Source organism: Plecotus auritus, assembly GCF_963455305.1.
Source record: "Plecotus auritus genome assembly, chromosome: 4".
Taxonomy (NCBI): Eukaryota; Metazoa; Chordata; class Mammalia; order Chiroptera; family Vespertilionidae; genus Plecotus; species Plecotus auritus.
Genome location: NC_137775.1, coordinates 60,624,347 through 60,912,704, shown reverse-complemented (window position 1 = coordinate 60,912,704; position 288,358 = coordinate 60,624,347). Strand labels below are relative to the sequence as shown.

General features: G+C 39.7%; 1 pseudogene across 1 annotated transcript; it reads right to left on the bottom strand.

Moving 5' to 3' along the window:
• Positions 1-34,393: 34,393 nt before the first annotated feature.
• On the bottom strand, positions 34,394-34,753 carry LOC308246698 (ribosomal protein eL42-like; annotated as a pseudogene). The gene has a single exon. The product of its transcript is annotated as a ribosomal protein eL42-like (transcript).
• Between the last annotated feature and the right edge of the window lie 253,605 nt (positions 34,754-288,358).

Here is a 288,358-nt window from a genome sequence, read left to right as displayed (position 1 = left end):
ATGAATGAAAGGCACTTACAGACCCACCTCCATGGCTCTAGGATCATATGGGAAGTCTGCAGGTAAGTATATCAGGGTTTTTGAACCCCATTTAGCAAGTAGCTTGAATATGGTAGGAATCCAATAATAAAATGACTTGAACTTAGCATAATACTTAATCCCTTAAAAAGTGAAAACAACTTTATTATGACCTGTACTCAGTGTTTTATTTTTCATTAGTGGCATGCATTAGTTGCACTGTATCATTTTTCACATTTACTTGTATTGATCAGCTATTATGGTACAACATGGCTTTGGATTCTCATTTCATGCTTTTTGTGAATCTATTTCTTCAATGACTTTATCTCACAGACTATTGTTTGACTCTTCACAAGAGACCCAAGTCCTTTATTTAAGAGTATGCTTTCTGCTAACATTGGGTATTCTGAGTAAAATCAATTCTATGCTTAATTGATGCTGGTCTGTGCCTAAACTGTTTCTGCAAAAAAAGGATGACTTACTATAATTTTCTAACATCTGCTCCTCTGTGATTACACAATTTGAACTCATAATAATATATCTGAACATTTTAATGGACTCTTACAGGTTAGTTCACTCATATATTTTCACTTCTAAATCACCTTTACAAATTCGTGTAAAATAAATGCCCTTACCAGCTACATTCCAAAGTGGGGCAAGTTTATTTTGGCCAAAATATAATCTTTGGAAGATAATTTTCAGATCAAATGTGTCATGTTATAAAGTAAATTTAAAATAACATGCAATACTGCATTTAAATATTTTAATATTAAAATTACATTATGATTGAGAGATTTTTAAAAAATGCAACCAAGTTGCATGCTATCTCATGTATATTATAGCTAAATTGTTAGATAACAATAGTTGACTCATTTTTTTCTAAAATTTTTATATATGTGAGCTAGTTTATGGTAGGGTTACTTCGCAAAATTGTGTAAGTATAGGCAGAATAATTGGTATATAAAAATATACTAACAAGGAAAAAATACCCAAAGCCAATGTTATAGCTAGTTTATGTCATTTATATACATGAGAATGAATATTTAACAAAATTGTGAGAAGGTATTTTCTAAATTTAAAACACTAGAAATTATTTTTAAATCCACTCAGATTTAGCTACATAATAATTAAAAAATTCTGCATGTGAATTTAAAATTAAAAAGAAATTTAAAATCTAATAATAAACTAGAACAAATTTACTTTTTAAATATAACAAAGAACTATCTATAATAATAGGTTTAATGGATATTGCATAGGAAAAAAGAATATGAACTTCAGAATTGTAGACTAACCTGGAATGGAATTTGTTAATTACTAGTTATATGCCTTTGGGCTAGTTACTTAAGTGTTCTGTGTTCTAGTTGTCTGCCCACTTTTTACTGAGTCTTTTTCTTGTTGATTTATGGAAGTTCTTTATATATTCTAAAGATGAGATATTTGTCAGATATATGTATTGCAAATGTCCTATTAGATTTATGTATCACAGATATCTTCTCCACTCTGTTATTTGTTTTACTCTTTAAAAAATTTTTTTAAATTTGATTTTTAGAGAGAAAGGATGAAGAAGGGAGAGAGAGATAGAAACATCAATGATGAGAGAGAATCATTGATTGGCTGCTTCCTGCACGCCCGCTGTGTGCCCTGACCAGAAATCAAACCTGCAACCTTTCGGTGCACAGGATGATGCCCAATTAACTGAGCCACACTGGCCAGAGCCATTTTTACTCTCTTAATAATATCTTTTGATGAACAGAGTTCTAATTCTTAGTATATGTGGCCCACTTCATTAATCTGTTTTTATATATAGTTGTTTTTGTGTCCTGTTTAGGAAATCTCCAAGTACTCTGAGATAATGAAATTATTCGCCTTTATTTTTATTTAGAAGTTTTATTATTTTACTTTTACATTTTTATCTGTGATTAATCTCAATGTCATTTTTTTCATAAATCTAATAATTATGTATGTGTATTTCTCTTGCAAATGGTCATTTGTGTGCCAATATTACATCGCATAATTAATATAGTTTTATAGTAAGTTTTGGTATCTAGTAGTATCAACCCTCTAGCTTTGTTTTTTATTAAGATTATCTTGGTTTTTCTTAGGCCTTTGCATTTTCTCATAAATTTCAGAATCAGCTTGTCAATTCCAAACAAACAAAAAAATTCTGCTGGGATTCTAACTGGTGTTGTATTGAATCTACAGGTCAGGTTATAGATAACTGGCATTTTCACAACAGTGATGCTTCCTATCCATGAACTTATAGCCCTTCATTTATTCAGGTCTTATTTTCTCTTAAGAAAGCTTTAGCAGTATTCTATTTAGAGGTCTTACATACATTCATTTATATCTGTTTCTGTATATTTGATATTTGTTGGTGGTATTATATGTAGTATAATTTTAAAATTTAGATATATATAGTACATTGACCTTGTAGTTAGTGACCTTGCTAAGTTCACAAACTAATTCTATTAGATTTCTATACAGATCCTTTGGATATTTTTATGTACACAATTGTGTTGTCTGCAAGTAATTATTTTTATTTCTTCATTTTTAATCTTTATAACGTTTATTTATTTTCTTTGCCTTATTTCACTGGCTAAGATCTTCAGAACAATATTAAATAGAAGTGATGATCCCAAACTTAGGGGAAAAGCTTTAAATATTTTACCATTGAGTATATATTTGCTTTAATTTTCTTGTAAATACTCTTCATAAGATTAGGGAAGTTTCCTCTGTTCTTTGGCTGGTAGAAGAGGCTCTAGTTCTTCTTTATTTAAAAAACTGTGACTGGGCATTAAATTTTTTCAAATGCTTTTTCTGCATTTATTAAAAATCATTTCATTTTACTTTTTAATTCTGTAAATACAGTGAATTACATCAATTGAATTTTGTATGTTAAACGATTTTTGCATTCTTAGAACAAACCTAACATTGACCTGTGTTTTTCCTTTCTCATAACATCTTTATCAGCTTTTATTATCAAGGTGATACTGACCTAGAAAAACTTAGGAAGGGTTCATACTTTTTCAACTTGCTGGAAGAGTTTGATAAGATTTCTGCTATTTCTACCTTAAATATTTAGAGAAACTCCCTGATGAGAGTCTGGATATTTCTTTGCACAAGGTCTTTAAATTACAGACTCAATTTCATTATTTGACATAGTACTCTTCAGGTTTTCTATTTATTCCAGTGTCTTTTTTAATAAGTTGTTTTATGGTAAATTTTCAAAATTTACCTGGATTAGTTCCTATCTACTTCTCCCCTATACTTTAATTAGTTATATTACTCATTTGCAATACAATTAAGAACATTTGTTTTGTTTTTTATTTTATTTTGAGTCACTACCATCTCTGTTTGTTTATCTTTTGAGTATATAAAATATTAGTATGGTTCTAAATGAATATTAGATCTATATAAAAAGGTCTTTTCGAAGAATTATCCTTTTCCCCATTCCTCCTACCCTATTCTCAATCTTTATACCTCTGTACCTTTCTTACACAAAATGTAGCATATTTTTATTACAAAGAAGTAGCATTTTATAGCATTTTGTACTTTGATTATTTTACTTAGCAATATAGTCTATAAATCACTCCATATTAGTTCATAGATGTGTAGTTGCATAGTAGTTTATTGGGGTCATTAGATCATGAGGATAGAAACTTCATGAATGGGATTAGAGCTCTTACATAAAAGAATACTGAGAAAACGCTCTCCTGTCCAGTGAAGTTACAGTGAAAGACAGCCATCAGTGAGGAAGCTGGATTTTACCAAACACCAACTCTGCAGGCACCATGATCTTGAACTTCCCAGCCTCTAGAACTTGAGAAAAACTTTATGTTGTTTATAAACCACCCAGTCTATGGCATTGTTTGATACTCAGCTCAAATGGACTAAGACAGTCAGCATGACAGGTGAAAATGCTAACACTTTACTGCAGTATTATGCCCTCTTTAGAAGGGGAATTGGATGACCAGCTTCCACCTAGAACACAGTACAAGTGCATTATGCTAGACTCCCCTCACTGCCTGAAACATTCCCAAGAGGCTCTTCTGTCCTCTCCTGTGAGCAAACCTCAGCACTCCAGTATGGCAGAGAAGATCTTATCATAATGGGCCTCAAATGGTAAGTGGTTAGAATCTCCATCCCATTTCTCCCAAGGAGTTGACATCTTTGCAAAATTGCTTAGCCCCTACTCACCAGCTCATAAACCAGGAAATAACCAAGGGGCAGATTTTATAAACTTTAGGAAGAATATAAATTTTCACAAAAATGAACTGAAACACACAATATAGTATATAGATTGTATGTTGTAGAATTATGCACCTAAAATCTGTATAATTTTGTTAACCAGTATCACCCCAATAAAGTCAATAAAAAGGGGGAAAATGAACTGAAAGAGACTTTGAACCTTATGAAAGTTTCTATCAATCAATCATCATACTGCTTGGGGAGTACTAAGCCGAATGTGCCAGAAAATTCAGATATTTTTATATATCAGATATTTATTTATTTGAAAAATAGGCCTTAAAGTAATGAATGATTATGGAGATGAATTATGAAGTATCTATAAAACTTTTAAAGGAACTATGGGGGCTGGCAGGATAAAGAGAAGAAACATGATAAAATATGTAAAGAATGAGTGAATGTTTGACATTTAAACACCTCAAGGGCATATACATTACTTCCACCCAGAATTATTAATTGAAATTCTACGTCTTCAAGCAAAATTTTATAAAGTAAGAGAAGACCCAAAGTGTCTCTTAGGCCTTAATTCTGATCAACAAAGGAGGAGTTGGTAGCAACGTAAGAGTAACATAAATAGGGGAAAGAGATCATGTCATCTTGGAGCTCACAAAGGAAAGGAGGGAAGTGCTGGACATTTCTGGACATATGTTCCAGACTGTCTTAAGGCCAACTTCAAAAAGTTCCAGTAAGAATAAGTATAAGCCAATAGTCAGAGACACAAACCAAAAATGACTTATGAACATCAAAGATACTGAGCAGTGAAATTCTGACTATACATTGGAACAATTCAAATACAAGGTGGGGACAAGGGGTGGAAATAAGAAGGAACTGGCATGGCTATATAGGGAGCTTTCTCTATATAGAGAAAGTCAGATTTTACTTAAAAAGATGTTTTTATTGATTTCAAAGAGAGGGAGAGGGAACAGAGGATAGAAACATCAACAATGAGAGAGAATTATTGATCAGCTGCCTCCTGCACACTCTACTGGGTATCAAGCCCACAACCTGGGCATGTGCTCTGACTGGGAATCAAACCATGACCTGGTTTATGGGTTGATGCTCAACCACTGAGCCATACCAGTTGGGCAAGCTTGGGCTTTTATTTTTTTTACTAGAGGCCCAGTGCACAAAATTCATGCACTGGTGGGGGGGGATGACCCTCAGCCCAGCCTGTGCCCTCTCCCAGTCTGGGACCCCTCGGGGTTGTCCGCCTGTCGGCTTAGGCCCACTCCCCCTGGGGAACAGGCTAAGTTGGCAGTCAGACATTCCTCTTGCAGTCCAGGACCCCTTGCTCCATACTGCTTAGCTCACTGCTCCTTAGTGCTGTCGCAGAGGGAGGAGAGGCTCCTGCCACCGCTGTTGCACTTGCCAGCTGTGAGCCCAGCTTCTGGCTGAGTGGCACTCCCCCTGTGGGAGTGCACTAACCACCAGGGGGCAGCCCCTGCATTGAGCGTCTGCCCCCTGTGGTCAGTGCACATCACAGCAACCAGTCGTTCTGGTTGTTCCACCATAATGGTCCCTTAGGCTTTTATTATATAGATTTTATTTATATTGATTTTTTTTAAGCTTGGGCTTTTAAAGGACATGAGTCAAATAAGGCGGACAGTAAGAAAAACAAAAGCAAGTACAAATAATAGCATGAACTATTAGGAATAATATCAGGGACATCAAAGACCACCGTGAGAAGGGACTTGACAACAAAAAGCACTGAGGACAATACAATGTTTTTTAAAACACTTGATATGTGTCAAGTAGTGCAAACCACGAAATATATGTTGCCATGTTTTCCATTTCATAGTGGAGAAAAGTAAGGTGCAAAGAGGTAAAGTAGCTTCTGTGGTACCCTATAACCTCTGAACAGGTGAACAGAAATTTCTTATTATTCCTTATGTCACTTACTCCTGTCCCAATTCTAGAAGAACACCCTTTAACCCAGGCCTTTCTCTCTCTCACCTCTCCAATGGTGGTGGAGGAACAAATGCCTGATTGGTGAGTTTGGAAGGAGAAACTGTGCTAATCAGCCCCTTTCTCCTTCTCTCTTGGGAGAGAGCTGCTCTGTATATGATGCTCTGAGATGCTTTTGGCCTTCAGGTAACTTAGAGGTGAAGGCCTCCCCCCTTGAGAAGGTCTGCCAGATCCTGGGTGCAGCTCCAGCTCACTAGCTTTCAGTTACGTCACATTCTTTAATATCAGCTCCATCAATCACACAGATGATATTTTTATTTCCCAGAGGCCTCATTTTTTTCTCGTCCTACTTCTCAGTTGGTTCAGAATAAGGCTTGTTTTGTATGACCTTAAGACTGAACTCCTAACCACTAAGCAATACCATTTTGCTTATGTTTTACATAAGATGAAATAAGATTTACAGATGACAGAGAGAATTGCTAGGTTATTTTGTGACTACTTGCCAGAAAATGGAATATTTTTCTAAATTAGGAATGGCAAAATATGATTAAGAGAAAATTGAAAATCAAGACAAGAGAGGGAATAGTAAAAGGCCCCATAAATTACTTGAACGAAGTCAATTTTTCAGATGCAGAAAAATGATATTGCAGCAGATTAAACTGCTTAGTTACCACCCCAGAGCTACTGTCAGTCATAGTTGAGAAGTTATGGAGTATAGGGAAATGTATGTACAAGTCTAGAGATGGGCAAATGTCGCATTTTCAAAAGGCTAAAAATGCTAAAATCCCAGAAATTACAACCAGCAGGCTTAACATCAACTTGTAGGAAACAGGTTTGTGAGAAAATGATATAATGAAAAAGTACAGTCAAGATGGGTCCACTAAGAATAGTGAGTAGTTCCAAATTCATTCCATTAAAATTTTGGGTAACTTTACTGATGTGTTTATCCAAAAAATGCTAAAATATATAGCATATCCTTGTTTCAGCAAAACAATGGACAGAGACCTTTCTTTGCCTTGATTCATCATTATTCAATTTATACATTATTATAGTTAGTAGGGGCCCAGTGCACAAATTCATGCACCTTGAAAGGAACTGGGCCATGCAGCTGCTGTAGGCACAGGGGTGGGTCTCAGCTCATCCTCCATGCCGCCACCCAGCCTCTCCTGCTGCAGCCCCCAGTTCCCTGTCTGCCAGCAGCCCCGCCCCTGCAGCCGCCACTCCCATGCGCTGACAGCACCGGCCCCACTCACACCCACTGATGGTGCGGAATGATTGGGGCCAGCACCAGCAGTGGGTGCGAGTGGGGCTGGCGCCATCAGCGGGTGAAGCAGCAGTTGCTGCCCCAATTGCCTCTCAGGATCAGGGGGAGGTGGAGAAGCCCTCAGAGGCGATCAGGGCTGGCAGCCACTACTCGCACCTGCTGATGGTGCCAAGTGATCAGGACTGGCTCTGGCACTGGCTGCGGGTGCAAGTGCCAGGCTGGACGACGGCGCGTGGGAGCAAAGAATTTTCAGTAACCACCAGAGGCTCGCCCTGATGACGGCGACCGGCACCCCACCTTGGTCTGGCACCCCCGCTCACCTGCTCCACCATCCCGCTGCGGCCAATGCCTGCCATGTTCCACACCCCTGGTGGTCAGCACACATCAGAGCAACCGGTTGTTCCACCGTTCAGTCTATTTGCATATTAGCCTTTTATTATATAGGATTTTCCAGTATCTAAGAATTAATAAAATCAAATGAAAAAAAATACCTAATGCTAGAGAGGAAATCATTATCAGTACATGTAATAAGAACATCATTAAAGTGTTTCAAAATTCTGGAAAGATAAACTTTTTGGCTGAAGGTGAGAAGGGAGCTGAATATTTACAGATGGGGTGTGTGTGTGTGTGTGTGTGTGTGTGTGTATGTGTGTGTGTGTATACATATATTCCAAAGAAAAGTAAAATTGCACCTCTAGTTGCTTCAAGTTACTTTTCCCTGCTATTTTTAATGCTTTCATTATTTGGATTTTCAGCACCCTAGGGGTCTTTCACTATTTTAAGAGGTGTTATGAAATTCGAAAAAGTTTCTCAGAATAACATTTTAAGCCACTTATATTGAAAAAAATACATATTTTATGTACAGAAATTTTCCAGAGTGGTGAAAGGGACAAAGAGGGATGTTAGAGTTGAAATAAACAACAACAACCACCACCACCCTCTTTCCTGCCCTGGAAATTTCTAATACAGTATTTTTTAGTGCTTTTATTTATTTATTTATTTATATTTTAATGTTGACACTATTGCTGATGCCCCTCACCTGCCCTTCCCATTCTATGCTGGTTCCCATATGAATTGCAGAGTGGTTTCATTTTGTGCCCACAAAAACTGGGCATCTAAATCAAACATAAAACACCGCACATCCTTTAAACCTAAAAAAAAATCCACATTTTCAGACAATTCTCAATATCATTGACAGATTGCTTGCAATGTCTGAAAGCCCCAATGATTGTTTCTTTTTAATTTGAGAATATATTTGTACTTAGAGGTGAAGAGCTATTTTTCTGATGTCCTAAGAGTTCCACTCACCCTAGCTGGTTTGCTCAGTGGATAGAGCATTGGCCTATGGACTGAAGGGTCCCAGGTTGTGGGCTTGATCCCCAGTAGGAGGCGTGCAGGAGGCAGCTGATCAATGATTCTCTCTCATTGTTGATGTTTCTGTCCCTCCCTCTCCGTAACTTTCTGAAATAAAAAAAAAATAATAAAAAAATCTTTTTTTTTTTTTTAAAGAATTCCACTCACTGTTAAAGGTGTCATTAAAAAGAGCTAAAAGGATTCACAAGCCTTTTGCAAAACAAAGTTTTCTTCTCAAATCATGCAAAGTCTCTATTCTCTAAAAACTGTTCCTAGAGTTGGGGAGAGGAGACAGAGATTGTCTTGAATTGTAAAGGATTTCCTGATCTCCAGGTAAAAAGAAAGAGCTGAGATACTAACATTATAATTACACTAGAGGCCTGGTGCATGAAATTTGTGCATGGGGGGGGGGGTTGTCCCTCAGCCCAGCCTGCATCCTCTCCAATCTGGGACCCCTTGAGGGATGTCCGACTGCCCACTTAAGCCCAATCCCGGTAGGACCAGGCCTAAACGGGCAGTTGGACATCCCTCTCACAATCCAGGACTGCTGGCTCCCAACTGCTCACCTGCCTACCGTCCTGATTGCCCCTAACCGCTTCTGCCTGCCAGCCTGATCACCCCCTAACCACTCCCCTGCCAGCCTGATTGATGTCTAACTGCTCCCCTGCCAGCTTGTTTGCCCCTAACTGCCCTCCCCTGCAGGCCTGGTCACCCCTAACTGCCCTCCCCTGCAGGCCTGGGTCCCCCCCAACTTCCCTCCTCTGCTGGCCTGGTCACCCCTAACTGCCCTCCCTTGCAGGCTTGATCGCCCCCAACTGCCCTCCCTTGCAGGCCTGGTCCCTCCCAACTGCCCTCCCTTGCTGGCTATCTTGTGTCCACATGGGGGCAGGATCTTTGACCACATGGGGGCAGCCATCTTGTGTGTTGGAGTGATGGTCAATCTGCATATTACTCTTTTATTAGATAGGATAGAGGCCAGGTGCACGGGTGGGGGCCAGCTGGTTTGCCCTGAAGGGTGTCCTGGATCAGGGTGGGGGTTCCCTTGGGGCGTGGGGTGGCCTGGGCAAGGGGCCTGTGGTAGTTTGCAGGCCAGTCATGCCCCTTCGTGACCCAAGCGGAGACCCTGGTATCTGGGATTTATTTATCTTCTATAATTGAAACTTTGTAGACTTGAGCAGAGCCAAGCCTCCTGCTTGCTCCGTGGCTGCTGCCATTTTTGTTGAGATTTATTTATCTTCTATAACTGAAACTTTGTAGCCTTGAGTGGAGGCCTGGGCAACCATCTTGGTTGGGATTAATTTGCATACTTGCTCCTGATTGGCTGGTGGGCATGGCTTGTGGGTGTAGCAAAGTGATGGTTAATTTGCATATTCTTTTATTAGATAGGATTGATTGGGTGCTAACAAACATTTATTTGTTTTTTAAACTAATAAGCTCCTGCAAATTGTCTATATATGAGAAAGAAATGGGGGCCCATATTCTTTTTAAACACCAAGCACATTTGTTTTGTTCTTCTGTATAAATGGGTAGCCGATGCACAAGGGAAGATCTCAGCTAGCCCAGGACTGGCTGGCTGCCCTAACAGAGCAAGAGGCAAGGGCTGACTCCAGCTAAGCACTGTCATTCCAGCTTTCTGCTCCTCAGGTCCACTCCCTGCAACATCGGCTCTCTCTGGACTCATCTCAGCTGCCCCGGCCTCCTTACTCCAGTCTTTCCCTTTAAACTAATGCCAACTTTTCATAAACATCTCACTTACACTTCCCCAGAAATTCTAACATGTCCCCCAGGATAACGGGAGGAGAAACTCCAGTTAGGAATCTCTGTATTTTCTTTGTAACCTAGCAGCAAAAAGGGGTGGTTGTGTTTTGCTTATTGGAGCAGGCATTATAAAAATAATAGTTTTGTTATACTTCTATAAAATAGAAATAATTTATAAGAAAATGATAAGATTATGTCTTCTCAAATTTTTCACTTGCCTCCTTCACCTTATACCTCCGCCTCTGAGAGATGCTGGTATTTCTCTAGAGCCCATTCCTCCAGTTCAGAATTATGGCTGTAATTTCTACATTATGACTAAGGCTGGCTACATAACTTGTGGGGCCTAATGCAAAATGAATATGCAGGGTCCCTTGTTAAAAAAATTATTAAGAATTGCAAGACGGCTACAGTAGGACATAAACCCACGGGAGGGCCTTTCTAAGATTGAGGTCCTGGATGACTACACAGTTCACATGCCATGAAGTTGGCCATGGTCATGACTTCTCAGCTTCTGTACTCCTGTGACTGACTTTCTCTTTGTGGTTCTCAACTCTGATTCCTACCAGTAACAATCTGATTGGCTGAAATAAGCATTTCATTCCAGGATGTGTCCCTGGTTTTTGGCAAGCCTACTCAGTAGAGGTCTCCTGGCCAGTTAGCTATGTTAGGACCACCAGTTGGGTGTGATCGGGGTGAGGGAGTTATGATGGGAGTAGAGAATGGATCTCCTAGCACAGGCCATGCAGTTTTCCTTAGGAGGGATGGGGTAGGCAGGCAATCACTGACACTGTTAGTATAAAATATAACAACAAGCATTTCCAATTGGAGCCTGATGTCCGTGTCTAAAAGATGAGTCATTAATAATATTTCAGAAGATAGTCTGGGGGAACAGATGAGATGTAAAGCCCTAACAAATAATAGTTGCTGCCACTGTAACGAAGGGAGCTCATACATCATGAAACCTGACTTACTATTTCAAATAGCCCAATACTCCAAAACATATGTCTATAGCACGTAGACTAAGGATACATTTCGTGGTGTATGCTCAGGGTGACTATTACTGTGAACTAAACAATACGGATTCCATGTTCTGAGAACTGATACACACCAGGGATTGCATCTTTGTTCAGATATACAAAGGAAATTAGCATGAATGAGAGCCAGGGGACAATCTCTTTAATAGACTGTGGCTTGTAATATTTCTAACCTATTGATGAAAGAACTTGCTTCCTTTAGAAAAAAAGAATTTTCTAACATTCTCCTGAGCAAAGTTTTAAGCTGCCCTTGATTCTGTCAGTAGCTAAGGAGTGACTGTCCCACTCTGGGTTACTATCACTGTGATCACACCAATACCCCTTCTAGGCTTAAAAATTCATTATCATTTTCCGCCCTACCTTTTGTTATCTTTTAACCTCCCCTCTCATCCCATCTAGATTAAATGTTACAATCTGTATAAGAATTTACATCGGTCACATTAAGGAATTTTGACACAAGGATTTTGAATTCCAACAATTATATCAGTAGCTTTTAATGTTTAGCAACTTTTCCCCAGTGTGTATGTGAGCGAGTGTGTATAAAGAATACTTAGATTTACAACAGTATAAGAAAAAGTTCGAATTGCAAATGCCAGGAGTTATACCAAATAGAAATTTCCACATAGTCCTACATGACAAATGGTACTCAGAAAATTATTACAAAGAAACATTCACATTACTCAATTCCTAAAAAGAATCAGGAAAGCAAAAGTCTAAAAAGCAGTGCTTCGCAGAAACAAAAAGAAGCCCCTGGGAGAGCACTTCAAGCGGGCGAGGGTCATTGGTTAAGCTGGGGTGCCTGCCTTCTTTGCTGTAGCCGAGTGCACACGAGCCTGGATAATCCTATTATATGTAAGGTGCTGCACGCAGCCTTCTATGACTTATATTTGGCAGGTACAGTGCACTTAGGACACATATCATACGAGCAGTTGCAACAGGTTTGCAAAGATTGGTGGCAGCATCAAGTGAAACTAACCTCCAAATGTCCATTTGAAGAATGTGTGCTTGTGTGTGTGTGTGTGTGTGTCACTATGTGTTTGTGTACTTAGCCAGCCTGCTGTAGAAAACCGATTTCTTAACACTTGTTTCTAGGCAGAGCAATTTCAAAACCCTCCAGTCTTCTTGAGTGTCATTACTGCCCAGATACAAAAATCACATACTTAGAGAAAACGGAATTATAAACAACCTTAGGATATTACTTTTCCCTCTACCCTTTAGAAATCAGATTAGGCATTTAACTTTCCATTTTGCTACAACCCTCTGGGACAAGGACAGAGTGCATAAGAAAAGTAATATTTCAAAAATGTGATAAGAAGTGTATCAAAATGCCCTAAACAGTTTTCAGTGTGGATGCAGGAGGACTTTTAGCTCATAGGTGTGCCAGTGTTCTGAGGGGTTCTTGGAAAGAGGATATCATCTTAGATTTTAAAAACAATTAATCTCACAAAGGACAAAATCAAAACATATATCCTATTAAGAGAATTAATATATTACTTTCTCACCACGTAGGTGAAAGCTCACAGAACCACATAGTAACTATTAGTGTGTCAAGGAAGAGTAAGAACAATTTCCTGAGTGCCCAGATTGGGACCACTGGAATTTTGAACACTTCCAAGATCTCCCCATTTGAATTTTGCATAGAATTCATAGAACATTAATTCTTTAGTGATCAGAAATTCTTCTGGACTATGGCTGATAAGACCAGATATTCTATTTTCTTGGGACAGTCATGCGTTGTGCCTGATATCTTGTCATCTCATTTGATTTAGCATTAGTCCAGAATGCATTTAAACATTTTCATACTGCATTATTAAAAGTCACATTAAAATAAGCCAAGGTATTTGGTAGACCTCCATTTTATACTTCCAGCTTCCGAGAAGGTCTCATCAAGTCACATATAAAGCACACATATAGTAATCGCAATCCATACTTAACATGTGACCAGTGATAATTCATCTCTCCTTGGCTGACCCTTTCCAGATATAATATAATTAACCCCTTCTCTATTAGCTATCTATTGCTCCATACTAAATCACTCCAAATTTAGTGGCTTAAAATAATTTCAATGGTTTACTATTTTACACAATTTTGTGGATTTACTGGGTGGTTCTTCTGCTAATCTCATCTGCGCTTACTCATCTGGGCTGCTTTTAATTGGTGACTGGGCTAGTTTGGGAAGTCCAAGGTGACTTAATTCCTGTCTGGGGCTGGGTGCTAGCTGTCAGCTGGCATGTTTTGGTATTCTTCCATGTGGACGCTGATCTGAACTCCTTCACAGCATGATGGTTTCAGGGTTCCAAGGTGGAAGCCACAAGACTACCTGTAAAGGCTTAGGCTCCAGAACTCATCCAACATTATTTCTACCACATTCTGTTGGTTAAAGCAAGACATCAGGTCAAGCCATATTAGAGAGACTGGAAAATAGATTCATCCTTCAATAGAAGAGTGACAATGTCCCATTGCGAAGACTATTTACATAGAAAGGCAGGCTTTACTTGAGGTCATTATCATAATGAACTACCACACATTACTTTAAAGCAGTGATTTTCAACCTTTTTCATCTTATGGCACACATATACTAATTACTAAAATTCTGAGGCACACCAAAAAATATATTTTTAGATCTGACAAAAAAAGGTATAATTTTCATTGATTTACAAAAAAATGTAATAGTAGTAATTACCTACCCTTTTTGCTCCAAGTGACATTTTAAAAAATCAGGTGTCTGTACTTGTATATAAGGATTTATGGTTCTAAGAATTAACCAATCAGATAACCAATCAGACATAACCTTATTATGGGATGTGACCAATAAGGTACAACTCTATTATATGACCTATTATGTATGGTTCAAGACAGGGCATTCACAACATATGGCTATTGTTGTGTTGATTGTTTTCATATTTTTAAATTTGACAACCTAAGGCAGTGGTTGGCAAACTCATTAGTTAACAGAGCCAAATATCAACAGTACAATGATTGAAATTTCTTTTGAGAGCTGAAGACCGACTTCTGCGCATGGGCCACGAAGTTTCAATCACACTGTACGTGCACGCCCGCACGCAGTATTTTGTGGAAGAGCCACACTCAAGGAGCCAAAGAGCCACATGTGGCTTGTGAGCCGCAGTTTGCCGACCACTGACCTAAGGGAAAAGAGGTTAGTGCCCTTGCCTAAATAGTCAGGTTTTAGAATTTTTTGCTACACACTGGTTGAATATCACTGCTTTAAAGGATAGCATGCACAACTCTTGCTGATAAACTGAAGTATGCTTAGATACAAGTCATTAGGGACACCTACCTCATTCTGTTCTGTAGTGGTAGAGGGAAGTATTTGATACTGTTAACCCTACTGGTACCAGCTGGTTGTATCTTGTTCTACACTGAGGTCTCTGATATGTACAAAGTTCTGGGATCTTTCCCCAGGACAAGCATGAAATATGTGTAGAATATAGAGCCTGGGCAGTTCTACAATATGCTTTTGGTAATGCTTTTCTCTTTTGTAATAAATAATTGAAGAAACAATGAGCTTTTAAAAAGATCATAATCATGATGAACGTATAACTTGCACAAAATATTTGCTAATTTGTAATACCATTGGAACATGATAACATCACTGACCATTTAAAAACTAGAAGATACACATATGATGAAGATGCATCAGTATCTACTTAAAAATTAGTCGTATTTTTAGAATACTCTGCCCAAAAATTATGATTTAACACATGAGACTGCAAATTGCAGGTTTACATAAGACTTGATAAAGCCTGACTTTTTATTTAGATCAAATACCTGTTTCACTCATATGTCCAACTTTTTGTGCACATGTGAAAAATGAAGCAGTAATTGTTAATATGTTATGTTGGCTCCAGTACTATAAAAAGAAGTGCAAATAGTTAAACGCTTCAATAGAAAATCATTTACTTTTACTAATAACTTTAAGTTTTTTTCAACAAATTCATGGAATAATAGTATTTTGGAGTTCAATTCTGCCAAAAATAAAATATATCTCATTACTGTGAATGGGAAATCACTTAAAAAGTTCATCATTAAAGATAAAGTTTATTGTCTTTGTAGTGAAAATACAAATCCAAATTTTGGTGAAAAAAGCATTATAGAAAAACTATTTTCTATTAAATTATGAAATCTATAGATCAGAAATGTACTTGGAAGTTGGGGATGTGGGTTCAGAGATGATTTTGAAAAAAATTTAACATGGTAGTATGCAATTTCTCTTTTGGCTGTCCATCATAAATTAGATTTTTAAAGTGATTGGTTGGAATTGATTTTTAAGTCAACCTAATGTTCTACCATGATATTGCACCTTTTTGAAATGTCGTCCATGTTAATTAAGGTTGTATTTTGTTTATAATTACTTGGCTATCTTTATTGAGATAATTAATAAATGGAGACAATAAACCTTCAGCTTTTGAAGCTGTAGCAAATTTTAGTTAATAAAAAGAAAATTTATAAATAGGAGACATCTAAATATATCCTACAAAAACAAGAAAGAAAATTAACAAATCAAACCTATAAAAGATATAATTTTGAAATATATATAATTTTGCTTTGGAATATCTTGACTTTTAAAAGAAACTTTCAATGTAGTTTATATTTTAATTATATACATTTATATTTGCATTCTAATGAAATAAATTAACAGGAGAACATATTGTAGTATCTAAACTTGACAAAACATTCAAATGAATAGTGAATAGAAACAAATTATGAGTTGTCTTACAAAATATCTGTTGAAAAAAGATAATGTAAATGGAGTGAAAAGATGGAAATACTTTGACAATACAAAAAAAGTGTAATTGGCATTCACCTTTATTTGACAGAATTTTCTCTGAATTTACCAGTTATATCAACCATCATCTGAAGAAAGTATTTTCTCTATTGAAAGATCATGGTCTATAAAATAATAAGTTTAAGATAAAATTAACCATAATTTGAAACTCTAAAGATTTTATGCATTTTTATGAAAAAAAGACTAATTAACAAAGTTTTTTTTTTCCAGAAAATACTATTACTAAATAGAATTGGAGAAATACATAGTAAGTACTATTTTTCAGAAAATACTATTAATAAAGAGAATTGGGGAAATATATAGCAAGTGCTTTTGTATTTTTAATGTTCAGTTAATAGATACAAAGACATTTTAAAAGTTTCTTATTTAATGTATACTGATGTAATGTATGCTAATATTTTTATTTGATTTATAAATAGAATTTATAATAATAAACAAATGAAATAATAAATTAACAGTATTAATTTAGCATTAAATATAAAATTTTATTATAATTGTAAATATATTTTATGCTTATGTATATTAATATATTTTTAAAATATAACTATTTTATAGATCTACTATATAATAAAACTAGTGGCCCGGTGCATGAAATTCGTGCACGGGGCATTGGGGGGGGGGGGGGTTGTCCCTCAGCCTGGCCTGCACCCTCTTCAATCTGGGACCCCTCGAAGGATGTCCGACTGCCGGTTTACAGGGAACGGGCCTAAACCGGCAGGTGGATATCCCTCTTGCAATCCGGGACTGTTGGCTCCTAACCACTCACCTGCCTGCCTGCCTGATTGCCCCTAACCACTCTGCCTGCTGGCCTGCTCGCCCCCAAATGCCCCCCCCCCGCCAGCCTGATCACGCCCAACCACCCCCCGTGCCAGTGTGCTCTCCCCCAATTGCCCCCCCTGCTGGCCTGCTCGCCCCCACCTTCCCTCCCCAGTGGCCTGCTTGCCCCCAACTGCCCCCCTGCTGGCCTGCTCACCCCCAACAGCCTCCCCCCCCCACCAGCCTGATCACCAACAACTGCTGTCCCATCCTGGCCTGATTACCCACAATTGCCCTCCCCTCTTGGCCTCTAACCGCCTCTACCTCCACCCCGCCACCATGGCTTTGTCCAGAAGAACGTCCTGAAGGTCTCCTGGAAGGTCTCCCAGTCTAATTAGCATATTGCCCTTTTATTAGTATAGATAAAGGCCTGGTGCATGGGTGGGGGCCAGCTGGTTTGCCCTGAAGGGTGTCCCAGATCAGGGTGGGGATTCCTTCTCGGGGTGTGGGGTGGCCTGGGCGAGGGGCCTGTGGTGGTTTTCAGGCTGGCCACACCCCCTTCAGGGTGAGGGTCCCCGCTGGGGGGTGTGGCCAGCCTGGGTGAGGGGCTGATGGCTGTTTGCAGGCTGGCCAGGCCCCCCAGCAGGGACTCTTAATCCATGGTGATCTGGCCAGCCTGGGTAAGGGGCTGAGGGCTGTTTTCAGGCTCCCAGCTCCTCCTTTTTTTTTTTTTTTTTTTCTCCAGCCACTTCTTGAGCAGAGGCCAGGGCGGTCGGGCAGCTTGGCTTCCTGCATTGCTAGGGGCAACCAAAGCCTCCTGCTTGCTCCAGCTCCATGGCTGCCATCTTTGTTGGGCTAATCTGCATACTTGCTCCTGATTGGCTGGTGGGCATAGTGGAGGGATAGTCAATTTGCATGTTTCTCTTTTATTAGTGTAGGTAATTTTTTTTATCTGATAAATATTATAAAAATAATATATTTTAAGTTTTATTTATTTTTTATTAAATTTATTAGGGTAACATTGCTTAATAAAGTTATTTTTCAAGTGTACAATTCTATGATATATTATGTGTATATTGCACTGTGTGTTTTCCACCCAAAGTCAAATCTCCTACATTATCCAATATTTTAGCACCTTTACCCTTTAGTATTGATCCATTTTTTTTAAGCAGATGTGTTGTTTTTTTTAAATATATTTTATTGATATTTTACAGAGAGGAAGGGAGAGTGATAGAGAGCTAGAAACATCGATGAGAGAGAAACATCGATCAGCTGCCTCCTGCACACCTCCCACCGGGGATGTGCCCGCAACCAAGGTACATGCCCTTGACCGGAATCGAACCCGGGACCCTTCAGTCCGCAAGCTGACGCTCTATCCACTGAGCCAAACTGGTTTCGGCGGTATTGATCCATTTTAATGTAAAACACATTCTTGATTTAGAAAATGAATTAATCACTTTATGGTTCTTTTAACATTTGGTCATGGTCATCTTCAAGCTCACTTCTCCAAAAATCTGTATCTTCAAAAATCAATCCCTACTTCAGGAAAATACTAATACATTGTTTCATTTGGAACTCCACCAGTCTTCATTCATAATCTGACAAACCCATACTTCTCCTGCTTCACATTAGTGTTAGCAGCCTCAAGTGTTACTAAGCATGAAATTGTCTTAAGGTCAAAACAATGTGAAGTGGTAGAGTCCCATGTTAATGCATTAACTACTATGCTTAGCAGTAACAATTTTGCAAAGCAATAGCCATTATTTGTAATCTATGTATTGTTTTTTAAAACTTTTGGCAGGTAATATAAATTGTACTTTGGAACACTGGCATCAATGCAACACTGCTAAAAATCTGGCAGATGCAAATATGTATTGCTAGTATTTATAATATATTTAATTCATATAGCAGTGTCCAAAGAGCTCAGTGATTTTTCATACATTAGGTTATTTATTCTCATCATTCCTATTGAAGTAGATTTTAAAACCTATTGTGCCTATTTGATTAGGTCTTGTACTTCCTCAGAAATGCGCATCTAGTATTAACCTTTTTACTAACTTTGATCAATTATCTAAAGAAAACACACATTAATTTCTATGCCAAAATTACCCATCCAGACAGTTCAGGCTACAAAATGGCAGATTATGCATATAACCTTTTCTCAAACATCTCTGACTAATAGCCTACCCCACTAATATTGCCTAAATAACACATTTATTTTTAACATCTAGGACAATCTACCTTCTAAGTGCCTTACTTAGTTTTGTTCAATGTATTCATTAATTAACTGAAGAAATAGTTATTCAGGACATCCATTATATAAGAATTGGACTGTGTGCTGCAATGATACAACATGAATCTGAAACTGAATTTAATCTAGAAGGTTTTATAATCTCATGGGGGAGACAGGACATTGACTTCGATAGCTAGAGTATGGTTAGAAATGGGAATGTGACAGAGCAGTAGTACGGATATAATGCTATGGAAGTTTAGATGAAGTGCTTACTCCAGCTTGAGATAGTAATCAGAAATTAAACTCATGCTTTCTTCCCTTCCTAGTCCATCCTGCACTTACCTCTGTATCACTTGGAAGAATTTGGAGAATACAATGACACAATTCAAAATGTTCTAAACAACAAAATAATTTGTCACCTCATGTGATAAGAAGGCCTGAAGTAGAAAGGCTCTAGAAGTTATTAGTCCAATGCCCCTTTCTCTTACCATTCTCTTTCTCAGCACATCACCAGGCATACATTTCTCACCCCCTTCCCACACCCCCCGCATATATTTCTGATTCCAAGATGACTGTAGCAGCTTTAGGCATTCTTTCCACCCCCCCTCCCCCACCAATCCTATCTAATAAAGAGGGAATATGCTAATTGACCATCACACCCTCACAAAGATGGTGGTGCCCACAGCCAATAAGGAGGGAATATGCTAATTGCTGCCACGCCCTCAAAGATGGCGGCACCCATAGCCACAAGATGGTGGTGCCCAGTACCCTCAGCCCCACAGCCACCCAGGGCCAGCCTGAAGCACAGGCAAGCCTTGGATGGCGGCTGCCCAGCCGCCCAGGGCTGCCCGAGGCTCAGGTAACCAGGGCCGGCCAAGGCTTGCGCTACCGGCAGTGGCAGTAGCAGAGGTGTGATGGAGCCGTCACCTTCCCCTGATCACCAGGTCGCCTCCTGCCCCTGAGGGCTCCTGGACTGTGAGAGGGGGCAGGCTGGGCTGAGGGACCCCCCCCTCCAGTGCATGAATTTTCATGCTCTAGGCCTCTAGTGTTCTTTATAAGAACTAATAAATCTTCCCCAGACATGTTCTCTCCCATTAGTCTTTCCCTCACATCTTGTTGGTTAGAACAAGGTCACATGACCCTCCCCAAGCCAATCACTGGCAGTGGTTAGAGTTACCATGAAAAGCTTAGACTAATCTAGATACCTTTTCCTGAGAATGTAATGAAGTAGTAAAAGGTAAAAACTAAGCAAATTTGGGTCTCTCCTAGCAGGAAAGAAGGGGGGTGAGAGAAAGCTTGGAACAGGCCACCAAAAATGTCTCTGAGACTACCTCTAAACTGTTCCTTCTCCTAAGTTTCCTATTTTGCTTCTAGGTACCACCAGTCTCCCCTTACCTAATTGACTCAAAATCCTACAATGGTTCTCTAAAAAGACTATTTTCTTTTGCTCCCATATCTTATTACCAAGCATCAAAAAGAGTAACCCTCATTCTTGAAATGCATCCCACGTGACCATTCCAACTTCCATGTACCTAATTAGGGGGATCATATTAATATATCTTCCACATCAGGGTATTTTTGAGACTGAAATAATGTGTTAGTAATGATTATGTAAGGAAAACAGATATCAACTACACCTGACCTGTGCAAGCTTATGCCCCACCCCTAACTCATCTTTCTTAATAAATTAATTACTATGATACCATAGCTACCACACATATCTTAGTGGCTTAAAAATATATCATAACACAAAAATAATAATAGTATCTATCTGTTGGAAGGGTGAGAAGTAAGTAGATAGACAACAGATTGGGGCAAACTTTTCTATATACCCTTTTATACATTTTGATGTTTGAATTATTTACATGTACTATGGAAAATCAATTTAAAAGCTTAAAAGTCTAATTAAAATGTGTATCTTAATGTAGGGTTCACATATAATTTTTCTTTTAAAGACACAAAAGGTATTTAATCCAGTGCCACATCTTTGTGTGAATTCTGTATGTAGGCTTTATCAGAGTTGGCAGAATTAACAGTAAAGTGGAAAAGAGAAACCAATTACTCTAACATCAGTTGTAGATTATTTTGCTGTAGAGAGATACATTAGAAAATATCAAATCAAAGACTTCAGAGATGCAGATTTTCTTGAAAAATCTCTATCTTGTTTTGATTAGGACCACACAACCAAAACAGGTTACCATTGATGGTGTCAAAAGTCACCAATGACTTCCATTTCCTTTTATTTCTTCCCACATTATGTTTTTTAGATTTAATGATTCTTGTAGATCTAGTTCATGTCCTTTAACTACCTTAAGGTTTCCCATTTAATGAATAAATTGCAATTTTCTTCAGTCCTACTGATAGACAGCAAGCTTGTTTCCTCTGTTCCCTGTTATAAAAACGTTATAATGAACAACACTGTATTCCCTCCCCCTTGTATACACGTGAATCTGCAAGCAAGTAATAGAGAATGCAAGTGTCAGTACCAACTATCTTTTATTTTCAGATCCCTCATTGACCTACAGAAACATATATTTTCTCCTATCCTCAGGGGAGGCAGGGAGGCTCTTCCCTCCTACTGTGCCTAGAGAGCTCATAGACTGGAATATAATGTCAAATAAATACCCCACAGCCTTCTAATGACCTTGCGATAAAGAGTCAAGGCTGTTCATACACAGTCTGCCATCTGCTCACATCTGGCTTCACTGCCCAACTTTAATACTTCAGTGAGTGCTTTTTCACCATTTTTGAAAAAGAAAAAATTATGTGAGCAAATGCCAGAGTTTGCTGTGCTTTAGCTGTTTAAATGAAGCGCAGCCTAGCAGGAAGAAACAGATCAAATATATTGGAAATGTGCCACCATCTTCCTTTGTGACCACAGCAAAGTCACTCTGCCTTTCTGTGTTGCCATTTCTCATTCATGAAATTAAATTACTCTATTCACCTTTTGATTAATTTAACAAATAAAATACCCAAAAGTATTTGGAATTAAGAGTCATGTGCATACATATTGACTTTGACCATCCAAGGTCATTTTTGCCAACACCAAAGTCTGGAGGCAACAGAATAATTTTGTATGAGTGTAAGTCCATTACTATCACTAACTTGAGCAGTCTTGCAAAAGACTTGCTATTTTATTCACTTATGCTAACCTTCAAATTCTTCTTAGATCCATATTTTTTGTCATATTTGTATATACATCATATACTTGGTAAATTATGTTAATTTTACATATCAGACTGAAAATTGTATGAACTAAGATTATATAACCCCAAAATACTGATTTTAAACAAGAAAAGAAATCATTATGCATTTTGGTTCTTAAAACCACTGAAATTATTTCTTTAAACTTCATTAGATTTGTAGTCACTCTTGAATATGGCAAATAAAACAATTCTAGCCTTACTCCTCAGAAGATTTACTATTAATGAGTGTCTAAAAATACGAAATGTTTCATTTAATATATTCTTTTTAAGATCCAAATGAAGCTTTGGATAGTTCCAGACCAACCTCCTTTTCTAAGATGCTGAGTAGTTGCTAGCCCCAAAGAGGTAACCCCTAAATCATTTTGGTTATTAACACTTTAAACAAACTAGCTTATCAGCACAGCTAGCTGAGATCAGTCAGGATCCTTCTGGAAATGGATCAAAGGAAGTGCAGAATCCCAGAATTATTGGATACAGGAGTACACACTGGGATGTAAAAAGAAGGTATTCAGCAGGTGGAGGACATCTAGGAGGCTGGGCCCATAGGGAGGAGAGATTGAGACTTTAAGGAAGAGCAATGATACTAAAGACAAAATGCCTAATTTCAAATTTTGCCACTTCTGAGAACAGAAGACTAGAATTCCCACAGGAAGGTCTTACAGCCCAAGCTCCAGGGCATCTAAGCAAGTTAGAGGGCCTTCTCTAAAAAGCAGCTGGTACAATCTCAGAGAATGGCCCAATCATGCTACTAACATTTTCAAATCTGTCCCTAGAATAAGAATAACCAGAGTAAGAATTTAAGAGACAACAGGGACCCAAGCTGAATAGACAATTATCACCTATGCTTCATCCTTTTTATTACAAATATCTCTTCTATTTGAACCATAACTTTTCATAAAGTTGATTAAACAATCACAACTTTTGAGGGCAATGGTGGCAAGGCATCAGTGGGGATGAGTGAATCAAAAAGCTGTGGTACATTTACACAATAGAATACAAGTTGGCCATAAAAAAGAAGGAACTCTTACCTTCTGTAACAACATGGATGGACCTGGAAAGTATGGTAAGTGAAGTAAATCAGTCAGAGAAAGATGAGTACCATATGATTTCACTCATATGTGAAATCTAATAAACAAAATAAACTAACAAACAAAATAGAAATAGACTCAGAGAACAGACTGACAAACTGTCAGAGGGGGGGGGAATTGAGGGGCTGGATGAAAGACGGTGAAGGGATTAAGGGGAAAAACCCTCATAGACACAGACAATAGCATGGTGATTACCAGAGGGACAGATGGAGTGGGGGTAAGTAGAAGAGGGTAAAAGGAAGATAAATGATGATGGAAAGAGACTTGACTTGAGGTGGTGAACATACAATACAATATACAGATGATGTCTTACAGAATTATATACCTGAAACCTACATAATTTTATTAACCGATGTCACTCCAATAAATTCAATAAAAAAGAAAAAATAATAATTGTTTCTTGCTAAAAATTTCCTTTAGGTCAGTGGCTTCCAAGCATGAATGTGATTATGCAACACATTCTCCTATAGAACTTCCTTAACAAATAGGTAGATTCTGTGCCCCAACATGGACCCAGAAATGTTTTCTTCACAAGTTTTCCTGGAGGTTTGTAAACTATCTTAGCATTTCTAAAGAATCATCTTTTGGCTTTGTTGAATTCTCTCTATTATATGTTTGTTGTGTATTTTATTTACTTCTATTCTCATATTCATTTTTCCTCCCTTCTACTTTCTTTGGCTTCATTTTGCTATTTCTTTTCTACTTCTTGGGATGAATGTTTGGCTCATTAATTTTCAGTCTATCTTTTTTTAATTATATGGCTGTTAAGACTATAAATTTTCCTCTATATTTGACTTTCATTATATCCTACAAGTTTTAAATGTAGTGTTTTCAATATTATCCACTTAAAAATATTTTCTAATGCCCATAGCTTTTCTATTCAATTTATAAGTATATATTTCTTAATCATCAAATATATAGCAATAGTATTATTGCCTTTTAAATTTTAATGTAAACTTCACTGCACTGTGGTCTGAGAACATGCCCTATATGGATTCAGTCTTTTGAAATTTGTTTTCTGATGTTTACATGTTTGCCTTTTACTTGTCTCATTATGGTATACAGTTTTAAAAGAATAATATTTTATTAATTCTAAAATCTCAGATCTCACAGACAATAGGGTGATAAAAGCCTGGGGTAGGGGGTGGAGGCAGGCTGGAGGAGATCAATGGGGGAGAGGGGGAAAGGGGACATATATAATACTTTCAACAGTAAAGTTTTAAAAATTAAAAAAAAAAATAAACCTCAGATCTCTAGTTTTGTTTCTCCTGCCTATTATTTGGTAGTTTCACCCATATTGCTTTGTTTCCTTGTGTGCTTTGTTATTTTTTATTGTGAGCACACCACATCTTTTCTGGAAAATCATTTGTGGAAAGTCTTTAAGGCTTACAATAAAATATTTCTTTAGTGAGGTTTTTCTTTTGCTTTTACCACATAGTCTTTACCAGTCCAGGACCACTTTAAATGGGTTTTGGGGCTATTCAGGTGACATAATTTGGAGCTACAAATTGGCAGGAAGGCTAGCTTATAGTTGTAAAGTTACTGTCCCTGAGGTGGTAGCCCTTTTGGGGCCTTAGCACTATGAAGACTGGTCTTCTATTCAACATCCCCACATGGAGAGGCCCTAGGATTGATTTCTGTCCCCTGCACAGCTAACTTCATCAAAGCAGAAGCTCAGTTTTGCAAATGCTCTCCAGGTCTAAGCAGCTTCTCTTTGTTCCCATTCTGTTAGATTGTAATCTTACCATTGTGTCAGCTCTTCCATGATTTTTTTTTATATATATTTTTATTTTTTTTAATTTTATTTTTACATTTTTTTGTTTGAAGTATTAAAAATAGTAGTACATATGTCTCTTTTTTCCCCCCATTGACCTCCCCCCACCCTCCCCTTCCCCCCAGTACATGCCTTTACCTGCCCTCCCCCCGCAGTGTCTTTTATCCATTGGTTATGCTTATATGCATGCGTACAAGTCCTTCGGTTGATCTCTTACAGCCCCCCCCCCCCCCCCAACCACAAAACCTCCTCTGCCTTCCCACTGTAGTTTGACAGTCTGTTCAATGCTTCTTTGCTTCTGTATCTATTTTTCCCCATGATTTTTTTAAAGACATATTTTTATTGATTTCAGAGAGGAAGGAAGAGGGAGAGAGAGATAGAAACACCAATGATGAGAGAGAATCATTGATTGGCTGCCTCTTGCACGTCCCACACTGGGGATCAAGCCCACAACCCGGGCATGTCCCCTGACTGGGAATCAAACCGTGACCTCCTGGTTCATAGGTGGAAACTCAACTACTGAGCCACACCAGCTGGGCTCCTCCATGATTTTAAGAGAACAAAAAAAAGTATATTTTACAGTATTATTAATTTGTTTTTCAGTGTGAGAATGGACCTAAATAACCTAACCTGTCATATGACTCCAAATGAGAGTCTTCAGCTTAATTCATTCAGCCTGGCCACTCCCCAGAGCCCAGGACATGGGGCTATCAGCAGTCTAGACCATCATGACAGCATTTAAGGGCCACCCTCTCCTTAGCTCCTCTCTGGAAACTCCCTGGGATAGACATGTGACACTGAGCCAGGGCTTGACCTGTCACTGTAGCTAGGACATGTGACACTGAGCCAGGGACAGACCTGTCACCAGAAAAAGGAGAGAAGGGGTGCTAGAGAGACCAAAACAATAATGTCCACCACACAAATACTGTTTTTTAAATTATATCACCACTACCAAGAGGTAGATATTCACTCTCTTTTACCTGGAGAAAACAATGGCTCCATGAGGCTAAGCAACTTTTCCAATTTCATACGATTAGGAAGGGCCAGAGCTGATTCAAACCTGCGTCTCTCTGACTCCACAGCCCATCTTCTTAACCACTGCACCTCCTACAAGTTACTCATCCTTTAACTGGCCACGCACATTGTGTCTCAAATGGAACAGGACTCAGGGCATGGTGTTTCTGGTAGACAGAAAGGAGAACATGGGCCAACCCAAGTGAGCAGCTCAGGGGCCAGTGGCACGCAGGGGAATGTGCTGAGGTAGGATGAGGAAGAGACACTGGACAAATCAAGCATAGTCTGCATACTTTGCATTTCTGCCAAGATGGGTCTACTCTTCTACTGAGTCTTAGGAAGGTAAGAAAATGTGACTCAAGTAAAACTAGACTTGCACTGCCTTGCATCCACCCTATGACCAGTTCCAATAAACATTACATCCAGAAAGAAAATGTTATAAGCCTAATTCCCAAAAGCATTGCAAGGATTATGGGTTTTAACAGGCATTCCAAGAGGCAAGAGCAGCCTACAGGTGAGAGTGCAGCATATACAACACCGCAGGCTTCTTTTCCTTTGGAGTTCTCCCCTCTGCACTTCTCAAGGAAACTGCCCAAACTGCTCAGTCGCCACCTGTCACATTTCAACTTGTTTCTCCCTCTTCTCTCTTTACGTAGCGTTACTGCCTCCCTGATCTTGGATGTCCGTGACCAGGTAGCTTCAGCTTGTCTCTACATAGAACCTTATATTCCACTTGTTATGACTTTAAAAAACATTGTTCTTCTCAGAGTACAGTACACTGATCAGTCCAATTAAGGCTTAGTAGAAAGAGTTCAGCAAAGAATTGGTGAGGTAAGAGAGGAGGGAAGTTTGCATATGCTTTTTCACTTTAAAGTTTCTCCTTTGCTTTCTCCCAAGTTTTCAATGTACATAACACAGTGCTTTGAGGAATAGAAGATGGACCTAAATAATATTAAGTGTGAGGTGAGAGCTAAGCTTAAACAAGTCACTATAGCAAATGATCTGCCTTATGAGAAAAGACATTTTATTCTCTCTGTAGACACTGAAAACACTTATTGGATAGGAATCCAACGTGTAGCTTAGGATAAAATTGTTCCTTGTCCTTCAATGTCTTTGTTTGTTCCCAGCAATAATGTCCCTGTAAAACAATATTGCTAATCTAATATTGTATGGTTTCTTAGTCCTGGATCTTTTACAACCAGCTGCCATGTAAGGTGATTCAGTATCTATACATAAGTAATTTCAAAAGAAACTCTACCAATGATGCAGTGACTTGCAGACATGCAGAGTATAAGTCAACTGCCTGTCAGTAATAAATCAAATGCCCTGATAACTGACCTGGCAGGTTTTCATTTTGGATTTCCATTTTATTCACCAGATATATCCTTTTGGGAAAGCTTAAGTGCTTCTGAAATGAAAGCAAACTAAATTAGTTCTTCTGCAAAAGATAACACCAGGCATTGTTTACTTGTTTAAAAAGAAATTGGTTGGATTAATTTAAAAATTATTTGTCTTGGTCTTAGTGTTTTGTGCTATTTTTATCACCTGTGTTTATTCCTTAAGAAACAGGCACTTTTTCCACAGCCACAATATGAGGTTTTAAAAAGAACAAACTAAATCACAAAATAAGAGAGACTCATTTAGATAGAATCATCTTCCATCCTACTCCAACATACCAAGCATCCTCACTCAAGTAATCTCTGGTTGTCTCTCTCCTTTCTTCAATAGCACTCACCATGGTCAGCGCGCGTACACACACACACACACACACACACACACACACACACACACACCTGTCTCTCCCCCCACCGGCCTCTGTACCCCTTGATAAGGTCTAGAGGGGCAATGTCTGCCACATGGAAGATGCTTAATATTATTTTTATTCATTCTAAGGTACATTTACTTTTAAGATTTTAATAATTCATAAATAAAGATACTTCTTCCAATAAATAGCATGTTATACTTTAAATGGCAGCCTTTTTTTCTTAATGGCATGTAAAATAATCATGCATCTGAAACTTGATAGTGTCTTTTACTCAATGAAAGATGTTGGTGAACTGTATCTAATGAGAGAGATTCATAAAGGGTTTGGGGGAATCTGTTAATGTAGTTTAGTTAAAAAATACAAAGACTAAGTGATCAAATGATAGAAATTCACAACATAGAGTAGGAAAGAACTTCCCTAAAAATTAAAGAAGTCAGGGTTAAAATTCCATTGGTACATGTTTGTTGAGCAGTTATTTGCCAAGCACTGTTCTTGGTGCTGTGAATATAGAGGTGAACAAAACAGCCCTGTGGAGCTTACATCATAGTAGGGGAAACAGACAATAAATGGAAAATAAATGTATAGTGCCAGTTGGTAACAAGTGCTATGGAGAAAAAACAAAGTGGCCTGGAAAAAAAATAGGGGAGGTCAGTGGAGGGAGATTGTTATTTTGGATGAGGTGATCAGGGTAGTCTTTGAGGAGGTGGCCCTTGCACAGGGAAGGAAACAATGCAAGTGATATGCCTACTGGGAGTAGAACCCTCTGGAAAAGGAAGGAGGAAGTGGACCATTCCAGAAAACAAACACACGAGCTGCCAGTGTTTGAGACCAGAAAGGAGGCTATTGTGCTGTAGCCAGTGAGCGTGTATGAGAGTTCTAGGAGGCGAGGCAAAAGGGGCTTTAGGGTCCGATCACGTAGGCTTTAGAAGTCACTACAGGGATTTGGCTTTTATCCCGAACTATGCGGGAACCTATCAGGAGTTTTGAACAGGAGTGACATGGCCTGGCTTATGTGTGGGGTTGTGCACTGCTGTAGGTGGGTGGGGGTGAAGGGAGAATAGGGTGGGGGTGGGCAAGAGGGAAACAGAAAGAATAATAAGTAGTCTACTGCTGTAATCCAGGTGAGAGGAGGTGGTAGCTGGGAACAGGGTGGTATCAATTTTCTGGATAAATTTCAAAGGTAGAACTGTCAGGATTAGCTAATAAATAAATAAATTAGGTATGGAATATGGAAGAATGAAATCAACAGTGATGGCAAGATTTTTGACCTAAGCAACTGGTAGAATGGAGTTGCCATTTACTAAGATGGGGAGGAGTGTGGGAAGAATAGTTTGGAGAATAAAAGAAAAACACAAGAATTCATTTTGGTTGTATTAAATTAGGGATGTCTAGTAATATTCAAGGGGAGATGTCTAGAAATGAACCTATACTTTGGCAAAGAGGTAGAAGATGGAAATATAAATGGGGAGACATGAACATACATGTGGAATTTTAGGATATATTAAATCTCTTAGACTGTAGATTGAGGGTATAGAGGTGGGGGTGGGGACAGAGAGATGGAGCCTTGGGACAATCCAATGTGAAGAATGATCAGGGAGAAGAGTAAGAAGCAGGAAAGGAAGCGGAGGGGAGCAATCAGAAAGGTGGATGGGAATCAGGACAGAGTAGGGTCCCAGATTACAAGTGAAGGATCAAGAGAGGAATAACTTTGTCAAATTCTACTGATGAATAAGATAGAGACTGAGATGTGACCGTTGCTTTTTGGAAGCAAGGAGGTTATTAGTGACCTTTACCAGAGATGATTCGGTGGAATGTAAGGACAAAAACCTGGTTTGGAACAGTTAAAGGAAGAAGAGAAGGAGAAATGAAAATGAAAAACAGCAATTACAAATCACTCTTTCCAGAGGGATACAGACATGCAATGTCAGCTAGAAAAGGATACAGGATCAACAAGAGGTTCTGTTTTATTTTAAAGGTAGGAGATACAGCATATCTCATTTAGAAAGGGTACTCAATCTCTTTTCTTAGATCCTTCTCTCTATTCTCTCTGAATTATTTACTTAATACAACTGGAGGGGGGGGACATGCAATTGAGGTCAAAATTTGGCATCCTTTCTCAGTTAAACTCTGAAAGGAATATCATTTACAGTTTTACATTTCTCAAAAGGATCTAGAGCAGTGGTTCTCAACCTTTCCAATGCTGCAACGCTTTAATACAGCTCCTCATGTTGTGGTGACCCCCAACCATAAAATTATTTTAGTTGCTACTTCATAACTGTAATTTTGCTACTGTTATGCATCATAATGTAAATATCTGTGTTTTCCGATGGTCTTAGGCTCTACAGTAGCGGTTCTCAACCTGTGGGTCGCGACCACCTAAGACCATCGGAAAACACAGATATTTACATTACGATGCATAACAGTAGCAAAATTACAGTTATGAAGTAGCAATGAAAATAATTTTATGGTTGGGGGTCACCACAACATGAGGAGCTGTATTAAAGGGTCGCGGCATTAGAAAGGTTGAGAACCACTGCTCTAGAGCAGTGGTCGGCAAACTCATTGGTCAACAGAGGCAAATATCAACAGTACAACGATTGAAATTTCTTTTTTTTTCTTTTTTTATTTTAATAAATCTTTATTCAGATTATTACAATTGTTTCTCCTTTTTCCCCCCATAGCTCCCCTCCACCCTGTTCCCACCCCATCTTCTGCCCTTACCTCTCCCCCACTGTCCTCATCCATAGGTGTATGATTTTTGTCCAGTCTCTTCATGAACCCCCCATACCCCTTTCCCCCTGAGAATTATCAGCCCACTCCCTTTCTATGCCCCTGATTCTATTATATTCATCAGATTATTCTGTTCCTCAGGTTTTTAATTCACTTGATTTTTAGGTTCACTTGTTGATAGATATGTATTTGTTGTTCATAATTTTCATCTTTACTTTTTTCTTCTTCCTCTTCTTTAAGAATACCTTTCAGCATTTCATATAATACTGGTTTGGTGGTGATGAACTCCTTTAGCTTTTTCTTATCTGTGAAGCTTTTTATCTGCCCTTCAATTCTGAATGATAGCTTTGCTGGGTAGAGTAATCTTGGTTGTAGGTTCTTGCTATTCATCACATTGAAAATTTCTTGCCACTCCCGTCTGGCCTGCATAGTTTCTGTTGAGAAATCAGCTGACAGTCGTATGGGTGCTCCCTTGTAGGTAACTAACTGTTTTTCTCTTGCTGCTTTTAATATTCTCTCTTTGTCTTTTGCTCTTGGCATTTTAATTATGATGTGTCTTGGTGTGGTCCTCTTTGGATTCCTTTTGTTTGGGGTTCTGTGTGCTTCCTGGACTTGTAAGTCTATTTCTTTCACCAGGTGGGGGAAGTTTTTGGTCATTATTTCTTCAAATAGGTTTTCAGTATCTTGCTCTCTCTCTTCTTCTGGCACCCCCATAATTCTGATGTTGGTACGCTTGAAGTTGTCCCAGAGTCTTCTTACACCATCTTCAACTTTCTGGATTTTTTTTTTTTTGCTTTTTGCTTTTTCGGTTGAGTGTTTTTTGCTTCTTTGTATTTCAATTCTTTGACTTGATTTTTGTGTTCCTCTAGTCTGTTTTTGGGTCTCTGTATAATATTTTTTATTTCAGACAGTGTATGTTTAATTTCTAGTTGGTCCTTTTTCATATCTTCGAGGGTCTCGTTATATTTATCGGCCTTTTCTAGGATATTCTTGAAAAGCCTTATAACCGTGGTTTTGAATTCTATATTTAGTTGTTTTTTTTTCCTCCATCTCTTTCATTTGTGATCTGATTCTTTGACGCCGTATGTTCACTGCTTCCCTGAGTTGGTACGGTATATTTGTGTGCTAGGTTTCCAATATGGCCCAGTGGGTCTGCCTCCCCAGTTAACCTGAGGTGGACACTCTTGGTGCACCCCTTTGTGGACTGTGTGTACAGCCTTGTTGTAATTAAGTCTTGATTGTTGTTGGTATCACTGGGAAGAATTGACCTCCAAGCCAGTTGGCTGTAAGGATCAGCTGTGTCTATGCTGGGAGAAGTTCGGTGCTGGAGACAGCCTTATAGGATTAGACTTGCCAAATTTCAATAGCCTCTGTGCTCAGCTTGGATGGGGTGGAGTCTCAGTCTTGGCTTCCGTCAGCCTTGCCCTTGCGCGCACATGCGCGCCTTCAGACCTCTGCCTTCCCCGGCTCCTGAGTCTCCGCCCGAGAGTCCACACTCCCCCCACAAGAGCGTGGGTCCCCAGGGGCTTGCCTGGAACTGGGGTTCACTGCAGTCAGAACCGGGGCTCAGTGCAGTCAGGAGCCTCCAACTCCCTTCCACTAGGGAAAGCCTGTGGCAACCTCCGCAGCCTTTGTGCTCACTGGCACGCGCGCACCTTCAGACTTCTGCCTTCCCCAGCTCCCGAGTCTCCGCCCGAGAGTCCAGACTCCCCCCGTAAGAGCATGGGTCCCCAGGGGCTTGCCCGGAACTGGGGTTCAGTGCAGTCAGAACTGGGGTTCAGTGCGGTCGGGGGCTTCCTTCCCCCTTCCGCCAGAGGAAGTCAGCCAGGCTCTCAGCCGCCCTTCCTCTCTGCACGCACAAAGACCCTTTGCCGTACCTCCAATTCTCTGTGAGCTTTTCTCTTTCCTTCTAGTTGTAGAATTTTCACTCAGCCAGCTTTCCTGTGGTTCTGGATGGTGTCCGTTCTGTCTTTTAGTTGTAGTTTTGAAATTGTTGTGCGAGGCAGCAGTTTAGGTGCTTACCTATGCCGCCATCTTGGTTTCCTCCGAAATTTCTTTTGAGAGCCAAATTTTTTAAACTTAAACTATATAGGTAGGTACATTGTTATTAACTTAATTAGGGTACTCCTAAGCTGGCCTTTGCTAAAAACTCAAGGGGTCAAAGAGCTGCATGTGGCTCGAGAGCCGCAGTTTGCTGACCACTGATCTAGAGAATCAGTTTTTAAAAACTGTTCTGATCTGCTTTATTAATAAGTAACATTCAGGGAAAGGGGGTGGTATTTTCATATACTTTTAATTAGAAGTAGAAAATGAAAGAGTGCCTTGTGCCAGCAAAATTTGTTCATTTCAAAATTAAATCACATCGACAACAGAAGAACAAGGCTGTATTCTAAAATGAAATAATCCCACCACTATGCTCCTCTTCTGCAATATCAGAGCTGACAGATTAACAGTCTCCTCCTGACATCTGCTACAGTGGACAGCTGGCAGCAACGCTCACCACGTTGATTCTATTTACTGTAGAAGAGCTAGACTGAGTTAATTAGTGTTCTAGCCCCGTGGTTCAGGGTCCTGGCTGCGCATTTGATTTCCCAGGGCCTGTTGTCCACCCTAGAGATTATGATTCATTTGGACTGAGTTGGCAAGCAGACGTGAGTACCTTTTAAAACATCCCCAGGTGATTTTGATGTGCAGTGGGAGCTGAGAACCACTGCCTAGCATTTAAGCTTTTCACCTCAAGGTGAAAAAAAGTCATAGCTGACTATGAGTAAAAGGCTTGAAATTTGATCTAATCTCCAAAACAGAACACAGGAAATAGCCACCCTCACTTGAAGTTATCTACCATAGAATTCTCCTCTACCGTGGAGAGCACACGCCCACAACTCTGCTTGGGTGGCAGCTCCAAGCACTGCCCAGTGAAAGAGGGAGGTGACTTGGCATCTGTGGGCAGGATTTTTCTTCTCCCTCTAGTGACTGAGATGACTGTTGAAGCCCTCAGAGCATTCAGAAACAAATTGGTTTTTCTTTGTTCTTTAGACTACATTTGACAGCAGGATAGACGGAGAAGCGAGGCTGCCATGAAGCTTATTTTAGATGTGTGCTGGAGAGAGGGCAAGAAAGAGGAAGAGGCAACTGTGAACAAGAAAACACAAGGAGAACAAGAATGAAAAAGACAAAACTCAGCTGAAGCCAGATCGCTAGTGGCAAACTCACTTTCGGTTTTAACTGTCCACCCAATTCAGGTAACAGTCGAGTTTTTGCTTGAACCACACACATTGTTTATTATATCTATTATTTGTTGATAACAGCAGAAGGATATTTTTCCTCTGGATGGAACAGAGTACCACAATGAAGATCTTTAACTATATGCGGTCTTTCATGCTTTTTTTTTTTTTTTAGGTGATCAAGATTTTATTGTCATATGATAATACAAAATATGAAGCTTAGAACTGGATCACTTGACCCTTTCTCTTCTTATCTCCTCCCAGTTCAAAACGCTTGCATCTCTTAATGGCCAGCATTCTCGCAGATCTGCAGTTAGGCTCAACACATTCAAGCCTCAGCACAGTCTTCTTTGTAGTTTTAGCCTTTTTTCGGAAAATCGGCTTAGTCTGCCCACCATAGCCACTCTGCTTCCTGTCATAACGCCGCCTTCCCTGCACTTACAGAGAAGCCTCGCCCTTCTTATACTGTGTTACTTGGTGGGGTTGGTGCTTGCCACACTTCCTACAGAAAGTTCGGCGGGTTTTAGGAACGTTCCCCCTATTTGTGAGCGCTATCAGCAGGGAAAGGAGGTCTTTCATTTCCACTCAGAAATTTGATTTATAGGGACCAGAAAACAAATAAAAGCACTCTAATCAAAACAAAAATAAAGAACAAAGTTAAGAGCAAAAATGCACCCTCAATTTCATTGTCATTGCTCATCTATGTTTCTGTTACTCAATTCATTGCTCATACATAAAAGGGCTTCCATATGAGCATGACTACAGAATAGATGCATCCTGGCCTTCCATCTACCATCTATGTGTTTCTAGTTGCACGTCAGATGCAGATGGGATTGCCACACTCAATCACACTTCTCGGCTGCCTCAAGGCACATTATTTTCATCAGCCCCTGCTTATGATACTTATTTTCTTGGGTAGTTCCCTTCCTTTCAGATTCTATTCCCTTACCCCACCCTGAAACCCATGCTCATACATTTAAGGTATTTTCTCCCAATACATACTATCTACCTTTATACATGTACTAGAGGCCTGGTGCATGGATTAATGAACCGATGGGGTCCTTCAGCCTGGCCTGTGCCCTTTTGCAATCCGGGACCCCTTGTGGGATGTCAGACTATTGGTTTCGGCCCGATTCCCACAGGCCAGGCCAAGGGATCCCACCGGTACACGAATTAGTGCGTTGGGCTTGTAGTATGCATATAAGATCTTTGGTTAATCTCTTTTCCCCTTGCCCCCTTCCCCTTCCCTCTGAGATTCATCAGTCTGTCCCATGTTTCCATGCCTGTGCATTGAGTGTCTGCTCCTTTGGTGGTCAGTGCGCATCATAGCTACCGGTCGAATGGTTGAATGGTCAAATGATTGGATGGTTGCTTAGGCTTTTATGTATATAGATTAGTTTGCTAGGGCTGACATCTCAAAGTACCACAGAGTAGGAGACTTAACCAACAGAATGTTGTTTTCTCATAGTTCTGGAGGCTAGAAGTCCAAGATAATGGTATAAGCTGGATTTATTTCTTCTGAGGCCTCTCTACTTGGCATGTGGATGAATGTCCTCTATAGGAAGCAACCAATAAATGCATGAATGAGTGTAACAACAGGTCGATAACTCTGTCTCTGTCTCTCTCTTTTCCCTTTCCTCTCTAAAATCAATTTTAAAAAGAATAAATGAATATATCAACTGCCTTTACACTTATAGCACTTAGAAATAATTTTTGCCTTCTTGAATTTTATTTGCTTGGATACAAGATTCAAAATGTTTTACAACGTAATACTTTTGCTTTAAAAACCTCACCCTGAAGTAAACTTTTTAAAAATTTCTTATTGATTAAGGTATTACATATGTGTCCTTATCCCCCCATTACCCCCTAACCCTCCCACTCATGCCCTCACCCCCCTGTTGTCTGTGTCCATTGGTTAAGCCCATATGTATGCATACAAGTCCTTTGATCTCTCCCCTTTACCCCCACCCTCCCTACCTTCCCTCTGAGGTTTGACGGTCTGATCCATGCTTCTCTGTCTCCAGATCTGTCTTTGTTCATCAGTTTATATTGTTCATTATATTCCATAAATGAGTGAGATCATGTGATATTTATCTTTCTCTGACTGGCTTATTTCACTTAGCATAATGCTCACCAGTTCCATCCATGCTGCTGCAAATGGTAAGAACTCCTTCTTTTTTACCGCAGGGTAGTATTCCATTGTGTAGATGTACCACAGCTTTTTAATCCACTCATCTGCTGATGGGCACTTAGGCTTTTTCCAAATCTTAGCTATGGTGAATTGTGCTGCTATGAACATAGGGGTGCATATATCCTGAAGTAAACTTTTAAAAGTATCTGGATTAGAAGGTGTGAGATAAGACTGGGTAACTATGAAATAAACTAAGTTTATTTACTGCTCATATTTGTTGCTCAGTCTACCATAGCCTCCTGAGCATGATGGGGTTGTAGGGGGCACACCCTTAGATACCTCCGCTGGTGATGGAAAGGGGCAGGAGATACCATAGCTTCCATGTTTCTACCTTATTTAAGGGATCTGCTTTTAGTGAAAACTCCAAGAACAAGCATGCTATTTCCACCAAAAGATGTTTCAAAACTTCTTCCAGCCCTCAATGATAGCACCTAATGACAGAACAGGGTACAGAACAAAGAACTATGGAATATACTCAATTCAGAGATACACTGCTGCTTCCTGCAAACAGAGAGAAAAGTCCTTTGGGAACTTATTGGCAGCTGTTTCTTTTTTTTTTTAAGAGAGAAAAAAACTCCTTGCTAATACAATTGATAGAGTTATAGTTGAAAAGAAATTCGTTTATGTATAAGAGTGAACATTAGGTTCTGAACGTGAAAATGTATAGTGGCTCTGGAGGAACAAACTAAAGAGCAGCAGGTCCTCTTAGTCTGAAGGACCATGGAATCTGGGCTATCCCAGGGCTGAGACTATTCCGGGCCCAGACCAAGCATGATAAACTCACGGTCTATGTGCCACATGCCTCGTTTATTTGCCCTTTGAGTGTTAGCCTTTGAGTTTTCATGCTTGCCCTAGACTCACCAGGTCTTTATGAGAAGGAAATAGGACGCCTGTGGCAAACACCACTGCCATTCATTTGAAGTTCATTTTTAGGTTAATAATTTAGTGAAACATATAGTACTTTTCATAATATGAGTTAGTGCAGCCATTCTCGATTAATCCTTTACAAAGTCTGGAGTAAGCAAATTCCCTTGTCATAGATCAAGGTCTCTTAATTAGAGTCATGTGGATAGACATGCATGAGATCTTTGGGTCAAGGTTGAAGATCTATGCAAAACTCCATACCTATCCATGAATTTTCCCTGGTAAGGGGTCCATAGTTTCTTTAGACCCTCAAAGAGATCTGCAATTCAGAAAAGGTAAAAACAAACAAAGAGTATCTTGGATAAAAACAAAAACTTGGCAGGTCCTACTTCATTTGCTAATAAAGATTCTAGTGCTCAGAGCAAGAAAACCCAGGCAAATAGCCCACATATAAAAATATGCATTTACAGGCTTGTTTCTGTGTGAGCTTTCTACATGTCACACTATTTTCATAGGAAAGAAAATTCGTAACATAGTATAAACATTTTTTCCAAAATCATTAGAATCAAAAAGTGTCCATCGATTATAAATCTTTGCTTTCTAAACATGTCCATTCATTTCTTGTGCAAGAACAAAATCACCTGTGCTGCACATTCAGACTCCACTTGTAAATACAAATCTTAGGAAAACTAGCCCCAAAGGAATAGCGCAGTAGAGACTAGGTCTACTGCCTTGTTTCATTTAGGTTCTGGGCATCAACCCCGTGTTTTTTTCATAGCTACACAAGTGTCACAACTACCACAAGCCTGAATGTGACACTGAGACCTGTGAGTGTGAACAGTGCAATGAGTTACATATGGGGAAGAAGGAAAAAGGAAGGGAAGAAGCAAAGAGAACAACTGATAGTCCTCACCAAAGACAAGAGATTTACAAAAAGCTATTTGGATACTAGAAGTAATATTACTTCCATTCCATACTAAGGTAGAGAAAAGTTTGGCAAAAAAGAATAGAGAGGAATAAGGTTGTGTGTGTGTGTGTGTGTGTGTGTAGGACAAATGATGTGGAAGAGATGCAAGAAAAAGGGTGTCAAATTCCTAAGTGTGCTTAGGGAGTAGAGCCCCCTTTATCAAATAACAAACATAGTCCCTGCCTCCTGTGACAGTGGAGGTAGGGCAATATTATTTGGCCATGTCGTGATGATAAATCAGTTTATTTAGGATAACCCATTTCAATATATGTCTCTATGGCCTACAAGTGAGGCATTGGGTGTGTGGTGGGGAAAAAACAAAAAAGCATCACAGGCTATTGTCAAGTCAGATACTGCCTAAAATGCCACTGGGAGGGGGAAGGGAAAAGGAGTCACATGCAGTCATTCACTCATCTATGGAGCTGGGTTTTCAGGATTCAGTGATGAATTAAGTTTCAGCGGGTCCCTGCCCTTCAGCAGATGAAGTTCACATTGATCAAGGGAGTGTTGGGGCACCTGTAGTTAAAATAAATTAAAAAGAAGTGTAATGGCAACTTTAATTTGTCAATTTGGCTGGGCCATGGTGCCCAGCTATTTGGTGACACATTATTCTGGATGTTTCTGAGAGGGTGATTTGTATAAGATTTACATTTAATTTGTTGGACTTTGAATAAAGCAAATTGTCCTCAATAATAGATGAGTCTCATCCAATCAGTTAAAGGCCTTACCCTGAGCAAGTAGGAACTTTGCGGCAGATGGCAGATCTGAAATGCAGCACAGGCTCTTGTCTGGGTCCTTAGCTGGCCAGCCCACCCTGCAGATTTTGGACCTGCCAGCCTCCAAAACTGTATGAGTCAATTCCTTAAAACCTCTCTCTCTCTCTCTCTCTCTCTCTCTCTCTCTCTCTCTCTCTCTCTCTCTCTCTCTCTCTCTCTCACACACACACACACACACACACACACACACACACACACACACACACACACATCCTATTGGTTCTTTTTCCCTGGAGAACCCTAACTAATACAATAATCTAATAAACTAATCTAACCTAAACTAAAGCAGGTATGAAGTTACGCTGCTGATGTCATGTAGAAGACTACACATATTCAGTCAAATCTAGCAGGAGACAGACCGTCCTGGAGTTACCACTTAGGGGCCAATAGGGAGACTTCTAAAAAGCTACTTTCTGCTGAGGGTGCCAAGAGAGTAACAGTGGGTGACCTATCTGCCAAGTACTGATGAGTTATTTTAGGAGGTTAGGCCATTTCTTAGGAGTAATACTGCTTCAACTCCAGCATATAGCCTTGAAAACATGTTGTTTACCTACCATGAATTGTTTCATTGTTGCTGTTTTTTTAATTTCTTTATTGATTAAGGTATTGCATATGTGTCCTTATTCCCCCATTACCCCCACCTCCCATTCATGCCCCCACCCCCCTGTTTCTGTGTCCATTGATTAGGCCTATATGCATGCATATAAGTCCTTTGGTTGATCTCTCCCCCTTACCCCCACTGTCCCATACCTTCCCTGAGGTTTTGTTTCATTGTTTTTTAAAAGGTAATTACATATTTCATTAGACAGAGATAACATTTTCCAGATTTGGGAGCATAGAAATTCTAAAAGCCCAGGGATTCTGATGAGAAAGAGGGTTCTTGCTAGAAATGTGGAGAATTATCCTGGTCTGGTATTCTTTTTGATTAATGAGGGCCAACTCCGTGGCAGATACTGTGCAGGGGCTGAGGAAAATAGAGAGGATATGGTATTCGGTTAGCATAACACCTTTTTAGAGAAAAAAATGTGTGGATGCCCAAATGTTAAAATAGAGTTCAAGAATTTAAAAATCATGCAAAACAGCTATATGAGGCAACATATACTTAGCAGCATATGTTCTTGGGTGAATAAGTTTTAAAGGATGGTCAAAAAAGGTGAGAAAAAGCTCTCCTTGGGCTGCAATGCTCAGGAGAAATTGGAGCTTGCCAGAGCCTCCAAACGGAACCTGTAGAATTAGGGGTGACCTTTACACGGAGGAGGACATATAGGGTAGTCTTTAGTTTATTATGACCTGAAATACACACACACACACATTTTTTTTAAATCTTTTAATTTTTTTATTGTTAAAAGTATTACATATATTAGTACATATATCTCCTTTATTCCCCCCATTGACCTTCCCCCAGCCTCCCTTACCCCTTGTCGCATGCCCTCATCCCACCTCCCCAGTGTCTTGTGTCCATTGGTGTGCTAATATGCATGCATATAAGTCCTTCGGTTGATCTCTTTCCCCCTCTCCCCAACACTCCCCAGCCTTACCGCTGTAATTTGACAGTCTGTTCGATGCTTTACTGCCTCTATATCTATCTTTTTGTTCATCAAGTTATAATGTTCTTTATTTTCCATAAATGAGTGAGATCATGTGGTATTTTTCTTTCATTTCCTGGCTTATTTCACTTAACATAATGCTCTCCAGGTCCATCCATGCTGCTGCAAATGGTAAGAATTCCTTCTTTTTTATAGCAGCGTAGTATTCCATTGTGTAGATGTACCACAGTTTTCTAATCCACTCATCTACTGACGGGCACTTAGGCTGTTTCCAAATCTTAGCTATGGTGAATTGTGCTGCTATGAACATAGGGGTGCATATATCCTTTCTGATTGGTGTTTCTAGTTTCTTGTGATATATTCCTAGAAGTGGGATCACTGGGTCAAATGGAAGCTCCATTTTTAGTTTTTTGAGGAAACTCCATACTGTTCTCCACAGTGGCTGCACCAGTCTGCATTCCCACCAGCAGTGCACGAGGGTTCCTTTTTCTCCACATCCTCGCCAGCACTTGTTGTTTGTTGATTTGTTGATGATAGCAATTCTGACAGGTGTGAGATGGTACCGCATTGTCATTTTGATTTGCATCTCTCAGATGATTAGTGACTTTGAGTATGTTTTCATATGTCTCTTGGCCTTCCTTCTGTCTTCTTTCAAAAAGTTTCTATTTAGGTCCCTTGCCCATTTTTTTATTGGATCATTCATTAAGTTGTATGAGTTCCCTGTAAATGTTGGAGATTAAAGCTTTATCACTGATAACATTTGCAAATATGTTCTCCCATAGAGTGGGCTTTCTTGTTGTTTTGTTGATGGTTTCTCTTACTGTGCAAAAGCTTTTTATTTTGATGTAGTCCCATTTGTTTATTTTCTCTTTAGTTTCCATTGCCCTAGGAGGGGTATCAGTGAAAAAATTGCTTCGGCATATGTCTGAGATTACTCTGCCTGTGGATTCCTCTAGTATTTTTATGGTTTCCCGTCTTATGTTTAAGACCTGTATCCATTTTGAGTTTATTTTTGTGTATGGTATAAGTTGGTGGTCTAGTTTCATTTTTTTGCATGTATCTGTCCAATTTTCCCAACACCATTTATTGAAGAGACTGTCTTGATTCCATTGTGTGTTCATGCCTCCTTTGTCAAATATTAATTGGTAGTGGTTTGGGTCGATATCTGGATTCTCTATTCTATTCCATTGATCTATATGTCGTTCTTGTGCCAGTACCAGGCTGTTTTGAGAACAGTGGCTTTGTAATACAGCTTGAAATCTGGTACTGAGATTCCACCTACTTTGTTCTTCTTTCTCAGGATTGCTGTGGCTATTCGGGGTCTTTTTTTATTCCAGATGAATTTTTGGAGAGTTCGTTCTAGGTCTGTGAAATATGCCATTGGTATTTTAATGGGGAGTACATTGAGTCTATAGATTGCTTTGTGTAGTATGGACATTTTAATGATGTTGATTCTACCAATCCATGAACACGGTATGTTCTTCCATGTGTTTATGTCTTCCTCTATTTCTTTGTTCAGTGTCTTGTAGTTTTCCACCTATAGGTCTTTCACCTCCTTAGTTAAGTTTATTCCTAGGTATCTTAATTTTTTTGGTACGATGGTTAATGGGATTGCTTTTTTAGTCTCTCTTTCTGTAAGTTCACTATTGGTGTACAGAAATGCCATAGTTTTCTTGGCGTTAATTTTGTATCCTGCTACATTGACAAATTAATTTATTGAGTCTAATATAGTTTTTTGATGGAGTCTTTAGGTTTTTTTATGTACAATATCATGTCACCTGCAAATAAGGAAAGTTTTACTTCTTCTTTTCCAATTTGGATGGCTTTTATTTCTTCTTTTTGTCTAATCGCAATGGCTAATACTTCCAGTACTATGTCAAACAGGAGTGGTGAGAGTGGGCATCCCTGTCTTGTTCCTGTTCTTAGGGAAAATGGTTTTAGTTTTTTCCCATTGAGTATGATGTTGGCTGTGGGTTTATCATATATGGCTTTTATTTTGTTGAGGTATGATCCTTCTATTCCCACCTTGCTGAGAGTTTTTATCAAGAAAGGGTGTTGGATTTTGTCAAATGCTTTTTCTGCATCAATTGATATGACTATGTGATCTTTATCTCTCAATTTTTTTATGTGATGTATCACACTTATTGACTTGCAGACATTGTACCATCCTTGCATCCCTGGGATAAATTCTACTTGGTCATGGTGTGTGATCTTTCTGATGTACTGCTGGATCCGATTTGCTAGAATTTTGTTGAGGATTTTGGCATCTTTGTTCATGAGGGATATTGGCCTGTAATTCTCTTTCATTGTGTTGTCTTTATCTGGTTTTGGTATTTGGGTGATGCTGGCTTCATAGAATGAGCTTGGAAGAGTTCCTTCCTCTTGAATTTTTTTTTTTTCTTTTCAAATTTTTATTAAGGTATTATATGTGTACATATCTTACCATTGCCCCCCACCCCCACCCCACTCCCATACATGCCCTCACCCCCCAATGTTTTGCATCCGTTGGTTACTCTTATATACATGCATATAAGTCCTTCAGTTGATCTCTTATTTCCCCCACCTCTCCCTAACCTTACCCCTGTAATTTGACAGTCTGTTTGATGCTTTACTGCCTCTGTAACTATCTTTTTGTTCATCAGTTTATAATGTTTTTCATTATCCCCAAATGAGTGGGATCATGTGGTATTTTTCTTTCATTGACTGGCTTATTTCACTTAGCATAATGTTCTCTAATTCCATCCAAGTGCCTACAAATGGTAGTAATTCCTTCTTTTTTACGGCAGCATAGTATTCCATTGTGTAGATGTACCATAGTTTTCTGATCCAGTCATCTGCTGATGGGCACCTAGGCTGTTTCCAAATCTTAGCTATTGTAAATTGTGCTGCTATGAACATAGGGGTGCATATATCCTTTCTGATTGGTGTTTCTGGTTTCTTAGGATATATTCCTAGGAGTGGGATTACTGGGTCAAATGGGAGTTCCATTTTCAGTTTTTTGAGGAAACTCCATACTGTTCTCCACAGTGGCTGCACCAGTCTGCATTCCCACCAGCAGTGCACGAGGGTTCCTTTTTCTCCGCATCCTCGCCAACACTTGTCGTTTGTTGATTTGTTGATGATAGCCATTCTGACAGGTGTGAGATGGTATCGCATTGTCGTTTTGATTTGCATCTCTCGGATAATTAGTGACTTTGAGCATGTTTTCATGTGTCTCTTGGCCTTCCTTCTGTCTTCTTTCGAAAAGATTCTATTTAGGTCCGTTGCCCATTTTTTTTATTGGATCCTTTATCTTCCTTTTATTAAGTTGTATAAGCTGCCTGTAGATGTTGGAAATTAAACCTTTATCAGTGATACCATTTGCAAATATGTTCTCCCATACAGTGGGGTTTCTTGTTGTTTTGTTGATGGTTTCTTTTGCTGTGCAAAAGCTTTTTATTTTGATGTAGTCCCATTTGTTTATTTTCTGTTTGGCTTCCATTGCCCTAGGGGCAGTATCACTGAAAAAGTTCTTTTGGCATATGTCTGAGATTTTGCTGCCTGTGGATTCCTCTAGTATTTTTATGGTTTCCCGTCTTATATTTAAGTCCTGTACCCATTTTGAGTTTATTTTTGTGTATGGTGTAAGTTGGTGATCTAGTTTCATTTTTTTGCATGTATCTGTCCAATTTTCCCAACACCATTTATTAAAGAGACTGTCTTGACTCCATTGTATGCTCATGCCTCCTTTGTCAAATATTAAATGCGCATATTGGTTTGGGTCGATATCTGGATTCTCTATTCTGTTCCATTGATCTATATGTCTGTTCTTGTGCCAGTACCAGGCTGTTTTGAGGACAGTGGCTTTGTAATACAGCTTGAAATCTGGTATTGAGATCCCTCCTACTTTATTCTTCTTTCTCAGGATTGCTGTGGCTATTCGGGGTCTTTTTTTATTCCAGATGAATTTTTGGAGAGTTCTTTCTAGGTCTGTGAAATACGCCGTTGGTATTTTAATGGGGAGTGCATTGAATCTATAGATTGCTTTGTGTAGTATGGACATTTTAATGATGTTGATTCTACCAATCCATGAACATGGTATGTTCTTCCATCTGTTTACATCTTCCTCTATCTCTTTTTTCAGTGTCCTGTAGTTTTCCGCATATAGGTCTTTTACCTCCTTGGTTAGATTTATTCCTAAGTATCTTAATTTTTTTGGTGCGATGGAAAATGGGATTGCTTTTTTAGTCTCTCTTTCTGTAAGTTCATTGTTGGTGTATAGAAATGCCATAGATTTCTTGGTGTTAATTTTGTATCCTGCTACATTGCCGAATTCATTTATTAAGTCTGTTAGTTTTTTGATGGAGTCTTTCGGGTTTTTTATGTACAATATCATGTCATCTGCAAATAAGGACAGCTTTACTTCTTCTTTTCCAATTTGGATGCCTTTTATTTCTTCTTCTTGTCTAATTGAAGTGGCTAATACTTCCAGTACTATGTCAAACAGGAGTGGTGAGAGTGGGCATCCCTGTCTTGTTCCTGTTCTTAGGGGAAATGGTTTTAGTTTTTGCCCATTGAGTATGATGTTAGCTGTGGGTTTATCATATATAGCTTTTATTATGTTGAGGTATGATCCTTCTATTCCCACCTTGTTGAGAGTTTTTATCAAGAAAGGGTGTTGGATTTTGTCAAATGCTTTTTCTGCATCAATTGATATGACTATGTGATTTTTATCTCTCAATTTGTTTATGTGATGTATCACGTTTATTGATTTGCGGATATTGAACCATCCTTGCATTCCTGGGGTAAATCCTACTTGGTCATGGTGTATGATCTTTCTGATGTACTGCTGGATCCGATTTGCTAGAATTTTATTGAGGATTTTGGCATCTACATTCATGAGGGATATTGGCCTGTAATTCTCCTTCATTGTGTTGTCTTTATCTGGTTTTGGTATTAGGGTGATGCTGGCTTCATAGAAGGAGCTTGGAAGTGTTCCTTCCTCTTGAATTTTTTGGAATAGTCTGAGGAGGATAGGTTTTAGTTCTTCCTTGAATGTTTGGTAGAACTCTCCTGTGAAGCCGTCTGGCCCCGGGCTTTTGTTTGCTGGAAGCTCTTTGATGACTGCTTCAATTTCTTCCATAGTTACTGGCATGTTGAGATGTTTAGATTCTTCCTGATTGAGTTTTGGAAGGTTATATTTTTCTAGGAATATGTCCATTTCCTCCAGGTTGTCCAGTTTGTTGGAATAGAGTTGTTCGTAGTATTTTTTAACAATCCTTTGTATTTCGGCGGGATCTGTTGTTATTTCACGTCTTTCATTTCTGATCTTGTTTATTTGGGTCCTCTCTCTTTGCTTCTTGGTGAGCCTGGCTAGAGGTTCATCAATCTTGTTTATCCTTTCAAAGAACCAGCTCTTGGTTTTGTTGATCTTTTGTATTGTTTCTTTGGTCTCTATGTCGTTTATCTGTGCTCTGATCTTTATTATTTCCTTCCTTCTGCTTACACTGGGCTTTTCTTGTTGCTCTTTTTCTAACTCTTTGAGTTGTTGGGTTAGGTAATTTATTACCCCTGTTTCTTGTTTTTTGCAGTAGGCTTGTAGAGCTATGAACTTCCCTCTCAGGACTGCTTTCGCTGTGTCCCATAGATTTTGGATTGTAGTGTTTTCATTGTCATTTGTTGTCATGATGTTTTTTATTTCTTCTTTGATCTCTCTGGTAACCCAGTCATGGTTTAATAGCATGCTGTTTAGTCTCCATGTGTTTGATTTCTTTGGGTTGTTTTTATTGTAGTTGATTTCCAGTTTTATGCCACTGTGGTCTGAGAAGATGCTTGATATGATTTCTATCTTCTTGAATTTGAAGAGACTTTGCCTATGTCCCAACATATGGTCTATCTTTGAAAATGACCCATGTGCACTTGAGAAGAATGTATATTCTGTGGCTTTGGGGTGAAATGTTCTGAAGATGTCAATTAATTCCATCTGGTCTAGTGAGTCATTTAGGATTGATGTTTCTTTTCTGATGTTTTGTTTAGAGGATTTGTCCAGTGGTGATAGTGGGGTATTAAAGTCCCCTACTATGATTGTATTGCTGTCAATCTCTCCCTTGATATCCTCCAGGAGTTTTTTTATGTATTTGGGTGCTCCTGTATTGGGTGCATATATGTTTACCAAAGTTATTTCTTCTTGTTGGATTGCTCCCTTTAGTATTATGAAATGGCCTTCCTTATCTCTTGTTATGTCCTTCAGTTTGAGATCTAATTTGTCAGAAATAAGTATTGCTACCCCAGCTTTTTTTTCAGTTCCATTTGCCTGGAAAACCTTTTTCCATCCCTTCACCCTCAGTCTGTGTGCGTCTTTTTTTCTGAGGTGGGTTTCTTGTAGACAGCAGATATATGGGTCGTGTTTTCTTATCCAATCCGTTACCCTATGTCTTTTGATTGGGGCATTTAATCCATTTACATTTAAAGTTATTATTGATAGGTACTTATTTGTCGCCATTCCTATTCTTTACCCCTGTGTTACTTCTTCGCTTCCTGTTTCTTTCTTTCTTTCTTTTTTTTTTTTTTTACAGCAGACCCTTTAGCATTTCTTGCATTGCTGGTTTGGTGGTAATAAATTCCCTTAGTCCTTTTTTGTCTGTGAAGCTCCTGATTTCACCTTCAATTTTGATTGACAGCCTTGCTGGGTACAGTATTCTTGGATTCAGACCCTTCCTTTGCATGACTTTGTATATTTCATTCCATTCCCTTCTGGCCTGATGAGTTTCTGTTGAGAAATCAGTTGCTAGTCTGATGGGGGTTCCTTTGTATGTAACTTTCTGTCTCTCTCTTGCTGCTTTTAAGATTCTTACTTTGTCATTGGTGTTTGCCAATTTAATTATAATGTGCCTTGGTGTCGGTCTTTTGGGGTTCATTTTACTTGGGACTCTGTGAGCTTCTTGGATTTGTGTGTGTTTTTTCTTCCCTATATCTGGGAAATTTTCTGTCATTATTTCTTCAAAGAGGTTTTCTATTCCTTGCTCAGCTTCCTTTCCTTCTGGAACCCCTATTATGCGGATGTTGTTTTGTTTCGTGTTGTCCCAAAGTTCCCTTAGACTCTCCTCCTGCCTTTTAATTTTTTTTTCTAGAAGTTGCTTTTCTTGGGTATTTTTTTCCATCTTGTCTTCTAGCTCACTGATGCGGTCCTCTGCTTCTTCTAGTCTACTCTTGATGCTTTCTATTGAGTTCTTTACGGCAGCGATGTCATTTTTCATTTCTTCTTGGTTCTTCTTCATTTCCTCTTGGTTCTTGCTCATATTGTCGAATTTGTCTTCCATTCTTTTCAGCCACCTTATGACCATTTCTCTGAATTCTTTTTCTGGAAGGTTGCTTGCCTCCATTTCGTTTACTTCCTTTTCTGGTGATGCCTGCTTTTCTTTCATATGCGGGCTGCTTCTTTGTCTCCCCATGGTCTCTCTTCTCTGGGTGTCTGGTTATGTAGTTCTCTCTCTCCTGGGTTGATTTAAAGGCACAAAATACAGCACTACCAGGTACAACTCACAAGGCACTGAACAGGAATGTATTCACGATATTAATAACCTCCAATAAAGGTGACCACCAGAGAAAGGCAAATTGGGTGATAGGAGAGAAAGAAGAAGAGGAAAAAGGAAAGAAAGAAAGAAAGAAAGAAAGAAAGAAAGAAAGAAAGAAAGAAAAAAAGAAAAAAGGAGTGTGAAAATGAAATTGGGAAAAGGGAAAGTAAAGAGAAAAAAAAAGTAAGAGAGACAAGAAAGTGACTAAGAGAGAAAGGGGAACAGACTATATATATTGGGGATAAAACTCCAATAGAACAATCACTAATCCCAGAAAATGCCAGCAACAAGTGCCTGGGGATTAGTACAAACTACCACACCAACTAATATGGAGTGAGGCAAGGGAAAGCTGAAGCACAAAACAAACAAACAAATAAACAAAAGAAGAATAAGCAAAACAATCTCACAAAAAAGCATAAAAATTGGATATAATCTACATTCAAGCAAACAACAACAAAAGGACAGAGAGAAGGACAAGTTTATGGATAGCTCAGACAGCGAAGGGAGAGGTGTATGTGGACTTGGAGCAGAGGATTGGAGATTAGATATGTAAGTAGGGTGAAATTTTAACAAGGGGTAAACAGAAAGAATAGGGAAAATCTAAAGCAGTAAAAGGGTAATATAAACAGGACACTGAAAAGGGGGAGGTTAGGAAGAGAGTGATGGCCTAAAGGTAGAGTTGAGATAGAGTAAAACGATGCTAAAGGAAAGATAAAAATAGAATGTAGAACCCTAATCCCAAAATAAAATGAAGAGAAAATAAAATGACACTTTAAAAAAAAAAAAAAAAAGATAAAATAGCAGTAGTAATAATACGGATTGAAAATAAAAATGTAATCATTAAAAAGGTAAAATCAAGTGATGAAAAAAGAAAAAAAAAGTTTCTTGATTAAAAGATGCAAAAAATGAAAATAAAAAAAAAATAAAAAATAAAAAAATAAAAGGTAAAAATAAAATGTGAAGTAGTGAAGGTCATTCACTTCCTCTGTTTTTCTGTTTGGCACGCCTGTTTCTCAGTCCAGACAGTATTGCAGTTCCCTGCGATCCACTGCTCTTCGGTGTTGTAAGCCAGTCCTGATTTTAAGCAGGCGGTGTGTCTTAATTTCTCGTATTCCTTTATTTTTGATTACACAAGAGTCGATTTGTGATTCAGCCCCTGGGTGGCAGTGTTTCTGGATTAACTTCCGGGTCTATCTATGGCCTCTCTAGGCAGTGTTAGAGCCTTCTTTCTCTGTGGCACTCGTCAGCGGCCTGTGGGAGTGGTCTGCCTCAGAGCTGACTCTCTGATGGTCACTCCCCGCTCCGATCCCCAGGTTCCAGAAAAACAACCTTCCCCTGCAGTCTCCCAGGGTGTCCCCAACTGGGTGATCCTATGTATTGGGCTTAGTAATCAGAAGCAAGAATTTCAAGAGGAAAAAGCCCAGTTGTGCGTACTCCGGGACTCCGCGTAAGCCCAGGCACCCAGGGAACGCAGGGGCTGCGCGTAAGTCTGGACTGCCTGAAATTCTTAGGGTGTCCCTGCACTTCAGATCAAAATGGGTTGCTTTTCAGAGTGCCCTTCTCTTAGCAGCTCTGAGGACCCCTTTCCACAATCACAGATCACGCCAGCCCCTACAGCCACGGATTTTTCTAGGCACAGACTTCCCTGGTCCTCCAGCTCCCGCAAAACGCGCGTTCCTCTCTCCCGCCGGGACCAGAGACCTCACCTTATCCCAGGCGAAATCTGACCTTTCCGTGGTGGAGTGTAGAGCTCCTCTGAACCCGTGTGCTTGCGCCAGTTGGGGAGCGTTGTTCTGGGGCTCGCAGCTGTTCCTGGGGTGCCGCCGTTGTGGATTCTCAGGCTTCAGATAAGCTCCACTTTCCGGATCAAGATGGCGCAGCCTCCGCGTCCAACCCCGCAGCTCCGGGAGGGGACCCAGCCACAGTTGGTGCTGCCAGGTCAGGGGAACCCCGTTCAGCAGTCCCCCACCTCCTTCTGGAATTCAGCTGTCTCCCAACCAGCCAACAAACCCTCCTTGTGCGACCCTCAGCTGTTCTTTCTTTCTGCTCCGGGACAAGGCTCGGAACACGTCTGTCTATTCCGCCGCCATTATTCCCTCTCTCTTGAATTTTTCTGGAATAGTCTGAGGAGGATAGGTTTTAGTTCTTCCTTGAATGTTTGGTAAAACTCCCCTGTGAAGCCGTCTGGCCCCTGGGCTTTTGTTTGCTGGACGCTTTTTGATGACTGCTTCAATTTCTTCCATAGTTATTGGCCTATTGAGATGTTTAGTTTCTTCCTGGTTGAGTTTTGGAAGGTTATATTTTTCTAGGAATATGTCCATTTCCTCCAGGTTGTCCAGTTTGTTGGAATAGAGTTGTTCATAGTATTCTTTAACAATCCTTTGTATTTTTGTGGGGGTCTGTTGTTATTTCTCCTCTTTCATTTCTCATTTTGTTTATTTGGGTCCTCTCACTTTGCTTCTTGGTGAGCCTGGCTAGAGGTTCATCAATCTTGTTTATCCTTTCAAAGATCCAGCTCTTGGTTTTGTTGACCTTTTGTATTCTTTTTTTTTTTGTCTCTATGTCGTTTATCTCCACTCTGATCTTTATTATTTCCTTCCTTCTGCTTACACTGGGCTTTTCTTGTTGCTCTTTTTCTATCTCTTTGAGTTGTAGGGTTAGGTAATTTATTACCATTGTTTCTTGTTTTTTGCAGTAGGCTTGTAGAGCTATGAAATTCCCTCTCAAGACTGCTTTCGCTGTGTCCCATAGATTTTGGATTGTTGTGTTTTCATTGTCGTTTATTGCCATGATGTTTTTTCTTACTTCTTTGATCTCTCTGGTAACCCAGTCATTGTTTAATAGCATGCTATTTAGTCTCCATGTGTTTGATTTTTTTGGATTGTTTTTATTGTAGTTGATTTCCAGTTTTATGCCATTGTGATCTGAGAAGATGCTTGATATGATTTCTATCTTCTTGAATTTGAAGAGACTTTGCCTGTGACCCAATATATGGTCTATCTTTGAAAATGACCCATGTGCACTTGAGAAGAATGTATATTCTGTGGGTTTGGGGTGAAATGTTCTGAAGATGTCAATTAATTCCATCTGGTCTAGTGAGTCATTTAGGATTGATGTTTCTTTTCTGATTTTTTGTTTAGAGGATTTGTCCAATGGTGATAGTGGTGTATTAAAGTCCCCTACTATGATTGTATTGCTGTCAATCTCTCCCTTGATATCCTCCAGGAGTTTTTTATGTATTTGGGTGTGTATATGTTTACCAGAGTTATTTCTTCTTGTTGGATTGCTCCCTTTAGTATTATGAAGAGACCTTCCTTATCTCTTGTTATGTCCTTCACTTTGAGATCTAATTTGTCAGATATAATTATTGCTACCCCAGCTTTTTTTTTCATTTCCATTCACCTGAAAAACCTTTTTCCATCCCTTCACCCTCAGTGTGTGTGCGTCTTTTTTTTTAGATAGGTTTCCTGTAGACAGCAGATATATGGGTCATGTTTTCTTATCCACTCAGTTACCCTATGCCTTTTGATTGGGACATTTAATCCATTTACATTTAAAGTTATTATTGATAGGTACTTGTTTGTTGCCATTTTTATTCTTTACCCCTGTGTTCCTTCTTTGCTTCCTATTTCTTCTTTTTACAGCAGACCCTTTAGCATTTCTTGCATTTCTGGTTTGGTGGTAATAAACTCCCTTAGTCCTTTTTTTGTCTATGAAGCTCCTGATTTTACCCTCAATTTTGATTGACAGCCTTGCTGGGTACAGTATTCTTGGATTCAGACCCTTCCTTTGCATAACTTTGTATAGTTCATTCCATTCCCTTCTGGCCTGATGTGTTTCTGTTGAGAAATCAGTCGCTAGTCTGATGGGGGATCCATTATAGGTAACTTTCTGTCTCTCTCTGGCCACTTTTAAGATTCTTACTTTGTCATTGGTGTTTGCCAATTTAATTATAATGTGCCTTGGCATCGGTCTTTTGGGTTTCATTTTGTTTGGGACTCTGTGAGCTTCTTGGATTTGTGTTGGATTTTTCTTCCCTATATCAGGGAAGTTTTCTGTCATTATTTTTTCAAACAGGTTTTCTATTCCTTGCTCAGTTTCCTCTCCTTCTGGCTCCCTTATTATGCGGATGTTGTTTTGTTTCCTGTTGTCCCAAAGTTCCCTTAGGCTCTCCTCCTGCTTTTTAATTTTTTTTTTTCTAGAAGCTGCTCTACTTCGGTATTTTTTCCTACCTTGTCTTCTAGCTCACTGATGCGGTCCTCTGCTTCTTCTAGTCTACTGTTGATGCTTTCTATTGTCTTCTTTATAGCAGCGATGTCATTTTTCATTTTTTCTTGGCTCTTCTTCATTTTCTCTTGGTTTTTACATATATTGTTGAATTTGTCTTCCATTCTTTTCATACACCTTATGACCATTTCTGTGAATTCTTTCTCTGACAGGTTGCTTGCCTCCATTTTGTTTACTTCCTTTTCTGGTGATGCCTGCTTTTCTTTCATATGTGGAATGTTTCTTTATCTCCCCATGATCTCTCTTCTCCAGCTGTCTGGTTATGTAGTTCTCTCTCTCCTTATCCCAGGCAAAATCTGACCTTTCCATGAGGGGGTGCAAAGCTCCTCTGAATCTGCGTGCTCGTGCCACTTGGGGACCGGTGTTCTCGGGTTTGCAGCTGTTCGCTGGTTGCCGTAGTTGTAGATTCCCGGGATTTTCAGGCTTCTGATAACATCCACTTTCCCCTTCAAGATGGCGTGGTCTCTGCATCAGAGCCGGTTGCTCCGGGAGGGAACCCAGCAGCCGTGGTGGCCACCTGGTCAGGGGAACCTCGTCCGGCAGTCTACCACAGTCTCCTGGAGTATAGCTGTCCTTCAACTCACCAACAAACACTCCCCGTGCAACCACATGCTCTCTCTTTGTTCTCTCACTCACACACTATCTTGCAGTCTCCCTTCCTGTCGGCAGCCATCTTCCCTTCCCACTCCACACACACATTTTTAATGTGACTATCAAAAATGTGGTAGAAGCCCTAGCTGGGTGGCTCAGGTGCTCGGAGCATCATCCCATACACCAAAACGGTTTGGGGTTTGATTCCCAGTCAGGGCACATTCCTAGGTTGCTGGTGCTATAATCCCCAGTTGGGACGTGAATGGGAGGCAACCAATCGATATTTCTCATATCAATGTTTCTCTCTCTCTCCCTTTCTCTCTCTAAAAATCTAAATATATCCTCGGGTGAGGATTGAAAAAAATGTGGTACAAGTAAAACAAAAAAACTATGCCAGTAGAGAAAAGTTATCCTAGTTTCTGGGTTGAATGAAAACAATATTGTAAATTTAAAAAATATTTTGATATATTCCTTTTCCCACATCCTTACAACTTAGAATGAATAGATGATTAAGGATATTTTATTTTTTACAAATTGCATAGAACATTAATCAAGTTTTAGTCTGAGGCCATAAATTATTACATTACCTAGCAATATTCTCAAGTTATTACAGATGGTATGCAATTTGTAAGGAGTCTAAATTTTGTAAAAACAATGATAACTACTTAATGTTTAATTACCTTTGTTAAATCCTGATGGCCCAGCTATGAAGAAAACCCTTGTTTATAAATAACTCTTCCTATTTTAAATAAATCCCCCACAATATTGGAATAATGTAATTAGATAGCAAGAGCCTTTGGTTCATGCCAGCTGAGCAATGTTTCATGACGTTACTACAAGTGCTATATTGTTACTTGATGATGGGCCCCCTAATGATTTGGATTCTGAGCTGATTCTGAGTCTTGTTTCACTCAGTCATTCCTTACCCTTCCCTCACTCTGCTCTGTTCCAGGGAGGTGAGGGTGGGGTAGTGGTCACTGTAGGTTACATTCAAAGGCCTCTGTACCACCTAGTTTCTGGCTGGGTTTGGTCAGCAAGGGCACAGGCAGGAAGGGGTAGGAAGAAGCGGGAAGCTATTTCCCTGCCTCCCTTTGTGCCTCAGGTCACTAAAACACAAACCTCAGCATCATAAATCTTCCCATTTTCCACTTCTGCCTTATGGACAATGCTTTCTGGAATACATACTACTAGAAGAGAAGGTAAGACAATGTCTTCTTAAAGTTAAAATAATAATAGTAATAGTAATAATAATGATAATAATAATAATAATAATAATAATAATAATAATAAATGAATAAAATAAACCAAAATGCAAGTCAGGATAAGAGAACCTAGCCTGCAAACAAAATTTTTGCATTTTCTTAGCAAACCACAAAGGATCCTTTAGAACCTTGGAGATGGTTGGAGGTAACAATCACAATTATTTCTAAATCTTCTCACCAAAGCATCTCTATTGGGAGTTACTCTAAAGCTATCAGGCTTTAATATCTATTTTTGAAAGTCTTCCAGTAATAAAAATTACCTTTCCTGTGAGAGACTAAGAAAGACGTTATCATGTGTTTAGTTTACGGTATTTCCATAAATTTCAAAGAAGGCATTGGCTATATTCAATAAACAGATTATCTTCTAAACCAGTGGTCAGCAAACTCATTAGTCAACAGAGCCAAATATCAACAATACAATGATTGAAATTTCTTTTGAGAGCCAAATTTTTTAAACTTAAACTTCTTCTAACGCCACTTCTTCAAAATAGACTCGCCCAGGCCGTGGTATTTTGTGGAAGAGCCACACTGAAGGGGCCAAAGAGCCGCATGTGGCTCGCAAGCCGCAGTTTGCCGACCATGATTCTAAACAAATAGCATGATTCTCTGTATCACAGTTGATGCAACTAATCACAGACCACGCTCTTGTATCAACCAGAAACTTCACTTTTTTCTTCTGAAAGACATACACACCTCCCAAATATTCTATTTTCTCTGTATACGAATCTTACTCAATAGGATATTTATCATTGGAGCACTATTTTTCTTTCCTTTCTTGGCTATTTCTGGTTGAATTATGTAAGCTGTTTGGAACTATTAAATTCCCTTAGGAAATAACTATTGATCTCCATTTAGAGCATGAAGGTGACTCTCAAGCACCTTTTCCTAGCACTTCTGAAAAATACAACGTAAGGAAGCAAGGCTATAAACCCTAGCTCAAACTGAAAACTAAACAAGCAGTAGACCATATACTAACAAGAATCATTGGGGCCATCATTTTGTAAACTGTGGAAGAATAGTTCAATGAATTTTAGTTTCTGCATGCCCAAAGCATGAGTTTTTAGTGACTGAGCCTGTGAGTCAGTATTAAAGGGTTTGAGGTCTATACTTAATTAACATATTTTTTCTATGACATTCTACATATCTGGAAGGATTCATATGCATTCTAAAATATCATTCAGACCTGTCCTGCCTCAGATAAATTAAGTTGTAATATTATCTTTTTGTCAAAAGATGAGAATACTATTTACCACAACTTGTTTTCCACTATGTAGAGATGGTGGGATTTTCCCCCTGGGTTCTGAAGTCTACGTTTGATGTTCCAAAAAATACTTTAAATTTAGAACTTGGTAAGATATATGTTTCCTGGGATTTTTTTATTATGAGGAATAAAAAAAGAAGGGCTGACTTTCATTATAGGTCTAATGAAAAAATGCCGCTGGCTAGTCACAGGCTTCTGAGGGTAATGAAAAGGCAAACATTCAGTTGATCAAGTAAACCTCAAATCTGTATTGATGTCTATAAGAGAAGGACTTGGAAGTTAGAGGCCTAAGGTTTTCTTCTAGCTTGAAATACTGTGATTGCAATAGTATGGTTTCCTTATACTCTCTGGTCTTGTGATGTGGAGTCCTTAATGATCCAATGCTTATCCATCCCCTTTCTCTATGTTTCTCTCTGCCTTTTCATTTAGAAAATATATTTTTCAAGAAATTTCATTGTCCAAGTTCTTTCTTACTTTGTCACAGAAGCCATCGATGCCATGGAAATTCTCTGGGAACTTTATGAATATTTCTCAACATCTTATGTCCTTTGCCAGGGGATATGAATGTTGAGTTAAAGAAAAGGGTAAGACTTCTGCTTCCAGTTAAAATACAATAGATTTTTTTCTCTCATAGTAACCACAAGAAAAGACACACCCCCCAAAAAAATAAAAACCACACTTTTCTATGCAGGGGATGAAGAAGTGTGGCAGCAAGGAAATCTTAATAAACTATATTCCAGAGAGAAATGAGCCCATCTCAGGTGAGTTGAGAATGACAGCAGCTTCTATTCCTGAATTCAGGGCCCAGGTGAGCTTCCAGAGATGGGAAACTTTGTGGGGATGAGGGGAAATAGCCAGGCTTTCCTTGGATGACAAGGCAGATGGGTTGAATTGAGAGCCTGGAAGAATTCAGTCCAGCAAATCTATTTTGCCCGACCTTCCCTGCACTGACAGAGCAGCAGTGGGGGAGGTGCTGGTGCACAGAGGGCAGCCACATGGTCCTGGGCATTTTCATAGTGATTGGATTCTGGGGCCATCCAAAAGTGAACCCAATATATCAGAAACTGCAGTCAACCCCTCCCAGGTCGAACACCAACCAGATCAGAAAAGCTCAAATGTTCTTTCATTCACAGTGTTTGGAATGTGTATATATAAATGACTAAATGGGGAAATTCATATTTCTTCCATATTTCACATTTCCCAGCTTGTCAGTCAGCATTTAAAGATCCTTTGGTACAGTAGCATCAGTTTCCTATGTGTTTGAACTTTTCCAATTAAAAATTGTATCATTATATAAGCCTCAGCTATTATTTAGGAATAAATAGTCTTGCTTGAGAAGAATGACTAGAGGCAAAGTGGCGAGATTAATTGATTTGACCAGTGTTTTTATGTGATCTTTGGATGTACACGTTCTTGGGTAAATGGGGATAAGAATAAAAAAGAACAGCTTTGAAGATCATTGAATATGGTGATAAACCACAAAGCCTTAGAGAGTACTATACAATTCTCCCGTAGCACCACTTTGGAATGAAAATGAAAGAGGAAAAGTGCAAGTGAGGATGGAGAAAGGGGTTGGGGACCTGGGTCGGGGTTGGATATGGAGGACTGGGAATGAATGGGTTTAATTGAATGACTCTAGTACTGTGCAGAAAAGAGACAAGAAAAATTAACAAGAAAGAATACAAAAAGAACACACTCATAAAATTCTAGGAGTTACTCTTCAGCAAGTTCAATGTAAGGTTACTTTCAGCTTGTGTTTGAATAATAGCTGCCTGTTTTTTATTCTGAAAGGCTTCTAAGACTATATCCTGCCACTTTCCCTCTTGGACTCTTAGGCACCCTCAAGAAGCAGTCTTTGCTTTTTGAAAAGCTATAGCCAACAAGTCTCCTTTTACTTTCAAGCTGAGATGAGAAAAAGATCAAACCAGACTAGGATACTCTCCATTCTCTCTCCATCCCCTCCTCCTTTTCCTAGTATCAGCAATCACCACCTCTATTTTTGCAGTCAGAAGCATGCATCTACTTTGGCATCCCATCATTATATTAGTTCAATTTTGAAACCTAGAGTTCTCTCCTAATGAGAGAAGGCAAGACTGGGAATTTTATACTAGATATTTGGCCAGAAAATAGACCAGAAGGTAAATTTCTTTTTTTTTTAAATAAACATTGACAACCCTGAAAGAGTTAATTAATTTCCCATATGATCATGGTTGACTCAGGACCCTGCTTGATTCTACGTGGGGTCCAAATAAGATGTGAATTAAGCTTGAAGGAATCACAGTAAAAAATTTAAGTGATTGTTAACTCAACTTAGGAAGCAACTATATTTTGTTAAACATATATAAACATGATACCCAACATTGCTGTTACCCTCCCACCCCAACCAAGAAAAAAGTTCTAGCCACATGTTAAATTACAAGAACTGGTAGAAAAATCTGGGCAGAGTAATAAAAGTCTTTAAGGATTTGCTCCCTTTTTAGGCAAATTATTAACGGCCATTAAAGAGTGAAGTGATTTGAGAAGAGAACGTGCATACCAGCTGCTGCTGGAGTCAACTCATTACAACATTCCACGTGATCTCACTGATATAGGTGTATGAACAAGGGCTTCAACCCTTTACAATTAGTCTTTTAAATTATCTTCTAAGACACAGCTGTGCACATAAGTTATTGAATGTATAAATGACATTGAGAAACAAATTTCCAGGTAGGTTTCATACCACCAATTTCAACATCCCCCTTGATGTCTCAGACACTGAATTGTTTTCAACCTCTGAAAAGACAAGGCTGTCCTTAAAAAGGAAGAGTAATTGCTACTGTCAATTTAATAATCTGTTTCCCCAACTAGTTTGTGAGCACCTCCTAAGCTAGGACCAGGTGTTTTGCTTTTGTACTCCCGGGGCCTAGCATAGAGCACACCATCTGGAGGGTAAATGCTCAGTAAATGTTAGTTAATGGATAACAAGGAGGAGGCACTCACCAGCATGTTTGAAGGTGCTTCCCAGAGACTCCTTGGGTGCTGAACCTTTCATTATTAGGCTCTTCTTTGGGTTATAACATCAATAGACCTCTCCTGTTAGATGCAAAAGCGGACTTGAACAAATTCAGAGATCTCCTCTGTTCCTGAGTAGAATGACTCAACATTATGAAGATGTCAGCTCTCCCCAACTTAACTGATAAATATCCAATCCCAATAAAATACCAACAGGCTTTTTTAATGGAATAATACAAGTTGATACTAAAGTTTATATGGAAAACAAACATGTAAGAATAATCAGGAAAACAATGAAAACAAACGATGAGGGGATCTAGCCCTACCTAAAGCACAATGTATTGTAAAGGCTCTATGACTTAAACATTGTGGTGCTGGCACATGAATAAACAAATAGACCAAAGGAAAAAATACAAATAGATCCAAAGACACATGGAAATTTAGCGTATGATAAAGGTGCATCTCGAATTACTGGAGCAAAGATCAACTTTTTAATAAATGGTAGCCACTTTAATAAATGGTCAAAAGATGAAAACAGATCAATACCTTGCTTCATATATAAGAATAAACTCCAAAGAGGTCAGGAATCTTAATGCATGAAACCACATAAGTATTAGAAAAAAACAGCAGCAAATTCCTCTTTAAACTTACTGTTTGAAAAGGCTTTCCAACTATGATTCAAAACCCAGAGACAATAAAAGGAAATATTGATGAATTTGACATGTTTTTAATTGCTTGGCAAATACCATAAAGTTAAAAGGAAACTAGCAAGCTGGAATAAAATACTTGTAATATACTTATCCCACATAGAAGCCTAAAATCTTGAATATACAAGAATGCCTAAAAACTGAGAGATAAAGGACCAAAACCCAAAGGAAAAATGGTAAAAAGATATGAATAGTCAAGTCACAAAAAATATATACAAAGAGCCCTTAAACATATGGCCTTTAAACACATTTAAAGATACTTCAACTCACTCATAATTAAATAAATGCAAATTAAAGCAACACTGAGTTACCACTTCTCACCTATCAGATTGGAGAAAATCTAAAAGTATGACAACATATTATATTGGCCAGACTGTGAAGAAATCGGCATTCTCTTACAGTGCTAGGAATGCACACTGGAACAAATCTTCTGGATGGGGAATTTGGAAATAAGTAACAAAGCTGTATATGCATTTCCCCATACATAAGAGAGGGTATGACTAAACCGTGGCATATCCACACAATGGAGTACTGTACAACTGTATAAAAAATAAGTACAATCACTGTGAACTGCTAAGTGATTTCCAGGATATGTTGCTAAGTACATGAAACAAAATTCAAAAGATCATCTCCAGTATGTTCTCTTCATTAAGAAATAATATAAAATAAGAACGTATACAAGAAGAAAATATAAGAACAAAAAATCAGAAACATCAATAGAAAAAGTTATCCACAGAGATTAGGTGGGAATAAGGTGGAAAGAATGGGGGAAAGTATAACTTTATAAATATTTCTGATATTTAGAACTATGGCAATGTTTCACATAAATAATAAATATGCAACTAAAATTAAACTGGACATTGGGGAAGCCCAAAATGTAATTCAGAGCTAACCTCATCATACTATTGATGAATAACAACCACACTGAATAGTTGGGGAAGAGAAGAACTAACCCAAGTAACTTTGAAAGCAGTAGGTTATTAGGTATGTAAGGCTAAAGAAAAAAGACACAAATGTTGTATTCTCTTTATTAAATTTGATTCCCATAGGTAATGGGTTAGTAATTCTGAAACTAGGTTTATGTATCCTAGGATTGAGCAAATAATAAAAATATTTTAGATAATAATCCAGAACTCTCATAACATCTAATATAGTACTATAGGCTAAGCTAGTGCTCCACCTATATTGATGCCAATAAATTGTGTAGGTCTGAATGTTAATCATTAAGATTGACCTCCTAGCAAATTAATCCACATGAGTAACACTACATATGAATGAAGGCACCTTCCTTATAAAGAGGTAAAATCATTGCTGGCCCAATTATTTCCCATATAGATTTGAAGTTCAGGCACAGAAAAAAAAAGACACTTGCATTCTCAAAAAGGTAGGTTTAATAATTGTAACAATAATAGTTACCACATATTGAGCATTATTAGGTACCATATACTATTCACAAAGTATTTCATTTTACCTTCTTTAAATAGCACTTTTATGCTGTTTAAAGGTTAGGACAGCCGAAACCGGTTTGGCTCAGTGGATAGAGCGACAGCCTGAGGACTGAAGGGTCCCGGGTTCGATTCCGGTCAAGGGCATGTACCTTGGTTGCGGGCACATCCCCAGTGGGAGGTGTGCAGGAGGCAGCTGATTGATGTTTCTCTCTCATCGATGTTTCTAGCTCTCTATCCCTCTCCCTTCCTCTCTGTAAAATATCAATAAAATATATTTAAAAAAAAAAAAAAAAGGTTAGGCCATGTTTACAGAGTAGCAAGTGAAGATAGAATGTGAAGTAACTACCCAACTTCAATCTATCCTACATCAGAACTCTCAAAAACAGTCATCATGCCAGACTCTTCAAGCCCACCAACAGGGTTCCCTGATTCCTATGCTATTGCTTCATTTCCCTACTCTGCTCCCTTAGACCACCATGGACCAAGAGTCACTCAGCGTCCCGTCAGGAGAAGAGCAGGATAGAGCTATTCATTTTTCTTATCTGGATAGAGCTTTGGGTTACTTATCTTTGTGATCTTATTTGGCACCTTGTATTTTCCAGAACTCAGTTCATTTAATATACTCTTTAAAGGAAAGACTGAACATAATGGGAAAAAGTATTTCTAAGATTCTACCAAAAAACTTCAGAAACTGGAAAAGATTACATCTTTTACCAGAAGGCTTATTTTTAAAGTTTTACCAGTTTCCAAACTTATAATTGCTTTAGCTACACAATTCAAGGAATCCCTAAAGTGCTGGATTCTCAAGAAGTAAAAGCTATTCCATGACCCAGGGGCCAGAGATAACTGCAAGGAACTCAGTTTCTTTGCTGGTTCCAACCTCTAGGTAATTCCCTTCAACTCTCCACTCTCCCTTTCCTTTGTCACTTTCTTTGTCACCATGAATTCTGTCTCCCCCCCCCCCAAAAAAAAAAGTCAAATGACTATTATCCAGAGTCATTTCTTTAATTCACAGATTATAGAGGAGAAATTCAAAGTTAAAAATCATTCAGGCTAACAAATAAATAAATAAATAAATAAGCAGCCTAGTGTAGACATCAGAGAAAAAGAGCTATGCTTGAAAGACTTCATTCAGTAAAAGTACCCCCTCCAACCAAATTATTCCTTTAAAACAAATAAAACCACTCATTTCTCAACTGTGTTGTGTTCTGCACCACAGCCTTCAACCCATGGCTATGTAGTCACCTATATACTCAACCACTCCTGTCTGTTCTCCAGAGGATTGTCTTTTTAGAAAAACAGCAGTGGCTCTAGAAATAGGAGACCTCTACTGGAAATAGCAATGAGGTGACTTAAGTGCTATCATGGGATAATATTTAAGATTTAGCATGTGGTATATGGCTTCCATATTTTATAGACCATTCTGACCTAAAATCCTAAGAAATAATAATAAAAAAAAAACACATGGGATTTTGTTGCAGATTCTGTATAATTACTTATAGATTATATTCTGCCAAACACAGTATGTTTGTAGATGTGACATAAATCTGAACTTGGAAGAATATTTTTTATTTAAGTATGTGTTATTGCTCTGGTTTGAATTGTGGGGAGTTTTAGGTTGGTCCAATTTACTTTGTTAATCCTCACCTGAAGAAATTTTTTCACTGATTTTTAGGGAGAGTAGAAGAGAGAAGGAAAGACAGAAACATTAATGTGATAAAAATACAATGATTGGTTGCCTCCTGCACAAGCCCTGACCAGGGCCCAGGCTGGGGAGTAGCCTGCAACCAAGGTACATGCCCTTGACAGGAATCAAACCCTTCTGTCTGCAGGCTGATGCTCTATCCACTGAGCAAAACCAGCTAGGGTAGTCCAATTTACTTTGAGTCAGACAAAGCTGATGAACTCTTTCAGAAATAGGATTTGTTGACAACTCACCCATTTTTCAAAACTGTTGATTTCTCCCTAAATTTCAAGTTTCAAGATTATACCATTAGACAATTAACTGTGTTTTTTATTTAATGCCCTGCCCTAGTACAAACAAGTCTGAGGTAACTTATGGAAATCAGATTTTCCCCCCTAAAGATAAAGAAATTAGATCAAAGTGTAAGGAGGGAAAAGAAATGCCTGGGAAAGTTAATTCACAAAAATGCATGCCTCAGGTTTCTACACAGCAAGAAGGGAAACCACACAGTAAAGTCTGGACTCTGTGGTAGCCAAAACAAGAAGGGGAATATAGTCAGCTATGGAATTCATGTTGTTAAAAACCAGGGGTAAAATGTAAAATACTTCACAAGTGGGATAGCTCAAGCCCAGGTTGACTTGATGTTCACCTTGAAAAGGTAGTAGGACATCACAATATGTAGGATTTTGCCAATAAGAAAGGCCATCCCCTTTGCCACCATTAGATTAAAATTATGTGAATATATGTTTAGAGAAAGATTACTCTGTAAATCATACTTCGCTTAAAAGAAAAGCATAGTTTTCTTTCTTTGTTTCTCATGATTTAAAACAGAAACTTGGTCAAGACTTCAACTTAAAATTTAAATCTCTGACTTCCTTTGGTGATGTTTTAAAGTTAAAAGTAGGAGAAAATCTTTCAAATATGTCTTTTGGCCTTATTTCCTCATAAATCTCATATGTAAACACTCAGAGAGTTTATTTTATGGTAAGATTTCTTTAATCTGAATCCCAGTGAGGGTATCTTTGGCATGAAAACACTAGAATGCTACAAAATTGAGAAAGATGAGTTCCATGAACAGACTTCTAATTAAATATTGAATGAATGTGTTGTCCTCAATTCCCTGGGAAATGGCTTCCAGAACAACTCCTCAAACAGAAACCAGCAAAATTCAAAGGGCTGCACGGAAGTGAAAATTCTGCAAACATGAGGAGGCACGTTTATTCCTCACACAATCAATTTCATTATTGGGAAGGTGCAGAAAATATAAGTGTTCGGGATAAAGTGAGGGTTGCACCCTAATCTCCCCTTGGCTTTTCATGGAACCACCCCCCCTTTTTTTTAAAGGGAAATTGATTCCAATCATATGGAGACGTTTGAGAAATGTGCTTTCCAGAAGTGCCTCTGACCCCAAACGAAAGAGTGGACTTCCCAGATTTTTCTAAATGAAGAATCCCAGAAACACAACAATCATTTCCAGATTCCACAGTCTGCTTACCATTAACTCTTCCTTCACAAGAAACTATAAAGTGTGAGGGACATTAAGGACTTTGACCAAGTAATGCAAAAATTTACTTAAGTGGTCTAACAGATCCATTAAATTTAATCAGATTTGGGGCTTTAATAGGTAATCTTTTTAAGTTTTAACTTAAGTCCTGGGGGCCACTAATAGAGTTTTAAGGAAGGAAAAATGGAGACCGGGAAAAGGGGTGAGACAGAGGAAGAAAGAAAATAGAGGAAGAATATGAGATAAGAAAATGAGAAAGAAGAGGTAGCAAATCATACATTTTCTGTGCTATGACGGTAATTCATGATAGATACTGAGAAGATTTCAGAATAAATATTCTATAAAGATAAAAATGGGATTGACCATTTCTGGGATAAGAATGAATATCCAAAAAAAGAAAAATAAAAAGAATACATTTCCTCTAGAAAGAGCTAGACCCTTAAAGGGCTGCTTGCATGGGTTGAGGGGAATCCATGCATCCCTAGATATTGTATGGGAAATGTGGTGCCTGCACACATGAGTGTGGTGCTCTATGGTTTCTCAAACAGTTCTTTTGCACAAAAGAAGTTAAACCAGTGGATAAAAGGAATTTCTTCGTAATTTAGCTTGAATCACCATCTGAAGCTCTTGGTTCACTTAAGTGTGGAAAGATCCATTACTCTATTCCTGAGAAAGTTAATCCATGAATCTCAGATCCAGAAAAAATTGAAATGCTATGTGGCCTATTTCTCTGCCTTTAGAAAGAACTATCGTCCATAATAAGTGAAAATGGAGTCATTTTTAAAAATCTGCAGAGCAGCTTTCCAATCCATTTTTTGTAGCCTATTCATTGTTTACATTTCTCACTACAAAGAAATTCTTTCTGTCTAGCCTAACTCCCTCATGTTACAAAATAATTTGGTCTCATGTTTAACAATCCAGTATTTTTTTTGATACTATTATTAAATTCACCTTCAATTTCTTTCCCCCAATACTTTTGGTCTTTCCACCTGAGTCATTCTCATATTCATCAATCAACTTCATGGCTTTTCTCTGAACTTTTTCCAATTCTTCATTCTTGTCTATAAATTCAGATGTGAATGTACTAACAAAAGATGGATAAAACCCTTAGTTATTTGGTGACCTTCTCTATGGTATCTATAGCTGGCATGTAATAATAAATTGCCAGAAAATAATAAATATAAGATTGATGTCTAAGGGTGAAATTATAAAATCAATACAAAGTCACCCAGACTCAGATAGATTCAATTGGGGTAAAAATCCAAAAATCAACAGGATGGTCATCTGATTAAAGATTGTCAACTGTGAAAGCTTGAAAAGGCAGAATCACAGTCAGATCTTTGTAATGCCCATCCAAACAGTATCCAGGAAAGAGGTGTTGGCCAGATTATTCTGATAACCTCATCATGCCACTCTCTTCCTGTTGAGGAGATAGCTGCAGTAGCTCTGAGTCCTTTGTTATCACACATTTGAACCACTTACACAGTACCCACTGTTGATATGGCTGCCTATGTCATTTGTCCACAAGGAGGAGACCAGTATGGTACAATGACCAGAAGAACCTGCTCAGCTCTTCCTATACTCCAGGAAGCCCTAATTCTATATTCAATCTCTTTGTTCCCATCACATCGCCACACCCAGACAATTACATACCCACAATTTTCCAGTTTACTGAACAAGTTGTATGTTTCGAATTCATTTTTATTAACCTTGATTTATTCCACAATAAAATACAAAAAGTTTAAGTCCTGAAGGGAAAGTAAATATGAAATTTATTTGTTACCATGCCAATGGTTACTTGAATAAAGGAAAGAGGGAAAGACAGAGAGAAACATCAATGTGAGAGAAACACATTTATTGGCATGCCCATGACCAGAATCAAACCCAGGACCCTTTGGTTCACAGGCCTATGCTCTATCCATTGAGCCAAACCAGCTAGGGCAGAAAACTATTTTCTTTATTGCACTTTAGCACTCTCTTCCTAACACTGGGGGAGGACATACCTTATTGGTTTATTTCAGTTATGAATAGTCAACATTACTATTACTAATAGTTCCTATTTTTGAGCTTTAGCTTCTGCAAATTTGAAACTTTTAAACCCAAATGAAAATTGTAAGTGGTTACATAAAATGACAGAACTTAAGTAACTCAAGTTCTATTTCATTGTAAATATAACTATTATTTAAAACCCACAGTTTAAACACAGGAATACGTGAATATGCAAACCATGGCAGAAGGGAGCGCCAATGATCCTGTATCATTACACACTTACTCTTGAAACAAATCATTGTGGCTGAGTCACATGTGTCAGGGGGCAACTTGACCTCTGGCAGTTCTCAACAGTAATTTGGAATGCAATGTTCACTGAAGAATAAGTTTTCTTTTAAAGCGGCTAATTATACATACAGTTAAAACACAACCGTAACTGTGCTTTTTAAGATCTTAAACCAACAATATATTTTTTTTCAGGGTGGAGTATTTTTCCACTGAAAGTGTTTAGACTTGTAAGCTCATAGTGATGATAAATAGCAGACCAACTTTTATGGTTTTATTATTTTTTCTACCTTCCCTATACACAATGCACCCCTTTTTACCTGCTGACCCAGGATCAATAGCAACTTTGATATGCTACTTCTTCCAATTTTAATAAGTTGGACTGCAATCTTAATGGATTCATGTTCTCCTTAAGCAATCTTAATATCCTCCCAGTTTCAGCCACAGATCAGATATTATTATTCAATTTTTTTTCACATAAGTCTATTGCACAAACTTTCCTTACTCAAGACCTATTACATATGCTCCACCCCCCCCCCCTTTTTTTTTTAGCAAAGTTCTCAGAACAGAGCCTGAATCCTTGACCTGGGATGGCCAACTCAATAGACATCACCTATCGAGTCCTTTCTCTCCCCTATTCTTATCTCTCTCTCCTCCAAAGTAGTGTGAGTGCCTGGCTACCAAAAAGTATTTTACTTCTTCTTTCCTGATATCACTGAACCTAACAAGTAAAGCATTCACTTACCTTCTTGTTCTCAACGCTGTGCACTTTCCTTTCAGTGGAAATAGGTGGGGGTCAACTTTGCTCTTTTTTGTCTCTTCTACCCTAAGGACTTGCTATATTTCTCTCATATGTTGGCATTATTTCATCTTCTTAATCTGTTTATACACCTCTATAGACTTATAAGAAATCATTAGGGATCGTCATTAACCATAACTCAATCTCCTCTTTTTCATCTGGGGTATTCTTGGGCTATATTTTTGCCTTTATGAAAATGCACTCTTCTGAGTTTAAATTTGTCTGAGTGATGAAAAGAACTCAAAACCCTCTTGGGCTGTTAGTTAGATGTCCTTCCAAGGAGAAGTATCAGAAATAAAAAGAATTATCTGGCTGTGTGATGTTAACCCCATTTAAGCCCATGCAAGCTTCAATTCATTGATTTATTTTATGTTGTATGTACAATTTATTTATATTAGGATTTCTGTATAAACATTTATGTAATAATATTACATTTATTATATAAACTTATTATTACAGTTCAAATGTGACAGAAACTATGCTAGGTTCTGGGCATATAGTGATGAACGTGGCAGAAAATCATTTCTGGTCTCAGAGAGCTCCCAATATATAAGTGACCAGCATTTATGTCTAGAATTCTACAATTTGGGGAGTGACCTCAGGGAACACATTGAAAAACTTTTCATAAAACACTGTAGTTCAACCAAAGACTTAATGTTTTCCAATATAGAGGTACATTTAGAATTAAAAGGTCATCAAGATCATTTAATTCAACTTCAAACTGTAAGATGAAAATGTGAGTGTTCTCTTTCTTGCCCACTTTTTGTTCCTCAGAGTTGATTTTGTTTCAGATTTATCCTCGCACAAGCTCCACCATAGAGTCTATTAAAAGTTTCTACAGATGATTATTTTTAAAGTTAAAAAGTGTTTTAAAAGGAAGAATTCTAACATTTGGAATAGAATTTTAAAATGCAGCTCTATCTGTCCTACTAATCAACGGCTCCCGATTGCTGTCTTGGTAATGAGCTCTGCAGAGATGTCAATATGCTACCTATCTGGGTCACCAAGGAGGGTGCGGAAGCCCTTGAATAGCTTCCCCAGCAAATAAAAGCCATGCCGAGAAAATGATAATGGGTAATGTTATTGCCCATAAGACATAGAAAGCAGCCTGGGAAAGCATGACCAGGTGGCAAGGCCTCATCATGCTATCAAGGGGAAAAAATAAAATAAAGTCACAATCTTTTCCTAACTGGTTCTTAATCTTATACTCAAAAGGCAGTGACTATCGTGAGAACAGTCATTCAGATGCTTAACAGCTACTAGACACATGTTACCAAAATTGTGTTATTCTGATATTGGGTCTGAAACAGCTAGTTCTACTAGTTAAAATCTCTGATAATGAAAATAAGATACAGAGTTCATCTGTCATTGGGCTGGTTACTTTCCCTTGAGAAAGACTGTTCCAGGATCAGATGTAACAGGATCCAGACAAGGACAGGGGTCTATTCAGCACATAATTATTAGTAGATGAACACTGATGTAATGAGTACACAGATTTATGTGAAGGACTTTATGATGAGACCCTCATTAAATCTCCTCTGCCCTCTTGTCCAAGTCCCTTGTCATTTCATTTCTCTAATGAAATAAAAACCTCCTACCTTTTAGTTCAACCACTTCATACTTTCAAGTGGACCATATCAAATAATACATTTTTGAGGTTTACATATTGACTAAGAAACTCGTGGGGGTAGTTATGTCAGGGATGCTGAGACAGAGAGAGAGGTGGAACACTGGGATGGAAAGCATTAATTGCAAATTATGCTTAAAGGGAAGCTCATCAAACACACGTACTATTTTAAAGGCAATATAATGTTCTAGAAAGAACACAGGCTCTGCCATCACTCACACAAGAACTTAAATTTCTTTTTCATTCTCTGAACCTTAGGGATAATATATATAAAATCACCCAGCACAGAACAGACCTTCAATAGAAGGCAGCATTCATTTTTTTTTTATTATGTATGCATAAACATAAAGCGCACAACTGGTCATTATGACATAATAGTTGACTTTGTGAATATAAAAAATGCAGATACACCCATGGGCCGCAAAGTCTCTCCTCCACCCAGCACTGGGAACAGGACTTACACATGTTTACACAGCTGGCTCCCGGAGCTGCTTGCCTATCTGTGGAGTGGGGAACCAGCTGAGAGCAGGCCTGACCTCAACAGCACAGGATATAACACCAAGAAGTCACAGAGGAAATTCTGCCATTATGCTACTGGAATTTTATATCCCTGATCAAAGTGATAATTTGAAACGTTTGGACCAGGTTGTGTTGTAAAAAAAATTTTTTTTAAATCTTGGAGTTAGCACCATGTAACAGAAAGAACATGGGAACAGGAGTTAGAAAAGCTTGTCTGGCCTCAACTCAGCCACTAGCTCTCTGTGCCACCTTGGAGGGTGCTCTGCCCTTTTTACCTCATGAGAAACCCCTTAAACTGAATATCCAGGGAAGGCTTCCCAGAGGAGGTGAGATCTGAGCTGAGCCATGAGTGACAAAAAGGAGCCAGGCATAGAATGGTCTGGCAAAAGAGCCTGTTGGGCAGAGGAAAGAGCAATTGCAAAGGCCCCGCGGCAAGAGCACACTCAAAGTGTTAGGGAAACAAAGAGAAGACCAAGGGAGCGAGGGTGTCCTGAACAACAGAAAGCATGAGGTCAAAAAGCACTTGGGGGCTTAGTCATGTTGGCAAACTGCTGGAAGGCTTGAAGCACACATGGAGGACATGATCTGAATAATATTTTAAAATATTGTTCTGACTACTGTTCAGGGAATAGTGTAGGGAGCAAGGGTGGGAAGCAAAGAGAGTAAAGGCTGCTGTGACAGTTTAGGCAAGAGATAATAGCAAGTTAGTCTCTGGTGGCAACAATGAAGAGCTACTGACAGGAACAAATTCTGGTTATATATTAGAGTAAAATACATAAGAACTCGATGCACAGGATGCTGAATCGCTGCTCAAACACAATCTTGGAGTTAGCAAAAAGTTCTGTTTAACCAGGGCTGGAATTTTTCCAGGTGAATACGCTATAGGAAAGATGGGCAAAAATAAAGGCCAGGGTAAGAGAGTGATTTTTAATAGGTAGCCTAGAATCATGGAAATGAGGATACAGGAGAGCCAGAAAGCCATGGAATCAATGGATCAAAGACCTCTAGTATTAGTCATTGAAGTGAAGGTGCTAGAGTAATTACCAGCTTTATAACTCTTGGTAAATTATTCAATCATTTTTCAAAGCCTCAGTTTCCTCATATGGAAAATAGGAGTAATTTCCAAATGGTCTGGAAAGTAGTTCATGTATATAAAGCATTCAGTGTAGTACCTGGCACCTAGTAAGTGCTCAGTAAACAGCTCCTAGAATCACTATAGACCCATATCCCCTTTTATTCTCTCAGGCCTCCGTTTCTTTGATTTGTACTTAATTGCAAGACCTTTGAAAATTAGAATGTGATTGTGCTTTTGAGTCAATTCTACCCTGTCTGGGGATTGGGCAAAGATAAAGAATTTCAAATACACGAAAGTATCATGACATTTTAGTGTTCAGAACACCCCTGTCCTCAATAAGTTACATTTAGCAAAGTTTTAGTCAGCTAAAAGAGGAGTTTGGGAATCATGTAGATATCTTTTACTTTTAGGAAATGAGGCAACCCCTAGACTCAGATCCCAAAGGTGCCATATGCCCGCAGAGTCTATGTGTTGGCTTCCCAGACTTTATGTAGCTCTCCTCTGACTCATTCTCCAGAGCAAGGCCCCATGTCTGACTTGGAGAACTTTGTTCTCCCCGGATAGGCCTCTGGGAGCAGGTTGGTCATTTTCAGCGGCTGCATTAACCTTTCAGCACCAGTTAGTGAATTAATGTTTTGATACACTAAATGGTACCCTAGTGGTCCATTCAGACAGGATGCAGACTTTAAGGAGAAATTGGGCTAAAAATTTTGTTGCTTATTAGAAAAAAAAAGAGCCTTAATATTTGCATTTGTCTTTACAACATTTCTCTAAGGACCTCCTGGTGCAGGAGAGCCCCATTTGATTCTGGTATTGAGAGAAAAGAATAAAACCTGCATGGTCATATTAAGAGCTATGTGAGTGATGCGATGTACCCTGTGGTCTAACAATCACTTATAACAGTGCTTTCCTAAACTTGCAAGAATTGCCCCCCCCCTTTTTTTTTATCCTCATCTGAGGATATTTTTCCCACTGATTTTTAGAGAGAGTGGAAGAGAGAGGGAAAGACAGAGAGAAATATCGATGTGAGGGAAACACATCAATTGGTTGCCTCCTACACGTGCCCTGACCAGAGCCCTGGCCAGGGAGGATCCTACAACCAGGTATGTGCCCTTGACCGGAATCAAACCCGGGACCCTGTGGTCCACAGGCCAATGCTCTATCCACTGAGCCAAACTGGTTAGGGCAAGAATTGCCCCTGTTTTACAAATATAAATGTGAAAGACATGTTCAGCAATCAAAGATGTAATTATTCCAATTAATCAATGACATATTTTCAATAGCTAACTCTCATTTGAGTATTTTATATTGGTTTAATTAATTATTTCCTTCTTACAACAACCTTATGGTTCTACTATTATCATTCCGGTACCAAGGATAAGTAAATAGATACACACAGAAGTTAAGTAACTTACATTATAATATGCTAGTACATAGTAAAGTCAGGATTCAAACCAGACAGTCCAGCTTCATAGCCTGGAATCTTAATCGTAAGTTACAAGCATGTTTTTCAAACATTTTTTGATCATGATTCACAATTATGACTCAATGATGGGTTGTGGTACTCAGTTTTCCAAACACTGCACTGATTATGCTGCCTCCTAAACAGAGGAGTCAGGACTTCATGAAGGACCTGCACTGGAATTGAATGGAAGATGAAAATGGCTTCTCTCTCATTCCCTACCCATCCTCCAACCCCACCTGTGCCCAGTGAAACACTCAGCTTGCAGGGACATCAAGGAGAAGAGAAAACATTGATTGCCCCAAATGTCCTAATTCCTCCTCACTTGTTTTCTTTCTTTTGTTATACTATTCAAATTATGCCTGAACCATTTTTAAAATATCACTCAAAAATCCAATTCCGCTGAGCCCTAGGATAATGGCATTTTTTACTAATGAAACATGCAAACTACTGTCGAGTCCATTAATAGTCTCGATTTTTAATCTCTTCGATGATGGAACATTAAGGTTTCCATGGCAGCAGCTTCCAGCTGTTGGGGGATCCCTGGCTTTCAGTCGTGTGACAATTAGGGTGAATCATTGCTGAGACTTTCCAGCATTTCTGGGTCTTCATTATGCAGCCTTCAGTATTTTTTAAAGCACTGATTATCATGATGCATTAGTTTAAGGAGATTGACATGTTGGTACCTACCCTGGGAGAAGAGAGCAATTTCTCGCAACCTATCACCCAGAGCTACTGACATATCTGGAGTGATGATCTAAGTATGATCATTATCTTTAGTGTTTGGCTTATAAATGAATGGAAGTTTTCATGAATTTAATTATAGGCATTTTGCATTCCAGGACTCTAATTATTTTTTATGAGGACAAAATCCAAGGATCTAAGACAAGACTAGGAAGGCCCTCTTCATCTCTAGTGTCTGCACATCAGAAAGCCATAAAGAACAAGGAAACCTAGTTAGTTTGATAAAAATTAACAAGATTCTGGATTAAGCATAGCTAACAAAAGATAGACAGACACCAAGAGAGTAACAATAAAAACCCCACAAATGTAAACATTGAGTTACAATCAGCTATGATCTAATGCCACTGATCATATGATGCACAGTGAAAGATGATCAAGTTCCAACTTCAGTAATTTGAAGGACATAGCTGAAGTTACTTTTTATAAGAAAAAGTTGGGGGAGAGAGAAAGAGTAGAAAGAGAGAGGGAGGAAGGGAACTAGGCAGGTAGGGTTATCCTCATTTTTCAACTATGAGGAAATAGAACAGGAACTCAAATGTTGATGACATAAATTATAGCATTTACACACAACATCCTATGATATAGGTTATCAATGGCCCAAGGTTATTGATGAGGTGACAGAGTCTATGCTTCGTATTAATCAAGCCTATTTCTATTTCCTCTTGGACATACATACTCAGAGCTAGATCAATTTCTTACCCTGCCTTGCAATTAATTAAAAACATGTGATCAAGGCCTGGCCAGTGAAATGCAGGCAGATTCAATAGGGTATCTCCTCCCATATGTTTGCTGAACGTTGATGCTCAAGATCACCTTATGTTGGAGATGGAGATGCATAGTAAACCGGGTTCTCTGAATGGCTATGTGGAACAGATTGCCCTGTAGAGCCTTATTGGAATGCTACAGAAGCAATTAATATCTCTTAGTGTGTTAAATCACTAGATTTTTATGTTAAGACTAGAGGCCTGGTGCATGAAATTCGTGCAAGGGTCTCGGCCCTCTCAGCCCCGGCTTCATCCAGAAGGTTGTCCAGCTGTCCAGTCTAATTAGCATATTATGCTTTTATTATTATAGATTCTTAGTGATAACCAATAGCAGTGTTAATTATTCTAATATAGAACTCAATACCTTTGATGCAGCATGTTGCTGTAACACAAACCTGTGTAGCACTAGCAAGGAAACTAATATAAGATGCAAGGAGGACGGCAATCAGTGTTATACTGTGGGAAAATGTTAAACATTTGGGAGAACTGCAGTGACATGGAAGACAGACCATGTGCCTACTGAAATGGCCATTCTGGAGGAACTAGTTGGCAAAAATGAATAGTGTGCATCATTGATCTTGCCAGAGTTTGTATGTCAGTCAGTGAAAAAGATGTACATAGGTGAGAATGCCCTATGGGAATTGGCTGACTGCTTCTATATCTTAAGATTTGAGGATTTAATATTGAAACAGCCTTTGAGACATAGAAACCATTTAACCTCAGTCCCACAGAAAAATCACATTAAGCCTGTGATCTTCCCTCTCAAGATTAATAGCCTCAAAATATTCACCACTTGGTTGGGAGAGATAGGATTGGGAAAGATTGGAGGGGAGGCTAAAAAATAAGTTTGAGAATCATATCTAGTAAAAAATTTGCTGTGAGGTTACTGGCATATGGAATGACTAGAAGAAAATAGCTCAGAAGCCTACTAAGATTTTAAGGAATTTTTTTATTACCAAAGAAACTATGAGCATAGACTTAGAAAGTTTTTGACTTTTGTGACTTAAAAAATCCTTAAGCCTTCAATCTTCCACACACAGGTAATCCTAGAGCTTCCAATGAGAGCATACCAAATGTTCCTTTCAGATATGGCTAAAGAAGAGAAAGAGAAAAAAAGAAGAATTTCCTAGAGAATGGATCCAGGGGCCATGGAGTTTCTAAGATCCTACCAGCTAGCAGAATTAAGTTCAACAGGGGCTAACGAGGAACCTGAGAAACTTTGCAATGCAAGGCCAAGGCATTCCTGCATTGCTCTGCACCAGTGACTACTGTGTCTCCCATTCTTCCCTGTTTAGAATGGGACTATATACTGTGGCTATCCTCCCCCTCAGCCATTATTGTATGGTGTCTTTGAATCAAAAGTCACTATACCATGAAGTGCCACAAACAGATGGCCAACCAGCCTAAAGTCCTAGGCTTTGAGTGGATACAGTGGCTGGATGGGACTTGGAATTGTGTAGCTTGGGAAGGGTTTAATAAATGTGTTCTAGGTAAATGAGGAAAAATAAAGCAGATGCTTGGAAACCAGATGGGGGTACTAAAGCAAAGACAATATTATGTAGTCACCATATCTGTTCACTTTTCTTCCTGGCCATACAGGTCAGCATCCTTCAGAGTTAATAGGGCCATTCAAATGAGTTCTGACCAAAGAAATATAAGCAGAATTGATGTGTACATCCATGTCTTGTCCTTAAAATCTATGCCACAGTCTTCTACTTTTTCTGTCCTCCTCCATTGTCATTTGAATGTTAATAACCAGAGAAAAGGTGAGAGCTACACATTGAGGAGGACAGATTCTTTATCAACCTGGATCCTTGAGTGGTTATATGGAGAAATCCTTCCCCTCCAACACACACTAGACTGCACAAGAATGTTTATAGCAGTTTTATTTATAACCCTTATACTCTTAAAGCAGCCAAAATGCTCTTCGCTAAGGGAATGGATATACAAGCTGATACAATGGCATACTATTCAGCAATAAAAAGGAATGAGCTATCAAACAATGCAAAGATATGAATGAATCTTAAATGTACATTGCTACATTAAAGAAGTCAGAGAAGAGGCCAGTCTGTGTCATTTCATATGTATGACATTATGAAAAAGGCAAAACTATAAAGATGTTAAGCAAATAACTATTTTTTAGAGGTTCAGGAAGGGGGAGGTTGAGGGAAGATTGAAGAGGTGAAGCACAGGGGATTTTTTTTAGGATAAAGAATCTATTCCGTATGATACTGTAATGGTGGATACCAATTGTGAAAGCCCTTAGAATTTTATTATATACAACTCTTATAGAAACCTTATTATATGCAAATTAAAAAGAAGTCATTTAAGAGGTCAGTGGATCACAGGATGATGGCAGACTACACAAAAGAATAACTTATTACAAATGTATGAAATAACTTCACTGAAGGGAGAAAGTTGCTTGCTTATGTAATTTTGGAAATAAGGAAAGTCTATAAGATTAAAAACAGAAGGAACTACACCCAAACACTATTTTAGAGTTGATAAAGTTGCTTCCCACAGGGATACAGGTTAATAATTCTAAAACCAGTATACCTGGAATTAAATAATGAAGTAAATGGGTGGTAGACAGTGGAATTCAGGTATCTCACTATCGGAGAGAAAAGTTTCAGAGAAGCCAGGGGAGAAGTCTAGAATGATCCATGAGGTAACAGATTAGAGTTAGAGATGTGAGTATGAACTCATGTTTAGCTTGCTATAGACATAGTTGGCAACATATAGAAATATTTGTAAATATGTGTATATACATGGATTAGTGTACACACATATATTTCCTTGCTCTGTCTAGAAACAACAACGTTTCAATAAGAACAAGCAAAACTTGCACCCAGATCTTGGTTTCTAATACCATTCTCCAATAAAAGGAACCAAGACCACTTGGAAAAATGGCTGATTCTAGGATTGGGGCAGGAAATATGCATGCAAGGTGAGCCTGGAACATCTTGTAGGGCCAGAAAGTTAGGAAATGTTAAAAATAACAACCACCTCACAATGATGGAATCATCTTAAAAGAATATAGGAGTCAGATGAAAGACCTCCCAATGGTCAAAGTTGGAATAATTTATTCATCAAAATAAATAAAGTATTAACTTATATCTCAAAGTATAAAATAAATATCCATGAGTCCATAATGATCTAAAGAAGTGATTGAATTAGTAAACAAATAGCAGGGAAGAGACTAATTTCCCATGCAGAATTCCAAATAATCTATGTAGATGCAGCATAACTCCCCACTTTTTAAGTATGGGCAGCACATAGGGACTTCCCCCACAAACAAAACAGCATGGGAAGAGGAAAAGAGTAGCTAGGGTGGAGAAACCTGACAAGCACTAGCTGAGCCAATTGATCAAGTTCAACATCAATAGTGTTAAGTCATGTTGCCAGCATGCACTCTTAGTATGATGTGGCAATTTACCAATGTGAGTGTCTTCCCCAAAACTCATAGCCCCAGCTGAACCATGGTTGATAAGATTACTTCAATTTCTAAGATTCTGTGATTCCATGACAGAAATCTATCAAGACATTTACCTTAAGCATTAACAAAGGTCCAATTTTTCAATATACAACCCAGTAATCTTACTATTAATTTTTTGAAAATTCAATGCCTATCTAAAAACTAGATAAGAAAAACTGTTAATTTTCATATTTTTTCTCAACAATAATCGATATGCAGTGTTTGCCAGATCTTTCCTCAAACAAGGCAAAAAAAAAAAAAAAAGAGAGAGAGAGAGAGAAATCTTTTCTACTGTAGTGTTTACTGAGAATGAACTAGCACAGCATGAGAAAAGGGTTGTTATTTTTAAACAGGCCCATTATATTCCCCTGGAGAGCAATGGTATACATATTCAAGTAAATTCATTAGGACACGGGGCTGATCATGAAAGAATGTATCTGAAAGGTACTGCTGTGGTTTCACATTAGTAAGCTTGATGATCAGGGGTGAGCTAATCTTTTGCGAACACCAAGTATGAAGAATGAAAGGAAAAAAGAACTACCTATTTCTGCTCTAACCTGAGAGCTCCCATTTCCTAATGCTGTGCTATATGTAATGAATGGAGGAGAGCTGGGGGTGGTAATTATAACAAAGGTTCTCAGTTATAACAAAGATTGTATGGGGATGGCTGATCTGCAGCAAGAAGACACAATGGATGAAAGACATAAAATAGGTCACATATTTAATCAACTGAACAGTACTATAGCTCATCTATGACTAACTTATAAACAAGGACCTACTGAGTGATGGGGGTGGGGAACAGGATTTAGTGAGTTTGTGTTCGTAATGCTTCTGCTTCTGGCTTTGAAAAGAGATATGTTTTTGTTTTTGTTTTTGTTTTTTCAAATAAGTTGGTAACTTTAATATTAACATATTTTTTTCTTAAAAATTTCAAAAGGAGATTAAACAAAATGCTGAGAAAAGGCCGAGTTGAAATCAGAAGAACCCTTGTTTGATTTATGCAAAAATTCCAAACAAGCAATACATCTGTATTGAACACTTTTATGTTCCTCTATTCTATTCTGTCTGCTCTTTGGAGATTACAAGAGGAAAGTAAAACAAGGCCCCCCTACCCTACTGTGGAGTAACTTGACCTCAATCTAACAGCAGAGCCAGAGAATATTAGCAGACCTGGCAAACCAGAGAATCCAACTGTTTGGAAATATCAAGACAATAGATGGGCTGGCTAACTGGTAGGAAGTCCAGTAAAAAGAAATGGAAAGTCTGATTTCTAAAATATGATTTCTAAAATATGCAATTTTATTGTTTATGAGTTCTTACAGCAAATTATGTATTAAGGGATATCTTCAAAATGAGGTAAATGCAACCCTGCCAAAATAACCCACTTATCTGAAAGGGCATGCTAATAATCAATGGTTAACAAGAAAAATAACTGACACAGAACACCCGCAATCTTATAAGCAGCCAATTCCAACCTTCCAAATCCAAAAGACAGTCACATTACTTCACTGTCCTCTTCAGTCCCTGTCAGCTTGTTCAGAGTATCCAGGCAGGAATGGGCACCTCTTAGTCTTCCCATAGAATCTCCAGCTATTGTTGTCATCAAAGCCTTGGTAAGCCAACCCTGAAGTTATTCTGGGAGAGTGAGGGTGGATTCTTCATTCTTCAGAGGGGAGTATTTATTAGACAAAACCGACCTTGTTCTTGCCAATTGCCATCACTTCTCAGGGCATGATCCATGTCCTAATCAATTTTCTAACAACCCTTTTCACCACTGATAGTGAGGAAGGGAAAGAACACAGGAAGTAAAGGGAACATTATGCCCAAGTATATGTAGGTTTATCATGCTAAGGTACTTGAAAAGGCATGTTCATCAAGTAGGTTTTTATGATTCTTTCTGAACTATCATATTTATGCTATCTCGTTACTTAATAAAGAAAAGCCTTGTTTTTCTACAGAAGCACATAAGTTATTTTCAGTTTCAACTCCATCAGAATTATCAAAATTCATTAAGGGAGTTCCAATTAATGAGATATTATACTAAGTAGACACTCTATTTTTACAATTGTTCTTTTGAGTACTTGCCACCACCTTGTCTGCGTGCTCTCTGTAATATTTTTATCTCACCAGTAAATACCTCACATTTCAGTCTTAAACTAGAAATATTTTAGTAACAGTTGTTGTTTAAGAGGATATGAAATGGTTTTCAAAATATAACTTTTAAAAGATTCTACATCATGCAAATGAAATGCCCAAATATAGCTTCAATGCTGTTATAATGAATAAAATGACAAACTATCACAAAGAAATAAGATTCCTAGTCCCAAATGAAGACCTGATTATTGGTGGAAGCACAGCAAAAGAATGTGCTTATGCCTTGGAAATTCAGGTTTTAGCCATAACACTTTTTACAGTCTTTCTTCAAAGAAAAGAGATCCTTTTCCGGAAGCATCCCTCTCTTTAGAGACAAATCAATTCTGCTGTGTGTGTGCCAGGTTGGGGGGTGGGGGACTGGTAGTGAGGGCGAGTTCTGCACCTTCTCCCTCAAAGACCTGATTCCTCTCATTCCAGAGCCACTGTATTTCTGTTCGGCCCATAGTACCAAGGTAAATGGCTGATGTAAGCATAATGTGTTTTCCATAATGGGATTATCCCTTTGTTCATATCTTACTGTTTTACTTTTAAACTTTTCTATTAAAGAAATATATTTGAATTTTATTCATATGTTTATTTGCATTTAGTTGTTCTTCAGACTGTACAGAAAAATGTTGAGTTTTTCTTCTTTCACCTCCATAGGCAGAGATCTAAAATAATAAATATGTGTAGTTTAGTGAGGTTAGTAAAAATGTGGGATAAAGAAGTACCTCTTCCGACAAATCTCAAACCCAAAGGCATTTATCAAATACATTCATTTATTTATTCGAAAAATATTTATGCCAGGCACTCTTTTAGAGAAATGACGCTGAATAAGATCTAGTGCTTGTCCTACACTCAAGAAATTTACCAGCTGAAAAAATAGACAAATATATAAACAATCATCAATAATACAGTGTGGTACATGCCATCAGAGAAGCATAGACAAACCTCCCATGATTTCAAAGTTTGACAGGCACACCGAATCCTGTGTACCATGGCTGCTAGGCAAACTGGTGGCCAGGAGGCTGTGCTGATGACAGGTTATTTGAGCTCTTCATACATGGAAGCTCAATAGACATTGGTCAATGAATGATGGAGTTGGTGCTTCCATTAGGAATTGTTAATTCATAAAAACAATGTCTGTTGAGCCTGACAAAATAAAAATTATGCTTGTAAATATTCCTAGCCTACGAGCTAAGTTGTTTTAATGTTCTGAGTGCCAAATGAGGACAGTTAAGTTTGGAAGAACAGTCATCGCATTAAGTTGAAAAGTACATGGCATTCCTTTGCCTGGATGGTTAGGACACTCACAGATGTGCCTAATGAGTTTACAGCAGCAAGAGGCAGAAGGTGCCTGGTTCTGCCAGGGACTAGCTAAAGCCCTACAATTTTCCACCAGGGGATGGGCAAAGAACATTTTCAAATTTGTTCTTTTGAAATCATCTGAAGCATTTTTTAATTGGTGTTTCTGTTATGTGAAGTCCTAACCCTCAATATCTCAGGATATGACATTTCGAGACAGGGCCTTTAAAGAGCTGATTAAGTTAAAGTGAGGATCTTAGGATGGAAGCCACCCAGTCTATGGTGGTTTGCAGCGCAAGCAATCTAATACAATTCCCCAATCACCACAATTCTCCCAACCAACAGAGAATTCTGATTCCGTTGGGGCTGGGCAGGTACAAATCTGAATCTTTAAAAAGCACACAGGGGAGTCTGATGTCAGCATGCCTAGGACTAACCACACTTTGGAAAATGCAAGTACAGAAGAGAACTACGTGTGTTTTGCCAGAGATCTTTGTGCAGCATACCTTCATCTGTCACCACATGTGACCCCAACTGTTGCTGCTGCTGCCTTGATTTGAAGAGGTTTGGGACCAAAGATGTCTCCTCAGATCTGACCCTTGTCATCATACAGATGGAGCAGCGTGAAGCCTATCGGGGCCCCTCCCTATTCGACTGGGCATGCTAAGTACTCTCACACTAGGAGCCTGGGAGTCAAAGCTCGTGTGCTGCTCCACAGTGATCTCCATTTGGTTATGCCTCCCTCTTGGGGCTCCTTTTAGTTCTCTAACTCTGGGTTGTAGTTAGTTCATCAAGCATTGCTGGGGGCGGGAAATCACTTCCATTGCCCTGAAAGTTCCTGCAGCAACAGTTCTCTTAAAGGGATTATAGTCTGAATCTGGGGTTGAGGGTACGGAAGTCATCAAATACTCCTACCCAGAAACCCAACCAAAGGAAGTTCCCCGGGGAAGGAAAAAAGTCCCTTCCAGGCTCCTGCAAAGGTGGATGTGACTAGTTCAAGAAGCTTCAGCTGGTGGCTGCAGCAGAGATGCCGCACGCACAGCTTCCTGAGAGGGAGGTGGAGACCAGACAACACAGGGGCCTTTTCATGAAATCATCTGGTTCATGGGAAAAAGATCAGTGCACTGTTGGGGCTCCAGTCGAATAACTAGACATAGTAGACCTAGTAAAATGTAAATTCTTAATTGTAGGTGGTGAAAGAATCTGGCTCGTTGATATGGCTGGCTATTGTTTAGCACAAAAACAGTATTTGAAAGGATCCCTAAAGCAAGATAGGTTTGTCTTTCTTTAGCTATCCACAGGAGGATATTTTTCAATTGTATCAGATGTCACAAGGATCATATCCTTTTATCCACCATCCAAATAGAATATTATTTTTTTTCAACCAAATTTAACAACTGGAAAATTTTTATATATTCAGGGCTGCAATTTATCTGAAATAGCAATAACAAAAATGGATACGTTTTATAGAGGGCTTTTCTGAGCCAGGCTTTTATAAAAGGCTTGTCAGGACATGCCTGGCTCATCTCCCCCTAGAAGATGAAAATTATGTCTAATCCTGAATCCTGGAATAGTAACTGTTCCAGGGTGGATTACACCCCATCCCCAACTCTTTTCTCTTGGAGAGCAAAACTATACACTTCCACAAAAACAACAGCCAGTTAGCAGGCACAAATGCTAAGTGGGAAATTAAGTTTGAGTGAGTAAAACAGACTACTAAAAATCAGACTATCCTGCTAAATTTCGTCAAAGGAGATCCATCTATACCAATTTAAAACTAGAGGTCTGGTGCACAAAATTTGGCACAGTAGGGTCCCTAGGTCTGGCTGACAATCAGGGCTGATCTGTGGGGCGACCAGCAGGGTGATCAGGGGCCCCCGCTGGCACCTGCGTTGGCCAGCTTGGCGCCACCCGGTTGCTGGCCCCACCCTCCCTCCGCCACTGCCCCACCCTCCACCACTGCCGGGAGATCGGGGGGTGGGGGGGAAGCACTGCTCACTACTCAGCCTGTTCCACCACCCACTGCCACCCACTCGCTGACTGGCCCCACCCCCTGCCACCACCGTGACCAGTCACCTCCATCTGCTGGACAACCGGCAGTGTGATCAGGGGGCCCCTGCTGGCACACGCCTTGGCTGGCCTGGGGCCTGCTGGCTGGGGGCAGCTCCTGCATTGAGCATCTGCCCCCTAGTGGTCAATGTGCATCATAGCAACCAGTCATTCCACTGGTCATTCTGCTGTTCGGTCAATTTGCATATTAGGCTTTTATTATATTTTATTATTGGGTGGTTTCTAAGAGCTGCCTGATCACACATTTCAGCAAAAGACTAATGACTAAAATAGAAAAAGGAAATATACTTATTCCCTGCATCGAAATGTGCTTCTAATTAAGGTGTCTATCCATACCTTCCTTTACAGAAGAAATAAATAGCTCTTTTCTGCTGCACAAGAATGACTATATTTTGTGATGAATTCACTCTGGCTGGCTGACTCCTTCACTTAATGATAGAGACCCAGATGAGCTGGAGGGGAAGAGAAGTCATAACTGTCACTATGTGAGTGGGAAATCCTACCACAAATTTCTTTTTTCATGAATGTCAGCTCCATATTAAAATGCATTAGGTATACATTTGTTAAGTGTATTAAGTCAACTCCTACAATACTTCTCCCTCCAGCTCTGGTTCTACATTCCAAAGATTGCTTTATCAATATAATTAGTAGTTTCTTTTTACAATTATGTGTTCTTTGATGCTTTAACATCCACCAGCATAAATTATAATGTTAGAAATAAGTGATTATGCAGGTGTGACCTTGATCTGGAGATTTTGAAAATATTTGCATCTTCTATTTTAGAAACAACCATCACACAGAGTATGTTTTCGGTTTTCTTTGCACATTGCCCAAATTATACAACCTATAGCTTTGGAATCAGGACTCTGAAGTCAATGTGTAGTTCTGCCCCTGACTTTCTACATAACCTTGACAAAGACATTTCCAGGTGTTGGCTCCATTCCTCTATCTGTAACACAGGGATAAAAATATTGACTTTACTAATAGGGCTGTGGTTCAGATTAGTTATCCCAGCTTTGCAAACTGCTCTCAAAAATCATCCGGCTGCAAAAATCACAGGCAAGCAAAGATGTGCTTATTCTGCTCACCCTTCGCAATACCATCCTTTCCCACTCAAATCATGCATCCCCTGCTCCCACATACTAGATTCTCTCAGATGAGAAAACGGCCTAATGGTAGAAGTCATCAGGCACCTATTCTGAAATAAGGCCGTGAAATGCAAGGTATTACATACATTAATAAATAAACAAAGTTTGAATTAGGTTTTTACACTAATGGCCTATTTTTTATTAAGACTACAGTGAGGTTTTTAAACTTCTGGTTTCTGTTACGCTGATATTTTCATCATATATCATTAATGTTTACTGAGTGTCAACTAGGTGCCTGGCACTACACTAAGCTTTTTAAACATGTATTACCTCATTTAATCCTCACAACAATTTAATGAGTAAAGTATTGTCATTATTATCCCCATTTTACTGGTAAGGTATTTGAGGCTTACAGGGGTCAAATATGGAAGTCATATGACTTGTGGGAGCTAAAACTAGAGCTCAAAATGGGTTCTGATTCCAGAGGCTCAGATTTTAGAGGCTTTGCTATATTTCCACTAATCTTTTGTTTTTTAATCATTACCCAAGGATTTTTTTTCCATTGATTTTTGAGAGAGAAAGAGTGGAGGAGAGAGTAAGGGGGGGGGGGGGAGAGAGAGATGAGAGAGAGAGAGAGAGAGAGAGAGAGAGAGAGAAACATTTATGTGAGAGAGACAAATCGATTGGTTGCCTCTTGCACTGAACCCAACCCAGCTGGGGATCAAACATACAACCAAGGCTGGGAATTGAACCCAAGACCTTTAGATCCTTGGGCTGACACTCTAACCACTGAGAAAACCAGCCAGGACCCCACTAATCTTCATGACTAAATTACTCAGCAACTGAAACTGGTGTTAAAATTTAATGCAATTATGGAAAGGAAGAAGACATCAAGAAGATGATATTGTTGCAGGTGTAAAAAATGCCGAAAATTAAAGCATCTCTTTTATGAAAAGGTCAAATAAGCTGAGAGGAAGAACGTCAACCTTAGAAAAGAATATAGCTGATTTTTCCAATCAAATAGTAGCAGTATGAACATAATACACTTTTACATTGAATATATCTGACATATTACTTTTTTTCAAGCCTAATAAGTCATTTAAAATATAATTAATGCTTTTAAAATAAAATTTAAATATGTATAGGGTGTTTAAAAAGATATTGCATTAAGTTGAACATTAAAGTAAATGAATTCTAAGTTTCCTTCTATTTCAAAAGTTCAGTGATTCTCTGGATGGTGAAATACAAATGAACAGCATTATTCTATGCGTATACTGTATGAGGTCACTTTCACATTTTGCATGGGAGCTTTTTAAAACTTTCTCACTCCCCATTTGTCTCCCACAGTCACTCAGAAATCCTTTTCTCGCCAGTTAAGGTTCTTTTATACTTAGGTGAACAGATCATTTGTCATCCACACCAGGACATTTTTGATACTGAAAGAGGACCCTACATTTTTAAATTATATATTGCTCAGAAAATCATGTATTTCTTGACTCTAAGTTGTTTTTTTATTATATTGATGGATTTATAAATAGTTCTACTTAGTATCTATTTTAAAAATTAAAATTCTCTATAAAATTAAAAAAGACTTACATCTGTGTATATTTAAAGTAATATCAAAACTTCTTTAAATTATCTAAATATGTAAAATAATATAAGCAGACTAATCAACCAGTGTGTGAAATATACCTGTTCCAAATACTACATTACTAGTTTTAAAAAATTCAATATGCTATTTCTTTTTTGTGTGAGAGTAGTCACATTTATTTATTTATAATTATTATATAGGTTTCAGTTGTATGACATTATAATTAAATATCTGCATACACTACGAAGTGATCTAGTTACTATCCACGATCATACAATTGACCCACTTTGCCCCTTTTGTCCACTCACCTGGTAACCACTAATCAGTTCTCTGTATCTACAAGTTTGTTTTTGCCTTCCTGTTCATTTTTTATTTGCTTACTTTTTAGGTTCCATAAATTAGTGAAATCTATATACTAGTATATAAAAGGCTAAAATGCTCAGTGTTCCTCCAACCGTCTGGTTGCTATGACACGCACTGACCAGCAGGGGGCAGCCGCTTAATGCAGGAGCTGCCATGATGCACACTGGCCACTTACAAAGAAACAGCACCGCAGAACTGGCGGTGACAAAGCAACACTCGACTTGCCCCAAGTGGGACACAGGCCCCACCACCACCCCAGAGCAGTGGTCTGCAAACTCATTAGTCAACAGAGTGGCAAACCGCGGCTCACAAGCCACATGCGGCTCGCAAGCTGTGGTTTGCCACTCTGTTGACTAATGAGTTTGCCGACCACTGCCCTGGAGTGACAGCTCACCAGTTTGCAGCCAATGCTGCCAAGATCCCATGGTGCAAAATGTGGCCCACAGCCCAGCCCAGACCAGAAATGGTGGCTGTGGGCGCCAGGTAATGACATCACATAGTGATGCCAGGATTCCTCTCCATAGCAACAGGGCATATCAACATCATTAAAATGTCTATACTACCCAAAGCAATCTATAGATTCAATGCAATCCCCATTAAAATACCAACGGCATATTTCACAGACCTAGAACGAACTCTCCAAAAATTCATCTGGAATAAAAAAAGACCCTGAATAGCTGCAGCAATCCTGAGAAAGAAGAACAAAGTAGGTGGGATCTTAATACCAGATTTCAAGCTGTATTACAAAGCCACTGTTCTTAAAACAGCCTGGTACTGGCACAAGAACAGACATATAGGAAACCCAGAAATCGACCCAAACCACTATGCTCAATTAATATTTGACAAAGGAGGCAAGAGCATACAATGGAGTCAGGACAGTCTCTTCAATAAATGGTGTTGGGAAAATTGGACAGATACATGCAAAAAAATGAAACTAGACCACCAACTTATACCATACACAAAAATAAACTCAAAATGGATAAAGGACTTAAACGTAAGAGGGGAAACCATAAAAATCTTAGAGGAATCCACAGGCAGCAAAATCTCAGACATGTGCCAAAGCAATATCTTCACTGATACAGCTCCTAGGGCAATGGAAACTAAGGAGAAAATAAACAAATGGGACTACATCAAAATAAAAAGCTTTTGCACAGCAAAAGAAACCATCAACAAAACAAGAAGAAAGCCCACTGTATGGGAGAACATATTTGCCAATGTTATCTCTGATAAGGGTTTAATCTCCAACATCTACAGGGAACTCATACAACTTAACAAAAAGAAGATAAACAACCCAATAAAAAAATGGGCAATGGACCTAAATAGATACTTTTCAAAAGAGGACATATAGAAGGCCGAGATACATATGAAAACATGCTCAAAGTCACTAATTATTCAAGAGATGCAAATCAAAATGACAATGAGGTACCATCTCACACCTGTCAGAATGGCTATCATCAACAAATCAACAAATGACAAGTGCTGGAGAGGATGCAGAGAAAAAGGAACCCTCGTGCACTGCTGGTGCGAATGCAGACTGGTGCAGCCACTGTGGAGAACAGTATGGAGTTTCCTCAAAAAAAACTAAAAATGGAACTCCCATTTGACCCAGTGATCCCACTTCTAGGAATACATCCCAAGAAACTAGAAACACCAATCAGAAAGGATATATGCACCCCTATGTTCATAGCAGCACAATTTACAACAGCTGAGATTTGGAAACAGCCTAAATGCTCATCAGCAGATGAGTGGATTAAAAAACTGTGGTACATCTACACAATGGAATACTACGCTGCTGTAAAAAGGAAGGAACTCCTACCATTTGCAACAGCATGGATGGACCTAGATAGCATTATGCTAAGCAAAATAAGTCAGCTGGAGAAAGATAAATATCACATAATCTTACTCATTTGTGGAATATAAAGAACAACATAAACTGATGAACAAAAACAGATCCAGAGACAGAGAGGCATCTATCAGACTTTCAAACCTCAGAGGGAAGTCAGGGGAGGTTGGGGGAAGGGAGAGAGATCAACCAAAGGACTTGTATGCATGCATATAAGCCTAACCAATGGACACAGACACCAGGGGGGTGAGGGCATGAGTGGGGAGGGTGAGGGGGGCAATGGGGGAATAAGGACATATATGGAATACCTTAATCAATAAAGAAAATAAAAGATAAATAAATAAACAAACAAATGGCACTACAGACCTGGAGCCCACAAAGCAACACTCGGCTTCCCCCAAGTGGGACACAGGCCCCAACCCCACCTTGGAGCAACACCCCACCAAATCGCAACCAATGCTGCCAAAACCTCATGGTGCAAAATGGAGCCCACAGCCCAGCCTGGAAAAGGTGGGTGTGGGTGCCGGGTTAAGACGTCAGGTAGCAATGCCCGGCTTCCTCTGCCTAGCAACTAGCCTCCTTGGAGTTTCTTCAGCCCAGGAACACGACTTGCTTTATAGCCAGGTGGAAACATTTTATAGTTTAACCAAGTGTTTGTGATGCATTTTCCCATGCCTCATCTCATTTAATCCTCACAGAAGTCCTGGGATAGGTAGATAGAAGAATCGGTAGAATCCTATTTTCTTTTCATTAGCAAAACGCAAATAGCGATATTAAAATAGTTCTACTAATTAATTTCCTTTCAATGTGCACAAATCTGTGCACTGGCACACTAGTATTTTTACTAACTATAGGACTATTGCCAAAGGCCTGGCTATTTGGTCTGTCACTTGAAAAGCTACAAACTGACCAATTAAAGAAAATCCTATTTTCCATTCCAATTAAATAGGCAATTGTGTCATTACCATTTATGAAATAATCCATCCTTCTCCCACTACATTGAGCCTTCACTCTCAGAACATAAACTTCTCACATACCCTGAGATTTAAAACTATTTGTCTCTCCCTATGTCTACATTTATTATGGTATGTTGAATAGCTGGTAAAAAAAATTTCCCCATCACTTTTCATCCACTTCATTTTTTTTTTCCTGGCTATTTTGAGGTATCTATTCTTTTATCTGAACTTTAAGTTAATTTTATCTAATGTCCTAAAAATGTTGTTATTGGAATTTTATTAAAAACTAGTGGCCCAGTGCACAAAATTCGTGTGTGTGTCAGGGGGTGTTCCTCAGCCCGGCCTGCACCCTCTCCAATCTGGGACCCCTCGAAGGATGTCCTACTTCCAGTTTACAGGGATCGGGCCTAAACTGGCAGTCGGACATCCCTCTCACAATCCGGGACTTCTGGCTCCTAACCACTCACCTGCCTGCCTGCCTGCCTGATTGCCCCTAACCACTCTGCCTGTCAGCCTGCTTGCCCCCAAATGCCCCCCCACCAGCCTGATCACCCCCAAGTGCCCCCCGTGCCAGTGTGATCGCCCCCAACTGCCTCCCCTGCTGGCCTGCTCACCCCCAACTGCCCCCCCAGCTGGCCTGCTCACCGCCACCTTCCCTCCCCACTGGCCTGCTCACCCCCAACTACCCACCGGCTGGCCTCCTCACTACAAACACCCCCCCCCCCCCCGCTGTCCTGATCACCTCCAACTGACCCCCACTGATGGCCTGCTTGCCCCCAACTGGCCCCCCTGCTGGTCTGCTTACCCCCAATAGCCCCGCCCCCCACCAGCCTGATCACCCACAACTGCAGTCCCATCCTGGCCTGATCACCCACAACTGCCCTCCCCTCTTGGCCTCTAACCGCCTCTACCTCAGCCCGGCCACCATGGCTTTGTCCAAAAGAACATCCAGAAGGTCTCCTGGAAGGTCTCCCAGTCTAATTAGCATATTACCCTTTTATTAGTATAGATCAGTGGTCGGCAAACTCATTAGTCAACAGAGCGGCAAACCGCGGCTCATGAGCCACATGTGGCTCACGAGCCGTGGTTTGCCGACCACTGGTATAGATCATCTTAATTTTAGAGAATTGAGATGATAAATAGTCTTTCCATTTGAGATGTTTTTCCATTTGTTCAAGTCTTTTTTGTGTGCCTATAAATAAGGTATAGTTTTCTTTATATTTATGCTTTTATCAAATTTTGCCAGTTTTTTAAAAATTTGTTTTCTTCACGTGAATATGTGTGAGACTGTTGTGAGTAAAACATTTCCCCCTATTTCCATTTCTAGGTCTTTATTGCAAGAGTAGGAAAAAAACAACAACAACACAATTTGGTTACCTTTTGCCCAGCTACCTTATCAAATTTCCTTCTTCTGTGGTATTTTACTAGTTGTTCTTTCGTTTTCAAGGAATACAATCAACAAAACGTTCATTTATCTCTTCTTGTCCAGCATCAATGTTTCTTTCACTTTCTTATTGCATTGCAGTTGCTAGTTACTCCAAAAACTAGTATGATAGTAACAATGAATAGTGACAACAATAACAGGAATCTCTGGTTAGTTACAGAGACTGTACAGCACAGTGCTAAGGGCACGACTACATAAAGCTGAATCACAAGTTCACCTCTTGCTGCTGTGTGTTAGGGAAGTTTAACCTCCCTATGCCTCAGTTTTCCCATTTTAACGTGGGGATTATAATAGCATCTATCATATATGATTTTTCTGAGATTTGTTATATATTAAATGCCTAGAACAGTCATTGCACATAGTAAGCACCATAAAAGTGTTAGCTATTACTTTTTAAAGTTAATTAAAAGTTTTAGCATTGTGCTGTTTAGAATGGTATTTGCTGTAGGTATGGTAAAACATGATAGAACTTTTATTAAAAAAATTTTTATTGATTTCAGAGAAGAAGGGAGAGGGAGGGAGAGGAGAGGAGAGGAGAGGAGAGGAGAGGAGAGGAGAGGAGAGGAGAGGAGAGGAGAGAGAGAGAGAGAGAGAGAGAGAGAGAGAGAGAGAGAGAGAGAGAGAGAGAAACATCAATGATGAGAGAGAATTACTGATTGGCTGCCTCCTGCCTGCCCCACACTAGGATCAAGCTCGCAACCCGGGCATGTGCCCTGACCTAGAATCGAACTGTGACCTCCTGGTTCATAGGTCGACACTCATCCACTGAGCAATGTTGGCCAGCCAATAGAACTTTTAAGTAGTTTCTTTTCCAGTTTTACTGAGTTTTTCTTGGGAAAAACTTTTCTTTATTAAATGCCTTTTTAGCATTTTTTTTATATGATCACACGGTCTTTTTCTTCTTACAATTACTGATGGCATAATGGATTATACTAACATTGAATCACCTTTGAATTTTTGAGTTACTGCTTAGCATTAATGTATTATTCTTTTGACATATTCTATTTGCCAATATTTTACTTAAAGTGTTTACATATATTAATAAATTAGTTTTGTTTTGGGGAACTGTACTAGTAATTAATGTTTTTGTTATGAAGTTTGTGAGACTTAGAAAATAGGTTAAGAAGGTTTCTAGCTCCTTCCATGGTTAGAGATAGTTGAAATAACTGAAAATACACTTTCTTAAAAGGTTACATAAAACTTGGCTGAGAGCCCATCTGGCCCTGGTATCTGCCTGAATAGTACATCTTTATTCACCTTTTCAATCTTGTCTTTGTAATTGGTCTATTCAAGAGTCTTACATCTTCTTAGGTCAAATTTGGTATTTTATCTTTTGATAGAAAATTATCATCTCCTCCAGGTTTCCAAATTTGTTATCAAAATATATGTGCAGTCTTCTATAATTCTTTTTAATCTCTTCTATTATCTGTACTTATGTCTACTTCCTCATTCCTAATCTTATATATATATCTTTCCACTCTCTTTTTAAAAATCAGGCATATCTGTTTTACTGGTCTTACTGGTGGTTAAAAAACCACCTTTTAGACTTTCATTTTGTTTTTTACTTAATTAAATCCAGTTCATCTTTTTAAGTTTCTTCTATTTTCTTTTGGTATCCCTTTTCTAATTTCTTAAAATGATGCTTGGTTCCTTTATTTTCTATTTTTTGTCAATACTGAAAGCATTTAAAACTATTGATTTTCTCCTGAGTGTAGCTTTTGCTGTGTTTTGTAGATTTGAGAATGAAATATTCTTATTCACTTGCTTCCTGGATAGCATGTAATTTTCTTTTTCATTTCCACATTGACCCAATGTATTATTTCTAGAAGTATGTTTCTATGTGGTCAGAATTTCTATTTACGTATTTACTATTTATTTCAAATATAATAGATATATAACCAGAATAAGTGATCCATAAAGAGCTGACAATATCATTAAAAAGGTTAACATTTTCTGCGGTTCAATTCATGCTCAGTTTTTGTGAAATTTCCAGAATACAATTATTTATTCGTTTCTTGAAGAATATGAAGGCTTATTCATACCTATTAAGATTAAGTGTATTAATTATAAGATTCAATTCCTATATGCTTTTACTATTTAATCTTTGTCTACCAGAATTATTAAATTCTGAGAGAGGTACAGCAGGTCCTTGAGTAATGTTTCATTATAACTTTGATGAGGAAAAAAATCAGTCCCGGCAGGGGCCACTTTTGTGTGGAGTTTACACATTCTCCCCATGCCTGCCTGAGCTTTCTCTGCTCTGGTTTCTGCCTACATTTCAAACATGTGCACATGAAGCATCTCTAGTTAAAAGGGATCTGAAAAATTAAGCCTTTAGCTTTATAGTACCCAAAATGGAGAAAGGCAAAAGAAAAGAAGTGGCATGTCTAAGTTGTCCCAGTCTGAGTGAGTGTGGGTATGTGTGAGTGGCCCTGAGATGGAAGGCCACCCTGTCCAGGGTTAGTTCCCTCCTGGCACCCTGAGCTGCTGAAATAAGCTCCAGCCACCCATGACTCTGAACTGGAATAAGTGAGTTGGAAAATAATTACCTTACTTGTTTTTATTAATCTTTCTTAAATATTCTTAAATATATGCATAGCTCACATTTATTTCAATGGTTACTATTAGAAGTGTTTGGGGGTCTTTATTTAGAACTAGTGGCCCGGTGTACAAAATTTGTGCACGGGGGGGTGGGGGGTGTTCCTCAGCCCGGCCTGGACCCTCTCCAATCTGGGACCCCTCGAAGGATGTCCTACTGCCGGTTTACAGGGATCGGGCCTAAACCAGCAGTCAGACATCCCTCTCACAATCCAGGACTGCTGACTCCAGCCACTCACCTGCCTGCCTGCCTGATTGCCCCTAACCACTCTGCCTGCTGGCCTGCTCGCCCCCAACTGCCCCCCCAGCTGGCCTGCTCACTCCAAACTGCCCCCCCCCCGCTGTCCCGATCACCTCCAACTGACCCCCACTGACGGCCTGCTCACCCCCAACTGGCCCCCCTGCTGGTTTGCTTACCCCCAAAGGCCCCTGTCATCCCATCCTGGCCTGATCACCCGCCGGCGACCCAAGGTCCCAGCCCCTCCTTTTTTTCTTTTTCTTTTTTTTTTTTTTTTTCAGCACCTCCTTGAGTGGAGGCCAGGGCCGGCTGGAAGCAAGTATCTAGGCTGGAAGCAAGTATCTAGGATGTATTTATCTTCTATAATTGAAACTTTGTAGCCTTGAGTGAAGGCCAGGGCCAGCCAGGGCGGGAAGCTTGGCTTCCTCCATTGCCGGGGCAACCCCAGCCTCCTGCTTGCTCCAGCTCTGTGGCCAGCCACCATCTTGGTTGGGTTAATTTGCATACTCTCTCCTGATTGGATGGTGGGCATGGCTTTTGGGCATAGCAGAGGTATGGTCAATTTGCATGTTTCTCTTTTATTAGTGTAGATTTTGGTGATGTGTAATATACCCAGAAATATGACATAGGGACTTAACTCTTGTTTACATCAACTAGCCTATGGTAAAATTGTTTTCATTAACTTAAATTAGCTATGGTAAAATGGTTTCATTTCACTTTAAGTCAAGGTTTCCAAAAACCTACCAATGGTGTTAAGTGAGGGCTTACTGTATATTGAAATTGCATACACTCATGTGAATGAATGATAATCACTGTATTCAGGTACACACATGAGAATTAGTAAGGATCATTTGTAGAGTGTTAAGATTGCATTCAGTATTATGAGAAAGCCCAATAAATGGAGACTTAATAAAAAAAAAAAAAAGGTTTACTTTGCTTATGTAACAAAAAGGTGTAGATAGGTAGGTAGGTCTAGGAAGTGAATAGGGGTCAAGGATGCCATCAAGAAAGCAGGACCCTTGCTTTTCTACTCTGTTCTCCTTAATGATGGCTGCTACAGTTCTGGGATGGCTTCTATTTTCCAGGCCACAGAAAGGCAGAAACTGAAGAGACAGCACCAGCATACTTCATCGGCCAGAACTGAATCACACAGCCGCTTTTAGATAAAAGGGATCTGAAAAATTAAGCCTTTAGCTTTATAGTGTCCAAAATAGAGAAAGGAAAATGAAAAGAAATTAAAGTGGATAATAATTCCTTATTAGATGTGTCATTGGTGAATATCCTCTCCATTCAGTAGATTATCTTTTCACTCTGTTGATGATTTTCTTTACTGTGCAAAAATTTTAGTTTGATGTAGTCCCATTTGTTTATTTTTTCTTTTCTTTCCATTGCCCAAGGAGACATATCAAAAAAAAAATATTGCTATGAGTGATATCAAAGAAGTTACTTCCTAATGTTTTCTTCTAGGAGTTTTATGGTTTCAGGTCTTACATTTAAGTCTTTAATCCATTTTAATTCATTTTGAGTTTACTTTTTGTATATGGTGTAAAAATGTGGTCTCATTTCTCTCTCTTCACACCCCCACCCCCCTCTCTGGCATGTATCTGTCCAACACCATTTATTGAAGAGGATATCTTTTCCCCATTGTATATCCTTGCCTTTTTTGTTGTAAGACTAATTGACCATATAAGCATGAGTGTATTTCTGGGCTCTCTATTCTGTTACATTGATTTATATGTCTACTTTTGTGAGAGAGTCAACTAGTAGTATTTACACACATAAAAACTGTATATATATATATATATATATATATATATATATATATATATATATATATAAAATACATATTCAGAATGCACAGTTTTTAATATTTGCTGCCTCTTGCTTTCCTCAGTGCTGCTCCAACATCCCTTCACCCCCTCATACATATATTCCCATTTATTTAAAAAAGAATTTGCAAGAGTTAGAGGCATTAACACCTAGTTTAGGATTATCTAAAGGATTGTGAAGGGGAGAGCAATGGAGAACAGGTAGGTATCTCTCTATATATAAAAGCCAAGCAACCGAAATGGTGGAACAACCACAATGATCTGAATGACTGGTCACTATGACGCACACTGCAGTGGCCAATGGGCCTGATGGGGGCCCCAATCGGCCCTCCCAACCTCCCGCAGCCCCTCCCCCCAGTAGGCCCCGCCCCTGATCACCCTCCACCCTGATCAGGGGCGGGGCCAGCTGGCCAACCACCTGTGGCCCCTCCCCCTGTCAGCCCCACCCCCGATTGCCCACCCCATCGGGGCAGGCCAGCTGGACCCCAACTATGCACGAATTCATGCACCAGGTCTCTAGTAATTTTATAAAAGAAAATAAAACTTACAGAGTTTTTATTCAAGGGATTCTCTAGACTCTATGCACTGTGGACACAATATTTAAAGTAAACTAAGTATACTGAAAATTTGTATATGAAGAAATATCTTTAAAACAAATTAACACTACTGAAAGTTTTTTTAAGGTTTTATAAGAAGGTTTATTTTTTTTATTTCTTTATTGATTAAGGTGTTACCTATGTGTCCTTATTCTGCCATTACCCCCCCATCCCCCTCATTCATGCCTTCCCGCCCTGTTGTCTGTGTCCATTGGTTAGGCTTATGTGCAAAGGACTTGTATGCATGCATATAAGACTACTGAAATTTTTAAAGTTGCCTATGGCATTCAAATTCTTAACCCATGGAGAGTTGTTTTATGTGTGATGTGTGGTACAGATGAATTTTCATGCTTTTTCCACCTGGATAACCAACTTTTTCACTCCCTGTCCAAGTGATTTTCCATGCCACTCTATCAAATATCAAAGTCCCATATATTCATGGGTCTTTTGTAGAACTCATATTCTATTTCATGCATCAATTTATCTCTTTCGTGTGAATAATACATCTTAATTAATATAACTCCATAAGCCCGTACATCTGGAAGAGCAACTCCTTCTTCATGTTTTTATTTTCTAAAGAAGTATTTTGGCTATTTTTGAACCTTCACTAAGTTACACAAAGAATCCTTTTGGGATTTTGACTGGAGTTACATTAAATCTATAGATCTATGCAGGAAGAGTTAAGGTCTTTATGACACCTCGAGGAACATGGGATACTTCTCTACTTATAGTCAGGTTTATTGCATTTTCCTGAATAAATTAAGAAAATTCCCACTTGCTATACCACTAAACACTTGCTTTTGCCTCAAACCTCAACACTTTGGTAAGTGAACTGGAGGAAAAATTTAATTATAATTTTACATGTAGCCTTGTTTATTTCCAAAACCAGAAACTGTTTCAATAAATGAGAAAATGATTAAAGGCACAGAAAACAAATTAAGAACATTGTCATATCAAGTGGAAAATGGACCCTTTGGCAAATTGTTTTTATTGCTTTTTTTCTCTATTTATCTGAACATGGAGTTTTTTTAGCATTATATTGCCAAGTGAAGCAGCTGAGTCTAGTTCAAGTTTATTACTAATATTATCATTCATTAATAATAAATTTATAAGTCAAATAAGTATTTCATAATATTTGCATGATCCAAACAGTGACCTAAAGCTATTTAATGAAGGATGATCTTGGGTCAACTTGCTTAAATATCAACACAGTGTTTGCCCTTATAACATAACTTCATTCTCTTACCCTGACATGTTTTTCTTACATCGATTAATGAGTTCTTCTATTTTTGTCTTTTCTGTGTTTAACTTGCAAAGAGAAAAAAACATCTAAGTTGATACATCTGGGTGTCAGGTAAAGAGGAGCTGCTGAACAGAGAGAAAGGGGTTTTAAGCAGATAATTAAAATTGTAGGGCATCTGTAGAAAGGTAATGGTATAATCTACAAGAACAGAAGAATTCTCCCATTAGTGAGAAGTGGGAGAGAATAAAACAGGGAGATGACTGCTTTCCAGGATACAAAACTTTCTTTCATGTGCCTTACACATTAATTGTCTAGCCCAAAAGAGAACATTAATAATAAATTTAGATTTTCTTCTGCCTTTAACATAGACATATTCCTTCTTGCTATTACTAACCAAACAAAGAAAAACAAGAGAGTAAATGTCAATAAAAATGTTGTTTCATGTATTAACACTACTCTTAAACATTTCAAGGAATAGATTATAAATTTTTCAATAAACACAAGCACATAGAATATTTTTTAATCTTTATGGGAAACTATCATTTTTCATTGGTGTGAAAAATTATAGTGCAAAAAATAGTATTGGCCTATGTGAAAATATAATGTAATGATATATATTAATATATTAATTATAAATACATATATGAGGTTACACATATATACATATATATGTGTAACCTCATATATGTATTATATATGATATATATATATATATATATATATATATATATATATATATATATATATATATATACTGAGTGGCCAGATTATTATGACCACCTGACATTTGTAGGCAAATTAGCCGTACACTGCATCGTATGGGATATGGAAGCTGAAGGCCTGTTCGAACACCTTTGCTGTCTGCAGTTACCAAGATAAAATGTCTCCAATTCGCACAGGAACACAAGGATTGGACAGTCGAGCATTGGAAAAAAGTCAAGTGGTCCGATGAATCACGTTTCCAGTTGCATCATGCAGATGGCAGAGTGAGAATTTTCACGGAAACAGCATGAAAGCATGCACCCCACATGCATGAGTACAACCCTTCAAGCTGGTGGGGGCAGTGTTATGGTTTGGGGCATGTTTTCCTGGCATGATCTGGGCCCTTTAATTTGTGTGGAACAATGTCTGAATAGCACAACATACCTAAGTACTGTTGCCGATCAAGTTCATCCTATCATGTTGATGGCATATCCCAATGGAGATGGCTTCTTCCAACAAGACAATGTGCCATGCCACAGTACTCAAATTGTGGAGTAGTTTCAAGAACATGAGGGAGACTTTACCTTTCTTAGATGGCCCCCACAATCACCAGATCTCAATCCAATTGAGGATTTGTGGGACAAAGTTAAAAGAGCCATCAGGCAGCTGGTTCCACAACCATCAAATCTCACAGAACTGGACAGTGCTATTCATCAGGCATGGTGTCAGATTCCTCGCATCACCTTTCAACATCTCGTGGAGTCAATGCCAAGAAGAATCGCCAGAGTATTGAAGGCAAAAGGTGGCCCAACGAAGTACTGATGGGGTGGTCATAATAATCTGGCCACTCAGTATATATATATGATTAGTGTCAGTCTTTATATTTATAGGATTGCTACTCTGATCTTTTATGCCATTTTCATTGGTGTTTTCAGTACATGGAATAATTAAAAAGGAAGACAAACACATCAAAAAAAATTGACCAATAATTTGTCTTAAGCTGTTTCAAGTTCATGCATACTTATGACTTTTATTTCTTCTTTATGTTCACAAGTGTGTGAGGTCCATGAGATTTTGCCACATTCATCATGCATCTCATAAATATAAGAAAGGCCTGCAGAGCTCCAAGTACTCCTGGCCAAACTGTGCCTCTCCCAACTTCAATATTACCTGTCTTGCCAGCACAAATGGCCTAAAACTAATCCTGAAAAGGAAGCTATAGTTGCACACACTTTCTCTTAAAAGAGCATTTGAAGAAAATTCATCATCTCCTCACAACTTTACTTCAGGCACCGCTGGTAGTCCAAAATTCTCATATCGCCCTTCATCACCCACACTTATCCCTTTATTACAGCTCTGTCTGCTCCCTAAACCAAAATCTTCTTTGACCCCCAAACTTTAATGCTGTATCCTCTGAAACTCATTCTTCTCACTCTTCTCCAGATATTAATTTCAACTCTTCACCTAACAGAAATGTAGCTAACCCCTGAATATGCTGCCTGCTCTGTAGCCCTAAGTGGCTGATATTTTTCCTTATCTCCCATGTAGCACCTCAGGCCTGGAGATAAAATTGGTGTCTCTGATCCTCATTGCTGCTTCTAGAAATGTTTGTTTTTTCCCTCTTTCCATAAAACCCCAGATCAGTGAAGCACAGTCCATCACACAGTAACCCGGAGTACCATTCTATTGTGGGATAGATGGTGGAGCTACAGTCACCATCAACTTCTGGACCCCTCTCTCTCATTTGTTATCCACTACACCATTATTTCTGTCATTATTCTTAGTAGGATCAATATTCATGTTGATATTCAATAGCCTGGCCCCTCATTCACTGACTTCCTTATTTCTAACAATTTATTTTTTACCTCTCTACTTAAGCAATCCAATCCCAAGGTTATATCTTAGAAAATTTCATTAATAGTTACTGCATCACATCCAAAATCTTCATTCAAATGACCTACTCTACACCAATTTCTATCTTTCCAGATCATGTATTTCAGTATCCCAACTCCGAAGATGTTGAGTTCATTGTCACAATTTTAAAAATTCCCTTATTCCCTTTATAGTCTCGCTTCTCTCAGCTTGGATTCCCTAAAACATCATTGTAATCTCCCACTGCATGTATTCTCAACTATGTCCCCCTCATCTCTTTCACTGACACTCTTGCCAGGAAAAGAAAATGGAATTCAGTGATAGTTAAACCCAACTCTGTGCTAGTTCTACATCTGCTCTCTAACAAATAAATTTGTCTGTAGCAAAACACACAATCATTACTAAAATACTTTTTTTAAACATATTTTTTATTAAAGTATTATATGTGTACATATCTTACCATTGCCCCCCCCCACCCAACTCCCATACATGCCCTCACCCCCCAATGTTTTGCATCCATTGGTTATTCTTATATGCATGCATATAAGTCCTTCGGTTGATCTCTTATTTCCCCCCATCTCTCCCTAACCTTCCTGTAATTTGACAGTCTGTTTGATGCTTTACTGCCTCTGTATCTATCTTTTTGTTCATCAGTTTATAATGTTTTTTATTATCCACAAATGAGTGAGATCATGTGGTATTTTTCTTTCATTGACTGGCTTATTTCACTTAACATAATGTTCTCTAATTCCATCCAGGTTCCTACAAATGGCAATAATTCCTTCTTTTTTATGGCAGCATAGTATTCCATTGTGTAGATGTACCATAGTTTTCTGATCCAGTCATCTGCTGACGGACACCTAGGCTGTTTCCAAATCTTAGCTATTGTAAATTGTGCTGCTATGAACATAGGGGTGCATATATCCTTTCTGATTGGTGTTTCTAGTTTCTTGGGATATATTCCTAGGAGTGGGATTACTGGGTCAAGTGGGAGTTCCATTTTCAGTTTTTTGAGGAAACTCCATACTGTTCTCCACAGTGGCTGCACCAGTCTGCATTCCCACCAGCAGTGCACGAGGGTTCCTTTTTCTCCGCATCCTCGCCAACACTTGTTTGTTGATTTGTTGATGATAGCCATTCTGACAGGTGTGAGATGGTATCACATTGTCGTTTTGATTTGCATCTCTCGGATAATTAGTGACTTTGAGCATGTTTTCATGTGTCTCTTGGCCTTCCTTCTGTCTTCTTTCGAAAAGATTCTGTTTAGGTCTGTTGCCCATTTTTTTATTGGAAAACGGAATTTTATCTTCCTTTTATTAAGTTGTATAAGCTGCCTGTAGATGTTGGAGATTAAACCTTTATCAGTGATAACATTTGCAAATATGTTCTCCCATACAGTGGGGCTTCTTGTGGTTTTGTTGATGGTTTCTTTTGCTGTGCAAAAGCTTTTTATTTTGATGTAGTCCCATTTGTTTATTTTTTCTTTGGCTTCCATTGCCCTAGGAGCAGTATCAGTGAAGAAGTTCTTTCGGCATATGTCTGAGATTTTGCTGCCTGTGGATTCCTCTAGTATTTTTATGGTTTCCCGTCTTATGTTTAAGTCCTGTATCCATTTTGAGTTTATTTTTGTGTATGGTGTAAGTTGGTGATCTAGTTTCATTTTTTTTGCATGTATCTGTCCAATTTTCCCAACACCATTTATTGAAGAGACTGTCTTGACTCCATTGTATGCTCATGCCTCCTTTGTCAAATATTAATTGCGTATAGTGGTTTGGGTCGATATCTGGATTCTCTATTCTATTCCATTGGTCTATATGTCTGTTCTTGTGCCAGTACCAGGCTGTTTTGAGGACAGTGGCTTTGTAATACAGCTTGAAATCTGGTATTGAGATCCCTCCTACTCCAGATCTCAAAGTGTACTCCCAAGGGCCCAAGCAATACTGCTACATTTCCCTTATATAACAGCTCTCTCACTTTACAAATTCTCCTTTCCCCAACATCTGCCCCAACAGTCTCAAATTATTATTTTAATTCTTATTCTTTGAGAAAATAGAAGCCATCATATGATGGTAGTACCTCACATTTAAAAATTACCAGCAACTCTTTTTTTTTTCACGTTTTAATTTGATTTTTACTTTTATTGAAGATATACAGGTTTGTGGTTTAAAAGGTCGCGCTTCTATAAAGAGTCTAACAGAAACAGCATTTCTTTTTTCTCATCTTCTCACCTCTAATTCCATATTTCTGAAGGCAAACCTCTCAACATTTTTACTTCTTCTATCTCCCTATCTCTAATGATATACTCATACTGCTATTTTTTTCCATTTTAGATGTTATCTATTGGCTTTCTGTTATGGGATGGGGGGAAGAATTAGGTCCACAGATACAGACTCATTCCCTCTCGCACTCATCTCCCCATTAGTTGCACCGAAACGTTTAGTGAGATAATCAAACAATGTGCACATATGATTACTAGTCTATAATAGTGCTGCTGAGCAAATTCCGTTCACAGCTGTTCATGCAGTATGTTTTTTTTAAATTTCTTTATTGATTACGGTGTTACATATATATCCTTATTCCCCCATTACCCCCCCATCCCTCCCACTCATGCCCTCAACCCCCTGGGGTCTGTGTCCATTGGTTAGGCTTATATGCATGCATACAAGTCCTTTGGTTGATCTCTCCCCCTTACCCCCACCCCTCCCCTACCTTCCCTCCGAGGTTTGATGGTCTGATTGAAGTTTCTGTCTCGGGTACTGTTTTTATTCATCAGTTTATGTTGTTCATTATATTCTACAAATGAGTGAGATCATGTGATACTTATCTTTCTCTGAATGGCTTATTTCACTTAGCATAATGTTCTCCAGTTCCATCCATGTTGTTGCAAATGGTAGGAATTCCTTCTTTTTTAGCGCAGCATAGTATTCCATTGTGCAGATGTACCACAGTTTTTTAATTTACTCATCTGCTGATGGGCACTTAGGCTGTTTCCAAATCTTAGCTATGGTAAATTGTGCTGCTATGAACATAGGAGTGCATATATCCTTTCTGATGGATGTTTCTAGCTTCTTGGGATATATTCCTAGAAGTGGTATTACTGGGTCAAATGGGAGTTCCATTTTTAGTTTTTTGAGAAAACTCCATACTGCTCTCCACAGTGGCTGCACCAGTCTGCATTCCCACCAGCAGTGCACAAGGGTTCCTTTTTCTCCGCATCCTCGCCAACATTTGTCATTTATTGATTTGTTGATGATAGCCATTCTGACAGGTGTGAGATGGTACCACATTGTCATTTTGATTTGCATCTCTTGAATAATTAGTGACTTTGAGTATGTTTTCATATGTCTCTTGGCCTTCCTTCTGTCTTCTTTCTTCTATTTAGGTCCATTGCCCATTTCTTGATTGGATTGTTTATCTTCCTTTTGTTGAGTTGTATGAGTTCCCTGTTAAATGTTGGAGATTAAACCCTTATCAGTGATAACATTGGCAAATATATTCTCCCATGTAGTGGTCTTTCTTGTTGTTTTGTTGATGGTTTCTTTTGCTGTGCAAAAGCTTTTTATTTTGATGTAGTCCCATGTGTTTATTTTCTCTTTAGTTTCCATTGCCCTAGGAGGGGTATCAATGAAGAAGTTCCTTCGGCATATGTCTGAGATTTTGCTGCCTGTGGATTCCTCTAAGATTTTTATGGTTTCCCGTCTTATGTTTAAGTCCTGTATCCATTTTGAGTTTATTTTTGTGTATGGTGTAAGTTGGTGGTCTAGTTTCATTTTTTTGCATGTATCTGTCCAATTTTCCCAACACCATTTATTGAAGAGACTGTCTTGATTCCATTGTGTGTTCATGCCCCCTTTGTCGAATATTAATTGGGCATAGTGGTTTGAGTCTATTTCTGGGCTCTCTATTCTATTCCATTGATCTAGAACCAGGCTGTTTTGAGAACAATGATGACTTTGTAATACAGATTGATATCTGGTATTAAGATCCCACCTACTTTGTTCTTCTTTCTCAGGATTGCTGTAGCTATTCGGGGTCTTTTTTTATTCCAGATGAATTTTTGGAGAGTTCGTTCTAGGTCTGTGAAATATGCTGTTGGTATTTTTAATGGGGATTGCATTGAGTCTATAGATTGCTTTGGGTAGTATGGACATTTTGATGATGTTGATTCTACCAATCCATGAACATGGTATGTTCTTCCATCTGTTTATATCTTCCTCTATCCAGCAACTCTTCTTGATACTGTTGAAATATACCAAGCTTATTTCTGTCTCTGGACCTTCTGCCTTGAAAGCTCTTTTATCAAATTTCCACCATGACTTTCTCCTTAACATAAGTTAAGCCTCTATTGAATTGTTACTTTCTCAGAGTGATGCTCCCTGACTATTCCAACAAAAATGTGTCCATTCATTATTCTCTATTCCTATGGAGCATTATTTCCTTCATAGACTTTATTATCATATAAAGTTATGGTAACAAAGTCTATTTGTTTACTTGTTTGTTTTCTGTCTTCCCTTCTAGAATGATAGCAATAAGAGACTTGCTTATCTCCGATGCACAGAAAATAGAGCTTGACATATGTAGGGAGCGGTTATAGGGTTAAGCCTCAGACTGACCTGCTGGCAAAGCCGCAAACAAGTCCCAGCTTAGAGGACACAGCCCTCTTAACATAATTAAGCTTGATCTTGTGACTACTCTCTAGATATTTCCTGGGTAGCTAATGGACTGTGGGAGGTGCAGCAATTGCTGCCAAAACAAGTGAAACTCACAAGAACATTGTAACTATGGTGACCACTACCTTGTTTACCTCTGACTATAAAATAAAGGCTCAGCTTCCCATCTGAATCTGTTCCCTGGCCTCAGCCAGGCACAGAAGATCCACCTAGACCCAGCTTATTTTCTTTGTCTTTTCTTCATCCTTAGCCGGCCCCTCTCAGGGTCGCCAAACCCTTGGCTGTGCTGGCACGGCACAGACATATAGTTGCTCAATACCTATTTTTGAATAATTAATGAAAATAACATCATTAAAATGTAATGAAAGATTCTCAAAACATCTAGACTGAAAACTCTAATAAGAAAAAAAAATATCTGAATAAATTGAGAGATATATACCATGTCCATGAATCAGAGGACTCTATATTGTTAAGATATTGCTTCTCCCAGACTGATCTATAGATTCAACACAAGCCCAATCAAAATACATGCTAACTTTATTTTAACCTAGAAATTGACAATCTAACTTTGAAGTTTGCATAAGAATGTAAAAGACATATAATAGCAAAACAACCTTGAAAAAAAAGAATTAACTTGGAGAGCTTATACAACCTGATTCCAAGGCTTGCTATGAAGCTACATTAATCAAGGCAGGGTGGTACAGATATAGGGCTAGAAAATTAGATCAACAAAACATATTAGACAGTCTAGACCAGGGGTGGGCAAACTTTTTGACTGGAGGGCCACAATGGGTTCTTAAACTGGACCGGAGGGCCAGAACAAAAGCATGGATGGAGCGTTTGTGTGAACTAATATAAATTCAAAGTAAAGGAACGGAGGGGAGAGCAAGAGAACCCTCCGCTTTTTCGGCTCCTTGGGCCGGATAGAACAGCCGAACGGGCCAGATCTGGCCTGTGGGCTGTCGTTTGCCCACGCTGGTCTAGACAGAGACAACACACATACAATCAATTAATTTCCAACAGATGTATTAAAATAAATCAACAAATAGAGGAAATTCTTTTCCATGATGGTGCTGGAACAACCAATTGGATAACACACACCCCTATCTCAGATTGTACATAAAATTTAACCTAAATTGGAAAACAGACCTAAAATACAAACTGTAAAGCTTCTAAAAGAAAACATAGGAGACTATCTTCACGGGCTTCGGGTTAGTTAAATTTCTTAGACTGGACACAAAAAGCACTAATCATAAAAAAAATTGATAAAGTGGACCTAATTGAAATAAAACTTCTCTGTTCACCAAAGACATATTAATAAAATGAATAGGTAAGACACATATTAGGGGAATATATTCACAAAACCTATAGATGAAAAACAAATGATATCAAAATATATAAATAACTCCTTCAAGTCAATAATAAAAAGACCAGTAACCCAGTTAAAAATGGGGAAAAATATTTGCACAGATGCTTCTCAACGTACATGGAAAAATGCTCAGCATCATTATTCATCAAGAAAATTAAAATTAAAAGAACAATAATATATCACTACACACCCACCAGAATGGTTAAAATTTAAAAGACTGACAATACCAAAAGCAGCAAAGAAGAAAGAGAAACAAGAACTCTCCCACTGCTGGTACAACTATACAGTTGTGCAATGGCTTTGGGGAAAGATTTGTCTTACAAAGTTAAACACAAAATTACCACATGACCCTGTAATCCCACTCCTGAGCATTTACCCAGAGATATGAAAACATATGTCCACACAAAACTTGCACATGAGTGTTCACAGCAGCAATATTTATAACAGGCAAACCCAGAAACAACTGAAATATCCATCCCTCAATATCAGAAAAAATAAACACATTGTGGCATATTCATTTAATAGAATTCTACTCACAAATAAAAAGGAATGAACAACAAATACATGCAATGACATGAATTTATCCAAAAAAATAATTGAGTTAAAGAAGTCAGATTTTAACAGTACATATGGTAGGATTCAATTAATATAACTGTTCTAGTTATCTAGATCATCCCTAAACTTGATGGTTTAAAGACAAATATTAGGTATTTTTCACTCAAATCCGCAATTTGAGCAAAGATCAGTGGGGATAGCACATCTTAGCCCATACAATGCCAGCTGGGCAGTTCCACTGGGACTGTCAGACCCACTTCCAAGATAGCTCATTCACAGGGCTGGCAAACTGCAATTGGATGTGGACTGGAAACTCAGCCAGGGCTGTTGGCTGTTGGCTGTTGGCTGTTGGCCTCAGTTTCTTACCACATGGATCTCTCTATGGGCTACTTGGACTTTCCACAATATGCCAGCTGGGTTCTCAGAGTGAGTACCCCAAGATTCAGGGAATTGAAGCTCTTAGTCCCTTAAAGCATGGTACAGCATAACTTCCACCAGATATGCAAGTAGTGGAATACAGAAAGCTCATCTAAATAAATATGAATAAAAAAAGTATTTGTCTGGGGGTAGAGAAAGTGGCAGGGATTGACTGACAAAGCACATAAGGGAAATATCAAGTGGTAAAATGTTCTATACGTTGATTAGAGTGGTAGTTACAACAAAGATGTATAAATATGTCAAAGTTTACACATTTCACTGTAAGTAAATTATACCCCCATTTGAAAAATAAATTTATTTAAAATATTTGGATGCAGATTTCTTCTAAGCAAACATATTCACACTACCTGGAAGTTTAAGAGTCAGATTATTACACTCTGAGTTGCATTAAGAAACACTTACTTCCTGTTGTTGTTGTTTTTAAATTACTCTAGTAAAATAAATCAGAAAATATTATCTCTTAAATCATGTTCAAAGTCATTTTTAGGTCAACCAAGCTCACAACTAAAAATTCTGGAAAAAATAAAATTAACTGATTCAGTTTAAATGCTAAAATGATATATGTTCATATAAATATATAATATATACATGCATATACAATTTGATTATTTTACATAGATTTTGCATTCTAGGTTTGAGAAAATTAAAAAAAAATTCTAGCTAAAACTATTTAAAAATCAATTCAATCAATTCCTCAAGTACAGTCTTATGGTGCCATCAGATTAAGACCAGTATTTTTTATCCTTTACTTAGTATCCTTGATGAGCTTTAGGCAATATGAGTTCCTCAAGGGCTTCCTAAATCACAAAACAAATATTGGGCTGCTAAATATATAGTATTCTCCCTGCCCACCTGCCCCCATTCATGGTTTCGCTTTCTATGGTTTCAGTTATCTGCAGTCAAACACAGTCCAAAAATATTAAATGGAAAATTCCAGAAATAAACAATTAAGAAGTTTCAAATTGCACACTATTTTGAGTAGAGTGGTAAAGTCTCTCACCATCCCCCTCAATCCTACCTGAGATGGGAGCATCTTTTTGTTCAGCGTATCCATACTGTGTATGCTACTCACCCATTAGTCACTAGTAGCCTTCTTGGTTATCAGACTGGTTATGAGAGAAAGCACTTTCACATAACTTTTATTATATTACAGTGTTGTTATAATTGTTCTATTTTATTATTAGTTATCATTGTTGTTAATCTCTTACTGTACTTATTTTATAAATTAAACTTTGTCATAGTTACATGTGTAGAAGAACAAGCATATATATATATGTAATATTCAAATTAGCTGGGATGCCATAACAGTCACAACTGGCTTAGGAGGAGGCTGTGCATGCAGATGGGACCAAAGTGGAGACACAACACACAGGGGGGCCAGGGCCGGGCCCAGAGTGGAGATACAACACTCAGGGGGGCCAGGGCCAGGCCTGGAACAGAGACACAACACACAGGGGGGTCCGCCCTCGCTGGGAGACAGCACACCAGCAGTCCTGCCTCTGAACATGAGCTGCAGAGGAAACACCTTTTCTTACAGCTCATTGGCTAAGCTCCCTGAATGCTACTCGCAGTGTTCTTGGTAACTTGGGAATAAGAATCCAAGAAGGTGATCTAGGGTTTTTCCACTTCACTCCTAGAGGAAAAAATGAAGGTCTGCTGCTGGAGGGGCTAAGAAATGTCATATCCTGCCCTAGTTGGTTAGGCTCAGTGGATAGAGCCTTGGCCTGCGGACCACAAGGTCTGCGTTCAATTCTGGTCAAGGGCATGTACCTAGGTTGCAGGCTCCTCCTTGGCAAGGGCCCTGGTCAGGGCTCATGCAGGAGGCAACCAATCAAAGTGTCCCTCTCACATTGATGTTTCTCTCTGTCTTTTCCTCCATCTTCTGTGCTCTCTAAAAATCAATGGAAAAATATCCTCAGGTGAGGATTGAGAAAAAAAGAAATGTCATATCCTATGAAAGAGACATCTTGGTGGCTGTGGCGGCTGGCTGTGGCAGCAGCAGTGGGATGATGGGGGTGGTGCCTTCCCCTGATCAGTCGGTTGCCTCCCGCAGAGGGAGGCTAGACTACGGCTTAGGCCTGCTCCCTGGACTGTGAGAGCGGGCAGGCTGGGCTGAGGGACCCCTTCCCCAGTGCACAAATTTTGTGCACCGGGCCTCTAGGGTTTGGTACTATCCTCATTTTCAGGCATCTACAGGGGATTTTGAAACGTATTCCCCCAGGGATAAGGGGGGAGTGTTGTATTTTATTACATTATAATTTTTACTTATTTTTGCTTTCTATATTCTACTAAAGGCAATTTTGTAAAATTCCATTAACCATAATATTCTGTATTTTAGTAATTCTGGATAAAGAAAAGAGATCATAATAGAACTTTAAAAGTATAAACAGTATTAATGACAGATACTTCAGTTGCAAAATTAAACTAGTATCTATGTTTACTAAGGATTCCAGCTGGAAGCTTTGTGCCTTGAGCTATAATCCCAGCTGTTTTCTCTTGATGAGAAAGGTTTCCTCATGCAAGCCTGCCCTCCATGTAGGACATCTCGGTGGCTCAGGAATTAATGTTGATGTGTTAGTTATCTTCCAAGAGATTCCCTATTGAAACCATGCCTAGAACTCTATGTGGCTGTCTTCTGTCTCTCCCAGAATGACCTTCCCACAAATCCAAGTTCCCAGCCTTTAAATGCCATAGATGAGTTCATATTTGTCTTTGAAATTAGCAGAAAATGATACTTGGCTACCTTTCAATTCCATTCTTCCCTCTGTGTTTGCAGACAATGCTGCCCCATTTGACCAGTCTCTTTTTTATGCTGGAATCCATGTTAGCATTTGATGCTACACTTACCAAAAGTATGGTGTGTGTGGAAAGGGTCAGCCACCAGCAAAAAAGACATGGGACCTCCTGCTTCTTAGGAATCCTTTTCCCCTAACTCCCAGATAGCAAGTAACTTCAGGAGCATCCAGTGGAGATCCAAATGCTCTAATATAGTACTCCACCAAGTCTGACCTTTCCAAAGTCAGCTAGCCCTCAAATTAATCTCTGTTGTCCCCTCACATCCTGATCCCAACCCCCAGGTCCTCACCATAATTAACTAAATAAATCCCTCTAAAGGAGAATGAATGATAGACTCAGACTCCACAGCACACCTTATAGAAAGTGATGCCTCATTAATGAGAAAGTGTCGAGAGTAGATTACATTTTTAGCACAAGCCACCTGTGCCATGCCTATTCTGGGGTCCCATCTAAGGCGATTCCCTGTTTTGCCCCCATTCTGTTGGCTTACCAAAAGAATAAGGTTCAGTTACTTGAACCCATTCAGAAACTTGCCAATCAATATCACAATGGGTTGAGAGTTAGGATATTTTTATTTGTTTCCATGAGATTATTGTGGAGTTTTAGATGAGCAGAGATACTCTGTCTGTACTGGTTCAGCCCTCCACCTTTGAAAGTATCAAAATACCTTCATACCAGTTAGTAAATAGTCACTGCCCCAGCCCCTCTGAGGAGTTCTGGTTTTTCCAGACTCTGTCCCAAACCCTCAAAATGCCCCGGAGTTTAGTAATTGAAAGGCTGACGGCTGGAATGGCACAGTAGGGCGTCTCTGAGCTCCAGCACTGCGATCGGTGTCCATTCTCGTGGAACAGTTGGTTATAATGTTATCTGATGCGATCTTATAATTGTATACTTTTTTCCTGCTAATCACATGTGCATACAGAGTCAACTCTGAGTTAGCTATACCAATAGCCAATTGATAATTTAAAACAGCAAATCACATAAAATGCTCTTCCAATACACTGTGACTTTCAGCTAGCTCAAATCCTTAACTATGTTTCAGGCTAGTATCAAAAGTCAACAATACGAATAAGTTGTTATTCTTTGCCATATATTCATGATAACTACCACCCTATTTTGAGCACTGTTCTGTTATCAATTAAATCCTCCCCAAACCCTTTCAGTGTCATTATTTCATTCCACAGATGGGCAGTTTAATGCTCAGAGTTGTACTTCATATCACACAGCTCTCTAAGGACTGGCACCAAGATGACCTTTTCGTGCGTTTCCAAAAAATTTGAGCCATAGGAGCGTACCCATTTTATTTTAGGAAACAGACGCAGATACGTTAAGTAGGTTGCTTAGGACGACACACCAATAAGAAACAGATCTCAGGTAAGAACTGAGGCATAAGACTTCCAGACTTCTACTTTCTGGGAACATGAACTTGGCAATTTAAAAATTGCACTGTTTGAGAAATACATTCTGTTCAGGCTATCTCCCCCTTGGGAAATACATTTAGTTACTTGTGGCTGATGCAGGGCTCCTGTGTGCTTCTTCCCACCCTCCATCACCTTGGCATCAGAGCCTCATTGTCTCCATGACAGTCCGTGGGGTCAACACACACACACACACACACACACACACACACACACACACACACACACTCTCCCCTCCTCACTACAGCAGGATTTTGCTTAGTTCAGATTTCCACAGATCTTAGGACCTTTGCTTTTAAGATGAAATAGTATTTTTGTTGCTGACAGCCTCCCCCAAGCAGAGAGGAGAGTCCCACGTGTTCAGAGTTGCAGTGCACCGGGACAGGAAGCCTGTTCTTACCAGTATGCATACTCTCATTCTTCCCCTTGCCTGGGCAAACAAACTAATCTAATCATGAAAGGACATGCTAAGAAGAGAGAAAGGAGGAGGGAGAAGGTGGGGGAGGAGAAAGCTGATGTTGAGGATGGGAAAGGCTAGAATAAAGATTCCAAACAGAGATTGCCATGGAAGAAGCAAGAATGTTTCCCTGTGTAAAGTTCTCTTCTTTCAGGGGGAAAACAAAAAACTACTTCTGGCTGCAAAAGAAGCTTCCTACTGTTAGACTATTTAACTCTGTCTAATCTCCAGGGGTCCCATCCAAATTAATTTCATTCCTTTGTCAGGGTCCTCCCTTCTTTAGTTACCAGCTCCATCTGTCCTCTTTGAGGGATCACTGGGCATTCCAGCCTCAATGTCCTTCCTCCCACTGCCTGGGGCGTTCAAGACCTCTCTCTCACACAGAAGTAACTCATCCAGGAATTAGGGAGTGAGCACTAATTGGCAAGGGCCATCCTCTAAAACACCAAACAAATGAAAACTGCCCAGCTGGTTTTAAATAAAAGGCTCCTCTTGTAGTTGTTAATTCCACAATTATGCTATGGAGCACTGACAATGGATCGCTCCACTTATATTTTACTCTAGAAAATCTGCTTTTAAGGAAGCAGTTACACATGTCAAATACTTAGTGCACATAGTCTGTATGCAATGCAAACCAGTTATTTAGCTCCCATCCTCCAACCACAGCACCATCGACATTTTTAGCTCCAGAGGACAAAACTGAGATCACCTCTGCAGCCTCTTCATTGTTAGGTGAGAAAGCTGAGGCACAGAGGGGCTGAATGAGTTCCTTGCTGCACTGAAACCATATCTGAGTTCTGGTCCACTGATCTGATCTCCCTCATTGTAAAATGCAAAGCTAGATAAAGCCAGCAGGGGCTTACATTTAGAACAATGTGAAGTCACCTTATATTTATAATAAGCTCACAAGTATAAACATGTGACCACTTTTCAAATTCCGGTTCTCTCTACCCTCCACCACTCAGGTTTTGCATTAAGAAATAAAAGCTATTCTTCATATAAATTTAGCAAACATTGAAAGGGAAATGTGCTGCCTCAGAAATCATATACAATGTGCTTTGTAGTCAGTTCTACGTGTTCTGAGTTGTCCATTCTTCTGACTTATCTTGACAATTTTCTCTTCCATTACTCTGGGTAACAGTGTGTTGACCAAATTAAAAAAAAAATCTATAACAACGTTTTATAATGTGTTTTTTAGTTTCCCCAAAATAGCCCATGGAATTTAATCAGGGCCCCATGCACATCTTCACTTCATTTTCTTCATCCCAGATTTGAAAATTGGCTAGTGACAACCCTGTATCTTTTTTTTTCACCTTGTTTATACTTTACTCCCCCTTCTTTTTTAATTTTTCTTCCACCAAATACCCTAAATGTGAGTGCTTCCCAAGGTTTTGCTCTTAACCCACTCTAAAACACAAAAACTTCATCTTCTTTCTTAGCTTTGGTCCTTTGAAAATAAATCATTACTTTTATGTATCCCCTTCCCCCAAATTCAGTACCTCAGAATTACCCATGACTCCTTCTCCTGTGCTGACATATATAATTAGTAACACAATCTTAACACTCTGCCTTCCATTTAATTTCAATTTATAGCTATTTAACAAACATTTATAGCCCCTTGCTTTGTGCGGGGCTCTCTATGTGCCACAAAAAATGAGCCGAGCTATATTCCCCCTCCAAGGCAGTCACTTGGCAACTACGAATGTCCTCTCCCAAAAGGTAAAATGGAGTTGATAAAGTGTCTGTAGAAGCATTTTGAGGAGCAAGTGAAGTAACATATGTAGTTCTCAGCACATAATAAATACTACTGTCTATTACTTGCTATTATGTTACTTTTAATATTATTGACAAATTATTTCTTTGAGTCCTAAAATGCTATGACAAAATTATATAGAATATGAAGCTAAATATGTTAAGAGCAGGAAGAGACCATTTTATTTTATATTTATATTTTATTTTATTTTATTTTAATTCTAGAGGCCCAGTGCATGGGTTCGTGCACTGGTGGGGGCATGGACTGCAGGGAGCGCCGCTCATCCGGGTCAGCCAAGCGGCTGTGGACCCGCTCCCGCTGCGGTAGCAGCTGCTCATCCTCGTCAGGCAAGTGGCGCTCTTACTGTGGGAGCGCACTGACCACCAGGGGGCAGCTGCTGCATTGAGCGTCTGCCCCCTGGTGGTCAGTGTATGTCATAGTGATTGGTCAACTGGTCATTGTGGTCATTCTGCTGTTTGGTCACTGGGCTTTTATTATATAGGATATTTTTATTGATTTCAGAGAGGAAGAGAGAGGGAGACAGAGATAGAAACACCAATGATGAGAGAGAATCATTGATCAGCTGCCTCCTGCATGCCCCACACTGGGAATCAAGCTTGCAACCCAGGCATGTGCCCTTGCCTGGAATCGAACCCAGGTCCCTTCAGTCCACAGGCTGGCGCTCTATCCAGTGAGCCAAACCAGCCAGGGCAGGATGAGACCATTTTAAACTAGTGATTAATCATCATCAGTAATGAGACAGACCATCATTTACCTCTTAAAGGTCACATCACCTTTGTGATATTCTTGCCCTAAATATATAACCTGAACCAAATCATGAGAAGACATCAGACAAAGCCACTTTTAAAAAAGCGTTCTACAAAACTTACTTTGAAAATGTCAAGATCACAAAAAAATAAAAACTGAGGAGCTGTCTCTGATTGGAGAAAGAAGTATGTCAGATAAAGGACCAGATAAAGACATTAGTGGGATAATTATTGGAATTTCAATAAAGTCTGTAGATTAGTTCATGGCACTGTTACAATGTTAATTTCCTGGTTCTCATTATTATGCTGTGGCTATTTAAGCAATTTAAGTTATTGGGGAAGCTGGGTGAACAGTGAACAGTATTCTTTGTACTATTTTTGCAATTTTGTTGCAATTCTAAAATTATTTCAAAATAAAAGGTTTTTGTTGGGGAAAAAAGCAGGAGCGATATAAAATACACATACAAGATAAAGAGAGACTTCTTCCTCAATTCATGGATCAAAGGGAGGCGAGGAGGGTAGTAGAAGAATTCTGGAAAATGAAAGCACTTGAGCTCATATTTAAGGCCATCAATATTGAGGAACAAAATTCTAGGCAAAAAAAAAAAAAGTGCATAGATTTGTTCAAGTCAATCACTTGGGCTAAGTCTGAAACTACATAAATCAAATGGAGGAGCTGAAGCAATTTGCTGCACTGCTCTGAACAATGAAAATAACTTTACACTATCTGCATCTGAATTATTACATGTGATGATCAAATCCACCAGATTATTGCTCAGCTTTTCACTGTAATTTGCATAGATAGCCTCCTTGTACACCTGGCATTGTCCTTGGGAGTACCGGGCAGCTGTTCCATTGAAAACAATAACAACTTCGAAGCTTAAATCATTTCGTGTTTTAGTAAGATGACAACAACAGGACATGCAAGCAGCAGACAGGAAATTCCTTTTGGACCACGCTTGTTGAAAATGCAGAACAGTTGCGAATCACACAGTGGAGTTGTGTGCTTTAAAACCCAAAGATTAAAGCCAATGACACCCTCAGAGAAACTTGGTGATGCAGTTCCATAGTGCTGCCATAGTGCTTAGCACATACCTTGAATCCCCTAAATTTGCGACTAAATGAAACTGAAGAGAACTAAGAAGCACTTAGTCTGATTCACAATTTCCTTCACTTTCTGCTATTAACAGTCATACTATTTAATGTGCCTACAAGCACTTCTTGAACAAGCCTCTCTATATTCTTTGTACTCAAATTCTCTGTGGTAAATGATTACAGAATCACATAAAGTTCCAACCCCAACAAAGGTATCTAGCAAAAATTTTTTTTTAAATACCACATGCTTATTTGCATAATTTCTCATTGCACAACTGTAGTGTACCACTGCAAATTAGTACAACCAATCACATGAAATCAAACTCCATCTTTAGAAAGAAAGCTATCCAATTCAGAAATCCTCAGATCACCAGAAATTCAGAGGCAATGGAGGTTGACAGATGGGACAAGCTCTCTCGCTGACCTTTAAACGATTTTGATGAAGAAAAGGGCAGCTCTCTTGAATAGGAGAAAGAAGTGCTCACCTAAGTGAAAATATTTGGCAAGCACTGGGCAAGCACCTGTCAGAGGGCCTGACTTCTGCTACTTATAGATCTGAAAGAAAAGACTTCTGTTTAAACCCACTATCCCAGCCAGGGCAACACCTTCCTACATACCAGCAGGATATTTCAAAAGTCTGACCAACAACTCTTTCTGATCAAGTATAATAAGTTATTTTCTTGCTTAAAAAACACCAGTGACCTTTCACACTTTGACCTTGATAGATCTTTTATTCTTTCTCATTTTTAAGCTTCGTTTAATGAATCTTTTCCAATTATAAAAGTAATATGTGATTATTATAGACAAGTTGAAATACAAAGAAGTACAACACTAAAATAAAAACAAATAACCTAAAATAACCACTATTATTTATATTTAATTTTATTTCCTGATATTTGCTTTTTACTACGTGGTTTTACATTCCACCAGGCCCTCTCTTTATCGTTTTGTTCTTTCCTGTATCAGGCCTTTATTCTAAGTACATTTTCATCTCCACTACTAAAAATTCATTAGAAAGGGATCATAATGAAACCATCTTAGTCTCTAAGGAAATGTGCCAGGGCACCGACTAGGGACAGTAAGTACCACACAGCAGGAGGCCCTGCTGAGGGTAGGAGACAGGCCAGTCAACACAACAGTATCACTGCCTCCAACTACATCCAACAGCCCCAACCAGGGGCTAATGAGAGGGCCCTGGAAATGATTGGCCAAGGGTTTCCTAGAACACAGTTGAAAAACCACTGATATAGATGAACCCTTCATTTTATAGATATAGAACAGAAGAACAAAACATTTACTCAAGATCATTCACTTAGTAATAGAGTCAGAACTAAAAACCAAAGATTCTATGCTGGTCATTGGTCACTAATTGTTTGAAATAATATAACCATTACAGGAGTTATTTTTATGGGTATAAATAGAAATATTTTCAAAGTGTCAGGATCTGTGTAGCATCTTGAGATTTTACCCTACTTACAAACTGACAAATAAGCCTGTCACTATTTCATGGATACTGACAAAAGGCACGATATCCCTAGGTCAGGGACGAAGGACTTTGTTACTCACAGTAGAAGTGGTGGCCAGAGCTTCACAGTCACTTGCTTTGGGTCTCCATGTTCCCCACATTTAATGGAAGGGCTCATGATGGGTGTCTGCAAACAAAATGGGTTGCATTTAGAGGACCAAAACACTGAGCTTGGGGATTTACCACTTTTGCAGCAAGTGGAAGAAAGCCTGGTCTTTCTTTTGGAGAAGACAGTACCGTACCGGATCTCTTGAGCGTGCTTGCTGCAAACACAACCCTGATAAGTGGTGTAGTTAAGAGTAGTAAGGGCCTTGCTTTCTTGGCATACCCAGCAAGAATGTGCAGAGGCACTCATGGCCCATGGCAGATTGCCTCTTCCAATAACTATCATTTAAATTAAATGGACTCACAGTGGCACCAAGGAACTGTCTGTCGGGGTGATGTGGCTCAGGGGGCCTGCACTCATGTGCCCACCATCCAGATATCATTGCTGACATGTACACATAAGGAACTGTTTGACATTGAAACGGGGACTCAGAACTGTTGGACATTGAAATTGGGACTCAAACATTTTTTGTTATTATATGTTTATTTCTAGTCTGCAGAGGCAAGATTTTTTAAAGGAAAGAAATGGGGGGAAAAATAGATACAGAGGCAAAGAAGCATTGAACAGACGGTCAAACTATAGCGGGAAGGCAGGGGAGGTTGGGGGGGTGCTGTAAGAGATCAACCGAAGGACTTGTACGCATGCATATAAGCGTAACCAATGGATACAAGACACTGGGGGAGGGGGGCAGGTAAAGGCATGTACTGGGGGGAAGGGGAGGCCGGGGGGAGGTCAATGGGGAAAAAAAAAAGGAGACATATGTACTACTATTTGTAATACTTCAAACAATTAAAAAAATAAAAAATAAAATAAAATAAAAGTTTGACAATAAATTAATTAATTAATTAATTAAATGGAGAAACAAGCCTACATGGTTATATGACATAATGTTGCCCATCAGTTTTCCCACTACTTCCAAAGACTGAGATTGGACTCACCACATTACAGAGAGTAAAATGTTTTCCAAACACTGTGGCACTTTCTAAATACTTTATGTACTTCTATAACCACTTATTTCACAAATCAGTGTTAAAGAAAGGCTGTTAAACAAGGTGGTCATCCAACTATGGGCACCAATCAATCAGAACAGAAGGTGGCTATAAACAATAAATATGAACATAGTTCTAAAGATTATTTCTCAGGTATCATTCTACCATATAACTGGCACTTAGTGAATCTCACAACATTTCATTTTTGTACTTTGTTTTTTTTTGGTGTTTTTTTTTTTTTTTATCACTCTCCAGACTAAGTCATTTGTGTCTTTCTTATTGGGATGTTCTAGAGTCATAAGGCAAGATGTAGATGGACTTGTCTCCCAATAAACAAAGATCATGCCAGCTGCTAAATTCTACTAAGATTGAGCTCATGCTTAACTTAAGATATAGGAAGTTGAACATCAAGAATTTGCTGGAGTATATAAAAAATGCACAGCGTTTGCCTAGGGATAGGCAGACATGCGAATACATGTGAGTGATCACATTCCTAGTCTGTTTGATCTAATTCAATGAGAAGTCAAGCCAGAAAGTAATTTTACGACCCCAAACTCCCCTGTTGTTATTTTTCCCATTTTTAAATGAATATAAGAAAACTGCACAAAAATAAGTCAGGGTAAAGTAAGGCTTCAGCTAAAAGGAATTTTCCAGGGAGCAGCTATTTGAGAAAGGTAAAAAAATTATTTTAATTAAAAATAAGAATAATTTTGGGGAATGATTTTATAGTCTCGAGGAAGTATTATGAGTGACTAGAGCCCTGGGAACAGGGGGCCTTGAGGTACTTCTTTTACATTTGTCAATGGAGTCTATCTGGTTAGTCTCTCCAGGAGGTTAGATATAATTGACAGTCTGAAACATTTTACAAAGAAACTATGTCATTTTCCTTCCCATTTAGAAGAAATGCTAAGGCCCATGTATGGTGCATAGCTACTCAATCAGCCACTTATTAACTCAAAAACATCTCAAGGAGAAAGGTCTTGCTTACTTTCCTCTCACCCTCTCATGAAAATTATTTTATTATTTGTTTATTGGGAGTCAAGTCCATCTACATCTTGCCTCTAGAACATCCCAATAAGAAAGACACAAATGACTTAGTCTGGAGAGAGAAAAAAACAAACAAAAAAAAACAAGTACAAAAATGAAATGTTGTGAGAGTCACTAAGTGTCGGTTGTATGGTAGAATGATACCTGAAGAATAATCTTTAGAACTGTGTTCATTCAAATTATCTGAAAAACTGTCTGTGTCTCTGCTTCATAGACCTGGAGCTCCTGAGTCACTAGAGAGCCGAGAAACAAATCAACGCACACCTCAGGTCTTCATTATACCCCTGCTACCACCCATCGCCAGCCTTAGCATAGAGGGAAGGACATTTACCAAGTGATAGACACCATGCGAGGTATTCTTACATATTGTATCATTTTATCACCACGATAACCCTACAGGGTGATTTATTACTTCTGTTATACAGATTTTTTTAAAATCATACTTCATGAACTCTTCAGAATTTTATAAGCATAAAAGCTGAAAGAGAAATATTTTAATTGCAGCATGCTTATTTGGGTTTTTCAATTTAGAATTGGTTTTATATTAAATTACATGTTGAGGCACAGGAGTGGAAGAAGGGACACTAATCTTTTTACTATTTATAAGTTCTTAGATCTTAACCAGCCCTGGTGAACTGTGAAGTATGGTGATGTATTAGTATTTGTGGCTGCCTTCACAAGTTATCACACACTTGGGGGCCCAAGAAATTTAGGCTTCATTCCTGTTTTGGGAAAAAAATCACTGCTTGTTGTTTTCTATTAAGACACATAGAAAGATTTTTTTAACTATCAAAGAATTCGACATTTTTAACTTCCAATTACATAAGGTTCATTTATTAAGTAATTCTCCTGCTTCCCAAAATGGTTTGATGATTTATGAATGGCACAGACATGGTAAGGTTTTCAAATAAAAGGTGCTACATCAATTGAAAATATCTACAGTATTTTCATTTATTGAAATAAAGCATAGCCGCGAGGTGCTTTGTAACTCAGAAATGTGGGTTGTGATGTAGATGCTGCAGCCTGTTTCTGTAACTTCATTTTTCTACTCTCGATTGTAGAAATAGATAAGATGGTGCTAGTAAGCAAATCACAGATCACGTGACTCAAATTTCATAATCACTAAAATACAAAATTATCACAGAATTGGAAATATGAATATAAACCACCATCTTCCAGACTCCAAGGAGGAATCTTCAAGGAGTGAAGCACTTCAAGGAGCGGACCTGATAAGAAGGAAGAAATGCTGGTTGGCAGCTTGGGTTTTGAGTTTGGATCTTAACTCTGCTACTTATTAACAGTGTGTCCTCAGAGATTTCCCTACGTTTTATACTCCCTGATCTGTAAATTGAGGACCGTTGTTCCTATCACAGAGGGTTGCTTTCGGAATTAAACATCACAATATGTGGAACGTGGCTAGCAAAGTGCCCGGTTCATTTTGAGAAGTTAATGATGGGAGCGGTTCTGTTTAGTGAGCCGTTTCTTTCTTCCATTGTGTTGCTGTCCGTGGAAATGCAGGGTATTTGTGGAAGCGGGAAGCCACACTCCTACGGGGACACCTGTTTTCTAAAGCACTGGCTACAACATCCTCCACTTGTGCATCAGTAACTTTCTTTTTCATCTCTTAGACGACAATTCCAGGTAATGCCGGGCAGCTGAAAGTAAAATTAGGTCAGGTGCATTGACTGCACATTGGATGTGCTGGACATAAGAGGAAGGAGCAGCAAAGACAGAAAGAGCCATGGGAATGGTAAATTATGGAGGTTTTTCATAAATAACATTAGACAAGAGCAAACTACAGATGGATTCAAATTATCAGGAGGAATTTCTGTCCACATATCACAGAATCTGGCAGAAGAAGCAGGACCAGGTTCTTTTCCAGCTCAGCAAATCCACAGCAGGTAAATGACTAGCAGGAGTGAAGATCACATGCCCTCTAAGAGCCAAGGAGGTTCCTCTGAGCCCAGGTGCATGATGGGGGTGGGGGGAGATCCTATACTGGTGTTGAAATACAAATGCCAGGCCTGGCTGGCATCTCCTCATTCAGAGATAAGAACAAGCTAAGGCCCATCAAAACATTTTCAAAGTAAGAAAAAAACAACAACAATTAAAAACTGAGCAAAAGATCTCAACAGACATCTCACCAAAGAAGATACACAAATGGCAAATCAGCACATACAACAGCACATGTCATTAGGGAAATGAGTACTAACTCAACAGTAAAATGCCACTACATAGCTCTGAGAATGGCTACAATCCAAAAACCTGGCGATATGAATTGCTGGTGAGGATTGGAGAAACAGGAATACTCTTTCATTGCTGGTGGGAATTCAAAATGTTATAGCCACTTTGGAAGACAGTTTCTTACCAAGTTAAACATAATCTTACCATATAATACAGCAATCAAACTCCAAAGTGTCCTAACTGATTTGAAAACTTATGTTCACACAAAAATCTTTATGTGAATGACTATAGAAGCTTTATTCAAATTGCCAAAAACTGGAATCAACCAAAATGTCCTTTAATAGTTGAATGAATAAACAAATTGTGGTATACTTATTCAATGATAAAATATGGACTATTATTCAATAATTATAGAAATGAGCTATAAAACCAAAAAAAGACATGGGAGCATATTGCTGTGTAAAAGTGCATAGTGCTGTGTAAAAGAAGCCATTCTGAAAAAGCTACATACGGTATTCTTCCATTTATATGACATTAAACTATAGAAACAGTACACAGATCAATGATTGCCAAATTTTAGGGACTTGGGAAAGGGTTGAATAGGTAATGCAAAGGGCGTTTTTGGGGGGAGGGCATGGTAGAACTGTATGATACTGTAATGGTGCATACATCATGCATTTGTCAAAACATGTACAGCTTTACAGTACAAAGAATGAACCTTAATATACAAGAATGGGCAAAGGTAGGTTTATAGTTAATATCGTACAATAACTATACTATAATATAATAATCCTATCTAATAAAAGAGTAATATGCAAATTGACCATCACTCCAACACACAAGATGGCTGCCCCCATGTGGACACAAGATGGCCACCACAAGATGGCCAGCAAGGGAGGGCAGTTAGAAGGAACCAGGCCTATAAGAAAGGGCAGTTGTGGGCAATCAGGCCAGCAGGGGAGGGCAGTTGGGAGGGGCCAGGTTTGCAAGGGAGGGCAGTTGGGGGTGATCAAGCCTGCAGGGGAGGGCAGTTAGGGGTGACCAAGCTGGCAGAGGAGGGAAGTTGGGGGCGACTGGGCCTGCAGGGAAGGGCAGTTGGGTGGACCAAGGCCTGCAGGGGAGAGTAGTTGGGGGGGACCAGGCCTGCAGGGGAGGGCAGTTAGGGATGACCAGGCCTGCAGGGGAGGGCAGTTGTGGGAGATCAGGCCAGCAGGGGAGGGCAGTTGGGAGGACCAGGCCTGCAAGGGAGGGCAGTTGGGGACGATAAAGCCTGCAGGGGAGGGCAATTAGGGGTGACCAGGCTGGCAGAGGAGGGAAGTTGGGGGTGACTGGGCCTGCAGGGAAGGGCAGTTGGGTGGACCAAGGCCTGCAGGGGAGAGTAGTTGGGGGGGACCAGGCCTGCAGGGGAGGGCAGTTAGGGGTGACCAGGCCTGCAGGGGAGGGCAGTTAGGGGAAAACAGGCTGGCAGGGGAGTGGTTAGGGGGTAATCAAGCTGGCAGGCAGAAGTGGTTAGGGGCAATTAGGAAGGCAGGCAGGCGAGCAGTTGGGAGCCAGCAGTATTGGATTGTGAGAGGGATGTCTGACTGCCCGTTTAGGCCTGATCCTACTGGGATTGGGCCTAAACAGGCAGTCAGACATCCCTTGAAGGGTCCCAGATTGGAGAGGGTGCAGGCTGGGCTGAGGGACATACCTCCCGTGCATGAATTTCATGCACTGGGCCTCTAGTAATAAATAAATAATATAAGAATAAACTCTGTGCTTCACATACAACTGTAAAGCTACTTTTACCGACTCCTGTATGCAAATTAAAAAAATCATTTAGGGGGTGTGGGATGCCAGGATGAAATGCAGATTGTGACACAATAACCTACTAGTTATTATGTTACAGTAACTATATTAAAATATATATAAACAACCTCACTGAAGGGAGTAGGGGGAAATATGCTGGCTAAGTAAAAATGAATGAATGGATTCTGTAAGACTAAAGGCAAAGTAATTGCAAATACTCTAGTTGATAAAAATGCTTCCTGTGAGAGTTCTGATGAACAATTCTGAAACCACTATAATAAGTAAAATGGATTAACAAATAAGTAGGTGGATTAAGTAAATTAAGTAAAAGCAGATGATGGAAGCCAGGTATCTCACTGTTGGAGTAAGAGATTACAGACACCAAGGGAAGTCTAGGATGACTCATGAGGTAATAGGTGAGTATTGAAGTCATCAGTATGCACTACTATCTTGCTTAATATAGGTACATATGGATGAATATATATATATATATATATATATATATATATATATATATATGGAGAGAGAGAGAGAGAGAGAGAGACATATGTAGATATGGGTTAGTATGCACCCATGTATTTGTTTATTCTGTCAGCTGAGAGGGCCTAGAAGCTCTAAAACGTCAGTAACACATTTAGTGCCCAGATCTTTTTTTTTTTTTTAAATATATTTTATTGATATTTCACAGAGAGGAAGGGAGAGGGATAGAGAGCTAGAAACATCGATGAGAGAGAAACATCGATCAGCTGCCTCCTGCACACCTCCCACTGGGGATGTGCCCGCAACCAAGGTACATGCCCTTGACCGGAATTGAACCCGGGACCTTTCAGTCCGCAGGCCAATGCTCTATCCACTGAGCCAAACTGGTTTCGGCTAGTGCCCAGATCTTGTTCTCTATTACCATTCTCAAGAAATAGCTGATTTTTAGGACTCAAGCAAGAAATATACAAAATGAACTTGCAGCACCTGTAGTTCCAGAAAGTAAAAATCTGCTAAATATAAATAAATAACCCGCAATGATAGGGAGGTGTCAAAAAGACACAGGAGCCAATTCAAAATGCTCCCAATGATGAATGAAACAAATTGAGCAATAAAATAAGTTAAGTAGCACTGACTTATACCCCAAAATATAAAAGAAATAGTCATGAGTCCATTCTGATATAAATAAATAATGGGTTGAACGGATGAATGAGTGAAAAGAGGAGAACAGACAGATCTCCCATGCAGAAGAACTCCAAATAATCTATGTAGGTTCTCTTCTCTCCGGGAGGGGCAGCAAAACTCCCCGTCCCCTAAGTGTGGGCTGTGCACAGTAAGGTCCTCCTGAAGAGGACAGTATGGAAAGGCTGGGAAAGAGTAATTTGACAGGGGCAATCTGACAAACACTACCTCAGCCAGGTGACTGAGGTTGCTATTAACGGTAATAAGCATATTAATAGACTATACCCTTGATACATTATGATCAGAATGGCCCTTCCTCCCTTAAACCCACGATCCCAGTTTAATCATGAGAAAAGTATCAGACAGATATAAACTGAGGAACATCCTACAAAATATCTGACCAGAACTCTTCAAACCCATCAAAGTCATCAAAAACATTTTTAAAAATCAAGAAACTGGTACAGCCAACAGGAGTCTAAGGGAACATGATGATAAAATGTAATGTGGTACCCTGGATGGGATCCTGCCTTAAGTTAGGCATTTAGCCCCACCTACATCTCTAATCTTTGGAGTCAGAGTCCAGAGAACCTTCTGTGATTCTCAAAACACTCCAACCCCTGTGCCTCGGGCTATGTAGGCTGCCAGCTCTGGGGAATCTTGCACTCTGCTTGAAATCTGGAGACATGAAGTTCATCTCTTGGCATGCCCCTGGCCCACCACATATACAGCCTTACTCTGGTCCAGTGCTTACTACACTTAGCAGTTTTTATTATTTGCAACTCAGAGTTTGGAGTATTTCCTAATTTCATCAAAGGCAAGTTTGCTATTTCTCATTCCCTATTTTTTTTTTAAGTTGGTGTTTACATGGAGAAAGGGACCAAAAGATCGTTATCCTAACATCTTAAATCAGAAAGTCAATATTACTTGAATTTCAAAGAAGAGTAAGCATTAAAAAGAAAGGTTAACTGCAACGCTCAGCACTCTTTTCCCTGTTTCCCACCATCTTATTAGTTTTACACTTTAAGACCACATAGATTGCAATGGTATATTGTGGTGCTTTTTGAACTTTAAGGAGGTCAGAACAATAATATCCTATATACATGTTAGTATAATAGCAACTGCTGAAACACAAGGTACAACCAATCTACATTCCCTGAAATTTTGTCAAACTCCTGGTTAGCAGCAAAAGAAATTCTAATACGTTGACAGGTGATTTCTTCAAGATTCTACCTTGACTTTACAATAAAATTCCCATATTTAAGTGTTTGCATTGCCCAAAATAGTACTTTTACATTAAATTATTTATACCTACTATATGAGAGGTATTAAAGCTCTAAGAACCAGTTGAATTTGACTTTTTAAATTTTATTGAAAAGAGCAGATAAGACTTGATATTGCCATCAAAATTTCCCCCAAATTCTTTTTGTTGTACATTTTCTTTTCTTTCCCATGTATGCACTTGGTATAACTTAAACAAGAGGGCCCAAAAAATAACAATATGTGGTAAACACACTGCACCAAGTTATCAATTTACATTTATGGCATTTATTTGCTAAAGATGCTTTGAAAATTAAAAACAGTAACCAAGATCCTTTTTAAAAGACAGGTATACAGGCATGAGATTCAAATATCTCAACTCTCTGTAAGAAAGATTTAATGGAAAAGAAAATAATATCCTATAACTATTTACTTATTTTCAAGCCTTCTACCCCTTAAATAAGTAAAGATAGCTCTTTGTGAGCCTTCCTCATATTTGCGTAGATAACACTGCTGTCGGAGCAGTGTTGGGTGCTAAGGGAGTGTGTATTCTGTGTATACACAGGCTGTGCGCTCTTTTGGGGGAAGAGTACAGAATGTTGCACGCATTGGTCAGAATAGCTATGTAGGGCTCACTGAGCGTACAGGACTATAGCACCATGTCTAACCCCCAACCCCACCAGATGTGGACATGACTATATAGTAAGGGTTGGTCCATGGCTGGAGCCGCCTGGAGAAGACAGAGCCTGGATGGAAGACATAAGTTAGTGTTTTCTCCCGTGGGGAAGAGACAGGAATGAACAAGTGAGTCGCTAACCTAGACGTGTCCTCCCACTGAGGCCTCAGTTGAACTTGTTTAAAAAGCATTTTTAATAAAAATTAAATAGAGTTTCAGGTTCTGGAAGAGGACCTCTTTGAAGTTAGTTACACTTTAAGAAAGCCCATGTATACTACATAAGTGATTATTTTAGAAAATCTATTATGGGAAAATATTAGTTCAGCGGAGGCAATAGGGAATAAAATCTCCATTTGGCAATAAATCTTACATAAACAAACAAAAAAGGCACACACAAAACCAAGGAATAATTTCAGGCCTCACTTCTTCATGATGAAAGAGATTTTTCAATGCTTCCATTACACATTCATTAATTAGAATTAGTAGCTGAGAATTGAAGTAAGCTTATACTAGACAGATGGTGTAAGCCCAACAGCATGAACTCATGCTACAAAAATAAAAACGTGTCTTTGTAAACATCCATTAAGCATTGATCTCAAATTCTGCGAACTACTAACACAATGTGGAACTTTTTTATGTAAGCCAAGTAAAACAGTGAGAGCAGGATTCACCTCTTCTCTAAACAAAAATGAAAAAGTGAACTGTGTGCCAGAGACGGTTCTTTTTTTGTATACATATGCTCAAACAGTATTTTTCAAACAGTTATCTGTGAACCGACATTTGATGTCATCATACTCTCACCCTTGATGAAGATTTAATGGAAATATTTAATAGCACTTGTAAAGCATCATATCGTATTGTGAGAACAAAGACTTCATGAGGTAAGCATTATTTAAAGCTTAGAGAGAATGAAGTTGTCCAAGATGATGGAGCTAGGACTCATGTCTAGATCTCAAAACTCTAAACACAATATTATTTTCACACTATACATTGATATATTCTTTTTTTCTTAAGTGAATAGGGGTTTTTATTCCAACAAACTGTTTAATTTTTCTCTTCATTTAAAAAAATCTTCATCTTTAGTTTTTATTTTTTCAAACTCAAACAACAGATCACAAAATCTCTTCCTCCAGCTCTTCACTAATGTGCTCATTCAACTGTCAAACAAACATGTAGCAAGTGCCAGCCATACTCCTGGCACTGTGCAGGACCAATAACGAGGACACCTGCCCTCACACTCATTTTGGTAATGTTAGAAGAAACTGTTGAGACCTATGTACACTGCCCATGATATTCCTACAAAAAGCTGGCATGCAGTAAGTAGTGAGGAGGAATTAATTTCAGTAGCACAGCTAGTTGTCCCTTCCCAACAGGTAGAATGTGGGAAACTGAGTCAGAGCATCAGGTTTGAACTTGGCCACAACATGTGAAACTAGGACTAGCAGAATCTTAGGTGGAACTGTGAAACAAAGATGAGCAGAACATTTGATAAGGCCATGCTGTCAAGCTAAAGGGGTGTGGAGTGGCAAACTAAACATATGTGAGTAAAAATGAGGAGAGCCTTGGTTGGTGGGCCCAGTGGTTAGAGCGTCAGCCTGATCATTGAAGGGCTGCATTTCCGGTCAAAGGCATGTATTTGGTTTGCAGGTTCGATCTGGGCCCCAGTTCAGGCACATGCGGGAAGCAACCAATCGATGTATCTCTCACATCCTCACCTCTCTCTCTCTCTCTCTCTCTCTCTCTCTCTCTCTCTTCCCTTCCACTTCCCTCCCTCCTTTCGACTATCTCTAAATATCAATTGAAAAAATATCCTCCAGCAAGTATTAACAAAACAAACAAAAAAACAAAAAACAAAAAACCCCAGAAGATATAAGGCAAAAACTGATAGAACTGCGAAGAAATATAGATGAATCTACTATGACAGTTGGAGACTTCAACACCCCTCTATCAGTAATGGACAGATCTAGCAGGCAGAAAATTAATAAGGATGTAATTGAACTCTACACCATCATCAATCAAGTTATCTAATTGACGTCCATAGACTACACCATCCAACAACAGCATAATACAATTTCTTCTCAAGCTCACATGAAACACTCACCAAGACAGACCCATTCTGAGGCATAAAACACACCTTAACAAATTTTAAAGAATAAAAATCATACAGTGTATGCTCTCAGACCACTATGAAATTAAACTTCTAGTTTAATAAATAACAGAAAGATAGCTGGAAAATCCCCACATACCTGGAGATTATACAGCACATTCCTAAATAACACATAGTTCAAGAAGAAATCTCAAAAGATATTTAAACATTTTTTAAAATTAAATAACAATGAAAATACAAGTTATCAAAATTTATGAAATATAGTGAAAGCAGTATTTAGTGGGGAATTTATAGCATTAAATGTATATTTTACAAAAGGAGAAAGATCTAAAATCAACAATCTAAGCTCCTACCTTAGGAAACTATATAAAAAAGAGAGAATTAAGTTCAAAGTAAGCAGAAGAAATAAAATTTTGAGCAGAAATAAAATTGAAAACAGGAAACCAATAGAGAAACACAACAAAACAAAAGTTTTTAAAAGATCCATAAAACTGATAAGCCTCTAGCCAGGATAACTAAAGGGGGAGGGTGCGGAGAGAAGACATAAATCTCTAATATCAAAACTGAAAGAGGAAACATCACTACAGGTACTATGAACACTAAAAGATAATAAGGGAATATTGTTAAGAACATTATACCCAAAAACTTGATAACTGAGATGAAATGGACCAAGTCTTTGAAAGCACAATCTACCAAAACTCACACAAGAAGAAATAGACCATCCATTTCTAGATTGTATCTATTAAAGAAATCAAATCAATAATTAATAACCTTCCAAAGAAGAAAGTATCAGAATCAGACAGGTTCACTAGTGAATGCTACCAAACACTTAAGAAAATATTATTCTCTAAAATCTCTAAATTCTCTAAAATCTCTTCCAAAAGGTAGAAGTAAAGGAAAGTCTTCACTCTTTCTCTGAGGCCAGGTTAACTCTAATATCAAAACCAGACAAGGACGTTATGAGAAAAGAAAACTATAGGTCAATATCCCTCATGAACATAGATGTAAAATTCTCAACAAAATATCAATGAATGAAATGCAACAATCCTATATAATAAAAGAGTAATATGCAAATTGACCATTACTCCAACACACAAGATGGCTGCCCCCTTGTGGTCAAAGATGGCTGTTCCCATGTGGACACAAGATGGCCACCACAAGATGGCCAGCAGGGGAGGGCAGTTGGGAGGGACCAGGCCTGCAAGGGAGGACAGTTGGGGGTGACCAGGCTGGCAGAGGAGGGAAGTTGGGGGTGACCGGTCCTGCAGGGGAGGGCAGTTAGGGGCAATCAGGCTGGCAGGGGAGCAGTTAAGCATCAATCAGGCTGGCAGGGGAGTGGTTAGGAGGTGATCAGGCTGGCAGGCAGAAGCGGTTAGGGGCAATCAGGAAGGCAGGCAGGCGAGCAGTTGGGAGCCAGCAGTCCTGGATTGTGAGAGGGATGTCTGACTGCCCGTTTAGGCCCAATCCTACTGGGATCGGGCTTAAACGGGCAGTCAGACATCCCTAGAGGGGTCCCAGATTGGAGAGGGTGCAGGCTGGGCTGAGGGACACCCCCCCCCCCCCCAATGCACGAATTTCATGCACTGGGCCTCTAGTATATTAATAGGTTTACAGTGTAAACAAGGGAGGTATATTTCAGTGGTGCAAGGCTGGTTCAACATTTGAAAAACCAATTAATGTAATCAATTACATCAACCAACTAGAGAAAAAAATCACATGACTATATCAATATGTTACAGGATTCCAGGGCAGGAGGAATAGGGAAACTGAGACAAGAAAGTTAAAACAAGGCCAAACAGTGTGGGCAATTTGCAGCCAGCTTGTAACTAACAAACCATTATGGTCCCCAGTCAAGGACACCAGAGCAAATGGTTAAAAACCTCCCTAAGGAGAGAATGCAGAAAGGGAGGGGGAAAAAGGAAGGGAAAAAGGGCCGTTTTACTCCCTAAGCAAAGAAGCCAGCAGTCAAGGCTTGGCAAAATAAAGTGCCAGGTGCCTCTCATGAATTCTGGGAAGGCCACAACAAAGTAAAAAAGGGACCTTGAGAATTAATCTGTACCAAAATATTCAGCAGAGGAATTCTGAGAATTATAAACAGGAAGGTATATAAGAACCTGAACCCCCACCCAACCTTGCTCTTCAGATCAGCTGAGAGCCCGTCTGCACTTGCTTCATAAGCTAGATGTATAGGTTTGCTTCCTTTGCTTTTTCAATAAAGGTGCATGCTTTAATTGCTTTCATAAATTGGCTTTTCACAATGCAGTCAAGGTCTCTCCTATAAATCCTATATAATAAAAGGCTAATATGCAAATTGACTGGACGGCAGAAAGACCGGTCACTATGATGTGCACTGACCACCAGGGGGCAGGCACTCAACGCAGGAGCTGTCCCCTGGTGGTCAGTGCACTCCCACAGGGGGAGCACCGCTCAGCCAGAAGACTAACGGCTGGCAAGTGCAGCGGCGGTGGCGGGAGCTTCTCCTGCCTCCCCAGCAGGCAGACATCCCCCAAGGGGCCCCGGACTGCGAGAGGGCACAGGCTGAGCTGAGGGACCCCCCCCCCCCCGCCAGTGTAGAAATGTTGTGCACCAGGCCTCTAGTTCATTTATATGAGAAGACACAGATCAAGGTTGGGAATAGCCCTCTCCCATTGGCTCAGGAGGCTGTCTTGTCCAGGAATACCTCTCTGGTGTCAGTGAGAGGTGCCTGTAACAAATAGATGCAGAAAAGATATTTGGCAACATGCAACACTCATTCATGATCAAAACTCTTAGCAAACTAAGATAGAAGGGAACTTCCTCAACTTGGTAAAGAATATCCATTAAAAAATCCACAGTAAACATCAGACTTCACATTAGAAGCTTTCCTGCTAAAATCAGAAAAAGGGCAGAAATATCCCCTCTCACCACTGCATTTTTAACATCATCCTGGGAGTCCTAGGTAGTGCAATAGAACAAGGAAATGAAATATAAGGTATATGAATTGGAAAGGAAAAAATACAACTGTCTTATTTGCAGATACCATTTTCTATGTAGAAAAGTTAAAGAATTGGGGAGGGGGAACTCTTGGAATAAGCAATTATAACAAAGTTGCAAAATATGAAATTAATGTACAAAAGTCAATTGCTTTCCTATACAGTAGCAATGAACAATTGGAATTTAAAATTAAAAACAAAATACCATTTACATTAATACCCCCCACCCCAAAATAGGTATAAATCTAACAAAATGTGTATGCGATCCACATGAAATAAACCAGAAAACTCAGAAGAAAGGAATCAAAGAAGAACTAAATAAATGGAGAGATATTCCATGTTCATGTACAGGAAGACTCAATGTTGTTAAGATGTCAGTTCTTTGCAACTTGATAGACAGATTCAATACAATCCCAATCAAAATCCCAGCAAGCTATTTTGTGGATATCAATGAATTTATTCTAAAGTTTATATAGAGAGGCAAAAGACCTAGAATAGTCAACACAATATTGAAGAAAGAACAAAGTCAGAGGACTGACATTACCCAACTTCAAGACTTACTATAAGACTATAATAATCAAGACAGTGAAAGAACAGACAAACAGATCAATGAAACACAGTAGAGAGCCCAGAAATAAATTTTAAAAATATAGTCAACTGGTCTTTGACAAATAAGCAAAAGCAATTCAATGGAGAAAGGATAGTCTTTTAAGTGGTGCTGAAACAACCGGACTTCCACATGTAAAAATATAATCTAAACACAGACCTTGCACCCTTTAAAAAACTTAACTCAAAATGGATCACAAATATAAATGTAAAATGCAAAACAATAAAACTTCTAGAAGATAACATAGGAGAAAATCTTGATGACCTTCAGTTTGGCAGTAACTTTTTAGATATAATGCCAAAGACATGATCCATAAAAAAAATAATTAATAAGCTGGATTTCTGTAAAATGTCTTCTCTGCAAAAAACTTCTGCTCTGTGAAAGACAATGTCGAGATATGAGAAGACAAGCCGCTGACCAGAAGAAAACCATTGCAAAAGACATCTATGTATATAAAAGCCAAGCGACTGAACGATGGAATGACCGGAATGACTGATCACTATGATGCACACATGGTGGCCAACCGGCCCGATCAGGGCCCCAATTGGCGCCCCCAACCTCCCCCAGCCCCTCCCCCTAGCCAGCCCCTCCCCTGATTAGACCCCCTATCGGGGGCAGGGCTGGCCGGCCAACCTCCTGCGGGCCCCCCTACAGGCTGGCCCTGCCCCCAATAGGCCCTCCCATCAGGGGCAGGGCTGGCTGACCTCTCGTGGCACCCCCCTTCCCACCCCGGCCAGCCCGGCCCTGATGGGGCCCCGATCGGGGCCAGGGCCAGTGGCCAACCTCCCCCAGCCCCTCTTCCTGGCTGGCCCGACCCCGATCAGCCCCCATCAGGGCGAGTGGTCTGACCCCACCTGTGCACGAATTTGTGCACTGGGCCTCTAGTATCTGATAAAGGACTGTTATGTAAAGTATACCAAAAACTCCTAAAACTAAACAATAAAAAAAACCCTAATTTTTTAAATGGGCAAAAGATATAAACATACACCTTACCAAAGAAGATATACAGATGGCAAATGAGCTCACAAAAAGATACTCAACATCATACTGTCATTAGGGAATTACAATTTAAAGCAAAAACTGGGACTTCATACACCTATCAGAATGTCTAAAATTTAAAACACTACCACCAAATGCTGACAAAAGCAACAGGAACTCTCTCCTTCATTGCTGATGGGAATGCAAAATGGTAGAACCACTTTGGAGAACAACGTAGCAGCTTGTTATAAAACTAAACAATCTTTTTCATATAACCCAGTAATTGCATGCCTTGGTATTTACCCAAATGAGTTAATAACTTATGTTTGCACAAACATGCACATGGATATTTGTAACGGCTCATAATTGTCAAAACTTGTAAGCAACCAACAAGCCCTTTAGTAGGCAAGTGGATAAACTGGTATATCCATACAGTGGAGTTATATTTAGCACTAAAAAGAAATAAACTATCAAGCCATGCTAAGACATGGAGGAATCTTAAATGCATATTACTAGGTGAAAGAAGCCAATATAAGAAGGCTACATGCTGTATGATTCTAAGTTTATTACATTATGGAAAAGGCAAACTATGAGGGCAGAAAAAGATCAACCCTTGCCAGATGTTAGCAGGGAGGTAGGGCACAGAGGTACGTGTCATTATACATTTGTCAAGACCCATTCTATCTAATAAAAGAGTAATATGCAAATTGACCATACCTCTGCTACACCCACAAGCCACGCCCACCAGCCAATCAGGACCTAGTATGCAAATTAATCCAACCAAGATGGCTGCAGCCACAGAGAGAGCAGAAGGCTTGGGTTTCCCCGGCAATGGAGGAAGGCAAGCTTTCTGCCTGCCCTGGCGGGTCCAGGCCTCCGCTCAAGGCTACAAAGTTTCAATTATAGAAGATAAATAACTCCCAACAAAAATGGCTGCAGTCACAGAGCTGGAGAGAGCAGGAGGCTTGAGTTGCCCCCGGTGATGGAGGAAGCCAAGCTTTCTGCCTGTGCTGGCCTGCCTTGGCCTCCACTCAAGGCTACAAAGTTTCAATTATAGAAGATAAATAAATCCCAACAAAAATGGCTGCAGCCATGGAGTGAGCAGGAGGCTTGGCTCCGCTCAAGGCTACAAAGTTTCAATTATAGAAGATAAATAAATCCCAGATCCCAGGGCCTCTGCTTGGGTCGCTGGAGGGCATGGCTGGCCTGCAAACCACCACAGGCCCCTTGCTCAGGCCACCCCACGCCCCAAGGAAATCCCCACCCTTATCCTTCAGTGCAAACCAGCCAGCCCCCACCCATGCACCAGGCCTCTATCCTATCTAATAAAAGAATAATATGCAAATTGACCATCACTCCAACACACAAGATGGCTGCCCCGATGTAGTCAAAGATGACTGCCACAAGATGGCCAGCAGGGATTGGCAGTTGGGAGGGACCAGGCCTGCAAGGGAGGGCAGTTAGGGGTGACCAGGCCTGCAGGGGAGGACAGTTAGGGGCAAACAGGCTGGCAGGGGAGCAGTTAGGCATCAATCAGGCTGGCAGGGGAGTGGTTAGGGCAGCCGTGGGCAAATGACGGCCCGCGGGCCGGATCCTGCCCTTTCGGCTGTTCTATCCGGCCCACGGAGCCGAAAGAGCGGTGGGTTCTCTTGCTCTTCCCTCCGCTCCTTTACTTTGAATTTATATTAGTTCACACAAACACTCCATCCATGCTTTTATTCCAGCCCTCCGGTCCAGTTTAAAAACCCATTGTGGCCCTCGAGTCAAAAAGTTTGCCCACCCCTGGGTTAGGAGGTGATCAGGCTGGCAGGCAGAAGTGGTTAGGGGCAATCAGGAAGGCAGGCAGGCAAGCAGTTGGGAGCCAGCAGTCCTGGATTGTAAGAAGGATGTCTGACTACCCAGGCAGTTGGACATCCCTTGAGGGGTTCCAGATTGGAGAGGGTGCAGGCTGGGCTGAGGGACAACCCCCCCATGCACAAATTTCATGCACCGGGCCTCTATTAGAATATACAACACCAAGAGTAAACCATAATGTAAACTATGAATTTGGGGTGATTATAATGTTCAATGTGGATTGTAACAAGGGTACCAGTCTGGTGCTAGATGCTGACAGTCAGGGAGGCTGTATATGTGAGGGGAGAAGAGGTATATGGAAAGTCTGTGTATCCTCTACTCACTTTTTCTGTGGATCTAAGACTGCTCTAAAATATAAAGTTGAGAGAGAGAGAGAGAGAGAGAGAGAGAGAGAGAGAGAGAGAGAGAGAGAGAGAGAGAGAATGTTAAACCCTGGAAAATTCCCTGAGATTAAAGGCAGTCTCTTCAGTGGATAGAGCATTTGTTAATTTGTTTCCACTGCCTGGAGAGGGATAGGGCTGGGGAGGAGATGTCAGTGCACTGACCTAAATTATATGACAGAAACTTCTTGTATTAAAAACAGCCAGAGATTTGAGGCCTAGTCTACCACTTCAAATCTGTGGCCTTAGTGAGTTACTGAGCTTCAGTTTCCTGTCCTTATAAAGATTATTATGAGGCTCAAGTAAGTGACAGTGGGAAAGTTTCCAGTAACATGAATCACCATTCTATTGGAAGACTGAAAGCATATATGGGTACAGGGCAGAGATCAGTGAAACAGTCTCAGACTCTCAAGAAAAGGGCCTGAAATGCCCAGGTAAGTGGGGAGGATTTTGGAGAGTCAACTAGTTTGGATGAGTGATTTCTTAGGGAGAAGCTGACTTTTGGATTTTCTATTTGTGGTCCAGAAAAAAAGGGGGTGTGTCGCTCAGAAACAGGACAAGTTAAAAGGGGCATGCAGTTTTTCCTGGAGGTGATGAGTTAGGTTTATACAGGCCCGATTTTAGTCTCCAAGTGGAAACATCCACTGAATAATTTAAAATGTGTGACAGAGACTCAGAAGAGAGATTGAGGCTGGAGATACGGAGGTGGAAGCCATCTGCTTCAAGCTGATAGATGAAGACGCGAGCACCGAGGCGCTCTAGAGGCAGAGAGCAGAGAGAAAAGCGGAGGCTGGGAACACACCCCTCTGCGGCTGACACCGCCTGGACTGCTGTCTCCTTGGAGGCGGGTGGGCTGTAAAACAGTCGCCGGTAAGCATGGCCCTTTAAGTCTTCCTCCTCCAATTAAACCTGAGGTAATTAATCAAACACGACAAAACTTTCAGAGACTTGTTCTCTTTCTGTAGTAATCATCTCTCCTTTCCAGGCCCTTCTTGAAAGTCTTCATGGAATGGTTTGATAAGCCTGCTAGGAGCTTTTACTGGATGTCACCTTCAGTAAATATCTACCCGCAGAAGTCTTCAAGTGTGTGAGATCTAACAAGACGGACTCTTAAAGCGGTTATTGAAACTGGACCCGTGGACATGACAGCTTGTGATAACTGCTCCGGGATGATTACAGGCACCCATTTCAAGGCTTTTTCCAAGATTTTTTTTGTTTTAACCTCATTAGCTCTGGGGTTCTTACCACTGTGTGAGTTCCATTCCTCCCCATCTGACTATTGTCAGAGTCAACAATAGTCCTGTCCTGTCTGGTCCAATTATGTCTTATGCTTCCTGTCATGGATACATTCACAACCCTTTACATTGCAGGGACAATGGATGTCCAAAATTTAACCACTCAGAGAGAAGTTTGGATTTTCCTTTATGACTGATTCTGTTCCTTATAGCTTTGCTTATTTATACTCAGACTTTGAGCTAACAAGGCTTCTGGCGTTTGGTTCGGTTTGGTTTCTTTGGCCCCTGCCTTGAGCAAATGAACAAAGCAATGCATTTCATCCACATGGTTCATTCCCCTGGGGCCAGGCTCCCACCCACTGCAAGCACATCTTGCTGCCCACTGCCCTGTGCCTCCTGAGGGAGGACAGGCATAGGCCAGGGTGCTCAGAGGAACTGGAGTCAAGTGCTCCCATCACCCAACAAGGCATCCACAGAGGGCCTTGGTTCATTGTAGGTCCACAAGTGTAAACTTAGGAAATGTTCTCACTCACAGAAATAAACACCAGTTCCCTATGTGCCCCAAGCGACACCCTTATACTTCCTATAAACTAAAAAAGGGCCCAAAAGAGGCTAAGAAGCATTATGTGAAATACAATCTTTAAGTGACTCAGAGCCCTTTTCTACTTTTCAGACATCAGCTCATTATCCAAGCACATTTAATCATTTCCTGTGTGTGGAGCTGGGCTAGGCATTTTACAAAGCTAATTAAATAGACTCTGTGCCTGACCTCTAGGCATTTATGATTCAAGAAAGACAATGCCAGGGGAGACAGAGGAACTAATTCAGGACATAAAGGAAATTGAATGAGTACTACACAACTGGGTACACGAACTACAAAAGTAAAAGTGTTTGGTCTCAACTGGCAGCAATAGGACTATCCACCCGCCTGGGGATTCCAAAAGTTTCTAAACTAAGTTTATTAAAGTTCATTGTGACTGTTACTTACCTTTTCAATCCTGTACACTCATTGATAGGAGCCAGCTGAGCCCAACAAAAGTGGATAACTGACAGTACACCCCTGTCCTTCCATTCTGCAACCAGAGCTCCCCAGGAGTGGACAAATACTTTTAAAGGCAGGTCCTATCCCTTTCTTAGCTCGCTCAAGCCTAAGTTCTGTACATCTTTGCTTACCTGGCTCTAGTCTGTTCTGATGATGATCCCAAGTTGAGATCCACTCTGCCTTCTCTAGACGTTCTTCCTAGAGTCATCTGCCTACCCACAGAGGATGGGTTTCTCTACTTCGTTCCCAATAATGGGAACTTCAGACAGGTAGTAGCTAAGCACAGTAACTAAAGTCAATGAAAGGGCTGGAGTCGCCATGGTCACCACTTAATACCAGGGGTCCCAAGGTCCCCAGAGCACTGAGAATTATATTTGGACAGAATGGATTTGATTAACTTTGCAAAGTAGGTTAGGAAAAAGAATGCATTTGACGTGGAGTCTGAAAAAAACTTTAAAAGTAGAGGGAAATTTTCTTGTTACTGCTCTGTAGAAAAGCAGAGTTACTTTTGCTATTAATAGTGGTCAGTTCTTCTGTGACAGTGCTGGAATCTGAAGCCATTGCTGCAAGTGACTCAGTAGGGCAAGGCAAAGAGAGGAAATATGGCCCCTGTAGTCACTGGTCCACAGTCTGCCCTGGCTAGTATTTAATATATCCATTATAGAGCTTGCACGGTCCCTTCAGATCCAGCACTCCATTGCTTCTGCCCTGTGTGGGTAATGATCATCTTGGGTGAGGCTGAGAACCCGGATTAGGGTTCAGCTCTCAGCCCCCACTCTGAGCCATGCCACCTTCTTGGTGCTGCAACAGAGCTTTTCAAAGATCCAATCCTCTATATGCCATAGACCTCAACACACCTTGCATATCTCTCCAATGGGATTATGCTTTAAAAAAAAACAGAAGTTGTGTATTGCAGGAAAAGTTGGCCTTTGGCCCAGAAACATAAACCATCCCTGAAACAAGAGGGCCAAAAAGCTCTGGCAACTTGCTTGAAACAGGGAAAGGGAAAATATAGGAGGAAGAATTATGTTGCTCTAAGAGGTAGACTGTGGGCATACTGTGAACAAAAAGGGCAGGTGTCTAACTCTGCCGAAGGCCTAGAGATGCTTTAACAGAGAAATGACTTTAAGAGAGTCTTCAGATATATAAAATTTACTCTATATTTGATCTTTAAGAATGCATATTTTGCAAATTAGAGATAACCTTCACATTTTTTTTTTCTGAATCACAAATTGCACTTAAGGTGGTCCTGGAATATAAAACTCACATTTTTCACTATGTGGTAGATTTTCTAGTAATGGCAATAACAGTGACAATTACAATAAAAACACAGAATGGCATAAATTACTAAAATTTTTCTGACATCCAAGTATATACATTTTTTAGGTTTGCCTGGAGGAATTGAGGAGATCAAGTTAGTCGTTATTTTCCACCAGCCTTACTGCTCATGCCTAACATAACATGCAGAGAGACTGACATGAGGTTGAGTGATTGAGTGAAATCAGACACATTGAACTTCCCAGGTACAGTAATTAATATCTTGTCAAATAGGAAGACAGTGGTGCACTCACAGGGAAAAGCCCAGGAGTAATTACATGGTGGCCAGGTTAGGCCTTAGTAAGTGACACTGACTTATTTGCTCTGAGCTTCTGACAATGCCTGTCAGGATCAATTTATAATAGAAATGACTCATCTACCTTCTCATTTTAAGCCCAAGTGTATGTCCTCTGCTGAGGGGAGTCTAACTTTCTTTGGCAGATTGATGGAGTCAAAGTCTAATTAAGCTGATGATTAATCACATGGAAGCCACCGTCTATTACCTGATTCTCAGATAACCCTTTCCATGTTCTGCACTGTTATTTGCCTTGTCCCTGTGCCTTTTAGATGATCGATACAAGGACCACTCTGAACTAAATTACAATTATTTTTTGCAGGGGGGAGGAGAGACAAAAATATCCTATCTTTTGTAAAACAGAACATTCAAAAAAAGGAAAAAGGGAGGAGCGAGGAGACATACTTTAAGCATCTTCAAAAACAACTAGGCTCATTCTCTTACATGGCTGTGTGTGTTTTTCACAAGTCTGCATGATCCAACCAAAGAACCAGCCCATCAAGCAGAATCTACCTTGGACAGAATTACCCAGTCTGAGAGTGCCTAAGGTTGGCCAAAGAGGAGTTAGGTCAAATGTCTGAGGAACCTGTGGGGACCCCATGCCAGTGGTAAACAAGAAATTAAAATTCAGGAAATGCTGAAAAATTAAGAAGACCAAAAGGTGGCATGGCCAATCTATGCATCCTTGTTCTACCATGTCCCAACTGGGAGACCTGATATCTGTTACTTAACCTTGCTAAGCCTCATTTTCCTCATTTCTAAGGTAATTAAATAACAGTGTGTGTAGGTCCTAACCACAGTGATTGATAGATATTAGGTGCTTAGTAATAGGTTGGTTATCATCATCACCATCACGAAGATAAAGAGACTGAGCAGAAGTAGAAGAGAGAGCCCACACTGGGAAAACAAGAGCTATACTCTAAAACTTACCCAAATAGGAAGTTGAATAGAAACTAAACTAAAACATATTTTTCATTAAATTTACTAGAGCCAAAGAGATTTATATATTATGTAACATTAGGACTAACTTCATTTTTCAAAAATTTAATTACACATTCTAAAGCATAAATTCCATTAAACGAGGTGTTTATAATACTTATTGGGTGAAGTCATATTTCATATCCTGCTATTTTAAAGGTTATTCATGACTTGATTTTATTGTGTTTTCTGAATGGCCTTACATTTTTTACAAAAGGGGTAAACATGTCAGTACTTTCCATAACAAAGTTGAGCTTATATAAAACAGCTCAGTCTTCAAATACAGGATGAGACTTAATTTCATTTTGGCTAGGTAAATCATTTCCCAGAACAAAAAGCAGAAATAAGAGAATAAAACCCTACCATTGACATGAGTTTTTGAAATAGTGTCTTGAATCAGTCAAGATTTCAGAAGCATTCCTCAGTTAAAATAGTAATTTCTATGGCTATGGCATTTCTGAGATTTCAAAATACTTGTACAGCTTAAGGGATGGGAAGTGGCTATCAAAACTAAAGAACTACACAAGATCTGGGCACTGAAGATAATTGCCAAACAGTGGATAGAATAAAGTTCCTCTCAATTCCTTATCTGGTCTCAAAATATAAAAATGGAGGTAGGGGAGTATTGGGTATATTAGGACAACCTTTATATTTGCATGAAAACATTTTCTTTTTTTATTAATTCTCACCCAAGGATATATTTTCCATTGATTTTTAGAGAGAGTTGAAGGCAAGGGGAGAGACAGAGAGAGAAAGATCAATGGGAGGGAGACACATGAACTGGTTGCCTCCTGCACTCACCCTTTTCAGGGTCCGGGATCCAGCCTGCAACTGAGGTACCTATCCTTGACTAGAATCAAACCCAACACCCTTCAGTCTGCAGGCCAACGCTCTATCCACTGAGCCAAACTGGCTAGGGCAAAACATAATTTTCGAAAAATTCTCCATTCTGTCCATACCTTCTTAGGGGCCTTCAAGTCTCCAGCAGCCTAAGCATTAGGAACAAGGGGTGATGAGAGGAAAAGAGAAAAGGAAGAACATGGGAGAGCCAGTCACTCTGAGGTCATAGACATCTTAGAAATGCAGATTTTGAAATAAAACTTTTCAAAAGAGGATTTCAAGAGTTGCACTCCAACAGCATTTTTGAACAGAATCTAAAGCACCATGGAGAAGCATCAATCAGACTGTCAAACCTCAGAGGGAAGGTAGGGGAGGGTGGGGGTAAAGGGGAGAAATCAATCAAAGGACTTGTATGCATGCATATAAGCCTAACCAATGGACACAGACAACAGTGGGGGTGAGAGCATGAGTGGGGGGGGGGTTGGGAAGATAATGGGGGGATAAGAACACATATATAATACTTTAATCAATAAAGGAATTTTAAAAAATAATAAAAAATTAAAGCACCATGGATTCACTGTTGGCATAGGACTCTCTAGGGAAGAGAAGGAATAACCCCAGACAAACAATTTGTCTTACATTCAGGCAGGTCACTGTCATCACAGCCACTGTCCTCATGGCTGCCACCATCATGTGACCAGAAAGCATAACCCCAGGAGTTTGATGTATATGCACGGAGGCCACACACTTCAGATCTCTCATCTTCAGGTGATAAGGATCTTGGCCTCATAGGCAAGGAAGGAAGTTATATTTGATAATGGTCCCTGAGGTAAGAACAGAGACAAATACCTGACTAAAGTATGGAAACTAAAAGTCTCCTCAGTCCTAACAGTGAGAACAGTGTCTCCCTTAATTCTCTCCGAAACTATTTATTTTTCAATCCTCACCTGAGAATATGTTTTTATTGATTTGAGAGACAGAGAGAGAAACATCAATGGGTTACCTCCCATACACATTCTGACTGAGGATCAAACCCACAACCTTTTTGGTGTATGGGATGATGTTCAACCAACTGAACCACTCTGCAGAGGTAGAAATGTTTTTCTTTGCTCATACTGTGGGACCCCACCTGAAATACACACTGGCAAAGAAATCAAGCAGGAGCTCTGAATTCTCTTCTTGGTTCTATCTCTACACTAAACTCTACACTAAACTCTACACTTTAACAAGTCATTTAACTAGGTTGTGGCTCAGTTTCTATATTTGTCATATGGGTACATCAATTCACTCACATTCACATCTAACCCAGAAATAAAATACTGAAATAGATAACTAGTTCCAGTTTGGGTTCTTAACCAGCCAGTTTATCTAAAAGGACCTAACTAATAGGAAAATCTACATGATATTGTGCTGTCCTATAACATAATTTAGTACTCAACATATATAGCATGAATATAATGTGCATATTACCCAAGGTAAACTCAACCCAAGTACCAATCAAGAATTCAAGGCAAAGGTTGTCTGCTGGGTGTTCTACTCAGGAAGTCTGCCCCCAAAATCAGCTACCATAATAACTTGAGTAATCCATATCTCAATCAACAACCAACACATGGCTAATAATTAGCTTAGTGAAGATCAGCAATGGGTTTTCATTGATTAAAATAGTAGCCTGCTGAAAAGAATGATAAATTTTAGAAAGGGCTCTTGTTTATTAAATTAAAGGTGTTATAGTATGGGTTGATTGAAGACATTTTGGAAGACCCCCATCCCCTACTCCTTTGCATGAATGGAGCATCAAATCCACTGAGACTTAAGGCTTCATCTTTAAGTATAGCACCCAACTAAGTAGTTCTGTGTTCAGCCATTAGTTTAGGACAGTGGTCAGCAAACTCATTAGTCAACAGAGCCAAATATCAACAGTACAATGATTGAAATTTCTTTTGAGAGCCTAATTTTTTAAACTTAAACTTCTTCTAATGCCACTTCTTCAAAATAGACTCGCCCAGGCCGTGGTATTTTGTGGAAGAGCCACACTCAAGGGGCCAAAGAGCCGTGTGTGGTTCGCGAGCCGCAGTTTGCCGACCACAGGTTTAGGAGGATTTTTAGTGGCCTAATATTGCCTGTAAAAGGACAAGATTCTGCTGCTGGAATATGGTTGTGTTTGTCTCAAGTAAACTCAGCATACAAGATGGTGGTCAGAATACACTGAAGGACAGAGAGCTAGGACTTCATTAGGCTTACATAGCTGATTGTATTGCTACTTTATGCTGGTTTTCTAATGAATACTTACTCAATAAATATCTGTATGAATGGCAGCATTTTATCTGAGACCTGCTTTCTTTATAAGCTGTACTAAGGTTGTGGGGGATTATTTACCCTCATTAATTTCAAATTTCTCCAGTGGCTACCTTTACCAAAAAAACAAACAAACAAACAAAAAAACTGATTGGCTTACAATATACAGCTAGTAAGCATTATAATTAAGATAGTTATAAATGAAAGACTCCATTTTAATCAGGAGGGCCTGACTTTTACTTAATAACCTAGTGTCTAAAAATTTTTTAGATCAGAATATGAATTCAAACAAGAACTTGTCTTAGGTATCATCCAGGAGTATGCTACATTTGCTGCTGCTCCTCCGTCTCACCTCATTTTCACTTCGGAAGGAAGAGATGCAATATTAGACAATTACCAAGTGCAAGGTACTATCTTGGGAACTGCCAAGCGAGCAGTGAGATATAACTATGTTTGTGAGCTTAAGAAACTTTGCTGAAATGATGGCGTAAGGTGGAAGCAGGAAATCCAGGAGTCAGGAAATCTAGTCCCAGCTAGCCCACCAGTACTTCCTTGGGCAAGGAATGCCATCTCTTCATGATGGCAAAGGGGAGGGACTACATGACCCCTTCAGTTTCTTCCATTGTACTAACTTATGATTCTATTATCAAGGGCCATGAATTTATTATTACAGTGCGCCAGGCACTTTAGTAGTTCTTAGGATTACAAAGGTGGGGAAGATATGGTCCCTCCCCTAAGCAGTTCATATAATTATAGGGGGGAAAAGGGGAATTCATCATGATAATAATGTTATTCTTATTTACACAATACTATTGTTTTGTGTAATTTTGAGAGATTTTCAAAGAGCTCAAACCAACACTGCTGCTTTCCCATTCACAGCTGGTGGGTGGTATAAAAAGATCATCTAAGACTATAGGAGAGACAAAAAACCATCAGAGCTAGTCCAGGTAATTTTGACTCAGGTTATAAAGTTGGACTTTGATGTTGGACTCCCTTTCACCTGCTTTCATTTAAGGAATAGATAAAGGTGTTGCCTAAAAACATGAGTCCTGTTATATTTTCTGAAATTCCTACCATTAGGGTCACTCTTAGGCAACATAACTGTAAGACCTTTAAAATTACACCTGAAAGGGATAATGCAGAGTCTTTAGGAGCCTAAGATAGGTACATTTTATCAACCTAAGAAAAGAATAAATAAACTTCTTTTTTAGCTCTCTTCCTTCCAACTGTCTCCATTAGGATGTTCCACCAGAACCATCATGTCAACATTTTAAAATCAACGTTATTTCCACTAGATCCTTTTTCCTACTCCAACTACCCCAAGCCAATCTTCTCCACCTGATTTCTCTCTCACTTTCAATGTTGCCATTTTCTCTGTCACATAAGCCCAAAATCTTAAAGCCAACTTTGATCCCTGTCTTTCAGTCCTCACTGTTTAAACCCCGTGGATGCCCTCTCTGCCATCTCTCTCTTTGTAAAATTGTGGTACACATAACATAAAATTTACCACCTTAACTATTTTTAAGTACATAGTTCAGTAGTCTCCACAAATCTTTTTTTTTTGCAACCAGTCTCCACAAATCTTTTCACTTTGCAAAACTGAAACTCTAAACCCTTTCAACAATTCTCCATTCCCCCCTGCTTACACCCCATCCCTGCAACCACCATTCTACTCTCTGGCTCTATGGCTTTCACCACCCTCTAAGTTCTTTATTTAAGTGGAATCATATAGTATTTGTGTGTGTGTGTGTGTGTGTGTGTGTATGTGTAACTGACTTACTTCATTGAGCGTAAGTGTTCTCAGGGTTTATCCATGTTGAAACGTGTATCAGAATTTCCTTCCTTTCTAAAGCTGAAAAATACTCCATTGTATATATACACCACATTTTGTTTATCCATTCATCCATCAATGGGCACTTGAGTTGTTTCCACATTTGGGTATTGTGAATAGTGCTGTAATGAACAGTGTGCACAAATATATCTTCAAGGCCCCATTTTCAGTTCTTTGGGGAATATACCTAGAAGTTGAGTTGCTAAATCATATGGTAATTCCATTTTTAATTTTTTAAGAAATCACCATACTGTTTCCCATATTCTGCCATGTCTACTCATCCAAATTCCCTGGAGCCCCACAATCACCATCCTAATACACCTCCATACCTCTCCCTTGCACAATTCCAAAGCCCTCCATACTCTTCTCCTGTTCCTATCCACTGAGCACACTTTTGCCAGAATAACTTCTCTTTAAGTGTAATTCTGATGTCATTTCTCTGCTAAAAACAACAAACAAAAAACCTTCAGTGCCCCTATTACCTGTCAATTGAAGCACTAACTCTTAGACCAGATTTTCAAGGGCTGTCAAATGGCTTCAATCTACGCTCGCACCAAGGCATGCTCTAGTGTGTTCTTCCCTCTTTCCTTTGCCCATGCCCTCTGTCTTCCTGTCTACATTTGCTTCTCCTACTAAAACACCCTCACCCCTCAGAAGTGATTTCAACTTGGCTCTTGCAATGAATAGTAGAATTTGGTAGACACGCCTCTACCCAATCCGAGTGTCTATCAACCCATGATTCATCTACGCAGCTCCCAAGCATCCATGTGCCTGTCCTCCAAAACATTCGCCACATTCATACTTTCATGTTCAATGTCTTCTCCACTGAAAACCTTAAGGACAGAGTTATTTTATTTGCTGATAAAATCCTAGTGTTCTATATTGCTGGGCATACAATACACAAAGATTAACTGATGGCTATTAAATGTGAAAGGATTCATGTTTTTTAAAATATGAATTCTGCTCTCACTTTGGAAATTCTAAACTCTTAGATTTAAATTAAGATCATCCCTGTGGAGATTCTCTGAGGACCCTTTATTTAGGGCTTAAATTACCCAGTTTGATTGTCTGTATTGATCAGACTAAAGGGATAGTGGCTAAATATCAGCCGCTCTTGGAGCAATACTGAATCAGTCATCACTTGATTTCATATTGGACTTTCTGCAATTAGCTCTTTCCCTTAATTATAATCATTGTCTTCCAAATGCTCTGCTAAGAAATAAAATATAATTATCTAATATTGTAAGAGTCTCATGAAAATAAATTTGAGGAATATTATTCACTAGGCAGAGTATTATCTCAGTAAGAAGTTTATAACTTATCTCCTTTTTAATTGGTTTGTTTTATTATTCTTTTCCTGTGGTACTGGACAGAATACAATAAAAAGAACCACAACTTTCCCAGGGGAAGACAACTTAAGAATAAGTTAAAATAGGAGACAATTCTACATGCATGGTGCAGATTCAAAGACAAATTATAATACATAATAAAACTCAAAATGAGTTGCATCTATGGTTTAAAAATCTTAAATATATCGTTGGAGAGAAAATTGACTAATAAACCATCTCCCACACACAGTGTACATATGCAAATAAAATTAATCCATGCTATAAAGGCTAAAAAGAAATCCATAAAACATGTAGTAAGCTGCCATTCTCCTAGAAGGGTTGGAGGAGTTGGAGGTTAAGTCCTGTTGAGCTCGGGGATAGAGGAACGGGACAGGAGGGTGAGAGCAGTAGGCTGGGAAGAGGAAGCTGGAAGCAAAGCCAGGAAGTGGCTCCAAGATGAGCAGCTAGGAAGAACCTGAAGCCCTGCCTGAGAATAGATGGAAGAAACAAATGTAGCTCAGAGAATCAGAGCATTTAGCACTTTGGTCTGAGAATTGTGCATGTCTCTGAGTGCACCCTGACACATCTTATCTTATCAGGCCAGAAACAGCATCTTAAAGGAGCTGAACCAGGCCACATACCTGTCTTTTACTTCCTGTTTGGTTGTAAGCTTTTTGAGGCCAGCATCTATCCTTGAGTCATGTTTGTACTCACTACAATGTCAAGAATTTGCACAATATAGAGTGCTTAGTGCCTGCTTAAGAAAATAAGAAATGTGTGAAGCACTAAAGCATCCTAGAGCCCACACTGAATTATTAATTTGGATTATTCTGTGACTGGTATGCAAGGTCTTCATATATTCCAATTTGCCTGAGATGGTTCCAGGTAACACCTGCTGCCCCAGTATACTTCTCCTTCTCACTCTGCCAAGGGCCCTGGTTTAGAAGATCAGTTTTCTGGTAACTACTACTCAAAAGAGTCTAAAAGTTTCTTTCTACAATTCCCTGTCAACTTCCCTGTTTACTGGCTACTGTTTCTTCCTTACCTAAACAGAAAATAGACTAAGCAAAGTAACATTGCAAATATTATGATTCTGGATTATAGGTAAACAAAGTTATCATTTTCTGATATTACCAATTTTTCTAGAAAAATAGTTTTAAAAACTCAATAAATATAGATGGCTACATAACAATTTCTATAATTAATTTTTTCTAGTATGAATGTATAGCAAAAATTTTACTATTTTCAACCTCTGGAATATCAGTATAATAAATAATTAAATATTGTAGTGAGCGCACAATCAAATATACAGATGATGTATTATAGAATTGTACACCTGAAACCTATATAATTTTATTAACCAACATCCCCACAATAAATTCAATAAAAAAGAAAATGGCAATAAATACATATCTGTAAAAATTTAAATATGGAGCCACAGCCATATTGAGAATCAGTTCTCTGTGTGTGTGTGTTGTGTATGTATGTGTGCGTGCACACATATATATTTGTGAGAATGGAAACATATTTTGATGCTCCTAGAAATATGAGACTTTGCATTGTGGTTGTCTCGTGGTTGTCTTATTTGGCAATGATTCCATTTCTGGTTTTGTTTACAAAGGTAAATAGGGGGTAATTTTTATCTTTTTAAAAACATTATTAATTGCTTTCTAAAATATCTTATTCAGGGCTGCTGCTAGCACATTGGTAGGATTTAGAAAAAAATCACCTCTCTGGATGGACCAAGTAGAAAAGGAGTCCCTTACCCCAAATGAGTGGAGGACTGGATCACAGGCTGGCTGTCAGCCCCAAGAATGGGAGTGGTTGCCCTGATTGTAAAATTAATTTTCCCACATTATCAAATAGATACAGTCACATAAAGCTTGCCTGTGAAATAAATCACCATAATTTACCTTTTACTTTTTCATTAAAACTTTTCAAAGGTATCCATCTGAGAGAGGGGAAAAAAGCCAAGTTTCATAATGTGTGTAGGAGTGTGGAGGTTGCAGGGAAGGGTTCCGCTTCATAATTCAGGAAAGCTTTTGAAATCTCAAAGTTTAAAGAACTGTAACAAGCATTTGATAAGACCTTAAATCTACAATTCAGACCAGTAAAAGCCTGTTAATTTAAAGAACTAGAATGCTTTCATTTTCAGGATTTTATGTCAAAGACAAAAGATTAAGAGAACAGACCAAACTGAGCTTAAAAGTCTCTGGTTTTTAATTAAACCTCTAGAATACAAGGACATGAAAACATTCTGTTCTCTTATGTGAATCTCAGACACAGCTTCTCAGCACTTGTTAGAGGAAGATAGTTAAATAATCATCATCATCCTTGTGATGAATATTAATAACTGATTGCAGGACTAAAACAGAACAAGCACACAAACAGGTGAGACAGTGATTCTGAACGTGGCAGACAGCAGCAAGTGAAAGAGATAACACAGGATGCTCGTAGCTGTAATGCAGCTGAGTTTCCACCAAAAATCTACGGCTGAGAAGGCCTCAAACTTTGGTGAAGTATAGCAACTCGCTTCCCTGATGCACAACCTACGCAGGAGCCTATTTCTGTACATACAATACCTGAGTGAGGAGACATACAGGTGGCTTTGCATTTTACCTCATGCCATAATCGCAACATGAAAATGAAACTGCCAGATGAGCTTTAGCATAGCTGTTGTAACCGGACAGGTGTGTGTAAACAGTATTTTACATACTCTGAACTGATCTGTTCTTTATTTCCACTGTCACAGTGGCCCTCAAATTAAAAAAAAATGTTTAAAATGGAACTGGATGATCAATACCATTTTAAATACTTGCAGTTTCCTAGAATATGAGGAAACCATTCCGGATCTTGATGCCACATTTTTACTGACTGCAAACCAATTAAGCTCCGCTGCCCTTCCCTGTGCGGAACTTCCCAGGGGGCAGTCCATAAAGAGACATTACTGGTGGAACTAGAAGGAAACCACATCAAACTGTTCTTATCGTGGGATTTTCTTTTGATATCTGACTGCGCCATGTACATTCAACCTGAGATTTATTCATTGAACAGTATTTTGAATATATTTGATAAGAAAAAATACATAGGCAGATTGCTTATACTAGTAAGCTCCAGTCTCTTTCCAGTAAAGATTCATTTTACATTTTAATATATCTTACAGTTGACATTTTCACTCTGTGTATAGATTCCATTACCTTTGGGGTCCCTTCATCCTAGTACTTTGAGACCTTACCACATGTTTAAATGCAGCTTTCCTTCCCCTCTCCACATCTGCCATTATTTAGACAGCCATTGTGCCTAAACCTATCAATCCGTGTGTTTTTCCCAAAAAAAAAAAAAAAACACTTCAGTTTAAATCATATATCTTCAAGTTAAAACTAAGTCCCCACTCCTCCAGCCCACTCAGAGCCTCAGCACCCAGCAGGGACTCAGGTTCTGTTCCTTGCCATGTTTGAGACACACGCGAGGTGGCCTGGAAATAATGCCCACAGTGACTAAAACAGCACCTCAGAAACACGGGTACAGACAAACAGAGGAGCTCAAGAGAGCCTTTCAAGAGGTCAGGAAAGGGCATTCACAGCACAAAAATAAAGTTAAGTAAGAAAATAAGTTTTTATCTTTTACAATAAGCCTATAGTCAGTGAGGAGTCTTGGGCAGAGACTGGACCAAAGGAGGTAAAAGAAAGGAAAGGGAACAGGAAGACTGCAAACACAGCTCTGTGCTTGGGATCTGCCAGCCCAGCCTGTCACTGCGCTCTGCACAGGGACCAAAGTTGTCCATCTTCCGAGCCTCAAGCAGCACAACTACACTTCAGTGTGCAGACCCTCTGCTGTGAAATGCCTTCTTCACGAAGAGGACTGTTAAAACGTATAAACAGAAAAGGCTTTATTTAGGACACATACTCTTGGCGTTCATCTTTTGGCTCAGGATGCTCATTATGTCAGGATGAGTGCACAAAACCAAAATGACACCCACTGAACCCACGGTCCAGATTTCCAATCTAATTTTCATTGAAAGTAAAGTGTGTGTATTCAGTTTATCACTAAAGCTCTTTAAGAAGAATAATTAAATGTTCATGATTGCTACCGTGTATGCCAAAAGAATGAGTGAAGGCATGAATGACATTTTCCAAAAACTAGAATGATCAATATGTCACTAAAAGTAAAAATTAATAATAAAATAGCATCATTTGCAGGGTGCATCGCCTATAATAATGCTATGCTAAAGGTTCCACACAGAAACTTATGCAATTCCCACATCAGCCCTGCGAGGTAGCCCCAGGGTGAGCCCTGTTTTCAGATGAGATCCTTGAGGTTCAATAAGGTTGTCACCTGGCCATATCATAGTCAGTAAGGGCAGAGCTTTGATCACACTGAGGTCTGTCTGATGTCAGAGCATGATCTATGTACCTTGCAAAAGCTTAATGATATATAAATAAACCCTCCCCTTAGGAAAGTAATCAGACAAAGGACACTTAGAAAACTCCAGATGTTGGCATGTCACTCCTCATCATTTATTTATTTATATTTAATCTACTTTCTAAAGGGATATGAGGCAAATTCCTTAGTGTAGGATATACATACACATACACATGTAGATACATATGTAATCATACCTATCAGCTTCGACAATGAATGGGTGGAAAGCAATGCTGATGAGAACAGAGACCTTGATAGAGGGTGGTCATAATGACACAAGCCTTCTTACTGTTGATTTAATCTTCCTTTCCACCCATAATACAGTGAAGTGAAAAATCACTAAAAGTCCAAGATGGAAGTTCATCTGTTTGGGTTCAAATTCTGTGCAGTTTCGCTCTGGCTGGTGTGGCTTAGTTGGTTGGAGCATCATCCCATACCAAAAGGTCGCAGGTTCCATTCCCAGTCAGAGCACATACCCAGGTTGCAGGTTCAATCCCCAGTAGGGGTGCATGCAGGAGGCAACCAATTGATGTTTTTCTTTCATACTGATGTTTCTCTCTCTCTCTCTCTCTCTCTCTCTCTCTCTCTCTCTCTCTCTCTCTCTCTCTCTCTCTCTCTCTCTCCCTCTCCTTTCCATTCTCTCTAAAATCAATTAAAAATAAAACAACAACACATATCCTTGGGTGAAGATTAAAAAAACAAAACAGTTCTGTGCAGTTTCAAGCCAGTTTGTTAGTTCCTCCCAGTCTCAAGTTCCTCATCTTTAAAAAGGAAAGAATAATCATAGCTTTCTCCTCAAAGAGATATAAACAAGAGAATCCTGTACATAAAGTTCCTTACACAGCCCTGGCAGACAGGCCCTCAAAAGTAAGGAGAGTTTGGATAGCAGGAGATGCTATTAAAAAATCATTGAGTAAAAGCAAGAAGACCTGTTTCGCCACCCACACTTTTTCCCCACCCATAGTTTTTCCCCACCCACACTTTTTCCCCATACCCACTCCCTCAAAAGAGAATGCTCAAATTACAAAAGTTCTACCCAAGGAATGCATCTTGACATGCTGAAATACCACATTAATTCTCTCCAAGAACCAATTAAAGGCACCAGAAACAGAACAGCTAGGAAACAGCAAGAAGGTCCTGCAATAATAATGTCCATGACGCTGATGGAGAGTTAAGGCACTTTCTAGGTGTTCCTTTGGAAGACATTAGGAAAGATTATTAAGAATAACAACAACAACAATTCCTTGGCTCCTGTGAGTGAAAGCCCCAGGCAGTTCCTGGGCTCACCAGAGAGGCTGAGACAGCCAAGTCAACAGAGGGTCAGTTTGTATCCAGAAGCAAGTAGGTAGAAAATAATATCAATATGGGATTTATGCTTGCCATCCTGTTGTTCTGGGATTTCTTGGCAAATTTGGTTCATTAGTACAAGGATGAATAAAATTTAATGAAACCAAGGTTTGCTAACAAAGTACACAACCCACGAGGGATTGCTGGGAGAAAAGGCTCACTTCTTCCCGGGAGTATCCATGCATTTGTGCCATGGTTTTGTTTGTTTTTATAACTAGGGGTGCTCTTGTAATGAGCCACATGTCATTTATTATCTCTTAAAGTCATGTGTTTTACAAGTGATCTATTACCTCTCCTTTACTAGTCTCTCAATCATGTTCTCCTGCTGTGGAAACCTTGATATTGAGAAGTATTGGAAACCGTTACGTTTGTCTAACATCACAGGTGGTGAGGTTAATTTCACTTCAAAAAGATTGCTTTGGACAGGCCAAGACATGAAGCAGAGCTAAAAGCATACTTGAGGTCACTAACCTTAGAGACAGGGGCATCTGATACAATTCATTCAGTATAATTGAAATAGAAATCCTACAATGAGAACTTAACAAGAAAGACTGTGTAAATTGACTTTCTGAAGTATATTCTCCCCTCAGTGCACATATTCGGCTCCCATTAATTTTAATGGACATAACTTACTCATATATCAGCTCAAGGACTTTACCTGCTTCTGTGTAAAACTGGCTGCATAAGGAAAAAGGTGTACACACACACACACACACACACACAACACCCTGAGGCTGTTGCTCAAGATTGTCTGGATAACAGAGTCCAAGGGCATTCTAAGGAATTAAATATAAGTTGTTGCACAGAATAATAAATGAGAAATTATTATAATTAAAGCAAATTGGGTGTCTTTCTTAAAAAAAAAAAAAGGCACCTAGCAGATAATGTTAAAATCAAGCAACGTGTATCCTGGAATACTTTTCCACTCAATTCCAGTGCTCCCATCAACATGAACTGTAGGCTGAAGGGAGAATATGTCTTATTCCCCAGCACTGTACACACAGCACCAATGGACCACACCAAAGGCACTCCAGTTACTTGTTAAATTGAAACGGACTATCCATTGTTTCCTAAATTCTCTTCAAACTTACACATCTCTGGGCCTCAGCTCACATTGATCCCTCCTGTCACACAACCAGCCCTAGTTGTCAACTGCTAAATTCCCAGACAATGCTAAAGACCCTATCAAATGCTAGGGAGCTTTTCTGAATCCTCCTAGGTGAGTGGTCAGCAAACTGCGGCTCACGAGCCACATGCGGCTCTTTGGCCCCTTGAGTGTGGCTCTTCCACAAAATACCACAGCCTGGGTGAGTCTATTTTGAAGAAGTGGCGTTAAAAGAAGTTTAAGTTTAAAAAATTTGGCTCTCAAAAGAAATTTCAATCGTTGATATTTGGCTCTGTTGACTAATGAGTTTGCCGACCACTGTCCTAGGTCATTAGTCAACAGAGCCAAATATCAACAGTACAACGATTGAAATTTCTTTTGAGAGCCAAATTTTTTAAACTTAAACTTCTTCTAACGCTACTTCTTCAAAATAGACTCACCCAGGCCGTGGTATTTTGTGGAAGAGCCACACTCAAGGGGCCAAAGAGCCGCAATTGGCTCGCGAGCCACAGTTTGCCAACCATGGTCCTAAGTGAATGCTGGGACATCAGTATAGTCTCAGAATCTCAGTATTCTCTTAAAACATAAGGCAGACCCTGAAGAGGTTTTATTTAAATGAGTTATACCTATCAATGTTCACCATACTAAAAAATAAAACTGAAAAAAAACTAAATTATTTATTAAAATTAACAATAGTAAATGCATTACCTATTGGCATAAATAACACATTTTCATGAAAAATAACTATACCCCCCCAAATCATAACTAGATTGGCATTGTTTTATATTTTGCAATCTCTTTAAGGTCTGGTTTAATAGAAGATAGGCAGCTGATTCTCATATCGGCTCTGCAGATAATATGTTACAGTATATTGCTTTGATTGAAACATCTGAAAAACCAGCATTACATAATGTGTAGTTGGAAAGGAGAGGAGTATTTTGGTAGCCTTTTCAGATAATTGTGGATATTCTTTTTTGATACCACACCGAAACTCTACAAGTGGTAGTTTCTTAAATGTTAGATTCATTCATTCATTCATTCATTTCCCCTTTTTAGTGAATTTATTGGGATGACATTGGTTAATAAAATTATATAGATTTCAGGGTACAATCTTACCTAATAATAGAGAAACATGTAAATTGACCATACCTCTGCTACGCCCACAGCCAATCAGAGTGAGTATGCAAATTAACCCAACAAAGATGGCGGTTAATGTGCATACATACCTGGGTTTTGGGAACCTCCTTGGCACCCAGGTCACTCCCAGCCGGCCATCGGACAGAGGCTTTAGGCTTGGGAAGGAGCCAAGCCTACGATTGGAGGGGCAGGGGGGCCCACTTCCCAAGCCTAAAGCCTGGGGCAGAGGTTTTAGGCTTGGGTAGGGGCCGAGCCTGGGATCAGAGGGAAGGGGAAAAAATCAATGGAAACATATCCTCAGGTGAAGATAAAAAGAAAAATAAAGAAAGGTCACATCCTATGAAAGACACATCTTGGAGTCCGTGTTAATGAAAATACCTTGGTGGCTGTGGTGACTGGCAGTGGCTGTAGCAGCAGGGTGATGGGGCTGGCGCCTTCCTCTGATCAGCCCGGATGTCTCCCTCAAAGGGAGGCCAGACTGCGGCTTAGGTCCGTTCCCAACAGGGATTGGGCCTAAGCCATCAGTAGGACATCCCCTGAGGGCTCACAGTATGTGAGAGGGGGCAGGCTGGGCTGAGGGACCCTCCCCAGTGCACGAATTTCATGCACCAGGCTCCTAGTTCTATAATATAACATTTGTATACTATTGTGTGCTCACCACCCTAAGTCATGAATGTTAGTTTCAATGTGAAATCTCAAACAATATTAATGAACTGTTCATATTGTTGCATTAAATTATTGGTCTATTTTGCACTTAAATAAATCTGTTTACCATGTATGATTTTTTAACATTGTGCACTGATCATTTGGAAAATATTGATTCACAGGGTTATGAAGATCTTACAAATGTCATATTTGATTATACAATATTTTTATTGTTTTATTATAATCCTTACCCAAGGATATGTTTTTCATTTATTTGAGAGAAAGAGAAAGAAACATTGATGTGAGAGAGAAACATGGATCAGGAGAATCGGTTGCCACCCATACGTGCCCCAACTAGGGAATTGAACCCACAACTTAGGTATGTGCCCTGACCAGGAGCTGAATATTTAGCCTTTCAGTGTACCAGGCAATGGATGCTTTAAACAATGAAGCCACCCAGCCATGGTGATTATACAATATTTTTAAAAATGATATTTTGAAGTAAAATTCTTCAACTACTGAGAAGCTGTCAAACTCTTGGAGATATTAAAAGTTTTCCAAAATTCCAATTTCACTTGAAAGCTTGAGGTTTATCATTGGCAACAAATACCATTAGTTGTTTTCTTTGAAGCAATAAGTTTACTTGATTTATTTTGAGAACATTTCTGCCAAATATTCATGTCTGAATAATTTCCTTGTCTGCCAATCATTCCTTCCAGTAAAACCGTTGTGCCATAAAAAAGCAGCTAACCTACCTCACAACAAAAACAACTGCACAAACGCTGTTCCTCAAGATGACCTATGCACTTCAGTATTTTATAGAAACGCCCATTTCATTACCTGGGATATTAAAAACACATGTATTTTTTTGGCTAAGATTTCATAAAATTAATCATTTTCAAACTGCTTAGCCAAGGATGTTCTTAAGTGAAACTGCATTTTGTGTTTGGTTTTTTTTGTAAGTGTGTGGCAGTTAAAGAACACAGTGACTGCAATCATGGTTGGGAGCCACTGTCTTGATTTTTTCTAAGTTAGAACAGTTTTACCCTTTATTTCTTTTGTTCCATCATTGCAAATGTCAATACAGTGAAAGAGACAATAACATTTTATTATTATTTTTAAACTAGAGGCCTGGTGCACGGATTCGTGCACTGGTGGGGTCCCTCATCCTGGTCTGCGCCCTCACAATCCTGGACCCCTTGGGGGATGTCAGACTGCCAGTTTCAGCCCGATCCCTAGCCTGGCCTGTGGGGATCGGGCCGAAACTGCAGTCCAGCATCCCCCGAGGAATGTAGTAGCTGAGAAGGAGCCGGAGGCCCAGTGCCACACCACTCCAGCTCATCCCGGCCCTGCTGTGCCTGCCACTGCCACTGCTCGGTAGCACTGCCATGGAGGTAGGAGAGGCTCATGCCACCACAGCTGCGCTCGCCAGCCATGAGCCTGGCATCTGGCGCCCATTGGTCAGCTGAGTAGTGTTCCCACTGTGTGAGCGCACTGACCACCAGGGACAGCTCCTGCATTGAGCGTCTGCTCCCTGGTGGTCAGTTCGCATCATAGCAACCAGTCGACCGGTCGTTCGGTCATTCAGTCATTCTGTTGCTTAGGCTTTTATATATTTATAGATGTAGATGGTTTTAACTACATGTACCCTTGAAATGATCTTATGGAACCCCAGGGGACTGTGACCACACTTTGAGAACCACTGTGATAGAGTGAAACAGACTTCATAACTGACCTTAAACAAATTACTTAACCTTATCTGTAAAAAGCCCCTCACAGAAGGAATGAAAAATGATAAAGTCACTTTGGAAGACAGTGTCTGCAAACTAAACACAGTCTTACCATATAATCCAGCAACTGTGTCGCTTAGTATTTACCCAAAGGAGCTGAAAACTTATACCCACCCAAAACTTGGAAGCAACTAAGATATCCTTTAATAGCTGAATGGATAGATTAATTGTGACATATCTAAACAATGGAATATTATTCAGTACTAAAACAAAAGGAGCTATCAAGCCATGAAAAGACATGGAGGAACCTTAAATGCATATTAGTACGTGAAAGAAGCTAGTCTGAAAAGGCTGCACACTATATGATTCCAACTATATGACATTCTGGGAAAGGAAAAAAATATAGAGTAAGTGAAAGTAGCAGAGGTTCCCAAGGGCTGGGGTGGGGGCAGGCAGCGTTGAATAGGCAAAGCACAGGGAATCTTTAGGGCAATGAAACTACTTTATATGAGGCAATAATGGTGGATATATGTCATTATACATTTTTTTAAACCCATAGAATGTACAACACCAAGAGTGAGTCCTAATGTAAATTATGGACTTTGGGTGATTATGATGTATCAATGTAGGTTCATCAATTGTCACAAATGTTCCACTGTACTGAGGGATGTTGGTAATGGGAGAAGTTATGCATGTGTGATATGGGAATATGGGAAATCACTGTACCTTCTGTTCAATTTTACTATAAACCTAAAACTATTCTAAAAAATAAAGTCTATTAAAAAGAAAAAATTAAATAGCAAAAAAATGTAAGTAGGTTCCTTCTATTTTCTGCTATGCCATCCACATATCTCCAGCATACTGACTGTTTCCTTAGGCTATCCTCCACCCTCCTTAGCTCAAGATGCCTGCTTCACTTTCAACTATTCCATGAGGCATTAAACGCATCTACCCTGTCTTTTGTCTCTTTTTAACAATGAAGAAAAACAATGCCACAGAAGTCCTGGGTACATTTCCCCTCATGTCTCAATTGGCCAAAGAGCTTTGTTACATGAACACTTTTAAACCAGTTACTTGGGAAAGTCCATGAGACCACTATAATTGGCTTAGAGCAATCAAGGGTTATCTCCTTGAAGGAAACACTCATAGAAGGAGGGTGAACAAAAATCAAGTTTCTGTTTTCAAAGAAAGGGAATGGCTGCTGATCAAATCTAAAGTGCCAGCCCACCTTTCACCTTTTTATCTTTGTTGAGTCTTCCTCTATAATCAGCCTCCTTTATTTGAAGAAAAGGGTACTTTAGGAACACACTACAGACAATAAATCAATAGATAAACGCATCTATAATAATAAAAGAGTAATATGCTAATTATACCAGACATCCTTCCAGACGTCATTCTGGATGTCCTTCTGATGAAGCTGGGGCACGAGGGAAGCCAGCCCGGGTCCCAAGTGCTAGAGGGAAGCCAGTGCTGACAGCCAGGGGAAGGAAGACCTACTCTTGCATGAATTTTCATGCATCAGGCCTCTAGTCCTATCTAATAAAAAAAAAAAGGTAATATGCAAATTAACTGTCACTCCATCACAAAGATGGTGGTGCCCATAGCCACAAGATGGTGGTGCCCAGTCCTCTCAGCCCCACTGGAGTCCCCCAGTCCTGGGGGGCAGCTGCTGAGAGAGGGCAGCATGAGTGGCCTGTCGGAATGCTTGCTTCGTCACCACGGTGACAAGGCAAGCGTTCTGCACCCAGCCACGGATGGGCCTCTGGGCTGTGGAGAGCCTCTGGGCAGTGGGCATGGAGTGGCCAGGCCCCGCAGAGAGCTACTGGCACATGGATTTGTGCACAGGGCTACTAGTAGTAAGATAAAACATATGATGATTTATTAATGGTAGTGCTCATCTGACTCATTGGAAATCCTTTTCTATACCACATTTTAAAAGAATTTTTTTATTTGGTCTTCAAGAGAGAGCATCATTATCATAAAAACCCTAAAGTATGCCAAGTTAATAAATTTAAAATTCAAATTCTTTTTCACTGGTTTGCATTTGCTTTTCTGATATAGAGAATAACATTAAGATTTATTGAGTGACATCTGGTTAATTAAATGTCTATTTTCTCCTGCCTGTTAAAGAGATCATAACACAGAAACACAACACTGGGAGAATAATTAAAGTGCACCCAAAGAGCAGGACTAACCTTGTAATTCACTGTAATTAAAAATAAAACAAGAGCAATATGCTGAGAGAATTGCCTGTCTTAATCAGGACACCTGTCTGTACATTTGAAATTTTATTCTGGAAGACTCCATTTTGCTTCTCTCCATTTTTGTGTGCAATTGAAAATTCAACTTTCCACAGACCTCTTTTTGACAAATATTTTTACTTTCAGCCTTCAGGAAATCTCACCTCTTAAAAGACCAAAAGTGGCCTGGCTGGAGTGGCTCAGTGAGTGGTTGAGCATCTACCTATGAACCACGGTTTGATTCCCGGTCAGGCACATGCCTGGGTTTCAGGCTCGATCCCCAGTGTGGGGCATTCTCTCTCATCACTGATGTTTCTTTCTCTCTCTCCCTCTACCTTCCTCTCTGAAATCAATAAAAATGTATTTAAAAATTTTTTTGAGACCAAAAGAGACCTTCTAACTGCCTCTACACAAGGAGCAATGACCCTGTGTGTGTCCAGGGAAGGAGCAGTAATGGGGGTCAGCCAGGAGAGGGTACCTTGCCTAACAGCAGTTGTTGCTGCGGAAGGGCAGTGATCTTGGGCCTTGGAACCCTTCAGACAGCTATGACCAAAGTTGCAGGTGACATCCTAATGATGACCTCTTAAATAGAGAATAAACTAATAGGAATAGTTAACATAAAACTCCACTGTATATTAATAACCACATACTTAGTGTTTTCTTTGTTTCTAAGAAATTGACCCACCTAATCTTTCCAAATAGCCTATAGACCAAATATTAGAGGAAATATAATCTAAATGTGTCCCCCAAACATTGTTTTCCTTAGAAAAAAGGGAAGAGTGGTTGAAAAGGATTAGCGAGATTCCACACCTTCATCTCCAATCAGAGGCTGTTATACCTCTGTTCCAAAGTGGCAGTGTAGATCCATAGCTCAACACACTATATTTGAGTCTTGATTTCAATATTTTCTAAATATGTGTCACTGGCCACATCATTTATCCTTAGAATCATTTCCCTCATAATGATAATGATAATTATGCTAATTGGGCCTGTTTATTGTGAGGATTAAATAAGATAACATATGCTAAATTCCTGCCTCCTAGTAATGGCATCTATTATTATTTCTTTTCATTTAGTCAAGACTGTGACAGCTTTGTGGGCTCAATTGCATCTGTCCCAAATTCGTATGTTGGATATTCAACTCTCAATACCTCAAATGTAACCATATTTGGAGATAGGGTTTTCAAGAGGGAATTGTGATTAAATGAGGTCATAGGAGTAGACTCCAATTCAATATTAGTGCTCTTATATGCAGAGGGAGGGACACCAGGGATGCACAAGCACAGATAAAAGGCCACCTTAGGACACAGCAGTAAGACAGCCATCTATAAGCCAAGGAGAGAGGACCCAGGAGAAACCAATCCTGCCAACACTCTACTCTTGGACCTGTATCTTCCAAAACTGTGAGAGAATAAATTTCTGTTGTGTAAGCCACTCATTCTGTGGTATTTTTATTATGGCAGCCATAGCAAACCAATACACATAGTGTAGGAAAAGTCTGAGATCCCATTTCCCATCGCTAAAAAAAAGTCACCTACATGTTTTCTTTCTATTAACATCCCAGGTAATGAAAGAAACAAACCTCCACAAATCATCAACATTTGTGTCATTGATTTGTTCTGTGTTGTGTTTTTTAAGTAATTAACATTGGCCTGGAAATAAGATGGGCTCTAATGTGATTCCTTCAATAAAACCCCAGTATTTATGGACTAGTCCTTAACTTCTCTGGACTGGAGTTTCCTGAGAAAATTGGATGAGATAACCCAGATCATAAGACTTTGAGAACCTACTTTATGTTACTTACTGATAAAATGGTGACTTACAGATAGCTTTGGCAGAAAAGAGAGTTCAATTCATTATAACACCCTCAACTCAAATACTTTTGTTTCTTCCCATGATTGTTTAAACTTCACTTCTTTAAATTCTATTTATTCTTCAAAGTTTATATCATACTATCTCTACGAGGCTTTCCAAATCCTATGAACTCAGATCTCTATCATCTTCCTTTGGACTCCCATGATACATTGCTTTCATTTTTCTAGTAGCATTGTTAAGTTCAACTCAGTGTCATTGTTTCTTTTGTCCTATCTTGACTCTCCCTCATTCCCAAAGGTACTCATTGAACTGCCTTTATTTTTTGTGCAGTTATTGATCTTTGAAAGCAAGAAGTGGTTTTACTCATGATATCCCCTTCAACATCCAGTATAGCACCCTCCACCATGTGAACATCATCAATAATTAAATTTAACTAAATTAAATTTAAAGTTTTCTTTAATGAAATATTTCCTATGATTAATATGTATTAGATTGTTAGTAAGTTTCTATGTCATTAAAACAACATTTTATCCTAAAGTTAAAACTATCTATAATAATAAAAGTGTAATATGCAAATCGACCAAATGGCCAAACAGCAGAACAACCGTCCGGACAACCTTCTGGATGAAGCGGGGGCTGCGAAGGCCTACTCTTGCATGAATTTCATGCTTCGGGCCTCTAGTAAGACTATAACATGCATTGAGATGATGAGATATCTGAATTCATATGATCTCATTTTATAATTTAATTCCCTAAACATCACTCACCTTGGTATCATCTTGTTGTTACTCTCAAAGCCTAAAATCTCATTCATGCCACAAAATATCCTTCTATACAAAACCTATTTTTGCAACCAAGTAATGAGTATAGTTGGTTTCCTCAGGGGTTTCTAATGTATACAAAAACAAAATTTGTACTCCTGTTAAGTTGAATAACTAAACTCTATATTTACCTGTTCAACCACTTGCATTCATAAATGCTCTAGACTTGATACCCCTAATTAGCATTCATAGTATCCCAGGTATCCACAGATCATATGAATTTGGGGTATACTGAACTATTGCATTAATAGGTGTTTGCATGCAGATCCAGCTTAATGTCTTTCTGGAGTAAAATAAAATTTATTTTTTTAATGCTAATGAAAACATTATAAAAATTTCCCATATTATTATATGGAGGCAACTAAAATAATTACTGTACCTCTGGGAAAGCCCAGTGCTTTTGGAAGAATTGATCATGTTTCCAGTGTGAGCTTTGCTCTGGGTACTGTAACTATGCCAGAGGCAGAATGTGAAGCTACTTACATTGCAGAGGGATGGAGGACTAATATTAACAAACACCAGGAAACCATTGAAAAAGACTAAAAAAGACCCCTAAAGGTCACATTAATATAAAATATTGACACAATATGATGTGTGAGGTGAGACTATGACAATATGAGATAATTCCACAAAACTTTCACAGTACTATTTCTGTAATTAGTGACCATTTCATCCAAGTCAATAGCCAGTTACTTTCAGGTTGGTGAAATATGTTGCATAAATGGCAACATTAACTTTCAAAAGGCATCATGGAGGTCAGGTCTCTCTACGTCCTCCTGCTTAGGTAGACAACACTGATTTCTGCTGGGGGCACATCTCCTGCCTAGTTGTGGTTATATCACAGTATTTAGGGTGGAGGGGGTGGTTAGAAACCCAAATATCACTGCAGAGAGGCGTTGAGAAGGAAACTGCCTGAGCTGGATTAAGTTAAATCAGATAGAAGTTTATGAAGTGAATGAAAGGGATAAGCTAGGGGATAACATAAGGAAATTTAGAAAGGTTATTTTGTTTGTGGTATAGCCTTGAAGCATTTGTTACACTATTGAAACGTACTCCACTCCTTAATATGGAGCATTTGGGGAATAAGCATCTTCACTGGCTACAAAAGAATGGATAACCAAGGACTAACTGACCAGACAAAACTGCTGCACTTGTTTCAGTTAGTGCAATTCTCAGGCTGGGTGATTGTGTGTTATTACTGATTAGCTAGTCATCATCTTGGGAATAAAAAAAAATTACAAAAGTAAAAATACTGATATGCCCTTTTCAGATATTAAAAACAGAATCTTTTAAAAAGTATAGTTCATCTTTGTTTTTTTAAAAAAAGATTACAGAATGTTCCTTATTGATGTGCCATAACTCTGTCAAATTGGGTAAGTACAAAAATAGATTTTATCTCTATCTTCAGTGAAATCTCTATTTTATAGTTATAAGAAAATGATGTTCTATATTCTATCAATACAGAATACTTCCAAAATGTGGCTTACATAATTTACCTTTTATAAAACATTCACACAACCATTATTTCAACTGGAGTTACCCACCAGAAGAAATGTTTTAAGTGTTTTATTAATATTTTATCTATTCAGATATTTCATAACTAAAAGGTCTATTGCAGTGGTTCTCAACCTTTCTAATGCCATGACCCTTTAATACAGTTCCTCATGTTGTGGTGACCCCCAACCATAAAATTATTTTCGTTGCTACTTCATAACTGTAATTTTGCTACTGTTATGAATCGTAATGTAAATATCTGTGTTTTCCGGTGGTCTTAGGCAACCCTGCTAGCAGTTCTCAACTTGTGGGTCATGACCCATAGATTGAGAACCGCTACTGTAGAGCCTAAGATCATCGGAAAACACAGATATTTACATTACGATTTGTAACTTCTAGCCTAGCTACATTAGTATAACTCTGGGGTTTCGTTATAAATTCAGATATACAATTAAATATATATATCTTCAGTATGATGAAGAATCACATTTTTAAAAGGTTGTTATAGACGGATGACCTAGAAGGAAATAGGCATAGTCATTTCAGGGAAACAGGGCAGTGGGAGCGGGGGTGGTAAATTCTTTTAAAAATTAGTAGATTCCAGAAGATGTTAAATATAAAGAAATTCTAGAATCTATTTCACTCCCAACTTTATTTCATTTATCAATTTTAAGCACAGGTTAGATAGACTGTCAAACCCAACTGAAAGCATGGCAAGTCACAATGAAGGCCAGATGCAGGTACTGGGAGAGCTAGAAATTCAGTGGCAAGTTGAAGGGCAATTAGCAAGTTCAAGGAAAGGTCAGAAGTACTCAGCAATGCCAACTACAGAAGAATGGGTCTGATAGTGGCAGAAATTTTAAAAGACAGTAGCATCTCAAACCAAAATTAAACTCGATTTCCATTACAAAGACTCATAGCCTAAAATAAGTTAATTTCCACTGTGACTGCCCCAGCTCAGGTCTTCTCCACTGGTTCTTCTGCAAAAATGCTTTTCAATTCTGTCTCACTGCCTTCTAATCACCCTCCCTTCACATTGCTTCTCCAGTGAAGTTTCGGTGACATACCTAAGGAAGAGTGGTGGGAATGGTCCACCTGAGTGCAGGCAAAAAGGCGGACAAGTCTACTGAGAATTTTTAAAAATAATAATACTGACTAAAGCTCAGTCTGCTTATGAATATGCCCAGGAGTCAGTCAGTTTAAATAATTTCAGTGACAAACTACTCCTCCCACCAAAAAAATTCTAAACAATTACTCCATTTATTATTGAGTTTTACCTACATGCGCTTCAAATTAGAACATTTCAAATTGCATATCCTTTAATAAACATTTTTGGATGGAAATTAATTCAGAGAATTCCCAATTATACAGTCAACTCCCTAATTGTGTTTATTTTATGAGTAAGTTTGTAATGATTCAATATTGTTCAAGTTCAGTTCCAGAGCAGTTAATATCTCCAACCCTTGCGGTATTACACATTCTCACATTTAAATACAGGTAGTTCTGGACCTGGGGAAGGGGCAGGAGTGGGGTAGATGGGGCCAATGGGAGGGGGGTAAGAGGACTATCTATAATACTTTCAACAATAAAGAGAAATTTAAATACATACATACATACATACATACATACATACATAGAGGCAGTCCTTGCTTTGCACAGCAGTGTGAGACTAAAAAATGATCATGTAGCCCTAACTGGTTTGGCTCAGAGCAAGCAAAAAAACATGCAAAACAGCTTCATAATCAATGGGGAAAAGCCTGATTCTTCTGTGACTTTAAATTTTTTGGTTGAAACATTATAAATTGTCTTACTGTTGGTTATAAATGAATTAGGTAATGCAAAATAATAAAATGAATATGTATTATTATACTGTAATTTAAAATATTAGAAATATTGTGAATTAAAAGTGTTTTATTTCTTTGTAAAAAAATAAATAAAAACACTTAAGAGTAGTTGAATGACATTTGCCTTCTTCTTATCCTAGAATTTATAATATGGAGTGAGCATTGTTCTTTGTGCCTTGACAAATTGTCATACTCCTTCCTAAGTCTGAATAAGCTTCCAACATTTATCCTTTGCTTTTTCAACGTCATCAAATATCTTCAAGAGTTCCTTTCATGTGAAGTTTTTGCCAGTGCCATTTCCTATTTTTCATCACAACCAACTGGCCTCATTAATGTCAGTAAATTTACCTCCACTGAGTTCCCCTGAATACATCTAGGGTCTCTAATGATGCAGAGCCAACAATCGCATGATCAACTATTGCTTCCATAACTACATCCATGTGGGATGTGAATTTTACTTCCAGCGTTATCACTTTCGTTTCTTTGTTGCACTTTCTCCTTTGTTGGCCAATTTACTTTTTTATTGCATTTTTGTGACTATCATGTGGATTATCACTGGGCAACAAGGATGTAAGACAACTGTGAGTATACACTTTACTGTCTGTGCATGAACTCGCTAACAGGTGCACAGTGACAATCACCAAAGACTATTAAAGAAGTGTTGTGATTGGTCAATGACCATGACCCATATCTGATATTTACATAGTGACTTGTGGGCAGAGGCACTGGCAGTGTAAGTTTTACTTCATGAAATTACTCACAGTGATAAAGTAAACTAGTAATGAAATTGAACCTTCTTATTTAACTAAGCCGTGGTAACTGACATTCATATCCATCAGAACCATGCAAAGCAAGGACTGCCTGTAGTAGATTCATAATAATGACAGTACAGTAATTATAAAGAAGATAGAACTTGTGTTACAATTATGTCATTCTATGCAACCAGTTGATGCTTTCATTTGTGTTTAATACTTAAATAGTAACAATAGTGCACAAAGGGTGTTGTTTAGTAAGTGGAAATTTTATTTCATATATTATTTTATTTAATTTAAATATCTCTAAAATTAAAATTTATTCTTTTAAATTCTTAACTTTTTAAAAAACAATGAAACATAAATAATATTTATTACATCCTTTTCATTGAAAACCATTTTGTCAGTTGAAAGAGGAATGTGTTTTTAAAAATAATGAAAATATGCTAAGCATACAATTGGATAGTTCTAAGAGGCCGATCTAATCTTATTACTCTCCTGATCAAAATTTTTCACTATCTCTTTATCAGCTATATCAGTAATTCTTAACCCTTTGTATGCCATAATCATCGATGGCATGTGGGGATGGTTTCTGTTTTGGACACGTGGCAGTTAACTGGTTAACCAGTATCACCTGTTAATCTTTTTAAAAATACATAGATTCCAATGCAGTAGATCTAGGCTAAGGCCAGGGAAACTGTATTATTAAAGCCCAGAGGTGATTCATCCAGGTACTGATCCTCTAACCTACCAGTTCAGTTCTAAGTTCCTTAACATAGAAAATAAGGGCCTTTAAGATCTGGAACCTACTTCTTACAGACTCATCTCCTGTTACTAATTTTCTCCCCATATTTTACAAGTTATTACTACTCACAGCTTCAGAAATAGCCATGAGTCCTTGTACATGTTCTTCCAGCTTTCATGGACTATGTCCACTTAGAAAACCCCATTCCTGTTTAAGAGTTAACTCAAAGCTCATGTGTCTTAGGCATCTTTACTGTCTACCTACCTCCACTGTAGCAATTATCTCACCACACTGTAATAACTGGATAGTTCTGTGCCAAACTGCAACACCCTATGACGATCTAGCATTACTCCCATTTTACAGATGATAATGAAGCACAGAAAGTTCAAGTAATGGTCCACAGTCAACTACATAATTAATAGCAAACCCACAAGCAAATTCAGCTAGTCACACTCTGCCATCTAGCTTCAGATTATCATGAAAGACTGCCTCCCTCCTAGCCAGACTGTTCTCATTGAGAAACATGCACTTGAAGACACTTGGAGAAGAAAGTGAGACCTCATGACTAATGCTGCACCACAGGTTGAATTTTAAATTCAGTGTTTTATTATGCCAGCCATTGCATATCAAAGCTAAGACAGAGGACATTCACATCTAGTTGGCTTTGTTAACCTCCTTGGAGTTTGGGAGGTTACAACTTGAGAGAAAGAAAGCCCCATTGGAAAGGAGTCTGGCTGGGCCCAGAAGGCAAACAAATCCTCTACAGAAGGATTCACTGAAACTACTTAAAGCCTGGTGGTATATCAGAATCACCATTATTATTTATCAACTAGAAGCCCGATGTGCAAAATTCGTGTGTGTGTGGCGGGGGAGGGGTGTCCCTCAGCCCAGCCTGCACCCATTCCAATCTGGGACCCCTGGCAGTCGGACATCCCTCTCACAATCCAGGACTGCTGGCAACTGCTTGCCTGCCTGCCTTCCTAATTGCCCCTAATCACTTCTGCCTGCCAGCCTGATCACCCCCTAACCACTCCCCTGCCAGCCTGATTGATGCCTAACTGCTCCCCTGCCAGCCTGGTCACCCCTAACTGCCCTCCCCTGCAGGCCTGGTCACCCCTAACTGCTCTCCCCTGCAGGCCTGGGTCCCCCCCAACTGCCCTTCCCTGCAGGCCTGGTCACCCCTAACTGCCCTCCCCTGCTGGCCATCTTGTGGCAGCCATCTTGTGTCCACATGGGGGTAGCCATCTTTGACCACATGGGGGCAGCCAACTTGTGTGTTGGAGTGATAGTCAATTTGCATATTACTCTTTTATTAGATAGGAGGATGAGAGTTAGACATGGATAATCATTGGCTTTCATGTTTAAGTAGAGAAGACAAAACTTAGTAAATGTTTATTTTCTAGTGCTTCCCAAATTCAGTTAGCAAATAAGCTTCTTTTAGTGTAGTCTCCATTGTGACCAGTGTTCCATGGAACACATTTGGAAAATTCTACTCCACTGAGTAGAATAGAGTAAGTTTGCCCGCCTCCCCCCCTCACACACACACACACACCAAAAAAAAGAACTAGTGCAATGAAAAGGCCTTAGCTCCCTATGCTGCCCAGCCAGGGGGCCCTCCTGGAGCTCCTGAGAGAAGGCAGTTCCTCCTCGTCCATCACTCACACCACAGGCAGAGCAGAAATGCCTCCAACAAGATGGAAAAATAATCACTCTTTTCAAATTTAGGCTTATTACAGATAAGACACTATGATAAGCACTTTATATACCTTAAACATTTAGTTTGAACATCTGTATCATTTATAGATGTATGAAAGAAAATTTTTGGAAATAGAACACTTGCTGTTAACTAATATAGCTTCAGGAAGACTCAAGTTGAATTGGTTTATTAGAACATGCAGGGAGGGAATAAGGGGTTCATATGAAGTAAAGAGGGAATGTCCTTAATATGTGCTGCTTAATAGAATCATTGCAAACATCCTGCCCAAGACAGGAACTTGCTATCTTCAATTTTTATCTTTCTTCTTTTAGTAATTTGAGATTTCAAATCAAAGATATTCATTTTGGCCACTGAATTCTCTATGGCCCTCTATCAAGAAGGAAATTTTGATTAGTAAAGCTCAAATAGCTACAGTCCTGGGAAGAAACAGGTTACCAAAAACAGAGGGAAAATGAAAGATGGTACCTTTAAGAAATGAATAAAGAAGGAAGATAGGTTCCCAAACACAAGAAGCTGAGGGAAAGAACTGCTTCAGAATATTAATACCATCACTGTGAAGTGCTTTTAATATGAGCAATTAATCATCTATTGTCACTTTTGTGAAACATTATGAACATTCTATGTGAGGTCCGTCCTTCACTGTATTACCTCAAGTTTAAAAGCCTCAGGCTTTTTAAACTTGGCTTATGACATTGGCAAGGCCCTTTTTATAGACTAATTAACATGCCAAGAATTTCAAACCAACAAAAGATACAACGGCACCATTTTTCAGGTTTCAAGAACTTTTTCACGCACACTTCAAGCACCTGTTACCCTCTGGCCCTCTCTGCTCGAATAACACCCAGCACACTGGAGTGGCTGGCTTTCCATTTCACCCTGAATGCTACCCCTCCTAGGACCAGTGCTGAGAGGGAATAATGACATCACATTATGCAAGTTTGCCTATGTGTAACTCTCCTAAAGCGTTTTGGGTGGAATTATCAGGAAGAGAGAAATCTCACTGAGATTAATTTATGCCTCGAAGCAAAGGGCCACCGCACTGCATCAGAAGAAATCTAACAGATCCAAGTCCCAGCAAGAATTTGGGGGATCCGACACTCTTAGTTCTGGCTTTAAAATATCACTGCTACTACCCTACTAAATGCTGCCTTTTCTATTATAGTTTACACTACCAATATACCAATACAAAAGAACCTATATTCACAAGCTCTAACTTCTGTTCAAAGGGATGTTTACAAACAACAGAATTTCCTGTTTATGGAACCTAACTTAGCAGCAGGACAGAGTCTCATCCAGGGGGAGAAATGTTTAATCCAATTTATTAGTGAATTCTGACCAAATATATTTACTAACTATGCCAGGGAAAAGAGGCTCTCACCTGTCCTCTGAGAGCTAATGCTGCGTGAGAGCCAACACATTGTCCCAGCAATGTGGAAACAGGACTCGGCCTCCCACTGCGTCACAGCCAACTACTATAGTGCATCCTCTGCCCTTAGGCTTCCCCAGGCAAATCTCCCAAGACCATTTGTGTCAAATGGGAAGTCCTGGGACCCACAGTACAAATGAATTCTAAAATCCTTCTTCCTTCACATTAATCTCACAGGGATTTATCTTTTCATAAAGAGGAAAACATGAACTTTTCTGCTATCACCGAGGCTTCCAACTGTGACTACTTTTATTACATTTCTCATAAAGCAAATTCTGAAGAAAAATAAAATTTTGGTCTTAACATAGACTTTAACGTAAAATGGACTGAAATTCTTCTCCAAGAGACTAACTTAAAAATGAATGGTACAAACATGAACTATCTGAAATGAGAAAACAGAATGATGAATAAATATGGGAAAATAGGTTCAACCTCATTAATAATCAAAGGTATGAGAACAAAGCATAAATATCTTTGCTTATCGAACTAGAAAAGATTTTTTTTCTAATTGTTCAGTGTTAGCGTTGGCTAGACTGTGGGGAAAACTGCTCGTCCTACATATACTCCTGGTGAGAGTTGATTGATAAAAACAATTTTCCAAATACAAATTTGGGAATTTGTATTAACAGTAGAAGCTATACATAATCTCTGACCCAGAGGCCTCCTGCCCCAGGTCCCAAGCCCACTAAATTTGGCCCCTGCCTGCAGTGGTGTATTGCTGTCATTACCATTGAGGCCATTTTCTGCAGCCACCACTGCAGCCCAAGGTAGAAAGAACTGTTTATCTGAGATTCACATGCCCCTGAATTCGCATGACCACAATTCCTGCCCATATGTATACATAGAATGTGAAGAGAACAAATAACAACAGCAACGCTACATTCATACAATTTGATGAATGGATTGCTGTATCCACCTCACAGAAGCAGAATGAACCCTACTCCAAATTTTGCTGAAATGTTGAAACTGATGATGCTACACACAGACCAAGAGGGTTTCCAAAAACACATGGAAGAAGGAATACAACTGCCCACATTTTTAATTAATTTGCATTGTCCTTGGGTTAGTAATTTGTGTAGGACAAAACTGAACAGAATTAAAAGACCCTTTGTCCAAACATAAGAATTCCAGAGCCTTACTTTGTTATCTAACCAGATGCGCAAATCTAGATGTGAGATGAACAGACATGATCAACATGTACATCAAAACATGTAGTAAAAAAACAACAACAAACATGTAGAGAAAAATGAGCTTTGTTCATTAAGGCAAGAATACTTCACCAAAATCACCAAAAATGCTGGTGAATTGCCTGAAAAATGTGTAAGAAAATCAGCTTACCATGCTCTATGAAAAAAACCTGTTGAGATTTCTATTGAAATTGCATTGAAGTTACAGATCAAATGGAGAATTGTTATCTCTATAATATTGAATCTTCTTACCCATGAACAGTTTATCTCTTCATTCTTCAGGTCTTCATTTAATGTCCCATTTAACATATATTTAATATATATGCTATTTTTTAGGTTTTCCTAGAGATCTTACATATCTTTTATTTGATTTATTCCTGAGTACTTGATATTTCTGATACTTTCCAGATATTTTCCACGTATTTGCTGCTGGTGTGAAAAAATGCAGTTGAGTTTTGTACACCTCCATCCACCTTGTTCAACTCTTCTATTATTTCTAATAAATTGCCTGTAGAGTCTTTTTGGTTTTCTACATCTGCTAATAAAGACAGTTTTAGTCTTAATACCATATAACCACAAAAAGGAGCATATAATCTCTCCAAAAATATACAAGCAACTGGTAACATTGGTTGCTAACCTAGGGCATTAAATAATCTTTTTTGCCTCATGTCCTTCTTGAATTTTGAACCATTTTATAAATCATCTATTGCAAATAACTAAAATATATTTTTTCAAAAACAATACAACCTTTAAGGCCGTTAAAATATGACAATAGAAAGGCACATCACAGGCTCTCTGGACCTCAGTTGCCATGTGCGAGTGCCCTTGATTGGATAAGACCTGAGGCTGTGAACCAGAGTGAAATCAGCCTGCAGACCCGGTGTGTTTACCTCTCATGAGGGGTTTTAGTTTTTGTTTTATCTAGTCACCAACATTTAAAAACATATTTCAGTCACAAGTTTAGGCTTCAACTTTTTTATACAATCTGGCAACCCCAGAGTTGAATATTGGCATCCTCCTCATAGGCAAGGTGTGGCTCTCCAGTTTGCCGAAATCCCACCGGTCTGAGGGCGGTATAAGGCCGCAAAATCATTTGGTCTGGCCCTGCCAAGGCATTAGGAGTGAGTTAATTAAGTATTTGACCAAATGTAGCAGTGGGATTCAGTCACTTCCATTCTCACCTGATTAGATGCCTGTGGCCATCTGACTTTACAACTCCTTGAGGAGAGGTCACTGGTCCTTTCCCATATATACTCTGAGAAACCATACACTTAAAGTGTGTGTGTGTGTGTGTGTGTGTGTGTGTGTGTGTGTGTGTGTGTGTGTGTGTGTGTGTGTGTTCAGTTAGCTGGTAAGAGAGATACCATTTTATTTAAGGGAACAACAGCTAATTGGTAAATGATTGTTTTTTTTTCAAAAAGAAGAAAATTATTAAGATTACATTCATAAGATATGTAGTAAGATGGAAAGTTTACTTACTTTACAATTCAGACTTGTAAAAAATATATGGGCCTCTTATTTGATCTATAACTGATCTGGTCTTGTTCATGAGTGGCATCCACTCAGTTGCAGGGAGGGAACAAATTGTCTAGTCCCATTCAATAATCTCTAACAATTTAAAATGTATCCATAAGGAACTCACACTTAACATATAATTTAGGAAAATGAAGTGTCTTTCAGAGTTCTTTCCTCCTCCATTACAAAATGATGTCTGGGTATGTGGGCAAGGAAGTGTGCCTCAGATGGCTTGAGAGAGGGAGACCTGGCCACTGCCCATATACTTAAACTATGAATTGGTTGTAGAGGCTGCTACAGTATGGCTGGTCTGGTTTTCCCTCCGTCAGCATTCTGTTTTCTCTTGCTCATGTAAGGGACTAGCGCCCTCATCTTCCCTTTGCTCTCAGCTAAGCCAAAGCTCTATGACTTTTTCCCTGCTGAATCAGCCTTACCTTGGCTCTTTAGCATGTCATTTCTCAAGTCTGGCCACGATTTCCATTAGCCCCCTGTCCAAGGGTCACTTCACAACCATTAATAAGTCAATTCACCTGATATGGGAGCTCTGTCCGGATGACTCTTCAGCCAGACCCTTGGCTATTCTGAGATCCCACGCATACACAGGGGGACCAGGAAACTCAATAAACCTAAACACCAAGGTCTCCCTTGGGGTGGGGAATGTCCGGTCTGAGGGCGGTATAAGGCCGCAAAATCATTTGGTCTGGCCCTGCCAAGGCATTAGGGGTGAGTTAATTAAGTATTTGACCAAATGTAGCAGGCTAATTTTTCAGTTGATAATTTTGTATGGCCCGCAACTGATGTTATAAATATCCAATAGCCCTTGGCAGCAAAAAAGTTTCCCCATCCCTGCTCTACTGGGATAGCAAGGTTTGTTTTGATGTGAGTGCTTAGTGTGCTGCTGAGCAGGTGGTTGCTAACAGAGATAAAAAAAAAAACATGTATATTTTTAAGGAGAGACTAAATCATGATTGTATACTGGTCTCTCCAATTCAATTGTGAGCTATACATTTGTACTTAACCTCACTGGTCTGATTACTGAATCTTTTTCTCTCATGCCGAAATTCTCATTTCTCAATAACACCATATTATATACACAATATATGCACACCAGACTCAGAATAAAAATACAAAATTACTACCAACAATAATATGCTTATTGAAAATAGTTTTTTAAAATTTTAGCTTGTTTTTGCCCTTAGGATATAGTCTTCTATGATGTATAATCAAATTACTGAGTTTTATAGTTACTTGAATTAGTTTCTATTATGCCACCAACTCTATAAACAGGTTCATTTGCTTTTGATTTTTGAGAATGCTTTTCTAATATTTTCCTTTAGAGTTATGTAAAATATAGACATGGTTCCAAATCCAAATCTACAAACTAAAGTTTAATCAAAGAAGCCTAGTGTTTCCCCCTTTACCTCTACTCTCTTTCTTGCCAACTTGTTCAGAGTTTTAATATAGTCATATCTTAAAAACATTCTTAAATAGATGGGAGCATTCTATTTTGTGTGTGTTTTAGAGTCAACATTTTTTACTTTGTTTATTTTCCATCACCATTTATCCCCTCTATGCCCTCTTCCACTGTTGGTGGCAATGCAGATTGGTGCAGCCACTGTGGGAAGCAGTATGGCGTTACCTCAAAAAATTAAAAATGGAATTGCCTTATGACCCAGCGATTCCACTTCTGGGAATTTATCCAAAGAAACCCGAAACATAATTCAAAAGAAAATATGCACCCCTATGTTCATTGCAGCAGCATTAGTTACAACAGCCAAGATTTGGAAGCAGCCCAAGTGTCCATCAGTAGATGAGTGGATAAAACAGCTGTGGTACATTTAAACAATGGAATACTACTCAGCTGTAAAAAGGAAGGAAATTGTATCCTTTGTGACAGCATGGAGAACATTATGCTGTACGAAGTAAGCCAGTCAGAGAAAGACATGTACCATATGATTTCACTTACATGGGAATTTAATGGACAAACTGAATTATCAAGCAAAACAGAGATAGACTCATTGATAGAGAGCAGGCAGACAACTTTGGGCAGGGGGTGGGGGAGGGATTGAGCAAAAAATATAAAAAAGAGGCAGAGAACTCATGGACATGGATAATAGAGTGAACATTTTAAATACACTTGTACTTAGAATTTTAGGTCAGGAAGTTGCTTTCCAAATTATATAGTCAAACCTCTACTCCTAAAGAGGAAACTTAAGACTTAAAAAGATTAAATTATTTCCAAATACATTCGGCTAATTGCTAGAACTGGGACTCAAATTCATACCTCTTGATTCTCTTCCTTGTGTACTTTATTCTCAATGAATAGTTACAGACAATCATAGTGATTGCTATGTAAATTGATAAATTATTGGAAGAAAATTTTCTTAAAGAAACAAACACCTGGATTCAACCAGATGATTCATTTTCTTCTCTTTTTTTATTTAGCTTGGCTCAAATTCTAGCCCTTGAGTCAATTTAAGAGGGCTCAATTCATCCTATTTTTTTCTTAGAATCACCAGCACCTTCCAAAAAATGTGGCTGCCAAATGGTTTATGCCTTAGCAACTGTAACAGTTGGCAAAACCCCTGCACCGTTTCTTCTGCTTTTTCTGATCAACAATTTATTATCATGATTTTCTCTACTGAGCCCTAGCACTCTCCACCTAATAGCCAAAGAGGAATGTGCATCTGGGAGCCTCTGCAAGAAGGGCTTCGGCAGATGGTGGAGCCCTGTGACTAGTTATACTGCTAGAAATGCAGTCTCGTGGTCTTGGCTAGCTTAGAGCACAGATTGGTACACACTGCCACCTGTTTTGTACTGCCTATGAACTAAAAATGATTTTTAAATATTTGTAAAAGTAGAAATATTTACTGGAACACAGCCATGCTCACTCATTTAAGGATTGCCCATGGCTGCTTTTACTCTACAGCGGCAGAACTGAGTAGTTGCAACAGAGACCATATGACCGGCCTAACATATTTGCAAACACTTTGCCATGCTCTGCTTTACAGGATTCCTCTTCCTATCCCTTCCATTCCTTTGCAATCTATATACAATCAATTCTCTTTGCCAACTCACTCTCAGGATCAATCTCTTCTATATATCAACTTCTTTCTCCAAAACCTGAGATTACAAAATTTTGCAGAACCCAAGTTTTCAAAGCTTTATTCAGTTCCACTAAAGGTTGTATGTCCATATTCATCTTTACACATTACAACATCATTTATCACCATTTCAGTATATTTTTATTGATTCAACAAATATTAATTGAACACTTACTATGTACTCATTATGCAACTAAGGACCCCAGGTTCCCTTATTCTGCCCAGGAATTGTCTGCCTCCTAACTCTTCTGTTACCACCTGTCAGGAGATCACAACTTTAGAACTGGCTCCCTGCTGCTCTTCCAAATACATAGGGCCTGAATGGTCCACCCACAGCTAAACTCCCCACCATCCTATATAATAAAAGCCTAATATGCTGTGTCTAATCGACCAGTTGGCTGTTCAACCAATCAAAGTGTAATATGCTAATGATATGCTAAGTCTAAGGCCACTCAACCACTTGCTATGACATGCACTGACCATCAGGAGGCAGACAGTTGACCGACTGACCAGTCGCTATGATGTGCACTGACCACCAGGGGGCAGATGCTCCAACCAGTAGCTAAGCTTGCTGTTGGGGGCCAGCCGATCAGGACTGAGAGGGGCCTGACATGCCCTGGAACCCTCCCACAGCCCCTCCCCAGCTGGCCAACCTCCCACGTCCCTCCCCGGCCCTGACTGTGCACCAGTGGGGTCCCTTGGCCTGGCCTGTGCCCTCTCGCAATCCGGGACTGCTTGGGGGATGTTGGAGAGCCAGTTTCGGCCCGACAGCAGAAGAACCGGTCGCTATGATGCACACTGACCACCAGGGGGCAGACGCTCAATGCAGGAGCTTCCCCCTAGTGGTCAGTGTGCTCCCACAGGGTGAGCACCACTCAGCCAGAAGCCAGGTTCACAGCTGGTAAGAACAGAGGCGGTGGCAGGAGCCTCTCCTGCCTCTGTGTCAGCACTAAGGATGTCCGACTGACGGCTTAGGCCCGCTCCCCTAAGCACAGGCCAGGCTGAGGGACCTCCCCCACAAGTGCACAAATTTCATGCACCAGGACTATATATATATATATATATAAATGGCTAATATGCAAAGTGTCCCCACGGGAGTTCGACCAGGAGACCAGGAGTTTGATTGCTCACTATGAAGTGCACTGACCACCAGAAGTTGACACAGAATGAAGGAAGGCCCCAGCTGGCAGCCGGGAAAGGGAGGCCCTGGCTGGCAGCCGGAAGGCCCCGATTGGTCCTGATCGCTGGCCAGGCCCAGGGTCCCTACCCATGCACGAATTTTGTGCACCAGGCCTCTAGTTGTGTTTATAACTTTCATGGCTGATAGCCAGCTGCAAATGCACCAAAGCTTTCTGAAAACTGAAAGAAAATGCTTCTTTTCACTTGTTTATACCCAATTCAATGTTATATCCAAATTAAAACTGCCTAGGCACTGGCATCATACCTTCTAGTGTTAAGTCCCTAATTATAATCAACTAGAGGCCCGGTGCATGAAATTCGTACACGGGGTGTGTGTGTCCCTCAGCCCAGCCTGCACCCTCTCCAATCTGTGACCCCTCGAGGAATGTCTGACTGCCCGTTTAGGCCCGATCCCACTGGGCCTCACAATCCAGGACTGCTGGCTCCCAACTGCTCGCCTGCATACCTTCCTGATTACTCCTAACCGCTTCTGCCTGCCAGCCTGATCACCCCCTAACCACTCCCCTGCCAGCCTGATTGATACCTAACTGCTCCCCTGCCAGCCTGGTCACCCCTAACTGCCCTCCCCTGCCAGCCTCGTCACCCCTAACTGCCCTCCCCTGCAGGCCTGGTCACACCTAACTACTCTCCCCTGCAGGCCTGGGTCCCTCCTAACTGCCTTTTCCTGCAGGCCTGGTTGCCCCCAACTGCTCTCCCCTGCTGTCTTGGTCACCCCTAACTGCCCTCCTTTGCAGGCCTGGTCCCTCCCAACTGCCCTCCCTTGCTGGCCATCTTGTGGTGGCCATCTTGTGTCCACATGGGGGCAGGATCTTTGACCACATGGGGGCAGCCATCTTGTGTGTTGGAGTGATGGTCAATCTGCATATTACTCTTTTATTAGCTAGGATAGAGGCCTGGTGCACGGGTGGGGGCCAGCTGGTTTGCCCTGAAGGGTGTCCCGGATCAGGGTGGGGGTTCCCTTGGGGCATGGGGCGGCCTGGGCGAGGGGCCTGTGGTGGTTTGCAGGCCAGCCACGCCCCCTGGTGACCCAAGCAGAGGCCCTGGTATCTGGGGTTTATTTATCTTCTGTAATTGAAACTTTGTAGCCTTAAGTGGAGGCCTGGGCCAGCCAGGGTGTGCAGAAAGCTTGGCTTCCTCCATCACCGGGGTCAACCCTAGCCTCCTGCTCTTTCCAGCTCTGTGGCTGCCGCCATTTCTGTTTGGGTTTATGTATCTTCTATCATTGAAACTTTGTAGCCTGAGTGGAGGCCTGGGCCGCAAGGACAGGCGGAAAGCTTGGCTTCCTCCATTGCCGGGGAAACCCAAGCCTCCCTCCTGCTCTCTGTGGCTGTAGCCATCTTGGTTGGATTTACATATTTGCTCTGATTGGCTGGTGGGCGTGGCTGGTGGGCGTGGCTTGTGGGTGTAGCGGAGTGCGGGTTAATTTGCATATTACTCTTTTATTAGATAGGATTCCCACAAAGACATGTCCGTCCCAGTAGCAACAATGATTGGGTCAAGTATGTTTCCAGGATTAACCAGTCCTTCTCTCCACCTTTCTTCTTAAAGGTGTGTTTTCTCTCTGGCTTCAGTTGACCTTTTTCTCAGTCCATCAGATATGTTTTAATAACTTTAAATCTCAAAGGCAGAGGACTAGATTGATTTATGCTGTGTAAATTTAAAGGTAATTGTGAGATACTCCTTAATCTTACCCTTAATCCTAATGTAAATCAGGTACTTTCCAAGCCACGACATTCCCCATGACAAGAACAGGTAGGACTTTGCGCAACCAAGATGACTTGTTCAAGGAGCAGAATGAAAGGATGTTATATCCCAAAGTTATATAATTTTTATCCTAGAGGCAAAACTTTTTATAATCTCTAAAAAGGAGGTCTTCATTTTAAAAATCTTGAAGTCTATTTTCCCTGGATGCTATACTTTATCATTGTTTCCACTGATACTTAACATGTAGTTAATGATTAGAAGACTGTTTTAATAGAGTTTTACTGGTTATAGAAAAAGCATAAGACATAAGAAAAAGCAAAGTTCCATTTTTTTAAGCAGAAATGTCTGAGCAGGAACACAATTCAATTGAGTCTGATAGCAATTTTCATTTTCTTCTTAATTGACCTAGTATAGACCCTTAACCATACAAAAGTTCTCAAACCTTAACCTAAAAAGATTTGCCTGGGGAATTGAAAAATACAAATTTCTGGTCCTGACCACCAGAGATTCCAATTCATTATATTCAGAGTGTGACCTGGTAATGAGCTTTCTAACATCTCCCAAACACATAATCTATACACACATACCACATACCACATACACACACAAATGCACATACACCATCTATACCTGCACCAGCGCTACCACCTGAAACTCTAGGAGATTCTGACACAGATGGAAGAGGACCAGTCTTTCAGAACACAATGATACAAGAGGATTGCCTTTTTACTCTCACCCCTGCCCACCTCACTCTATCCCTCCAACCTTCCCCAACATAAGAAAGACAAGCTCATACTAAACCATCTCCTTTTCTAAAGATGGGGCTCTGGCCTGGCTCACTGACAGTTTTATAATTAGGAGAAACAGCCTACCTATTCAGGCAGAAGCGCTGGAGAGCAATTTTCACTCTCCCAGGTTGACATAAGAACTCAGCAGACTTAACTTGTAAATGCAGAATAACTGCTCAGCAGCTAACTCCCAAGGTAATGGAATGTGTCTATACCAATCCCCACTCCCTTGGGTTCCCAAACAAATAGAAAACAAACAGACAGCCAGAACTTTGCCCCTATAGGATTCAGGATCCATGGGCAAATACAGATGGTCTGAGGCAGCACTGTCCAATATAACTTTCTATGACAATGTTCTATACCTGCATTGTGCAGTATGGTAGTCATTTGCCACATATAGCTACTGAGTTCTTGGAATGCCACTAGTGTAGACTGAATTTTTAATTTTACTTCATTCTAATCAATTTAAATGTAAATGTTCATATGAACTAGTGACTATTTTATTGGATAGCTCATATCTAAGGTCATTCAGTCATGGGTTTCATATATAAATACAGATTACAATACAGGTTATAATTATAGATTCACTGTTCTTTAGATTTGGTTATTTCCTTCTGGAAGCTTCTTTAAGGTCAAAAGTGTTTCTTGGCCATTTTTAATGAGCAACCACAGCTTACAAGTTTCCACCTAGTACATACTCAAAAATTATCTCATCAAATCAATCTACAACTAAGGCATGCACATAGTTTAAGAAGACAAACAGACCTAAATAAAAAACACCTTGCACTCAACTACCTTTCCAATCCTTTTCCCAGGGAAACACTTTCAACTCTAGCAGTTTTTTTCTATCATTTACCTCCTTGTTTCTAAGTAATAATGTATATTACTCTCTCTTAATTCAAAATATTATACATACCTACTGACTTCCTATTAAAAGAGGTGGGATTTCTTGCTCTTTCATAATGCCCCCCTACTCCTTCATCTTCCTAATAGTTATATCACAAATTTTAGTTAAAATCCCTACTTAATATTTTCATTATTATAACTTCATAATATCTAAATATATAAATATAATTCCCTATGTCACCCTAACTTTACTGGGCATGCATCTATTTTCCCTTTGTCCATTGCCCTGTGTCCCAGTATTTTGCAGGGAATAGACTGGTGGTTCCCTATGTACTGCCCATAATATGTACTGTAGTTAAGGAGGGGAGAGGGCCTCTTCTCCCCCAGTTGCTCGTGGAAGTGGGGTCCTTGGCCTACCGCTGGAATAAGCATTTCCGGAGGCTCCCACGGGAGGATGAGATATAGTAGAAAGCTTTAGTTCCATGGAATTACACCTCTGGGTTTTCCAAGTCCCATCTCCCTTAATCCCGTCATAGAAGAAGTGTAGGTAGGGCTTCAGTAGAGCTAAAATCAGAGCCGTGCCAAGAGTTTCCTTTCCATGTTGGAGCTGGGTCCAGTCCAGCATCAGGCTAGGTTAGCTTGTGTTTCCCCACTGCAGTCCATTAGTCCATTGTGTGTGGGGTCTGCATGGCAGTGGCCATATGGGCAATTGCAAGAGAGCCAAGAATCACAAGAGTCAGGAACCAAGCCCACCAAGAACAACAGAGTCCCAAGAGAGCCACAGAGCAATGAGAGAGAGAGAGAGAGCCCCTTTGCTTAGGAGATACATTTACTCATGCTTACAGTGGCCACGTCCATTCTGGCTAATGATCTCCGTTCCCAGGTGTAACTGACAAAAATTCCCTGTCACCCTAACTTTACTGGGCATGCATCTATTTTCCCTTTGTCCACTGCCCTGTGTCCCAGTATTTTGCAGGGAATAGACTGGTGGTTCCCTAGGGTGTGCAAAGTTGCAGCTCCCTGGTGAAGTTGCCCAAATGACATGCCTAATGTCTGGCTTCCCTCTTCGCTCCTTGCCTATTATTACTAACTATTTACAATGTATCACTATGGTTACATTTCTTCTTTTGTGCTGTTTTCCCCTGGAGTTGTTTCCTCTCCCTCTCTTCCTTCTCTCCTCCTCCTCCTCCTCCTCCTTTTCATTTGTCTGCTTTTATTTGAAACTAGGCTAAATGTTTATACACCTTCCACCAACTGTGTAAATGCTTCTCATGCAATTTTCTTAATGGTCAAACCTGGCAAATGAACCAGGAGCTCTCCATCTTCCTATTTCAATACAGTCTTTTCCCAGGCTGGACGCATAGCTAGAGCCTTGGAAATTACCTTTGCTTCTCTTTCCTGGATTACATTTCATAAAATTCTTAGTCTGCTCCTTCATTTAGTGGATCATGCCCTTCAGGAGTTGATGGGGGAAAACACTGCATGAGTAGCAAATTTTTTTGTGTGGCTTTATAGTTCTGAAACAACTTTATTATATTCTCACATTTAAATAATAGTTTAACTGGGTCAAGAATTGGCAGAGTTGGGGGTAAAAACAGATAGGAATCTGCAAGTTTGGAGGGAATCATTTCCCTCCAGAATTTTGAAGATTTTCTTCTTGTGTATAGTGTTATTGTGAGAGCTGATGCCATTCTGATAAACAATCCTTTATATGTGTCTGTTTTTTTTCTTTCTGGAAGCTTTTAGAATTTTATCTTTATACCCATTATTCCTAAACTTCACAAAGATGTGTTCAATATATTTTTTATTCATTGTCCTTGGTACATGATGGACACTTTTAATCTAAGGACCTATGTCTAGTGAAATTTTCTTTTATTATTACTTTGAAAATGTCCTATCATTTTCTCTTTATGAAAGTCCTATTTGTTAGAATACTGGACCTAAATTAAGCCTCTAATTGTCTTAGCTTTTCTCCTTTACTGTCTGTTTATTATCGTTTCTTCTTCCTGGATGCTTCCCTTGACTTTATCTTCCAGATTGTGATGAGCACTTTTACTTTCAAGTATCATTTTAAATTTCTAAATGCCCTTTGCATTTTAATTTTATTTCATTAAAGATATTAACTAGAATTAATTTATCATATTTTTATTCAATTCCATGAATTGCTTTTGTTATGCGTTTCTTTTTTTTTTCTTTTTAACTTTTTTCTGGGTGGTGGTGGTTTGTGTTGTAGCCTTTCCTTAATGTTTGGTCATTTCCTCATATTTAAAAACACGGCATTATAATGCTGACTTGAAGCTCTGCTATATGAGCAGAGCTTGACAACTAGTGGACTTCATTCTAGGGTAATCAGGTGGGGATCCACCTCTCTCACTGAGACATGCTCAAATACATGTATTTGTAGGTCTGAGTTTCCTAGGAGAACAATCCTTTAATTTCCTTGGTATCAGGCTGCTAGTATTCCCAAAGTTAGACTATGGAAGGGCACTAGAGGCCTCCTGACTAAATATGCACTGTGTCTTGTATTTCTTCAGAACCAGATCACTGCCTTCCTCAGTACTTGGAATCCACAATCCCAAAGACTATTTCCGAAATTTCTCCAAGAAATGGATCTCTCCATTATCATAGTCAGCTAACTCTCAGGATAAAGGTGAGGGTTGGGGTCTAACTGCTCCTTAAACAAATAGACCTTTTGTTTTGAGCCTCCTGCCTCTCTTCCATCCTATGTGGTACCTCATGCTTCCAATTTCTAAGAATTCCCAGAATTTGGAAAGATAAATCACCCATGTCCTCATTGGTAACCTCCAGCCACTCCACACCCACCCTTTAGATTTGACCTATCTCTGATCTGCTAAATGGCTGAATACTCACCCATCTTCTTTCCATCTTCATATATTATACTTCAGAGTTTCAGATATTTCCTGGCTGGATCAAAGATAAAGTTGAAAAACTGTAATTTTGCTGCTATTGTTATTGGTCTCATTTTGTGAACACTTCTGAGAGAATTGATCAGAGACATCATATTATCACTTCCTATTGAACTGAGACTCTTCTTAGTATAAGATTCTTGTCCATTTTTAAAGGATAGAAAATTATTCTCTCCTAATTAGAAAAAGCCTGTCATATTTATATTTCTTCATATTCTCAGCATGTTCTCACCTAAATGATTTATTTCCTTCTTCAGATGCCTAATACATAGAAAGTCAAAAAGCTGTGGTAAGTCAAAAGTTTTTTTTCTTTTTTCTTTCACCATTTAACAATTTGGGCTTCATATATTATCCCAATTTGACGAGAGAGAGAGAGAGAGAGAGAGAGAGAGAGAGAGAGAGAGAGAGAGAGAGAGAGAGAGAGAGAGAAGAGAGAAAGAAAGACTGAGACAGTATATAAAGCCCAAGTGTTGAAGGGGATTATGTCAAGAGAATAGTAGAGGCTTTCAACTGAAGTTTGCTTTTTGGAACACCAGAGGAAAATAATGACAAAATAAAAATACTTAGGATTTAGTGAGACTGACACTAAATTTTACCAAGGTATTTATTTCTTCACAATGCTTTCTATTCTAGGAACAAAAGCATATGTATCTTCCCCTGGGTAAGCAGAAGCCTATTTGACACAAATGGCTCTTCTCCATGCCCAACACCACCTTCTTTCTAATTGTAATCAAGTCCCCATCTCTTCTCATTTGACTGTCATTCATCTGAACCACCCTCCCACTTTCCTTTGCCTGAGAAATTTCCCACCTTGTGAGTCCAGTTGAGAGGCAGAGCTATCTCCCACTGTTCTGGCCAATATTGTAAGTTCTTATGTTCCCAAGCCAACTTTGCAGGTAGGGTGCCAGCACCTGACCAAATCAGATGCACCTGCTCCTGCTAGCAATGTACAGGAGCAAGGATCATGGGAGGGAGGGGAAGTCCGCTTCTGCGGTGGAATCTGGAATGAGATCAAGTCCCCAGAAGACAGCAGCAGCAGCATGCAGAGGTCTGTGCCAGCAGGGTCCACTTAGGAACCCAAGTGCGGCACCTAACCCTCCAGCTGAGGCAGCCAGGTCCTCAGAGCCTGAGCCAGATCCCCTCAACTTCTGGTAATTCTCTTTACAACCCACTATCCTTTTAATACTCCTTTCTGCTCCAGGCAGCTGGAACTAAAACTCTGACTGATACATGCAGGTTTCATGGTTGGATGGTTGAAATAACTATGAGAAATAAAAGTGCAACTATTGATCTATGAAATGACAGCAATAATTATAGATAGGTCTATCTATCTATATTAAGACTATAGATAGGTAGGTATTTATTTTGGTATCCACAAACTTTTTATTGGTGTGAACAATATAAGCTTGTGTTTTTAGATTCCTTTTCCAAGAAAAAAAAACTGCTAATATTCCTCTAATATTGCAAATTTTAGGGACCTGTTTCAAGGTTCTTATTGGCCCCACGAGAAGCTGGGACACATGAGACAAAAATGAGCAAGCCAGCTAGCTGTCCTCCTCAGCATAACTGCCTAGGCCCTAGACCCATTCCCCAGACAGCTGTGTGTTTAAGGCCCCCATGGGTCTATACCAGTGGTCGGCAAACTCATTAGTCAACAGAGCCAAATATCAACAGTACAACGATAGAAATTTCTTTTGAGAGCCGAAAACCAACTTCTGCACATGGGCCATGAAGTTTCTATCGCACCATACATGTGCGCCCGCACGTGGTATTTTGTGGAAGAGCCACACTCAAGGGGCCAAAGAGCCGCATGTGGCTCACGAGCCGCAGTTTGCCGACCACTGGTCTATACAGCCACATTCAAAATGCACATTTAGATGAGGGGCAGGGGAAGAGAAAGGGAAAGAGAGGGAGGGGAAGAGAGCATGAGGAGGTAGTTGTGAGAATCATATTTGAGTGCTTTTGATTAAGCAAAGCTAATGAGTGTCAGTGCCCTTTAAAAAAAAAAGTAGCATCCAGGTGGTGGTTTAGGTATCATTACTATAAATAAAGGTAATGTAAGCTTTGGGAAATCAGAGGTAAATTCCTGAGAGAACTTCATTTTCTATTCAGGATTTAAATAGCAACTTAGAAATAAGAGACAGGAAAATGAAACATTTTTTCAATATAAAACAGATAAGACTAAATAAAAGATTGAGAATTAACTCAATACAATGAAACAAATGCTTTCAAAGGCCAGTGAATATAGATGATATCACATTAGGGTTTGAAGAGTATCTAGAGATAAATAGATCAATTTAGAGCACTATCTGGTACATATTTGGTGTCAATAAATATTTGTTGATTGCATGAATGAACTGAAAAATAGACCCACCCATTTTTCAAACTTTAGCATACAATGGAATCACCTGGAGGGCTTGTTAAACTAGAGATTGCTGGGTTCCACTTGAAGAGTTTCTGACTCAGTAGGTCTGGGGTAGAAGCTTAAAATTTACATTCCTAACAATCTCCCAGGTGAACTGAAAGTGGTTGGTTGGGGAGGAGGGTATACTTTGCAAACTACTGATCTAGATCAATATAATACTTCAACTATAACCCAAAATTGATAGCTACCTTGGAATGTTTTGCCTACCATTTTCCTGGAAACTTTTAAAAAAGATGTTGCCTTTAATTTTTTTTTTTACATGAGCTGTAAGAGACACTTAATAGCATAAGTTATAAGCACTGAAAATTATTCCTGGAAGATAATGGAATTTTTATTCAAATTGCCAGGAATCAGATATTTCTGAATAAAGTGTGAATTATTTTCCAATCAAGAGTTGACCTATTAATGACTTAATAAGATAAAAAGGCCATAGGGCTTCTCTTATTTTACCAGAAAGTGGCCTCCTTTAATATCATAACAAAGCAAAAATTAGACCACCCCTTCTGAAGTGACTGAAAATTGAATAGAGAGGAGTCCCTTATCTGGAGGAGAATCTGAAAACTGCCTTATTACCTTTTTACCCCTACAGGGAAAACAAAACAACATAACAGTTTTCTCATTATGTCAAGTATCCACAAGGGGCCAGATTTTTACCTTGTTTCCCAGGCACTCAAAAAGACCAGAATTGCTTAATTAAGAAAATCTTCTGTAAGAAATTGAGGGTTTTTTTGTGTTGTTGTTTTTTTTTTACTTTTAAACACTAATTTTTAATATTCATGTTGGGCTCTAGCTTTCCTTGGAAAGATTATTCTTGAATTTTCCTAATCTGTATTTCTAATTCTATTAGTTCTCTGTACAGGCAAAGACACCCATATTTTGTTGGCTTTTTGTTTGTTTTTTAAAAGCAGGGTTACTTTATAATGGTACATATTCTGTTTCCCAGGTGTACTCTCACTACTTGGAAATTTAAATGGTCAACTGGCCTTGTCTCTGAAAGCTCCCTGAGAGTCATTAATTCCAATTAGACCCAACTGAATATATATCATGAAACTCAGATAGACAATATTTGAGCTACAAACACATGTCTTTTCCCCTCAGAGCCAGACTGCTCATGAAATTCCCCATAAACTGTCTGACACAGCTCTGAACTACACGGCTCCTCAAATTTACCCACAAGCCTGATACTGTCCTACAGTGGGCAGGAATGATACGCACAAGGGGTGAAAGCATCAGTTAGTCTGCAGAAGTGTTCATTGATCTGGCCTTTTTATTAAAAAAGCTCAATTATCCAAAGACTGATGCTCATTAAGGTTGACATAAGTTCTCCCAGACCCGAGACTTCAGCCTCTGATTTATTTTCCTTACTGTATTTCACCAGATGTGAAAAATTAATTATTCCTATATGTAATTATACTCCTATATGTAATTATTATTATTTGTTACTTCAGGTTGTTTTTTGCATGCTGATTGCTCCCTGCAGCCCCAGTGTTCAATATCAGTATAGAGGGTGCGGCAAAGGCAGTTTACAGCCCGGCCAGTGTGGGTCAGTGGTTGAGCATCTATCTATGAACTAGGAGGTCACAGTTCGATTTTCAGTCAGGGCACATGCCCGGGTTGTAGGATCAATCCCCAGTGTGGGGCGTGCGGGAGGCAGCAGATCAATGATTCTCTCTCATCATTGAAGTTTCTATCTCTCCCTCTCCCTTCCTCTCTGAAATCAATAAAAATATATATTTTGTAAAAAGTTGTTTATAGTTGTAAGTACACAAAACAGTTTACTCGTATTACTATTCGTTAGTTATTATATTATTTTCCATATGAACTGCAAACCTACTTTGGCCCCACCCTGTATGTAATTTTACATTATATTCTAGTTACACATTAGAGAATTTTCTGTTTATCTGCCAATAGGTTATTTTATAATAATGAAGGCAGGTATAGATATCAAAGGTTTTCATAGCAAGAGCAAAAACAGAGCTTGATTTAAATCACTTTAGGAAAGGAAAACTAATCCTTTTTCATAACATGGTAGAAATTTATAACTTGGTCTCCTGAGTGAATGGAGGGTAGCTAGCAGAGGTGGAGAGAGGTCAAGAGAGGGAACAGATACAGAGCTCAGGCTTGAGAATGGAAAGTGTCAGAAGAGATCAATGTCAAGATAGACAAGGACGATATTGGCAAGTGAGCAACAGGAGCAAGAATGGCAAAATAGGGTTGTGAGCTTGGGCAGCAAGAGTGTAGGATGAATGGCAGGTCCAGGGAAGTAGGGGTAACAGGTGAGTATGTCAAGGGGCATGGTAGACTTATGTAGGTGCAAAACTGGTGGATCTATGCAGAAGGAAAGTAAACGAAAGTCACAGTCAGGGACCGGCAGCCCAGGCTGTGACTGTAAAACTAATGGAGATGCTAGAAAGTGAAGATGGAAGCAAAACAAACAGTCCATTTCAACTATCCTAATGAGCCTTAATAATGGCTTCAGCTGAAAACCTCCCATGACAGCACTCAGCAACCCTCAGAGCAGCTTGAAGAAACTGCCTGGGTGCAGATCAGCTCTTAACTGAGTACACAGTTTGAGTTTTCTTTAGACAGCTGTTTTCCATTGCATGGGTGAAAGGTCAGAGGTGTGAATGTGAATTCACTAGCACCTGAATGGAATGAAAAAAAGGCGGGGCAGCACCCCCCCCCCCATTTAGGAAAGGTTAAATTAATATTTCAGGAGATCCCATTAATAAGTATTTAGAACCATCTCTGCATAAAATGTTTAATTACTCAGGGAAGCAACCAGGCTAGATGTAGAATAAAAAGCCACCACTGCCTTCTAAATCATATTCATCTATTGTCCCTCAGAAATAAATGAATGTTGAATTCAACCCTTAAGTTAGGGGCCTTCATCCAGACAGTATATTGAAACTCTATAGGAAAATTCTGATTTAAATTCTGACTTGTCTATGGTGGAGCATGAGCATTAGTATTTCCAGTGGCTTAAGGGTTGAGAACTCCTGCTCCACTGAAGAGACCTCAATGAGGAAAACACAGCTCTAAGTAACACAATATCAAAGTATGTTCTAAGACAGTGATTTCCAACCTTTTTCATCTCATGGCACACATAAACTAATTACTACAATTCTACAGCACACCAAAAAATATATTTTTTGCTTATCTGAAAAAAATAGGTATAATTTTGATTCATTCACACTGGACACCTATTGTGTTTTTTTTTTTGGCTTTGGTCACTTTTTAAATTTGACAATCTAAAGGAAAAGAGGTCAGTGCCCCTAACTAGTCAGGTATTGCATGTTTTAAAAATTCTTGCCACACACCAGTGTGTCACAACATACCAGCTGAAAATCACGGTTCTAGGATGTACTAGCAGCTAGGATTTCTCATGACCTCATGCAACCTTAGCTTGTACTTCTTCATCTAAAAGAAGGTACATGGTGACTTTGGCCAATATCAATAATATGACTCCCCTCCTGAGATCTCTATGACTCTTTTTAAGAAAAAGAAATAAAAACATGTTGCTTAATCATACTTTATGAATATAACTGATAAGTTTAAATTTCTCTGTGGACTAGCACTGATGGATGCTACTCCTTCTCTGTTCATTGTGAGCTGTACGGCCCAATTTATCCTTTCGGTTTCTGAGTATATATCAAATGTGTTCTAGTGACAGAAAGTGGGGGGACATGTCTATGTTTGTAATAGACATCTAAAGCAGTGGGGTGTTTTAACCAAGACAATTGTTAAGAAGCAAAGAAATGCTTTCATGTAATATCTCTTTCAAGATAAATAGATATTAAATGAAAAGAATGCTTTCTAAAAGGTAATATTGGAAAATGGAGATAAACACAAACTTTTACAGACTCAAGAAAGTCCATTTTGTCAACTGTATGGTGATTATTAGACTACAAGAGAGGTAGGGAGAGCACACAATCCTATATAATAAATGCCTAATATGCTAAGTGTCCGGTCGTCTGGTCAGCCGTTCAACCAATCGAAGCGTAATATGCTAATTATATGCTAAGGCCACTCAACCACTCACTATGACATGCACTGACCACCAATGGGGAGACAGTCGACCAGTGGACCAGTCGCTATGACGTGCACTGACCACCAGGGGGCAGATGCTCTGACTGGTAGGTTAGCTAGCTGCTGGTGTCTGGCCAATCGGGACTGAGCAAGAGGGCCGGACATGCCCTGGAGCCCTCCCTCCCCAACTAGCCAACCTCCTGCATCCCTCACCAGCCCCGATCGTGCACTGGTGGGGTCCCTTGGCCTGGCCTGTGCCCTCCCACAATCCGGGACCCCTCGGGGGATGTTGGAGGGCTGGTTTCAGCCTGATCCCACAGGCTGGGCCAAGGGACCCTACTGGTGCACGAATTCATGCAACGGGCCTCTAGTACAATATAAAGATGATGTATTATAAAATTGTATAATTGAAACCTATGTCACAATAAATTCAATAAAAATAAAAATAAGAACGACATTTTGATATAGCAATAGTGTCTAATAAAAATTTAGAAATTGTTGGTTAATAATAAGACATACAAGTTTATAAGTATGGCAAGAAACTCAACTAACCTTAAGGTCATGTGTGCTTATTAATTGGCTGATGAACAATAATCATGAATAAGAAACCTGTCAAATTTTAGATAAAAATGAATCTTAAGTCCTATAAAACACCATAGGCTATGTGAGGAGAATAGTCACATAACGTTAGCATGAATATTACTCATTTTGACTTCTGAATTAAATTGTCTCCAGGTCCCAAGGTCAAATACCAAAGGGACGTAGTGTCCAAACTTTATTATTGTGTAAAATCTTCCAAGAGAATGCAATGAGTAAAAGCCTTCTCTGATTGAAATCAAGATGTGGGCCCAGAGCTCTACATTCAGCTTGCTCTTGGCCCTTCCAGCCCTAGCCCATTGACCTGAAACCAGACTTTTACTGACATCTCTCCTTCATTTATATTGAATACTTTCATATTAGGTTCTTCAGTTCGATAAAGTAAACCTCCACCAAATGCCCCTAGAATCCTAGGGAAGAAATAATTTAGATTTTTTTTATTAAGGTATTATGTGTGTACATATCTTACCATTGCCCCCCCACCCCATCCCATACATGCCCTCACCCCCCAATGTTTTGCATCCGTTGGTTACTCTTATATGCATGCATATAAGTCCTTCGGTTGATCTCTTATTTCCCCCACCTCTCCCTAACTTTCCTGCTGTAATTTGACAGTCTGTTTGATGCTTTACTGCCTCTTTATCTATCTTTTTGTTCATCAGTTTATAATGTTTTTTATTATCCACAAATGAGATCATGTGGTATTTTTCTTTCATTGACTGGCTTATTTCACTTAGCATAATGTTCTCTAGTAATCCCACTCCTAGGAATATATCCTAAGAAACTAGAAACACCAATCAGAAAGGATATATGCACCCCTACGTTCATAGCAGCACAATTTACAATAGCTAAGATTTGGAAACAGCATAGGTGCCCGTCAGCAGATGACTGGATCAGAAAACTATGGTACATCTACACATTGGAATACTATGCTGCCATAAAAAGAAAGAATTCTTACCATTTGTAGCAACCTGGATGGAATTGGAATAATTTAGATTTAATCTGGGAATCCTGTTACCCAAGATATTTTTTTAATATTCATTATTATTTGGCAACAAGATTGGGATACTATTTTTTTAAAAATAATATAGAATAACAGGCAGTATAAATCTAATTTCAAGTAACTGGGTAAGAAACACCACACTGAAATTTGAATGCATTCAGTGTAAAATGACTTGTACAGAATATAAAGGAGGTAGAAAAGGGAAATAACCAAGTGACAGACAGTGTGCTGACCTGTTACGTGCACCAACTGAGTTAACCCTCACTACAAGAGCAGCTATTATCCCCTTAATACAAATGAGGAAACTGATGCTTAAAGAAGGATGATGAGCCTTGGCCAGTGTGGCTCAGTTGGCTGAGCAGCATCCAATGCACCAAGAGGTCACCAGTTCGATTCCTGGTCAGGATACATGCCCAGGCTGTGTGCTTAACCCCCAGAAGAGGATGTTAGGAGAGGCTGTCGATCAATGGTTCTCTCACATCAATGTTTCTCTCCCTCTCCCTTCCTTCCTCTCTCTAAAATCAATAAAAACATATTAAAAAAAAGAAGGGTTATGATGCTTGTCCAAGTTCCCACAATGTTAAGTGGAAGAGCTGGAATTTGAGTCCAGGAATATCTGACTCCCAAAATCTATTCCTTTGTCCTCCACCATACTGGCAAACAGGGTGTCTCCTGGGATTCATATTTTGAAATCTATCTTGAACTTAAAACCCTGTGGAATTCAAATATGAACAATATTGACTAGCTACAATGAAGAAAAATTTTAAATTTTCAAAGAAACACTTCTCATCAATCATTCTGCCTCCTTGGATTCATATGCTAAAAATATTTCATTCAATATTAAAGTAAATAATAAGAGAAAATCCAGTGGAGATACAAACCTAGATATTTGGTGAAAATATAAAATAACCATCATAAACCCCAAAAGTAATAATGAAGAGTTTTAAATTTCACCAAGAAAATCAGCCTAGAGAGGTATTACTATAATAAAATGTCATTGATCCACCCTGGCCAGGTGATTCCGTTGGTTGGAACATTGTCCTATGCACCAAAAGGTTGAGCGTTCAATTCCCAGTCGGGGCGCATATGGGAGGTAACTGATTGATGTTTCCCACATCTCTCTCTCTCTCTCTCTCTCTCTCTCTCTCTCTCTCTCTCTCTTCGTCTCTCTAAGATCAATGGGACATATCCTCAGGTCAGGATTAAAATACATATGTACTTATTATACATATGTATATAAATGTCATCAATCATATTACTTCTACATGAGCATACTTTTGGAGGACTGGTTATAAGATATCCTTGGATAAGAAACCCCTAATAAAGTTTTCCAGCAGCATTTCTTGAATGAACCAAATCAGACATAGAATGGCCAAGGAAAAGCCCTACCCAGTGATATTATATCACAATAGTCTAAGAAATTCAGAGAAGCTCCCAGGATAATCTAAGGACACAATTTGCAAGAAACAGAAAGGCCCACTATTGAATATCTGAGCTTCATTGAGAAATATCAGTCTCTGCTCAAAAAGTGGAGTCAAGAGTTTGAGATATCTATTAGATATCCAAGCTGACCTGATGAGGAAGTTATTGTGTAATTCTGGACTTAGAAGGAGATGATTGAGCTGGACCCATACATTTAGAAATGGATAAAGGATAACCTAGGCAGAAGTTATGAGGATAGTCTTACATTACTACAATCTTTGTGGACTTGGAGGAGGAAGGGGACCTAGAAAAGAAACAGATTGAGTGGTAACTAAGGCAGGAAAAAGCCAAGTGAAGAAAGTGTTTCAAGAATGGAGCAATGGTTAACGATGTATGTTAAATGCTATCAAGAGCTCAATTGACATGCCTCTTTCCTATCCCCCCAAACTTGTTCCTTCCCAAGTATTCATTGGCTCAGGAAATGGCATAAACTTTTACTCAAACAGACCAAAACACTTGGAGTTATTCCTGACTTCTCTCTTTCTCTCACCCTCCACATCTGATCCATAGCAAATACTACTGACTTTAACTTCACAGTGCATGCCAAATTGGATCATTTTTCATAACCTCCACTTTTACATCCTAATTCAAGCCATGGCCATCCCTCCCCTGGACCACTGCAGTAGCCTCTAAGATGGTCATGCTGTTTTGTCTCCTGCTTCTTTATGGCTTACATTCATCATATAGCATCCAGAATGACCATTTTAAGACATCAAATAGGGTCATCGCCTATAGAATGTAGGTGCTGTTGCAAAAAAAAACAACAAAAAAACCACAAAGGAATAAAATGTCTACTACTCCTTATAGTTCCTGATGGTAGCAAGGAAAATACAATATTGGTATATAGGTTCCAAAGTGGGGCATAGGCCAGGGAGCCTCTTGTGGAAACAAACTGCTAAATAGAAAACCTGACGTTATATTCTGAAAGAGGTGATATGGTTAAAGCAGGTAAATAAAGCAAAAAATGAGATACCAATTGAGGGGCAAGAAACTAAAGTGTAGAACAAGGTATGAGGAGGAATAGTGGGAGTGGGCCACGTGATTGGTGGACCAGACATGCCCTGCTCCACCCAAAGCACCTTCTCTAGTGATTATTCCCAGGCTTGGCCCCTGATAAAGGGCCAGCCCTAGGAAGCCATGCTTATTCCACGTGATTCTCCCAAGCAAGATGATTGTTTCAGAGACCATCGTGGTATGGTGGGAGGCAGTCATATTCTTCTTTTTAGAAATTTGAATTGAGATACTGAGAGCCTCAGATTGTGGTAAGACAAAGAGAAATAAAAGCTACTGAGTGATGAAGTACTAGACAGTCCATGCCTGATTGCTGAACTGCCCCAGTGCCCATTCTTCCTAAGGACTCGTTCATCATTTTCAGAACTTCCCTGAAACTTCCATGTAGCCTTAATAATGACACTTTTTAAGATTGAGATAGTGTGAGGATGTGTCTTATAGCAGTCCACGTGGGCTGCTATAATAAAATACCACTGACTGGGTGGCTTATAAACAATAGAAATTTACTTCGCACAGAGTGGCAGAATGGTTGGGTGAAGACCCTCTTTCAGCTTGAAGTCTTCTCCCTATGTTCTTGCATAGTGGAAGGGGCTAAGGAGCTCTGTGGGGTCTCCTTTATAAGAGTACTAATCCTACATATGAAGACTCTACCATCATGACCTAATCATTTTTCCAAGGCCTCACTTCCCAATACCATCGCACTGGGTATTAAGATTTTGACATATGAATTTGGGGTGGAAGGACACAAACATTCAGACTATAGGAGGGGGTTTTGCTCTTTGCAGAAATAGCTGTGCCTGAGGAAAATGGGCGCATTACAGAGATTGAATTCTAAGGCCTGATGATATTTTCCATGTTCCTAGCAATCACTGACATGGAAAACTGGATTCAAACAAATAATTCACTCTCTTTCCTTTTATACCAAGAGAAGTAACACAGGGTTCCACTAATCCACTAGTTTGGATTTTCCCTCACCTTTGGGCTTAGCAGGGCAAGAGTGATGCCTTGGTTGGCCCTATTCCTATTTTTGGATGAAAAAGGCTAAAGGAGAAACCTTTAGATATTAAGTCATCCAGTCTCCCTTAAGTGGGAGACTGAGGAGGAATTTATAGAAAATATGTAACTAAAGAAATCCATATCATGATGAGTTATTTCCACATCAAATCACACAAAATGTGAGGGATACACCTTGTCTTAATATTCAAGGCCAACGGCATTGGAACATAAAGAGTAAGAATAAAGTCCCAGTAAACTGAGGTCATTTAAAATATATTTTGAAAATAATAAGCACATTAAGTTAAAGCAGACATTTTCAAGGAAAAGATTAGAATATCTTACCATCCATTAAAAGTATTGAAATACTTAGCAAAAATAAATCCAATGGCAAGGTACAAATTGAAGGACTTAGGACAGCTTAGTGATGAAGGGCAGAGACTCTGCCATCCCCAAAAGAGAGCTTCATATATAGAGTAGGGAAGGGGCAAGAAAAACACAAGGTCAGCCTGCATAGGCGGAGGAAAGGCTACAGGCAGTCAGAGAAATTAAAGAGTGCCCAATTTTTATTTTGATCTGTTTTTAGCATTGTAAAATATAAGTACTTCCTTGCTGGAGAATAACTAGGAATTTTTGAGGATGAAATATAGATTTTAATTAAATTCACTTGACATTGAAATGTCAGGGTTGGGTTTTTTTTGTTTGTTTATGTGGCTATAAATTTGAGTAAGTGTAGTTTTCTAGTGCTGCAATTTACCACAAATTTGGTAGTTGCTTAAAACCACATAAATTTATTATCTTACAATTCTGCAGGTCAGAAGTCCAGTACAGGTTTTATCAAGTACAATAAGGTGTCAGCAGGGCTGTCTTCCTTTCTGAAGGCTGTAGGTGAAAATCTTTTATTGCCTTTTCCAGCTTCTAAAGGCTTTGAGCATTCCTTGGCTCGTGGCCCCTTTCTCCATTTTCAAAGCCAGCAACATACCATCTCTCTGACCCTTCTTCTGTGATCACATGTCTAGGAAAAGATCTCTGATTTTACTCAAGATATCTAGTAAACTCAAGTGATTACACTGGGCCCACTCAGATAATCTAAAATAACCTCTCCATCTCTAGGTTCTTAACCTTAATCAGATCTGCAAAAGTCCCTTTTGCCTCATAAGGTAATATATCCACTGGTTTCAGGTATTGGGCATGGACGTCTTTGAGGGGCCATTATTCTGCCTACTACTACAAAGAAAAGTGGATCCTCTTCAGAATGCATTAAACCCACATCTGTCTTCAAATCTTCCAGATGTCATCAATGCTCAAGGCTTCTTGTCCCCAAACTGATGAGGCATCTCCCTTTTCCTATGTGGTTCATAAATTCTGATGTACTTCATGCTGTGCTCTTTAATTTACTATAGGAGATCATGCCTTCTCCCTTCCATCGAATCAAGTCACTCAGTATTATAACTAGGAACTTGGTTTTTGTCCTTTGATTATACATACAACTGCTACATCAGACACTCTCCCAGAGGCAAGTACTATACATTTAACTCTCTTCAGGTGATTTCCCCACAGCACCATGAAGATAATGGGTTTTACTGACGCTTTTATCATTTAACAAGTACATGGCAAAACAAGCACATACAGAGTTGGGCAAAAGTAGGTTTACAGTTGTGAGTACATGAAACAGAGTTTATTTTTGTATTGTTTTTTATTAATTATTGTATTATTTTCCATATGAATAACTGTAAACCTACTTCTTGCCCCACCCTGCATTTTGTAGACAGAAAACCACAGATAAGTGGTTAAGTTAGGCTATCAAAACACATCACATTAGGTGAGGCTAGAGAAAAGAACTTTACAAAGCAAGTCATTAAAAATATCCTTCAGAAACCTTTTTTAGCATGCTTAGAATACAACTTTCTGCACAGGTGCTTTTTCAGAAACTCATTTGCTACTTTAAATGAGGTGCCCCATTGATGATCTCCCTTACTGCTCTTCCAAAGACAGGCAGATCATAGATGTCATAGGAGATGAGAGCTAGAAGGAAACGTCAAAGTCTGGTTTCTCCATTTAATAGATGAGAAAACTGTCAGTCAGGTGAAAAGAATGAAAGCCTGAGCATCACATTGGTTTTATGGGTGAAAAGACAGCCTGGAGACTGAAAGTGAACATTATTCGGAATTGGAACCAAAAAATGAAAGATCCTCAGGCTTCCAAATGACAACACTCTTGTTCATAGCTTAACCTTGAGAATGGATAATGGCCACAAGCCAGTGGAGCGAAAGGCCAGAGGAGAAAATGGTGTCACTCCACGCTGATGGAGTGAGTGTACTGACAATGTTGGGAACCTGCACGTGGTCCCTTGAGCGATGATAGTTCCGCACAGTTTTCCCCAAAGAGTCTAAGTTTTAGTTAAACATCTGCAGCCACAGCTTGCTTGATTTTTAATAAATAGGCAAGTTGATAATCTTTCTTTGGAGAATTTTATCTCTGGTACAAAAATGAATCTAAATAAGCACACTGTAAGTGAACATTTTCACCAGAATATAAAAACATGCAGTAGCACATAGCTAACCTCCTCCCACAGCCTTTACTCAACTCTTACCGCTTCCTCACCTCTCTTGTCACACACATGCAGCCCTGTGAAGACGCCAGGCAGTGTTTTGAGTCATGGTTCATTTATGCCACACACCTTCAGTCTCTGAAATCTCGGTTCTCACACATTCTCCCACCTCAGATGTCCTGCAGCTGAAGACAACGGGAAAATGAGAGAAAATACAAGGGCTCATTAGACAAACATAACTTCCCATCACAAGTAGTGATGAAAGTTCAATTAAAATTTAATTATGGAGGCTTCCAAGCAAAAATTTCACATAGAATTTGTTCCTATGGCATTTCTTTCCCACTGTCAAAATCACAGGAAAGGTCTAGAGAGCTTTGGGATTTTTTTCAGCTTTATTGAGCTATCATTGACAAATATAACTAAGATATTTAAAGTATACAACGTGATGATTTGATATACACAGACACTGTGAAAGGATTCCTCCCAAGTTCATAAACACATCCATTACCACAAATACTTTTTTCGGTGAGAGCATTTAAATACTACTCTCTTAGCAAATTTCAATTATACAATACAGTATTATCAACTGTATTCATTATACATTAGATCCTCAGCCATATTCATCTTTTAACTACAAGTATATATTCCTTTAGCAACATCTTATTTCCCTTTCCCCACCCAGCCCCTGTCAACTACTTCCTACCGTTTCAATGAGCTTGACTTTTAAATTTTTTAAAAATTCCGCATAAATGTGATCCCATGTAGTATTTATCTTTTTCTGTGAAAAATGCCATTGGAATTTCTGATAGGGATTGCAAAACATTTGTTGATTGCTTTGATCAATATGGACATTTTAACAATATTAATTCTTCCAATCCCTGAGCACAAAATACCTTTCCACTTATTTGTGTCTCACTTTCTTTCATAGATTTCTTATTGACGTTTTCAGCGTACAGTTCTTTCACCTCCTTGGCTACATTTATTCCTAAGTATTTTATTCTTTTTGATGCAATTTTAAATGGAATTGTTTTCTTAATTTCTCTTTTTATAGTTCACTGTTAGTGTACAGAAATGCAACTTATTTTTGTATATTGACTTTCGTATCTTGAAACTTTACTGAATTCATTTATTAGTTTTAACAGTTTTTGGTGGTGCCTTTAAGGTTTTCTATATATAAGATCATGTCCTTCCTTATCAGGAAGATGCTAGGAGTTGGGAGCTTCTTCCTGATTGCTTGATGCTGTGCTGGGGATGGGGTTTATGACAAGAGTGAGTCTAAGCCTTTCCTACTCATTCGATGGGGGTGTTTTCTTATTCTTCCACTGTGTAGTAGCTGCTCGGTTTCTGGATTTCTTTCAGAGATATTGGCTCTGCATGTAGTTTCCAATTCCGTGTGTCTGTGGGAGGAGAGGAGTTCAGGAGCCTCCTATGTCACCATGTTAGTCAGCCTCCCTCTCCTCCAGAAAGGTTTTTGTTTTTCTGTTTCCTGAGAATCTTTTTATTTCCTGGGTCCTTCGCACAAAGGCCTTATTGATTTTTTTTAGAGAGATATCAATTTGTTGCTCCATTTATTTATGCATTCATTGGTTCATTCTTGTATGTACCCTGACCGGGGATAGAACCTGCAACCTTGGTGTATCCAGATGACACCTTAACCAACAGAGCTACCCACAATCTCTTTAGAAAGTCTGAAAGAGCTGACAGCCATAATGGGAGAAGGGGCAAAGAAAATCCATGTAAACAGCATACTAATATTACAAAGTTGTTTATGGACAGGGAACTTTTTCAATAAATGCTTGCTGCTGCTGCATCTCCTGCCTGGGATGGGTGCTGAAAGATATGGTGGTGAAGAAACCTGGTCCCTGGAGTTCTGAATCTACTGACAATTGACTAAAACTCAATCTCCTGATGAAAATAAATGGTCTATCATAGATACAGAGAAAAAACTGATGGTTGCCAGATGGGAGGGGGGACAGGAGGCTGGTTGAAAAAGATGAAGGGATTAAGAAGTACAAATTGGTAGTTGCAAAATCGTCACAGGGATGTAAAGTATAGCGTAGGAAAGGTAGTAATATTGTAATAACTATGGATGGTGCCAGGTGAGAACTTGAATTATCAGTTAGATCACTTTATAAATTATATAATTGTCTAACTGCTATGCTATACACCTGAAAATAATATGAAATAATATTGGATGTCAACTGTAATTGAAAAAAATATATATATATGGTGTCCCAAAAATGTATACACCCACTTTGAATAATTATAAAGATAGTGTTTATTAAAATACATTTCAAAATTGAGCTATCAGCTACTAAAGTGTATAAACAATTTTGGGGGACTTGGAACACTCTATATTATACCAAAAAAAAAAAGAAAAGAAATGGTCTAGATTGAAGATTTATCACTAGTCTGGATTTGAGTGAAGACAAACATTATCACCTAATGGGAACCAGAATTTTCTCATGGACATACATTTATGGGATGGGAACATCCCCCAGTTTCCTGCATCCTCTATAAAGGGGCTAAAGGTGTCTTTATCATCTGAATAATTTCTTGATCTTAAGGCAAGACCAGAAGTATAACAGGTATAACAAATTCTTAATGCATTAAAAAAAAACACTATACAACTAAGCAACAGCTTCTGCTCTAGAATTTTTTTTTTTTAAATATATTTTATTGATTTGTTTACAGAGAGGAAGGGAGAGGGATAGAGAGTTAGAAACATCGATGAGAGAGAAACATCGATCAGCTGCCTCCTGCACACCCCTTACAGGGGATGTGCCCACAACCAAGGTACATGCCCTTGACCGGAATCGAACCTGGGACCCTTCAGTCTGCAGGCTGACGCTCTATCCACTGAGCCACACCAGTCAGGGCTAGAATTTTTTTTTTGGTATTTCATCCAGTAGGTTTCAGGAGCACTTCAAGGTAATAAACCCAACACAGGATTGAAAGGGAAGAATAAAGATGTGTCAAAGGAACAATGCCGGAAGGGCCCATGGATGATCGAGGCACTAGAACTTTTATTAAATAGAGAGAATCAGGTGGTGACAAGCCAAAGTGAAAAACAGGTCTGTAGTCCCACCCCCTGATGTCTGACTGCTTACTAAGGCCACTAGAAATAACTCTCTAACTGCCAAGATTCTGGATCACTTTTTTCCAGGCCCCTGGGATCTTCCTGATTTCTGGAATCAATTTATTGCTCACTGACTGCATCCAGTCCAGTCTCTGCCCCTCTTTTGACTCTGCCAACTCCTCCCTCAGGCCCAGACATCTTTGTCAGACATCTCTTTGCTGGCATGAACCTCCCTCCACATGGAAAGGACATTGAAATCATGAGAAGAAATAGGAGAGAGAAAGAAGCCAAGAAAAAAGAAACAAAGGAATAGTCCTAAAAGTAAGAGAAGTAACACAATGTACTATTATTCAAAGGATGTGTTATAAAGGACAGGGGGCCGGCGGGGGGGGCAGACTTACAAGGAAGGTGTAATGGTTAGGAGCAAGAGCTTTGGAGACAGACTGTCAGGCTTTACTCAAATTCCGCTGTTTACCAACTGGGCTAACTAGGGCAAATTACTTAATCTCTCTGGGTCCTAGCTTTACCAGATGAATAATAATGCCACTTATCTTCAGAGCCATTGGTGAAGACTAAATAAAATAATACCTAGCACACAGTATACACTCAGTTAAAGTTGGCTAATATCATCATCATAATTATCATAATAATTGACCCTTTTATTAGTGTCTTGAACATATGTTAAAGGTCTTAAAGTTTGCATCTATAAGTGTCAAGCTAGTGCCATTATTCTCACCAAGAGACAAAAGGAAGTATTGTATCTGAAAGAGAATATGGGAAAGTAGCCTGCTTCGCCCTCTTCATTCATAGTAATACATGTTCCTTCCTGGAGAAAGAGTTTGACAGATTATGACATATAGTTGCTGTCAGGAGTAAAAAACAACAACCCTGTAGTAAATCAGTTTCTAATTTGTGTTTCTGAAAAATTGTGACTATGCTTTAAAGTTCTCAGAAATTATTCACTGAATAATGGGTGAGGATGTGATTACAGGGGCATAACACTTTCCTTTGCCTCTGCAGCAGTAACTCCCCCAAACAGAGCAAGCAGACCCGTTTTTTTATGTTGTAGATGAGGGACTGTGGGGCCTCATCTTCCAATCTACAAGCTGTGAAGGCTTCAGTGGAGTCATTTTGTCACATTAAAAGACTCATAACTGGGCCCTAGCCGGGTATCTCAACTGGTTAGAGCATCTTCTTAATATGCCAAGGTTTCAGGTTCAATCCTTGGTCAGGACACAACCAATGAATGCATAAGTAAGTGGAACAACAAATTGATATTTCTCTCTCCCTTCCTCTCTCTATAAAAAAAAATCAATAAATTAAAAAATCATAACTGTGGCTTCTCTAGCAGCAGCCTGTGCTAAATATGCCAGGCTGCTTCTTTCTTCCTCACATTCTCTCTTTTACTCAGTTCATGTCCCTGATGATGACAATGTAAATAAAATGGGAATTGAAAAGAATTTGGTGTAATGGATGAAGATTAATCAAACATAGTTGGTTTTTTATTTTTCAAAGTTGATGCCAAAGTCAGCAACAAGAAGAAACCAGATGATGAGGTGACTCACTGGGAAGAGTACAGGAATCTCAAACAGGAGCCTGGAAGCCTCGGACGGTGACAGTGCCAAGGAGAGGATTGATTAATGAAAGAATATACAAAATCCTGTTCAGAAAAGCCAAGCTACCAAAAGCACAAAGACAGAGTGACAGAGAAAGAGGGCAGAGTCTCTAAGACTAGGACAGGCTGTGTGCCCAGAAAGTCTGCTTTAGGGAAATGCTATTGGTAGACATGAAAGACCTCTGGGGCCAGGTGGCGGAACAGTTTTAACCTGGAACCAAAGAGAGAAGGGAGATTACTTGTTAGGTGAGCTGGAGAGCTAAGAGAGAGCAATGCATGAGTTCCAGGTAGACTGAATTGCTGGTTATTTACCCTGCATCCATTCCCTCCTTCTTCCTTCCTAACAAAAGCCTTGATTTCTTTCCATGAATTTTCTCTTTCCCTATGCAACCTCAGAGAAATCTGATGCCTTAAAGTTATGGAAATTTGCTGTGAACATGACTTTTTATGCACTCAGTACATTTTTTCGTGGAAAATGTTTTATTAAATGCATCAATAATTTGATTATCAAAGAACACTCTGTTATCAGAAATTTAGTTACCTAAAATGGAATTAGCATAAGTAGCACAGTTACCTAACATAGAAATACGTGGAAAGAGGCCTGAGCTTCAGTCTATTCTAGACTGCAGATTCCCTCCCTGCCTCAGAAGGGCACCTCCTTCCCCCATGGAGGATCCTGAGAAGAGAGGAGTGGGGAGGTGGAGGGAAGAGAGGGGCTCGTACCTCTCCCAGGATGGATCTCCCATCACTTCCTGATAACAGAAGATCTACATGTCACCACATGACCCATATTCTCCATACAAAGGCTGTACCAAGGGGTAGGTGAAGTCACAGGAGAAACATTATCATAAACCACAATCTCATTGCCTGGTACTCATCTGGAAATCCCCAACCCTGCTTTTACTCATCTATCCTTCTACTCTGCTTTTGTGCTCAAGCAGTTGTCTGGTCTTACTTTAAATTTGTGATCACAAACCTCATGCCTTCATGGCTGCCTGGAAATCCTGCTGTATTTCCCTATGCAACTCATTTTCTCACTCTCTGTGACAGTTATTCACTTTTCTTTCCTCATGCCTCCAACATGCCCTCCCTCCTCATTCCCAACCAATAGCTTTGCCTCTTATTTCAATGAGAAAATAGATGCAAACAGAAGAGAATTCCATATCCTCCCATTATCAGATTTACCAATTTTTCATATGTATCAACTGTCCTGCTCTTATCTAGCCACCCCTCCCCTTGTATGCAGAATCTCACCCCCTCTCATCTGCTCTTACTTATGAAAGAGCTGCAAGGTGAGACTCCTGAAAAAAAACATGCAAAATCTCCTGTGTATTAGTATTTTCTAAGAAAACATTCACAGTTTTCATAAAAATCTCAATGGGTACCAAAACAGTTACCCCCACTCTTCTAAGAGTTAATAATAATAGCCCTTCATTATTGAGCCTTTACTATGGGCCTAGTAGTAGCTTAAATGAGATAAGTTAATTCTCAACTCAATATTACAAGTATTATTGAGGCACCTCAATAAGTGATGTTCAGAGAGTTTATGTAGTCTGCTCAAATTTGTACACATCAAGTTGCAGAATGGGTATTTGAGCGCTGACAGATGCTCAAGACTATTACACTAACACTGCCTCTATGTTGTCTAGGAGAACTGTCCACCAAGGGATAGAGAATTTAGGATTATTTTGTCCTTCCCTTCATCTTATCTTTGGAAAACTAATATAAATACATATATACAAATTCTCTTAAAGAAAATACTATTTTACAACCAAAATTATTCTAATAAAATACAAGGCTGGGGGAAGTGAATGCTTTACTTCACAAACAATTTAAATGATATATTGCTTTCTACCTTATGCATCATTTTAAATGAACTATTATGAGATATTATGCAAATTAAGTTATCAGCCTTCTGTAAATAACAAAAAGCACTTCAATTATTTAAGGAGTGATATGTAACTGCTCAAGCGATCAAATAAGGTAATGTAGCCTGTTTCTTGAACTCTATACACTTAGACAATTAAAAAATTGTTTGGTTTACATTCTAGAATACCAAAATATGAGTCACTATGATATATCCTCCCTTCTTATACCTTGGCTGCTATTTCATCCTCACTTCATGATGCCTGTGGATCAAGAGACAAACTCTATGTATATTCAACTGCCTTGATACAAGTGACCAGGAATCCTTAGGCATAGGTGCTTTTCAGCCTCTAGGTACCACTTACACTGCCAACTTCTGGAAAGTGCCAAGTCCACCCCCAATAAATTCCCTTACTTCTTATACTCCATGCTCCAGCCATACTGAGCTTTACCATTCTACAAAACCATTCTCTTTGACAACAGACTTGTTGCTGCCTCTGCCTGCCTCCTCTGTCCCCTCCTTTCCATAGTCAATTCTCCATCCTTCAAATGCTTTCCTTGAGCACTCCTACCCCAACTCTGAGATAGGTGGTATCCTATGGTTCTCCCAGTGCCTATTTACTCTCCCCCCACCACCACCCTTTATCCCTTCTATGCCCTGCCCCCAACCCACTGCCCCCACCACCACAGTCACTACACTGTTGTCCATGTCCATGAGTTCCCTTTTTTTTTCTTCTTTTTTGCTCAATCCCTCCACACCACCCAACACCAGAACTGTGTGCCTGCTCTCATCTGTCTGTGTGTCTGTCTCTATTTTGCCTGGTAGTTCAGTTTCTTCATTTAAATTCTATATATGAGTGAAATCATATGATACTTATCTTTCTCTGGCTGGCTTTTTTCACTTGGCATATGAAAAGATAGCTCACTGAATGGGAGAATATATTCAACAATGATATATCTGATAAGGGGTTAATATCCAAACTTATAAAGAACTTATATAGCTCAACACCAAACACACACACACACACACAACAACAACAACAACAGCAACAACAACCCAATTAAAAAAAGGCCAAAAGACCTGAATTGATAATTCTCCAAAGAGGACATACAGCATACAGATGGCCAATAAGACATATGTAAAGATGCTCAATATCACTAATCATCAAAGAAATGCAAATTAAAACCACAATGAGGTATCACCTCACACTTGCCAGAATGGCTGTCATCAATAAATCAACAAATAAGTGTTGGTAAGGATGTGGAGAAAAGGGAACCCTTGTGCATTGTTAGTTGGAATACAGATTGGTGCAGCCATTGTGGAAAGCAGTATGGAATTACCTAAAAAAATTTAAAATGGAACTGCTTAATTACCCAGTGATTCCACTTCTGGGAATTTATCCAAAGAAACCTGAAACATTAATTTGAAAGAATATATGTACCCCTATGTTCATTGCAGCATTATTTACAACTAGAAGCCTGGTGCACGAACTTGTGCACAGGTGGGGTCCCTTGGCCTGGCTGGCGATTTCATCCAGTCCCAATCAGGGCCAATCAGGGCTGGACGGCTGAGGGGGAGGGACCATGGGAGGTTGGCCAGCCGCAGAGGTTGGCTGTGGGAGTGCACTGGCCACCAGGGGGCAGCTCCTGCATTGAGCGTCTGCCCCCTGGTGGTCAGTGCACGTCATAGCTACTGGCCGTTCGTCCAGTTGTAATGATAACTTAGGCTTTTATATATATAGATAGCCATACTTGGAAGTAACCCAGATGTCCATCAGTCGATGAGTGGATAAAAGAAGCTGTGGTACATTTATACAATGGAATACTACTCTGCCATAAAAAGGAAGAAAAATTTACCCTTTGCAACAGCATGAATGGACCTGGAGAACATTATACTATTTGCCCTTATTTTAGCAACCAACTATTGCAATGGCTTATTATCTGTCCCCCTTGCTAGATACTATCCTTGGGACAAAGAACTGCATCTGCCTTGTTAAAAGTTGCATCTTTTATTATAGCCCAGTGCTTCAATTAGAGTAGATGAATAAAATTACCTATTGAAGGAACAAATAACTGTCCTCATTTATCATATCCTCTAATGAGGGCTATATGCCTATAGATGCATGCAAGAGAGAGATATATAGATGTGAGTGATACAGGGACACAGTAAAAATAGAGAACAAAAGCCTTACATCCCCTCTGTATGAAAAAAAACATACTCATTACATAAAGAATGCCCTCCAAAGACGATCATGTCCCTCCTCATCTTTACTTCCATTCTTCCTCCCACACTACTACCTCACTGGTCCTTACAATATGCCCTCCTCTGTCCTCATGATTCTGCATTTGTCATATTCTCTAATATCAATCCCCACTCATTTTCACAACTTGCCTTTCTACTGCCTTCTAATGACCATTTTCATCTAATTCAAATAGTTGTTTATTTCAATTTTGATGTCAAAACAGCATGGAAGCAATTTCATAAATAAATGTAGTGTACAAAACATTCCACACATTGATTTATGCTTATAATGCATACTATATGTGTATATATATTATATAAAATATATTTTCTAGGTATGAGCAGTGTATCTCAACATACCATTATATGTCAAAAGATCAATAATAGTCTTTTTCTGGCTAAGATGGAGGAAATGGATTTATGATGGAACCTGAAACAACACTAAAGAAAAACCTGCAGAAAATATATGAAACAAATGTTCAAGAAACTGAACCTCAGACACTGAAAGCCAGCAATCCCTGACAGATAACAAACAAATGAGGTAAATGCTACGATTGTCCAGCTTTCAGCCTACAGAAAACTTCCAGGGAAAAGGAATTTGAGTGGAGTCTAGTAGACACCTGGAGTTTAAAATACAGAGCTCAGCATCCAGGGAGATAAAGAAGGCTAGAGTTTGGATTATAAGAATACCAGAGAAAAGAGAGCTTCATAGAGAAGTCTAAAAACTCAAAGCCTGAGCCTGGCACAGATCATATATGAGTGAAAACTGCTAGGAAGAGAACCACATGAAAAAATTAGATGGAACAGTATCCAACACTCATGCAGAACTAGGAAGAGTGCCTATTCCCACCCATCAAACTGTTAAACCTCATAACTCACAAAGAATTGGTAGAGGATATAGCCTCTGGTGGAGATTATTAGCACCAGACTAAACAGAATTCTGGTGCTGCCTAACAGATATTAAAGGCAAGACCTGAAAGGATCAAACTTTACCAAGGAACTGAAGCTCAAGAATATTTATAGGAAAACGAAAATATCCAGCAGCAAGTAAGGTAAAATTCATTATGTCTGACATCTAATCAAAATTTTAAAGGCATGAAAAATAAACAGAAAAATACAATCCACAATGAGTAGATAAATCACACAAATGAAACTGACCCAGAACTGACATGGATATTAGAAATAATATTAAATGATTTATAGTAGCACTCTTAATGTTTAAAAAGCTTAGTAGAGACATGGAAGATATAAAAGATGACCCCAATTAAACTTCTAGAGATAAAAATTATAAGGTGTGATATACTGGTTTTTTGTTGCTGGCGAAGAAACTATCAAAAAATTGCTAGCTTAAAAAAGAACACTCGGAGAAACCAAGATGACCGCATAGGTAAACACCTGAACTGCTGCCTCGCACAACAATTTCAAAACTACAACTAAAAGACAAAACAGACATCATCCAGAACCACAGGAAGGCTGGCTGAGTGGAAATTCTACAACTAGAAGGGAAGAGAAAAGCACACTAAGACTCAGAGGAGCTGCAGGAGGCAGAGGTACTGAGATGCGTGCACAGAGAGGACTGGCAACTGAGTGCATGGCTGGCTTTCTCAATCAGGAGGGAGACAAAAGCTCCAGACTGCACTGAACTCCAGTTTCGGGAAAGACTCTGGGGACCCAGACTCATTCGGGGAGAAACTGGACTGTCTGGCAATGGGCAGAACTCGAGGGCGGCTTTCTCTCAGAGGTGCTTGCAGTGATTACCACAGGACACTGAGACACAGGGGCCTATTAGGGCAGGGCTGATGGGAAACCAATGCTGTCTGCTCCACCCTGAGACTCCGCCCCATCCAAGCTGAGCACAGAGGCTTTTCAAGTCTTGTCTCATGAGGGTGTCTCCAGCACAGAAGTTCTCCCAACGTAGACACAGCTGATCCTCACAGCCAATTGGCCTGGAGGTCAATTCCTCCCAGTAATACCAACAACAATCAAGGCTTAACTACAACAAGACTGTGCACACAGCCCATAAAGGGGTGCACCAAGAGTTTCCACCTCAGGTAACTGGGGAGGCTGAGCCACTGGGCCCTGTAGGACACCTAGCACACAAAGCCACTCTATCAACTCAGGGAAGCAGCCAAAATGCGAAGACAAAGAAACAGATCACAAATGAAAGAAATGGAGGAAAGCAAATGACTGGTTATAGAGTTCAAAACCACGGTTATAAGGTTTTTCAAGAATTTTCTAGAAAAGGCTGATAAATTTAGCGAGACCCTTGAGGATATGAAAAAGGACCAACTAGAAATTAAGCATACACTGACTGAAATAAAAAATATTATACAGAGATCTAATAGCAGACTAGAGGATCGCAAGAACCAAGTCAAAGATTTGAAATACAAAGAAGCAAAAAACACTGAACCGGAAAAGCAAAAAGAAAAAAGAATCCAAAAATATGAAGATAGTGTAAGGAGCCTCTGGGACAACTTCAAGCGTACCAACATCAGAATTATGGGGGTGCCAGAAGAAGACAGAGAGCAAGATACTGAAAACCTATTTGAAGAAATAATGACCGAAAACTTCCCCCACCTGGTGAAAGAAATAGACTTACAAGTCCAGGAAGCACACAGAACCCCAAACAAAAGGAATCCAAAGAGGACCACACCAAGACACATCATAATTAAAATGCCAAGAGCAAAAGACAAAGAGAATATTAAAAGCAGCAAGAGAAAAACAGTTAGTTACCTACAAGGAAGCACCCATACGACTGTCAGCTGATTTCTCAACAGAAACTATGCAGGCCAGATGGGAGTGGCAAGAAATATTCAAAGTGATGAATAGCAAGAACCTACAACCAAGATTACTCTACCCAGCAAAGCTATCATTCAGAATTGAAGGGCAGATGAAGAGCTTCACAGATAAGAAAAAGATAAAGGAGTTCATCACCACCAAACCAGTATTATATGAAATGCTGAAAGGTATTCTTTAAGAAGAGCAAGAAGAAGAAAAAGGTAAAGATAAAAATTAAGAACAACAAATATATATCTATCAACAAGTGAATCTAAAAATCAAGTGAATAAAAAAATCTGAGGAACAGAATAAACTGGTGAATATAATAGAATCAGGGGCATAGAAAGGGAGTAGTAGACTGACAATTCTTGGGCAGGGGGGAAATGGGTGTGGAGGGTACAGGAAGAGACTGGACAAAAATCATACACCTATGGATGAGGACAGTGGGGGAGGGGGGTAAGGGCAGAGGGTGGGGTGGGAACCGGGTGGAGGGGAGCTATGGGGGAAAAAAGACGAACAATTGTAATAATCTGAACAATAAAGATTTATTAAATTTTTTTTAAAAGAACACTCATTTATTAGTGCATAGTCCTATCAGTCAAAGTCCAGGAGGTCTTGGCTGGGATCTATGATGAGGGTTTTATATGGCTGAAATTATGGCATTGGCTGATCTGAACTCTTATCTGGAGGCTCTGAGAAATAATTCATTTTCAAGCTCACTCAGGTTATTGACAAAGTTCAGTTACTTGTGGATATAGGACTGAGGAACCCATTTTCTTGCTATCAACCAGGGGTCACCCTGGGAACCTAGAAGCAACTCTCAGGATTTTTTTTTTATATGCCTCCTTCTATCTTCAAGTCAGCAGCAATGCTTTGAATCCTTCACATGTTTCAAATCTCTCTGGCTTCCTCTTCTGGAAGCATCCTGAGGAAACACTCTTGCATTAAAGGCTTATATAATTACACTAGAGGCCCGATGCACGAAATTCGTGCAAGAGTAGGCCTTCCTTCCCCTGGCTGTCAGCACCAGCTTCCCTCTGGCTCCCGGACCCGGGCTTCCCTCGTAGCCCCAGCTTCATCCAGAAGGTCGTCCGGAAGGACATCCGGTCTAATTAGCATATTACGTGTTTATTATTATAGATAGGCCCACCCAGATAATCTCTCTTTTGACTAACTCAACATCAACTGACTAGTAACCTTGACTACATTTGAAAAATTCCTTTTGCCATGTAACATTACATAATTGGAAGTGTGAGATTTTATCATATTCACAGTTCTGGGGATTAGGGAAAAATCTCTTGGGGGCCCATTTTATAATTCCCCATCACATGTGAGATGAAAAATACACTAAATAAAACTAAAGGAATATTAGATACTTTAGAAGTATCAAAAATAAAATACAGAGAGAAAAATACATAACAATACTGATAATAATAATAATAAAAGCATCAGTGAGCTCTGGGAACAACTTCAAGGGAGGAAGGGAATATTTGAAGGAATAATGCCTCAAATTTTGCCAAAATTGACAAAAACTATAAACCAATAGTAGCAAGAAGATCAATGAATCTCGCACAAAAAACTTGCTATACCCAGCAAATACTACTTTAAAAAATTAAGGTAACAGCACCCAACTGGAATAGTGAAGAAGTGCATAGCCTTCCAAATATGATAAACACAGTGATCTTGGGATTGGAAAGTGGCTACAGGAATTGCTGAGTTCAGAGCCATGTAGTATCTGCTCAGCCATGTGGATAGGTATTGCACCACTGCTTCTTTTCCCATTTAATCCATATCTGAATTACTCTTCTACTTATGCATTTGACTGACATAATTTAAATAGCACCCAAAAGCCTAAGTGCAAGAGTTTAGCAAACATAGTTAGCCTTCCAGCTTCTGCAGCCTAGAAAAAAAGTACAAATAAGTTACCGATGTTGAACTAACCAATCTAAGGTATATTCCACATCAATGAAATTATGTATTTAGGAACTTCCTGAAGATATATCAACGTGACTATCCCTGTGTTCCCACATTATTTATATAGCACATACTGTAGTCTGGGTTCTACTCTGATCCATTGGCATGGGAGCCTCCCCTGCCTTGAAGAACTTCCTACAATGCCTACTACATAATAGGTATCCAATATGTATAGTCATTAAATTAAACTGCAATTGTTGAGTGGGTTCAAAATGGCAACTTAGGAGCATCCTGAACTCGCCTCTTCCCTTGGACACACCAAATCTACAGCTACAAATGGAATAATTTCCCCTGGAAGAAACCAAAAAACTAGATGAGTAACTCCTACATATTGGGTAAATGAGAAAAAAATCCACATCCAATTGAGGAGAGGATGAGACACAATCTCACCATAAACCCACCCCTGGCATGGCAACCCATAATCAGAGGGAACCCACAACTCCTAGCTTCTCCCTGAAGGGCTCGAATCCCACATCTGGCACATCAATTGTCACAGCACCTGAGTCACAAGCCCCCCAAACATTTAGCTTTGAAAACAAATGGGCTTGTGTCCACGTTACCCACAAGACTATAATTAACTGAAAAACAGTTCTTAAGGGTTCAGGAGGACTGGCTGTGGCTATGCCCCAGGGCCTGGCACAGAGACAGCTGCCTGAAATGCCCCAGTCATCCTGTGACACAGACCTGTTTACCCACCTTAGGCATCGGTCTGAGGGAGTAGGCATCAAACTTAGCACTGAAATACTCTACAAAATCCACACGGGCCAGCACGCACCATCTTTGCACTCTCCCGCTGCCTTGCTCCAGGGCACCAGTATCTCCCAGAAAGGAGCTTGTCCACACAGCTGGTGCCCGGCTTCCTGTGGCTGCTGCGCAGGGGACGCCCCTGATTGCCTCGTTCGGGGGTCAGCAGGGCTTACATTCCCAGATCTCCCAGGACTGTAACAAACGAAGAAGCCGTTCTTCACCAGCTACTGCAAGAGCACAGCACAGAGAGAGAAGACTGAAAGGCACCCCCAAGCTTTCTGTGAAAGAGGCCTGTTTGCTTATTTTAAAGCTTCATCCTGAGGGACAGGCTGCTAATTTAACACAGAGAGAGGCCTGCTGAAATACTCTGCAAAGACCCAGCAGGCCCTCTCTTGTACTCTCCTCTAGCCTCCCTCCAGGTCTCCGGGATCTCCAGGAAAGGGGTTTGTGCACGTTTCTGAAGCCATATTTTTGGCAACTGCCTTAGGACACACCATGTGACTGCCTGGCCCTGTTGAGGGGGGCGGGGTGGGGGGGGCAGATTAGCTTAACAGGTCCCACAGAACTGTACCAGAGAAAGAGTTCTTAACCAGCTCCCCCACCCCCACGGTGGAGAGTAGCCACCTGGGAAGCCCGGTCTTCCTATGAAGGAGGCCTATTAGCTTACCTTCACAGCTGTGGCTGCGGGACAGGCTTCTACTTCAGCACACATTGAGGGGCAGACTCTTGCATGGGTGGGGGTGGCAGGGAACTAAAACAGCAGCCACAGCTTTTCCACTGGCCATTGAGCCCGTCCAGCCTGGGCTGATTTCCAGCCAAGCCCGAACCAGACCCACTCCCCACCCCCACGCCGCGAGGCTGAGATTGTTGGAATTCTCCCCGTGATGCTGCGGGCACACGGGCCGCTTGGCCCTGAGTACATTACAGGCACCTGCGGGCGGGAGGAGGCATCCACACCCCAGCGCTAGCGGGAAAATTCCATAAAAGCCAAAATGAAACAAACAAAAAGAAACAAAACCTAATTTCGAAGCCACAGATCTCTGGCAGGCGCATCCTTTCTGCCACTGCCCCAACTATCAATAGTAAAACACAAATTTAACAATAATAAATATTTATTAAGCCCTACAATGTCTGTGTGCCAGTGAAAACATTGCTTTCTTTTTGACTAACTCAACGTCAACTGACTGTTTCACGAACTTGAAATATGGCAAATTATTATATGGCAAAATATAGGAAAATTAAGAGGGCAATAGAACAGAACAAGGTGAGGACTGTTAAACTATTTTCGATGGGATAGTCAGGGGAGGACTCTTTGAGGAGGTGACAAAGCAGAGATCTGAATGGAGTGAGGGAATGAGCCATGTCGCTAGTGGAAGTGAACAGCAAGGGCAAAGGCCTTGAGGTTTGAACATCCTCGGCAAGCTGGAGGAGTAACAAGTCAATAAGGTGGGCCGGGGGGAGTGAAGGGGAGAGCGGTAGGCATGGGGTTGCAGGGGGAGCGAGAGGACTCCCAACCCTCGTTGTGCCTCAGAAACGCCTGGAACTTTAAAATTCACAAGATATCCCCAACATACTGACTTCGGGTGCTTTGGGGTGGGGCCTGAGCAGCCGTAATTTTTCAATACTCCCCAGGTGATTCTAATGTGCAGACATGTTTGAGAAGCACTGCTGTGGGGCCTTGTATCAAATGTGATGGGCAGGTGCGTAGGTTTGAGCAGGGGAATGAAATAATCTGATTTCTATTTTAAGAGGATCACTGTGGCTGCTGCTTAGCACAAGAAAGCAAATAATGGGGCAAGAGCAGAGATAGGGGATAGCAATTGGGAGGCTATTGCAAAACTCCTGGCGAAAAAGATTATGGTGGCTAGGGTGGGAGAAGTGGAAGTGGTGAGAATGGCCAAATTTATGATGTAATCTGTGATGACATAGCAATAGGATTTTCTTGTGGATTGGATGTGGGATGTGAAAGAAAGAAGACTCAATGATGACTCAAAAAGTCTGGGGCCCGAGGAACCAATTGCATGGTGTTAGTGAGCCAGGGTCCATCAGTATAGGGCAGTGGTCGGCAAACTGCGGCTCATGAGCCACATGCGGCTCTTTGGCCCCTTGAGTGTGGCTCTTCCACAAAATACCACAGCCTGGGTGAGTCTATTTTGAAGAAGTGGTGTTAGAAGTTTAAGTTTAAAAAATTTGGCTCTCAAAAGAAATTTCAATCGTTGTACTGTTGATATTTGGCTCTGTTGACTAATGAGTTTGCCGACCACTGGTAAACGGACGGACTCAATGGCCAGTGGAAAAGCTGTGGCTGCTGTTTTAGTTCCCTGCCACCCCCACCCATGCAAGAGTCTGCCCCTCAATGTGTGTTGAAGTAGAAGCCTGTCCCGCAGCCACAGCTGTGAAGGTAAGCTAATAGGCCTCCTTCATAGGAAGACCGGGCTTCCCAGGTGGCTACTCTCCACCGTGGGGGTGGGGGAGCTGGTTAAGAACTCTTTCTCTGGTACAGTTCTGTGGGACCTGTTAACCTACTCTGCCCCCCACTCAGCCCCCCTCAACAGGGCCAGGCAGTCACATGGTGTGTCCTAAGGCAGTTCCCAGGGGATGGGAAGAGAGGAGTCAGTTTTGGGGAGAAATCAGGAGTTGATGTAAAAATAATTATTAAAATGGTGTTATCCATACTTTTCTACAACTTTGCGTTCTTCCTTTTTTACTTAACTCTCATTTGGCCATATCCCAACTCCCAACCTGTCTAAACTACAAATTGTGTCTCATCTCTTTTGGAATCCAAAACTCAAAATGTTTCCCTGCAGTGCTATTATATCACTACTAGAGGCCTGGTGCATGAAAATTCATGCACTGGAGGGGGGTCCCTCAGCCCAGCCTGCCCCTTCTCACAGTCCGGGAGCCCTCAGGGACAGGAGGCGACCCAGCAATCAGGGGAAGGCGACACGCCCATCACACCTCTGCTGCTGCCACTGCCAGCCGTGGTTACCTGAGCCTCAGGTGGCCCTGGGCAGCTGGGCAGCCGACATCGGAGGCTTGCCTGCGCCTCAGGCCGGCCCTGGGCAGCTGGGGGGCTGAGGGCGGGTCCGGCTGCACCATGCACCTGCCACCCCACTAGCTGGGCTGAAAGGACTGGGGGACTCCGGTGGGGCTGAGGGGACTGGGCGCTGCCATCTTGTAACTGTGGGTGCCACCATCTTTGAGGGTGTGGCAGTCAGTTAGCATATTCCCTTCTTATTGGCTGTGGGTGCCGCCATCTTTGTGAGGGCGTGACAGTCAAATAGCATATTCCCTCTTTGTTAGATAGGATTAGAGGCCCCAAGGGGTCCTTAGCGCTGCTGCAGAGGTGGGAGAGGCTCACACCACTACTGCTACACTGGCCAGCCATGAGCCGGCTTCTGGCTGAGCAGCGCTCCCCCTGTGGGAGCACACTGACCACCAGGGAGCAGCTCCTGCATTGAGTGTCTGCCCCCTGGTGGTCAGTGCGCATCATATTTTGGTCGATTTGCATATTAGCCTTTTATTATATAGGATAAATTAATGTACCTATACAGGTATTCTAAAGATCTGAGGGAAGACACGTGGCTATGCCCACAACTCCTGGACAAGGCATTACAAGCATATTCACAAGGAATGTGCTAGCCTTTGAAAATATACTGCTGGATGCAAGTTGGCAGTTAAAATTTGGTTCAGCCAAATTCCTGAGAAGTGGATCCTGAATCTTGGAAGGTCAGGCCAACTGAATTTCACTCTTCTTCATTAGCATTCTTGGAAAAAGAAAAAAAAAGATTGAGTAACAGATTTTGCAAAAATCAGATGCACTTCTTTATTTACCAATTATAAGCCAGGCTCATTAGATATTCTTTAATTATTTTTAAACACTTTAAACATTTAAGTATCCCCATTAATTAGAGAAGAGTTTTAAATATCACCCCCCCCCCCTTTTTAGGAGAAGAGTTGAACTTCTGACCCCACAGCTCATTTTAACAAAGGATTTTATCGTATTTGTAAAAGGTAATATTGAATGTTTAACTTTTTCTAATGGCTGATTTCCATTCCAGAATTAATCTGGCATGTCTATTTGCAACTATTCTTTGTTTTGCAAAACAGGTTAGAAGAGCTTTCCTTAACTCCAAGATGATACTAGATTGCAATTGCTTTGTCATTTCTTTTAAAAAGAGTTACATTGTTTAAATTAAGATTTTAAAAAAACTTATCTTCATCACATTTTATCAAAACAAGAGGGTGCTGGGAGAGGTCAAAGGGGACATAAATAGTACTTTCAACAATAAAGATTTTTTAAAAAAGAAAGAAAAAAATAAAGTTGCTAAAAACAAAAAAAAATTAATAAAAATATAGAAAAGACTTTAAAGGGAATCTTTAAAATAATAAAGTTTAAAGACTAAATTTATATTAAAATTATTTTATAGATATATAATAATAGGACAGCTAGTTATAATCATCACTCTTCATGTACGAAAGATGATGCCATCCAAACCTTTCTAGTTAAATAATAAAAATTAGAGGTATCACAACCAATGTATCAGACTAAATTATTTCAGAATAAAAGTAGAGACCCATCACTCTGTTTTTTGTTTGTTTGTTTTTTAGTGTCAAGTATGCATGAGCTTTATAACCCCCATAAGTGGGGGTTAATTGCTGCTATTGTTTTAACTGTTATTAAGAATCGACTATCTAGCAAGTGCAGTGCTAGGAGCTTTCATAAACATTAACTTACTTTAACTGAAATATTTTAGGACAGGTTTCTGATAGTGAATTTCTTTTTTTGTTTGTTTGTTTGTATCGAGTTTATTAGCATGACATTGGTTTGCAAAACCCTACAGATTTTAAGTGCACAACTCAATAAAACATCATCTGCACACTGCATCATGCATGCATCGCCTGGAGCAAAGTCTCTTTGGTAGAATCTAGGGAAAAAATGAACAAATAGTCATAACAATGCTACTGACAAGAGTTTGCTTATATGTATCAAATGGTAACGAAATGAAAGAGGCTCTTCATATATTGAAGAAGGATTACATGTGCATACAAATGGAAAAAGAGTCTACCTTAGTAAAACCAGATGTGAGGAAATTGGGGCTACAATAAGCTTCAAAGGAAGAGAATGTAAAGAGGAACACATAAGCTGCTCTTGACTCAAGGAAGAAAAAGATCAGAAATATATTTTCCTTTTATGATAGTGGACTTCTGAAGAGTCTTTTGCTTGCCAGAAAAATTAAAGGCAAAAGAAAACCATTTCAAAGTGATAAAAATTTCCCAACAATATTATAGACTAGACTCATCCCATATATAGCAATATGTTCTTGAAGACAAGACTTCATCTCATGCTAAGAAATTTACCACTATATTTTCCAGCTAAATTCCTTTGCCGTTAGTTGTTTCAAATACTTTTGAAGCACTGCTCAATTATGTAAGTTATAAAAACAATTGTTAATGTGAAAAATTAATGATGTTTATAAAATTATGTTGTGGGCAAACTACGGCCCGTGGGCCGGATCTGGCCCATTGGGCTGTTCTATCCGGCCCGCGGAGCCGAAAGAGCGGTGGGTTCTCTTGCTCTCCCCTCCGCTCCTTTACTTTGAATTTATATTAGTTCACACAAACACTCCATCCATGCTTTTGTTCCAGCCCTCCGGTCCAGTTTAAGAACCCATTGTGGACCTCGAGTCAAAAAGTTTGCCCACTCCTGGTATAGCCTCTGAAATAAGCTCAATATTTTGGTAAACATTTAATAGGTTAGTAAACTCTTCTTATAAATACATTTATTTAAAACATGTTAAAGCCCAACTTAACTTTCTAACAATTTTTTAAATTTTTCAATTACCATTGACATTCAATATTATATTGGTTTTAGGTAACATCATAATGGTTAGACATTGATATAAGTTGCGAAGTGATCCTCCCAATAAGTCTAGTACCCACCTGACACCAGTACATAGTAATTACAATACAAGAGGCCTGGTGCACGAAATTCGTGCACGGGGGCGGGGGGTGTCCCTCAGCCCAACCTGCACGCTCTCCAATCTGGGACCCCTCGAGGGATGTCCGACTGCCTGTTTAGGCCTGATCCCAGTAGGATCGGGCTTAAATGGGCAGTTGGACATCCCTCTCACAATCCAGGACTGCTGGCTCCCAACTGCTCACCTGCCTGCCTTCCTGATTGACCCTAACCACTTCTGCCTGCCAGCCTGATCACCCCCTAACCACTCCCCTGCCAGCCTGATTGATGCCTAACTGCTCCCCTGCCAGCCTGATTGCCCCTAACTACCATCTCCTGTAGGCCTGATCTCCCCCAACTGCCCTCCCCTGCAGGCCTGGTCCCCCCAACTGCTCTCCCCTGCAGGCCTGGTCACCCCTAACTGCCCTCCCCTGCAGGCCTGGTTCCCCCAACTGCCCTCCCCTGCACGCCTGGTCACCCCTAACTGCCCTCCCCTGCAGGCCTGGTTCCCCCAACTGCTCTCCCCTGCAGGCCTGGTCACCCCTAACTGCCCTCCCCTGCAGGCCTGGTCACCCCTAACTGCCCTCCCCTGCAGACTTGATCGCCCCCAACTGCCCTCCCTTGCAGGCCTGGTCCCTCCCAACTGCCCTCCCCTGCTGTCCTGATCGCCCACAACTGCCTTCTCTTGCAGGCCTGGTCCCTCCCAACTGCCTTCCCCTGCTGGCCATCTTGTGGTGGCCATCTTGTGTCCACATGGGGGCAGCCATCTTTGACCACATGGGGGCAGCCATCTTGTGTGTTGGATTGATAGTCAATTTGCATATTACTCTTTTATTAGATAGGATAGAGGCCTGGTGCATGGGTGGGGGCCAGCTGGTTTGCCCTGAAGGGTGTCCTGGATCAGGGTGGGGGTTCCCTTGGGGCTTGGGGCGGCCTGGGCGAGGGGCCTATGGTAGTTTGCAGGCTGGCCACGCCCCCCAGCGACCCAAGCAGAGGCCCTGGTATCTGGAATTTATTTATCTTCTATAATTGAAACTTTGTAGTCTTGAGTGGAGGCCTGGGCCTGCCAGGGTGTGCGGAAACCTTGGCTTCCTCCATTGCCGGAGAAACCCAAGCCTCCTGCTTACTCTGTGGCTGCAGCTATCTTGGTTGGGTTAATTTGCATACTCACTCCTGATTGGCTGGTGGGCATGGCTTGTGGGTGTAGCCGAGTGATGGTTAATTTGCATATTACTCTTTTATTAGATAGGATTACTGACTATATTCCTTATGCTGTACTTTAATGGTATTAAGGAAGTATTAATTTGATCATCTATGTAGGCAGTAGAATTTATTTTTGGATTTCAATCTTTTCTTTTAAAACCCAACTTTCATTGAGATATAATTGACATATAACATTGTATTAGTTGAAAGCATACAATGCAATAATTTATGTATATGTTGTGAAATGAATACCACAATAAGTTTAGTTAATAGCCACCACATCACATAGTTACAAATCCTCTCACAAAACAGAATAATATAACAAAAAGGAATGGAGGAGAAGTGGGGAGAAGGAAAGAGGAAGGGAGAAGCGAGAGAATATCTGTGCAAAGGAATCCTCCCAAAACAAGTGGAGTTGAGGTGGGGGCAGGTCTTTCTTCTCTCCCTTCTTCCCTTCCCCAGCAGTCTGGCCCTGCAGGGTATGGTTCCTGTTAAGAGAGCAGCAGAGGCAGAGATCTGATGGTATGAGTAGGGGAACCCCAAAGCAGCCCGCCAGGGATCAAACCCTTGGGAGGAATCACACTCTGGTGGGGTCTGGGAACACCACACTGACCTGCAGGGCTCGAGGTCTCTGATGAGGGATTATGTGTAGAGAAGCTCCAGGATTCCAAGAGGGGTTGTGGGAAGACCCAGGGAGAGGCAGGAAGGGGGTGATCTGAACCATCTCAATCAAAACTCTCAGAGTCCTCAACTAAAGCCCTTCCAGAGGAATGGAATAAAATAAAATATAAGAGCAGAACAGTCGTTGTGGGGATGAAGGTGGCAGAAGGTTTAACTATTCAGGGAGGAGGAACTCAGAGGTGGCTCCTGAAAGAGGCCACCTTTTTTTAATGCCTGGCAACAGCCCTGAGGATGGAAAAGTGTTCCTGGCCCACTCCCACCCTCGACACAGGAACTCCTAAAAGCAGAGGAAAAGTCATCACTTTTTGCCATAAGGATCGTGATGGAGCTCCATGCAAATATAGGAAAAAAAGGGCAAATGGTCCAAGTCACATACTGAGACAATTACCAAACACCAGAAAATAACAATATATGGCCATAAACCAACTGGTGACTGTAATCTAGTATTTCAAAATAAAATAAAACGTGAGAGAAGCTATGAAGGAACAACGTGACTGAAACAGAGAACACTCACACACGGTACACCTAGGACAGTATGAAAACTGAGCTGACAGAGCTCGTAGCTACCCAACGGAAGGGAGAGCGCACGGAAATGGCAAGCAGGGACCTGAGACAAATGCAACGCACATCTCCACTTATAACTGGTTCTCGCGCTCATTAAACCTCTGTAGCTCTAGATTGGATTTGCCCCTACCTGCTTTGCTTACCCCCCTTCCCCTATGGCACTTGGTACCGCTTCTGCATCATTCCTTCAAGTTTCCTTCTTAGTCTCATCTACTCTCCCTGACAGTCTCTGAGCCACTCCTTAGGCCTGTGTCTACTAGTATTACTTTTACCTACAGGGCCCATGGTGTCCAAACTCTACAAAGAATGAAAAATCTTCACCTTGACATCCTGTTTCCCTTGACACCCTGCACCCCAACCCCAAACAATAAGGAATTCTGACTTTGACTACAGAGTGACACTTGACGATTGGTGGCAGTTTCTCTCAGCAAACAATCACAGGATAAATGGAGTAAGTGGGAGCTGGATGGGGTCAACTTCCTAGCAGATGATGTGGCTTTTTAAAAGGAAGGTCAGAAAAATGCTCTTTCATGTATGTTGAGTTGAACTTAACTAAACAATAATTGGAATAATTAAAGGACAAATAACATGCATGACATATTTATCTATTTGTGCTCTATGTCAAATACACAGAGAGAGTGGTGGCGTTATGATGGGATGCCAGTAATTACAGAGCGAAGCTTTCGAATCTCCCTGAAATCTCCTGTCTCCATTGTACAGCCTCCCAACAGCCTGGCTCTCACAGGCAGAACACTCCATTGCCAAAAATGCAGGACCAAGCCAAAAAGGCTAAGAGAAGTCACTGGGGAAAAAACCCGCAAAACACATTCCAGCAAACAAGGAATAATACCATTATCCTTTTAAAGTAATGAACATCTTTGATTTTGTAAACTAGATTGTACAAATCTTAACGCCCCTAACTCATTCTACTCTATCCTTTATCTTTAAAGTTTTATCCGGAAATTTTTTCTTAGTGAGGGATATTAAAACTCCTCCGATGCCTCGACAGCTGTGCTGATTTGGTAAGCACATAAATCTGAGCTTAATATCTAAATCAAGAGCGTCTAAAGCCTTATGGACTTTATCCTACGATGCAGCATGTCCTCCCAAACAACTCCTGCCACAAGTGAAGGAGAGCCTGACCTGTGGGGGTTAAAGCTGGTGATAATGAGCCTCCAACCCTGCTCATAAAAATCTAAGGTAAGTTCAGGTAACATGATGCAACCCTGATAAATAAGATGGCATTTCCGGTCACATTGCAGAAGCTCAGCAAGACGGGCAAGAGATTTTGCACGCAGGAGGCAATAGCACACGAAGCCGATGTAACCTATAAGCAAGGAGAAACCTACCGACTTTAATTTAGTGGAATAAATAATTGTGAGAATGGCACCAACAAACCAGACAATGGCTCAGTCAGTTGGAGGAGGGGGACAAGTGCAATCAGGATGAATTTATATAGTTCATTTTCTTATATAAACAAATTCTGATGTGTGAGAATGTCAGTGCTGACAGGCTGTTTCTATAGTAATATCCTAATAGCTGGGAGACCTCCTGGGGAAATTATTTCTCTCTCGGCTCTACCTGGTGATATGTGAAACCAATCACATCCAAAATAAAACACTGAGAATAGCACAAAAAGTAAGTGCAGAGAGAAGAAATGAGTTCTATGGCTACCTGCTGAACCTAGGGAAGAATCAGAAAATGGAGCTGGTCTTTCTGCAGCAAGTTCTGTCCACTGGTTTGAGCAGAAGACGAGGGGAGGGAGAGACACCTCCTCTCTTCCTTTTTCTGTTGTTAGTGAATTTGAGAAAAGGACAAATACTCCCACCAAGAGCAGAGAAGAGAAAGCTGTTGCAATCTATAATAATAAAAGGGTAATATGCTAATTAGACTGGACGTCCTTCCGGACAAAGCCAGGGCCGGAAGGAAGCCAGCCCAGGTCCCAGGTGCCAGAGGGAAGGCGGTGCTGGCAGCCGGGGGAAGGAAGGCTTACTCTTGCACAAATTTTGTGCATTGGGCCTCTAGTAGGTGAATAATTACCAAAGTCTTCTTTTCCCTCTTAGCTCCCCTTCTAGGTTAGAGCTTGAAGTGTTTTTGTTTCTTCAGAGCTCTTTTAGTAAACTTTAATAATTATTTTAAGGAGAATAGCTTCTAAATCTAATATAAATTAATAGAAACATTATTAATATATATCTAATACTCCCCATTGTCACTTAAATTAACTGAATTCCATCTTGGGTCCCTCAGGCTAATTAAATCAGAACACTGCCAGCAACAAAGCCTTTCCCACATTAAGTGTGGGTAGGGCGATTACTCCGACGCTGCCACTGGTGAGCTGAAGAGCCGAGGATGCCCCTCCACCAAGAGACTGTTAATTTTGTGTTTAAATTTAATTAAAGCCAATCCCTGTTTCCAACTGCTCTGAAACACCAGAATTTCCAGAATAATGTTTTGAACTCAAGAGAAAACCTAGACACAGTGCAAGAGTTGGAGGTTTTCTTTTAAATCAGAATTAGGAATTGCTTCTGCTTTTCCCATAAGCTGGTGAATGGGACGATGTCTAGTACAGACTGCCTAGTGGTAAGGTTATAGCAGGGCACACAAGTCTTTGATAGAAATGAGTTAGTCAATACTAGGTATAAATGTAAGCTCTGCATCTGACGGTGTGACAATACACTGCAAGCAATATAGAAAAATTGCCAGAAAGAAAATCCATTGCTAATTACTTGAAAATGCAAACACGGTCATTATCAATGGCAAGACAGACTTTGTTCTGTCTGGGAGAGAGAGGGGAGGAGGAAATTAAGGCACCACTTTAGCCAACACACTGCACATTTTTTTGGTCCTAAACAGAATACCCGTGAATCTATTAGCAGCATGGGAGCCAGCTAACAATGTCATTATCCACAGGAGTGTAGAGAGTGTGTGAAAACTGTTCAAGTCACTGAGGAAATTCAGGTTAGTGCAAGATTACAAATCGCTCTTGCCTCCCCAACAGCCAGAGCGTAAGCATCTTTGCTCTAATTATCAAGGCAAAGAAATACAGCCCTGATATCAACTACAACCTATAAATATGGACTCAAAAGAAGATTCACAGGAAACAGTTTGTGGCAACACATTTAGCCTGTTAGTAAGCAGAAAACCCAGCTAGTACCTCCTTGCATCTAAGCCACGAGACAAGAAAATCAAACTAAACAGATTATATAAAATCCTTAAATGAACACTTATATTCCTTTTTTTGGGGAAGGCAAAGAAGTAAGCCATTAACTTTTTTATCCCTAACTTAGCCAGCATCCAAAATGCAGTACAATGAGGGATATTTCTCCTACCACCCTTTACTCAAATACAGATTTCCATAAAATCAATTAATCTTAGGGTGGAAGGGGCCTTGGAGGTCAGGAAGCCCAGCCCCCCACCCAGTCCTCCCACAGCCAGGAGATTATCCAGCCTGTGTTCAAAAGCCTCCAGTGGGGGAGCTCCCCACTGTTTAAGGCAGCTCCTTCCACTGATCAAGAGCGACAGTTATTAGAATTTTGTAATATTGGGCTGAGATAGGCCTCCTGATAATTTCCACCCACTGGTCCTAGCTTTGTCTTCAGAAGCATTTCAGAGCCGAACCCCTTCTTATCGCCATGACAACTCTCCAAATATTTGAAGGCGATGAGAGCCTTCTGCACCCAGGTTGTACAATCCCCGTTTCCATACTTCTTCATTTAGAGGTAGACCCTTTATTCCTCTAGGACAGTGGTCGGCAAACTGCGGCTCGCGAGCCACATGCAGCTCTTTGGCCCCTTGAGTGTGGCTCTTCCACAAAATACCAGGGCCTGGGCAAGTCTGTTTTGAAGAAGTGGCGTTAGAAGAAGTTTAAGTTTAAAAAATTTGGCTCTCAAAAGAAATTTCCATCGTTGTACTGTAGATATTTGGCTCTGTTGACTAATGAGTTTGCCGACCACTGCTTTAGGACATTTAACTATCTCTGACTTGGCCAAGAGTATGATACAGTGATACAATTTGGCCCGGGTGCAAAGGCTTTCACCTTTTCTGGGAACACACGTTTTCCTACATGAGAATAAAATATGTTCACTCTCCCAGCAATGCCTGCTATCAGAAACATAGGTGGTTGCACTCAACCCTGACATCCTAAGAATGGAAGTTTTTCACAGCAAACAATACATTATAAGACTGACTTCAGTTTATGATGAATAAAATAGAAGCAGAGACATAGAAGCATGGAACAGACTGAGAAATTTCAGAGGGAAAGTGTGGGTGGGTGGGGGGAGGAGGGGAGTGATTAACTGGGGAACTCATATGCATATATGCATAACCGATGGATACAGACAATAGAGTGGGGGGTTGGGTTGAGGGGGGTCAATAGGGGGGGAAAAATCACAGACTGAGAAAGGGAACATCTGTAATACTTTTGACAATAAAGATACATTTAAAAAAAGATTGACTTCAGTTTAGTTCAATAAATGGTTTCAAGCGCTTATGATATAAAAGGCTTGAAGCTAAGGGATATGTAAGGTGCAAGATGTTTACATTTAGTAGGAAACATTAGACAAATGCACAAATGAGCTATAAAACAACACAGAGAGAGGTAAGTACCCTAAAGGACATATAAAAGATTATTAGATATGGGGAAGAGAAACCCACTTCCTCGGAGAGGCCTGGAAGGCTGCATGGAAGACGTAGGAAGAGGCTGGATGTGAGGGAATCTTGAAGGAAAGGTAAGATTCTAATAAGCAGAGAAACATGTTGGGGGCGTGAGGGACTCCAAGATAGAACAGACAACTGAAAAAGAGAACTAAAGAAAGAAAAGAGAGGATGATGCCTCCAGGAAAATAACAGCCCAATCAGACTGAAGTGTCTAAGGCAAGAAGGGGAGGAATGGAGTGGTATAAAGCTCCAAAATCCACCTGAAGAAGTTGAATATTTTTAAACAAATGTTTACCAATTATGCTAATTATATAAATTTAACAAATGACCTAGCCATGGCTGATGGCTAATGACTTTGATTTCCATAGTCCCAATGTAGTCAGATAGATTTTGGCCACACAAAACCTAACAGGATAGTATAGATGAGTATGTTCACAAACAGCTAACATATTTTCCTTTATTTAGTACAGTCCATATGCCAGGCACTGTACTAAGAACGTTACATGAATGAATATATTTAATAATTTTAATGTCCATATGAAGTAGGCACTATTATTTTTCTCCTTATAAAAGGCACAGAGAGATGAAGAGATTGCCCAAGACCACACAGTGAGCAAGTGGTCGAGTTAAGCTATGAAGCTAGTCTTTGTTTCTATTTGCTGTATCAAACAGCCTCACATTGACTATGTGGTTACTTACTCTTACAACTGGTTTATAACCTTACTAATGCAGACTTTTTAAAAAGTTGTTTTTAGCCTACAGGATGAGCTAACACAACTTTTTTGGTTTATATCTATCTGTTCATTTTCCAGAACTCTTACGCTATTCTGGATCCTGATTAAGGGACTCATTTAGCGTGCTGAATCCCAAGAACTCTGAATCATCCTAGAAAACAAGTCATCCCTCTATGGCTAACGGAAGGAAAAACTTGCCTGTGGTACAAATATATCTATAGACCATACGCAATTCCCCTCATACCTCCTTTAAAGCAGCTTCCTTAATTAAGGGTAGACTAATCTCTCCTAGCTGCCACCCCCTCCTGCGTCCAGGATGGTTCTCTCCTGAACAACTCTAGACAGATAAAAATGTAACCTGCTGTTAAAATCCCTAAGAAAGAACATTCCACAGCCACCCCCAAGGTAACAAATCCCCCTGCCTGACCACTTAGAGCCATGCCTATTCATCAAAGGAGAAAGTTTATTTACATACTTCCAATGAAACTGCTTTGTCCCGATTTCTCAGGGGCCCTCAGGCTCCAGAAACCTGGCTTTGTTCTGTGGCGCCTGGCACCAGCTCAGATTCTGGTATCACTTAATTGGGACATGGCTTGTTTTCTGGTCCTGACTCCTCTACCACGAGGAAACTTGCTGGTCAGCAGACCCAGCAGCAAGCAGCTGAGACTTGGGGCCATCTGTCCCTCCAGAGGGAGCTATTCTTCTGACTGAATAAAGAGCTGGGCCCATACCCAGTCAGTGTGGCTCAGTGGCTGAGCATCGACCTATGAACCAGGAGGTCACGGTTCCTTTTCCAGTCAGGGCATGTGCCTGGGTTGTGGGCTCGATTCCCAGTGTGGGCCATGCAGGAGGCAGCTGATCAATGATTCTCTCTCATCATTGATGTTTCTATCTCTTGTCCTCTCCCTTCCTCTCTGAAATCAATAAAAAAAAAAAAAAAAGGTTTTTTTTAATCTGGGTCCATGTGCAGATCCAACACGCACCAACACAGGGAGGCTTGCCCTCTCGGTAAAGCCCACACCTTTGTTTCAGTGAGTGTAGCTTTCTGCTTTGATTGTCCGACCCACCTTTGGGCCGGGCAACTCACGACTCTTCTAGTCCTCAGACGGGAAGGCGTGTCTCTGCAGTCTGAGGGTAGGACAGGGCTCCGTGGGTGAGTGAGTTTTCACCTGGAGAGAAGGGTAAGGTTTATCACTGAGGAAGAAAAGTGCTCACAAATGGTGCCAGACTTGGAAGGTTGGCTATTCTATTTCATGTTCCCTTTTAAGTCCATTTAGAATCACGTATCATGCTAAGGACATCCAAAAGGATGCCTGCTATGATCCTATCGCGGTGTGTGAGAAAGTCGTTATATATTTTTTAAATTTTTGGTTAAGGGAAAACATGAAGATTCGTGGCTAATATAAAATACTGCTGAATGTTACCGATATGCTTTGTAGGCAAGAAGGAGCCAGCAAAGCAAATATTTACTAAACTCCTTTTATATGCCAGGGCGAGAGCCACAGCAAAGAGCAGCTTTTATTTTGAAGGCTCTATTTCTAGCTTGCCAGAATAGCTACCATTATTCATCACCTGCTTGGTGCCAGACTTTGTCCTGGCTGCCTTATTACATAATCTTAATCCACACAAACACCACCCGAAGTCTCTATTATATAGAGACTGAAATGGAAGTATAGAGGATAAATAGCTTATCTGAAGTCACCGTGCTGGAGGGTGACAGAGATGGGATGGAATCCCATAGCCATCTGCCTCCCAAGTCCCAGGATTGGCCCTGAAGCTGCCACCTTGGGGCAGGTGGGCAAGCTCTGAGGGGTGCACTGACCCAGAACCCTGAGGCTGATGTTGGAGGTGGCAAAGACAGGGTATGGCTCTGGGCAGCAATATTTTTAAATTCATTTTTTCTACATGAAGCTACTTTCATGGCAGTATTTTTCCAGCTATATTTTAGGCTAGAAAGAGGAATGGGTCACACACCCTGGGAGGCCACAGTGACTCACCTTCCGTCTCTCTCCAGAGCTGACTTCTCTTGGGGAATAACCCAGGTCACCATCATCCAAAGGCTCCTGAGAAGTAGCTTTTTAAGAGTAAAAACCTCCTTTAGTTCTGTATATTTTATCAGTTCAAAACTCACTTGACCACAGTCTTTTTTCCACACAACACCTCGCACCCTACAGAATTGACCTTTCACAGAAAACACGGTGACTCAGCCTAAGGACCCTCCTACCCCTCACCTCCCCCAAGACAATCCCAATACCGAGGTGTGGATTAGTCTCTCAGGTAATGATTCAACCACAGCCATCTGCAGGCGGTGCAGATGTGGAAGAAATAGAAAGATGCCACGTACTCATTGGGGTGAGTCATTAACTCCTTTGAGCTTCAGTTTCCTCACCTATGCAATGGAGAAAACATAAGGTTGCCTTGAGGATTAATAAAATAATTCATTGATCTAGTTTAATATAACTGTCTGACACATAATAAGACTCTAGGAATGTCAGCTATTACTTTTTAAAACCAGATTAAATGCTGGAGGTGAAATGACATAAGACTTATAAAAATACTTTATAAACTCAAGAGTACAATATAAATGTCAATGATTAGTTGTTGTGGTTACCATGAGACACTGCCTCATCTCTGCAAAATGCTGCAATTCAGTTACGTCCTCCATGTCCACAGAAAATACCCAGTGGAAGATTGATTACTCCGCTTGCTAAGGCTTCCTTACTCTTGTGGCACTGACCTGTAATGGAAAGAAGCAAAAACCCTCCTCTCGGCCCTCTCTATGAGTGGAAATTACTTTTCAAGAGGCCACTTTCTTTTGGAGTGAAAAGCGAAGCAGAGAAAGCACTTGGATAGGGGTCTTTGCAATCCATGAAGTATAAAAGAACAGAGAACATTTAAACCGATTATAAGAAAGTTTTAATACAGTAATCCAGAAGGATCTTTAGAATATTTTTGTGCAGGTGACCAATTTCTAGCTAACTGACCATACACGAGAATTTAAAATACCATGGGAAAAGCAGAGGTGCTGGGAAACGGTCCAGGGTGACTGCTCACAGGTGCCAGGCATGCAGCCTCTGGATGCAGCTCTGAGCCCTTGTTTCCTTCTACATCGGTCTCTGGGACCAGGTTTCCTCCAGGAGCTGGAGCTTTGAGGAGGTTTCCTTTTCCACACACCATGTTCATTCACATGGACTGGGGATGTAGGTGACACCCGTCCATGCAGGTTGGGACCCAGCAGGTTGGGATCCAGACGCCTGCAAGGCTTTAGGATCCTTCCCAAAGAAGCTAACTGCCTACTGAGGTGCCCAGAATGTGTTGAAAGAAACTGTCTTAACACACATGTGGACTGTGGGTACATGATATGTGAGCAACCCCCATCATCTAGACACGCCCTCCCTAGTCCTCTCTCAGATTTGTGTGCCAGGCATGAACACGGAATCAAGAGCCCCTGCTGCAGTCCTGCTCCTCATCTCCTCTCTCTTCTCCTGTCCTCTCTCCTCTCCTCCACCTGCCTCACTCTATCTCCTTTCCCCCAAAGAAAAGGCCTTCCCTTGGATAAGGCTTTCCATTAAGAGGCAGTTTCAGTTGCACTGACACATGAGCTTGGGAGCTCAGGCACTATGTGCCCTTGGCTTGTGCAAGGTTGGCTAACTTCTCTGAGAACTGTAAAGTTCAGACAAGAATACCTCCCTCAAAGGTGGGCAGATTAAATGATCTAATGTCTGAGAGCATTTCCCACTGCCACTGGCATGGAGAAAGTACTCATTAGGTAGCAGCTATTAGTACTGGCTCCTCTGAGTTACGAGTATTTTACATAAAATAACATCGGGAGGATGGGATTGCCCAGGCCATTCAATTTAATGAGGATCAGAACTAGACTTAGAACCCAAGGCACTTGACTCTCTGGACACTTTTCACCACACTGCCTTTTGTCTTTTATTTTTTCACTTATCCTCCACACAACCCGAGAAATGTATGTCTTAGTAACACAGAGTGATTCTGCTATGAGATTTGCTTTATGTTCTGACTCTGGTGGCATAGAACTGACATGATTCCCACCATTCTACAGTGGCCAGGAAATTATGGTCTGACTTGGTCAATTCATAGCTTAAACTCCACAAGAATATATGTACATATGTATATATACACATATGCATGTGTATATGTGTATGTTAAACTATAATTTGTTTGTCTTAAGAAAATTGAGATAGGTTAAGAAAGGAAAATCTGCAGTGACATTCAGGGGACATTTAAGAACAAAACAGAGGCCATTCAATGATGTGAGGAGAGAGAGAAAGCAAATTCAGCCTCCGTGTGATTCCAGCTTCGCTGATTCGGTGTTTTCATTTCTTCAAAGACATTTGCAGTAGCTCTTCATATACTTAACAAGCCAGCCTGTGCCTAGTGTTTTATAAATACAAAATGAGAATACAGTTTTTTACAGCAAGAACACACAATAATCTGAATAATGCTGAGAAAGCATCATAATTTGGTACAATATAGTTGATGTATAAGAAAAGAACTTTTCTGGATACAATATGCATAGTTATCTTAGAACTTGAGAAAATACACATAAACTATGAAGACATTATCAAATATAATCATGCTGAGAAAGCAGAAAACTCCACCAGAACCTAAATAAACACTCATAAATAAAATATAGATTTTATTATAACCTGCATTGCAAACTAGATGGGAAATTTGTTTCAGGTGAAAGTCAATAGCCCTTTAAAATGCATTTTATTAATATTAGACACACTTGGAGATGTTTAGGGGGAGGGTTGCAAGTAGTTTCTTTAAGGCCCCGTGAGTTCTCCAACATGAGTGTCTGCAACCTCTGATTTCTCAAAGTTGCCCGGGTCTTAGGGGCTTGTTTTTTATTGTAAGGATAGGAAGGTCTGGGAAATACAAAGCCATCTCCATGGAATTACTGTATAAATGAGTCATGTCACTCAAAGTAGAATTTTATTTCCTACAGTAATATACTTTTTAAAAATGCATATATTTTTATTGATTTCAGAGAGGAAGGGAGAGGGAGAGGGAGAGAGAGAGATAGAAACATCAATGATGAAAGAGAATCACTGATTGGCTGCCTCCTGCACACCCTACACTGGGGTTCGAGCCTGTAACCTGGGCATGTACCCTGGCTGGGAATTGAACTGTGACCTCCTGGTTCATAGGTCAATGCTCAACGACTGAGCCACACTGGTTGGGCAATAATATATTTTTTAAAAAAGACTTTGACTTTATTTTTTAGAGCAGTTTTAGGTTCGCTGTGAAACTGAAGTGAAAGTATAGATATTTTCCCTCTGCATTCACACATGCATAGCCTCTGCCCAGTTGGTACAGTTGTTACAATTAATTAACCTACGCTGACTCATCATATATATTATGCTTCACTCTCAATGCCTTACATTCTATGAATTTAAACAAATGTAAAATGACAGGTATCCATCATTATGGTATCATACAGAATATTTTCACTGCCCTAAAAATCTTCTGTGCTCTGCCCATTGGTCCCTCCCCCTCATTCTCTCCCCACTGTAACCCCTGGCAACCACTGATCTCTTTACTGTCTCCATAGTTTTGCTTTTCCCAGAAGGACATATAGTTGGAATCATACAGTATGAAGACTTTCATATTGGTTTCTTTCACTTAGTAACATGCATTTAAGGTTCATGAGTTGATATTTTCATGAGTTGATAGCTCATTTCTTTTTAGCACTGAATAATATTCCACTATCTGGAGGCAGCACATTACTCCTTTATTCACCTACTGAAAGGTAATAATATACTTTTAATCACAAACAGTGCAAATAACATGGAAGTAGGATGACATGTGTAAACTCTCCGAGTTTTAGGGTCTAAGACCTAAATCATGTCAAAGGAATAAGCTGTGAGATGGGTTTAAATGTTGTTTCTAACACTTATGAGAATAATTAATACGTACTTTAAAGGGGCCATGAGGAATAGGAAAGATGACATGCCTAAAAACTCACAGCATGGCACTACACATATAGTAAGAGTTCTGTAAATGTTGGTTGAATCTGAATTGAACCTGAAGCTAGACATGTCCAGTCCTTGAAGGCAAATATATGTGGCTTCTAATTTCCTTACTGCCCCCACCATACCCCAACCAAACTCCTGGAGCAGTATTCAGGGAAGAGTGGGTTTCCAATCCATCCGAGTGATCTTTCTCTCATAAGATCTCAAAATTCTTCTTAGACATAACATCTTTCTCAGATAGTAAAGAATCACGTATTGTCTTTAAAGCATCAGTTTTCAAACATAAGGGGATTTTACTTGTTTATTTTATTTTGTTTTAAGGAAGTCAAGATGTATTAAACTGAAATTTTATGTGGAAGCACAATCTCTATACAATCAGTAAAATCTGTGTGTGTATGATGGTAGAGGTGAGTGGGTTTGGAACCCAGGAGGGTCTGGCCTCCAGCCAGCTTGCCTTCTCTCCAATGACCAATCTCCTCCACATCCCCCAGAAACCCACACAAATCCCAGAAATCCTGGGATAGTTTGAAACTTCTGTTCTAAATAAGACTTCCCATGCCAGAATCGGAAAGTTGCCAGGAATATAGCGCTCATGACTATGATCCCGTTCTTTCATCAGCCACATCAAAATATATGTAATCTTGGGAAAATCAGGATGTCAAATACCAGTCAGGACACCATCTATTGAGAAGTCCCCTTTTTCATTTCAAATTCTTGTGATCTTTAAAACATGTAGGGTCAGTAAATTAAGAAAGGCTCTAAGTGGGATTTATTTCAAACAAACTTGTTAGCTTATTCTTAGTATTAGTTTAGTGATGAGTGAAAAATATGGAAGTCACATAGGGTATTTCTGATTTGGGCACAAGAGAACAAAACTGCATGATTCAATATTCTGCAGTTTTAAATTATCTAATGGTTAGCACCTAGTTGCAGACACCCCCCCACCCCCCGCAAAAAAAAAAAAAAATCAACTATAAAGAGAGACACAATCCATTTGGGCCTAAATTAAGCAAAGCAGACATAGTGACATGAGGGTGTCATAGAGGAGGCCTTGCCCTGATGTCAATTTACTTCCATCTCCCAAGAGGAAGGAAAAAAGTACTACTTATATTCCATACTAATTACATATGTGAAAGCAATGTCTTTTGTAAGAAAGTTCTGGCTAAAATCATAGTTTCAAGGATCTGGATAATAATTTTCCAGTAGCTATTTGTATTTTTTCTTCAGGTTGACTATCAGCCATATCTTTATTTACAGAAATATGCTCTACAAGTTAAATCTCAGATTGTTACGTTTCAGGAAGGAGGAAGACCCTCTTTGTTTGGTTGGAAGTAGACAGAAGACCATCTGTATTAATCCTCTGTAGCCCCAAGCATCTTCCCCAGCAACACACTAAGTTAAATCATGGTAACTATTGAGTGAAAGTGACTACACAGCACTTTGAAAGTTAAGCTCTTCTTTTAAATAATACATACTGCTATTTTCACTCGTAAATTCATATCCAGGCAAACCCTATTTATAAAAGGCAAGTGTTAAGACTATATAAGCTGTACTATTTCCTACACAGAGTGCTTTCCATTAATATAGCTTGCTTCATTCTCTTGAAAAAATGGGTGCTCTCAAATCAGTGAATGGCTTCTAATTTAATAAATTCAGATCAATCTCGATTTATTACACTCTGCTCTTTTTTGCCCTTTTCCAACTTAAAGTTTACACTACAGAGTTTTATTTGGTCCTAGATGTTGGGTTTGCTCTAGGAGAGATGCAAGAAAAGTTTCCTGGAAGAATCATGTTTTCCTAGCTGTGAGCTGTAGAGAAACAAAATGTGTGGGGTTGTGAGACACTGAGAAGGGTAACTTGGAAACAAAGCCTGCTGCTCAGCCTTATGGCTGAGAGATCTGAAAGTGCCAATATTCTGGTCTGGAAGGGTGGCTGAGTTTCTTAAATATCCACGATGTTGTGTGATTAGCCACAGAAAGGAGAAACTGTGAGTCACTGAAATGCAAGCAAATTAAAACAAATTGATGAAAACTCAGAAAAAACAAAGTGATTCAGTGCAGTACGCAGCGATAACATGAGGTTTCATTTCCAATAGCCACAGATTATACATCAAGGCTCACCGGAAAGTTTAGGAATTCACCACAGGACTCAGATTCAAGATGAAAAACCAAGCACATGCATCAAACCTAGCCTTCCCCGCCTTGTGTCCTATTGAAATGGTAGGAAAGGTACTAGTGTTTTAAATGAACCTTTAACAATGCTGTCAAGAAAGGAATCAGGCAGAACAGAAAATCCAAAGGAACCAGGACTATTCTGCTGCAGGCATGGTGACCTAGGAGAAAGCAAATGTGAGTAAATGAACCAAGAAAACAGAGGAGTTTAAACAGCATTTCAAACCTGTAGTGTTTAGTGAAATTTCAAGATCTAGTTCAACTAACACAAAAAGCAGGAATTGGACCTAGAATCAGTGTAATTAATAAGGAACTGAATGCAGACCTGCTGAGCCAGTTGGCCCCTTGGAATTTCCAGAGTTATAATGGCTAATATTTACTGAGGACTTCCAAAAAGCCAGGTACTCGTTGAATCTTCTTAACAACTCTCTGAAGTAGATGTAATAATTATTATTATTGGTTAAATAAAGAAACTGAGGCACAGAGAGCCTAAGCAACTTGTTTATTGTCACATGTTTATGGCTAGTAAGTGATAGAACAGAAATTCAAACCCAGGATCAGTGTGGCTCCAGAAAACAGGTTCTTAATAGCCAAGCTATACAATACTGCCATAGAAGGCCAGCTGAAAAATGCTCCTTTAGGAAATAGGGGTAGTGGGGGAGGAGGGGGTCAGATTTAGGATGGCAGATTGAGCACATCCTAAACCTTCCTAAACCATCCCCAGAAATAACAGGAACAAAAAATTTTTAGTACACATTTCTATAGTGAAAAGCAAGGAATACCTTGATGGGATCAGAAATTTTGAAGACTCCCGAAAGACCAAAGTCAAATGGTATGAAAGAAGAAAACCACAAACCAAAGTACATGCTAGTTAAAAAGGAGCTACTTAAAAAAGAAAAAGAAAAAAAGAAAAGCCTTCCCAGTACGAGCATCGACCTATGAGGTTCAATTCCCGGTCAGGGCACAAGCCTGGACTGCAAGCTCAATTCCCAGGAGGCAGCAGATCAATGATTCTCTCTCATCATTGATGTTCCTATCTCTCCCTCCTTCTCCCTTCCTCTCTGAAATCAATAAAAATATGCATAAAAAAAAAGGAAGAGAGATGAGGCCAAAAGTGCCAGAAGCCCGGAGGTGGCAGTTAGTGGGAAGAGGAGTGAGCATTGGGGCAGAGACAAGTGCCCCACTCTGCCCTTGCGCTATGCTGGTGAGCTTCCGAAATGGTGGCCCCAGTGAGAACCGTGACTATGGACAAAGAGCAAAGCCCTGAGTAAAAGAAGGAGACACAGGTATCCATTCTACTCAGAAAACTGCTTGCATCCTCTGGCCATGCGCACTCTGCCTCTCCTCCAGTCACTCATTAGACAGCAACACTGACTCTCTCCCACAAGCAGCCTTCACAGACAAGCTAACAGGGAAGCTTGAATCTGAAGAAGAAGAATCCAAAACCACAAGTCACCAATATTTGATGTAGAACAGTGGTTCTCAACCTTTCTAATGCCGCGACCCTTTAATACAGTTCCTCATGTTGTGGTGACCCCCAACCATAAAATTATTTTCGTTGCTACTTTATAACTGTAATTTTGCTACTGTTAATGAATCGTAATGTAAATATCTGTGTTTTCCGATGGTCTTAGGTGGTTACGACCCACAGGTTGAGAACCGCTACTGTAGAGCCTAAGACCATCGGAAAACACAGCCTGATTGATGCCTAACTGCTCCCCTGCCTGCCTGTTTGCCCCTAACTGCCCTCCGCTGCAGGCCTGGTCACCCCTAACTGCCCTCCTCTGCAGGCCTTTTTTGTTGTACATTTAATCTCTCTGTCCTTTTGAGCTTTGTTGTAGAACTCTTCAGTCTGCACATCTAGCTCAACTAATTTGCTGTCCCTTGTCCATCTTGCTACTTAGCTATTGAGGTGTGTGTGTGTGTGTGTGTGTGTGTGTGTGTGTGTGTGTGTGTGTTTTAATTTAAATGATCAAATTTTAGTTTCATGATCTACCCTTGGTTTATGGATGTTATATCTACTTTTATGTCTTTGGAGGCTATTATTTAGACCTACCCTAGAAGTTTATTCTGTTTGCTCTGTTTCCTCAGGAGGCAAGTGCTTTCCTTTGTCATGTGTGGTGATGTTCTACATCAGTGGTTCTCAACCTTTCTAATGCCGTGACCCTTTAATACAGTTCCTCATGTTGTGGTGAACAGCAGAATGACTGTTCGTACGACCTACTGGACGTCCACGTTATGACATGCACTGGCCCCAGGCCAGGCAAGGTGGGTGTGATGCGATTGGTTGGGGGGCCCCGCCATCACCCCACGATCACCCTACAGAGGAAGACCCAGGCCAGCCAAGCGATCACACCCCATGCCTGTTGCCCACAGAAGGAGGCGACTGGTGGCAGGGAGGGGGGGGCCTGTGCCGCACAGATGGCAAGCAGTGGCAGCGGCAGGGGCGGGGCCAGCTGCCAGCAGCTGGGGGAAGGAAAGCCCCAATAGGCCCTGATCACTGGCCAGGCCTAGGGACCCTACCTGAGGGGTCCCCGATTATGAGAGGGTGCAGGCCAGGCTGAGGGACACCCCCCACCCCCATGCACAAATTTTGTGCACTGGGCCTCTAATATATATATATATATATGGAAAGAAAGAGAGAGAGAGAGAGAGAGAGAGAGAGAGAGAGAGAAGGAACCACCTACTAAACCTGATGAGCTCAGGGGAGGCCTGCATGACAGGCTTTACAAACTCAGAGACCTAAAGTGACCACATAGGAGGGTCTAAAATTAAAATTTCCTAAATAAAGGCTAGTCATGGCAGGCAGTTGTGTCCTAGGCCAGTATCTTCCTTGACAAAGGTCAATCTTACTTAACTGAGCCTGTCTATGGTCTTTCTGCATATATGAAAATATACCTTTGGAATGTCGGAGTGAGACAGGCCAGTAAGCCAGGACAAGTGGAATAGGGAAACTTAGACAGTTAGCTAAACAAACCACACAACAATTTACTGCAGATACAGAAGGTCACCTCCCTAGAAATAACATCTAGGCCTCAGTTGTATTTCAGCTCCAAACCCAGAAAAGCAGCATAACCAGGTGGGTGACACCAGGACCAGCTGCAATGACTAATGACCCCCTGCCCTGACACTGGCCCTGGAGGAGCACACCCAGAAAACTGATGAATATTCTGCTAAAACCCTCCCCTGAGAATTCCCCTATGATTCCTGCCTATAAGAAAGAGATAAAATCTTAAGACAAAGGACCCAGCTTGTGCTCTCCCTCTGGGGAGCAGCCCTGCCATTCTCTTTCCCCTTTTTTTCCCTTACTTCTTCCCCCACAGGCGTGCACCTCCAAAACCCTAAAGGACCCATGAGGCTTGCAACCAGGGGAGCAATGGGCAGCATCAGCTTGTCCCAGGCTAAGACCTGAACCGGATCCTGAGGCCGCCTTTTCTCCGACTTCCCAGAGAGCTGGGGCAGCCCAGCCTAGGCTTTCCTGTAGCTTCTTCTCTGGGAAGCCCTTTCTTGTTTTGCATCCCCAGCTTTAAGAAATGCTCCTCATAGTCATCCGGACTCACGTTGTAAAATTTTTCCTACATGAAGTAAAAAAACCCCACACACCACCCGTTTACCCTATGCAGACTCACCGAGAGACAGGCGCCCTTTCCCTTTCCGGTAATAAGAGTTATCCCTTTCCAGACTCCTCAAGGACCCAGTCTCCCACCAGAACCCAAGACCACAGAACCCCTGGTGGTTATCCTGCTCCCCTGTATACCTAGTACCATCTCCATGGGCCGTAAATGTTCACTATTAACTACACTTTACCCACCAATGTAAAAGAGATGTCTCTCTATTTTACTTTTTATCCGATCTCAGAGATCTCCCCATTTTGCTTTCCCCCACACCCTTTACCACCAATTGATTTCACATAAACCCCTTACATCTTCTCCTTTGATTCTGATGTGTAAAGTAAGTGGTAAAAATGCCATTTTCCAGAGCATTTTCTCAATCCATTGAGATTTTGCTTCCTTGCAGTTGCTATCAGTTTGGTTCAAATAAATTCATAAAAATTCTCTACAGGTTTGGATGTTTCTTATATCAACAGTCATGTACGTAATATGTAATACATAGTAATAATAATAATATAAATAAAATGATGTCAGGTATACTGTAGATATTCCTAGCAATCTGGAACTAAAATCTCAAATAATCTCAACATGGGAAATAACTGGGGGGTAACTGAAGAAGAAAATATAAGCATTCCAAGGTTCTTATTTTCTTTTGGAGAAGTTATAAAGATATTGATTAATTTAATAACATTGATAGAAAATGTTTGTTACTATTAAATTTTTAAGACCAACCACCAGAAGATTAGAAATATAGTGTGCATTGTGGGGGAAGGGGTGGAAATTAAATAAGAAAATGAACTACCCAAGAAAGAGCAACCAGAATGAAAAAAACGTTTTGAAAAGTATGGCAACTCAACAGTAGTGCAGTGTAGGCCTGGGGGTAAAGGAGGTCAGTGGGGGTGGGAAAAGGAAAGGAGACACCTGTAAAACTTTCAACAATAAAGACAAATCTTTTTAAAAGTATGGAAACTAGAAAACAAAATAGGATAACAGATGGATGAAATAAATTCAAAGATACCACTAATCACAGTAAATGTGAATGGGTTTAAAGAGCTTTAGAATAAAAGACATTAATATTATTATATAATAAGGATAAAAAGAACAGCAAGAACTATTATAACAACAAAATTCTGGAGGCTGGAAACAGAAAGATAAGTGGTTACTGACTTAGCATACCTGCCACTAAAACAGAGCCTGGACTAGGGAAAGCAGGATACGGCTGAGGGATGGGTTGACATAGGAAAAACAGAGAAGCGAACGTCTAGGTACATATAGAATCTTGAGACCCGTTGCCCTGCTCCCAGTTGGATCCCAGATGTTTTCAGTGATGCTTTTACCATCCAGACAGAATACTAAGAGGTTCTTCTTTGGGAAATACTAGCAGCCCCAAAGAACAGACCAAAGAATACTGACATCAGGGGTTCCCCAATTAAATGGCCTGGTCAGTCTCCTTGGGAGGCCAATAATCAAGAAGCCTGACCTCTGTTCACAAAGCTTTCTATCAGCTCTTTAGTGCCCCATCCTTAAATGAGCACAGAAACAAGAATCAATATATATATCTGAGGAAAGCCTAACAGGAAGATCAAAGCCACATCCAGAATGAAGAAAGTTGGAGGAAACAGTCTGTTTTAAAGAAAACTTTGAAAAATACTATCATTGCCCTAGCCGGTTTGGCTCAGTGGATAGAGCATCAGCCTGCGGACCTAAGGGTTCGATTCTGGTCAAGGGCACTTGCCTGAGTTGCAGGGTCCTCCCCGGCCCAGGCCCTGGTTGGGGATCCTGCAGGAGGCAATCAGTCAATGTGTTTCTCTCACATCGATGTTTCTCTCTGTCTTTCCTTCTCTCTTCCACTCCCTCTAAAAATCAATGGAAAAATATTCTCAGGTGAGGATTGAAAAAAAAAAAGTAAAGAAAGGTACTATCATTAGTACTCTCAGAGAAATCAGATAAAATAAAATTAGAATGTTTTAAATAAGGAGCATTCAGAGCAAAAATATCACTTAAGATTGGACATATATGGATAAATATTAGAACAATGGGAACAAAAACTGCATACAAAAAAAGAGGAAGAAATTGCATCAGACTTCTTAATGACAAAACTGGTAACTTGAAGAGAATAGAGTAATGCTTTCAAAAAACTTGAGAGAAATGGATTTCAACACAGAATTAATTTAAAATTTGTTAATTATCAAGTAAACATGAGGGAATAAAGATGTTTTCAGAGATGTTAGGTGTCAAAACATTTATCCCATGCACTCACTATTTCTTAAAAAGCTACTGGTGGAGGTATTCCATCAAAATGAGTAAATGAAATAAGAAATAATATATGAGATTCTGAATCCAACCCAAGTGAGGTGAGGAAATTCCAAAAATGATGGCAAAATGACACCCTAGGAAGATAACCATACAACAAGCCTAGGAAGAAACAGGTTCAAATGAAAGAAGTTCAGACATTTTCAGTAGAGAATTATCCAAAAAGATAAAATTTATGGCATACCACATGTGCTCAAATATACATAGCAAAAGGATACTTAAACAATTCGCAGAAACTTTGGGTATAAAAGATACATATATTTTAAAAGCAAACATTCAAAAAACAACACCAGGGAGAGTAAAAAAGATGTGCATAAAAAGATAATATTGATCTAATTAAAATAATGTATAAGTTCATTAGAAAGAGAGGAAAAGACTGCAAATGTTATAAATTATGACTATGAAAAATAAGAATAAGACTTTTTTTAAAAGCAGAAAAAATGAAGGGATTGTGGTTGAGATTCTATATGTACTAAATTCCTCATAGTTCACAGTTAAGAACTAAAGGTGCCATCCAAATTGTGAATTATTAATTATGATTCATAAATGTTTTTATTTATTTAAAAAAACACTGAAAGATATAAAAACAGAAGTAGTTAAAAGTAGTATTAGTACTCTCTTTGAGAAATGGGACTGGGGTAGGGAGAGATGACAACTATTTTGTTGTTGTTAATCCTCACCTGAGGATATTTTTCCGTTAATTTTTAGAGAGAGTGAAAGGGAAGGGGAGAGACAGAGAGAGACACACATTGATTGGTTGCCTCCCGCACATGTCCTGATTAGGGCCAGGGGTAGAGCTTGCAACCAAGGTATGTGCACTTAACTAGGAATGGAACCCATAATCCTTCAGTCCGTGGGCTAATGCTCTATCCACTGAGCCAAACCAACCAGGGCAACAACTATTCATTTTCACTCTGTATTTACTTCCCTTATCATTTGAATACGTTCACTATGCTGCTGTAGTTTGAATCCCATTAAAATTCATATGTTGAAATCCTAATCCCTCATAATGAACTATTTACGATACTTAGACCCATGGTATCAGTAAATGGGGCCTTTGGAAGTTGAATAGATCATGAGAGTGAAATTCTCATGAATGGGATTAGTGCTCTTATAAAAGACATCCCACGGAGCTCCCTAGCCCCTCCCACCATGTGAGGATGGACTGAGAAGTCTGGGACCTGAAGAAGGCCCTCACCTGACTGAATGGCACCCTGATCTCATACTTCCAGCCTCCAGAACTGTGAGAATGAAATTTCTGTTGTCTAGACGTTACCGGGTCTGTGGTATTGTGTTATATGAGACTGAGCAAACTAACAGTATGCCTACATAAAACTTTAATTTTTATAAAGAACTAGCTTGAAATGAAAAAAAATAAAGCAAGGGTGGGTCTTCATCAAGAAGGAATTGGTAATATATCCTCCAATAGATGATGATATATCCATGCAATAGAATTCTGGCAGATGCTCAAGACCTTCATGGGAGGATGTCTACAATGTGATGTTGGGGAAAATGTTTTTCATTCATTTATTCAACCAATGTTAATCAAGGGGCTATTATGAGCCCAGAACTGTATTAAGTACTGGTTATATATTGGAGAATACTAGTTCTTTTTGGAGCTTACAGTCTGGTGGGGAAGATAAACAATAAAATAAAGATCAAAGTAAGTGTATAGTTACATTAGAATTTCAGTACAGAAACTGAGTCCTAAGAAAAGGCCTCTTAGTTACAGAAAAAAATATATAATAAGATCAATTTTGTGTTAAAATATTATATAAAAATAAAAGTATGCATTATTGATGTAGGTTTATGCATACATAAAAAGACTAGAAATGATCACCAAAAGGTCAGAATCAAGAGCAGTAGGTAGTTTCATTTTTTACTTTCTACTTTTGTTTCAGGGAAGTATTAATTATGCAATTTTTATAAGTTGAAAATGAAAAATAACACAAATTCATAGTAAAAATAAGTAGAGCTGGTCAAGAAAGTAAATAATTGAGCAATACACACTTTATCCCTTCTGGGAGAAAAAAAATTAAAACATTTTTCTCCATGGATAGAGTTGTCTACATTATATTCCTATAAAAAAGAAGAATTCTATTATTTATTATACTTTACTAATTATATTTATTATTAATGAACATAGTAAAAAGCACTTAGCCAAAGGGGTTTTCTAGAGTGTTAATTTGCACTTCATTAAAAATATTGAGTACCTGGGCATTAATTCTTATTTCTGTATCATAGGCCTCTTGTGGTGTAATTAATTTTTTTAATGAGACAAGTCAATATTTTGCAAACATTTAAACTCTAATAATTCAATTCACTTACTAGTATATTCAACAAACTTTTGACAAGTCTGTGTGGCAGGACCTTTGCTAGGACCTGAGGGACACAAAGATGAATAAGACAGAAAAGCAGCTCACAAGAAATTCACAGGAAGTCTCAGTGTCTAAATAAGGATCTCCCCGTCTCTTGAGAGTCAAAGGAATATTTTACAGTTAGCCAATGGTTGTTATCTTCTCGTTTCTGTATCAAGTTATTAGTTTATTTTTGAAGGTAGCCAGGAGTCATGTGGTTCGGTTGGTTAATGAAGGTTTGAAATGTGGCCCCAGCGGCATAAAACTTAATTTTGATATTTGACACTGTGTTCTTTTCTGTTGAGCAATAACAACAACTGAAATTAGAGTTATGCCATTACACAAATGTAACCAACCCCATTTGTGTGTACCAATGTCACAGCCTTTGCATTTATGTTCCCAGCTGGATCTGCAGAGATGCACCAATTGTGTAGGTGGAATACTGGTTCTGCCTCCTTTAGGCTTCATTTTGCATTGATATGAATTCAGCTGCAGACCTTTAGTAGGTAAGCAGGTGTAATTCTCTTACATGGTTTACTGTCCCTGGAGACCAAAAATATCCAGCACCCCAGTGTTTGTATCTTTCTTATGGCACTTAAGGTATCATGTATTAATTTATATGCTTACATGTCTATCTTCCTCCTCTAGAATGTAAGTACAGTGCACAATGTCTGGAAATAAAATTTTGATTACTAAGTTTTTAATAAATAAAATTAAGTTTACTTAGTGGACAGTCTGCAGTGCAGGTATAATAATATGAAACATTTTAAATTTTATTTATTGATTCTTTAGAGAGAGGAAAGGAGAGGGAGGGAGGAAAAGAGGGATAGGGGGAGAGAGAAAAAAAAATATCGATTTGTTGTTCCACTTATTTATGCATTCATTGATTGGTTCTTGTATGTGCCCTGATCAGAGATCGAACCTGCAATCTTGGTGTATTGGAACAATGCCCTAACTAACTGAGCTCCCCAGCCAGGGCTGAAATATTTCTCGTTTCCACACTTTTGCCCCATTTTCCCAAGGCACTGAATTTTTAAATCAGTATTTGAAGAACCTCTTTTGAGGCCTTGATAACAGAAGCAACATGTATTGATTTCTTTTTATGTTGCAGACCGTGTGCTAAATTGCATGTGTGTATTTATTTACACATTGTGTTATTTTATCTTCACAACAAACCATTAGTCAGGTACCATTTTATCATCACTGAACACATGAAGAATCAAGTCAAGACACATCTAATAAAGGGTAGACACAGGATTTGAACCCACACTCTCCTGTCTTTGGAGCCTAAGCATTTAACCACTGGATTATACTAAAGGTGGAGCTCCAAGGACTGCAGAGAAAATAGGAAAGAAATGTATTAACTGCACGTGGTGGTGGGGACAGGTAGGGCTACTTAGAAAGGCATGGCTATGACCGAAGGCTAATCTCTGACTTAGGTAGAGTTGATTCCAGTAACAAGGAATTCCTTTGCTTGAATAAGAATAATGTACTTGAAAAGTCATTCTGTTATGTTTCTCAGGCAGCATTTAGCCACTTATCATTTATTGACATCATGGAAGTAAGTACAACTCATTTTGTAATTTGTACAAATATGCATAATGAACTATTTACAATACTTAGACCCATAATTATACTGTGTAATGATAGCATATTGTGTTTCTTTAACAAGGGTTGATAAAACTAATCTTTTGTGTGTTTTTTTCCTACCTTTTTAAAAATCCCAATGTTTAACTAATTATTAGTATTTCCTTTTTCTTTTAGTAAAACTAACATTTTAGTAAAACTTCTCCCCCTTCTCATTTTAAAGCTCTGGCATCAGAAAGGCCCGAGTTTACATCTTGGTTCTACCACTCTCTAGTTGCATGTTACTTAACCTGCCTAAGCATAAGGTATGCACACATAAATCAGGAAAAAGAAGTCCTAACCCGCCGTGTTCTTTGAAAAGAAGAGATAAAATGCGTGAAGCCCCTAGCACAGGGTCTGGAACCTAGTAATGGTGATGATTATGATAATGATGATGATGATATTACCAACCTTCATTGCGTATTACTATTTGCCATGCACTTCTCTGAGTGCTTTATATGAATGCACTCATTTATTTCGTAAAAAGAAGTGAGCAGCACTGTAGTAATAGCACTCAGTTGAGGATGGAATACCCCTGCCGCCATTTCCCTATCAGAAACACAGTGATGGAAGGTTTTTAAAAGTCCTTGTAGATCTTTGGTACTTACACAAATGAATTTGCACAGAAATATTTAAAGCAGCTTTGTTCATAATTGCCAAAAGTTAGAAGCAACCAAGTTGTTATTTTATCGGTGAATAGATAAATAAACTGTGGTACATTTATACAATGAATTATTTTTAAGCAGCAACAAAAAGGTACTATCAAGCCACAAATACACATGGAGGAACCTAAAGTGCATATTGCTAAGTGCAAGAAACCAATCTGAAAATGTCACATACTGTATGATTCCAACTACATGGCATTCTAGAAAAGGCTAAACGATGGAGATGGTAAAAAGATCTGTGGCTGCTCGAGGTTCAGGAGAAGGGAGGGAGGGGTGAACAGGTGGGGCACAGGGATTTTTTAAGGCAGTGAAACTATTCTGTATGATGCTGGAATGGTGGATACATGACAAAACATTTGTTAAAACCCACAGAATATACAAAAAGTAAGCTCTAATATAAACTATGGGTTTAATTAAAAATAATGTACTGAGCCCAGCCAATGTGGCTCAGTGGTTGAGCTTCGACCTATGAACCAGGAGGTCATGGTTCGATTCCCAATCAAGGCACATACACAGGTTTCAGGCTCAATCCCCCATGTGGGGCATGAAGGAGACAGCTGATCAATGATTCTCTCTCATCATTGATGTTTCTCTCTCTCTCCCTCTCTGAAATCAATAAAAATATATTTTAAAAAATAAAATAAGTTTTAAAATTACTTAAGAAAAATATTACTCTTGAGAAATTTAACATTTCTTCTTTTTTTAAAAAAATGCGTTTTTATATATTTTAGAGAGAGGGGGAGAGGGATAGAGAGACCGAAATATCGATGAGAGGGAGACATCAATCGGCTGCCTCCTGCACCTCCCCCACCCAGGACCGAGCCTGCAACCTGGGCATGTGCCTTGACCAGGAATCAAACTGGAGACCTCTTGGTTCATAGGTGGAGGCTCAACCCTGAGCAACACCCGTGTGACAAAACTTAAAATTTCTGTGGGATAACTGAGTGTGCACACAGAAATAGATGGTAGAGAACCCACAAAATAATATTTCTATGTGCAAGCTACAATAGTGCTGAGTATTGAAATTCTGAGATGAGTGCACTGAGCTGGATGGGGTACATTTGATAAGCTCATAAAAGTGCTCTGTGAACTGCGCATCACCACAGGAGAATTCACTGTGGTTATTACTATCTTCCTGGGAGATACCAGCTTCAAGCCATGTTTGGGAGGAAGTGGAGTCTACAGATTTGGCAGAGGGGATTAGAGAAGAAACAAAATCTATAGCTGGAAGAAGAAACGAGAAATGAAAAACAGATGCTTAGCTCCTATAGGAGTAAAGAAAACTGAGACAAACAGGTAAAGGAGGTGCCAGAGGGAAAAGGCAAAGTGGGAAAGGGGGTGAGGGGAGCTCAGCTAACGACTGTGAGCATCACTCAGCCCAAACCTCACTTGGATTCTGGAAGCTGAGAAACTGGAGGTCCTGCTTCAAGTTAGAATCGGCAAATAATTAAAAGAAACAAATGACATTAAAACAGAATTAAAGAGTGACTTTAAAAATTTCAAGTGAAGGAACCTGTTGGAGACTTTGGCACGATTCAAACTTGTTCTCTGAAGTGGTGGGTGTGGGGGACTTCCATAGCAATTATTTTCTTTTAAAGATTTGAAAAGGAGACGAGGGGAAAAGGCTGTTCTGTATTGAAGCTGGGGCTGGGGCCAGTCCCGGGCACCTGAGTCGTTCTGAATAGAGACACTGCGCATCACTATGGGAATCTACTGCCCGGTGATTTAGGCTTGGCAAACTGTTTTCTTTTTGAAGAAACATACTTATCTTTCTCAGGAATTGTTGCTGAAGACCTGCAGCTGAGACCCAGCAGCTGCTACAGGAGCCAGAACAGGACAAGGCTCAGCAGGTGGCAGGAAGAAGGGCTCGCATTCAGGCTGAGAAAGCAGATAAAGGGAAATCAGACTGCATTCATTAGGTAAACTCATTCCTAACCTGTTACTAAGAAGTAAGTTGCAAGCAGACATTAGGGTCAAGTAAAAATGAAATGGCACTGCCATTACTTTTTGGAACAGAGGAACTCCTCAGGGTTATTGGCCAAGCTTATAAGAACTAGAATTACTCGAGATCAATATCCCAGCGACGGCCCATTAGGGAGTCTGTGGAGAAGTGGATGACATTCAAAAAGAGCCTAGAGGCGTAAATTATTTATCAGGACCAGGGCCTGTCTATTGCCTCTGTTCAGCATCACTCAGACTAGAAATAGGAAAGACTGGGAAGGCCCTGACAAAGTGTGGGCTTCGTGCAATAGGAACATAGATTTGACATGTTCTGGTAAGCTGGTGCTCATTGCCCAGCCCATCACACGCTAGTGAGACATGGGCTGTCCTGTTAGAATATTCTTCATACAGGAGGTCAATACAGGTTGACCAGAACCAAGAGAGGAATTCCCCGGCAGAGCTAAAGTGTAGCCCAGCTCTAGATTGAGGAGATGATGACCATACCCAGATGGGGTGGAGGGTAGAAACAGGTTCTAGGAGGTATAGAAACCCTACCAGTCTAGAGGCATGCCAACTTCAAGGCTAAAGTAAAGGAAAGAAATTCAAGGCTTAGATCCTGCAAGCTGTATCAATAGGTTAGGTAATGACTTTTCTAAAATCAGTTTATCCATATTTATTTTGTTTCTCTTTTAGAGTTCAGTACCAGTTCCCTTAGAAAATATGAACTTGTCACTGCTTGAAAATAAAGACAATGCTAAAAAATTAAGATCTTTGCCTTAGAGAGCAGAGAGTTTTTGAAGATTCTTGAATTATCCAGGGACATGATGAAATCAGTCTTCAAAGAGAATGATCTGAGCAGCAGTGTGTAGGATGAATTAGAAGAGAAGACTGAAGACGAAAAGCCTAATACTCCATGCTATTGAAGTGATTTTAAAACCTTAGATAACAATTGCCGAAACTTGATGGTTATAATAGAAACAGACAAATGTAAGAAAGAATTATGCAGAACTGGGTGTGGGTAGAAAAGCAGAGGAGAGATGCCCCCATGTCTTCTAAAAGAATATTGGCAATCTTGACAGCAATGAGGAAAGTGGGCTGAAGGGGGAGCAGATAATGATTCATCTCAACGTGAGATTTTTATTTTTTTTTTGGATAAGTAGGACATGAATATTTTGGGGGGCAACTAGAGAGAGATATGGTAACAGAGAAAGAGTGAGAGGTCAAGTAAAATTTAGAAAAGAAAATGCCCAGGTTGAAAAGATGTGCATAGTGGTAAAGCAGCGATTTTTAACCGGTGCCACAAGAAATTTTAAAACATGCACTACCTGCCTACTTAGTCAGGGGCACTGACCTCTTTTCCCTTAGACTGTCAAATGGAAAAATTACAAGAGCCCACACAACACTAGCCATCCAGTGTGGATGAATCAAACTTGTACTTCTTTTTGTCAGGTCGGCAAAAAATATATTTCTGTGGTGTGCGGCCGAATTTTAGTCATTAGTTTATGTGTGCCCTGAGATGAAAAAGGTGGAAATCACTGTGGTAGAGAAAAGAGCCGAAGGCACAGTAACAACAATAATAACAGTAGTAATTATAACGTCTACTGCTTACTGAATGGTTACCATGTCCTGGCCATTGTAACAGCATGTTTTATCTCAAGACACTATGAAATAGGTTTGATTGTTGCTATTAAACATGGGAAATTGAGGTTCCAAGGGTTATGGGACTTGCCCAAGGACCAGGTCAAGATTTCTTCCAATCCAGTTTCTTATCACAGCCTGTTTCTTTCCATGCATGGGGGTTCAGTCTCCTTGTCACAAGAAGCTTGAGATGGAAATATGGGTATCATGGAAATAGCATTGGGGTCACTTTAATTGAAGAGAATAAGGGTGTAACCATTGGCTGGGCCCAGGTCTGGTTATAGAAAGAGGCCAAGACATTTGTGATGTCCTTTTACAATGAAGAAAAGTTAGTAAAGGAAGCATTTTTTCCTAAACCTGACACAGCATGAGGACAGAACTTTGAAACATAATTTGTTCTCCAAACACTGAGTTACCTCCCCACTGATGCAAAGGGAACGAAGAGATCCTGACAAGAGCTTTAGGGAGCAGAAGTTCCAGTAGGGGGCTGAGCAGAGAGAACGGAGATGCTTTATAGTTTCATTAATAAATTCCCTAAACACTATACAAATCCACGTTTAGTTATAAGCCCTCCATGTCCTTCTCTCCTCCCTTTGGCCCATACATTCCAAAACCAGATGAAAGCAATTTTTACTCTATTTTCCTAGTACTGACTATAATAAACATGTAGTATGTTTTGAAGTCAAATGATAAAATCCTAAAATCGGTGCCACTTAACCATTTACTAATCAGTTAATATGTGCTAATCTCCGGTAAAAACCAGGATGTGGAGCTGAAGTAGACATTTCAGAAAATGCCTTCCAGAAACGCACCCTAAATCATACCATAGGTGATAGAAGTATGAACTAAGTATTCTGGGCATAAAGAAAAGGAATGAGAATGTTGACCTGGAATGGACAGACAGAAGCTCATCAGGACATAACATTTGTTGAGGGCCTTGGAAAGTGGGTAAAATTGCCTGAGGAGCATAAGGATACATGGGAGAGAGAGAGTATTTTAATCGGGGCAGAAATGGAGACTGAAACAGTTGACCAGACTAGAACTACTTCCCCCGGAGGGAAGTAGACCGCAACCTAATGGACAGTGCATAAAGCAGCCTGAAGATGTGCACCCAATGCAGTACCATCAATTGGGGGGGTGAGCAGCAGGCACCCTGGTAGCAGGCTCCTGAAGTCTGAGGATCAGCAGAACCGTGGTCACAGGGCTCTCTCTCTGGCCCTGAGATCTAGAGCCTGAGAGAGACTCTGACATAGGCTCAGCCATGGGCTCAAGACAGAGTCCAGTCCCTGCCAGTGTTTGAGTGCTTAAGGAGGTACACAGCGACTAGTCTTGGCCATCCTCTGATTAGCAGACTGCCAATGCCTAGAACATAGCCCAGGAACATCAGATACCAGGTCTCTGCAATAAGATTAGTACCAGCCAGCCAGCATGAGCTAGTACTCATTATTTTTACCATTTCCCCCAATTATTACTACATGATTTACCATAGATGTGCTCAATATATATTTTGTGAACAACTACCTGGATATGTTTTTATGCTACATTAGACTTGTTTTGCTTTTACTTCTTGCAGGACTACATGCTGCATTATCATCATCATCGATCACCATCTTACTAGCTACCAATGATGGTGGGTTTACCACGTGCCAGATGAAATGCTTGGTGCTGGGGCTATTAATCCTCAGAACACCCCTACAACATAAACGTTATTAGCCTCATTTCACAGATGGAGAAAGTCAACTTCAGGGGGATTTCAGATGCTGCCCAAACTCACGTATAGCTAATAAGTGGCAAAATAGTAGGACAGCAAAACCATGCCTATCCAGTATCAAAGTAGCTTACCTCAATAGTAAATAAGTCATTTTAATTAAAAAATAGTAAATTAAAAGGGAGCAAAAGTCACTGTTTACTTGTATTGTGAGAATGTAAAAGCTAAGTGGCTATTTTTTTAGATTTTTATTAAATGTTTTATATATATTGAAAATATACAATTTGAGGAATTTTCACCAGCTGATAAGACCGCTTTTTTACATTTTGGTTGGCTGTATTAGCGTTCCATGTATATAGCACAAAAATCACATTTTCTTTGTCTACTCTAACCTCACAAATAAAAGGGAAAATGTAAGTTTGAATAGTCTTCTAAAATTTACCAAAAGCCTTCTGGTGCCATAATTCAAGTGTCTTATCTACTTTTCTAGCCTTCACGTGTTAAAAAGTCTCATTCGTTAATATATGCAATCCGCTCCATCACCTAGAACTTTTAGACTGAATTGAAGACATTTTCACTCCACTACAGTCAGGTTATTTTTTTCAAGGAAATATCTCAATTCTCCTATCTCCTAAGAACACTTAACTCTGCCAAACTCAGCTCTGAGTGCTTCAGAAGTTGGAGATCTTGCGGAACCCAAGTAGCCCTACATATTCTCATCACACAAAACTGCAAACTGGAGCAAGGAGGTTACATCTGACTAGCAAAGAACCTCACAGCATTCCATTTTTAACGTGTTCCTGTCTGACGGGGCATATGAATTGTTATACGACACCCCGGAATGCTACATCTGCCCCCTCTCCTGGAGGTGCCAGCTGCTGCCTGCTCACCAGCAACAGCTCTGTCACTTTTACTTTGCATCTTAATTAAGAAGAAATAGGGAGACACGTGGAAGTGCAAGTACCAGAAGGACTGTGCTATCTGTCATACTGGCCTCCAGATGTTCTAATGATGCCTTTGGATTTGGATAGAGGAGGCACACAGAGAGAGCCCTGGCGCTATGAAACCTTTCTTTGACTACTGGGTGAAGAAAGACAATTAACAACCAAACAGCTGCTAATGGGGACCTTTAGCTGGAGAACTTGTTATGAAGAGCATTTACCGGCTCTCAGAGGAATTCATACTGATGAACACCTTAGTTATGTTCCTCATTTTTGTTTTACAATGCACAATTCATCCTTCCTAAATAAGTTTCCTTCCATTACTAAGAGAGCTCATTAAGATGAGAAAGATTTACCACCAGCGTTATTTTTTAAATCATTCCGTGAACTCATGAAAGCCTCAATAGAAATAATTTCCCTGAAATGTTTTAAAAACTTTTCAAATATTTGGCTGGTAGCTCCTGGTATTGTGTTAGAGGGGAATTTCAAGCATATGGTGTTGCACACTGGAACCAACTATCAGGGACTTCCCTGTTAGACATATCACTAAATTACTTCCAAAAGGATACTGTGCTTAGAGCACTGTGACATACCCCACACCCTTCTCCAGAAGCAGTTAATGAAAGTTCTTTCTTAGGAATCATGTGACTTATGTGGGGGCGGGGAGGGTAATTTGGTCAGTAATTCTTTTTCCCCCCCTTTCTTTATTGATTAAGGTATTACATATGTGTCCTTATCCCCCTATTGCGCACCACCCCCCCCACCCCCGCTCATGCTCTTACCCCCCTGGTGTCTATGTCCATTGGTTGTGCTTATATGCATGCATACAAGTCCTTTGGTTTATCTCTCCCTCGAACCCCTCCCCTCCCCTATCTTCCCTCTGAGGTTTGAGCATCTGATCGATGCTTCTCTGTCTCTGGTCAGTAATTCTTAAATTATCATTTGGCAGTGGGCCTTGTCTTTGAGGCAGCCAGACTATTATAACTATGGTATACTGTTGCTCTTATTTGCTCTAAAATGTGGGAGAACTGGAAGGTAAGCTTCTTATAAGGAAAGTGATCTTGAGCAAATTCGAATCAGTGTTGATCTCATCCCCGGAAGAGAGAGACTGATTAATAAAATAACATTTTATATAGAAACTCTGACAATTCTGTCCAGCTTCATTATTCTAACAACCTCTTTCTCCACCCCCAAAGAAAAATGAACAGTTTTTACTAATTTTCGTAAATACTGTACTATGCAATCAGGAAATAATTTAGAGCTCTTCATCAACAATGAGGACAAAGTTCATTAATGAACAGCTTCCTTTTAATTCAATGATGCGACAACTATTACTGAAATGTTTATTGATATAAAATTACACCAGGGGAAAAAAAAAAAAAGAAGCATTTTTTTAAACCAGGTCAAATCTTGAAAAATGTGCAGCTGATTGTCCTTTTTAGCACTGATGAAATGCTAAAGAGTACTAGAACTTTAAAATACATATAATTTTTGATACAAATAACAGTCAAGTTTCTCTGCACCTTTACTGTTATAGCACTATGTTAAATGATATGGAATGGTAAAAGAAAAGACTTTTCCCTCAAGAAAGTTACCATTTAATTCAGATTTTCTTATAGTAGCTCTATTGGTATTTTGGACTGGATAATTAGTTGTTGCGAGGGCTGTTCTGTGCATTGTAGAATGTTTAAGAGCATCCCTGGCCTATACCCATCCAGGAGCATAACCCCTTGTCCCAGTTATAACAACCAAAAATATTTCAGACTTTGCCAAATGTCCTCTGGAAAGCAAAATCACCTCTGGTTGAGAACTGAGTAATTGAAGGATCTAAAGCTCAAAAATCTTCAAGCACATAGTTCGCATAAGAGGGATACAATGATAGATCAAAAAATAGCTCAGCCGCAGGAGAGATATCTAAGTAGCTGGATAACTGGAAGATCTAGTAGTTAGGAGTTTTGACTGTAGGGTCAGTGGCTTAGGTTTAAATCATGGCTCTGCTTTTTGCTAATGTGAGGAATTATCTGTCTCCTCTAAGCCCTAGTTTCCTTTTCCACAAATTATGGAAAATAACAGAATTTACACACAGGATTGTTTGTAATATGAGACAAAATAAAGCATACCAGGACCTGGAATGATTCATACTAACCATTGTCATCATAGGTGGCATTCAAAGTTTTGTTTAATTGGATAAAACATTTATCCACTGTTCATGTAGACATTAACAAGTGCAAAATAAACTTGAATGAGTATTTTAGTGCTAATGGAAATGTAAGTTTTTTTCTGTGTTGGTAGAATGCTATTTACATTTTAAATAATGTTTTATATGATATGTTTAATCTTATGAGTTTTTCTTTTAGAATAAAAGGGCACACACTGACCCAAGTATAATTACTCCAGAGTGATCAAAATTGAGACATATCCTATAAAAGCTATTGAAGTTAAAAAAAAAAAAAAAAAACAAGAGTTGGCAGACAGTCAAAAATATCAGATATTATCTGAAGAGAAAAAAAAATAAGGCTGATCTTAGGTTTCTCCACAGATTCCAATGCCAATGAACAGTAAATCAATACCCGCAAAATTTTCAAAGAAAGAACTGTGACTAGGGAATTTACATTCAGTCAAGCTATTCTTAGAGTTTTATAAAAGTGTCAGTCAAATCACTTAAAGTATACAAAATTCAGGGACTATTGCTGAGATTCCTCCTTGAGAAAACTACTACGTGACAAGTTTCATCCAACCAAAATATAGCTGGGGTAAGTATAGCAAGAAAAATGATGGTGAACATTGACTGTATTTCATTGTAAACCAAAGAGAGAATGTTTCAACATGGTACAACTATCAAAATTTGGGGGAGAAGTGAAAGAAGGTGATAAATAAGTTTCCTGATCGCCTCATATTTAATACCTGGAAAGAAGAGGCTGTCAAAGATAGCAAAGTCAAATAACATAAATTCAAACATATAGTACTTAGCAGTACAAAGGGAAACACTAAAAAGCTGATAGTATTAATTTAAATAAGTTGTAAGCTAAAAGGAGAAGGAAGAGGAAACATGATAATTTCAGTATTGCATAAAGTAGGAAACTAATAAGTACAGTATAAAAACATGGAGAAACTAAAGATATATAAAAGTACAATTAAGGGTAACCACAACAAAAAATGCAAACCTCTCATTATCAGAAAAACTATTCAGAGGCAAACTGAATGAAAACAGACCCCAAAGTGAAAGACTCTTTAAAATAGAAAACATAACATGAACTAAAATGACAGAAGGCAGATCAAACAACCCTGTCATATCAATAAATCTAAGTGGCCTACACTAAGTGAAAGACAAAAACTGAATCACAAATCAAAACCCAATTCTACATATATATATGAAAACCAAGATAAAGTGATTCAGAAAGTGAAAATAAAGAAATAGGCAGTATTATAACAAACAAAAGCAAACAGAAAAAAGCAGGGCTTACAGTTTTGATAGCTGGCAGAAAGGAATCTAGAGCAAAAAGCATTGAACAAGACAAAGAAACTTACAATGACACCATGTAAAACTTATAATGAAGGAATAACTGCTACAAATATTTATGTACAAATTGCCATAGCAGAATCATACATAGAACAGAAATTATGATTCAAACAGAAATACCTAGAAACACATTAGTAATAAGAGACTTGAAGTCACCTCTCTCAGTCTATTGACAAGTTATATAGAAGAAAAATAAGTAAAGTTATGGAAGAATAAAATAAAATAAAATTAACAACAAAGGTCTGATTGATAAATATAGAACTTTGCACCCTGGAAATGAAAACTATACCTTCATTTCATATAACCATAAACAATCACAAAAATTAGCTACCTGTTAGATCCAAAGATAACTTTATAAATTCAAGAAAGTAGAAATCAAAATGCCATTAAAATAGAAATTTCATCTAGAAATAGTAACTCTCCCTTAAACAACTGTTGAGTAAAATAGAACTAAAAAGCCAAATTTCCACATTTTTAGAAAATAATGTGTTATGATCATTTAACATATCAAGATGAATGAGATATACCTAACACAGTGCTAAGAGAAAAAAGTCGTAGCCTTAAATACCTACTTAAATAAAATAAACAAATGACATAAGCATCCAACTTTAAAAGTCATATACAGATCAATAAAATTATCAGAGGAAGAACACATGACAGGAATTAGTAAAGACAATATAGGCTGGGGCAAAGGTAGAGTTACAGATGTAAGTACACAAAACAATTTTTTCTTGTATTATTATTTCTTAATTATTGTATTATTTTTCATACGAACAACTATAAGCTTACTTTTGCCCCACCCTATATAATAGCAATTAATAAGTTAGAAACAGATATACAGAGGAACTTATAAATAAATTTAAAAACTCTTTCTATAAAGGAAAGGGGAGGGTGAATAATTAGCTAACCTTAGCAAGAAAAAAACAAAGAAGCAAAAATAGCATTCACAAAACAAAAGATGATAAAATGGAAATGGAAACAGAAGAAATTAAAGAATCACAAAAGATTAATTTACGTAGAATTTGGTGAATTCTTAAAAAAATAAGTTTTAAAGTTGTATGAAATAGATAACTTTCTAGGAAAGGCCATTTACCAAAACACCAGAAAAGAAATGGAAAATATAAAGTGAAAAAATTCTACTAAAAAATAAATATGTCAAGGAACTTCAAACAACAACAACAACAAAAGCACTAATCCCCATTTATTCTTAGGATAATTCCAACACATTTTGAAAAGCAGGTAGTTCCAATGTTATTTAAACTACTCAGATTATAGGTATTGATGGAAATTTTAAAATTATTTTTGTGAAGCAAACACAATATTGAAGCTACACCTGACAACATAGCATAAAAAATACTAGGGAGTAATCTCATTTATAAATATTTGTGCAAAAATCCCAAATAAAATATATAAAACGAAATCTGACAGTACATTACAAGAATTATACAGCATAACTACATGGGATGTATTATGGAAATGTATTTGAAAAAAAAAGACTCAACACCATTCTTCAAAGAATAACACTCAGTAAAATAGAAAAAGATGGATACCATTTTAACAGGGCCCCAATATGTAAAAGAGTCATTTTTACAAAAGTCAGATAGAAGAACCAATGGCTGGTATTTAACATTTTATTATTTAATGTTAAACATTATTTGACATGTTACTAATATCCTAATGTCATTAGCCAATAGAATTTTCCAGAGTAAAGAGCTAAAAGTATAAAATATTGAAAAGGAGAAGGTAACTTTTTTTTTTTGCAGGGGAAATGATATGATTGTATATCTGGAGCATCCAAGCTAATTAACTGCAAACAATAATAATAATTCAGTAAAAGAACAGGGTAAAAAATTAATGTAAAAGTGATCAATAGCTTTATATATTCAAAATTACAGAAAACATAAATGACCCCCATATTAAATAAGGAATAATGTCACCAGGGAATAAAATCAACAAGAAATATACAGGAACATTATGAAGAAAAGCCTTAAATGCTACTGAATAAAACAAATAAAAAGACATATCATTTTCTTAGACAGGATGACTCACTATTACAAGTAGGTCAATATTCCTAAGTCAATCAAATATTTAGTAATATCCCATTAAGAATACCAATGTATTTCTTACTAAACAAGTGAACTCTAAAGTCCATATGAAATATAATAAGAATATGCAAAAAATAAATAAAAATAAAACCTCAAAATGGAGAGCAATAAGGGAACTAATATCACTAGATTTTTTTTAGATTATAAAATCATGATAATTAAAATAGTGCTCTGGTATATGAACAGACAGAGCAATGAGTACAGACACATATCTCAATTCATGTTACAAAGATGGCATTCCAATGAGTGGGAAGAAAGGAAAATGGTACATAGAAAAATGGGTAGTCATGTGGGGAAAGTATCCACACCTTGAACCAGGATAATTTCTAGAAAGATTAAAATGTAAACATTAAAATACAAAGAAAATATGGTAAAAAAAATTGCATACATATCCCAAATAGCTAATTATCTTAAATTAAAAGGAGCCCTTACAAACTCAATATGTAAAAGAACAATTTGATTCTAAAAGGCTATGGACAGATTCCAGAAGAGAAAATAAAGATGGCTCTTGAAATATGAAAAATTGCTCAGCCTCACTCTTCATAAGAATGCTAAATAAAACAACACTGAGATTATATTTTTTGCTTACATTGACAAAGATCAAAGAGGTAGATGACACACTGGTTGGCAGTGGTGAGGAAATAAGGATCCTCAGGCATTGCTGCCAGGAGGCTAAATTCATAGACCATTATGAAGGACTATTTAACAAAAGCTATCACAAGCACAAATGTCCTTACCCTCTAACCCAGGGTTCATCCCACTTCCAGAAATGTATCCTACAAATAGACATATACTCCAATATCTGATGTATTTGTATGAAGGTACAAACAGTCACATAAAATCAGCAAACATTCATAAACAACCAAAATGGATGTCAATAGGAAAATGGTTAAATGAATTCTGTTGGTACATTCATACAGTGGAATCAGAAAGAATAACAAAGAACTGAAATAGAATGAACTAAAAGATGTAATGTAGGAAAAGGGGGAGGAAGGGAAGGAGGGAGGATAAAAAAGGAGAGAGGGAAAAAGTAGTGCAGAGCAGTATATGTAAAGTCGGGGTTGGGGAATAGACACACATATTTTTTTATAGATATGTATACACAAACTATCTGTGGAAGGATACATAAGAAATTGGTTATAGTTTCTCAGCTGGGGCACAATGGTGGGAAAGAGACTTGCTTATATGTCCTTTGAATTTTTTTAAAAAATCTATTTTTCAGTGTATAGGTTGGATTTGGCCTGTGGTTTGCTAGTTTGAAATCTCTTCAATGATCACTAAAACAAAAGTGATTGTTTTTGCCCTGCCACTGTGGTTCAGTGGTTGAGAATCGACCTATGAATCTGGAGGTCATAGTTCAATTCCCTGTCAGGGCACATGCCCGGGTTGCAGGCCTCAAACCCAGTAGGAGGTGTGCAGGAGGCAGCTGATCAATGATGCTCTCATTATTGATATTTCTATCTCTCTTCCTCTCCCTTCCTCATTGAAATCAATAAAAATATATTTAAAAATTGATCATTTTTATCATAAATTACTTTCTGTCTATAGGATTCTATCCTGTGCATAGGATGTTTGCATTATGCAATCAACTTGATTCCAATATGACATTTATTATAATGTAAGCCTCAAATTCCAAGACTACTACAAAAATAAAGTATTTGACTATGTCAGAAAGGGAATTATTTCATTGCAGACGAAATCATGCAGGGTTTTGCTTGGCCATTCTTCTACCATTGACATGATAACCCTATAGTGCAGGTGGATTCATTCAGACTGGGGGGAAAATTGACCTGTTCTGTTAGAAATTCAAGGAAGAGAAACAGAAAAGAGAATTGGGGTTGGTTTCAATAAAAACAGATGCTGTATTTGCTCATATTTGGGGAAGAGTTTAAAAGCATGAAACTTAATAAATAGTAAGTAATCATATAAAAAGAGAGAAAAAGAAACTAATATCATATCTGACAGCACAATCCCAGAAGAAAATTTTTCTTTTTTGTTTTTTAACAGAAGGGTTAAAAAACAATCACCTCATGCTGAGGCCCAAATTGCTCTCTAGATTCAAATCTCTTTTGTCCATCCCTGAATGATCTGAATTCCTCAGATTTGAAGGCTTGTCTTACCTTCCCATAAAGCTTATATTGCCAAACCATACTATTTCTCACATACAGCTCACTCCCAGTTAAATCTGTAATGGGTTTTGACCAAACTGATATCTCCTATTTCAAGTAATATTTAGTGCCACATCGAAAAAAACCTAGTGCAAATGGTATCTACACAATTATCTCATTTTAAAGTTTTTCTTCCCAAAAGGCTATTTCAGTTTCTCACCATATAAACTAAATTACCACCGTCTTTATTGGGTTGTTTATCTATATATTCCTGGCTGTTATTTCCTACAGAAGGTTTTTGGTGAAACAAGCAGCTTGTTTTTTTGAACCTTACCCTTTCATTAGTGTAAGCTCCTTGGGGACTGATGGTCTGACTTCATAGCAGGTAATAGAATGGACCTAGGAAACAGTGCTAAAATTAAACATTCCTTCCCAATATTTCAGGCAATCCTAAGCTGTGAAGTGCCTGCCAGCCCCCTGAGAAAATCAATAGAGCAACCACTGGGCATATAATGCCGAACTGCCCACTGGAAAATCCAGCTAATGAAACTCCACAGTGGTCAATAGGTCCGCAATATGACCACATTCTTACAGAAGAATAGATTCCCTTTATCTGTGCTCCTGATTCGGTGGATGGTCCAGTGAGCAATTAGACCTGCAAAAACTGATACCCACCAGCCTCAACCTGATTAGATGGCTTCACATAAATAAGATGAGATTATTATGGAGTTCTTGCCTTTAGGAGTCTTTGGAGGACTGATATGCAACACAAGCATTCTAGGGTCAGCTTGAGTAATAAGGCTTTTTTTTAAGAAATTCAACTCAACTCAGCACACATTTGGATTGGCTTTTGTAGCAAAAGCACTCTGTCTTTTACTGACCAGCACATTTATCCATGTCTCTTGGTTTGTTTCATTAACTGTAATGCACATGAATCACACATTATTTGTAAGAGGAAAGACATGTGCAAGTGTTACAGGCTCTTCCTAATAAATCCATCAATACAGCGGGGTATGCTGTATCTACTTTGCAATTCTATACTAGGTTAGAATCTCTCTTTCAACAGCAAGTTATTTATCTTACTAACAATCTATCAAGATAAATATCTCCTAAGGTACTGTAATATTAAATATTTCTCACAGCTGAAATTCCCCAACCTCCTTAGGCAGAATTAATAGCTCTTTGTTCATGTATATATCATGATGTGTCTCACATTTTTAATGGGTGCTGTTGTGGGTGGATCTTTTATTACTACCAGATTGGGATCCCCCTGAAGGTGGAGAACCAGTCTTAATCATTTCTCAGTAAATCCCAATGACTTTTACAGAGTTTTCCACATTACAGGTGAATAAATAATGAAAACATGTAGCCAGAGGTTTGTAATCCTCTCTTTTCTGCCTGATCCTCACAGCAGTACTGGGATGGGGCTGTCAGGGCAGAGCGGGGCAGAGTACTGAGGCACTGAACACTATGTCTCCTGAGTGTCTCTCAATCCCATGACCCTAGTTCTCCTTTTGCCTTCAATTCTATTGCTATTATGACTCCCAGATTCACAATCTAACTTTTTTTCTGAACGTGACAGCTGCCGCACAGAATGTCGATTTAGACCCATGACAGTTCAGTGCAGGATCAGGCAGCCTGCGCGTCTGAAATGACCAGGTGGCACCAGAGGTCCCTCTTGGTGACACACTGTTACACTGCCCACTGCATGGTCCTCTTTCATTTCTCTCCGGCATGGCCTCTCCTCTCTCCCTTCCTCTGCACGAGTGGGCTTGGAAAATAAAATCATTTACAATCTCAGTAATTTTTTTTTTCCTCTTGGCAGTAGATAGTACTAATTTATTTAAGCCTTAGTACTGAACTGGCAAAAAAAAATCCCCTTTTTATCTTAACCCCCTACCCCATTTTGATTGATGGGCAGTGACTCTTCTGAAGCATTATGTTTATAATGATCAAGAGCTGGCATCCTGGTCCAACAAAAGTATGTGCTCTAATGCATTAGCGATGTCTGGCTAAACAATCAAGAACAGAGGGCAACAATATACATGCTAGGTATTTACTCCATTTGCCTTACTCTCTCATCTGGTAAATTATTCCAGCCTCCCTCATGTAATCATCAGGGCTTGCAAAGTTTATTTGACTCATTCAACCATGAACTAAATTTGAGTATGAGTTACGTAGAATTAAGTATAAACTGAGACTATGCTAGGTACTGGACATATAAAGACAACTAAACATAGTCCTTAATCTTAGGCAACGGATAGTCTAGCTCCTAACAACCACAATATTCCATTTGTATTTCAGTGAAACCAACCGAAAGGCAATATTGTCCATGCTCTTGCCATTAAAGAGAATGGCTTGCAAAGAACCATTCTTTCAATTAAACCAAGTAATCTTAGCCGTGGCTTTCCAAAAGCCTAAGTCAGTTACAAATATGTCAGAAGGTCTCCCCAAAATGTCTGGTTTTATTGGAAAGGGGCTTGGGGTCCATAATATACATTCAAATAATTAAAAGAGTGAGTGCTGCTACTGCAAAGAGTTTGAGACTGTAGATTACACGGACATGGTACATGATACTGGTGACAGTAGCTGAAACCTGGACAAGCAGAAAGAAAACCACAGAGTAAAGCAAGAAAGGTCTTCCGCACAGAGATGAGTATATGCCAGGCGAGCACTGACTACCTCTCCATAGTAATCAGTTCCAGGTGAGGTGTGACGATGTAGAAACTGTCTGCTGCTGTTTTCTAGGTCTCACCACCTTGTTTGGGACAGGACAGCCTCTGGCATCTGCTATGTCTATGTCTGCAGATGTTTTGTTTGGTTACTTGCTTGGGTTAAAAGGTATCTATACTTTAGAAAAGTCTCCTAGCTTTTAGGATTTATATATATACATATATATACACAATATATTAAAAATGTGCATTTTAACTACATATACATCCCAATATGAAATTGGGAGATAGTGTGTTTTCCCCCGAACCAGCCAAAACAAATCTAAGAGTTGGTCTATTTTCAGCTGCTGCTCTCTACTCAAAGATGAGGCAGGTATTCTCCCTCTCCACCTCCACCTCCCCACCCCTTTGTTAAAATGAAAGGGATCCACATGTCAAGGCATTTCTCATGGTGGGAATCATAGATCACCTCACTCAAAATCTACCTAAGAAACATTAAAATGCTAATTCCTGGGCTCCACCCAGGAACCATGAAAGACTCACAAATCTGCATTTTAACAAATCCCCCAGATGATTCGTAAAGAGATTAAAGTGTCAGGCTCCCTTACCATTCTAGGGTAGTTGCTCTGTGGGAAAGGACTTTTCCCACCTATTCCTTAAAGGATCTAAAATATATCAGCAAGGTTAGTTACATCCATGCAGTGGCATTAGGGCAATGAAAGGTTCAGATCCCTGGAAATTTTCCCTAGCTTGGCATGAGGCCCCCACTAACAGCCTGCTGGGCCCAAAATAACACTGTTCCCTGATGCACAAGGCACACAGAGGCCTCAGATGTCTGTCGCGTGGTGATTCCAGGACTATTTACAGAGTGGGCATAGGTCCTCAACCCTCAGAGGGCCCTGGCAGCCAGAAGCTGCTGAAGCTGGGCCCAGCCCTCTGGCCTCCTGCCTGGCTATTTATTGACAGATATTCCTGGCTCCGGAAGGGCAGCTCCCAAAGTGAGTCACAAGGGACTTTTCGCCTGCATCTCTGGCCAGTGCTGCTCGAAGCCCGGCACCCATAAATCCTCCTGTCCCCATCGATCAGTTGCAGACACAACAAAACAGGAACCATGCAAGCTCAAAGATCAACAGGGCGGCTGAGGGGAAACACAACGTATGCTGAATCCCCGGTTCCTTTCAAGAAAGAAGAGCTCAGAGATCATACAGAAAATCATTCTGTTGCTATTTTCGAATACCTAACCTTTAACTTGGTTTAACTTCAATAATTGCCTAAGTTGAGACTACTTTTTAAAAACAGGTTCAAGTTTAACACTAAGTTCCGTTCCCTACTTGATTTTATTCGATATACATTTCATTTTCTAACATCTCAAAAGAGCAGTTATTTTGATTCACATCACACACACAATATACAATATTTATTAAATAGTTTTGCTGACAAACTAAGGGTTTTAAGAACAAAGACTTTCCTCTCTTCCATTGTTAGCCCCCATGCTAATGCTGGTATACAAGGAAAATACTTGAGTTTGTGCATTTCCAAAGGATTTGTGAGCTTCTTCGTACTTGCATCATGCTTCTAGCTAATCTATTTCTACCCAGTACATTCACAACTTGATTTTCTACAAAGATCTTACTTTGTAATGGACTATACACACATGAAAGATCTACAGCTAATGAAAGCATAAAAGAGACAGAGACAAAAATGACTAGAACCTACAACCTTTATTTTACAATTAAAGAAACTGGATTCTGTAGGGTACACTCAAAATTTCCTTCCTGCACTGAAGTTGTGATTTGCCTGTTAAGGCAGAGGCTTTACCCCTTCACCAGGCAGGGTCCCCACGCCTGACTATGGCTTCCTACAGCAAGCACCTGTGTTTCTCCCTGCCTGAGGGTTTTCTCCCACCCCGGGAGCATGTGAGCCTGAGCATGGGTAGAAGGAAGGTGCTGGGGAGATAACACCTCCAGACCAGCTCTCAGCCAATGACACAGGACGTTAGATTATTAACCAGCTTCTTGGCCTCAGATGGGACAGGGCTGCAGTGTGCATTACACCATCTCCCAGGGGCAGGTAACCTGCCCACTGACATACCTGTTCTGCCTCTCCATTCCCTGCCAGTGTTTCCGGAAAAGTTGCCCCCACCGGCACTCAAATCCTTGTCTCCGCACGTGCTTCTGGGGGAACCCACCCAAGTCCCATAGCGATGGCGGAAAGGGAAAAGCAACCCTGTTTGGTTTGTATTTTTTAAAGACGAGCATATTGGATCGTGTCATGGAGCCTAGAGGAAGAAGTAAACAGTTCTGTCTCAAACAGTGTGAGAGGTTCTCAACAGGGCCAAGTTTTCAGAAACTCTGTCTCAACTCACAATAGAGAGTTACTCAGAAATGAATAAGAACACATATCAAACTGATTTAATGAGCAATTTTGAGGTAAAAATGAAAAAAAAAAAGCAACCTGATATCCTCAAAAGCCAAAAGCAGCATTTGGAATACTTACCTTATGATAACAAAGCATACCCATTCTATAGGTGTCTTCACAGTCAATGTTTGGTCTGAATAAGCCCAGTGTCTCTACTTGGTTTACTGTGTTCAGTTTTGCTTTAACCAAGACACCTGCACACATACATTTCAGCAAATTTGTATTGGAGTAACCCTAGAAATACTTGCTTTGAAACCTTATTTTAATCTTTTGATTTTGTTAAACTGGTATTTGATTAATATTTTAGACTCCATAACGATATACAATATTTATTAAGTAGTTTTGCTGACAAACTAAAGGTTTTAAGAACAAAGGCTTTCCTCTCTTCCACTGTTAGAGTGATGGATATGTAAACACATGAAAAGAGGACTTTAAATGGGAGCCTTGCTCCACGGAGTCTGAGGTTGCTCAAAAAAAAAATAATTTAGGATGAAAAATGTAGTAATATGGCATATCAGTATAACTTTTTCCCAAGGAAAGATATTACATATTTTAAAAATAGTCATTGCTGCAGCCACATTGACAGGAAAAAATAATCTATGTTTTCCAGGACAAACTGAAATACAAAATTGCAAGTGGGCAAGTGAATTTCCTGAGACCACTCAGAGCACCAAAGGTATGAGTGAAAATAGGCTCCAGAACGCCAACACCAGGCCAAGTGTCTAGACAAAAATGCAGTTATTGCCCAGCTGGTGTGGCTCAGTGGTTGAGCAACCACCTATGAACCAGGAGGTCACAGTTCAATTCCCAGTCAGGGCACACACCCAGGTTGCTGACTCAATCCCCAGTAGGGGGCGTGCAGGAGGCAGTCAAAATTATTCTCACTCATCATTGATGTTTCCATCCCTTTCTCCTCCCTCTTCCTCTCTGAAATCAATATACAGTATTTATTAAATAAGTTTTGCTGACAAATTAAAAATATATTTTTAAATGCAGTTATTTACTCTCACTGCCAGGCAGAAGCAGATTTGCCCCACATCCATTGAAGCTTTAACTTCATGCCGGCACCATTTGCAGAGCCCTGGGTGGCCCTCTCATGTGATCTGATGAGGTCATTCAGTTTTGTAAGATTTGCAAAAGTGCAATTATTTTAAGTGTAATTTGTTAAGATCTTTCTCCTAAAGAGATCCTCCTCAAATTTTATAAGCTTCGGAGTCTATGAAAGTTGAATCCTTCCTTCTGCTGGATACACATGAACGTTACCTGTCTTTTCAGCCAAAACTTACCCTGCAACTCACAAACCTACCAAGAAGTCTTCTCTTCCCAAAGAGACTTTATATTACATTAGCGCAGGCCTCAAAACACCTCCCCGAGTAACAACTTCACTAAACCATCATCTTCCAGAAAATATTTTATAATTACCCTGAACCTTTGTGAGAAACTTAAGAAGCTTTAGTGCACCAGTGAGCAGCTAACATCTGTGGGTTCCTACTGAGATCTGAGGTTCAAATCAATTAATGGTAATCAGGACTCTTTGCAATAGGGCTTTCATAGAAAACAAGCACAGGCTGATGTTTTAAATGAAAAACGCACTCTCCTGTAGAGACTGTCCACACAGCATTCTCCTTTTTTGGCCCATGTAATTCTCACTACATTGTGCATTTCAAGAGTGATTATGGGACTCACAGAAGCACTGAATTCTGAAGGAAAATATTTCTTTATAAGAAATCATAACTCTTTGAATCCCATTATTTTTTTAGACTTTTAATCATGTAGCTTTTTATCGTTGGTTTTTGTGAGCCCCTGCAGCTCATTCTTCATTCTCCACTCCCAAACCCCAGCCAAAATGTTAGGTAAAAAAAGATGATCCATAATATAATAGCAGGACACCCTTCTAGGCTAAAAGGTAGGTCTGGAGAGGAGCTGGCAACTCACCCTTCTCTCCAACTCTTGATGTTGTCACTACTGTTGACAGTTTGCCTGAACTGGTTTCATTAACAATAATAATAGCTAACACTTATTGAGCTCAAATTACATACCAGGCACTACACTAAGCACTTGGCATGCATTATCTAATTTAAGCAGCCCAATAACTCTAGAAGTACGTACACTCTTTAATGTTCCATTATCCAGATAAGGAAAATGAAGAACAAGATTAGGTAATTTGCTCAGAATTACTTTTTTGCTTGACCACCTTCTTTCCCACCTAGGGATTCAGTCCTAGCCTTCCCAACATATGGTTAGACATGTTAGAGAATCCCATCCTCCTGGCCATGATTGATTCAGATATGGGCATTGCATTAGTTTTCTATTGTTGCATAATAAACTACCACAAACTTAGAAGCTTAGAATAACACCCTTTTATTAGCTCATAGTTCTATAAGTAAGAAGTCCAGATATTGGGTGACTACATTCTCTGCTCAGAATATTACAAGGCTAACATCATGAGGCTGGCCAGGCTGAGCTCTCATATTGAGGGTCTGTGAGGGAAATCCACCATTTGAACCATTCCCATTGGCAGGATTTAATTCCTGCCTGTTGTGGGACTGAGTTCTTTGTTCCTTGCTGACTGCTAGCCCTGGGCCACTCTCAGCTCCTGGAGGCTGCCCACATTCCTGGCTATATCTTTAAGTCAGCAGTGGTGTATTGAATACTTCTCAGATTTTAAATCTCTGACATCACCATCTCTGACCTCAATTTAAAGGGTTCGGGTGATTAGATCAGGCCCACCAGGACAATCTCTCTATCTTTTAAGATCATCTGATTTAGAAACTTTAGTTATAGCTGTAAAATTCCTGCACAGCAACACCTAGATAAGAATTTAATAGAATAACCTGGGAAGAGCGTTATGTATAGCAGGGGCCAGGAATTTTCAGAACAATCTTAAAATTCTGCCAACCACAGGTATATAAACCAAGCAGGGTCAGTCAGAATACTGAAAACAAGGAAGAATTCTCTCTTCTCTGGGTTCACTAACTATATATAAAACATGTGCTTAGATCTGTAAAATGGAGACAACATGCCTGCAAATGAGGCCAAAATAGTGGAAGAAAGTTGAGAGGGAGAAAGAGCATCATTTGAATATCTGGATACAGATATCCCTTGAGTTGGCATCTGTTACTTGTAACCAAAGAGTTCTGATCAACACAATTAAATCTTTTCCACTCCAAAGCCTTAACTATAAAATTTTGCCTTTTCTTTTGTGTTAATGGAGGCACAATATAAAAAATATGTAAATTGTGACACAATAATATAAAGTGTGTGTGGAAGGAAATATGGGTATAGCGTTTTTATATGTGATTGAGGTTGTTTTTATCAGCTTAAAACAGACTGTTAAAACTATAAGATGTTTTATGGAACTTCATGGTGACCACAAAGAAAATACCTGTAGAAAATACACAAAAGAAAAAGAAAAAGCAATTATAAAAATCAACAAAATACAAAGGAAGACCACAAGAGAGAAAAGAGAGACAAAATTACTACAGCACTCAGAAAATGACAATTAGAAGTCCTTCCCTATTAATATTTACTTTAAACATACATTAATTACACTCCTCAATCAAAAGATAAAGATTGGCTGAATGGATAGAATACAAGACTCAACTATATGCTGTCTATAAGAGACTCTCTTTAGATTTAAGGGTACTCACAGACTGAAAATAAATGAAGGGAAAAATATATCCTAGGCAAATGATAAACAAAAGGAGCAAGAGTAGCTACACTTATATTAGACAAAATAGACTTTAAGTAAAAAATGGCCACAAGAGACAAAGGAGAACATTAGACAATAATAAAAGGATAATTCATAAGAAGATATAATAAACATATAATTTATTCACTAATATCACCCCAATAAATTTTTTAAAATTTTAAACAAAAAATATAATTATAAATATATATACACCCAACATTAGACACCTAAATATATTAAGCAAACATTGACAGAACTGAAGTAGAAAATAAATAGCAATCAGTAATAGTAGGAGTCTTAATACACCACTTTCAATAATGGACAGAATGTTCAGACAAAAAAATCAATAAGGAAACAGAAGTCTTGAGTAATGCTATTAAGCAAATGAACCTAATAGATAGATAGATGATAGATAGATAGATAGATAGATAGATAGATAGATAGATATAGAACATTCCACCAAAGAGCAACAAAATAGACATTCTTCTCAAGCATACACAGAACATTCTTCAACATGAAAGAAAAAGTCTACAGAAAAAGTCTAAACAAATTTAAGAAGTTAAGATCACAGCCCTAGCCGGTTTGGCTTAGTGGATAAAGCATCAGCCTGTGGACTGAAGGGTCCTGGGTTTGATTCAGGCCAATGGCACATGTCCGGGTTGCAGGCTCGATCCCCAATAAGGGGCTGGCAGGAGGCAGCTAATAAATGATTCTCTCTCACGTTGATGTTTCTCTCTCTCTCTCTCCTTCTCTCTTCCTCTCTACAATAAATAAATAAAAGAAGTTAAGATCATATTAAGTATCTTTATAGAAATTAAAAACAGGAAGATAATTGGAAAATTCACAAGGAAATAAGGAAATTAAACAACACACTACTGGAAAAAAAAATAAAGGATCAAAAAAGAAATCAGAAAGTGTCTTGAAACAAATGAAAATGAAAACAACATAAACTTACGTTGTGCCATGAATATCCTTATGGGATGTGGCGAAAGCACTATTAAAAGGGAAGTTTATAAAGAATAAAATACTTAGTAATAAACTCAACTAAGTATGTGAAAGACTTGTACAGTGAAAACCACGAAGCATTCATGAAAAAAATTAAAGAGGATACAAATAAATAGAAAGGCAACTGTGTTCATGGATTGGAAAACTTAATGTTGTTAAAACATCCATATTAGTCATCGTAGTCTAGAGATTCAATGCTACTCCCATCAAAATCCCAAAGACACCTTTTACAGAAAAAAAAAATCTAAAATTTGTTTAGAACAACAAAATTCCCAGAATAATCTTTAGAAAGAACAAAGCTGGAGGCATCACACTACCTGATTTTAAACTATATTACAAAGCTACAGTACTTAACACAGTATAATACAATGACAGACATAGAGACCAATGAACTAGAGAGCCCAGAAATAAGCCCATGCATAAATAGTCAACTGATCTTTGATAGGAGTGCCATGAATATACAATAGGGAAATAATAGTTTCTTCAATAAATGGTGCTTAAAAAAACAAAACTAGATATCTTATGCAAGAGTAAAAATTTGATCTTTATCCTACACCATATACAAAAATCAGCTCAAAATGGGACAAAGACTTAAACATAGGAGGTGAAAGTGTAAAATTTCCAGAAGAAAACAGAAGGAAAATTTTGTGACATTGTCTTGACAATGACTTCTTGGATATGACACAAAATTACAAGCAACAAAAATAAAAAAGACAAGTGGAACTATGTCCAACTAAAAAATTTCTGCACAAAAAAGAAAATAGAGGAGTGAAAAGTCAACCTACAGAATGTAAGTAAATACGTGCAATCTTTATGTCTAATAAAAGGTTAATATCTAAAATATATAAGAAACTCCTGCAACTCAATAAAAAAAAACACACACCAAAAAACTGATTAAAAAATGAGCAGTGTATCTGAATAGACATTTGTCTAAAGACATACAAATGGCCAATAGGTAAATAAAAAAAGTGCTCAACGTCACTAATCATCAGGAAAAGCACATTAAAACCACAATAAGGTGTCACCTCACACCTGTTAAGATGGCTATTATTAAAATGACAAAAGATAATAAGTGTTGGAAAAGAATGGAGAAATTGGAACAGCTGTGCACTATTGGTGGGCATGTAAAATGATGCAGCCACTATAGAAAAGTATATGGAGGCGCCTCCAATAATTAAAAATAAACTACCATATGATCCACCAATCTCACTTCTGGGTATTTATCCAAAAGATAAATATCAGGATCTTGATGAGAATTCTGCACTCCCATGTTCATTGCAATTTTATTCACAATAGCCAAGACATGGAAATAACCCAAATGTTCATTAACAGATGAATGGATAAAGAAAATGTGTATACATGTAATGAGATGCTAGCCTTTAAAAAGAAGGAATTCTTTCATATACAACAACATGGATAAACCTAAAGGGCATTGTTAAAATTAAAAAATGGAGACCAGACTTGAAAATTCCCTGAGCAGACAAAACCATTTAAGTCACATAAGTAAAATTCATTTAGCTTATTCTGCAAAACAAGTGAAACTTAACTTGGTCCACATCTTGTAAATGCCTCTGATAATAATAAAAGAAACTTAAGTCATCTTCCTAAAAATGATCCTATATAATAAAAGGCTAATATGCAAATCGGCCTGTTGCTATGATGCACACTGACCACCAGGGGGCAGACGCTCAACACAGAGGTGACCCCTGGTGGTCAGTGCACTCTCACAGGGGGAGCGCGCTCTGCCAGAAGCTGTGTTCAAGGCTGGTGAGCACAGCAGCGGCGGCAGGAGCCTCTCCTGCCTCTGTGGCAACACTAAGGATGTCCAACTGTGAGAGGGTGCAGGCTGCGCTGAGGGACCCCCCCCCCCCAAAAAAAAGTGCACAGATTTCGTGCACTGGGCCTCTAGTATAAGATAATCACTTTTAACCCATCCCTTGCCTCAGGAAAACCCCATTGACATAACTAATCACTGTAAAAGTTAAACAACCTTTTCACTTTAAAAGCTACCCTGGACTTCATATCAATCTTTGAATTTGAAAGCTTCCAGTTCACAAACTGTTCTGATATGCACAATAAACACTTTTTAAGTATTATTTATTTATTTGGTGTTCTTAAATTTGCTGTTTCTATATATTTTACATTATGCTAAGAAGTGAAATAAGCCAATCATAGGACAGATATGGCATGATTCCACCTATATAAGCTATCTAAAATAATCAAGATAGCCCTGACCGGTTTGGCTCAGTGGATAGAGCGTCGGCCTGCGGACTGAAGGTTCCCAGGTTCGATTCCGGTCAAGGGCATGTACCTTGGTTGCGGGCACATCCCCAGTAGGGGCTGTGCAGGAGGCAGCTGATCGATGTTTCTCTCTCATCGATGTTTCTAGCTCTCTATCCCTCTCCCTTCCTCTCTGTAAAAAATCAATAAAATATATTTTTAAAAAAATAAATAAATAAAATAAAATAATCAAGATAATAGAAGCATAGAATAGATTGGTTGCCAAGGGCTGGGGGAAGGGGAGAAGTGAATTGTTGTTCAATGGGCATAAAGTTGCAGTTATGGAAGATGAAAAAATTCTAGAGATCGCCTGTAAAACAGTTAACAAGACTGTACTGTGCACTTAAAAATGTGTTAAGAGGATCAATCTCATGGTCCTATCACAAACCATATAAACCAGACAAAATGATACAATGAAACTTTTAGAGTTCAAGGGTATGTCAACTTGATTGTGTAATGGTTTCATGGGTGTGCGCTTATATCCAAACTCATCAAATTGTATTTATTACATATGCCCATTTTTAAATAGCAATTATCCTATATAATAAAGAGGTAATATGTAAATTGACCGTCACTCCAACACACAAGATGGCCGCCCCCATGTGGACACAAGATGGCCACCACAAGATGGCCAGAAGGGGAGGGCAGTTGTGGGTGATCAGGCCAGCAGGGGAGGGCAGTTGGGAGGGACCAGGCATGAAAGGGAGGGCAGTTGGGGGGGACCTAGGCCTGCAGGGGAGGGCAGTTAGGGGTGACCAGGCCAGCAGGGGAGGGCAATTGGAGGTGACCAGGCCAGCAGGGGAGGGAAGTTAGGGGCAATTGGGCCAGCAGGGGAGGGCAGTTAGGGGTGACAAGGCCTGCAGGGAAGGGCAGTTGGGGGCAACTAGGCTGACAAGGGAGGGCAGTTAGGGGTGACCAGGCCAGCAGGGGAGGGCAGTTAGGGGCAATTGGGCCAGCAGGGGAGGGCAGTTAGGGGTGACAAGGCCTGCAGGGGAGGGCAGTTGGGGGCAACTAGGCTGACAAGGAAGGGCAGTTAGGGGTGACCAGGCCAGCAGGGGAGGGCAGTTAGGGGCAATTGGGCCAGCAGGGGAGGGCAGTTAGGGGTGACAATGCCTACAGGAAAGGGCAGTTGAGGGTGACCAGGCCTGCAGGGAAGGACAGTTAGGGGCAAACAGGCTGGCAGGGGAGCAGTTAGGCGTCAATCAGGCTGGCAGGGGAGTGGTTAGGGGGTGATCAGGCTGGCAGGCAGAAGCGGTTAGGGGCAATCAGGCAGGCAGGCAGGCAAGTGGTTGGGAGCCAGCAGTCCTGGACTGTGAGAGGGATGTCCCAGTGAATTGGGCCTAAACCCGGTGGGATTGGGCCTAAACGGGCAGTCAGACATCCCTTGAGGGGTCCCAGATTGGAGAGGGTGCAGGCTGGGCTGAAAGACACACACACACACACACACCCCACCCCGTGCACGAATTTCATTCACTGGGCCTCTAGTACCTCAATAAAGGTGCTTTTTAAAGGTTGCCTATAAAGGGAGTATTTTTCCCACTGACTTCCACAATAAAATTGAAGGTGCATCTATGAATACAGATGCAGCAGAGCTTGAGGAATGCTTATTCTTCCCGAGCAGAGTGTCCTTCCCTCAGAGATTCTGAATCAATTGCTCTGCAGTATAGCATATGCATCAGGGTGTTGTTGTTTTTTAAACTCCCCAGGTGAGTTCAAAGTTCAGCCATGATTGACATCACCTGATGTACAGCAGTGCTTCTCCAACACTCTGGTATCTGCTGGTCTATGTCTCACTCTTGAGCGACAAGACTCCAGTAGGTAAGCAATCTGTGAGGGTGAATCAGAAGACCCGGAAGGGCAATTTGAATACAAAAACGTTAGCACCTGTAAACTGTGCTGCTTCTGCTTTGGCGAGTATAGTGTTGCCTTGCATGGAAATCTATGTGTGGGACTCCATCTTCCTTATTCTGTTTCCATAAACTCATCAAGCAACCCCACATCACTGATCTGTCGTAGTGATATAAGCCAATCATTGTTGCAATGGGGAGAGAACAATGAGTCCAAACAATCTGGAGAGGGAAAGATGCATTCATCTTCTTTTTGTATTACACCAGCCTGTGACAAGCTGTAAACAACAGGGGAACTCGTTTGGCACTTTTTCCCTGCAGCCATTTGTCAGGTGTCATAATTCGACAGAAAGAAGAAGCCCTTGGGAAAGTATAATGAATGTATTCCTTACAATTGAATTTCTGTTTATGCTGATATCTCTTAAGAGTCTCAGCTGTTATCTGTATGCAACATTGTTTTAGTATTAATATCATTAAACTTTTTGTAGAATTATTTGATAACAAAACACATGGTATTTTTGGTAAAATATCCTATATAATAAAAGGGTAATATTCAAATTGACCCTAATGGCAGAATGACCAGGACGACCACTGGACCAATCACTATGAGGCGTACTGACCACCTCTTGGTCCCTTTCCCCGGCCTGCAGGCTCTGATCGCCTGATGGCCACCCATGGCGGGGGAGGGGCCAGCGAGTGGGCGGGAACAGCCAAACTCTCAGTCCATTCCCCCTGCCATCAGGCACCAATCACCCGATGGCAAACGGGGAACCGGAACCGGGAGTGGGTGGCAGCTGGGGAAGATGGCCCTGATCTCAGGCAGGCCTAGGGATGGTACCCACACATGAATTTCGTATGCCGGGCCTCTAGTAACAAATATAACACTTCAGGATTTCCATTTTCCATAAGTGTTTGTATCGAGAAAAACCAGAAAAGACATACTTTTCACAGTTAAAAATAGTGGCTATTTTTTCACATCATAGAAATATGAGTACTGGTTTTAATTTTCACCTAAGCAAATAAAAGATGCATAAATGAAAGGACTTAAATTTGACCTCAGGAGGTTTCTTCTAGTGCAGTGGTTCCCTAACTTTTCGGTCCCCAAACCCCTTTCCATCCTTAAATATTCTTGAAGAAACAATTGCTTTTATTTTTGTTGGTTATTTCTGTTAATATTTACTGTTTTACAAATTAAAACTGACAAAAATGTTATATATTTATCCATTCCGTTGAAATTAAAAATAGTATACCCATTGCATATCATTATAAAAATATATTTTAGAAAAAGTATGTGTATTTTCCAAATTTAAAATTTTTTGTCTCATTAAAAAAAATCTCTTTTGAGTCTCTCTTTCTGGAGGACAGCTGGATTCTCAGATCTGCTTCAACATTCAATCCTGTGTGATATGTTGCTTTTGATATGGCTTATGTAGAAATCTGGTATCTCAATCTATGCTCCGGAGAGGGAAGAATATTTTAAAATTCAGATAATTGTGGATATCCTTCTTTCATACTACGACAAAACTCATCAAGTAGTCATTTCTGAAGGGCTAACTGCAATATGAAAATCAGAAACCACATCAATAAACTTTTATTCTGTTACATTCAAATCTACTGGTCTAGCTTGCTCTTTGAATGGATCTTTTTTACCCATGCATGATTTTGTGACATTTACAGCATACTGATTCATTGAGTTATAGAGATCTTCCAAATGTTGACACATTTCATTACATACTATCAAAAAACCACATCCTTTAATATCACCACCAATCTCATCAGAAAAAGATTTACATATTGGACAACTTGTATCAAGCTCATGGTGTAGATATATGTTTTCCAAAATTAAAATTTTCACTTGAAAGCTCAAATTTTATCATTGGCAACAATTGCTGTCAGTTGTTTTCCTTGAAGTAACAGGACCAATTCATGCTTTAAAAAAAATCAGCTAAATATTCATGTCTCAATGCTAATAGTTTCTTAGTCATTCTTTCAAAAGAAAGGGAAACTTCTGGTGTTCCAGGAAAAACATGGCTACTCCAGTTACAATTCAAACAACTCTGTAAGTACTTTTCCAAGATAACCACCCTACTGCACATGCAGTAAGAGCGTTTTATGCACAACTCCCATTTTTCACATATGTTTATTTAAAATGTGTTCAATAGTCAAGATGTAACAATATTAATATTTTTAATGCCCCATCAAACACGTTACAAAGTAAAACTGGCTTTTTGTTTCGTTCGGGGGTTTTTTGTGTTTTTTTTTTAATATATTTTATTGATTTTTTACAGAGAGGAAGGGATACGGAGAGAGTTAGAAACATCAATCAGCCGCCTCCTGCACACCTCCTACTGGGGATGTGCCCGCAACTAAGGTACATGCCCTTGACCCGAATCAAACCTGGGACCCTTCAGTCCGCAGGCCGACGCTCTATCCACTGAGACAAACCAGTTAGGGCTGTTTTGTTCGTTTTGTTGTCGCGGTTTTTGTACTGCAAGTGTGTGGCAATGAAGAAATGTCATGACAGTTTGGAGCTGCGCCCTTGATTTGGGCTAAAGCACCAGCAATATTATCCACCAATGATGTTGCATCATCATTATTTGAACACATGAAATGTTTATTTGTTTCTTGAAACTACTACTATCTTCTGCAATGATGTTCCACAAAACATGTTTGGAAAAAGCTGTAGTAAATGCCCTTTATAGTCCTTCCTACTAGATCTATGGAAGAGTTTATGGTTGATTCTATTTGCCCTAATGTATCTTTGAACTGACATATATTTAGGGTGTAGAGAAATGTAACCAATTTTCATTAGTTTCTGCTATAATTTACTAATCAATGTTTTCTCCTATAATTTACTAATCAAGTTTTGACTTATATTTGTACATCTAATTCAGTACTTGGAAACGAGTATATATTTCTTGAATGTTTGCTCCTTTATACTTTATTAGAGGCCCAGTGCACGAAATTCATGCATGGGAGGGGTGTGTCCCTCAGTCCAGCCTGAACCCCCTCCAATCCAGGACTGCTGGCTCCCAACTGCTCTCCTGCCTGCCTGCCTTCCTGATTGCCCCTAACCACTTCTGCCTGCCAGCCTGATCACCCCCTAACCACTTCCCTGACAGCCTGATTGATGCCTAACTGCTCCCCTGCCAGCCTGGTCCCCCCTAACTGCCCTCCCCTGCAGGCCTGGTCACCCCTAACTGCCCTCCCCTGCAGGCCTGGTCCCCCCAACTGCCCTCCCCTGCAGGCCTGGTCTCCCCTAACTGCCCTCCCCTGCAGGCCTGGTCCCCCCCAACTGCCCTCCCCTGCAGGCCTGGTCACCTCTAACTGCCCTCCCCTGCAGGCCTGGTCCCCCCCAACTGCCCTCCCCTGCAGGCCTGGTCACCTCTAACTGCCCTCCCCTGCAGGCCTGGTCCCCCCAACTGCCCTCCCCTGCAGGCCTGGTCTTCCCTAACTGCCCTCCCCTGCAGGCCTGGTCCCCCCCAACTGCCCTCCCCTGCAGGCCTGGTCACCCCCAACTTCCCTCCCCTGCAGGCCTGGTCCCCCCCAACTGCCCTCCCCTGCAGGCCTGGTCCCCCCCAACTGCCCTCCCCTGCAGGCTTGATCGCCCCCAACTGCCCTCCCTTGCAGGCCTGGTCCCTCCCAACTGCCCTGCCCTGCTGGCCATCTTGTGGCGGCCATCTTGTGTCCACATGGGGGCAGCCATCTTTGACCACATGCGGGCAGCCATCTTGTGTGTTGGAGTGATGGTCAATTTGCATATTACTCTTTTATTAGATAGGATAATTTTAAAAGATGATTTAAGGCATTTTACAAAAACATACAATATGATAAATGCATTTTTTAAAAAAAATCTGGACCAAAAAGTGCAGCATGAATAATTTGATGGTCAAAGAAATATGAAATCTCAAACAGAAAAGCCACGTTATGAAGTTAGCTTTTAAAAGAGTAGAACAGGAGAAAATTAAGGGTAGTAAGTGACGCCTACCCATACATCCAGAGGTGAGCAAGACAATTTGCTAAACATTATATGTCGATTTTGTGTTCCAATTTATGGCTAGTAAGATATTTCTTCTCTATAATTTTATTTTTCACTCATAATTTTAATAAAATGTACTTTTAAAAAATATGTAATCTGCTTCTAATTATAGCAGTGAGGAGCCACGTTATCCAAGAAGTGTCCTAGAGTAATATGTCTCATTTTTTAAAATATACTTTTATTGATTTCAGAGAAGAAGGGAGAGGGAGAGAGAGATAGAAACATCAATGATGACAGAGAATCACTGATTGGTTGCCTCCTGCATGCCCCCTACTGGGGATCGAGCTGACAACCTGGCATGTGCCCTTGAATAGAATCGAACCCGTGACCCTTCAGTCCGCAGGACGATGCTCCATCCCCTGAACCAAACCAGCTAGGGGCAGTATTATGTCTCATTTATTGAACAACTTAAAATCTCTTCAAATTATTCACTATAAAAACTGCAGAATCACAACAGCATGCCAATCATTCTAAAAGGATTAAAATTTGTAAAGAAGCCTAACTGTATTTATTAATCTGTTCTTTTATTCAGAAAATATTTATTGAATATCTTCTATGTGCAAAACCATTGTGTATGGGATATAAAAACCTACATAAGACTTGTGTATTTCCTTGGAGTCAGGTATCAAATGATAACTCATGCAAATAATATTTTTCCTAAACACATAAATAATAATACTTAGAAAGTACCTAAAAGCCATCAACTCTCTCTTGCATTCATTAGGAATTATCCTTGACCATTATATACAGGGCTTGGATGAGAGCTCATCTTAAGTAGACGTGCTAATTTAGGTTTGGGTCTACATAGCACAATGTGAAATAGAGACTTACAGAAAATATGTGGATTTGAAGCGAATATGGGAAAAAAATGAAGTGAGGAAGATTACCTGCTAGAGAAATAAAGAAGTTGTTAGTGGTGTAATTTTGACTGAAACTTTCAAAACTGTTTTTCTCCCACTCTTTCTAAATGTGAGTATTTCACTACGACCAGGTGACTATTCTCAGATCTTGGAAATTCAGATATACTCTGTTTAATCACAGCGACTTTACTCAAGCTGCTCTCCACCAAAAATAAAAAATAAAAATCATTTTTTACATTTTTTTCCTTCCTACTCAAAATCCTATCTGTTCTCCAAGGTTCTGTTCAAATTTTGTGTTATACATGAAAATTTATTCAGCAGTCTGCATCTGGTGATTTTCTCACACCTGTCAATTCTTAGAGCATGTATAATATGTACATCATTGATTTAGAAAATCCTTTTGTTCTTAACTATTTGGTTATCATATGTCAGATGTCCCTACCTAGTTGACATGTGCCTCACAATCCCAAATTCTAGCTTTAGTCCCTCTATGATAGGTGTCAAATAAATACTTGTAAGAGTTAATACAATGTCATTGATCTTTGGAAAAGAAGACACACCATCTAGCAGTGATGAAGAGACATTTCTGTTAACAAGACAGTTACCAGTCACCAAAATCATCCTTAGAGCATCTTATCATTGAAACTCTCCTCCTAGCAGGCTCCATGACTATCCATAAAAGAATGGATCCCTCAAAACACTCTATCTGGGCCTCCATAGTTTTTACTTTGCATTTTTATTAAGTTGTTCTACTAGGCTTTCTTCTCCCATGAACGCCCTGTGTTTCATTTTGTACAGTGTGATAGAGCTGGGGAGAGCATAGTTAGTAAATCATTTCATTCCCCATTTTTTTTTTGTTTGGGTACTTCAGGAACCCAGACAAACGACATTATTTTCATCCTTACTTATTGAGCTCATAGTTCCAGTTTATAAATAAATAAACATGTGCCATTATTGTTACAGCATGTTTGGCAAATTATGTCTTCATGGATCTAAACATGGTTTTGAATTGCCTCTTTTAGAATAAAAAGAATACTAATATATAGAGTGCCGGAAGATCAATTCTTTTACGAGGTCAATGAAGGAGCCAGTTCATGGCATGAACATAGTGTGGCATCTTGCTCACACATGGAGGTGCCCAGGTGGACTAACGCTGGCCTGGGAAATCTGCCAGGTGCACATCACCAGAGTGACTAGAATCATCAGGCTTCATCTGTGCCAATTTAGTCATTCTTTTTAATTTAGTATGATGATGTCTATTAGTTCTATTCATTATTCCTTAAATGTGTACCTTAAAAGATAAAAGAGAAGAAAACTCTCTTTGAGGAACAAAGGCCTAAGCTTCATTGGGTTTCCCATACGTCAATAGTCCTTAAGTATAATATATTTCAGCTAGCTTTTCCAAACACACATCAGCCACGAGATTAACTTGGATCAGTCATTAGATAAATATTAGACCTAAAGATCCAGGAATAACATTTTCTCAAGCTTGAAACAATTTGAGCAACATAAAATTAATATCCCCTTTATAATATATCTTATGAGCCCAGGTAATCTAATTATATCCTCCATATGAGGCATCCACATTGACTTTTTAGTGGAAACCTAAGTTTTAATGTTTTTTCTATGCATCACTGACACCAGGACCAAACTAAAACTCAGGAGAAAAACTGCTGAATTCAAAAATCCACAAACTGACCGAGGAGGATTTACAACAAAGACCCCCCTGCCCCAAGAATGCCTTACTTGTCCTGTGTAGCATTTGAAGGGCTGGAAGGAATTGTGTATCTCAAGGATTTACCCAGGATACCCCGAGAATTACATTACTTATCATAAATGGGCCTCTAACAAACACTGATGACAGATGACCTATAGCAGTGGTCGGCGAGCGCAGTTTGCCGCTCTGTTGACTAATGAGTTTGCCGACCACTGTCATATACTGTCCTTTACCTCTTTGCACACAATATGTCACAATTGCCTAATCCTCACAGCTTCCAACTACACGGTAACATTTAGTCTAGTCCAGTGGTCGGCAAACTCATTAGTCAACAGAGAGGCAAACCACTGACAGCAATGGTATCTTGAGATTTGTACTGAACAATGTATTTGAACAGCGGTTTTAATTCAGATGGAATTAGAATTGCTAAACTTCTCTAATGATTAGTAAAAAACCCCACTACCACTAATGGTATGATGTGTTCCAGACATTGAGAAAAATCCCCACAAACCAAATGAAATTGTTATTAAGTCACTATTTTACCAATAAAGAAACTGGTTATCAGTGAAGTTAAATAATTTGCAACAGGTCATACAGCCAAAGAGTAGGATAAACAAATACAAATCCGTCTGATTTTCAAGGTCCATGCTCATAAATATTTTTCTATGCAGCCCTACCCTTTTAAAAACTTATTTATATTTTGCCAATTTCTGAAGAGAATTTTAGGTGGTTCCCAATAAAGAAATGTGTGGTACAGTTATTAAAACAATGGTAAAAGAAAAGGAATCAAGAAATCAAAGGGCCCAATTAAAATGTGATTTCCTAGACAGCTCTCAGAGAGAAAAGGAATTATGCAGTATATATTTCTATTAGATAAAAGAAAATAGAGCAATAATTTGAGAGCCATTAGATTTCCTGGCACTAAGTCTATGAAAATGTCATTGTGTCCATGGTGAGAGATGGAACATTGAACAAAATTTCTTCCATACACAGCTTCATAAAAGATGTATAAATATTCCTTCTGTGAGTATTACTAAGATCAGTCCTCAAAAAATGTTGAGGATGTGATGTTAAATCACAGTCCTATGAAGGAATTTCTAAGGATACATAAATTTTAGTGATCTGGCATAAACAGGTGTGAAACGTAGGGTATATAGAAGTGTTTGTTTACAACGTCCCTCGGATAGAAATTTTATAGTGGCTTTGAAATACTAACTGCTATAAAAATTGCCATCCCACCATAAACAATTATAAAGCCAGGCAAAATATAGGAAACAACTATTTTCAGCCATTTGACATTAAGTGGTGCAGATCTATGATCACAGAGATAGGGAAAACAAAGGAAGAAGGCTCTACCATTACCCCAGCTTACTGGCTGAAGACACACTATACCTTCCAGGGTGTAGTATAAGGGGAGGAACTCAGAGCCCAGTAGTCACAGTGGTTGTATTGGAAACCCATGCTGTAAGTTGAAAAAAAATAAAAAGGCATACAGATTTGGAAGGAAGAAATTAAATTGTTTTTATTCGCAGATGACATGTTTATCCATGTCAAAAATCCTCAGGAATCTACTAAAAAGTTAAGTTCAGTAAGCTTACAGATTACAAAGTCAATTTAAAAACAACACACACACACAAAAACAACAACAATGTATTTCTATAGCTTTCAGTGAACAGTTGAAACTGGACTTTAAAAAACACAATTAAATAGCGCCAAAAATATGAAATACTTAGAGATAAATTTTACAAAATGTGATCACGATCATACACTGAAAACTACAAAACATTTCTGAGAGAAATTAGAGAAGGCCCAAGTAAATGAAGAGAGATACTGTGTTCATGGGTTGGAGAACTCAATGTTATTATGGATTTTGCCCAAATTGATCCTTAGATTCAATGCAATTCTAATCAAAATCCCACCAGTTTGTTTGTTTTTTAATTCTGGTAGAAATTGACAAGTCAATTCTTAAATTTGTATGGAAATGCAAAGGATCTAGAATAGTTGAACAATTTTGAAGAAGAAAATGTTGGAGGACTAACACTCCCTGATTCCAATACTTATTCTAAAGCTACAGTAATTAAGATGGTATGATGTGGATATAAGGAAGTCATAGCGATTGATGGAACTGAATATAAGTCCAGAAATAGACCCACATGGATATGGCTAATTGATTTTTTTCTGCATAGGGGCAAATGATATTTGACAAAGAAAGTATAGTCCTCTCAACAAATAGTGCTGAAACAATTCAATACCAACATGGAAAGAATAAATTTCATTCTATGTACAAAAATTAACTTGAAATGAATCTAGACCTAAAGAGTAACACTAGTACTAAAAAACTTCTAGGAAAAAAAACATAAGAGTAAAATTGTATGAGCTTTCATTAAGCAAAGATTTCTTACATAGGAGACAAAAAGCACGAACCATAAAAGAAAAAATTGATTGACTCCCTCTAGCTATCTTGTAGAGCAAATCTACTAGTAATTAATTACTTTAGCCTATATTTATCTGGGACTATTTAAATTTTTCTTCATTCTTGAAGAATAATTTTGCCAGTAGATAATTTTTTGTCGGCAGTTTTTTTTTTTTTCTTTCAGTACTTACTAAATGTCTTCCACTTTCTGCTGGCCTCCCTGGTTTCTGATGAGAAATGAGCTGCTAATATTATAGATGATCCCTTGCATGTGATGAGTCGCTTCTCTCTTGCTGCTATCAAGGTTCTTTATTTGTCTTTGCCTTCTACAACTCAATTATAATATGTGTGTATCTTTGAATTTATCCTGTTTGAGTTTGTTGAAATTCTTGAATGTATAGATCTATGTCTTTAATCAAAGGTGACATTTTTTCACTATTTATTCAAATACTAGTGGCCCGATGCACAAAATTCATGCACATTAAAAGGGGGACCCAGAGTCAAGTCTCCACCCACCCCCATGCACCTCAAAATCGCGTGAGACGCAGACCTGGCCGCCCCCCCCCCCCCCCCCCGCATTGGGCTACATCCAGACCCGGCCAGTCCCACCCTTGTCAAGCCCCGCCAGGCAGAGGGCGTAGCCTCAGGTCCCCTGGCCTGATGCCAGGTTGGGGGGCATGGCCTGAGGTCCCCCAGATGGTGAGGGGGATGTGCCTTGAGGTCCCCTGTCAAGCCACGCCAGGTGGGGGGCATGGCCTGAGGTCCCCTGTCACACCCCGCCAGGCGAGGGGGACACAGCCTCAGATCCCCCATCAAGCCCCACTGGCAGGGGGCACAGCCTCAGGTCCCCTGTCAAGCCCCGCTGGGTGGGGGCACAGCCTCAGGTCCCCTGTCAAGCCCCGCTGGGTGGGGGGTGTGGCATCAGTTCCCCCTACCCAGCACTGGGGGTGCACCTTGAGGTCCCTCGTCAAGCCCCACTGGGTAGGGAGCATGGCCTGAGGTCCCCTGTCAAGCCCCGCCAGGCAGGGGGGTGCAGCCTCAGGTCCCCTGGCCCAGTGCTGGGGCGGGGGGTGAGGCCTGAGGTCCCCTGGCCCGGCACCAGGAGGAGGTGCAGCCTCAGGTCCCCCATCAAGCCCCACTGGGTGGGGGGCGTGGCCTGAATTCCCCCGACCCAGCACTGGGGGTGCACCTTGAGGTCCCCCATCAAGCCCCGCTGGGTGGGGGGCGTGGCCTGAGGTCCCCCGGCCTGGTGCTGGGGAGAGGGGAGCAGCCTGAGGTCCCCTAGCCCAGCACCAGGACAGGAAGCACACCTTGAGGTCCCCTGTCAAGCCCCACCGGATGGGGGGCATGGCCTGAGGTCCCCCAGCCTGGTGCCAAGGCAGGAGGTGCGGCCTGAGGTCCCCCATCCTGGTGCCAGGGCAGGAGGCACGGCCTGAGGTCCCCTGTCAAGCCCCACGGGGGTGGAGGAGGGCATAGCCTCAGGTCCCTGCTGATTGCTCGTTAAGGCTCTGCCTCAGCTGTGGGTGCAGCCATCTTTGTGATGGAGTGATGGTCAATTAGCATTTTCCCTCTTTATTAGATAGGATTCTTCCTGTCCCATTCTTTCTAGCTTCTCTTTTAGGGACTTCCATGATGAACAAGTTGGTACATTTGATGGTGTTCCACAGGTCATGGATCTAGGTTTTGTTCATTTTTCTTAATTTTTCTTTCTGTTCCTCAGACTGGACAATTTCAATAGCCTCATCATAAAGTCCACTGAAATTTTCTTCTGCCTATTCAAATATGCTACTGAACCCCTGTAGTAATTTTTTTAATTTTTAGCCACACAATTTCTATTTGTTTCCTTTTATAGTTTTTCCCTTTATTGACATTTCCTATTTGTTCATACATGGTTCTCTTGATTTCCTTTAGCTCATTTTCCATTGTTGTATTTAGCTCGATTCAGCATTTTTAAGATAGTTGATTTAACATCTTTTATTAGTAATCTCAACATATGGGCTTCCTCAGATGTAGTTTCTTGTCAAATTCTTTATTTTCTGTTTATGAGCCATATTTCCCTGTTTCTTTGTTTGCCTTTTAATATTTTTTGTTGAGAACCAGACGAGTATTATAATGTGGTTGACTCTGGAATTAGATTCTCCCTCTCTTCAAGGATTAGTTTTTTTGTTTATCAAAGGCTGCAACTGTCCATTCATATAGTGACTAATTCAAACTATTTTTGAAAAGTCTGTATTTCTTATGCATGTGGCCACTGATGTTTCTGTCCATTATCTTTTTAGGCAGCCTATGACCTAACAGAAATGGCCTTAATAGTCTGGATTAAAGTTTTACCAGTATGTATATCTCTTTACGTCTTCCAATAAACACTACTGGGGAAGCTAATAGGGGCTGAAACAAAGTCAAATGTATGTGCCAGTCCCTAAGAGAACTGCCAGACCAATTAAAATGCACAATCTCAACTTTTTGGAGGACAAGGTTTTCGTGTGTATTTGGACACCTCAGAGCAGTCTCAGTCTATTTATTAGCCTCTCTGTATCTGTCATCTTTTCTTCTAACTCCCTACAAGTGGTCAGCAAACTCATTAGTCAACAGAGCCAAATATCAACAGTACAACGATTGAAATTTCTTTTGAGAGCCAAATTTCTTAAACTTCTTATAACGCCACTTCTTCAAAATAGACTCACCCAGGCCATGGTATTTTGTGGAAGAGCCACACTCAAGGGGCCAAAGAGCCGCATGTGGCTCGTGAGCTGCAGTTTGCCAACCACGGCCCTAACCAAACACACACACACACACACACATTTCCTTTTGCAGGTAAAATCTAGGTTACTTGGAGAGTTGACCTAATTTTAATTTATCTTCCTCAAGGTTCTTTTCCTTTGTAGAATCTAAATCATAATCTTCCTCCAAACGTAAAATTATTTAACCTAACATTTGTACAGCTTTACTTTGGTAATGAGCCCTCCACTCAGGAGTTAAAGCAAGAAATTTAGCTATTATTGTGTTAGGGAAGTTGTAGAAAAGAAAACATTAATAAAAAGGATAACTTTTTCTTGTCATTCACTAATTTAACAAATATTTATTGCATACCTTCTTCATGTTGGGAGCTGTTCCTATGTACTGGGGATACAATTGTAGGCAAATGAAAGGGTCCTTGCTTTTTTAAGATATGTTCTGTGAGCACGAAAGACACTTAATAAAAATAATCATATACTACAAATATACAGAAAATACTAAGAAATTGGCCCCATAGAAAGAATAGGAATATATGAGAGCATGTAACAAGTGAAGACTCAAAATCCAGGGAAGGCTTCCTGAGGAAGGGACCATTAAGTTATGATCAAAATGTGATAAAGTGCAAAGTACGTAAAGAGGGTGATGGTGGAGAGAGAGCTTTTCTGAAAGAGAGAATTGTTGTGCAAAGGCCCTGTAATAGAAGACAGGAAGGCAGGATTGGGAACCTGAAAGAAGACACTGTGGCTATAGGAAAGATAGCAAGAGGAAGAGTGTGAAGTGAGCTGTAAGTAAAAAGAACCAATTTATGAAAGGATTTTACTCTTTATTCTAAGAATAATGTGAAGCTATTGTAAGATTTTAAGATGAAAGAATGAGGGATGGCATTCTATAGGACAGATGTAGACAGGGTACTTGAGAGACAGTTATAGTAGTCCAGACATGAGTGGATAATGGATGGGACCAGAGTGATGCTGGTGGAAAGGATGAGAACAGGAACATTTCAAGAGATATTCAGCATAATCAGACTTACAGGACTTGGTTGTTTATTGGATAAAGAGGGTGAGGGAAAAGTCAGCATCAATGATGATTCATGGGTTTCTTGCTTATACAAATGGACTGATAAGAGAATCATGAGATAAAAAATACTGAAATCAGACCAGATTTCTGGATGGTGGCAAGATTCTAAGGGTAGGGCTGGACATGTTGAGTTTTAGGAATGTTTGAGAGAAGTTAGTAGGCAGTTAAACATTTAGACTGTACTTAACGATGTTTTGAATGAAGATACAAATTGTAAAACACTGGACATTCACAGTAATTAAACCATACTTCTAGCTGAGCTTCCTTAGGGAAGGAATGCAGCATGAGAAAAAATGTGGGGAGAACAACAAGCCCAGGACCATGCTTTGAAGGAAATGAATTTGTATAAAAGATACAGAAGAAGTGGCCAGAAAATATAAGAGAGAAACAGAAGTGTGTCATATGATCAAGGTAGCTCAGGGAATAAATTATTTTAAAAGGACAGTGTGGTCATCAGAGTCAGGTCAGGTAATTGAGTTTCAAGATTATCCATTGAATTTATCCACCTGGGAGACACTGGTAATCTTCACGAAAGGTATTTTGGTGGATTGTTGAGGGCATCCTATCTAATAAAAGAGTAATATGCAAATTGACATCACTCCAACACACAAGATGGCCACCCCCATGTGGTCAAAGATGGCTGCCCCCATGTGGACATAAGATGGCAGCCACAAGATGGCCAGCAGGGGAGGGCAGTTTGGGGGGACCAGGCCTGCAAGGGAGGGCAGTTTGGGGGGACCAGGCCTGCAAGGGAGGGCAGTTTGGGGGGATCAGGCCTGCATGGGAGGACAGTTGGGGGGGACCCAGGCCTGCAGGGGAGGGCAGTTGGGGGGGCCATGCCTACAGGGGAAGGAAGTTAGGGGTGACAAGGCCAGCAGGGGAGGGCACTTAGGGGAGACCAGGCCAGCAGGGGAGGGCAGTTAGGGGCAACCAGACTGGCAGGGGAGGGCAGTTAGGGGTGGCCAGGCCGGCAGGGGAGGGCAGTTAGGGTCAATCGGGCCGGCCGGGGAGCAGTTAGGTGTCAATCAGGCTGGCAGGGGAGTGGTTAGGGGTGATCAGGCTGGCAGGCAGAAGCGGTTAGGGGCAATCAGGCAGAGGCAGGTGAGCAGTTAGGAGCCAGCAGTCCTGGATTGAGAGAGGGATGTCCAACTGCCCGTTTAGGCCTGATATCACTAAACGGGTGGTCGGACATCCCTCAAGGGTTCCCAGATTGGAGAGGGTGCAGGCTGGGCTGAGGGACACCACCCCCATGCACGAATTTCGTGCACTGGGCCTCTAGTATATATATAATAGAGGGATATGCAAATTATCTGGGACACAGTCACATCATAACCGTTCACAGGGTGCGTGGGTCTGCAGGGCAGGACTCGGGTCTAGCGTGATTTACAGTCTGCCCAGGCAGACTCCCCATCCCCCGCAGACTCCCTCCCTCCCCCTCACAGCCAAATCCCGATGCTGACCGGGGTTTCACTAAACTTTTCTGGAGCTGCTCCCCACACCCCCTCCCTCTGTCCAGGACTGCGCTGTCCGCAGCAGGGCGCTCCAGAAGTCTCCTGACAGGCAGGTAGCTGTGGAGAGCAGAGTGGGGAGCGGGCTGCAGGGAGCCTCGGAGGGGCAGAGCAGCCGGAGCCAAGTTCCCGGGGGTCTGAGGAGAGCGCCTGACAGGAGCCAGGACTGCAAAGAAGGAACAGGAAGTGGCCGTGGGGAGCTCTTCCAATCCCCCTGCATGGACACCCTACCCCAGCCCCCGGTGGGATGGGGAGGCTGACCAGACAGAGAGAAGACCTAGCCTCGGGGGTAGCTGCAGCCCGCACCTCCAACTCCCAATCTCTTTCCCACCACCCCCGCCAGGGGTGCCCACAACAATAGCATGCTGGCAACGACCTGTCAGGGCCCCCGAGGCACCCGCCACCTACAGAAGCGATGCAGCTCCCTCCCACCTCCCGCGGAATCAGCACAGGTCCCTCCTGCCAGCTCCTGCGGAAGCAGAGTGGCTCCCGCTGTCTCCCACGAAAGCGAAAACGGCAGGCAGCCTACTGTGTGCAATATATCATGCACTGGGCCACTAGTTTATTTATAAAAAAAGAAAGTTCCATCATTTCGACGTATGTACATATGTGCTTTATGTTTTTTATTATTTATTTACCACAAGTAAAGATCAGGAATTGTTATCTTTCTTTTACATTTTTTTAACTGTTTTACTTCATTACTGCTGTGTATGTGCTCCATGTGAGTGACGTAGGTGCTTACGTAGGTGGGTTCTGACTTACGGCGAAGATAGCATTACATCGCGTCATAGGAACGGATCTCCGATGTAACCCGAGGACCAACTGTATATGAGGTTCAAGAATTTATTTTACCTAGGAGAGACTTCAGCAACTGTAAATGTACATAGAAATTATCCAAATTATTTTGGTAAAGGTGAAGACTTTGATCTAGGTGCCAAAATCATCAACAAATGAAAGATATGGCAGGGATTGGAGCCAGGTAGGAGAAAGATGAGTGACAGAGCTGAATGGCATGGGCTTCAAAGGAAAAGACTTTTATAGGCAAGTAGGAGAGTACTAAGTTGGAAGAAGCAAAGTGAACACCTGTTCCATATTTAACCACAGTGTATGGAATGTGAGTGGTAAAAGAGTAATTAGTGCTTGCTTCAGCAGCACATATGCTAAAATTGGAATGATACACAGAATGGCCCCTGCGCAAAGATGACATGCAAATTTGTGAAGCTTTCCATATTTTTCTCACTTATATGTGGAATCTAATGAACAAAATAAAGTGAAGAACAAAATAAACCCGAAGACACTGAAGCATGCAACAGATTAACATATTTCAGAGGAAAGGGGTGGGGGGAGAGATTAACCAAAGAACTTATATGCATAAGTGCATAACCAAAGAACACAGACAATAGTGGGGGGGGGGGGTCAATGGGGGAACAAAGGGGGGCATCTGTAATATGTTCAACAATAAATAAGTAAAAATTTAAAATAAAATAAAAAATAAATGAGCCCAGAATGGGTTTTTTTTTGTTTTTTGGTTTGTTTGGTTTTTTTTTAAGTAAATAGCACCTCCTTGATATGGCTACAAGGAATGCCCTGTCCTCGGGGAAAAGCCTGGGTTCAATTAAGGCAAGAGGGTCTTGAGAAAACTTAGAATAAGTTAGGATACAAAAGCATCTGTCTATTAGACTGAGAGATCCTTGAGATAGTTTAGACTCACGCTTTTCCAATTTTAGTGTGATCAGAATCACGTGGAAGGCTGGATCACAGGTGGCTGTATCGCATCCTCAGAGTTTCTGATTTAGAAGATCTCAGGTGAGCTCAAGAATGTGCGTTTTTAACAAGTTCCCAGGGGCTGATACTGCTCGTTGGTAAACCGTACTTTCAAAACCACTGGGATAGTCGGTGTTGTGATAACAACAAACCCTGAAATCCCAACAGGTCAATGACATAGAAGTTTACTTTCACTTACTCAAAGTCTAATTGGATCTGGTAGCTCTCTAGGGCATTATCTTCTAAGCAGAAACCCAGGAATGCAGGTTGTTTGTATCTTGTTTTGATGCATCTGGAACATGTGGCTTACAAGGTCACCCAGGAGGGGAGGAGAGATCTAGTGAGTTATGTGAAATGCTTTCCTGGGTCAGGTCTGGAATGGCTTGCATCATCTCTGCTCAGATCTCACTCATCAGAACTTAGTCACATGGTCTCAACATAATAGCAAGGGAGTCTGGGAAATGTAAAGGAGAACACCGATGTTTGTGAGCATTAACAGCTCTCGATCACTTGTGGTCTAGCTGAGCTCAGCAGAGAGAAAAATGCTTGTCAAGATCAGCAGCTCAACATATGTTGATATGTTCAATAAACTGAAAAGAATTTAGTCGTTATTGACTGAAACCCAGATTTTCGTTTTTCTTTAAATAGACAACTCACCCCTTACAACTAACCATTATTATCTACATACATCCTCCAACACACACAGACAAATGTCTTCTCTGAATGACCTTTTCAGACCTTGCCAGGTTCACTGTACATTGTTACACCTGAGACATTCATAGATTGAAGAGATATGAACATGCTGAGATGGAAAAGAAAATTATCCGGATTAAAAAACAAGGCTGTATCATGTTCACTCTTCTTGGCTGTGAATTCAGAAATAGATTATTTAGTTCAACAAGCAGCCTCATTTTTGAGAAGGTTATGCCCGTGGGATGTTCCACTTGCCGACTTACCTTCAAGGCCTTTATTCTATCTGAGGGCTGGTGATGGCCAAGTGACAGGAGAGCTGACAGTTCTATTAGCTGTAGAATCAGGAGAGGTCAATCAGCTTCTCACATCTCTAGGTAATGAGCTGAATTTCCAAAGGCAACCCAGATTCCAGCAGGTTGAGCGGCAGAATCTTGTTACATGATGAAACGGGCTCTCAAGGGCTGCTTTTACCTCTAGGAGCCTCGGTCACCACTGGAAATGGAACGCGTTAGTCCTGTTTCAAACTTGCTTCCTGCCAGCCTTCAGTGATACCTTGAGAAGAGGACAAAGCTACAAACTGAGAGAAAGAGAGCAATTTTCTGGGCTCCAAAGTGCCAGGAGAGCAATCTTCATCCTCGATCACTTGTGGTCTTTCAAAGGCTGTGGTGAGCACCTGGCCTTTTGGTTCCAATCTGTGAGGATAAACGAGGTTGTGTTTTAATAATATGCATCCACTTGAAGCATAAGTCCCACAATGCTAAAGAATTCCTTTAACAAGCACCCCTATTTGGGGGTAAGTGAGAAAATTTTACAAAAACCATAAAAGCAATTCCAATGAGGAATAAAGAATATAATTGCTACATTGGCAGTGTTTCCAATTAAAAAGTAGTTAGACTGGTGTTTTGTTAGATTAATAGTCCTTACAGCATTTCATAGATAGAAAATATATTAGAACAGGTAGTATCCAGCTACTGCTTTGAAACTTTGCACAGTCCAAATCTTATTTATCTCCAACTTTCATGACAGTAATCAAAGGAATAAAAAGTTAGCTTCTTAATTCTTTGACCTTGGTGAGATGCCTTTCAAAAGGAGGTTGAGACATTTGTAGCAACTGTCACGGTGTTCACCTTTCAGGTGTAAAATATACCGAGGTTGGCACAAACATGATCTGTATTCAGATCCCTACACATCCCAGGAAATGATTGGCTAAATCATATTCTATTTGTACAATGCCAGTGTGGCCAAGAGCTCCTCTGCAGGGAGGGTTGTTTCAGGAATGATGTCTTACTTTTTGACTTGCTGCTGTAGAGATCAGGAAACATTGCTGTCCAAGGCTCCACCAACACACAGCACTCCACATGTCAGTGTTCATTAAGGCGCTATTGTACTTTAAAGGCATGAAAATTATATTGCTCTGGAATAAATTCTGCACTCAATCAATAAATATTTATTGAAGACCTGTTATGTCCAATGAAAATAATTCTACATAATTTTTACTGAGTATACAGAAAAGTGAAAGCATAAGCAGAAGAATCAGGATTCATGTTTCTGTATATAGATAGTGAGAGCAATTCTAGGAGAGAACTATATGTCAAATTGCATTGTAACTTGTTCAGGGACTATGTGGTGTAATAAAAAGGGGTTTTACGGATTTTTTAATTAGTGAGACTTGGGTTTCTTTACCACCCCCTTCATTTTCTAT